The sequence below is a fragment of the Chiroxiphia lanceolata genome, chromosome 21 (genome assembly GCF_009829145.1).
Source record: "Chiroxiphia lanceolata isolate bChiLan1 chromosome 21, bChiLan1.pri, whole genome shotgun sequence".
NCBI classification, from domain to species: domain Eukaryota; kingdom Metazoa; phylum Chordata; class Aves; order Passeriformes; family Pipridae; genus Chiroxiphia; species Chiroxiphia lanceolata.
Window position 1 is genome coordinate 5215406 of NC_045657.1, and position 280471 is coordinate 5495876.

At 47.6% G+C, this 280471-nt stretch overlaps 10 protein-coding genes across 51 annotated transcripts; 5 read left to right on the forward strand and 5 right to left on the reverse strand.

Moving 5' to 3' along the window:
- Positions 1–3516: 3516 nt before the first annotated feature.
- Positions 3517–41179, reverse strand: GPR107 (G protein-coupled receptor 107). Of its 3 annotated transcripts, none has more exons than XM_032708298.1 (18): positions 41034–41179; positions 36535–36657; positions 35678–35728; positions 35327–35415; positions 34504–34670; positions 32787–32821; positions 32510–32563; positions 31591–31701; positions 30090–30223; positions 29104–29179; positions 28067–28140; positions 27373–27490; positions 26272–26402; positions 24369–24412; positions 17048–17097; positions 16221–16304; positions 15286–15410; positions 3517–9048 (listed from the first exon to the last, which is right to left on the reverse strand). In XM_032708298.1, exons 1-18 carry the CDS (start codon positions 41142–41144, stop codon positions 8952–8954), a joined length of 1674 nt encoding a protein of 557 aa, XP_032564189.1. In that variant the 5' UTR covers positions 41145–41179; the 3' UTR covers positions 3517–8951. The 3 variants fall into 3 exon arrangements, with proteins under 3 accessions (XP_032564189.1, XP_032564190.1, XP_032564191.1); XM_032708299.1 differs by having other exon boundaries at positions 41029–41130; XM_032708300.1 differs by lacking the exons at positions 3517–9048; positions 15286–15410; positions 16221–16304; positions 17048–17097 and adding an exon at positions 21472–21647.
- Positions 41180–48224: 7045 nt separating this feature from the next.
- Positions 48225–146432, forward strand: FNBP1 (formin binding protein 1). 25 transcript variants are annotated; one of them, XM_032708117.1, is made up of 20 exons: positions 72939–73024; positions 79092–79207; positions 83556–83612; positions 85668–85712; positions 86081–86228; positions 98468–98530; positions 99330–99434; positions 112441–112569; positions 114348–114494; positions 119467–119664; positions 120638–120664; positions 121095–121247; positions 126838–126924; positions 130105–130119; positions 134082–134191; positions 136570–136702; positions 137650–137771; positions 138185–138324; positions 138690–138848; positions 140963–142343. In XM_032708117.1, the coding sequence occupies exons 1-20, from the start codon at positions 72950–72952 to the stop codon at positions 140995–140997; spliced, it is 2064 nt and encodes a 687-aa protein (XP_032564008.1). In that variant the 5' UTR covers positions 72939–72949; the 3' UTR covers positions 140998–142343. The 25 variants fall into 25 exon arrangements, with proteins under 25 accessions (XP_032564014.1, XP_032564008.1, XP_032564015.1 ...); XM_032708124.1 differs by having other exon boundaries at positions 121152–121247; XM_032708123.1 differs by lacking the exons at positions 72939–73024; positions 120638–120664 and adding an exon at positions 48225–48383 and having other exon boundaries at positions 121065–121247.
- Positions 146433–148016: 1584 nt separating this feature from the next.
- USP20 (ubiquitin specific peptidase 20) lies at positions 148017–167406 on the reverse strand. 5 transcript variants are annotated; one of them, XM_032708111.1, is made up of 24 exons: positions 167235–167406; positions 163775–163888; positions 163346–163399; positions 162620–162682; positions 162374–162505; positions 161658–161754; positions 161398–161467; positions 160809–160913; positions 159989–160067; positions 158248–158689; positions 157219–157356; positions 155869–155978; positions 155253–155428; positions 154727–154821; positions 154187–154220; positions 153928–153973; positions 153506–153686; positions 152924–153050; positions 152662–152831; positions 151967–152048; positions 151598–151706; positions 151138–151240; positions 150825–150896; positions 148017–150099 (listed from the first exon to the last, which is right to left on the reverse strand). In XM_032708111.1, the coding sequence occupies exons 2-24, from the start codon at positions 163853–163855 to the stop codon at positions 149939–149941; spliced, it is 2727 nt and encodes a 908-aa protein (XP_032564002.1). In that variant the 5' UTR covers positions 163856–163888; positions 167235–167406; the 3' UTR covers positions 148017–149938. The 5 variants fall into 5 exon arrangements, with proteins under 5 accessions (XP_032564002.1, XP_032564003.1, XP_032564001.1 ...); XM_032708112.1 differs by having other exon boundaries at positions 167282–167400; XM_032708110.1 differs by lacking the exon at positions 167235–167406 and adding an exon at positions 166891–166971.
- A 12-nt stretch (positions 167407–167418) lies between these two features.
- C21H9orf78 (chromosome 21 C9orf78 homolog) lies at positions 167419–172398 on the forward strand. Its single transcript, XM_032708143.1, has 9 exons — positions 167419–167600; positions 168626–168685; positions 168940–168991; positions 169206–169276; positions 169517–169594; positions 170025–170222; positions 170699–170835; positions 171540–171638; positions 172069–172398. Exons 1-9 carry the CDS (start codon positions 167518–167520, stop codon positions 172158–172160), a joined length of 870 nt encoding a protein of 289 aa, XP_032564034.1. The 5' UTR covers positions 167419–167517; the 3' UTR covers positions 172161–172398.
- Positions 172399–172805: 407 nt separating this feature from the next.
- LOC116797278 (torsin-1A-like) lies at positions 172806–177453 on the forward strand. The gene is given in 10 exon segments (XM_032708665.1): positions 172806–172859; positions 173184–173209; positions 173211–173281; positions 173284–173378; positions 173381–173433; positions 173435–173574; positions 173778–174043; positions 175440–175613; positions 175701–175825; positions 176075–177453. Coding segments are annotated over 9 exon segments (894 nt in total). The 3' UTR covers positions 175716–175825; positions 176075–177453.
- Positions 177454–179484: 2031 nt separating this feature from the next.
- Positions 179485–185996, reverse strand: LOC116797027 (torsin-1B-like). Of its 2 annotated transcripts, none has more exons than XM_032708141.1 (5): positions 185763–185996; positions 183639–183904; positions 182230–182405; positions 181795–181922; positions 179485–181637 (listed from the first exon to the last, which is right to left on the reverse strand). In XM_032708141.1, the coding sequence occupies exons 1-5, from the start codon at positions 185947–185949 to the stop codon at positions 181360–181362; spliced, it is 1035 nt and encodes a 344-aa protein (XP_032564032.1). In that variant the 5' UTR covers positions 185950–185996; the 3' UTR covers positions 179485–181359. The 2 variants fall into 2 exon arrangements, with proteins under 2 accessions (XP_032564032.1, XP_032564033.1); XM_032708142.1 differs by lacking the exon at positions 185763–185996 and adding an exon at positions 184005–184208.
- A 563-nt stretch (positions 185997–186559) lies between these two features.
- On the forward strand, positions 186560–208186 carry PTGES (prostaglandin E synthase). 8 transcript variants are annotated; one of them, XM_032708146.1, is made up of 6 exons: positions 186560–186718; positions 186868–187419; positions 189522–189563; positions 202012–202193; positions 203574–203656; positions 206071–208186. In XM_032708146.1, exons 4-6 carry the CDS (start codon positions 202086–202088, stop codon positions 206318–206320), a joined length of 441 nt encoding a protein of 146 aa, XP_032564037.1. In that variant the 5' UTR covers positions 186560–186718; positions 186868–187419; positions 189522–189563; positions 202012–202085; the 3' UTR covers positions 206321–208186. The 8 variants fall into 8 exon arrangements, with proteins under 8 accessions (XP_032564037.1, XP_032564035.1, XP_032564038.1 ...); XM_032708144.1 differs by having other exon boundaries at positions 186560–187419; XM_032708147.1 differs by lacking the exon at positions 186868–187419.
- A 7434-nt stretch (positions 208187–215620) lies between these two features.
- PRRX2 (paired related homeobox 2) lies at positions 215621–237855 on the reverse strand. Its single transcript, XM_032708591.1, has 4 exons — positions 237612–237855; positions 217600–217784; positions 217264–217442; positions 215621–216724 (listed from the first exon to the last, which is right to left on the reverse strand). Exons 1-4 carry the CDS (start codon positions 237853–237855, stop codon positions 216589–216591), a joined length of 744 nt encoding a protein of 247 aa, XP_032564482.1. The 3' UTR covers positions 215621–216588.
- Positions 237856–244484: 6629 nt separating this feature from the next.
- Positions 244485–250122, forward strand: ASB6 (ankyrin repeat and SOCS box containing 6). 2 transcript variants are annotated; one of them, XM_032708224.1, is made up of 7 exons: positions 244485–244517; positions 245554–245763; positions 246137–246318; positions 246707–246813; positions 247256–247364; positions 247829–247915; positions 248085–250122. In XM_032708224.1, the coding sequence occupies exons 2-7, from the start codon at positions 245651–245653 to the stop codon at positions 248759–248761; spliced, it is 1275 nt and encodes a 424-aa protein (XP_032564115.1). In that variant the 5' UTR covers positions 244485–244517; positions 245554–245650; the 3' UTR covers positions 248762–250122. The 2 variants fall into 2 exon arrangements, with proteins under 2 accessions (XP_032564115.1, XP_032564114.1); XM_032708223.1 differs by lacking the exon at positions 244485–244517 and adding an exon at positions 244518–244624.
- Positions 250123–250636: 514 nt separating this feature from the next.
- On the reverse strand, positions 250637–253910 carry NTMT1 (N-terminal Xaa-Pro-Lys N-methyltransferase 1). 3 transcript variants are annotated; one of them, XM_032708227.1, is made up of 5 exons: positions 253816–253910; positions 252857–252921; positions 251907–252125; positions 251450–251702; positions 250637–251037 (listed from the first exon to the last, which is right to left on the reverse strand). In XM_032708227.1, exons 3-5 carry the CDS (start codon positions 252066–252068, stop codon positions 250781–250783), a joined length of 672 nt encoding a protein of 223 aa, XP_032564118.1. In that variant the 5' UTR covers positions 252069–252125; positions 252857–252921; positions 253816–253910; the 3' UTR covers positions 250637–250780. The 3 variants fall into 3 exon arrangements, with proteins under 3 accessions (XP_032564118.1, XP_032564119.1, XP_032564117.1); XM_032708228.1 differs by having other exon boundaries at positions 251907–252104; positions 252852–252921; positions 253816–253879; XM_032708226.1 differs by lacking the exon at positions 253816–253910 and adding an exon at positions 253563–253581.
- Between the last annotated feature and the right edge of the window lie 26561 nt (positions 253911–280471).

The window sequence follows — 280471 nt, forward strand, 5'->3', positions numbered from 1 at the left end:
CTGGGGAGGCTGGGGCAGCAGCTGGGGCTGGTGCTGCTGACCTGCTCTGCTTTTAAGACAGGACAGAAGCTTCCTAAGCAAGCTTTGTAAGCCAACTGTCAGCAGTGATGCCTGCCCACCCAAACCCTACCCTGCAATCAGTAAATCTAAAAAAAAAATAAAATACCAAAACCAAACACAAACCCAACAAAAACACACCAATCTCCCCCCCCCCCCCCAAAAATATTCAAACGTCCAAAAATCGACCTGATCGACCTGTACCTATTTTTCAAATTCTGTTGCTGTTAAAGAGGTTGAATTGTTGTCTCCCACAAGGCTGCTCTGATTCATGGCAACACACGGGCATTGTGTGCTTGGTAAATCCCAGCAGATATTTCCGCTCAGTTTTTGCAGCAACAGTTAAAAACCCCCTGACTGCCTCAGAATACAGATTAGGGCACGCACGAACCAGCCTCAATTTAACATAGTACTTTTAAACGTTCCTCCTGTGGAGCAGCCGGGCTCACTCAAGGCATCTACAAGGTTTAATGGTAAAGCAGGTGAACCCCCAAACCGGGGATTATGCATGCAATGTACTTCACACAGAGATAAGCAAATGGAAAACGGCTGAGCCAGGCATTTCATCCAGCTCACAGCTGATGAGGGGTCGTTCCCTGCAGTGTATTTAGCAATGATTTGTCCGGTCTAGTGTTGATTATCTAAACCAACACAGAACTGCCTCCATTTCTCCGGGGAGATTGTTTGCAGCAGCCAAACTCATTGGCGAAAGGTTTTCCTCTGCCTTCGTTCCATCTCACCTCTCCCCAGCTCAGCCTTCAGCCACGCTAATTAATTCCCTGTTTCCATGGGTTCCCCCCTTGCAGCCATTTTGTACCGTGCTACTTCTTCTTGGCTGTCTTTAATCATCACTTAGTCAGGCTTACAGCTTTAATTCTTGTAATCTTCTGCCATTGCCCAATTCTCTCCTCTCAGTCACTGCAGCTGCTCTTTGTAGCCCCTCCAATTTGGCTACCACCTCCTGGTATGAGCCATCTCAAAATGAACAAGTCTGGCTTTCCCCAGAGATTCAGATCAATACCTTCACAGCTGTGCTGGGTGGAGGATTCCTTCTGACTTCACAGAGCTCCCACAGAACAAAGATCCCGAGCAGCTCAGGGAAGAGGCACCTGGAGCACTGACAATGACCAACAATAAGTGGTGGGTGTGTATACACATTCTTAGGGAGACAATATGCCAATGGGATATCCATGGGATATTGTGCCACCCTACCAAAATGACACAGGACTTGAGATATATAGAGGATCTGCACCCCCTCAGGGACAGAAAGAACCCACAAACTCAACTTATTAATATACTTACCCAGGCCACAGGAGACCTGTGTTGTTAACTGCTTCTCTTATCGAGGATGTTTTTGCCAAGCTCGGCACAACCATCCCGAGAGGGAGCAGTAAATGGAATTTTAAGCCATCCCTTCCATTTTGATCCTCACTTATTCCACCTGCCACCCCCATAACAGCCTCAGCTCACAGCCCTGTTTATTTTTTTTCAGGAATACAAGAGCCATCTCATGTATTGTGTCTCAGCCACCCCAGTGAAAATATTACACGGGAGACAAGAGTCACGACAAAGCAGCGTCACCCCCAGTTACACCATTTATCCATGGATGAGAGGGGAGAAAAGAGAGGGATGACATGCATTTGTTACTACTTAAGACACACAAAAGCCCTTGCCTCCTAACTGAGGACCCCAATATCAGGATCAGCTGTGCCAATACAAGCTGTGTTATTACCTCTGCTGTACAAAGCAATTTGGTTTTTATTGACCACTCGCTATACAGGGCACTACAACACACTCCTCTCATTAGAGCCTGTCAGTCAGAAGGCAAAGGAAAGCAAAATCAGGATTGAAAGAGAAGGCAGCCCTTTGCAGTCATGAAGATAACCTTGCTCAAGCAAAAGCACTGACAGCAGGCAGCCAGGACTGCAACAAGGAGCTGTAAATGATCAAGACAGCTGGGAATTTCAGACACTGGAAGAAAAACCTTAAAGCAGGTAGAACAATTTACCTCCCCCAGGCAGGAAAACACCTACAAAACTGCATCCAAATGCAGCAAATTGAGGGAAGCTTTGTTAGGGCTTTGGTTCTGTTTATTCTCCCCCCTGTGTAAGTCTGCCAGACAACCTCTGCTTGCAGTAGACCTCAAATACTGGGAGCTCTTCTTTTTGTCTCCTTGGAGAACATGGTCAGAAATCAAATTTTCCCCAGGTAACTTAATTTGGTCTCCTTCTCAAGCGAGAGTTCCCACAATTTAGTCCCACTTTATGCACCCCACCCCAAACATTTCACCTTTCCTTGCAGTTGAGAGATGTTCTGTCCTGGTGCAGCCAATTCCGCCGGAGCAGTTTGTTCTCAGAGCAGGGATGAGTTTGGATGCTGTCAGGGAATGTTTTAAGGCCAAACACACAACAGACAGAACACACAGAGGATGTTCAGTCTGGAGAAACCTGCATGACACAGATACAGGTCACCCCAGTGCAACAACCAGCCACCAGCTCCATCACAGAGTTTGTTTTAACCTACAGCGGGGTATTAGTGAATCCAAGGCCTAAGTACTTATTATAGTTTAGTTCCCTGGTAAAACACCACCCACCCAGAGGCTCGAGGCAAGGCAGAACTGGCTGCCTGGGAGGTGCAGGGTAGAGAACACAGGCTATTTCTGGCATTACCCCTCGATGGTAGGATGACAGCTATAGGCTGAACTGTAAGAAACATCTTGAGGACTTGGATTTCGTGATGAAGGACATATGCTTTTGAGGGATGGGGGATTGTCAGGAAGAACACTTCACAGGAATACTTTGCCCTCCTCATCCCTGCCAACCCAACCACTTTGCAGAACCAAAATGCATGGTTAGATCCCAACACCTCAAGAAGAGCACAACTATGTAAGTCCTGGATAACTGCCAGTCCAGCCTAAAGCAAAAAGGCCAAGGACTTGCCCCTTTGAGATAATATGGTCAGATCCACAAAAGATATTACTTTAAAAATAGGTTTTTACCCTTAATTTGTACCTGGTCACCAAGGCTCAAAGCACCAGCTCCTTGTCTGCCCTTGCACAGCAAGGTGACATCAAGCCCTGTGGAATAAGGAGCTCCTGCTTTCCTGCTTGCTGGAGACTGCAGGAGACACAGGGATGTGAGGAATGCTTCTGTTTGAGACTCAGTCCACAAACTACTACTTAAGTTCAGCTTCCAAACCTAAATGAGCAGGAACAAGCAGAGCTTAGTACCCAGAGCTCTTCCAGCTCAAGAAAAGGCACCTCAGTGGGTCACTGACAGGAAAGCTTTTCCCTTAGAAAAAAAGTTTTCCTCCCAAGATTTTTGTAATTCAGCCCTGTATCCACGATGCAGATGTTAAGGGTTGGAAATGGAAGCTGGGCACAGGGAAAAGCAGACTTTGGAATCAATGGGTCAGCATGGCTACTGGCAGTTCAGAAGCAGAAAATGAGATGCATTAAACTTCTTTCTGGTCAATCTTTATTTTACACATTTGCATCACAGCAGGGAAACTAAGTTACACAGACTGCCCTGACTTGTCTCTACCTTGCTTCTCTTCCAATACTGTTTGCTGTTCTTTTAATAAAGTTTAAAAAAATACTGAAAAAAAATCCATTTTTACATCTGAACAGGAACTGAGGAATAGGATATTTACAGGTCACCAAACCCCCTGGAATTGGACCTTGCTGTACACAGGAAGGTATTTTTTAGTTCTTCTGGAGGTCATTTACTAAATGAATTCAAAGCTACATTGTACAAGGTGCCCTAAAGCTGCTTAATGACACAAGAGGATCTAGAATTAATTATTAATAGTTACTAAAGGGCAAGGGAAGCTATTTAGACCCACACTCTGTTTTGACAGAGCTGGTACCAGCCCCACGCTCCAGTATCCTGGCTACAGGACAAAGTGCTTCTGATGACATGGAGGTCAAGCTCTACTTTATTACACAGAGAGCAGAACATCAAATGAAATCCCACAGGGAGATATTTATTCAGAATTGTCCTTTCTCCAGGATTGCTGCAGTCAAAACATAAATGGGTTCTTGAGCCAGTCAACCTACAAGGAGTGACTCTTTTCTCAGCCACTTTCTTCCAGGACCATCACTCTACACCTATAGAGAGTATCAGTATTGTCCTAAATCCTGTTCCAGCCACTTGTGAGTACATGTCATGTGCAGTTCTTATAGGATCATTGCTTGATCCAAGCAAGAAATACAGAGCTTCCCAATATTGCTAAGGGAAAGTGATTAGTAAGCCCAAGACAGCACTGCACCCAGCATCTAAAAAAAAAAAAAAAAAAAAAAAGCCACATTAGTCTAATTAGAATAACATTTTCCAGCAAATTGACCCCAGGGAACACAAAGTAAGATTGGTTAAGTGCCTCTGGGCAGCACCACCTCAGCTTTCATGAAACATGGAGGTTACTGGCATTACACACAAGGTCACAGGTTTCAGACAGTGAATCCCATCAAATTCAAACATCACTGTAACTCCCACTCCTGCAGACCACAGCTCCACACTTTTTGTACACAGCTGAAAAACGGGGACATGCTGAATGAGTGAAGTGGAGGTCATAACACAGAATCCATAAAACACATCTGCTTTAAAGTGACAGCAGTCTGCCAGCTGGCATGGCAGCTCAAATTGAAGGAGACAAACCTACCAAAGGTAGACTGAAGCAAGGAGGATTTCCTTCCCTCTCCTTAATAGCTAAGCAACTCCAGTTCTCAGAGCTCAACAGAGCATACAAATATCCAATATTTGCTTCAAAGTGGGTAGTTTTCAACTAGACAACAAAAAACCCCTCCTTTCTTGTCAATCTCATTGTCAATGGCCAGACTGCACTTCTCTTCTCTAAAAGGAGCACGTTGTAAGGAAAAAAGACTTAACATACTAAAAATCTTCCACTGGACTTCCACCAGATGTGCAAGCTGGAGTGCTTAGGACACACCCTTCCACGAGCAGGAGTGTTACAGTGCTCAAGGATACATGGTGGATGCACACTCATGCCACAGAGAGTCCACTCAGCTTAGAAAAATACATCTTCCACGCTACTTGCTCCAAGACAAAATACTGCAATGCAGCAAATTTTTTACAACATGCTCCCAGGGTATGCCAGCATGGAAATCCAGGGACAGGGCACTGAGCTGGAGAGAAACACTGAACAATGCACTGCACAGATCATGACACACTGAGTTAGATGACAACATGAAAGAGCATCTTAATAGGACAGCATGTGGCTTCTTCAGCTCAAACTGCTCCACTCTGAGCAAGCAGCAGCAGTGTTCCAGATGACCCCATTATGTCTTGCTTTCCTTTAGTAAGTCTCTTGATGAACCATCAAGGAAAACATTTTTCCAGCCTGAGGAATGCAAGAGTCTGGCAGTTGCACTGCAAGGCTCCCTCTGGAAGACACCCTGAACAGTGACAGCAGGAGGGAGGAGTGCAGCAGTGGCATGTGCATGTCATCATCAACAGGGATTTATTGGGGCATAACCTGCATTACAACTGAAGACTGAACCAATCTCATTTCTGTCTGCAGAGGGTGCTGAGTGCTCCACTGCAGCAACATATGGGAAAGCATTCCAACCATTTATTCTGAATTGCACCAGACCTGCTGTCCCTGTACTGCTGCATCCTGTCAGTGTGATTGCTTCAGTTCCCCGCTTCAGCAAAAGGCAGAGACAGGAAAGCAAGGCTGTATCCCAAAGCAATCTGTAATCCACAGCAGCTCCTCCAGCTTCCCTGTGAAAGACAGAGCTTCCTACACCAGATCAGCAGCTGTCAGCACGTGAAAGGCAGGCACTGATTATCCTGCCTCGGGAGCTCCGAGCTGCCGCACTCCACTCGCCCTGGAGTCGTGCAGTGCCAGCCCTGCAGCTGGGGGTTTGCCTGGGAGGGAGGGGAGGGAGCAGCCCTCTCTTTGATGCTTTGCACTGCAGCACAGTAAGTGAAAGAAGCACAGCTGCATCCTCTTCCATCTTCCACCATCCCACAGTCCAATCTATCACACAAGACACTTCCTGACCTGCTCCGAGGAATTCCACCAGAGAAAGTGGAAATTTACTGCAGCTGTTTCCAAAGAGAGAGTTTTTTGGTTTTTGACTTGCACATGACATTCATTTTGCTTCCTAATGCCCAGGTTTGACCAGTTCCTGCTGCTTGGCATCCTGCACTAAAAGCACCAGCTGAAGCTGTTTGTAGAGCTGACTGCTGAAACTCCGGGCTGAACTTGGAAAAAGCTCTTCAAAAAAAAAAAAATACTTCCGGAATACTGCTGTGACTTTTCATGCCAAGACAAAAAGAAATGACCCATTTTTTAGCCTTTGACTAGCGAGCCAGGGACTTGGCAGATAAACCTACACCAGATGCAACTTCAGCAAAAAAAGTGCATATAAAAAAAGAGAAACCTGAGACTAAGGTAACAGCACTTGCCAAATTGTCAGCTCCACTGATGCTGAGGTATGGAACAGGCAGCTGTTTGGAACCAGCTCTGCACTCACTGGGATCTCAGCACAGCCCTCATGTTTTTGGGTGAAATGTCACAGCCATCAGAATTTCACATCTCATTCATAAAAGGAATTAACATGTTCTAGAGCAGCATCATGTCCAGATAACACTGTTACTGCACTTTATCCTTATCCCTTACATACCTCTCAGTCCCAACAGACTAAGCCTCCAGTGGGCTTCTCTGAACAAAGTGTGCAGCCTGTCTGAGCAGCCCTTTGGATGCAGTGAGTGACAATTCCACAGGGACAGAGTAACTCTGCAGAGCGAGAGTGTATGATGAGCTGGGTCTGCCTGTGTTTATGATCCAATTTCTCACACCTCAGCTACTTAATATGCAGATTTATTCTTACAGAAGGTCTAAAAGGCCCATAGATCACCAAACAGCCTCTCCAGTGGTGTAGGATCTGTTCCCACTAAAACTGTCTCACTGCAAGGCAATGACAGCAAAAGTCAAACTATCACTGCTGTGATTACTGTGAAGTTATGGCTGAGGAGAAAAACAGAAGACGACTCTGCACCCAGAGAACAGGGCTATTGTCATGCTTTATCTGAAGAGAAAGCAGTTTCAGGTATGAAGCAGGCAGATTTGTTTCTACCATCTCCATGGTGCATAGAACCAACATCTGGGAAAAGTGGCAACTGGAGAAAGTGAAGCTGCTCCTCAAACAGCGAGTCTTGGTACAGACTGCTCACCAAGAGCTCTGCAACCCCTGCTCAAAAGTGAGGAAGTGGTTCAAGATTCTAAAGGAAATCCTCCTTCTAAGCCTGAAGAATAAAATTACCTAGTGGCTAGCAGTCCTCTAATCAGCTGTGCCCCAGAGATGTAGTCCCTTCAAAAAAGCAATTCCTAAATGAGTCCATAAGCAATGCTGGCACTTCCAAAGCTTTGACGATGCCAATCCCTGTCAGTCTGGCAGAAGGACTTGGCTCAACAGCACCACATTTCAATGCCTCTACATCAATATTAAGGCTTCAGTGGGTCAGTGAGCTATACTTGATTTATTTTTCTTAAAGCTTATCCTCATTACATCAGTGAACCACTTCCATCCTTCCCCGAATTAACAACCATTCTCATTCCTGCACCTATGACAGCAGCTGCCTCACTGACCACAGCAGGGACTACAGAGAAAATCCATGTGGCATTTGCAACATGTCTGTAAAGACTCCACTGACAGTCAAGACTTCCATATTCCCCTGCATTGAGGTTCTAGTCATCTTCTTTCCTGACAAAAAACATCTAGGACTGGGAGCTGTAGTTGCCTGGTTTTGGTGGCAATACCATTTTGACCAGTTCAGCTCGTCTCAAACAGCAGTGCCATTAATTCCTACATAGCCAGACAGGTACAAGTAGCCATCCAGAGAGGTCAGGTAACTCAGGATAATGGTGAACCAGAGATTTATACTGCAGTAAATTGGCTAGACAGATTTCCACTGGAGAGTCTGGTACTGTTTATACTGAGTCAGAAAGGAGCGACTTCTGAAATACCTTGAAAATATTTTATCAAGCAGACCAAGGTGCTCTGGGTCACAGCTTGAAAGAAAATGTTTAGGATAGCATGGCAGACCCCTAAAAAGCAAGCATCAGTCTTACACCTCTTATGTACTTCTTGTCAGGTGGGCGTGAGTCAAGAGAAACTCCACGAACAGTGGAGAATGTACATTAATTCTTATTGCACTATGGGCTCAGTGCTTTAATAGAGAACAGTCACTTGTTTCCTGTACAGTAACATCTAAACACCTGGCACGTTCAGGTGGATACCTGCATGGATAAAATAAGATACTTATCAACTTTCCCACTGGTGTGAGCAGTGCCAGAAGTCACCTCATCCAACACCCATTCAGTCTCTCAAAGAACTGCAGTTGCTCCTACTCATGTTTTGCAACGTTTTGTCTAAAGGAGTGTTTATAAAGTCAAAAGGAGTGTTTATAAAAAGAAAAAAAAATACTTACACCTCTTATCTTCTTTTCCCACGCTTTGTAACTCCTGGCATACATGTTACATAGTGTGTGTATATATATATATATATGCACATTATATAAAATATATACTTTACATACACACTGAAGGTCTCTCTTCACATTAGCATTAGACATTCTGAAGAATGCAACTGCAAACAATTCAGGATGCAGAACCGATCCAGAAAGGGGGGAAAAAAAGAATAAGCTACCCAAAATCCCTAGGAAAGCTTCACACTCCTTGCAGGTACCAGGAGATCCCATTTTCTTATGATCAGAGGAATAGTTATGTTTCTGCACTGCTTTCCTCCCCCCAGACACACCCCACTCTGCCATTTCAGTGGTGGGAAGAGCAAGTTGCTCCCTTTCCACTGAGAGTAATATTAATAAATTAAAACAGTTCCTCTGAAAGTGCTGCCTTAGTCCAGTCCATCATGCCGTGCTTTCCCACTCGCCCTGGGGCTCTGCTGAACCATTCACCACTTTCTTGACCTTCTTCATGCCCTCCATTACTCCTGAAGTTGTCACCCTGGAAGGGAAGGGAGAGACATCAGCAATCAGACCTTGAACTGTAACATCCATTTCACCAACAGCCCATACTCATCCTCCTGTGCCCGTCAAATCACACTTCTCACATGTCTCTTTACCCAGACCAAGCAGTTTCCATGTTTGGAACTCTCCCGTTGCTCCCATTTTGCAGCCAGGTATCACCTTGGCCACAACAGTGATGGGTGTTGGGAGCAAGGCCACTGTCCTTGAGCACCTCAAGGCCCTCCCCATCTATCATTAAACTAAGCCAGCAAACAGTATTTACTCATACTTGAAAGAAGATAGCAGGGGTGGTTAAAGAGTTAAACCAGGTGTTTATTTGCTAAATTTGAGCAGTTTGCTTAAAAAACCATTTTGCTATACAGCTGAACACCCTCAGTTCTGTGCATTAGAGACTTTCTTCTGCATTTGCAACACTTTTAATAGGTACAACATAATACACAAATGCACATGCAGTGGACAGTGCTCCAAATGAACCTTATTAGCTTAATGCACACCAGCTCCTGTTAATAGCAAGATTACTCAATGAGCAGCAACAAAACAGAGGCGAGAGGTCATCCTTTTTATACCACCCAAGTCTGGATTTGTCATGACAATCTGACCATTGAGCTACAAAGCCTCATAACACCATTCAAACATTAGGCAGACTGAACTGTTTATCCAGGCAGAACAGCACCACTCCTCTCGGAACTACCTTGGCTCTCCAGCAGCTCTCCAGCCCAGCAGCTCCTCTGCTGCTACACAAAACAGGCCATTAGGATGCACAACACATTTCCTTTATTCTTTTCCACAGTGTGATTCTCATTCCATGCAGGCATTTTTTCTTCTCCCCCACCCCCCCTCCCCCAGATGTGCTACAAAGGTTATTTTGGATGCTGAAAGTAAGAGTGCCAATAGCTCAATGCATTCCCAAGGGATGCCTGGAAGCATACACAGAACTGTCCTGTTCAAAGCTGCTGCTGTCTGTCTGGGTGTGCTTTCACCTGCTGTTTACCGGGTCAGAATGCTTTATTTGATCAGAGCTGCTAACAACATCTTCACAGCATCACCCCAAGAGAAGTCATCTTCAGGTACACTCTTCTGATAATGCCCTTAGTTCCACATTAGATACCAGCTTCTGGTCATGTACTGTAAAAATAATTCACTCAGACTGCTGTGTTCAGTGACTCTCTAGCAGTGGCAGTACTGGGTTCACTTTAGAGCGAGCTTGTGCATAACAGGAAAGGGTCACAAGAGTACAGATAAAATAAGTTTAGTCCCTATTAAAATAAAAAATAAAAGTATAGAGAAAAATAAGCAGATTGCTTAAAGGAGAAAGATGGAATTTAATAACAAACATTTCCTAGAAGAGATCAAACTTATCAGCACAGAAATGTGCAGATCTCTGAAGTTATCCCTGCAGACAAAGGTTTCCCCACAGTCATAAAGCAAAAAATCTGGAGAAACATAGGGTAGACAAAAGCAAAGTAGATGGATAACTAATTGGAAAAGCATGTATTGAGACGAACTTAATGGTTTCCTGTCAAAAATGTAAGAACATTGAGTGTGGTTCCAGAGAGGCCTGTCCTGGGTTCACTTCTATTCAGTATTTTCAGTAATTGCCTGGGTAATGGAATAGAGAACTTGCTTATTAAATCTGCACAAGACACTAAGAGCTGCATATTGGAGAACAGGACTAGAATGCAGAAACATTCTGGCAAATCAAAGTGATAGTCTGAAAAACATGGGAGGATGCAGCAAGACAGCTACAAAGTTTACTCTTCAGAAACAATCAACTTTGTAATTACAGAATCAGGAGTAAGTATCCATTCAAGGAAGAGCCAAAGATTACCATGGACTACAAACACAAATGAGCATCTAATATGCTGCAGCAATGCAGCAGCAGACATACTGGGATATATATAAAGAGGTGTTTTGCCCATATATGACACTGAAGGAGTCCTAACACTTGACTCACAGCTAGGAAGATCCCACCTGGCACACAGCCTAGATTTCAGCACTGCACTCCAACACCATCACAAACCCACTGCACACCAAGGTGATGACAGAAGCGAGGAGATGTTAGGGCTATGAGGGAATGATCCACTTCCCACATTTATGAGACAAACAGCTACATACTGAAACTGCAGCCAGCTTCAGGTCAAGCCACGTCCTTTGTTACCAGAGAGGCCTTTTGCTGTGTCCTGCACAATAACAGCAAAGAACTGGGAGAGATTTCAGTGTGGACTCTCCAACAGCAAAGGCTAAAGCCAATCTCAAGAGCACTGTTCTTGCCTCGTGACAAGTGCATGAAGTAGCTGTGAGTCCTTCTTTTCTCAGATTGCCAATTCCTCTCCCTCTCAAAAATCAGTCCAGCCAACATGTTTTAGTGCCCAATAAAATAAGGGTAGCAGCACTAAGACCAAGCACACTGCAATCCCCATTATTGTCCTCAGAGCAGTCTCAGCACTTCAGTTCTGACTTGCAATATGGCAGGGAAATATCCCTCACCTACTCCCTCTTGAACTGCACTTCCAGCCCACAGATTAGCAGCAGTTAAAATGCAACAAATCCTTCTCACTAAACCATCTCTCTCCAGAGAGCATTTTTGTGCCTGTCAGGCATTTACAAATGAGTCACAAAGGTTGTTCCCCAAACACTCCATTGTACAGTGCTGCAGAAATTTCATGTGTTTTATTCTTCTCCTGCCTTGCATCCAAGGTATCAAGGAATGGCTAAACATCCAGAAGTGTCTCCAGCCCTCCACACTGGTGCATCTCAGCTGTCTTGTCTCCTGTTTGTTTTGTTTTATAGTCCAACAAGAAGCACTGCAACACCGGCAGCAGCCAGCCCTTACAAGCTATTGCAAACTGGGGTGAAAACTGATCAGCCATGGAACAAAAAAGCTGATCTCTGCAAGGGAAAGATGTGCTAGGTGAAGAAAATCACTGCTAATGGAGAGCATCATGAATCAGTCTGCCATGAAGCACAACCTGAGAGAAAGCAGAGAAAGGCAACCAACCAGGACGTCAAGTCTCAGCACAGAATTGGCTGCCTCATGATGCTGTGAGAAACTCCAGATCCCAAGGCAGCTCAGTGTTACCACAACAGTTCACTGTGTTGAGGCTGTTTCGGGTGTTAAGGAAAAGCAAAGTCTCCTCACGCTGAGTAAGATGGATTTACAGACTTGAGAACAAAACCATTAATGGTTTCTTCTCCTGCAGTTCCTCCTCCAGTGGAAATATCTTAACCCCCTGTCTTTGTATGAACATTCTCAACCAAGATCTGTAGAAGAGCATTTTGGTACCCAAATCTAAAGCAAACTTAATGAGCTAATGAAATAAAAAAATAATAAAAAAACCCCCAACACCAAAACTCCTTCCCCCCCCCCTTCTTCTCCCCCATCTCATCTACTGTACTGTTTATATTTTTGTGTTCGTGCCCCAGAAATGGCATTAGGACTGGAAGCCTGACAGCCCTTTCTGCCAAGTGTGGCTGCACCTTTTCAAGCAGGGAACTTTAATCTAACCAACTGTCAGCGACGAGCCCACATCCTGACAGAACGGGCTCGAGAGGCTGCCCAGCACAGAATACACAGAAAGGCTCTTTGCTCATGATGAATAGCTACTGACCCTGCTTGAAAAAGAACAGACTGGTTCTAAGCTCAGGTCTAGCCACACTCTCCTCCCCACCAGGACAACTTCAATTGAGCCTGGAGTAACTGAAGGGAAGGTCCTGTAATGTCTGTGGATTCTTTCTCCAATACAGAGGTGTGTTAGCTGGAAAGACTTATTACAAGTCACCTCTGCTATTCTTGATTTATATTTTATTCTTGAGAGTTACAAGAACTTACAGAGAGAGGAGTTGTGCCTTATGTTGCTTCTGTCACAGACACCTAATCTGTGGATTTTTCTTGATAGATTGCAGATTTCCAGTGTCCTTAACAGTATTTACATTTATTGCAAGATCAAGCTTTGTATAGTTTGCACTGCATGAAAACAGACACAAGCTAGAGAGCTGCTCTTAAAATGTTCTTTTTTTCTGCTGGAAGAAAAGCAGGCCTGGAAAACAGGCTTGACCTCACAGCTTTCCTCTCTGCTGGCTCATAGAAATGTTGAGTCTGAAGAAATGGAATGCTTCTGTTTTAGTTGATTTTAACAAAAAATCTCTGGGAGAGGAAAATAACCATAAAACCTGGCAATAAGACATAGCAGAGCACCATGAAGTCTGCAGGCTTTTACCTTCTGTCATAGCCTCTGAAGACAAGTGGGTATTTATCACATAAAAGGCAAAACACTCATGCAATGGTTAGTCAGGACACTGTCAGGCACTTAGTCACCTGCTCAAATAATCTGTGATTTTCCCCTGCTCCCCCCAGAAGCAACACTTAATATTTATAAATGCAAAAATAGGACTAGCAAGACCCAAGTCAACAAGAAATTTAATACACTTTCAGTGCAGTGTTTCACCTGTCACAGAATGTGTATAAACTCTGCTTCTCAAATAAGTGCAAACTTAACCTCCCCTGATAGAGGTGGGGAAGGCAGAACCAGACACAGATTATACCCTGCCAAGTGCCCAAATGGAGTAAAACTTCTGGTGAATCAGATGAGAAAAATTCAAGCAAGGCTAAAGGGAACAACCCACAAGGCACAACAATGGAAACTCAAGGCAAAGAGCAAACCCCCTTACTAGGAAAAGGTTCACAAGGAATTCTGATCCTTGAGTTTCTAGTAACTCTATTTCACTGAATCAGTTCATTAAAATTTCTCCAGCTTATTTCTGTCAGATTCTCCTAAATTTAGCAACTTCTCCAATTGATTGAAATCACTGTATTTGAAAGGTGTCCTATTATTAGTCCTAAAAAAAAAAAAACCCACAAGCAAAAATTCATTAAGCACATAATGCAAAGTTGAAATTCACTCCAACAGGCAACAAATTAAAAAGCCCATTTTGGTACAATCACAAATCCTGCCACATCTTCCAGTTCAGACAGTGCCTTCCTGATGTCAATGTTTATTTACCAGCTGCCAAACTGAAATCAGTTTCTTAGATAACCATTTTAACACCTATAAGTGACAGTGATTTTAAGGTCACTACCCACTAGTTGGATTCCACTTGAAAAAAATGACAGATTTTCTAGATCCAAAGCAAAAATAGCTAAGCATTAAAAAAAGATCTTTGTTACTAGCGATATTTCTGAGAAGTTCAACTCCTTAGATTACATTTGAGGCTGGATTCTATGATTCAAACCTCCTTGTAGCAATTTCCCAGTAAGATCCATTTCTTTCTGAGCTAAACTAGGAGAGCGAACACATTCTGACTTTTTTTTTTGCTTCTGTATTAAAAATTGGAGAGTTCATTTATTTCACCCAAGATCAGGTAAAGGAGATTTACCAAATTGGAAAAACTCTTAGGAATAGGCTTGTGAGCCTGTACATGAATTGCAATTATGCATGAAATATATAACTACTAAAGGATTAGGTTGGCTCTGCTCCTATTAAGGCAGCAGAGTCTGTGCAGTTATAGCTGTACCCAACACTCCTGGCAGGCTGAATTTCTTAGGGCAGTTTCTGTCATAAATTCAGAAATGCCACTCATTTTCTAAGTCCTCAGAAAATCACTGCAAAGCAAATGACAGGGACTTAGGCTGAGCCCTACTTTATCATTTCTCCAGACTTGCTCAGGTCCTGAAGCATTTGTGGTGCCTCACAGTTTAGCAGCAAGGAACAGAACAGGGAAAAGTATCAGCAAAAATCCATCTCCTTGGCTCAGTGTTGCTTTAGATAAATTTTTGCAAAGCTACAGGCTGAATGCCAAGGCACCATGGTCATTTATGTTGTGCAGACTGGCAGGTCATTTTTGTTGTTGGTTTGGTTGTGGGTTTTTTTGTTTAAACATGAAGCATTAATGACAACCTGCAAGGCTCGTTCCTGTTCAGTGACATAAATTCAACTCAGAAGCTTTATTACTTGATATTTTCATGGGCATCTTTTTGCCCCATGAAAAGCTTTACCAGCTTATTCCCCACTACTGCAATAGCCAGGTCAGAGGCTCCTATGCATAAATACAAATCTCTTTACACACACCAAACAGACACCTCATCTTTAAGAATGTGGGCAGACACTAATCTTTTTCAGAGAAGGATTTAGAGAGATTAAAGTAAACTGGTTTTAAACTTTACTTTTCTCAAATCAAGTGAAGAGGTAAAAAAAAAGGAAGGGAAGGGGGTTCTTACACAGCTTCCATCTCCAGGTCATCCTCATCATCTTGAGAAAGCTGTAGATAAGGGTTGTCTGACGCTGGACGGAACTTGTACCCAGTGAGGACAAAGAACACGAGTGTGGCCATTTCATCCAGCAGCTGCAAGGGAAAACACAAGACTGAAGTTCAGCCCTGTAATGCTTCGTGGTCACACAACATTTCTCCTCATTCATAATAAGGTTCAAGGTTTAATGGCCAAGGAGCCTGTGCCATAGCAGAAATAAAGCAATCCCTGCCCTGTTATCATTAATCCCAGGCTAAAGGCTGTCAAGCCCTTTGTTCTTTCAGCTTTCCCTGTCACTTTAAATACAGTTACAGTTCTATCCATCAATCCAGAGCTTTCAAAGAACTATGGCAAGACCTGGCTTTTAAATGAGGGGGGGGAAAATCATCCCTAAGTTATTTGGTATTTTCAACAGTTAATGTATTCCAAGGACTCCCTGCACAGTTACTTGGATTATATGTTAAGAAACCAAGTATTTAAAAGCCACTAGGCAATAAAGCCTGTAGATGGAAGAGCAAAAGCCTAATTCTCTGGCTCCCTGGGGCCTCAATTACACAGGGCAAACCTGACAAATTTTTTTTTCTCCTTTGTATGTTCTTGATTAATTTCCTTCAGACATCTTTAAATTGAAAGACTAAAAAAAATCAATAATGCAATTACTTTCAGACATCTCATGTATAATCCAGCAGGCTCACTGGACAAACATAAGACTAAAAATATATTCCTTCACCTTAAGCATAACATTGATAAAAATCAGGAGGAGACAGGGTGCAGCACTGTGCTTTGAGATGTTCTACTATAACATGAGGACCAATTTATGGATTTTTTTTGGTGCAGTTATATTTAAAGAATAATAGAGAAAAAAAAGCCAAGGAATGGATGTATTTTCCCTTGCTGGCAAATACCTGGTACAGCCATTTCCACTGGAATGGAACAGCAATCTTTATGAGAATGGCAATGATCCGTGTGAAGTAAATGTAACACACAATCTGGGAAGGAAAAGAAGAAAGCGTGAGGAGAACAATAGCACCGTCCTTACAGAACCTTTTTTTTTTTCCCAGAGAAAGAGCTCAAGCAATTCCCAAACAACTCCTTATGTCAGACTGGCCTTATTATGCTCCTTGATAAACATGGAAGATATAGGCTGAGGGCTCTACTGCTTGTTCAACATCCAAGTAACTCCAGCTGTTGGTAACACACTCACGTTACAGCAGGAAATGCTTTAAGTATTACGATTTTATAGAACTTGAAGAATCACGACTGTAATTTATCACTCTTACCACTTATAAGAGCCTGAAATGAGGCTGTTGGAAATCATTAAGAAGCCTGTGTTCTCCTGGGAGATATACCCATGGCTCCCACTGACTTCATCACAAACTGCACACATGCATCTCAAGGCACCATTTGGTCCCAAGTTTAATTTTTAGCAAGTTTACAGTATGTTATTCAAGCCCATCAATTCAACTGGCAGCTCAAGCTGTCTCCAGAGGAAATCAGGAAGCATTACAAATAGCTGGAATCAATTTAAAGATAGACAGAAGGATGCAACCATTAGGAAAAAAAGGGAAGTTGCTTTTAGGATTGTAAGCCAGTTGACCAAGATGCCAAAGCACAGAGCTAGGAGCACCTCCACCACATCTACCAGCTGTGGTAGCTTCCAACAAGTATTCCATTTAAGGGTTTGAACAGCTTCCAAGTGCTCTGCATGCCTGTGTACAGGTGTTTTACTTACCATAACATAGTAATGTCTGAAGAGCTTCAGCTTTGCTAGGTTAATGGCAGCTATCAAGAGAACACAGAAGTCCATCAGAAAATTGTTAAAATGAGACAATTAATTTTTATGCTTGTCTGGAGGGTAGGCAAGTGGTCAAAACCAGGACTCAATTAATCCCAGACTAGAAGGGTTTGTCTCACACCCCACTGGGCACTCCAAGGAGTGCCAGACTGGAGTGTCCATACACTGGACAACTGTCAGGCTGGGGTGAATTCTCTCTTAAAAAGGGAACTCAGATTGCTTTTACACTAATTTTTATCTCTGCAATATAGAGCCTTCCTCTACCTGTGTACAGCCAAGTAGATACAGTCACCTCACTCCTGCCAGAAGGGCCACACCACCTGACACCACCTCCTAGAAAATTCCTGTCTTTTCTGGAGTCCTTGCTGACCTGAGCAACTTTGGGGTAATCACAGCTCTGGGAACCACTGCATCTCCTTGAACTGCAGCACAGGCATTTTAACATCTAAGCAGGATGTTTGTGGCTCTGTCACAGCTTACAAGTGAAACGGGAAATCATCCTAAACACTTATTAAACGCATGTGTTTCAGTCACAAGCCGCACAAGCCAAGGCCCCGGGCGAACCTCCGTGTGTTGGACAGATCCCATCAGCTGCAGGAGCACAGCAGACACTCATGTGAACGAGCTGAGGTCAACAACAGATGGAACAGCTGTCAACTCTGGTTTGAGAGTCAGGTTTTATACGTGCAGTAGGATTACCAACACAGACTCCTGATGCTTTTGTGACAACATGAGAGGCAAAGAGTCCAAGATATGTTGACAGCGTACAGAGGTGCAGCTTATAGCCAATGATACAAGCTGCCAGTTAAAAAATGTTGCCACATATTTACTGATAGTCCCTCCAAGCCCTCATAATGTATTTATCAGATGTGGAAGTGCAATACACTGTGCTTAAGTTCACCTGCACCTCCTCACAGAATTCACCCCCAGCACAGAGTTACAAAAGGCTGCATATATTTGCACATAAGGTCTTCCAGGCTCACAAGAGAGCAAAATACAGTATTACACATGAGGAAGAGAAGGGCTAATAGCTCCGAAAGAAATGTTTCACTTCCTGTGACAAAAACAAAGCAGCTTTTCTTAAAGAAAGGCAACATCAAATGCACTGCTCAAAATAAACTCCTGTAGCTTCCCACTGCAGCAACTACAATGAAGTCAGGCAACATTCTGTTATAAAGCTAATGTGTACAATCTAGAGATCAAGAGTGCCTTTCCAGCTTATATTTAGTGTTCCATGAGAACCACTGAAAGCTACGGACAGCCTGAGACAAACACAAACCCTCCTCCAGCAGAAACACTCCAAGAGCAGCACTTGACTAACACAAGGCATGATGACCTGATGTTAAAAGCTTTTCCCAACAGAGCTGGTGAAAGATTAAAATGTGTAAATATGCATTAAATCACGAAGCAGGGAAGCAGTATTGTCCTATTTAAAGGAGAGCTGCATTAAGTGTGACCATGAAGATCTTGTGATTTCCCCCACACCGGTTTGCACACAGAAGGATCTATTTTGAACTCAACGCATCCAACTTCAGGAACTGCCACCAACTGGTGCACTGGCAGACCATGAGAATTATCAGGCTTTGTAGTTTAAGGAACACCAACTCAACAGCTGTGATTCAAACTGCCAGTCCATCAGAGCTTTACAGTCAACAACAGCGAGCTGGGGAGTCATTTCTGTTGGATTCATGCAGCGCAGAGGATGAAAGGACAGCAAAGACAAAGATCTGGCTGCCAACTGAAGTGTCACAGTGCCACCTCTCCCAGCTCGAGATCTCACCTACTCATCATGTTAATCAATACCAAGGAGTCATAAGCTGGTATATCCACCCATCCAGAATGACTGAGTATAGGAAAGAAGGGTGAAGGAAGGAAAAAAGGCAACCACCACCAAGCAGAAAGGCAAAAAAGTCACCTGTGGGAGCTGGCTTGCTGATTTATTAGAACCAGGTGCTCTCTTCTAGCTGCCTCAACAGCAGAAATACTTCTCTCCACGATCAGATACTCAAGTCAGTATTAATGCATGTCTACAAAATTCTTCCCTTTTTTTTTAAAACAACTCAAAAGTTACAGGACACACTGTTCTGGAGAAAATCTCAAATCATCATTGCTTGGCATCAGCAGCCTATGAATTGCTTCTTCACAGGCTGAACGTGCTCCAAGCAGTCATATTTGAGTCTTGCTGTCCTGGACACCTAAAGAATTCTGTTCACCTCAGCCTGGCAGCCTGGGCACTGACAGCAGCACTTGCAGGGAGTGAGGCTTGGCCAGCAGCTGTCACAACTTGAATCACTTGCAGCCCCAACCTGTAAAGCTGTGATAACACAGCAGCAGACACAGCAGGTAGCAAAGGTTGGGTAAATTTATGTTTCAAGTATGATAACCATTGTGCAAAGAACAGTACTTAACTGCAGAGAAGGGAAAAAAATAAAATTAAAAAGACTTTCTACCCAAGGTGTTACAAATTAATTCATACCGGAGTTCCATCTCTTTCATAGAGTAATTAAAAAGATGAAAGCCATCCTTCCAAGAAAGACTTATAACATCTATACCTTGCTTCCCTCAGTTTTCCCTCTCTATCACCATTTACTTTAACAGCTTGTGTCTGCAATAGCCTGATCTGCATCGACCAAAACACAGCACACCCCAGTATTTTGATAAGCAGTCTCTTTTTCAGGTTGCCCCGTGCTAATTTCCAATGCTGACACTGCCTGTAAGATGGAAAAAGGAAAGTTGGACCATCCACTGCAGCCCTGCACATCATAGCTTTTTGATGAATACATCTGACCCTTTCAGAATACATATGTACTAACAATCCCAGGACTGCAGCTGAGGGCACAGGGAGCTCAAGCCCAGACAATACAGTACAAAAGGCAAACCATAATGCAGCAAGAGAACACACTCAAGTACAGCTGAGAATATCTCTACAATGCTTTGCTTGCCCTGCTCACTCTGGTGCATTTGAGATGTGATCTGGGCCATTATCGAATTGCAAATGGAAGTTTTCTATTCTCCCCAGTGGTGCAGCACACATGTAGATCCAGACCTCAAAAAAGCAAGCCTGAGAAGTGTGGTTCTACAGTCTCTAGAGCACTCTGCTTAAAAGCACTCCTGAAAGAGGAGGTCAGATAGACACAGCAACACCCAGTGTCACGCATGAGAAGGTGGCACAGATTGGTTCATCTCGAATATCCTGGAATACATCAGCCATTTGGCACAAAAGGTCTCCACCAGGGTCAGATGAAAGCCCAAAGTACAGGATAAGCAATCTATCTCTAACATGCAGTTACTACATCAACCCTGGACAGCACCTGGAAGTGGTGCTGAGCTGAGCCAAGCAGAGGCTGCTCTGCACCACGCAGGACCAGGCTCTTTGTTCACAGCACTTTCATGGCACAGCAGCAGGAGGACACTGAATACTGCAAGTGGGTTTTCCTGCCGTGGGGGCAAGCACAAGAGCACCAATCATTATTTGCCCACTGCACAGAACACAGGGAATGATGCCTGGGAGCTACACACTGCCATCTATTTCCCCTAATTCTGCTGCCAACCGTGACATGCTGCAGTGCCCCAGGAAAACAGCAAACCATGATTTGACTGTGCCGTGTCACATTCTCCTCACACAGTCACACACAGAGGCACCAGCAGAACAAACTGCAGCAATGTCTTCAACCCCCACTCCTCCCTCAAACAACAGATGACACGATGACTAGAGTGGGTTATGAGACTTAAGAGGTCCAGTGACCAAGAACTTGGCATTTCAAACAAAATAATATATAAATAATATATATACTCCCTCTCTTTTCTCATGATGCCTGTAAACAAGGTGGTGGCAGTTGAGCAGCTTTGCAGCCTGAAGGATTCTAGGTCAGTTTGCAAGGCTGATTTCCTTAAATCTACATGTCTGCAAAGACATTTGCAATGCAGATCTAGAAATGGACAGAGAGCACAGGCTCCCATCTGAAGGAAGATATAGTGACAGATCAAAGAGGTGTAGCTGAGCACTTGCTTAAGTCTGAAGGTGGCGATTTTTAAAGGGGAGGAAAAAAAGCTTCTAAAAATGGGATGTTTACACCCACTGCTGTGCAAGATAAGAAGCCTGTGTAGGTCAGACTTACTGCTTTAAAGATCACCTTCAAGGGAAAAAAGCAAACAACCAAGCAGCTCAAACTGAGCTGTATCACTCTGCCATGTCTACTCTTCACTATCAATACACAGCATCTGTATATGTAAGGTCTCCCTGGATAATGATGACTTTAGACCCATTCTTCTAGCTTTTGTACCTTAGAATAACTTAAAATAAAAATAATCTGGTTTAAATGACTATCAGCTAGTAACTCCAAATCACTGCCACTTATAACAAGCCTTTTTATTAATTGTAAATTGCTAAAACAAAGGCCTATGGCAAGCACAGCCCTGAGACTAAAGGTCTGGTAAATCCAACCAGCCTTCTGATTCATTCTGAGTCCAGTCACATCACAGTCATGGCTGCACTTGACCCATGGCAGTGCTCTCTAATAAACAAGGGGAAAAGCAGCTGGAAGAAAACAAGACAAACAGTCAGGAAACACCACCAAGATACCAAGCCATAAAGTCCTGGAGTTGTTAGTTCTAATAGATGCAAGGAAGCAAAAATAATTTCCCTTAGGTCTCTCTCACTGGCAAGAAGGTCACCAGAAGACTCAATGCCAGGAAAAACAACTAGTGAATGTATAGTATGTAATTCCCCAATACACCTAATAAGTTAAGGAAGCTACAGGGAAAACAGCCTTTGACTAGACAATAAATCCCAGCAGGAAACAGCCAGTCCAACAAGGACTGTTTGCACAAGATCCAGTTCTAACCACAGGACAGGCAGTGCAGCACTTAAACTGCATGAGAGGATCCAGTAATTTTTACTACTTCAGGAGAAAACTACCTTCAACAGCAAGAAAAAAAAATGCTGGTGATTTGAGAGCTTGTGCTGGTTCTATTCTTCATATGAGAAGCTGAGATACTGAGCAGCACCTCTGCAGAACAGGGCCTCCAAGGGAAGCCTCCAGAGTAAAGAGCATTTGGTTCTAGTAAAGACTATTCATTGATAAGCCTAGCATGAATGATTTTACATTTTACAGTGCAACCAAATCACTTTTGGTTTTCTCAACAAGACACACTAACAGCATGACATCATTAGGTCACATTCTGCTTCTGGCATCACATTGCCATCCACTTGCTCCCCGTGGGCTCCTATCAACAGCCTGTAAATAGTCAAAACAGATTGTGTTTCACAAGTGATTCCCAGCACTGTGGCTCTCCTGGCCACAATCTGCTGTCAGCCTATGCAATGTTTCCCCTGAAAATATTTTCCTTAGATATTGTTTTATTATTAGTGTAGCATAACACAGTTGCTAAGTCCCTCTCAGCACACAGTCACTGAACTCGCAGGATCTGCACAACCAGATGGCAACACCAGTAGGTAAAGCTGGTGACAGCAGTAGGTGATCCACAAGCAACATCCACGATTTAAAAAGCATCATTACCCATGGAGAACAACACAATACAGAGGACTAAAACAGCCCTTAAGGGCTACTGTGCATAGCACTGACTGACTGTAAAGAGACAGTCATTTCCTCTCAAATTAAGGTTTTCTTTTACACACCACAGTGCATCCTTCAGAACTGCTTGGGTTTACTCAGATCTGGGTTCCACCGGTTACAAAGGACAGTGGACAGGTCCAGTCTTGACGCCGAACATCTTTGCTGTTGGTCACCTCTCCTTCACTCAGGATACTTGAAGTTAAGTAAACTCCATAGCACCACCTTGTGATAAGAACCAAGGTAGGCACGGGGAGATCACCTGGGGCCACACAGATCTGGAATTGGTGTCTTGGTTACATGCACTAACTGCCGTGTGCTCAGTGCCAGGACAGTCAGACCCATTGCCACCCAGGGAAGAACCAGGCCTGACATATGTGAAGTCCTCTGTTCAGAAGAGACTGCTTCAAGGAATATTTAAATTTTAGCACTTTTTAACAGTAAGAGCATAAATACTCCAGAACATATGCTCAGTGCACAACATATAACAAATTCATCAGCGAATGTCACTGGACCCAAGTGAACACACTGATAATAAATCTACCAAGAGCATTCATGTTACATTATTAAAACTGACCTTTTTTTACATTTGTTTCTATTAGAAATTAATAATTTTCCACCTTTAAGTTTGGAGGGGGGTTTTTTGTGTGTGTAGAGGGTTGTTATTGGTGGGGTTTTTTTTTAAACAGCTCAGAACATGAAAAAAACCCCAAATTCATTTTAAGTATGGCTTCAATTTAACAGATGGCAAAAAAAAAAAAAAGCCTAATCTGTGGTCTGAACAGAGCTGAGTTCAGTACCCAGCCTTATACTTCACCTACAGAGATAACCAGCAGTGAAATGCAAGAGTGGCAGTGAAAGCCAAGGAAATGGCTGGAAGAAGTATCCAGACCTGGGAATACATGTCCAGAAAGAAAAGAGTTAAAGGACAAAACTGGTGCCAACAAATGACCTTCCACAAAAGAAGCTTCCAAGAAGAATAAGTCACCAAATGACAGAAGATTGAAATGGCTGCCTGCTTCCAAGGAAATCAGAGTATACTCCATAGCTTGTATCTGAGGAACTAATTCAGAAGTGAGCAGATAAGGCAGGAAAAGCATACACTGCAGCAGCTGTACTTGGGCTGGCCTTCCATCCATCACCTCATTTTCACTGCTACAATAAACATCACTCCACTTCCCACTAGCAGCCCTTGGAGCTGCTGTACAAACATGGACAAGTCAAGAACTGTGCTACACTGAGTGCCAAGTTAGGTTTTGTTTCATAATGAGGTTTGTTTCCCTCTATTCTGCCAGGAACAGAGTTCTGCAGAGATTGAAATAAGGGGGTCTAGTTAGACTAATAGTCAGCAGTTCTGGAATTCATTTCTAGTTCTGCTCCTGAACATTCAAGTGAGAAAAAAAATGGCAAATCTGTCAAGATGATTTGCTCTAGATGTCATGTTTAGCTCAAGCACAGAGCTGTGCAGGCAGCAGAGAAGGAGTTACACATAGCAGCTCTGATAGTCAAAGCAATACATGAAAAAGGTCATTTTCCAAAAGCTACTCCCATGAGCCCACTGAGGAAAAGCAGAGTGACACTAAAATAGTGTAGATTTATAGTTTTAGTTTACATATTTTAAATTAGCATCACATGTTTGAAATTCTGGCATTATGACATGAGGCATAAAAAAAAAGATTACTTGCCTTTCCCATCTGTTGCTGAAGCCTCTTGTAAATGTCTTATTGACCTGAAAAATAAAAATAAAGAATAGATTAGCTATAAGTTTTATACTCCCTTTCCACTGTAGTCCTCTAGATCACTGACAAGTTTTGTTAGCTCTTTATGGTTGGGGTGTGATCAGAATTAGCTGTGCTTGGCACTGCACACACTTCACCCTCATGCCCCCAGCTCAGGCAGTTAGCTCGAGTATCTCTGTTTCCTTGGGATTAAGAAAGCAGATTGCTAAAGCCCACTTCAGCCTACAGAAAGGTTTGTGGGAGGGAGGGAGAGAGCAGAGTGAGAAACTGGGGCATTTTCCAGCATAATGCTTTCCACTTGTAAAATTAAGCTGAGCCACTCTTCAGAGAACTGCCAAGCATTTGGCATCTTACTGCTCTTTTAAGCTCTTTTCATTTAAATAGTTGATTACAGCTTACACATCTACATAGGCAACTTATGTAACAGAAACTACCCTGCAGGAATGGAAATCCAGGGGCCAAGTCTTAGTCACCTTGCTCACATGAATCATCCCACCAGCTGCAGTGACACTATGCAGATGAAAAAGGGGCAGGATTTTATGTCAGGGGCTTCACTGCCAGTTTATGTTGGCACCATGGCAATGCAGGAACACTGGCTGCACATTTTAAACAGTCATGGGACAGGTCACCCAAATGCATTTCTTCTTCAAATACAGTTCCTTCATGGAAAGTGAGTTTTGCACCAGCCTATCACTGGGTTGGACACGTGGATTTCAGCACCAGGCAGCAAGAACTGCAACTGTAGAAGTCACTTCTATCATAGGAAATCAGAGTCTGACTACAAGTAAAGTTATTATCCCTGCAATTTTATTTGCCATACCCAAATATCTCAATCTCAGAGCTGCAGCATTTTGACTGGAGAGGAGGAAAGGACAAGTGAGTAGGGCAGATTTCTTGGAATACATTTCCCAACTTTGGCAGAAGGCCACCAGGACTGTGTAGGGCTCAGCCTTTCCACAGAATACAATGGGGAAGGGAAGGACAGCTGAAACCCACCATCACAAGTCAAGCTGAAGCTTATTTCCATCTACTGAGCAACAGAGTTATCTAAAAAATTAGAGTTACACAATCAGGAGAGATGACATGTTACCAGACATTTGTATACATTCTGCATATATTTTGCATTTCAGAAAAAAAACAGAGATACTGAAGAAAAAAGAATATTCTGTGTTTACTAACCAAGGAGGCAGAAGCTCCTTCATATCTTCCTTTAAACCCAGCTGTTTATCCAATTAAGACAAAATGCATTTAGAAGATAAATGTTCTGGCTAACTGGCAAGAAGCAACAATAGTGTTTATCTGAATTATCTGTGTTTTGGTCGGGTTTTATATAACCAACATTATTCCTTGCCAAGTAGAGTGGAAGGAAGGGCGGGGAAATGCTCCCTGTGGGATTATTTCTTCTCAACAGTCAAATAAACATGCAGCTACTCTGCTTGAAGGCAGCCCTGATCTTAGACAACAGTATTGTCTTAAAATTTAGCAGTCTAGTTTCTAATCTCAGTCAGCGAAGCAAAATCCCATCTTTCAATTTAGAGAATCAACACTTGTGCAAAATTCCAAGTTTCAAAAGCACTTACAGCCTGCACTGTGGTCACATTTACATCACTACCCACTTTACCTTATCCCCACTAACATCCCCCAAACCAGTGTCTTCCACAACACTAGACTGAAGTGTCAAAGCTTATAAAGTTTAAAAAAAAGACAACAGAATGCTTGACTCCACAGGACCACTGACTCCTTTTGCTTTGCAGTATCTGGAGCTCTAACGAGCTGTCAGTGCCCATTAATTCAGAAACAGCTCAAGCCACCAGGGCTCTGCAACCACACAACACATACAGCAACTCACCATACCACTGGGAACAGGATGGCTCCACAGCACAGCAAGTCTACCAGGAAAAGGATTTCTTTCCACAGGCCATACTCAGTCGTGCCCTCCTCTGTCGACTCTATGATAATGTACGCCACGTTCGCCAGCACCTGCACAACCAGACACGTTCCATGGCTTCAGAAACCTCCCAAGGAGACACCAGATGTGTCTTGCCAGCTCAGCAAAAGCCCATTCAGTAACATCAATAGTTTTTCTGCAGCTCTACGTCAAGAAGTCACACGTTCAGCAACATCTTCACAAGGTTTACAGGAAATAAAACTGATGGGGGCTTATTCCTGCTGACGTTCAGAAAATAGTTCTTTTGTTACATACTGTGCTGAATCTACTGATCTGTATATCAGTAGAGAAAAAGAGAGCAAAATCTGATTGTTTTTATATATAGAAGCAGGACTCTGCAGAAGCACATACAGACAATAGTTTAAGCACATAATTCTAAATTAAGCCAATAATTCAGACAGGTCATCAACCATTTTTTGTACTCCACACCTGAGCTCTGTAAGAGCCTCAAACACTAATTCTATACTTCTGGTTTTGCACTTGGGTAAGGGATTTCATCAGGAAAGGTCAAAAAACTGTTCTATCTACAAAAAACAGAAGTGCTGCTCTCCTGTGTACTTCAGTTCCTGGACCAGGAGACTGATCACTTTGAACACACTGGGAATGTTTCCCTCAGACCCACCAGGCCTACAAGTCTTGGTTTTCTCATTTTTATTTCCAGAAGTCACTCAGGAGACATTTCAGAAGTAACAGCTTACATTTAATTTCTCTGCATTGTAGTTTAGTACTGTTATCCAGCCCAAATTTTGTCCCAGCATGAATACAGCCACTTGTTCATTTGCTGAAACTATTTGATCAGCATTACCTCATGCTCAGTATAGAGGGGAAAAATAGGGAATATTACAGAAGTAACTTATAGCCCAGGAAATTCCAGCTCAACTTATACTGTAACCATTACAAGCAGTAAATATGTGATATTATGTCAAGTTCTCACAGCCTTTTCCAGTCTACAAAAGCAGTTCTCCCACAAGACAGGAAATATCGACACTCCTCAGTCCTCACCTGAAGTGGGATGACAATCATGAAAATTTTTTTGTCTTTATCTGACAGGATGTGTTTAATGAAAGCCCAGCCTGTGCCAATGAGGGCGATAGTGATGAACAGAAGGGCACCCTTCAGTCTGCAAGAGAAACACACACTGCAGTGAGAGACTTTATCACACTTCCTCTTCTGCCCAGGTTCTCTCCCACAGCCAGTAAAGCCACAAACCCAAACAAATGCTTTGCTATTCATAATTTTGGCAAGCACTTATCCATCCCACAATAGTGAAGCAGATGTACTTGCCTACAACTGTGTACCACAGAGCAGTATTAGGCTTCATTCACAATTGTCATTAAATGCAATCTTTTCCTGGGGGAGTCATCCATTCACCATGGTGAACAGCAGCAAACACAGGCAGCTGTGCCCTCTTACCATTCACACCAAGAGCAAATTAGATACTTGAATATTAGTGTGAACAAAGGAAAGCAAAGCATTTGTTATCCTTTTACTCCTCCACCCACAGAAGTGCCAATCCTCTGCAGCTGCCCTCTGTAAGTGAAGCTTTCCCCTTCACTCAGGGCTGATTGCTGATTCTTTGGTACTGTGGCCTGAATGAGAAGACAACAATTTCCCAGTTTGCTCAGGAGGGAGGCAGCCCCACAGGCAATTCATTCTATTGTCTGAATCTATCACATCCATCTTCTGACATACTTACAGGTGAGTGATGTAATAAACAACAGCCCAGCCCTCAATGGGAAATCCCTGAGAAGAGATGTAGTGATAGTCGATCTGGAAGCAGAAAATACAGCACTTAACAAGCTACTCTTCAGCACCCTACCCTCTGTAAAACAGATCTGCCTGACAACCACTTCAAGTTTCATTTTCCAACCCATGTGTGCAAACCCAACTCTGTCACATTCAGAGATCACTTCCTCCCAACACATTCCAGTTTTGTTTAGCAACGAGATCATTTCCACTTGCTGTATTTCTTAATAGTTAGTAGATGTATCTCGTACAATCTACATCCTTCCCACACACTCCCATACTTAGCTATAGTGAATCAACTGCATTTGGAACCTATTTATTCATTCATTGTTCAAGTTCAGTTGCATTCCCTGAACTAGGGGCTTTCTAGTTTCACTAGAAGCCAAATTCACTTCATTAAACTCCAAAAATATTTGTAGCAGCTATTTTGCCACGAACGTGAAGGTGAAGATCATGGCTGGCATAAACACTGAAGGATTAAATGCTTGTCACTACCTTTGTTTATGAGATCTTTCCAGTGGAAAGGCACAGCCAGTACATTTCCAAGACTTTATCTATTGAAAGTCTTAAAGCTGATAAGGTGAGGTCTGTTACCATATACCTACAGTAGTGCCCTTGAATTTTACAAACATTCATCAAGGTTTCTATTTATTAACATTCATAGCAAGCCATGCAGCTGAGGCAGCAGCACAGCTCAAGCTTCCAGGCCAGCCTCAGATGGCCAAAACATCAGAAACTGTGGAGCTCATTAAACCCTCAACCCTTGCTGCTTCAACACTTCAGGCCATGATCTCAGTTGTATTTAAAGTCAGAATTTGCTGATGAAAACTGAATCATTTCCACCAAAGAGCTGCAGCTCATTTCCAATGCTTCAGTATTAAGGACAGTTCTCCCTCCTCTCTGAAGCAGATTTCTCTAAGAGCATGCCCTGGATTCCATGTTTCTGCTTTCCCAGGTGAACAACTTGAGCAGTGACATTACACGTACCGCATGGAAGACCAAGGACAGAGATTTTGTGAAAGGAAGGGCTGCCATGAGCCAGTGAATCTTAAAAACATCATTTCTGGGAAGAAAGAAAAGAAGGAGGAGCATCAATTAAAAGTCATGAGTAAAAAGAGATTTCTTTAAAGCCTTTAAGCATCAAACAGTCACCCCCAGGCTGAGCTGGCCATTAGTGTAAAAGGATTCCCTTGAATACTGCAGTTTCTGCAACATCCTGAACAATGTTTCAACTACATGTTCTAAACCCCTGATTTTTATACTTGGGTTAATTAAAAATAGTAATTAATACACATATCCTGCATATATAACCTTAAATTGTTAGATAATTTGCTAAACATACTTCAAATGTGTATCACTCCACCCTTCAGCCCAAGTCCCTGCACCACATCACCAGGTGAAGCCCTGAATACCAAATCATCTGATCACCAAATGACCTTCAAACTACCAACAAAGAGGCCACCAAGTGAACTTCAGGCTAACTTAGAGGAAAAGCCAAAACAGAACCACAGGTGCTGCTGGCTTCCTTTGCTACATTATAACTATTAAGCAGCAGGGGTTTCAATTTAGAATTCCTATAACTTTCAACAGCAATCAACATGTTTATGGCTCTCTACTGCCATAAGTAGCCATTTTCCATATGAAAAAAGTGATCAAAGTTTTCTTATTTATTGTCAAGTAGTGTTCTCCTTTAGACATGAACTACAGGAATTTCCTATTTTTTGTCACAATATGGTTTAATATGTACACTGCATGAAGAATTTTTAACATGAGAGTTTATAACAACAGTCTGCAACAAGGATACTGACAGAAGCAGTTTTCAAATATAAACTGTGTGTATTAAGCACAACAATACTGAGCCATATTTGGAGCGATCAAATTCATGAATTAGGCATTATAAGAGGAGGAATAAAAGATAAAAAACAAACAAGGTAGGCCCCTACTTGTCACTGACACCCAACTAACCTGCTTACCTGCGTTTACGAAGTATGTGGATCCATACAGTCCCAGACAGGAAAAAGAACATAGCCATGGAAATGTAAAGTTTTGGCAGTGGGATTTCACCTGCTGAGAGGTAGCTTTCAGGATTCTTTTCCGTAATTTCTATCTGAATATTAAAGGTGTGTTATGTGCACAGTTGAAAAAAGACATTTTTTTTAAAAGCACTGAGTTAACAATTACAGTTCACAATCAAATTCACCCATTTAACATGAGCTTTTCTGAAGCAGCAACTGTTATGAGACTCAAAGGAAAAAAAAAAAAATCAAACCCAACTCTTTATCCTCAAGACTCTCAAAACATTTTGCAAAATTACTCCCACAAGAATAATCTCCTTGAAAAACAACTTTTCAGTTATGCAACATAACTGAGAAAGGCAAAGTAATTTTCCTAAAGAATAGTTGTTCCCTCTCCCAAACTTCACAGCTTGCCCACCTTTGATTTAGAAACAGTATCTACAATAAGCTGCCAGCCTGTTACTCTGTGACTGAGAAAATAGAAGCATTATTTAGCATCCAATTTATGCCCCCAAGTGGCTTGATTACATGTACAAGGACTTCAATAAAATAATGCATTAGGACTAGTTTGCAGTACTGAAACTCTAAGTACATCCAAGCAGGTCAGTTAACCAGGTTTTCTTCTCTTTCCAATTTCTTCAGCAGATCAAACAGCAATTAAAAAAGTTGATCTTCTAAACATACAACTTCAACAGCAGATTTAAAGTAGCCCAGTCTGAGTTAAGTCAAGGCTGCTAAGTTTCATCACCCACAGGTTCCCTTGCAATAGCATCAACACTACCATGTAAAAAGCAGTTCAGGGGTCTGATCTGGCTGAGTTAGCTCAGTCAGTGAGAGGATTCATAACAGACTGGCTCATTTTACACCAGCATGAGCACAGGAAAGAGAAAAAAAGGGGAAAACCCAAGATGTGATAATGCCCAAACAAACACAGGACCAAACCCTTGGATATCAAAAGAGATGAGACATTTGTTAGAACATATTGCCTTTAAAATATGCATTTAACACCATAAAAACACATCTTTAATTAGGCCAGAACAAGCAATGACACTGAATTCACAAATACCAACAATTTAGATCGCAGCAAGAGCCTTAATACGTGCAACAATGTAAAGAAAAAAGTGAGCCTGAGTGCAGCAAGACACAAACAGTTGTTTTAACTCCCATCCCATTACAGCATCTAGTCCCATCCCATCACAGTATCCCATTACAATAACTGTACCCAGCCCACAGTCACTCTTCAGATTTTCCAACATTTCTACAAAACTAGTATTGTAATTATTTTTACAGTAGTTGCTTCCTTCAGAAATGCCTCTGCAGGGATTGAGGCACAACTCTGAATCACTTCCCACCCCATATGTACACTGGTGCAGTGTGGGCTCAGTTACACTCTGGAGCTGAAAGCTGCACCTTTCAGTCCAAGTGAATGAGTTAATTCTACTTTAGAAGCCATACTCACATCGAGACTGAATCGCAGCTGATCATTAGCTGGTCCCTTCTTGCCAACACACTTATGGAAATAGAGGCTGTAGAGCCCCTCTTGGCTATCTGAGCTGATGTTAAAAAAGAACTGCAATTAAAGAATAGGAAAGTCAGCATTCTTCTCATTCACAAGAGGGTTGCCCTGGTAAGAAGCCATCTCTACTGAAGCATGAAAGAATTCAGTCATTTGGGGTCACTTGGTTCCTTTCAGCAAACATGCTGTTCTAGGGGATATCAGCATATCTGGAAACTTCAACAGAATTCCAGATGCAAAATCATTGCACCTATCTAGGATTATGCACTCTTGGTTTCCCAAGCCTTTTAACTATCAGTGTTTAACTCAATTCACAGAGAAGAGATAACAAAAACTGTCATATATTTAACATGGTGAAGCATAAATTTTTGGTAATACGTGCCCTGAAGCATAAGGAGTTTTTCTGTTCCTCCCCCAACTATGCAAATTGTGATAGCTCTGGAAATGAGATTTGTGTCAGATAACATAATTTAAAGTGTGTTGCTTTATAGCAACCAACCATCACAAGAGAACCAGGCTGCTGAAACAAAGCATTAATCTGGTTTCATACAGAATATCTTCCCCTTGAATCAGTCAGGTCACAGCAGTTTGTTATTAGCAATTTGTATGCACTAGTGGCATCACAGTGAACTTTAATATGCTGAGGCTCACAGACTGTGATATTTAGAACAGCATCACACCAAAGCCAGTTTTAAAGCAGCTCCCACACAGAGAGATTTCCATCATTGATTCTTAGCTCAGTAAATTTTTGAGTGGACTCTTGTTATCAGAGAGACATCTACACCAGACTTGTATTTTCCAAAGTAGTACAGTGGAGGAACTGTCTGCACACATTAAGTTTAGGCACTGACAGACACCCTACCTGAAATGAGTAAGTTCCTCCATCGTTGTGAACAGGATGTTCTTGTTCTATAATCTTTTCCTGGGAAAAGGAAAAGAGACCTTTAGATTTTTTTAAGCAGGTAACCAACACATTTGGCTACATCCACCAGACAATGAAAATTGCATTCTGTATATTTACAGTGGAGGCTGAGAGCAGCAGCAAATACTCTCCACTTTCAGGCCGTGTTTACACTGCTGATTATACTGGAATATTCCCCCAGATTCTTTCTGAAAGAGAAGTGCAGATAGCTTCTTACCTGGGAGGATGTGGTACTGCGTTTGGACTTCTTATCTAGAGATAAAAGTATTAATGGTACATTTAGAGTGCTTGCATTTAGACATCCTCACCTTTGGCACATTGCCAATACCTTACTCACATCTTTCTGCACTTGTCAGCGTGGCAGTTTCCTAGATAATCATTAACAGAGATTCTCTCCTTACCCTCACAGAACTCTTCCCACAGCTGGCATTCATTCTGAATGCATCCTCATTATTACACCTTCTACCAAAGCCTACCCCAGAAACCCTTCCAACCCCTCCCATGCCAGTGCTGCAGGAGGCAGGTGACCAACACCAGATGTAGGTACAGCCATGACTTTTAATGTTAAGACTGAGTACTGTTTCTCTCACTGACTAATCTCAACCTGGACATTAATACATGGCCTGACAAACATGTGGAAGTCCTAATTAACCCCAGGGTAGGAAAAACTTCTTAGCTTTACATTAAGTAAGGTCCCAGCAAAAAAACCAAAGTTACTAAAAGCAGAGGTGACCTGCCAAGGCAGTATCTGTTCTGAACTTAAGAAACCTGAGTTGATAGGAGCCTTCAGTAGAGCATCATGTCGAGTTCACAGTTTCACTCTACTCCTGTAAGAAGCTTTTCCAACATCCCATTCTATGAGGAAGCAAAAGTTCAAGACTTAAGCTTTGCTTTCGGCTCCCACACCTCAGTGCACTGCCCATGTGCATGCTACACCTTTTAACACCAGAAAAAGCAAAACTACAGCTGTCAGATCAATTATCTTCAGTGCCATCCATCCTTGGTTCTTGACTCCTTAGAACAGCTGTGCAAACTTTTGAATGGCATCAAAGCTTGTGAACAGGACAGGCCAAGACAGACTCAGACTATTTCAGATCAGACTGCTCAACAGTCTGATCTGAAGCCTAAACTCTGCCAGGAAGGGATAACAGGAGCTAATCCCATTCGAGCTGAGATTATAAAATTGTTTTGTCTGCTGGTGTGGATGCCAAAGATTTGTGCCTCCAAGAAAAGATTACTAGTACAGTTACTTCTCCCTCCCCTAAGTGACAGACTAGATCTCAACTCGTTAGAGACATACAGACTTGTACAAATATTGGCTGGAAAGGACCTCTGGAGATATTTAATCCAACTTCTGACTAAAGCATGCCTGGTGTCAATACTGTATCACATTGGCCCTAGTTTTGTTTAGTAAAGTGTTTACAACCTCAAAAGATAAAGGTTTACAACCTACACAAGTGATCTGCTGCAATGCTGGAATACCCACCTAGGGAAGGTATTTTATTTATTTTCCCTCCTGAGACACTCAAGACTTAAGGGGAAACAGAAACTGGTTGCAATGTGTGCCACTACTAAATATGGCTTGAAATCATTGTCCTCCTAACCTTCCTTCAACTAGTTGGTGGTGGCCATAAAATTCCCCTCTTTAGCCTTCTTTTTGCCAGACAAAAGACAACCAAGTTGTCAACCCCTCCTTAAAGGCACTGAAGGTCTCCAATACTCACATTCTCTCTCTTCTGGATCAACAGGACTGGTAAACACAAATCATTGAGCAGGAGAGACTCCAGCCCAAAAGGCAGCTCTGTGCACAGATCTACACAAGATGTGCACTAAGTTCTAGCCCAAGGGGACCCCAAAACATCCAACACAGTGCTGGATGCACAGCAATGAGGAATAAAGAGAGAGCACACACAGGTCAGGTTTAGTTGTCTTACCTTGGCCATCTGTATTTTCATTGGTCTTTGGAGGGTTTTTATCAGAATCACTGCTTGGTTCAGAAGTTTTTAGTGGCTTGGTACTTAAGGCAGTAACATTTTCCTCAGATATGAATGAAATTTTAGGTAACAAAGAAGCAGCTTCTGCAGAGAACCGTACCTTCACACTAAAAAAAAAACCCAAGAGGTTTTATTACAAATTGAAAGTAAACCAACATTTATAAAGAGGCTATTTGTCACAGCCTACACATAACAAATAAAGGAAAATCAACCTTTCTTGATTTTGTAGACAGAGAACAGGCGAGAACCAGATGGTGACTTACAGCAATGTGGCACTGAACTGTGGGAAAAGTCACACTTTACATCAAATACAACAACAGCAGAAGAAAATTAAGTTCTTCAGCTTTGGTAACCAGAGTCTCTTTAGAAACTATGCTTCCACACAAACAGTTGAGATATTCTTGCAAGAGAAAGCAACCCACCCCCAAAGATCCTTCCATAAAATAGATAAGTCAAGACAATGAAATGGCACATTCAGTGCAAGAGCTGCAAAAGTGACCCAAGGCTTCATTCCTCCAGCACAATTAAGGTAGGCTGCTGTCACCTGATGCTCCCTTTCCCCTCCAACATGCAGCAAGAATTCTTGGACCATTTTACACTGCAGATTTCTTACTTTTACTCTCAAGTAACCCCTTAAAAAAACAAAAAGGCAAATTACATGTGCAGCAGTTTTCCAAGCCCTTAAAAAAAAAAAAATCTCAAGGGTTACATTATCTTCAACTAAAGATGTAACTTTAAAATGTCATGTACACTATTTACTCACACTTTGCTTTCGATTTCCAGAAGTAAAATTACAACAGAGACATCTGGCTCTGGTGTCTTTCTCAAGATACAGTAATCCACTTCTTCATCCTGGTAACATGAGCAAAGCATCTCTGAAGCACCCTCTGGTTTATAAGAAATGGGACATGTTCCTCCCCCCAGGTAGAGGTCACCAGTCTTAGCTCAGCAAGTTGTAAAACCAAATTATCCTTCACATCCTGCCCGTGCCTAAAGTCCTCCCCCCACCCCTTTTTTTTTTTTTATTTCTTCCAACCATTCCCAGAGCATGGGATGGTTGGAAGAAATGAGATGTCCCAGCTTAGAAGAGCAAGTTCACGTGTCTTACTCTTACCAGGTAAGTGGAGAACCCGTCATTCCTTGTTCGATCCAAACTGAACCCCACCTAGGAGACAATTGAGAACAATCTGTCAAACTGAAGCCAAACCATTACTGAAAGAGTCAAAGATACTGCTTTCTAAATAAATCAACCTACATTTAAGGTAGAATCCAGGTATTTTTTTCATCATCTAACCAGACATAAAAAAATTTTTCAAATATAATAAACTTGCTGCCTCATCCATATCCACCAAGAAAAAAATATATATTGATTCAAAACCAAACTACATCTAGAGTACCTTGTGTCCCTGAACCTTTCAACTTATTTCAATACTGTTCCAGGTGTTTTTGCTTGACAAAAAACATTTAACACCTTTAGCAATAAGGAAGCTGAACTGTGCAGAAGAGTAAGAACTCAGATCTGTTTTCCAACCTAGCACTTCAGTCTCTCCATTAAAATCCCTAATACATCAAGTAATGTTAGAGTTCTCTAAAAATAAGACTGTCACTGTTCTGGAAACCTACTGACACAATGACCACATGATGAACTGCAATGCAACAGGACACAACATGAAAAAAACTCACATCAGAGGACTGCTTAGGAAGCTGTTGTTCAATATAAGTTATAGATGTGTGCATTGAGTTCAGCAGAAGATCTAATAAGTTAAAAGTCCATCCTTAAAGCAGAATGGAGAGTGCTCAAGGATAAATCTCAATATACATATCCCCACCAATGGCTCACAGAGGGGAGCAAAGCCAACAGCACCACAGCACCCCCAGTTTGGATCTGACACCTCAGACAACCAAAGGTCTCCAGAGCAAGGGGGATTCCACAGGAGGCTTCCCACAGTCCCTGGACCCAAAGGAACTTACTGATAAACCCTTCATGTCAGAGCCCCTCAGTTGCTTCAGGGAAAGGTTGCTGACATTGACTCTCATGAAACCATCCTTGAAGAAGCCAAAGGTATTCAGGTGCACTTTCTGCCTCACATCATCCTGTAAGAAAGGAAAGCAAGTTTACAAATCACATGCAAAATCATCTGCAGCTGCAGTCAAAGGGAAAGCAGTGTGACACATTGACACTTGTATAATTAGATGTTTCACCTGAATATTCAAAGAGCAAATTTCTTTAGGATACCTTCAGATATTTCACTGGAATGGACCAACTTTTCCAATATCCCGAACAGTAAAAACTTAAACATGTCTCTGCTAACTGCCTGGCTATACTACTGGGAAATATGCAAGTGAAAAGTCTGGAAGAATTTAAACATCTAATTAAACAACATATAGCTACTAAAAAAACCCCAAAGAAACTGTAGATACATCAACACAGCTATTATTTGAACACTGACTACTGTCATTGCAACAGACTGAAGAGGCATTAGGTGACTTTAGGGATCTGACCTAACCCAGAGCTGGGTTTTGGCCAAGTGTTTAGAAAATGCATTGTCACCCCATCAGATCATCTATGCCAGGCAGGGTCAATGTTTGGACAGTCAAGCACCTCACACAATGGCAAACTACGTGTATGGTGTGGATGAGAAAGTTTCTTATGTAGTCCTTTTCCTCCAAATAATTTTTAGCATAAAATAAAAATAATTTAAAAAATTGAGTAGAATAAATACCAAAACTAGAATTACTTGGGTTAGTTTCTCTAGCAGGAAAATTCCAACATCATCCTCTGCTCCCAGTCTTAGCTGCAGAATAATTTCCTTCCTCTCAGTCTGGCAAGGAAAGTGCAGCTATTGATCCCTTGCCTTGCTCAGCTGCTAAAGGTTCAAGTACAATGAGCTTTAAGGATCTCACATGAAAAGTAGTCAACATCACACACAGCTGCCACATCAGATGACAAAAGGTCATATCCCAGTTACTTTGCATTCATAACTCAATAAACAGGTCTGCAGCTGGACCCTCGAACTTACTGGGTCATTAATTGGAAGAAAAGCAGAAACAAAGCAACAGAAATTAAAAAGTAAATTGAAAATGTGATTTAGTGACAACTTGTCAAGTGTTTTAAAAATAAAAAAATTGTTTCTTCCTCCTGCTTCTTCTAGGAAAAGATAATCACATTGCAGAGTAGTCTAACAAGAGAAGTCAGCTGCTGAAGGCTGACAAACTGTTCTGGAGAAGGTCCTGGAAGACTGAGCTAGGAACTGTACAAGTACAAAAAGTTCCCTCTTCCTCTACCCCAGTATTGATTCTGACATCTCTGCATAAAACATTCCTGATGCATAAATCTCACTCACTGTGATAGCAGGACACTAATCCTGACACAGCTAACCTGCTGTAATCCAGCTGTAATAAGATCACCCTAACAGAATCAAGCTAACCTGGCAAATAACCAGATGGTTCCCTTAATGCTCAGAAGAGGAAAAAAAAAAAGTTAAGTGACACATGACTGCCAGCAGATGCTTTGTTCAACAGAGCATTAAGCTCTGCTGGTTTGGGGTTCTAGGTCACTGACTGTGCTTGAAAACAAGAGCCCACCTGGTTCCTCTAACACTGCTTTTGATGTAATTTCCCAGTCAGAACAGAAAGTTAATACTGGCTCTTTACAGAGCACAGCACATGTATTTAACCACATCTGGGCACAGAAACATTTGCCTGGGTGATTATGTGAGGGGAGTATGGGGGGGATAAAGTGTCACCCAGCCACAAGGTGTTTTGCACCTTGCAAACATGAACAGCTTCTTAATCCAGAGCACTTGCAAGAGCTGTTCAGTTCAATTTAAGTGTATTTACTCAGTTTACTGATATGCTCCCCCCCACCAGATAATTAATATCCAACACACATCACTTTCCTCCCCGGTTTTATCTCAGCTTTGAGTGCTTAGAGTTTACAGATTTAGTTCACAAATCCTTCAGCTTTACATGATCCCCCACACAAACACACTGTCACCAGTTGCCACCAAGCAACAGCAAGAGCATCTCCTGCTCCACATATTGACAGCTTAAAGACATTGGCTTACCAATAATGGTCTCACCTCTCCCGGGAGGTTTAAGGGGTTGAAAGAACCCAGCTTTTATTTATAATCACTCTACTGACCTCAGAAATGTTTAAGTTCACAACAAAGGTGTGAACCCACACAAGTGAATACTCCAGCATCCAAGTTGTTAAACACTGTGTTGCCAGCTGAAAGGTTTCTCTTGGAATCTGTAGCTTGGTTACTCAACTAACATTAAACTTAACTCCGTGTCTGACAAAGGCTCAAACCAACTCCCTCATTCTCTGGGACAATTTGCATTATGCAAAACAAAAGGCTTCAATGGTCTGGCATTGAACTGTTAAGACAACAACAAAAAAAATTTAATTTTTGGTCAAGAGGAACATTCCAACAACCAGCTACTTCTGGAATCATCAGAAAATTGCTTCTGTCAGTCTTCCACACCATCCAGTTTTTGGAGGGTTTTTTTGTTAGGTTACTAATGAGGTTTTTTTTTTCCATGTCTCATTAAACTAATTAGGCTGACAACAATTGCTACTAAGGAAGAGAGTCTCCTCTGTCAAGGTTAGTCTAACAGCAATATTCAGGCAAACCACTTCTCTAACTCAGAAGAAATAAACTACTTTGTACATTTGTATAAAAATAGTTATTTTTAGAACAGAAAACTGAACAGACTGTTGCTTTTTTTTTTCTGACAACAAAACAGCTTCACCTTAGCACGTTAATTACAAAGATACAAGAAAGAAGCTGTTCTAACTTAAGCAATAACAGCTTGTTTGAGGAAACCTAATATCACACACTCCCACAAAGCTGAGGCCTTTAGCCTGGCACAGTGTCAAGGCACACTTACAACTAAGGAAGGAGCCAATGGCAAAAACACCAGAAAGGAGACCTCACCGTGAAAGGGCTCAGTTGTTGGAGCCTGATGTTTACATAAAGGCTGTAAAGAAGGGGATGAAGCAGAAAGGGAGAGACTGTGCTCTAACAATAAAGCTCATGTTTATACAGGGGGTGGATAAAGGCATTAACTCACTTCTACTCCTCACAGCACTTGGGGGGGTCAGTGTTGCAACTTGCACAAAGCACCTGCAAAACTAAAAGCACACCCCACTCTGGTGGGAAAAACCAGCAAACAGGGCTTAGTAATTGATCCAGGCAGTGAAGAGACACCCTAACACAGACTTGAAGCCAAAGGTTTGCTGCTGAGAACATTTGCTCGAGGCAAGTTTGAAAGTTTTCTACATAAGGGTAAAGGATCCCCCCGGGAGAAACTCCTCAGCACTCAACCATTTGTCACAGATTCCTCAAAACAATAATGTAACCAGCACAAACCTCCTAATTCACTGGTTTAGGGAGAAGTTTACTTTTCCTGAAGCAGAACAATACTCATGTGGTTGCACTTTAAGCAACTACAGAGTCTGAACATCCCCCAGCACTCACTGTAACCCAAAAGCTGAAGGGGAATTCCTGCAAAGTTCTGACTCTCTAAACTGGTACAAGAGCAAAGCAACACATTTACCACTTTATTAAGCACTTCCAACCTTTCTACTGGCAAAATATTGCAAGTTGTTGACAAACAAAATTATCATTCTGAAGCCTTACAGAGCCTTCATGAGTTACACAGAAGTCCTTAAAAGCACCATCCCAGTTTCACAGTTCCTTTGTCGTGGAAAACGTGTGCAGCTTTCTGGGCAAAGCACCACAGGAGCTGCACACGTTCACTGTGACCTCCAGAACTTCCCATCCACAGCCCTGAATAACCAGTTTTTCTCAAATACAGTCACACCACCACACGAGGCTCTTCCGAAGCACACCCAGCAGTGCGTGGAACCAAACACAAAGCTGCCAGCACCAGTTTCCCCTGCCTTTGCTAATCGCTTGAGCAGTGCAAAGCAGCTACATCTGGAAGGGCAGTAAGGCAGCCAAATACCCTTTAAAGTCGAGCGGCCGGTGACCAGGACAGGAAGGCAAAACTTAGTTAAGAGGAAATTCAATGGTAACCCCCTTTCAGAAGCCTCCCCCTCTCTCTTATCACACCCAGCCTTCTGCCTCGCTTTTAACAGAACGCGAAGCAGCTCCATCTTCGAAACACTGCAGTTCCGAGGACTCTTCACACGCTTTACCCGCGGCTGAAAAAGCAGGGACGGGGCTGTGGGGACACGGGGCACAAGGGGCGGGAGAGTAACGGCAAAAGCAGAACACAGCTGGGCCCGGCCGGGCTGAGGCGCACCGGGAGACCCCAGAGCGAAGCGAATAGGAAGAAGGGTCAGGGCCGTCAACGGGACGACGCTGGAGAGGTGGGCAGACCGGTCCGAGGCGTCGGGAGGCGCGCAGGACAGGGCCGGGCCGCGCTCACCACTCCCCTCTGAGGGAGCCCAGCGCGGCCGGGGAAAGAACCAGGGGGGCCGTGGGCGGCGCAGACCTTACTTTGAGGGTGAGGTGGTGGACGCGGGCGCTGGCGGGGCTGACGCAGAGCAGCAACAGGAACAGGAGCAGCGAGAGCAGCCCCGGAGCGGCCCCAGCGCCGCGGGCCGCCATATTTGTTCCAGCGTCAGCGTCCCCGGCCCGCGCCGCTTCCGGGTCAGGGCGGATCACGTGACGAGGGAGCGTCATGTGACACCCGCCTTCCCACGCCCCCCACGCCCCCCCCGCCCCCTGAGGGCCGTTCCCTGTCGGGGATCATTGGGATGGTTTGGGGCGGGTGGGTCCTTAAGGGTCGCTGCTCGCTCTGCCGGCAGCTGCTCTGCTACACGTTCAAAGCATCATTTAGACTATCCCGCTCCCCCGCGTTTAGGAATTGGAAGACCCGCTGGGTCTTGTATGGTTGGGATTGAAGCATTCGGGTGTCCAGCAAACCCTGTAAAATGGTACAGTTTTCCAGCGGTTTCCCTATGACTGGGATGGATAAGCACCCTTGTTCTTTTTTTGTTGTAATTTCCCACCTGGAAGATGGAAATGATACGCAGAGGTGTCATAACTATAAGTGTGTGAAAGATGAACACAAGTTGGTCAGGCAAATCACAGAATGGTTTGGTTTGGAAGGGACCTTAAAAATCATCTAATTCCACGCCCTGCCATGGGCAGGGACACCTTCCACTAGCCCAAGTTGCTCCAAGCCCCATCCAACCTGGCCTTGGACACTTCCAGGGATGGGGCAGCCACAGCTTCTCTGGCCAACCTGTGCCAGGGCCTCCCCACCCTCACAGGGAAGAATTCCTTCCATATATCAAACCTAAATTTCCCTTCTTTCCATTTGAAGCCATTCCTCCTTTTCCTACTGTCACCGCAAAGTGTCCTTATAGTCCATAAATTCTGCATTCCTTGTGTCCAATTTCAGCAATATCTCTCTTTCTCCTGGGCTTTGTTCATTGAAGCACATCAAGGTTGGTTTAGCAAAATGTAAGGTTTCAGTAATTTTCCCAAACTGTGTTCTCACAATAGCAGCTTATGACAAACCTTGTTAAATGCTGGCTACAGTGCAAAATCACACTGCTTGTGATTAATTAAAACAATTAATTAGACGAGTTATTAGGAAAGTTATTAGGAAAGTTACATCATTTCCAACACCAGCACTCCAGTTGCTGATGAGCAATCCCCCTTCAGCTTCTCTGGAGCTGGGATTAGAGTATTGATTTTTAATATTACCTAAAAAAAAAAAATTAACAAAGAAAAGGATTTCTGCTTCCTTACAGGAACAGTTTTGCAGCTATTCAAACATTTAAACTAGCAGCTGTAGTCCCATTTAAAAATGAAACAACAAGCAGATTGGACCTGCTTTCCGTGACTTTTCTTGCTCAAACTGAGGGTAACACAAGAAGCTGAGTGAACAAGAACAGCAGAAATTAAAATGTCTTTTTGGTTAACACATTGCTAAAAAAAAAATAAATATTGAAGGACTGTGCAATGGGAAGCAATGAATGTAAATAAATGTAGTTCTTCAGTGGGGAGCCCTGTGCTGTCAGCTCCTGGAATTCAGACATTCTGATTTTCCCTTTCAGTGTATGAAGTAACAACAGTGCAAGTTCTGTTGCCTAGACATAGAAAAACAATTGGACTGGACCAGGTGAATAGCAAAATGCAAATAAGGGTGCAGAGGCAGAGAAAAATAAATAGCCTTGACCTTTATTTTATCAAGATTATGTAGAAAGTCCCATCTTTATTTAGAGAGGTGATTCAGATGTTACCGTACATTTCTTCTTGCAATTTCATTTCCCCCTTTTATATTCTTAGATAATAAAATAAACACAGAAATTTTGCCGTCGGCCAACGAAACCTGGACTGGTACCAGAAAATATCTGGAAGCAGGAAAAGAATCTGTTTTTCTAGTAATATTCCTTCTCTGGGCAGTACACGTGGGTGCCACTAGATGTCCTGGCAGCATCAGCCCTTCCGCTGCACGGAGCTACACAAGACAGGTTGTAAGAAACGTATGGAACTACAAACATCAGATGATTTATTCTAAAAAACTCTCGTCCAGATATTTTCTTGGAATTAGTTCTGAGGGTTTGTTGGTTTTTTTTACGTTGTAATGATTACAATTCCTGTGCACGGACCACGTGGGAAACCTGGAGAGTTTTGACTCCTAAGAAACAGCTGCTTTGCAACCACAGCTGTGGCACAGGGTGTCCTGCCTTGTTCCACTCCCAAGGATCAGGCACACTTTGACTGCTTCAGTGGTCACAGAGCACGTGGCATTTCCCTGTAGTTCTGGGTATTGATTCATCTGAAGAGCCTTTCTTAGTCTGAGGATTATTCCTTAGAGAAATCAGGGATTTTTATGCCACAGACTAGAAACTGTCTGAAGATCTTTATTTTTTTCAATGTTTCTGCAATTATTAGGATATTGTAGTAACTAAATTCTCTACTTACCTACACTAAATGATCCCGAAAATAGAATTTATAACATGTTTACTTTCTTTGTGTATTCAATTCTCTAAGAATTTTTGTGTTAAAAGATGCCTATACCTAAATTTACATCTCTATCAATATGCAAACCAGCTGCTGTCCATCATGTAACAGAAACTCTCATCACCATATTGATATGTTTTCATTGTGGCTTCCAGACAAGATTCTCTGTGCTCTAAATGTACTGTTCCAGCACATAGAGTTATTCTTAGCCTGGATATCTTTTTCTTTACTCTGTCATTTTAAGCAAACAAAAAAAAAATCTAATTAGAACCCTTCACAGATTTTGTTAATTTTTTTTTCATGTATTATGGCCAACTATTGAGATTGGTACAAGTATGGAGTGGGGAGATGACCAAGATAAAACAGCCACAGGGCAGGAGCCACTCAGTCCCGGGGCAAGGAGAGAAGAGCAGACCCGGGGCTGGAGCTGGAAACAGCCAAAATCCAGGTCACCTGGTGAGTTCACAGCCACGAGACAGGGGCAAGGCTGAGCTGACAGGTCAATCTGCAGTTTGGGTGATGGTAACTAAGGTCAGTCACAGCCTAACAATGTGCATCCACAGGGAGGAGGCAGGTCTGCAAAAAGGCCAAATGTGAGCCAGGCTCCACATCAACAGGGTTTATAACCAGGCATAGGCTGAGCTGGAGTCAGGACCCCCTGCAAAATGGGGCAAAACAGCTGGGCTTTCAGACCAGAGCTTAAATGGAGCTCCTGGGTGCATGGGCAGAGGCCCCAGGCAGGGCTGGCCAGGGCCATTACACTTTATTACGGTTTATCACGTCTTAATCACTCCCCTCTGGGGACTGATGGGTCATTAAAGAGCACCCAGGTCCCAAGCTGTGCGTCTGAATGACCTGTGCAGTGCTGTAAGAGCAGAAAGGAAACAGCTGTGATGGTGATGGCCTCAAGGAAAGGTGTGTCCTCTTCCTTTCCTGGTGCCGTTTCAGTCCCAGTGTATGAGAGGGTACAAGCAGCATCCACGTTCCTTATCTTGGACATGGATGATATGGGTAGAGTTATAAAATCAAAGGGAAGCAGCTGTATGGGTGATAACTGGGAGGAAAGGTAGGTCTTCTTCCTGCTCTACCCTGGAAGCTGGAAGTGCTTGTACTTGCTCTGAAAGTTGTGAGTTTTCTTTCTTTGCATAAGTAAACAAACACAGAGAAAAGGGCTTAGATTGAACTGCAGTTTAGGGATTCGTTTTATCTCCTTTATGTAGTTTCTCAGTCATTTAGCAGCTAATCTGGCAATTTTCAAGTGGGATTGAGGTTTTCTGAACAAAATCTTGGCTTTCTAAAAAGGGAACTACCTCTGCTTGGAATTATGAGCTGAATCTGGGAGTGTTCTGAATCATAACAACAGGAGGGGTAAACACAGAGAATTTACAGGAATAGGCCCATATCTGGAAAACAGATCTGCATGGTCTTGTTCTCAGCGTGGCTGAGGGAAAACTCCTACCAGCTTCTGTGTTGCTCAGATATGGATTATACAAACTGAATAAATAAGGGCTAGGTAATGCAACTTATAAATGTCATTTTGAGTTATTTTTTGAGACTGAGAACTACTGAGCTTTCCAGCATCTACTTCAGCATAAAGGGCTCTTAAAGCTCCTGTCATTTCTAATTACATTAGTAATTAGGGACTAGCCAAGCTGCAGGCCCTGTTGTTTTGGGCACTGTACAACTGAAAGTAATAATGTAAGTGGCAGTCCCTGCCTTGGAGAGTTTCAGGCTAAACAATAAAGACATTCAAAGAAAGTCCTGTTCTAGAAGCATCTAGAATTTTATTTAGGTTTTGTCTTGAGCCTCTGTCCACACAAATTTTGATATCTTGTCATAGTTTTTTGCATGGCTTATTCAAATGTACCATCATAATACAAAACTTGTATTTCTGGCCTTTATCTTTCTGGAACTGGAACCAAGAGCATTTCTATCTCTTGGTGTGGACAGGTTTCCCTGCCCATGCTGGTGTAACAGGTTTGCCTTGTTCCCCTCCCAGCTCTTTGTGCAAAAGGAAATTCCACAGCACACAGCAACCTTACCTCAGGTGATACCAGTGCTGCTTTCTGTTTCTGTACATTCTTTTCCTACAAGTATTTATGGGTTAAGCTCTCAAAAAGTCTCGATGCAACTGTGCTGTCTGGTTTTGCAATGTGTGCTGGATGGATGTAGGGCTAAGGATGGTGGGTCTGAGTCTGTGGAAGTACAGGCCCCTGGAAGACTGTGGTTGTGCTTCAGGCAGCAGGGCAGGCTTGGATATTTAAATATGTTGGCAGTAGAAAGAAGAAGTACTCTAAAATGAGTTGAACAGCATGTCTTTTAGCTGTTGTGAAGTCAGTCCTTCAAAGTAATAATTTCTAATGATGAACAAAAGCGTTGCCAGTTCTGTCTCTCTTCAAAAACAGCTGTGTGAGGAGCAGCATTCTACTCCCATGTTCAAATCCATGGAACTCGGATAAAAATAAATGCAATTCTGTTATTAACATAACATTTGTCTTCATTGTTGTTCTAAATGTTGGAATTGCTTAATATGTTTTTCTTTTTCATGTAGGGTAATAGCCAAGCATCAGTGGAAGCAGTGCATTAATCCAGAGGAGATAATGCTTGTTGTAGCAGCTGGTCAATTTTTATCTTCTCACATCAAAAGCATCCCCACCCTCTATGAGCAGAGGCCTTTTTCCTCAGGTGAATAAATATCCTCCCCTTTTTTTCTCCCCCTGTAAGTCTCTCATGAGTTGATGCAGCAATAAATATATCAGTCTCAAGCTCTTTTTTACATTTGTTGTAGCGCAAAAGCAGAAATGAGATTAAGTGACACAGCTCAAATAAATGACACAGAGGAAGAGGAGCACAAAATAAATATTTCTCTGGCAAGGAAATGAGCCATTTTCTACAAGGCCTATGTAATTGCTACAATAACCCACATTTATGCAAAGGCAGATAATTTGGTTATTTTCCTTGCTTGCTTGTTGAGTGTGTTGGTGACAGATGGTGGATTTAATATTCCCGGATTTGGGTTATTTTGGGGGTGGGGGGTGTATATACTGCTTAGCTGAGTTAGAAGTCAGCTCTTGCAGTCAGTTCACAGAATCAATTAGGTTGGAAAAGGCCTCTGAGATGATCGAGTCCAACCTTTGACCAATCACCACCATGTCAACTAGACCAGGGCACTGAGCACCACATCCAGCAGTTCCTTGAACACCTCCAGGGATGGTGATGCCACCACCTCCCTGGATAGCCTGTTCCAATGTTTAATCACTTCTTCTATGAGGAAATTCCTCCTAATGCCCAACCTGAACCTTGCCTGACACAGCTTAAAGGGTTCTAAGTTTAAGGGGTGTGGATTCCCTTCTTCTCTAGGGCACTTGCCTCCTTTACAAATGATCAAAACAGGAACATTTGATTCAAAACCGGCCCCACCTGGCTTGGGAGGAGGGCGGTAAGAGGTGGGGAAGTGGCACCTGAGGGTGGGTGGGGTTGGAATCACCACCCCTGTAGTTTGGTGAGTACCTTGAGGAGTGAGTTCAGTTTTGGGCTCCTCACTATCAAAAGGACATTGAGGTGCTGGAGTATGTCCAGCAAAGAGCAACAAGGCTCATGAAAGGTCTAGAGTGGCTGAGAGAGCTGGATTTCTTTAGTCTCAAGAAGAGGAGGGTGGGCCGCACTCCAGGGGTACCTCATTGCTCTCTACAACTACCTGAGAGGAGGTTGTAGTGAGGTGGGGGCCAATCTCTTCTACCTGCAGTGAGAGGACCAGAGGAAATGGCCTTAAGCTGAGACAGGGGAGATTCAAATTAGAGGTGGTCAAGAAGCCCTGAGAGAGGTTCCCCAGGGCAGTGGTCACCTCCTAGAGCCTGTCTGAGTTCAAGAAGTGTTTGGACAACACTCTCAGGCACATGGTGGGATCCTTATGCTATCCTGTGCAGGGCCATGAGTTGGACTCGATGATCCTGATGGGTTCCTTCCAACTCAGGATGTTCTGTGATTACTGTGACTAGAGGAAATGGCCTTAAGCTGAGACAGGGGCGATTCAGATCAGATATTAGAAAAGAGTTCAGGTGGTCAGGCATTAGAATGGCCCAGGAGGTGTTGGAGTCACCATCCCTGGAGGTGTTGGGTGTGGTGCTGGGTGATGTGATTTAGGGGTTGCAGTTGGTAATGCTGGGTGGGCAGTTGGACTTGATGGCCCTAAAGGTCTCTTCCCATCTTGCTGAGTCTATGATTCGATGACTGTGCGAGCAGGGCTGCCCTGTGGGCAGGGAGTGCCAGCTCCTTGGAGACTGAAGAGGAGGCTGAGGGGACACCTCATTGCAGTTACAGCTTCCTCGTGAGGGGAAGAGAAAGGGCAGGTGCTGCTCTGTGGCGACCAGTGACAGGACCCGAGGGAACGGCCTCAAGTCGTGTCAGGGGAGGTTTAGGCTGGATATTAGAAAGCGGTTCTTCCCCCAGAGGGTGGGCGGGAGCTGGAACAGGCTCCCAGCACCAAGGCGGACAGAGCTCAGGGAGCATTTGGACGGCGCTCTGGGGCACAGGGGCGCGCCTCTTGGGAGTGGTGCTGTGAGGGGCTGAGGGCCGGGCTGGCTGCTCCTTGCGGGTCCCCTCAGCTCGGCGCGCTCCGGGACTCACCGAGTGGATTCCGCCGCCCGAGGCGGGGCCGCGCCTGCGCAGCGCCCGAGCTGTCACTGGCCCCCCCCCGCCCGCCCCGCGCGGCGCCGCTCGGGCCATTTTGCGGCGCGATGAGGCGGGAGCGGCGGTGAGAGCAGCGCCCGTCCCGCCCCGCACGGCCCCTCCGAACGGCGAGGAAGCGCAGCCAGGGCACGGCGAGACCCCTCCCCCGGCGGAGCCATGAGCTGGGGCACGGAGCTGTGGGTGAGTGAGTGAGTGAGTGCGGGGGGAGCGCGGCTGCGCTGCCGCCCCCGGCTCATAACGGTCCGTGCGGGGCCGGTGCGGGAGGACGGGTCCGTGCCCGGCGCTCCCCCCCCCCGGCCCGCCCCGCTCCGCGAAGTTTTAACGTGCGGCCACTGCAGGGAAAAATCCCAGCGGGGATTCGGGACTTCTGTTTATTTATTTATTTATTTATTTATTTATTTATTTTTGCTGGAGAAATTAAATAATAGTAACAATCTAAAAGAAAAAAGCTCCACAGCACAAAAATAAGCGGCGGCGGGTGCGGAGCGGAGGGTGGCTCGCCCCGGGGTGGGTTCTGTGTGTGGCTGCTGCGGGAGGCTCCGAGGTGGATCTGTAACAGGGGGTCCGGTTTCAGGAGAGGGAGCTGCAGGGAAGAAAAGCCAGATGATAAAATTTCCTGCCCCTGCTCTGCTGCGGACGGAGGTTTTTACGAGGAGACTTTTTGTGCCGAGTGTAAATAAGCAGGTTCTAAAGGTGCGGAGGGTTTCGGTGTGTAAAGCTCCTTGATGTTTTTGAGGGGAACCTGGAAAGTAGAAATGCATTTGGTTTACCGGCGGAGCATTAGTGGAAAATATCAAACTGTTAAAAAGGAATGAGGAGTGGGTAACAGCGATCTGAAATGGTCCCTCGCTAATCGGAGGAAAGAAGGGAGGGCAGATAAAAGAAGTGCGGGAAGGCAGAAGAGCTGTTACACATATTCAGTCACAAAGAGGACATGCTGCAGCCATGTTTGATGGTGGAGCATGGAGCAAACCTGCTGGCTCGGGGAGGGCTGGTACCCGGGCACGGGAACCTGGGGACCGGGCTGTGCCCTTGGTGGTGGGACGCGAAACATCCTGGGACAAATCTGTGCTCGGGAGGAGGGGGAAGAGGAAAACGGAAACGGTGTTTTGAATGGAGGAGTCAAGAATGAGTGGCAGAGGGTCATCTGGATTGCAAAGCACTGCAGGATTCGCTCCTGTAGTCATCTGTTTGGGGCTGGTAACCGGTGCGAGCTGAGATGAAACCATAGCTGAGCTCTTAAACTGTCTCTGTGTAGAAATGGTTATTTTAGACGTGCTAATTGCTGTCCTTTCTGGATGCATTCCTAAGCCCGTTCTGGAAGGCAGTTCAGCATCCCGTTTTGCTGTGACATTGGAGTCATGTTGTAGCCAAATCTGGTTAGAACTAGACAGTAAATTAGGGAGCAAATGCTGACTGGGAGAGGTTATTGTGGTATGTTTTTATATGCCATAGAAAGAAAGGTGATACATACTGCTGAAAGAGTGTAGTGATGCTATATTGATTCATCACTATATAAACAGCTCTGCTGCATGGGAATGTTTCTGGGGAAATCTGCAGTTGCCTCCTTTTTCTACGTCTTGATGCTTTGGGAGGGGATGAAATAGTTTGAGTGTGATTAGAGTAAGAGGCAAAATAACAATTTTGACATTGGAAAACAAATTCTGAATTCTCAAAAAGGAACTCAATTTTTTCCCATTCTTCAAAGTTTCCAAGTGATACTGATTTGTTTGTGCACAAGAACAGTAGTAGAGAGTAGTGTTTATAAATAGTTGTTTTTGTTTATGCAATATTTGCAGGTGTGTGCACACAGTCATTTATTTGTCTTCTGCAGCAGTTACAAACTGTTTTTGTAACATTTTTTCCTCTGAAAATTTTGTTTGTGAAATTGGCTAATCAGCATCAAAGTATCATGCCTTGTGTCTTCAGTGTAGCACTTTGAGAAGTGTAGCAGGTTACTGAGGAAAAGGGCTGGAACAACGGATTAAATTAATCTAGATACAAATTTGGCAGGAGTTGGTCCCTTTTAAATTGAGCAGAACTTTGAAATCACTGATGGTTTCCAGCGCTCTCGGTATTTAGGCCAAAACAGTGATTTCTCACTCTGCATTCTCCATTTCACGGGCAAAGGAAACCACACAAACAACTTGTATTTAATATATGCCACCTTCTTCTGTTGATCATGACATGTTGCTTTTAAACAAAATTAAACTTCCATTTACCTCAGAACTTTAGTCTTTGTTTTAAGTAGCCACGGAATGGGTTTTTAGGAGCAGGTGTTGTAAGCAGCAAATTCCTGTTCTCCATGTGACTGGTATATGGATTGAAGGACTGGAAGTTGAGGCAATAACAGGTGTTTTCAACTGTCGTTTAGAAATTTGCTAGAAGGATCAGCGATGTTTGCTCAGGCTTGACTTGCACCCTCTGTCTCTGATCTACCAGGCTGGTTGTGTGTTTGTGATTCACCTCTTTAAATGTAGCAAAGGAGAAGTAAAATCGAGCTTGCTTTTTAGAGCATGTAGGATGCTAATGTGCATGGAGTTATGTAGAATTTCTGTTCGTTCCTGCAGGGGGAAAAAAGCTGGTTGCAGAAAGCCTCATACTTCAGAAGCAATAAAATCCCTTTGGCAATGTGGAAGTTATTCCCAAAACAGGCTTTTAGCCTGTGATGTGAATGTATCTCTCTGCCTCTGGGTTGCAAATCCTATTGCAGAGTTCTTCTTGATATTTCACTCCATTCTGGACTTTGAGTTACATCTCAAGATTGTCCCTGTGAGTGTAAATGGCCCCATAACTAGAATTATTAGAGGTGCTAACGCAGCACCTGTATGAGGTGGAATGCTTGGGATAATGAGATCACCTGGGGCCTCCCTGCAATCCAGTGTTACAGAACAGAACCTGAAGGTCTCCTGTAACCCTGTGTGAGTTCCCTGTGTGCAGGGCTGCTCTGTGCAGTTTGTCCATCCACCCAAGCCCTGCAGAATTCTTTCTACCTGTTACTTCAGACGTTCAGGAGCTGAGGAGGAGGCGATGGGTGAAGGACAGAATAACTCTGAACTGTTTTATTTTTCACCCTGGTTGAAGAGTGCATTAAGGGCTAACAGGTGGGAGGGTATAGTACATACTTATTTCGTGTCTGATTCTTGAAATTGGCAATGTTTTCTAAATACTAATTTAAATAATAATGATTTTTAATGTAAATGGTAAGTAAAGGTTATATGTACCAGTGTGCAGACTTGACTTGTACCTTCAGTAACTACACTTTGGGGTCAAATGGATGTAAAAGCATACTTGGATCTCCTTCACCCTTTTTTCTCTCTTGGCTAGTGGGAAAGAACATGGAGCATGGCACACACAGCTATTGTGAAGGGTGCTTTAGCCAGTAAAATCATAGTGTGTGCCACACTTCCCACCTGTGGTATGAAGCCCTTGAAACAAGTGGAATTACATTGCAAACTAAGCTGAAACTAACCTTAGCACTTGGGTGCTTGTCTTCTGAGTGGAAAAGGCTGTGGCTTCATGGTTGGAATATTGAAGGGAATGAACCTCGTTGATGATGAGTTTTGGTACAGGATATAGTTTGGGGGAGCTAAGTGTAAATCTGTGGTTAAATGGTCCGGGAAAAACTCTGCCTTTTCTGAATACTGTCACAGCATGGCAAGTGTAAGTGGTCAAGGGGTTAAATGTGGAAAGTTTTACCATTTTGTTAAGAATGTTTCCGTATGAATGTTTCAGAGGTGCACATGCTGTGGGTTTGTTGTTGGTTTTTTTTTTTTTTCCACATTCAGTGTAAAGTTTAAAAAAAGCTTGGGGAGGAAGGTGATTTAATCAAAATTTTCTTTGACCTTTGTGAAAGCTGGGTGGCTGCTAACAGCTGCCACTGTCCTTTCAGCCTGTGAGAAGGTGGATATTCAGTATTTGCAAAGGACTTAATTTGCTGCCCTCATGCAAAGGGGCTCTGTGGGCCAACTCCTCACGGAACCGATACTTTGGGGACCACACCTTTTGCTTGTGGAGTTCCAGTATGCTTTAGTATGCAAAAACATGGATTGTGGATATGGTTGTTTTTGCCTTTCAAAGTTCATTCCACGTAGGTGCAACTCTGAGAACCTGAAGCCCCCACTTGCTCTCTGTAACTGCTAAATTGTTTCCTCTGTCAGGACTGGCGTCTCTATTTCATCAGCAGAATTTGTGTTTAAACAGCTGTAACCTTGCATTTCTGCAATTTGCTTGAATGCAGCATTGTTCTTCAATAGGGTTTGCAATGTATGGCTGTTGCATATAGTGGTGACTCACATTTGGAAACAGTTTGGAGCACCTGGGTGGCTTTGACCTTGGTGACATTATGTAGTAGTGCTGTCCGGGCACAGCAGTCAAATGTCATCTTAAACGAAGGCCTTGTTTTTCTCTGTCCTTTCTAAGAGGATCTGCGGAGCTGGATCTAAGGTTTGATGTATTGATTCTGGAGCCAACATCTAGTCTTATTGTGTGCACCACTAGCTGATTGCATACAATAGAAACGGTGTGTGTGTCATCCCACCCATCCCATTCTCACACCTCCCACAGCCCCCGCCCCCCCAATTCTTCGATTTTGGGTGTTAACTGTTAGTCTCCAACACCGAAATGAAAAGGAGATGGTGTCTGATGGGAGAAGGACACGAGTCTTTAGTCTTGCTTGATAAGTCACAGGTTAACTCTGATGAGCTGAGAGTTTCCATTATGGGCCGAACCCTCACAGGTGGGTGGATGAATTGTTGGCAGCTTAGACAATCTTCTCCTGTGGTGATGGCAAATGCTTTTTTGAAACGTGTATTTTGTTGTAAATTGGCTGTGAATTGTTGCAACTTATTTGATGTCGTTCAGACAACTCCTAGAGGCGGAGCTGTGTATCGCTGACTCTTTTTTTCTTTGTGTTTCGCAGAATCTTGGTTTCTGTTTAGTTAATACTTTTGTGTATTTCAAAGGGTCTGAAATTTCAGTCACCAAAAAAAAAAATGCTCCCAGAGTAAGGCAACCTAAAAGCAAATACAGTGAGAGACTGGAGGAAAACAGGCTAAAGTCAGTAATAAATGCATTATATTTATAATGTTGGCTTGGTTATCCTAAAGCCCTCAGTAAAAGTTCTACACAGAGTGCTGGAGATGGGCACTTCAAATCAAAATTCGCTTTTTATTACTTATATAGTATTGGTTTGGTGTTCTGTATAGTAATTTTGAGGTAGCAAAACTGTCTGACATTAATATCCCCTTATTTCACAGTGGCTCACTCACTGTTTTAAGTGGTAAGTATATGCAGATTAGCGAGTGAGGAATAGTTTACAGAAGCTGAATCATTACACGGTATCTGCACTGTGCAGCTCACACCTTCATGTGTTTGGGGTGAGATTTCAGGCTGCTGCAGCCTCTTTTTCTGTGCACAGTAGAGTTATTGCTGTCATAGTCCTTTTTGTGAGTTTAAGAAGAGATAATTTTTAAACTTTAGGATGATGTGTGGTGGGAGGGCTCCTCTGCTACTGGCAGGAGCTGGTTGGTTGGAGAATGGGGTTATGTGTGAGGTCCCTTAGCACCTGCAGGCACCAGGAGTAGAAGGACTCTCTCCTGGTACCTAAAGGAGTCGCTGAGTCTTAAATGTATGAACGTGTGAGTAATCTCGTTTACAGTTCTGCTTTGCTTTAAGAAAGAGGTTTTCTACAATATTGTCTCCAACCTATTCTTGTATTTCCTACCTATTCATTAAAAAAATGGGGGATTTACGGTCTTTCAGCGTGAGTCAAGGCTGCAGAATACATGTTTTCCCTTTCAGCCACAGGCTCTTCCCAGTCGTATTGTGGCTGCTCAAGATCCCCCGCTTCCTCGAACCATATGGGGAGGCAGTCAAACATGAGACGATGTTTTTCTGGACTCCTTGCAGCTCATTAGTGTTACTCATGTTGTGAAACATTCTTTTACGGCAGAATTTCAAAAGCTGTAAAACATTCTTTTAAAGCAGAATTTCAAAAGCCGAATTCCACATGAAGAGTAGGAGCCACTGCTGCGCTGTAACTTAATAACCTGTTCCTCATTATTGCCTTTGATTGCTGGACAGGTAACCTGCTAATGAATTTTTGGAAATTCACTTTCATCCTGTTTGAAATAATGTTGCTGAGATTGGTTATACATTGAATCCAATCCAGCTGTCAAAATCCAATGCTTTGTTGAGTTTCCTTAATGTTTTTGTAAATATTTTAGAATAACTTCCCCCTTCAATATAATCATACACTTCAAATGAAACTTTTCTTCCTCCTTCCACCCCTAGAAACACTGCTTTTCTATTAATTTTTTTGCTTTAACCAGTGAGCTGTGAGAGTTAAAACACTGTTCTCTCTTAGCATGTTGCCGTCTTTGTTATTCTGCTCAATCAATGGCCTTGGCTCTAAGATACAAAACGGTGGAAAAGTACTATATATGTTGTGTGTATGTACAGGATATGATGTTTTTACTTTTTCTAGAGCAGGTGTGGTGGAATAGTTTGGATCCCTTTGGAATTTAACATGATTGTCTTGTCTCCGTGTTGTCCGGCGACAAATTTATTAACGCGGTCATTATTTTCTTTTGGTTCAATTTATTAAGAATGGTTTGTTGGCATAATTAAATAAAATGTTTCTTTTTCCATCTAAAATTTGAAAATATGGGAGATGGGGGTTTCTAGATTACTTAGAGCAGAGTTGAAGTGCAAGAATGAAATGCTGCTTGCCTGGTGTTCATTGCTGATCACTGAAGCAGATCATGTTGTAAAGCACGTAAAGAAGCAGTTCTGTTGCAATGTTGTCCTTAATTTATTGGAGGAAGAGTCAACCTAATTGGGAAAACACCCAGAGGAACAACAACAATCCCCCAGCTGCCCTCTGAAACCCAGTAAAGCAATAAAACTTAAAATGGAGTCACTTGGGAACTAATGCCTGGTTTAGAAGGATGGTCCCCAATGAGCTACCCAGTCACCCAGATAGTCCTTAATCCTGAGGAAATCCCATAGTGGATTATTCTTTCTGTAGCTGAAATAAAATAGATTTCTTCCATTAAACATGTATCACTTGGCCATCTCTTGTTGGGTGTTTTTCAAGTGCTTCTATTTGGTACCTAAAGAGTTTTTTAGAAAGCAATTCCTTCAGTTCTGCCCTTGCAGTGGGGCAGGCACGAGTGCTGCTGGCACCATTCACGTGTCTGAAGGGGAAGGGTAGTTTGTAGTGTTTAGACTTACTCCTCTGGGAACAGCAGGTACAATTTCTCTCATAAATTATTCATTTTATAGTTCAAACGTTTTACTTTCATTGCACTGAACCTGTGGAGGTGCAGATAAAGGAATACTACCTTTGTGACAGGAGAAGGATCATCTTGCAGAGATCCTGAGATTATACTTTTTCCTAAATGCACTCCTGGAGATTTTGCTCCATTTAACACCAAGAAATTGCTTATTGGGTGCCTTGGACAGTTTTCTCTGTCTCAGCCTCTGAGCTGGGAGCTCTTCTTATTGAGAAGGTATTTAACACTTTCTGTTCAAGTTATCTCTTTTCTGCTGCTTACATTTTTTTCCACATTAGTGTGCTCAGGCTGCAGTTTTCTCCTTTCTGCACCCACCTCTTGCTTTTTGTGTTTCAGATTAGTCAGAATTATTCAGTTACCAGGGCCAGTGTATTGCACATGCTAAACATGATGCCTCTTGGGTTTTGGAAAGCTGCTGTGCTCCCATTCACTGGAGCAAGGGTTTCAAATTTGGCAGACAAAAGCTGTTGAACAGGGTGCCGTTCTTGAGAAAATATTCCCAACTGTAACTCTTTGGAAAAATACCACTTTACATGTGCTCAGAGAAGATATTATTGACAAAGTCTTTGTGGGCGCTGGCTACGTTTTGGCCTCGGAGGAGTTTTTGTGGGACAAGGTGATGAGGTCACCCATGGAATAATTGCAGATGGCTCAGTCTGGTCCTTGCAGGAGAGCAGCCAGACATCCCATGCCATGGCTGCCCAAGGCCAGGGTGGAGCTGGGCAGCCTCTCCTGCTCTCAGGCTCCTTTGTTGGCAGAGGAAGAAGCTGGCTGGAGGACAGCCCTGGAAGAGTGGGATCTGTGTTAGGGAAGAATAGTGGAAGAAAGCAGACTGACAGCTGGGAGGGAGAGGGGATGGAAAGCAGGGCTGCACCAAGTCATGCTAAAGGTCCTCCTGACCACCTGTGTACTTTCTTAATGGTAGCAAACCGGTTCTTCTGTTGTTACAGACTGATTCTTCTCTTGTTACACTCACCTGAGGGTGAGCGAGGTGCTGTGGTCAGAGAGGAAACTGCCTGATTCAGGAGACTGAAGGTGGGGAAGAAAGAGCAGAAGATCATCCTAAGATCTGGTTACAGACAGTTGGATCTGCTTGTCTAGGAACTGCTCCTGTGCTTGAAGTGCCAAGAATGATGGAGATAGGGTCATTTGAGGGGAGGTAATTGAAGCTGGCAGTTCTGACAGGGGGAGAACCAGGGCGAACTGAGCAAAGGAAGCAGCAGAAATGAGCTCAGGAGGAGAAAATGAAATTAAACAAAGAAAACAAGGAACCAGTCAGTAACAAGGAAACAGTTTGGATAAAGAGCTTGTAGGGAGAGCAGGGTTGGGCTCTGGGTGGGATTGTGACTTGCTGTCAGACAGGCCATGCAATGGGATTAGTGCATTAGGAAGGACAAGTCAAGAGTTTGATGGGATCAGGAGAAAGTATAGTGGGTGTACAAGGGGAAGGAAGAAGCATGGAGCAAAGGATGAAGATTAGATAAGAAGCAAAGCAGAAAAGTAATGAATAGACCCAGCAGTCCTCTTTTACCTGCTTGGCTGTGTAGCATTGCTATTTTATGTGGCTTTTTCCATGTAACATTTAAGTAGAGTTGACGTACTGGTTTCAATGTGTGTACGTTGATTTCTGTGGTTTCGTTTTGCATCTTTACTCACTGTGGAGGAATATTTGACCACATCCCCCAAATGAGAGCTTTATCCAGAAGTGTGTGCACTGCTGTTTTTCATCCACTTGTTCTGTGCAGAAAGCCTTGAGGAATTGTTTAGCAAATAAGCCTAAAATGTGTTTAGATAATATTTTTTCACTCTGCACAATGTTCTCTTATGCAGAGATAAATGCTTTAACACTTTTATCTTGTATTTACAAAAAGAAGAAAAATGATTGGCATGAAGCAGTGAGTGAATGGAAGTGTGTTTTCTCAAACAAAAGTTAAATGGGGAAGGGAAATATTTCTTGTGCTCTTGAGGGATGTTGATCTGTCAAATGTGGGTCTTACAGGAGTAGCACTAATTAAGAGTGTGTAACTAAGGTTTTGCTGTAGTAAAAGAAAAACTGGCAGTGGATGGACTGGGAGAGCTGTGATAGAACCCTACATAAATATTTTTTCACCCATCTTGTCTGTCTCTCCCAAATACAGCAGTCTGAGATCCTTATGCTCGTGTGTAGTCACTGGAAAACCCTAAAAATAAAGGGTGAGAGAAAAGGGTTGTATGTGCTGGTCAAGAGCCTTTATTTCCTTACAAGTCTTTGGAGTTGTGAAACATCTGGGTTTCACAGAGGATGCTGTTGGCATGTGTTCATAACTTAACATGCAAAAGCTCAAAAACTGTGTAGCACAGCTTTGCTTCAGTTTTTGGTGTGCAAAAAACTCTTCCTAAGCAAACATTTCTGTCGTGTCTGTATTGGTTAGGGGGTTTTCTTTGCTGCTTTGCTCAAAGATGCCATCAGCTGATCTGCTCCATCCTCCCAAGGGACAGCCAGCCAAGGGATCCAGCACTCACAGGTTATTGTTGCATGCTTTACCTGAAACCTAAAAGTGAACCAGCTGACTCTTTAGGTGGTGAGAATGCATCTCACATGACATGTGTGACTCTGTTCCTATTTAAATCAGTGCCCTGGGGATTTACAGCCTTATTTTTGGAATAGGGGGGCTAGCTACTTTCCAGCTCTATTTAAAGATAAAATAAAGTTTATCTGGCTGCGTGGGTGCATGTGGCTTTCTGAGATGCAGTGGAGTAGCCCAGAAAACTGCCCTGGAAGGGTGGCAGGGTGCATCCATGCCTGGTAAAGCACAATATGAACTGTGGGCATCTCCCCACCTCCTCTTCCAGATAAATGTGGGCTGCTTTTTCATTTCTGCATTGTGGCTCTTGCTCTGATTCCTGTCTGCGTCATCCTTATACCTGTATTATGTATGAAATTGCTGAAAGCTCTTTTTCCAGAGGTTCAGTATGATTGACATGAAGCTATCTTGAAATAGGAAAGCTGTAATTGTTGGAAGACGAAAATTTTTACAAGAAATGTGGTATTGTGAAACACATGCACCTAATTTAGGCATCTTTGGAGACTGGGTCTGCAGAGTTGTCACTCTTTGAGAATACTTAGTCTTGAACAGAAAGCTTGTGTATCATAATGCCAGCATTTAATGGTTGAGGGAGTGTGTTGAATTGTTCCACTAACAAAAGCCTTTGCTGAGCTAAACAATACAAATATAAATATTTCACTTGGTTATTAGCAGCTGAGTTGAAGTGCTTGATGGTTGGGAACAGCATGACAAAGTAGTACACTCCATTCACACAAAGGTCAGAAGACATTTTACATGATATTTATGGGTTCCATGCATGCAGTTATAGGCATTTGTATTGAATGTTGAATCTGTTGTTGGCTCAGTGTAGTCATCTTTGGTTTTGCTTGTGGGTTAATCCCTGGGAACCAAAAAAAAAAATGGAATAGTGACAGAGAAGCCAAAAGCTGGAATCCACACTTGCAGAGTTGAACTAGTGAAAAATGTCTAAATAATGGAAATTCAGAAACCCTTTCACAATTAGAATGTAAGAATTAAGTGCTTCTTTCTTTATTCATGATCCATGGGCGTACAGTGGTGGTTGGGAGTTGCTGGTCAGTGGAGCAGCATTGATTTCCCTCTGGGGGCAAGGCATCCATCCAACCTTCTCAACAGGGGGTGGGATTGATTCCTTAATCGCAGCAGCAACAATCCATCCTGAAGCTTCCTCAAGGTATTAGGGCTAAATTAAACAGTCTGGGACAAGTGTGTAAGCCCTAATGCACTTCAAGAGGCTTTCCTGAACAGGAGAATTTTGAAAATAGTCAGAAGATGAACCCAAAAGTAACAGAGAAAAAAAAGCCACAGGCACAAATCACCCTTAAAAAAGGGACTGTGATACATTTGCTTTGTGTGGTGCAGTGCTTAGTGCTCAGATTCTCTCAGGGAAGAAAAGATGCATGAACTGTAGCTCTATTCATGGCATTGTATTTAGAATTTGTTTTTCTCTCCTTTGTGTACGTGTTCCATAGATGTTCCAAAAATAGATATGGTCACAAATATTAAATTAGTGGAATTAGGCATCTTAAGGCCAGGAAATGCACAGTTTTTTTAACAACACTCATTACCGAGGAAATATGAGTTCTTATGCATATTGTATTATGTCTTAATTTTGCAGAATGTTAAGATTGTGTTTACTTGTGTGCATTTGCAGAGTCCACAATGCTGCATGAATTTCTTAGGGATAAAAATGTCACAGTTGCATTCAGGTTTTCTGGAATTTTACTTTTCTTTTACTTTCATTGCCTTGGAAGAGGAAGGAAGCATGATGACTGAGCTTCAGTCTGTTCATTAAGTGCTCCCAGGCAAGAATTAACTATAATGTGTCAGTAGCCTTGTTGGATGTGCTTACTGATTGCTATGGATGTGCAGAAGTACTCAAAAAATAAGTGAGGTAGAATAGATGATGCCTCTTCAGTCTCACTCTTAGTTCTCAACCACTTTGTCTTGCTCTGTCTCACTCTGCAGCCCAAGTCAGGTAAGCAGTAATGTTCTTTTTCCAGAATATTGGAATCCTTTACAGGTATGTCCAGAAGGCCTGAGGACTTCAGAAAAGCTGGAATGTTTTAGGGTGACTCTTTGTTAAATCATGTAGGTGAAAGCATTCTGAATGTTCCTGATGGAAATTGGCAGGTGGGGTCATCTTAGACCTCTGGCTTCAGAGGTGCTCTACCATAACACAAACTTCATTGGTCCTGGTGGCTCATGGTCCACCAGTCTGAGCCATGAATTAGCAGCCAAAACTCTGTTATTTTGGGGAGATGAATTTAAACTTCAGGGTTTGTGAAAAACAAACCCTTTATTTTTCCCTTCCTTGACTGGGAGCAGTTTCGAGTCAACCTTTGGACCAGAGTTGTAGCTTCCAAAAACTATTTTAAGTGGAAGGTATTGTCATTGGAACAGCTGTAGAGCACTGAATGACCTTGTTGTCCTTGCTGTGGGAGGGGATGTTCTTGTCAATTCGTGAGAAATTCTTTCTTTCTCTCCCTTCCCTCTGTGTACGAAGGTAAACACACATTTGTTTTCCTCTTCCCCTCTCTGAATCAACCTGGTTCAGAGGCCAAACTTGCTTTCCTTACTTGGCAGATAAAAACATCTAATAGATTCAAGTCAATATCCTCTTTCATATTTTTTAGATGATTCAACTGCTCACGAAGCAACTGGTCTCTCCCTGCATTATAAAATAGTTGGGGAGTCATGGGACGTTCAGGGAACTGAGCCCAGAAGCTCCAGTTGCTGTGTGAAGATCAGTAGCTCAGATCCATCCAAGTCAAAGGTTGGACAGAAGGTTCCTGTTTGTTCTTCAAACAAAAGCATTTCTTGTGTGTTTGAGTGCTCTTTAATCCAAGAGACAGAGCTGCAGCCTCATAATGGATGAAAGCTGGAGTAAGCAAAGCCCAGATATGAGGGAGAGGGGAGAAAAAAGGGAGAAGAGGAAGGCTGGCACATTGTTATTTTTAATAATGGGAGCTGATACAGATCAAGGGTCTGGTAACACTTCTGTCAGAAGGAGCAGCTGAGTGCTGAGATTGGAGTCTCCAGGTCCACCACAAGCTTTGGGGATCCCTGGTGGTGCTGTGGCAGTGGTGGCCTGGCACTGCTGCAGGAGTCACCTGTCACTGGGGGTGTTTCCTCTCCCGGGGTCTCTGCAGATCCCGTGTGTGTCACAGGTCCTGCAGGGAGGTTTAATCTGGGTGTCAGCTCTGCACTGCTTGTGATGCTCTGGTGGATGCTTACAGGAGTGATTGAGTCGTTTTGGATATGGGAGATGCTCTTATTTCTTGACATTGCTTCCTGGGTAAATGTTTTGGAGCATGACCATTCTGAAGGTTTATTTTCATTGTTCCTTTTGTCTCTAAGGCAGTTCCGTCTACCTAAGAATTGTATTTAAGTCCAAATTTGGAAGATATTTATCCTGTATTTTGCATTCCCATTAAAAACAAAATAAAACAAGGACTGTTCTTTTTATCTTCATGTCCCAAGATAAAATGTTAATTACTGTTGTATAAATGAGACACTCTGTTATCGTAATGTCTGCGTTTCAAAATATTTTGATTTAAAGTTTGCAAACAATGTCATTTTCTTCAGCTTAGACAGAAAAGTGCAATGGAATAGAATTACAAAGATGACAAGAAAGTAAATATATGAGAAGCTTTGGGGATTTTATCTGTAGTTAAATTTATTATTTTTGCTTAAATTACAGTCTTTTAATTTTAGAGAAAGGGTAAACTCACGAGATTTGTTTTTACCTTGCCACCACTATCACTTCTAATACGAAGCCCTTAGGATAAGCTTTGTCTGGCAAAGCACTTACACTGGTGTAAAATGTTGCTTAAACTATTTATTAATGCATCTTATTTTAAAAATTACTTGTATTTTGTACCATTATTCAACTAAAACACGTTTTATAAGACTGAACTGTGTTCTTGAGCCCTTTGTGAGTGATTTGAATGGTTCCAGTGCAGATGAGAGCAGAAGCCGTGGGCTTTTTGTTTATGCATCCACTGCATCTCTCTGCATTATGATCTTGGGCTTTTTTTTTTTTTTTTTTGAGGTTAATAAGACATTTAGATCACAGTGCTCAGTTTAGTAATGCTGACTCTGCTCCCTGAACATCTGTCACTGTGTTTGCTTCAATGCCTGTGCAAGGCAGGGTGATGTTGAGAACCTTTGGTCTCATGGCAGGCACATGTTTTTCTGAAGCATTTGTTGCAATATGTCCCTGTAAGAAATTCTTCTCCCATACATACAGATGCCTTACACCCTTAGTCTTGAGCTCTGGTAAAGTAAATCTTCTCTTTTCTGATATTCTGCAGCATTTTGTTGGGTTTTTTTTTTGAACATCACGTTATTTTCCACTGTCCCCCCCGCTGCGTCCTGCTTCCCGTGAGTAGATTATTTATTCTTAAAAACAGTTTGTTTTTGCCTCTCTTGCATTACTCATGAGATTTACTCACATCACCAAGTACTTTAGGATTTGCAATGTTTGTTTCCAGAGATGCTGACTGAAGTGCAGTGTGATAACCTCTTGCAGACTTGAGTCAGGAAGTGTCGTGTTGAACAAGGGACTGTGTCGTGTAGGTCACTTGAAGATACCAAGTGCCATAAAACCAGCAAATAACTTACTCTGAGAGACCCAGAGCACTGGGAGGAGATTTGCTGATAGTGACTTGGTAATTTAATAAAATGGCAGGACTTGGGGGGGGAAAAAAAAGTGTTTTGAGGTGATGAGTTTTCCCAGTTGCATTTACTCTGATGAACTGTAATATCCAAAGCCAGACATCTCTTCCACAAAAATAAGAACTTACCCCCTAATATGTTCCACTTTGGAAGATATTGTCTAATACTATTTCATTCCAATAATAAATTAATAGGAAGTGCATCTAGCAAGACTTCTGAGGAATGCCTCAGTGTCATTTATATAAAGCCAATCCTTGTAGCACTTGGGCTTTCATTTAATAAGTGCATTGCTTAAAGTATTACACTGTGGCAGAAGTCCCACTTTTTCTTTTTTTTAATTTAAGGTTTTATTTATTTCATGAACCTTGTTGCTGGAGATCCCCCCTCCTCATGCTATGTAGGTACTGCACAGTCCAGGCACTGATGGCCCCTGTCTTGCAAATTGTGTGATATGAATTAAAGACAAGCAAGACTGGAAGGATGGAGCACAAGTCACACAAGGATGTAAAAATTGCACACAGCTCTCAAACCTCTCCCATCTCATGACTCTCCTGGTCTGGGCTAAAAACCAGTAATTTCTCTTGTGCCCATGTTTGTTATGAAAGTTCTTACGTGTTGTGAAATTGTAACTACTTAATAGTTACTGTACTCTGGGACAAACTTAAAAGTAAAATAGAGATCATCTATTTTATTGTATCTTCTTACATTGCAGATCAATATACTATGCTGATAGACACCCAAAGTAAATTGCACTAGAATTACAGTGTTCCCTGGATGCTTTGAAAAGTCTGTGTGTATGACAGGCACGTTTCAAAGAATTGTTTTTTTTCAGTGTGCTAATTAATTCCCTTCAAATAAATAGTAATGCAAAAAAATGAAATGCAACATCAATATTTAATGGTATCTGCTTAAAACTCTCCCGGTCTAGACTTCTGAAGCTGTGTGTGGGTGATATTCACACATCCCTGATAAAGGGAGGATGGAATGTGTGTGTTTTCTTTTCATTTAAGGAGTGAATTACTCCTTAAAAATGGAATTATGAGGTGCCCTACATGGTCTTGCTCAAAAATAATGTAGAAGCAACTTCATCTCTCTGTGGAGGCCGTTGCTCTGTGAATCCTCTGGATGGTCCCAGAAGGGGAGGTTGTTTCCTGAATGGAGCAAGCTGGTGTCTCCACCTTGCAGGCTCATCCAGTTGAAGCAAGTGTGCTAAAGTAATTTTGAGAGTGGGCTGTAATTTCTCTCTTGCTGCAGGAGGAAACAGTGAGCCCAAGTGACCGACATCTTATTGTGCACATCACACTGTTTCCTGTTCCTCTGCTGAGCAGAGCAGTGACGAGCTGACCTAAATTTATGGTTCTCTTGTGAGATGTCAGTCAGCTCTCTTGAGCTGTTTGCTGCAGTATTTTGATCTGTGAACTGTATTTGTTATTATTGTTGTGTTATCAGCTGCTGATGTTAAAGGGAGAATCATTCTTCCTTTAGAGAAGTGAATTTGTAATCGATTTCCGTACAGTTTGTGGGTGAGGTTTATTCCACACAGACATGCAGAGTTGGGGAATCCATTACTTTCTGGGCAAACACTTGTTAAATTTCTTCCCACAACGGTGGTAGAGAAGAGCAGCACTCTGCTTTGCCATCCTCTTTTTATACTTCATGGTTTGTTATTGCTGTGTTAGGAAAACACAAGTAGCAGGCTGTAATGTAAGCATTCCCTCTGTTTATTTGTTGGTGGTGGTGTGGTAGCCTTCTACTTGATCTTGCAGGAACGTGAGAAGAGGGGAAATCAGGATCACATATCTTTAGTTTCAGACACAAAATTCCACCCCATGTGCTCTGTGTGCAGCACACTTGTCTATGCCACAGTCTTAATAAAGCAAAGAATTAAGAAATATTGCTCTAAAACGCGCTGTGTCACCACGGTGACCCAAACTTAACCAGGATCTCTCCGTTACGAAGATTTTAATAACATTTAACCATGGTTTGTGTTAGTCCTTTGACTAATAACATCACACTACATGTGGTGTGGTGGTCTTGGTTTTGTTTGTCTTGGAGACACAAGAATTCTTTTTATTGCTGTCCCAGTAATCAGTCCAAAGTCCAGCAAGTGGCTTTGCACTTGAAAAACTGTAGCACCCTTTCAGGAAATATCTGCGGCGCCTCAGATTTTTTCAGCCTGCCAACACATTCAGAACACAGGACAAGCAGCTTAAGATCTGAATGAGATTGTTCACCAAATGAGTTGGTGCAGCATATTAATTTGCTAGTGCTTCTAAATGCCTGCAGTGTTACAAGAGCCCGCAATGGCACTAAAATACCAGGAGCTTTGTTGGCTCTAAACTCCTTAAAAGAGAGTTTTAAATTCTTGTCTGCTTGCCGTAGCCTTACCAGCTTTATAAAGAATTTGGAGATCTGTGTTTGAAAAAGGTTGTGCGTCCTGGGCTTAGCAAAGTTAGTAAGAGCTTTTGCTGGTGGTATTAGTTGTCTTGGAGTTGAATTGTGCTCTAGGTTTTCCTGTACAGCTCATTATATGAGCCTCCTATTAGTGCTTTCATGTAGATGCCAGTGGATACATTTATTGCATGTTTTGATATGTGTTTAATCTCAGTGGAGGGTAAAGGATTTATATTGAAAAAATATTTGCCTTTGCAGTTAGGTAAACTAACATAAAGTGGTTTTAATGAGGCTGGATGCAGTCAACCTGATTTTATGTGTATTTTCTGTTTCATTTTGAGTTTGTAAGTTAGTATTTAAGTGCCAGAGTAGAATTGATATGAACGAAACCATTTTTCTTTTTTCTTTTTTTTTTTTTTTGTCTTTTGTAGTGAGCCAACACCCTCCTCCCCCAAAACCTGTGTTCTGCCTGGCAGTTGTTGGAGAGGGATATAAATTGCTTTTTGAAAGTACGAAAAAGTTTAAAACTTTAGAAGTCTATTTTCAAGGTCTTAAAATAGATGCTTTTATTTGGAGATTGAACCCAAACACTTTAATGAGAGCTGCCTAGATGGGAAATGCAAATGATATTACCTGCTGCAGGTAATAACATCCATCCAAGGTTTATGAACTGATTCACTGTTCAGAACTGGGAATTGAATAAAAGGCTGTTGCAGCTGCATGGAATGAAATTTTAAAAAAACGAAATCAAACGTTCAGTGCTGTCCCTTGTTTCACTGGTCCTGGATTTAGGTGAATATGGCAGAAGCAAGTGGTCAGACTGGTGTGACATATGTGTGGTTTTTAATCTTGGCTCCAATAAGCACTGGTTTAAATTGTGTAGTGCTTTTCTTCACAACTGCGTCTAAAAACTGGATATAAAGGAGATTCTTTACTGCTGCAATTCCCATCAGGATTGTAAAGATGTGTGTTTCTTCATGCATTGTGAAGGCTTGAAATATATGTCGTGGTACCATCACTGTTATAGCATGACTTATAAAATATTCACATAGTTTTGTTTTGGAACTCAAGGACTTGAGATTGCTGTCACAAGAAAACCAGATTAGCTCCTTTGCTCAGCTGGACTCACCTGTCCAGCTCAGGAGCAGAATATCCTTGCTGTCCTCACTCAGAGGATCAGAGGAAGCTGCTCTTGCTTAGTATGGTGAAGTGTCCTGATGCTTGTGTTTTTTTCCAAGTCATATTGGTCAAAAGAGAGTGTAATTGCTGATTTCTTTCCATAAAATATTCTGTCTGTTTGACTTCGAGAGGCCAGAGGCTGTGTAGGGAGCCAGGCCAGAAGGTTTGGACAGTCAGCAGCTGCCCTACTTTCTAGAAACTGTAATTTTAGGTTGTCTTGGCTGGCACAGCATGGTCAGCACGCTGAACTTGAGCTTTGTCCGTTGGGGCTGGGAGTGTGGCCACACTGAGCATCCTTGTGGCACAGCCAGCAAACCACCGTGTCTCACTTGCTGGGCTGTGGTTCCCCAAGTGTCTCTGACTTCTGTGAGCTGCTCCCAGTTTTGGATCTGTTGGAGTACAGGCAGCACTTTGCACAACAGGGTTGCTGTTAGATCTGGGGAGCCTTTGCTGCTGCTGAAACTTCCTTCAAATGTTCTCGGCTCAGGTGCTTGGGCAGCTAAAAGTGATGGATGAGAGAGAGAATTGTGCTATAAAACTCTGGTTCTCTGACTTTCACAAGTGTCATTTATAGGGTAGGAAATGCTGATTTCTTATGTTTTACAAGGCTTGGTGACGTGTGATCTCTCTGTTCTTGTGGGACTGTTTGGTTAGTGTGATGGAGTTAAATTTACCTCTTTCTCTTCAGATGAATTGTCCTGTGAAGAATGTCAAGTATCCTTGAGTGAGCAGCCCGGATGACTCCATGTGCCGCTCTATTGACTCTGCAAACCTGAAAAGCGTGTGGGAGAACTTTCTCTTGTAGTCTAACATGTAATTTAATTGATGTTTGTTTGGTAATTTGCCTCAGATTACATTATTTATTGTCACTACTGAACAAATGCTTTGTGTGCTTCTGGTGGGTCAGCGCTTTGCACAATATTTTCCCTTCTTTATTCCACCTACTTTGATGCATTCATTTGTTTTCACTGCGATACTGAGAACTGAGAGAGGCTTCTGTTGGAAGGAAGGGCAGAGCCAGTGGAGTTTGAGAGGCTTTACACAAGTGATTATTTAGTTAAGGGAAATGCGATTACTTTTCCTCAGATTTAAACTTTGATGTAACAGGAGTTCACACTATAATTAATGGGAGTTGTTACCTGAGGAGAAACTTCATAGACATGGCCTCGAACTGAGCATGTGAGAACATGAGTACATGCTCTCTTCCTCCAAAGGAGAAGAAACTGAAGTTATTGGAGAATCCTCATTTATTGATGCCAATATATGCTTTGGTGCACAGGTGGATGATTCTGATAAGGATGTTAGAGGAGTGTCTTGGTTGCCATTTTCACAGTGGTGTGAAAGTTGGGTCTTATTGTAATAAATAACCTCTATGTGACAGACCCTAATAGATGGATTTAAGGAATAGAGTCTCTACAGCTTTTCTTTGACTCTTTGCTTATTTCCTATTTCTGGCCTAGTTCCAGAATTAATCCATTTTTTGACAGTGTTGCTTGACTTCACAGAGTGGAGTGTATGAGTGGGTCATTCTGAATTATGAAATGTACTTTGAACAGAGTTTAACCAATGTTGAAGTGACCAACTTTGTTGTTTGCAGGCATTTGAAGTGTTATATACTCAGACACTGTTGTTCAACCTATTGGTTTAAATTCCTGAGCCACATATATCTCCGAGAATCCTCCTGTTTTGGAAACTTCGCTATTTCTCGAACCAGAGCAACATCACCTAATCTAATTTCTGGGTTAAAAATGGAATGCAATGGCAGATAGAAATACTTAAGGCGTAGCAGTAATCTTTATTTGGTCCTGAGTGGGAAGTGGCCCTTGAAAAATCTAGGACTGTGTTTGTCATGTCACGGTATTTAAGGTATTAAATGCTTTTTGAATCTCATCTGCAAAGAAGTTTTTCAGCTGTTTGTTCCGTTTAATTTGGAAACAAGAGGAGGGAACAGTCAGTTCGGGTTTTCAACTTTTCGTTTGAACTTTAGGGAAGGGCTTTGGACACTCTGAAGTGTGTGGGGGGGTATTTTTTATCCCTAGTTATTGCCATTACTCCAATGACTCCAGGAGGCAGCCTCAAGCGAAGCAGAATTAATAATTTTTATAACATTTTTCTTTTCCAAGTGTCTGCAGAAACACCCCACAAGGACACTATGCCTGCATTGGGGTTTGGTCAGTTCTGAGAGCTTCACAGCCAGAGGAGGAGGAGAAAAGGATATCAGGAGTAAAGGCTGTTCTGTTTAATAAATAAATACATCTTTGCCTCAGCATCTGTATAGAAAAGAGCTTTGCACACCTACTCAGTTCTATACCCAACAGATGATTTATTTAGTGGAGATTAGAAGATGAGAAGTTTTTCTGTTGAGAATACCAGGCATACCTGGCAAGATTTCTACTGTTTTGGGTTTTTTTAAATGTAACCCATTTGGGCTAACTTTGACAGAGAGAGATCAAGGACTCTTACTCTGCAATGTTTAACAATGATTGTTTTTGAAGTGGTTATATAAAAATAACCAAATTAATCCCCCCACCAACCAAACAACCCCCCCCAAAAAAAAAAAAACAAACAAAACCAACAAAACCTTACCCAAATATTACTTCTCCAAAGAATTCAGTAGAATGGGATTGAAATGCAGGATTTTCTAAACTCCAGCTGTGTGCTCAGAGCTGTATCATATTCACAAAGGATTGATATTAATGACAAAATTGTGTGCTTTGAAGATACACAGAACAACTTGGATATTCTGCATGGTGAAGCCACTATGGCACTGGTTTGCAAAGAAGTTGGGCAAAAAGCTAATTTCTCCAATATACATTCCCACAGACTGCTACAGTTTGAAGTATTGTTCTTGTGGATAAGATTCTGCTTTTGTAATTCAGTATGGTTTTGGATAAGAGGGCAGAATTGCCTTTTTTGTGTGTGTTCTTTTCAATGCATCAGCAGGCTTGTTTGTTTTTCTATTGTAGTTATCCATGCAATAAGCAGGAACATCTATGGCTCATTTTTAATAATTAGTTCACAGCTGCCCAAAGGGGAAACTGTGGGCAAGAGCTCTTGTTGATCTTTGTTTTAACAGCTGGTATTATTAAGGGAGAGCTTCACAGACTGGGGGAAAAAAAAAAGAGGATGAAAATCAGTCAAGAGTTAATCCAAGTTGTAGCCAGACACCAAAAGATTTACTGGGAATTAGTTCTAAAATTGCATTTGTTCAGATAATTTCGGAAGAAGCAAATGGGTGTGTATGAAATCGGGGAAGTGGGATGGTTCTGGGGAACAGTGAAAAATTGCAACATTTGTCAACTGAAAAACCTTCCTGGAACAACAGCAGCGTATATTTAGCATTGTTACCATGCTGCAACTCCTGGGGGAGGCGGCTCGGGTCTGGAGCTCTGCTGAGGCTCATGATTTATACCCTCCCAGCAAGCAGAGCCCTCCACACCAGGATCTGCTCATTCTCAAAGCCCTTGTTTATAACACACAGAGCAGAGAATCCCTGTGGGTCCTTTCAGTCTGCAGCTCTGGATACTGTCAGCAAAAACCAAATCCTTGTGCCATTCCTGTTCCCCCAGGATGAGCAGAAGGATGAGGTTAGCATTGCTTTGTTTTGTTCCTTTTTTTTTTTTTTTTTTTTTCCAAATGAGTTTCCTTGGTATAATTAATGCTAATGATAGATGTGCATCATCTCTCTGGCCCCAGTAGATTTCAGTAGTTATGAGCCTTTGCTTAGCTAATGAGTCTGGATTTTAAGGCCCAGATTCTGCTGTTAATCCCCATACCTACCAGGAATAAGTTCACTTAAATAAGTTGCACTGCACGGGTATCACCAAAAGAAACAGCATGTGCATGTTTGTCTTCTGTTTAAATAAGTGAACAAATACATAAAAAGGTTGAAATGCACTCAGTCCTTCCATAAAAATACTCTGGCCTTACATTTGGCATTAGTTGGGATTTCTCTCTTATTATCTTGTTCTTTAAGAGCTTTCTTATATCCTGGGTTGTAATTTGCACATTATAATGTATTTAGAAACAAAACTATGTCTTGTTCTGGGGTTTCTTGCATGTATTTTATGAGCAGAATTGTATGTTTGAAAAAGAAATGTTCCTTTCTGAATGGGCTGCTCATGACAGATGGTTCTCATTGTGGCAAAGTCATGCAGTGCCTCAAACCTCAAAATGTATAAACTTATTTGAAGGAAATGAATCGTTGCTGTGGCCTGGCCATCCATGAAAAGTGTCCTTGGACATTGCAAACAGTGGGATTTGAGCCTTGCCTTTTCCTTGTTCAAAGAAAACTATAAAATGCATTTTCAAGAGCCTGAAATTTTGACGCCTCTAAGGAGAACATTTCCTCTTTCAGGAGATTTACCACGATTTCTAGGTGGGTTTATCACTGATAACAGCAGGTGTTGCCTCAGTATGGCCTTTTCAGGTGATTGTTTGAATGAAACCAAAATAGCACCTATATAATGCTCCACACTAGATGGGCTTCTGTCCATGCTGTCCAGGGCATGTAACCTACATAATTTCTCATCAAAAATTCCCTTGTTCCAAGAAAAGCAGGCTTCCCATTAGCTTTTTGCCTGCAAGAGGACCATCTTGTTGTCTCTAGCCAGTATTCTTTGGCTCAGCTGCTGTTTCTCTTAATTACCTGTTGCTCATCAGCTCTGTCCTGCTGCAGCTGAGCTCTCACATCCTCCTGCCTTCCCACTCTGCAGAATTAATGACTCCTCTCTTGTTGTCTTACCTCTTTCAGCATCTTTTTAAGCTGCTGCAGTACCAGTAACCACATCCTCTCTCGTATGGAACATCCCCTCTCTCACCTTCCTTCCTGACTGCTGTGGTAACACCGTTACTTGCTCTGTTGCCATTGAGGGACCACAAGTTCTGCTTTACCACATCCTCTGCAGGATACAACAGGGGGAGAAGGGTTGGTTTGACACCAGGATGGCAGAGGTGGAGGCTTTGGGGCTCCAATTGGTTTGGGCTCTGGTGAGGGAAGCTCTCCTGTAATGATAAGAGCAGCCCTTGGAGCCAAGAGCAGGTGGTTTCTTGCAGGATCACCTGCTCCTGGAGCTCGTGGCCTCAGTAACTCAGAGGCTTCTGGCTGCTGCAGAAAGGAGCAGTTTCAGTTCATGGTTTAAGCTGTCAGCAGAGAGAAGGAGGCATTTAGTGTGTATGTGAACGCCTTGGCAGTTGGTGACAGCAGTTGTACTCACAGGGCAGTGCCCTCCTGTGAACCACGTGCCCAGTTTTGCAAGGCTTCCATAATAGGTGTTAAAGTGGGTCACCACTGCCAGCATGTGGCTGTGCTCCCAGTGGCCTCTCCAGCAGGCAGAGGTGTCCAAGTGCTGACCTGTTGCTCGGTGCTGCTGCCCAGGGAGCTGCTCTCCCTCCCATCCCTGCTTTGGGATCTTGGTGTTGGGTTTGTGCCGTGTCCTGTTATAAGCTCTGAAACTACCACTGTGTTTTAGGGTCTGGTGTTGTGCATCTCCTGTACATAACCTACACCAGTACAAAGACAAGCTCAGCCTTTCATTAGTGGGGGATGTCTCTATGCAGCTCTGCTGCAGGTGGGTCTTTTTTTTTAGATGTTACAATGGAACTGGTTCCCTGTCAGCTCTGGAGATCTGGTTGTGCTCCCAGGACCGGGCAGGAATATTCATGTTGCTCTCCAGGTTCTGGCCTCTGCACCAAGTGCTCATGGCTTTTCTCAGAAGTGCTTCTTGTTTAAGCCAGGTTTCCATCAAGGTAGGGCTGAGGCACGGCCGAAACCTGCTCGTGGGACAGCACTTGGGCTTAATTAGCAGGAGGGGTCACTTGAGTTTGTGGAAGGTGGTTTTCAGGGTGGGGATGAGTGTGGTTGGTCTCAGGAGCAATTATAAGGGTTGCTCCTTGTTGCTGCCCTTTGCTGTGCAAAGGGCCTTGCTATTATACTGGGGCAAGGGTATTTTAAATCCAAATTAAAATTGGCATAAATATTAGAATTTATTTTCCTTTACAGCTTCAGCAAAATGCTGAAGAGTAAACATTTCAAGGCTGAAATATAGCCCAGAAACTCCTTAATTCATAGTGTCTACTGGAACAAGCAGGACAATTAGAGGTGAGTTTATCTAGCAACATAAAAGGTATTTTAACATGAAACATAATCTGTTTCCACTCTCGATTGCTTTCGGGGAATTCCCCCTCACGCAAATTTGAAATACACTCAGTTGCCTAATGATGCAGCAAAGAATCTTGTTTTTGTTTCTGTGTTCTCCTAACTAGACTGAGTTCTGAGGTGACTAGAGGAGATAGAATAGTTAACCTTTAGAGCTTTACGTAGAAATGAATTTAGGAGATGATGATGAAAGGAGGATGGAGATGTGCAAGGAAGATGTTGGGGGTTTTTTCCTGGGCTATTTATTATTCTTCTCAAGCAGAATTATGCCCGTTTAGGGATCTTGGTGAAAGGTCAAGGAGAATTTATTTAATATTTAAAGGGTAAAATGAAATTATGCACGTGGACGGAGAAGTGATCTGCATGAGAAGTGCATGTGATCAGAAGAGAACCGGATACCCGGGGGAATGGAAGGGTACACTGAGAAAACAACCAGCAAAGCCACAGCTTTGTGTGAGTCTAAAGCAGGCAGGGATGGTCTCCCTGCCCCATCGCTCTGTCCTCCATGGTGCTGTCAGTGCTCCTTGTCTGTGCTGCCCCAAGGGAAAGGTCAGTGTCCTGTGCTCCATGTGAAACAGGGATGTTTGTTTAGTGTCATTAACTGAGGATTTCACTGACTGTTGCTGACAAGTATTGTGGGGGAAGTTGATTCTCATCAGTAGTGGCTGACTCAACAGATGCTGAATTGCTTTGGTATTTTCTGCTCATCTCTGTTTTCTGGAAGGCTCTTGCAGTGGTAGCCTATATTTTATGCATTTTCTTTCATTATTAATTTGCCTGGAGACTGCTAACATTTGCATATAGCTTTATTGTAGGTCCCTGAGGATCTGTGATCTGAATTCCCGTGTATTCTGCTGCACTGTAGTGCCATATGGGACCTACCCGAGCCTAGGCAGCTCTCATCATCTTGTTAATTATTTTTATAATTTGAAGTTGTTAAACCATGGAATCTAAAAATGCAATTTAGAATTTGAACACTGTAATGTATTCTTGATCTTCACTTTAATTCCTTTTTGCTTATGAAAATGAATGAGAGTCTTTAAAAAAAAAAGGGGGGGATGTTGGAGGAGGTATGAACCAGAGGTAAAAATAAGCATTTAATTCCCATATTCCTGCTGCTGTTTCTAAGGACAGTGGATAAACAACTAATTTTATGAATTGAACTCTCTGAGAAGGAGGCAGTAGAAAGTCCTCAAATATTCTTGATGTTTAAGAATCATGGGTCATTTTTTGTGTTGCTGGATTAGAATTACAAGAGGAGTATACTAAGTATAAAGGGTTTGCTTTTCTGTTATTAGCATCTGAATTTTCAGCACACTCTTTCTTCACTCCTTGTCTCTGTATTAACACTCTTCTTAATTTCACACTCTTGCCCTGCTACCTGTGAAAGCAGCAGAAAGGGTGACAGTGACAGTTCAGCCTGGACACTGGTACAGCAAACACTTCCAACTCAGCCTAATCTGGGCAGGCTTGACAAGATGATTAAAATTGCAGAATTAATTGGTAAATTCTCCCAGAATCTACTGTTTTGTTCACACTTGAAACCAAGTAGAAACCCCGGGCCTTGTGACCTGGCTGTGTGGTGGAGCTGGGCCAGGTGAGTGTGTCTGGCTGCAGAGAGACTGAGGCTGTAGCTCAAGAGAAAAGTGATGATGTCCCCTTTATTTCAGTCCCTGTTGATGCTGAAGCTCCTTGGTGGCAAATGAAGGTCCATCACTGGATCTGAACGCCCTGTGTTGAACTATTTTGCAATAGATGGAAGCGCTCTAGAAAGGGGAAGGAATATCTTACTGAGCTGATCATCAAAGACCACATGAATAACTCTTTATTGCTCAATAATTGGTTGTACTCCATGTTATATGGCTTAGAAATGGGAAGAGGGCTTTTGTTTTTCTTAATGACTAAGTTTCCTCTTCCCAAAATACTTCGCCTTGCTGGGGAATGTGACTTCAGGAGAGCAGTTGAGACGTGAGGGGATTTGACAGCTTAAAGTAACCATTAAAATGAAGCAAAGCAAATAGCAGCACTATTTCCATTTTAAGCATTGTCAGGGTAACAAGCATGCAGCCGAATTTCAGAAGGAATGCATGAATGTGAGGTTATTTGGGCAGCAGTAAAAGTACTGGGAGAGAATTAATGGAAACAGAAATGAAGTTAGAAACACTCTTTGCCTTGGGGTTAAAATATTCAAAGCATTCTGGGTACTTGGATGTCAAATTCCCACTCAAGTTAATGACTAAAGTTCTGCTTTCCTCTGCTGAACTTCAGTTTTTGTGTGTGTGCTCAAGAATGTGTTGAGCTCTGAAAAAGTAAGAAGATGCTCTTTGTTTTAAGCAGCTCATAGCAGAGGCTCTGCTTTCCCACCTGTGTGAGTCAGGAGGGTCAGCTCCTGTATTCCAGCTCCTCCATCACCTGGGGAAGTGTTTGTACTGGCACAGGTTGCTGGCATTGGGAAGCAGGTGGAATCTGATGAAGGGGGATAAGTTACAGCTGTACAAGTAGTTTAATTACGTGCACATCTTGATTGTCAATTAGAAGTCTGTTCTTTTTAGTAAGCTGATATCACAGTAAGTACAGGGGCTTGAAATTGGGAGGAGATGAGATTTGGCAGGTTGGAAGCACATAGTAATATGAAAGTAGTGGGGGGAGCCTGCTGTGATACACAACACACTGTCAGTGCAGTATTTTACTCAGAGTGTTCTTAGGTGTGAACCAGACTCTGAGCCAAAAGAAAGCAGTGAATGCTTCTAGAAAATGTTTTGGTGTTTCCTTTTCGGAGAAAACAGGTGCAGTGTGACCTTTTGTTTCCCCCTCACTGTGGTCTGGAGGGAGCATTTTTACTGAACATTGCATCATGCTTCTTGCCTTGTTTTCTTGCTTTTCTCGAATGCTAAAGCCCTGTGGAATTTATTGTCTTCTAATGTTCTCCCTAACTGGAAGGGTGAGGAGGCTGCAAAAAATGAACAGAGGAGAGTTTGTATATTGAAACTGGAAGCTGAAACAGCAGCTCATGGAGGCACCTGAGCCCTCTTCCAGCTGATGACTGAACCTGCAAACCTGCAGTAGCTGAAACCTTCAGCTGCTAAACCATCACTGGCAGGGCTGGTGCACTTTGTGCTGAAACCACTTGCTGTTCTTGTTAGACTCCATAATAATTGAGAATTTTTTTTTAACTCTTCAGTTTCCATGTGATAATGCATTTTGGTAATGAACCTTGTAGAAAGTAGATAAATTTTTAAGAAGTCTTTTCACTATTGATTATTTGAAGGCATGATATGGTTGTTAACTACTCTCCAAAAAGTCTTTTTAGAAATCCTGTGTTTGCATTGATTGCTTGTCTCCCTGGACTTTAGGATTCCATGAATTAAAGGTTATGCTGTATGATCAACACATTTTTGTGTACTCTGTCATCTCTGTGATTCATTAGCTGTAGCTGAGAGCCTTTACCTACCTTCAGTCTGCTGAGCAGATCCATGGAATCAGGAGGACTGTCTGTGTGGGGTCCCTCTGCCTGCGTTGTCCTTCCTTTGGAGTTTCATGCTCAAAAGTGTTGCCAATTTTACTGACTTTTTTCCCTCCTCAAGTAACACAGCAAAGAGAAGGAATAATGGAATGCATGACCCCAGAGTAACACAGTGTTTTGGGGCGTTGGCTGCTGAGTGAAATGGCACTTGGGCCAACACAGTTCCATGCCCGGAAAAGAACAGAAAGTCTTCTCTTTAGCAAATCTGCAGAGAGCTAAACTTCCCCTTGCCTTGTGGAGGTCAGGGTTTGTACTTTTATCTTGTTGAGGTTCTTCTTCTTGAAGCTTGGCATGGGGCAAATGTCTCAGCTCACTTTATAAATAGAAATTTAGCTTCTTCCCCTGGTTGGTCTCTCTGACAGCAGCACCACAGTGTGTTCCCCTTACAGTGCTCCTCAGGGAGTTGTCTTTTGCCAAATTTGACATAGCAAGGCCTCTGAAACAGTCCAGCAGGTCCCTCTGTGGGATAACAGCCCACACTGAGGCAGCTACCTGGAGGCATTTTTGGATTTTTATTCAAATTCTGATCTAAATGATGCTCTGAGAATTGATTCAGAGTGGTGATGATGGTGGGAGGTTTGGACAAGCCACCACCAAGGTTGCCTTTTCAGGGTGAACCTGCTCCATCTTCCTGTGCAGTCAGCAGTCTGGATTACCTTGAAGGGCAGGATTTCCTTGAAAGGCATTCCTTCTGGTGGGAAACCTTGACCTTTCCTCTTTGGATGGGGTTACAGTAGGATAATAAGTTAATTCCTTAGTACAAGTATGATAAATCTGATGATGGTGGTTAAATTTGCTTACAGGGATTAGGGAGTGAATTTCCCTCCCTGAGTTTTCCCTTCTCAAAGTCAGGAGTGTGTGAATGCATCTAAACTTGTGAGTAATGGACTGGCCCGTGGGGTATTTATTTCATATGCATGTGTTTATGTTAAATAATGTAAATTGTGGAGGAGTAGGGTGTGGGAGAGCTGGAAGACCTCTTTATCAGAAACCTTAAAAAGGCCATGTTTGCACTGCTCTGCTGACACTGGTGCAATCCCAGAGATGGAGAGGTTGTGTGTTTGAAGCAGAGCAGAAGGTGCCTCGTTGTGCTGCATTGTACCCCAGGCAGCACATCGTGTTCCTGCCTGATTTGAGGAGAGATCCATCATCTTACCCATGACTTTGTCTTCTCCCCAGCTGTGAAATTGTCTGAAATAAAGATTTGTGTATACACAAATATGCACTGCTTTGGTCCATGTCTTCCCTTTCTGCAGAATACATGCATCCTCTTTCTGAGTGACTGATGTTACATTGGTTCAAGGTGATTTATGTAGCTGGAAGTCAGGCTTTTATTCTCTGTAGTTTACATTTTTTTTCTTCAGTCACACTTAACCATTTTGTCACAGTTCTTGGAGTGCAAGGCTCAGAAGTTCTTTAAGTTGTTTGTAACTTTATACTATTGCCCTTTTGCTGTTCTGCCACGAGTGCCTCTTTAATTGACTAAAACAGACATAATTTAAACTGAAGCCTGGTCTGGCTTGGCTGACTTGGTTTGAAATAGTACCTTATGCTAAACCAGAGCAAATACACAGATGCACAGACCCTGTGTGTCCTATTCCATGGGTATTTACCTGCTGCTTTAACTTGCTTCTTGTTAGGGTTTTGCAGATTTCCTCTAATATGGTTTCTGTTTCTCCAATTCAAATTAGTTAAAGCAGTTTTATTAGCAGGTTTATTTTTCTTTATTAGCTCCTGTGTTCAATGCAGAATCTCTCCTGCCACCAGTGTGTAACACTGTCACTGCCAAATGTGCCACAGAGCAGAAAGTGGTGTTTGATTAAAGCAGCATAATCAAAAACTAAGGCTTTGTTGTAGCATTCTGTTATTTTTCTGCGCTGTGTGTCCAAGGAAATGGGCTTTTATCGCTCTGATAAGTCAGTGATACCTCTGCAAACTGAGTCACAAAGCCAAATTTTTTGCAAAGCAGCATCACTTGTGTCAGAACCTTTTGGTTGTGGCAGCATCTGACCCAAATCTATCGCTGTGTGTAGTTTTTTGGAAACCATTGTAAATCTACCTTTGTGCTGCAGATGTACAAACTTACTCTCTGTATTCCTTTTAAACCATAGTGGAACCTGATGCCTAATAAATAGGCTGATATTAAAGCCCTTGTTTATTTTACACTGTGTTTCTGTCAGGATAAGTATTCAGGATCACAGTTTGAAATTATATTTCAAATCTTGTAGAAACATTAACTTCTACAAAACTGTGGGGAATGGATGATTGTGGAATTTGAGTGTTGTTGAAGTAGGCAAATTTTGAAAAATGAGGTAATTATAGGTTCAATCTGGAGATAGTAATAAACTGTCTCGGATAACTAATTTGGATTTAGAGTTGCTTAATTTCTCTTGGCATTTGCAAATCCCAGACTGACTTGTGAAACCTTCTTGATTGTATTGAAAACATGTGTGACTGTTTTGGAGGGCAACAATATTTGAAGAACAAAGTAGCATCTGTATATAAATGGAGGTAGATGAGAAAACTTACTGAGAACATAGCTAGTGTCATTTTTGGGGGGCATCATTTGTTAGCATGTGTTCTGTTTTAGAACAAAACAAACTATAGGGGAGTTAAAGTCTGTTTTGTAAAAGGATTATTAGCTTTCTAAATTATATTTTAAATTCATAACAGCGACAAAGCTCAAGTCTATATTTCTCAGACTAAGATAAGAATTATTAATTGAAAGTAGACCTCAAAGTCATGGAAGTGCTTTAATTCTTCAGAGTAAAATAAAATACTACCGAGAGTATCTATTTCTTATCCTTTGCCTAAGTAAGTCTTTATATTAGAAGATGGTATTTAGTAGAAATGCCAGGATTTCTGGAATGAAACTGATTCAGAAATGAGGAAGGAAGAATGTTACTGAATGGATCTCATGTTAAAATACAGATTTCCATTGATTTAAAAACCTGTATAGCTACAAAATATGTCTAACTGTGGTAATGGAAAATATTATTAACACTTTCTGTATGACAATACTTTGTGTATTATTTTTAGTTATCTATGTTCAATGAGACTAAACTATTTTTTTTTTTTTATGATTCATTGCAGGACCAGTTTGACAACTTAGAAAAACACACGCAGTGGGGTATTGATGTTCTGGAAAAGTACATCAAGTTTGTAAAAGAAAGAACAGAGATTGAACTCAGCTATGCAAAGCAGCTTAGGTAAGTTGATATGTAAAGTTCTGGACTTAGAGTTGCATCTCTTCAGAGCCTGTAATCAGCTCTTAAGTTTGCTGTGATAGTGGTGATTTGGTTTATAATAATGGCTTTCAGAGAATAGCTTTGATTTAGAGATTGGAAAGCAAAAGTTCATTTAAGATACTATTTTATTATCTCTGCTCTGCAGAAAGAAGGGTTATTTAGGTGACTGCATAGCACACTGGGGCTTACTCACAATTTATGCATGGTTAATGGCTCAGGCTTTGAGGCAGCACTGTAATATTTTCCATGAAATTAGGGCTGCTGCGTGTAAATGCTGAAGGGTTTAAGAATTCAGCAGAACAATGATCATTTGTTAGGCGAAGTTTAGGTTTTCTTTTAGTCAGACAGGCCCTTTCTGAAGGTGCGTGGGAGAAACTGCAGGTCAGAAAGTCAGACCCAGCCCTTGGAAGATTTGTCTCTGGAGTTAACCAGGTTGCAGCCTGAGATTTGAATTACAGCCTTGTCATCTTGCCACAGGTCTTGTGAGGTGTCTCCTAAACAGAGCAGAGATCTTTGTGAATTTATCTCAAATAATTCAAGTACTTTCTACATGTCTGCTTCAACCATCAGGTTGTAGGTAGAGATGAGTATGTGTGAACCAGACAGAGAAAACCTATTTCTTGAGGTCAGATCCAGTGTAAATGGGGAAGGGGTTCTAGGAACCCTCCCACAGGGAGCAGATTTTACCCTGCTTTTCCCAGCAAGGTAATAAAAACTGAGAGGTGATCAGGGTTTAGAAGGGAGAACACCACACAGGCAAGTCCTGCTGCTGCTGAGGGGCTGTGGGGCAACACAGTTGGTAGCCACTACTTTTAGTGATAAACTGGGAAGTGGTGGAGCTAACTGGGGAGGGGAGAGCAGGGATAATTCTTCCTAACACCTCCAGTAAATCCACACCTTTTTTTTTTTTTTAATTTACATGATGATAATATATATTAGAACTCCTTCCATCTTCTCAGCATTTAAAGAGATGGGGATCCAAGGTTTCAGTTTGTCTGCTTAGATCTAAAGCACAGTGTCTATTTGAAAGAAAAAAAATCACCCAGAATTTGCTTGTGTTCAAGAGGGTTAGAGATGCACAATGGCCTGTGATTTATGAGGAGCTGGTAGTTGATAAATCCCTGCCTTGGTGGGGATGTGCTCTCCCAGGGGAACGCCACGAGGCTTCCCCAGGGTTTCTGTTATAGACAAGCAGGAAATAGAAGATGACTCGTGCAGGAACAAATTGCTCACATCCTATGGAGATGAGCAGAGATTGAATTACACAGGCAAAATGAGCTGGAAGAAAAGAGAGTGTGAGTGGACTGGGAAACCCCAGCAGAGTATCTGTGTGAGCTGGCCTGGCTTATGAACAATCCCCTGCCAGACTCGCTGGGTTTCTTAGGACGACAAATTTCAGGTGTAAAGAGCATCATTATGAAAATGAACACACAAACAAAATGTTAAAGGAAAGTGAAAGATGGTTTTACCTGTCACCATCTAGAAACTATGAGTTCCTGAGTTTTATATCTTAATCTGTCCTAGACTTCCAAAACAAACTTGGTCTGTTTGTTTCTCACCTCTCTGTATTTCTGTGGTTTGAGGACAAATACATCTGTCCCTGAGGGGCTCTTAAACACAGGGCTGCTTGGAGGCATCTGAGAAGTTAGAGAGAGGTATAAAAGAAAAAAACAAGAATGTTGACTTGTCAAATATTGAGGTAAAACAGTGCTGGACATTAAGAAAGAATAATAAATCATGTATCTGCTTTTATTTAATAAGTCTCCTTGAGCCTGGTGCAAACCTTTCTTGTACCACATCCATTTGGTGCAGAAGGGCTGCAGCACATCACTGCATGTCATAATATGCAGAAGATACTATTAAAAAGGAACAAGTTAACTCGGGCTACTCATGTGTATTGAACTCAAAATTTTATTTATAGTGTAAGGGAAGCTGCTGAAATTTATTTTCTTCTCAGAAACTTGTGTTTTCTGCTCAGTCCCTGGGCTCCCTAAATAGTTGTTTTTCCTCTTTGACTGTCTACATCTCAGCCTGGTCATCTATTAAAGTTTAATTGGCTTTTATTTAGAAGTGCTCCTTTGCTTCCTCTTTATAATCCTGCAAATATGGATGTAGTTGATGTGCTGGATGCTGTGCTCTGAGTGCTGGGGGTGGTGTATCCTTGTCCTCCTTCCCTAGTCACCACTTCCCTTACAGCACAGATAGCTGAAGCATCACAAAGGATGTCAAAACCTTTGCCTAATGTGATGATGGATACACAGCCTTGAGGAAGATGTGTTGGAAAAAATGCTTAAGGTATCAGGATAATCTGAGAATCTGATGGGTGACAAATGTGAGAGAGAGGAAGATGTCAGACAAGGTGAAATAAGGGAGCAGAGAAACAAGCTGGAAAGGCAGAAAAAAAATGATATAGAGTGAAAGGCAAATAGAAACACTCATGGAGACAGGTACAAAGGGTAGCACAAAATCTTGCCAGAACTGGTGTTTTACTACTGCTCTTTGTTATTATGTGTTAGTTCCCTCTTTAATCACTGTTGGCACTGAATATGTCACTGCTTCGTGAGCTTGAACATGGGAAGTGCTGGACTGTGGGTCATGACACTGCACTGTTGCTGAACTTTTGCAATACTTCTGGAATCAGAATAATTTTGGGGTTTTTTTGCTGTGTATCATGGTTAAAATCCTACATTTATTTTTGATTTTAGAAAAGGGGGGAAAAAACTCAAATATGTAGGCTCTATTTAGGTGTTGTATAAAGTGCATAGGAAATAATAAAGTGTTTAACCCAGATGCTAATCCTTGTTAAGTGGGGTTTTTTCCATGAAAGCAGACTAGATTTCTTTTTTTCCTCAGCTCTGTAGCATTTCTGCACCTTTAAAGATCCACAAGAAGCCAGTAGCTGTGTATGTCAGAGTTAATTGGGCAGTGTGACAGTGCAGGGAGATGGAGTAGTGACTATGTGTGAAAATGCCTTCTTAGTGCATGTTTCCTTGTGGTTTTTCCTTTCCTCTTCCAGCAGGTGCATGGAGGGAGGCATTCCTGTGGTATGCAAAGGGTGATGTAAGATTTACTGTCATCATGCAGGACAGTTGGCAGAATTTTTCCCATGCTGGTGGTGTTTGGTGGAAGCTGCTGCCTCCAGAACTAGAGAAAAGTTTATTTTCTCAGAGCATGATCTGTGAGAGAAGGCAGAGACTGGAAGGGAGATCCTCATTTGGATCCCTTCCAGTTGGGATGCTTAAATTTTGAGGAACACGTTTGTCTGTGCAAATCTGCCAGGGTTCTGGCTACTCCTCTGTTTGGGCAGATGCTCTTTAATTCCTCAAGGAGAACAAAAGGAATACGAAATGTGAGATGAGAGGCCCTGCTGTCTCCCACTTATCAGTAAAACCAGCATCAACAGGGAATAGGTTACACCTCTGAAAATGCAGTTTCTTTACAATTAAATGTGTTCTGGGAGTCCTCCAAAGAGTTTGGAATGGATAAGTCATTGAACCATGGTCCTCCTTCAGACAATGATTCCACCAATGCTCCTTGTATTCTGCTTTTAATTGTTGAAACAACCTTGTAAAGCTGAAATAAATGGCTTCCCTTTCCCAATAGGGTGAGAGTTTAGGACACAGGAGCACTGAAAAGGCTTTAAAATTGCTGAGTAAGGTTTGTCAGCTCTCTGGTGAGCACTGGTTGAAGGGTGCAGGGGGTTGTGTTGTGCTGCAGTGCAATATGGATGGTAAAGCTGAGCTGTGAGCATCAGCAAGGTGAGGGTCAGGTGGGCAGCACTCCTTCATGAAACCCTGGATTTGCTGATGGTGAGGGGTTTGCAGGGCAATGAAAAACATATAATCACAGTCAGATGTGCTAACAGTGATGTTCAGGTTTCTCATTCAAGCTACAGTCACTTGAAGGGCATATTGGTATTTTAAAATTAAATCATTAACTGGCTGTGGGGTAATGAGATGCAATCATCTGTGCTAATTGGGATAATCAAATTTCACACTTCCCCCAGCATTAGTTGATAATCACAAAATGATCCCCCTTTTGCCATCTCAGTGCAGCTTCCCACAGCTTTATGAAGGTTCTTCATTTCCTTCTAATCATCCTGCTAAAGGCAGGCAAACCTGGGGCACTGTGAACCCATTCTTTGGGTGTTACTGTGGCACAATCAAAGCCTGGTTTCATTCATACTTCTGGAAAGGTGTCGGGTCACTGCAGATAAAAACTGAAGTCCCCACAGAATGCAAAGCTTACCCAGTAAATTTTAAGGGATAGTTTAAAATTTAATTTTATGTATCTGTATTTTTGATTTTAGGAATCTTTCAAAGAAATACCAACCCAAAAAGAACTCCAAAGAAGAGGAGGAATACAGGTATGGTCATGATCCACTGCTGGGTGAGCATGTTGATGGAGGAAGGGGAGAAGTTTGGGTCATCAGTTAAGATTTGGCTTGTAAGGCAAGGATTTTAAAGTCAAGTGTAAAAATATAGAAGTCATAGATGCAGAAACAACCTTATGTGGTAGATACTAAGGAGTGGATCTTCAGAGTGTGGATTTGGTCTGTAACTACTCAGTTCCGTTTAGATGTTACAGTTTCTGGATTCCTGGTTTGGGGTTTTTGTTTCATGTTTTGTTAATGTGCCTTAAAAACTTTAAGCCAGACTGATCCTGGCTCTTTGAAGTGAACATCCAAACTCATATCTGCTTTCAGCAGGAACAGAAACAGTCGTTAATTTTAGCATGAAACTTTAGCAGTCTGCCTAAGTATTAAATGACTCAAATGGGCTGACAACACAGATTAGTAACTTACTAAAGGGATAATGTTCTAACACCGCGGTGGTGCAGCAGACTTGCAGAGCAGGGTGAAGGATACAGTTTTTACTCCCAATATCCTGGGATGGATGGACACACAACGTGCTGCTGTTGAAGGGTGTTGCACAGCCTCACTCTGCTGTTGATTCACCTGATTAGACCACATGTCCTTAAGAACACTCCTGCCCTTGATGAAAATAAAGACATTCTTTAAGGAGAACTTTCTAGGAGAAGACCTTCCCAGCAGAGAGGCTGTAAGCCAGAGTGAGAAGCTTTTTCCTTGGAGCACTGTGGCTCTGGGGTTTCTCAACCTCGGAGTGTTGTAACACAGCTTTGAAGGAAGGCACGGCAGGGTCTGACCCTCAGCCTTGGATTGCAGGAGGCTGCTCTGCCCCTGGAGAGCCCAGCAGGAGCCTCAAACCCTTGACCTTGAAATTTGAAACATTTCAAATTACTTTGGATATGGATCCAACAGGATGATTACATTAATTTAGATTTTTGGGTCAGCCCCCCAAGCTGCTCTGTATGGGGCTACTCCAGTGTCTTGTTTAAGAGAGATAACAGACTTTTTATTTGCTTTTTAATTTATTTTTAGTAACATTGTTTGGGAATCAGTTAATTTATGCCATTGTTTCCTGAGATATTGGTATTTACGCAAGGAAGCTTATGTTACCAGCACAGTGGCTGCTTTGGTCTGTACCCAGGATTAGGGATAAATCTGCCTTTGGACAGCTCTACCATAAATGGGTATTTTGAGTTTACTACAACGTTTTTTGACACATCTTTCATAGCTGGAGAAGAATATTGGAGCTAAATGATTCTATGTGATGTGGCACAGAGGATCCTGTGTGTCCTTTGCCCTTTGTAAATATAGTGTTCACCTCAGTGTAGTTTCTCCATGTCTCAAAACAATGTCTGGGGATTTGTCATGTGACCTTTGGGAGCCTCAGACGCTGCTTTGAGACAGCCTGGCTAAAAATTATCCATTTTCAAGCTTGTTGTCAGTCTGTAGTTCTGTGGATTCGATCCTCCTTTTTGTTTTGCAGCTGGGATTTCTCTCATTTCACAGCTTGATTGTGAATGTGGTTGCTTGTACTGGACTTTATTTTAAGTCTCTTTTTTAAGTTTATTCTGGGGGTTTTTTTCCTGATGCCTTTTTCATTTCTCCTTGTACCACTCCCCTTTATGTTCTCTAAATATCTCCTCTTTACTTTGATTTTTCACCTTTAGGTGATGTTATCAGTGCAGGCCACTACTATATAATATTAATAATAATAATATTTAATAATAGCTTTTCTGGAACGTACCAGTGTCTTGCTGCTGGGCACAGCCAGCTGGAGTATTTAAATGCAGCTCTGTTGGCACTGGGCTGAATATACCAGTGACATAATCTACTGTTTCTTGTGTGCACAGATGTTTGTTTCTTCCTTTTAATAATACATGGAATGCTGTATAGGACATTAATTTATATTAAAAATAAACCTTGCAATGGAAGGTACTAAAAATATGGGTTGACAATGAACACCTGGTTAGTAAACTCGCTGCTTCTTTGAAAACTTTATAAACTGTAGCTGATTTAAATTTAATTTACACTATGAAAAACTTTCTCTTCTAGGCTATGCTGGCCAAAATTTTGCTTGCTTAGACAGGATTTTGCCAGGTAGGATATACTGATGACTCTGTGCACTGAATAGTAGGACTCGAAAGAGTATAACTAGAAATGTTTGGTGAATAGAGATTAGAATGCTCAAGTCCCAGAGCTGTGCTGATAAAGAACCTGGCACTCTAAAGTGGTGATATTTTAAGAGCCAGTGTCAAACTGTCTAAATCGAGATAGATTTATCAGACAACTGTCAGTGTGTGGGATAGGCTTCCTTTGGAGAAATTCCTTCCAGAGAATCCGTGCTAATTCATATTCAGTCTCACGTAGCCACACTAAATGCTTAAGGGGGATCCCACCTCCCTTTGCAGTGTGTCTGTATGAAAAGGGAGGGACTAAAAGTAAAAATGCATTTTTGTCCTTTGCAGGTACACATCAACTAGAGCCTTCCTAGCCACTTTAAATGAAATGAATGACTATGCTGGACAGCACGAGGTCATCTCAGAGAACATGACCTCTCTTATCACTGGGGAGTTAACACGCTATGTGCAGGAGCTGAAACAAGAGAGGAAATCGGTAATTGATCCTTTTTTTATTTATTATTCACATCTAATTGCTGTTTGAGACAGATAATTAGCGGTAGTGGAGTTCAGTGTTAAGCAAAATTTATTTGTAGATGATAAACATGAGCTTTGCTGGTGAACCAAGCACTGAAGAAGTGGGTTATGTGCCCGGGCCAAGTCACTGAACCATTGGAATCGAATGTTATAAAATGAGACAGCAATGCCTTGAGGAGAATCCCTGCTAAATAAGGTCAGAGGCCCATCTGTGCTTAAGGCTCAGTTAGCCAAAAGCTTGCTCAGGGAAGAGTCCAGTAGCACTGTGTAAAGCCTGAAATAATATAGTAGGAACTGTACTACTGAGTCTGATTGAAAGAATTATTTGGATTTTGGTTCATATTTTCCTACTTCTCAGGCAGATCTGGTCAACAGGGCATTGTAAAAAATTGCTCTAATGAGAAATATGGGATCTGTCTTGTTTGATGAGGGGTGGGGAATCTGGTTTTCAACCTGTTGTCCTTCAAGACTGGTAGAATTAGCAGCTTTATGTTAGTGCTCTATTTTAACTAGTACTTTAGGAACTTATTTGCCTGCTACAGTGAATGTTCAAAGCTGATTAACTTGCACATCACCAGCTCTGAAAGGCAGATAGTTGAGATGTGATTTCCTTCCTTACCTTGAACTCTTTTATCCCCTGGATATGTGGGCATAAAAGAGTGATTCTAAGCATTTTTGTTACAAGTACTCATAGCATAGGTATACAATGACTAAGCAAAGTGCAAAGGGAGTATCAGGGCATTATATTTAATTTCCAAACTGTTGGTCTATTCTAGAAAGTGCAAAAATACTCCTGCAGAACTTCTGCATTTATAAATAGTCCCACTAAACATTAAGCATGTGTTGAAGTGTTGTGCAGGACCAGAGCCCTGGAAATCACCATCTTTGCCTAAGTATAGTATTAGGATGATAAGTCTGTCAGCAGAGGAAAAGAATATATAGACATACTTTTAATTTGCAGAATGGTGTGTAATCTTTCAGGGATGTAATATTTTGGCAGCAGCAAGGGAGGATGTTTCACATATAGCTGTGATGAGAATGTTTTCTCAGCCACTCTGTGACCTTGTATTCAGCATGGAGCTGTACAATAAGCAAAGCAAAAAAACCAGCATTCTAGTGTGGCATTTTCCTGTCAGTTCTAATGTTTTGTACCTAATTCTTCAATTATGTGGGCACATAAATTGATTGGAATATCTATTAGACATTTTGAGTATAATGAAAGAGGACTTGCAATATTTCTTGTGAAGAATTTGAGCGGTAACTGTTGCTTTTTTGTTTTGTTTGTAAACTTTTGTAGTAAGTATGGCTCATATAAGTAATGGGTGAATGACAAGAAAATTATTTTAATATTGGTTGAGTGATAACAACGTGGGAACAGCAAAACCCAACTGATGGTGTATTTACCTGCTGTTGCTGATAATTATTGGCCTTTAACAGAAAACAGTTGTCAGTCGTGGCTGTTTTGTTCTTGCAACATGAATAGAAGCTGTTTGGATTAGGAATCCTTGTCTGATTCCTGTAGATTATCATTTATGAGCAAATAGTGTTGAAAAGGAAACTGCTCCCGCCCTCAGGCATTTTTCATACATGGCCTCTCACTTTATTCTGTAAAAGCATCAATCATGCTGGGATCTGCAGGAGGGGAAGGTGGTTGTTGTGTAAATATCACAGAGGGCGGCTGCTTTGGCAGAACCTTTTATGATATCAATTGATGAATGACTTGGTATTTCCAGAAATTTTGCTGGCAAGAATTCTCGTGCTCCAGTGCTTGTTCTGCCATCAGCTGTTGTGCTAGAGGTTCATAGAATCATTTGGATCAGCCCACTCCTGGGGCTAGGACCATATGCAGGAATTGGGAGACCCACATTCTTGTCCACTGAGTCTTGTATAATTTGGATGAAGTCATTCAAGTGTCCAAATGCCTGTAAAATGGTACAAATTTCCAGTGATTTCCGTATGACTGAGATAGATAAGCACCCTTGCTCTTTTTGTTGTAATTTCCCACCTGGAAGATGGAAATGATAGAGATGTCAGAATTATAAATGTGTGAAATATGAACTCAAGTTCAGCAGAAAGTGGTCAGGCAAATTGCAGACTGGTTTGGGTTGGAAGGAACCTTAAAAATTGTCTTGTTCCAACCCCCTGCCATGGGCAGGGACACCTTCCGCTAGCCCAGGTTGCTCCAAGCCCCGTCCAACCTGGCCTTGGACACTTCCAGGGATGGGGCAGCTACAGCTTCTCTGGGCAACCTGTACCAGAGCCTCACCCCCCTCACAGGGAAGAATTTTTTCCTAATATCTATAAATATATCTGATTTTAGAGCTTCTGTTTCCAAAGGAAACCCTTTTGAAGCACAACATTTGATGGAGTCATGGGAGATGAGGGTGGAAGGTGATCTTTAAACACACAGGGGCTGGTGCCTGCCTGCACTGCCCTGTTTTCATGCTCATTTAGCTCTGTTGATTCAAGTGGAATCACACCAGCAGATGATCAGGGTCACACAATAATAAATCACACTTCTTGGGTTTTCCTTGACAAGTACAAGCCCCTGGCCTGTAAGCAGCACAGAACCTGCTACTGTATCAAGCCTTACATTGGTTTTATGCTGGATAAAATTCATTTGGCATGCAAATGCTGTGAAAGGTGCATTTGATGGCTGCCTATTCATGTCTTTTCCATACAGGGTAGTTGCTAGTGGTGAAAATAAGGGAAGAAGCAGCTAATCAAAACCAGACAGGACAGTCTGCAGGTTGGACACTGCAAGTTCACAGTGGTTTGGTGCTGTTCTTCAAAAGACATACCTCCTCTTTTTTCTGGTCTGGTTTGGAGCTTTGGAGAGTTCTGGGTTATCTTTATGTTTTTACAGATCATGCACTTTGTTGCATGACGGCTTTTGATCATCAGAAAACAGTAAGAAAAATCAAGCAAAGACTCTTTTTGTGAAATTCTAATTTCTTTAGCAATAAAAGTCAATCAATGCATTACACTATATCATATTATGCATTCCCCTTCCATAGGGTAGCTCTCATTGGTGTTGTCACTGTTCCAGGTGAGTTGTTTTGCCCTCACAGTCACTGAAGTCAGGCACACAACCCCCATGTGTGTGTGAGAATGGGAGAGGGAGAAATCCTTATGCTGTTTCAGTTCTTCCCAGCTGCCTAGTGAAGTGAAACTCTTTGTAGTGCAGTTCCTCACTCCAGCTTCTTGTATTCTCTTGATCTTGCTGTGTCCATGCTCTCACGTGAGTAATTCTCACACTCAGCCAGGGTCCTGCTGCTTAAAAGCTCAAATTTCAGTTCTGTGTCATGTGTGGAGATTATACCCCATCAATCTTCCTTTTGAGGTTGCTGAGGGCAAATGCCTCTGACTGAATTCTCCTTTGCTGTTGGAAGACCTTTATCAGCAAACCACACAAATGAGGTGGGAATCATCTCAGAGTGGTTCATAGAAAGAACGTACTTCTGCAGTCATTCTTCATGCCACCCCAATTTCACCAAAACCTTATTTTTGGGGGTAGCTCTGGAAGGTGCCAAGTTTGAGCTGGAGGCACTGCAGTATCACAGAATTGGGTCTTAATCTTGTTCATCTGCAACAAAAGAAAAGGTGGTGAGCTCAGTAATGTCAAAGAGGAGTGTTTGGACTTTATTTCCCAAGCATTTCCAGGTTAGAAATACACTCAGCTCTTCTCCCACCAGTTGGGTCTTTTGCTGTGTGTGATATTTGCTCACAAGCACACCAGTTATTCTCCATATGAGACAAAGATTAGCAGCATATTGATTCTTTAGATGAGGCAACCTGCTTCTCCACATGCTGGGCCTGCCAAGGTGTACTCAACATACTTTGTTCTATTAAAAAAAAAATAAAAATCTAGACACTGGGGGTTTTTCTACCCTCTTTTTGGGTGACACCTAAAAGGACTTGTGAGCAAGCATGTGGCCCAAGCATTGGGAATTTGTTTGTTGGCTTTCTTTTTTTCCTTAGTGCTTCACAGGAGATAACTTGGTTTATATATTCTCTCAACTGTTGTTGAGGAAACCCCTCAATGCTTCAGTTTGGATAGAAATCCAAGAATTATTTCCTCGGGCAATTCTGATTTTAGATCTGTGGTCACAAACTAGGTCTGACTCAGGGCCTCCTGGCAGCTGCTGCTCTCTGTAGCCATTGCTCATGTCAGCCTTGCTAAAAATGTATTTGGGAGTCATGAACTATCCCTCTTATTACTACTGCTGCTCTCACCTCTACCTCCACCTCCCCTTGGGGCTGGGCTGGCTCCGTACAATCGAGCATGAAAGTCAGATGGAAGCCAAGAGCTTTGCTGCAGACTGAACTGGTGCAGCACGGGGATTCTGTGGTTGGGAGAGAATTTACCTGATGTCAATGCATTCCATTTTGTGTGGGGATAGAAGGGAAGCAGGGAATGAATGCATCCTTATGGGTACCATGGGGGCAAAACCTGCCTGGTTCTTTCTGGTGGAGCGTGTTCACCCTCCCCGTGTCCGTTCAGATGGGGGGTGCATGTCAGAGAACTTTGTTTCTTGTAGGCCCTCAGGTGTTGATGAAAAGTAAATAATTGGAGGAATTCTGTCACGTTCGTTCACCCTGAATAGTGCCCTGTTCTGCAAATAGTGCTGTGGTTTTCCACGGGATTTCTCCCAGCCTGGTGCACCCTGCAGGATGGCAGCACAGAGCCCTGTCAAGGGCACAATGGGTTTTTCCCTGTTGCATTTGGGATGTGCCTCAAGGTCTGCGTGTGCTGGGAGCACAGCTGTGGTTTGTGCTGCAGAGGTACAAGGAGAGACAATGCTGCCCCCCAGAAATGACAAATTAAGGACCAAGTGGGGGTGGGAAGAGGAAAAGAGAGACAGTGAAAGGAAGTGATTTGCCAAATTTCAAATTTCAGGTGGATGTGATTTAAGCTGAGCTTTACCTACTTCTTGTTCTGGGACCAACCCACTTCCAGCTCACTGCCCCATGAAGGGAGTTAGAAGTCTTAGTTTAAATATAAGGGTATTTATGTGAGACTTTGTTGTGCTCAGTAAATGCACTGCACAACACTTGTACTCTACATATTCCTCCTCTTTCTTGCAAGGTATTTCAGCTGTATTCCATTAAGTTTAATTGTGCCAGCAGAGTGTTAGGTAGTAGCTAGGAAAAAAAAAAGAAAGAATGCAGAAAATTGTTTAGGAAAGATCATAATAAATTCTGTATATTACTATGGAGTGACTTTTGTTTTCCACCAAACTGTGGCACAAATGTCACGAAACTCTGTTAAATATTGGTATGTATCATGTAATTGTGCTCTGAAGGGTTGGTCTGTGATGGAAAAAACAACTGCTTATTACAAGAGTTTCCAAAACGTTTTTGTGTGGGAAACTAATACTAATATTCCATCCAGCCAAAAGGTATAATGTGAACTTTGGATTTAGTGAGGTCAAAGTTGAGACCACTGAACTTAATATCGTGATCTTCCAAATTTTAAATGGGTACATTGAACTATGAAGTGATAGTTCAAATAAATAAATTGGCTTCTGTTTACCACATGAAGGATTCAGATTGGGAAATAAAACATGTTTGCTAACAAATGTAGTTCCATTTTCTGTGAATTAGCCTGAATATTGCACTGTGGATCCAGAGCCTGTTAGAGGGACAAGATGAGATGCTATTTCCTGCTCAGTGCATGACTGTGAGATGCCTGAGGGTGAGGGAGGCTGAGCATGGCCATGGATGTGCTTTACTTCCCTTTGTGCTCTGTCTGTGCAGCCACAGAGATTGGCCTAAAATGAAAGAGCAACAATAAAGCCACAGGATCAGTGCACATGTTAACTGGGGAGAAGGGTGTTCACCCAAGGCCTGAGGCACGAGATATGTGTGGGCAGGTTCAGCTGGCATTTTAGTTAACATTCACTGTTTCATGTATCTGAGGCAGGTCTTGATACTCGTTTGTAGGTGTACATGTACATGAAGGTGATATGGAAATAGCTGAAAGGGTGCAGCTATTTAAAGAAATTATAAGTATTTCTTTGCCTCTTGAGGCATTAACTTGTACATCTAGTTTTAGCGTGTGGGAGTGTCACAGACCATTTCTATGGAGGGACGTGTTGAAATTGTGGATCAGTGGAAGAGAAGCTTTGTGACAAAACTGGGAATGAGAAGAGGTGGAACCTAGAGTAGCATGTTCCTTTATTCTCACTGAAGGATTTAAAAACACAAACATCTCTTTTCATACCAGTTTTTAATAGTAATGTTGGACCTCCCTTTGAAAAGCCCAAGTTTTGCTCTTGTAGAGCACTTTGGCACAGCTGGGCTTTTGAGGGCAAGATGTATCCCACTCCAATCCATCCCTGGGGGCTTGTGATCTCCAAACAACCCGTCACACCTGTGTGCTCACTGAATCCAGGCCTTCTGGCCCTGCTGCTGTGAAGGCAGATGGTTCAGCAGGACCTCTCAAATTGTTGGCCAGTGTAGCAGAGTGCTCCCAAGGATCCCTGTAGCTTTGCTCCCACAGAGCTGTCCTGGAGACTGCAGGAGTGCAGTGCTGCTCTGCTCAGAGTTACAGTTCCCAACATAAGGACTTGATCTGTCATATGTAGCATGACATGACAGGTTACCAAAATATTACTACCACAGTGTCTTCGAGGTTTATGCTGATCACCACAGAGTCACAGAATGGTTTGGGTTGGAAGGGACCTTAAAGATCATCTCATTCTAGCCCCCTTGCCATGGACAGGGACACGATCCACAGGTTGCTCCAATCCCCATCCATTATTCTGTTGATCAGATTCTGTTGATCATCACTCCTGATAGGCAGGAGCAGCTACTTCTGCTTGTCCTGTGCAGCTGATCTTTGTCTGAAGCCTGAGAAACTTTGGTGTTAGTGGTTCCTAACTGGAATTCATTTGGAATGCACCGCTTTAGGTGGAGACACTTCAGGCAAATTAACATCAACCTTGAACAGATATTTGTATAACCTGTTCCAGGCTTGACTGAGTTGGTGGGTACATGTTGAGAACAATGTTCCTATGGAAGGTTGCAAAGGAGAACAGGGTTATGCCCTGATATTAAGAAGTAACACTGATGAACCTGTGTAAAATAGTCATGACTTTCATGTCAACTTTCACACGACTGTCTTATGCTGCTCTTACTACAGCTCAGAGTGATAAGACCTCAAGAACATGTTGCTATTCCTGGGAACAAAGATTTCTTCCGAGGAGACTGTTTCCTGTCTTTGCAACCAGGGAAGGAAAAAAAATATTTTGACAAGGCTTTTTGCAAATGTTGCTGCGAAAATTGAGGGAAAAGTAATGTTCTCTTATTTCCGTCTCTGGTGTACTTTAATCACTAGTCATTATTTTGGGAATCATTTGTAACAAAAACGAAGATAAGAATTTGAATTGGAGGATGAAGTACTGTATTTATATTGACTGTCAGTTTGAGCTGGGAGTGTTGGTAACAGAAGTCAAAGGTAACTGGTTTTTCAGTGGATTATATTATCTAGTGTGTAAACAGAAAAGAGAATGAAGCAGCCTCGTCATATATGTATTTTTTGAAAATTCTTGAGTAGTATTTTGTCAAAGGAACTATACACCATGCATATAAATTAACTTATTAAGATTATTTTTTTCTGATTATTTATAATATAAACAGACTGTAGATGTACAAATCTTAAGTTTAACCATGTAATTAACTCCTGTCTATTTAAGAACACAAGGCTGTCTTGTTACAGCCTTTCTTAAAATGTTTCACATGATCAGGTTAGGCACAGCCTAAGCAGCCCTGTTGGCATGCTTGATAATCTACATGTTTCAGGCACTTCTTTCATTTAAAGCTGCCCAGGAATTCCTCAGCAAAATTACTGGACTGTGTCCTCCTTTGTAAGATGCTTTTAACTGTAGCTTTTCTCCTGCTCCACTCAAAAGGTCAGAAAGAAGATAAGATGCATCTTCTAACAAGCTTTTGTTGTCTGCTTGAGCTGTGGGGCTGTGTAAACCCTCGTGCATACCAAGGAAGTTGTGCAAAAATATCCTGCTGCTCCTAATTGTCGTGGTGTTGGCAGGAACAGGCGCTGCATTGTCGGTCCCTCGCTCGCTGCTCCCGGGGTTTTGATCAACACCAGTGAAATCTGAGCCCAACAAAAGTCAATGAGAGGTTTGTCTTTGATTGTGCAGCAGCCAGGATTGGTCCCCAGCTGTTACAGGCACAGGCAGCATCCTAATGAGGAGAGCACAGCGATCCCTGTGGATTTTCAAAGGAAAAAACTCATGCATACTGTGTGTTTTAATGTGCATTTCCTGCTCTTCCTGGAACTCTTCTTCCCTTATTACAGCTGAGTATTCCCTGAGCTCAGAGTTTTTAAAATATACCAAATGCTTTTAAAAAAGTTAAGTTAATCCACAGTGTTCACATAAGTAACTTAATACTCTGACAAAAATATCTCAAGTTTTAATAGGTGAATTTCAGAATTTCGGGAAGAATTTCTTCACTGGAAGTGTTGTCAAGCATTGGAATAGGTTTCCCAGGGAGGTGGTGGAGTCACCATCCCTGGAGGTGTTTAAAGAAAGACTGGCCATGACACTGAGTGCTGTGATGTAGTTGACAGGGTGGAAATCAGTCAAAGGTTGGACTCGATGATCTTGGAGGTCTTTTCCAAACTGATTCTGTGGTTTGGTGAACTCTCATGAGATCACCTAAAAACTGCATTATTGGGTCTTACCCTGTGAGCTGGAATAGATGGAGATGTCCAGTTAAAGCATGGCCATTGTGGATGGTTCAGAGCACCCTGTGACATCCTGACTGAGCTGAGCTCGAACAAAGGGAAAAAGGACAGTCGTGGTCATGTATGGTTTGAGTCTGGGCAGTGCTGCTGAGTTTTGAGCCATTTAGTAGGTCTGATATTTGGGTAAAATATTTTTCAGGGAAATCTTAAAGTTGGCACAGTGCTTGCTTGCCTAAAACTGCAAAGTAGAGATTAAAAGGTGACTTAAGGAGGTTGGGTAATGAACACTAATAAACCCAGACCTTTCACTTTACTGTGTTTTTGACATGTGCTTCGAATGCTGTGGATATGGGTGAAAAATCTGGAGGAAATCATGGTGTGTGAACCACCAGCATCCTGCTGCTGCAAATGTTACTGGCACACTTGAAGTGTGATTCACTAATTCAGTCTTGCTCATAATCTGATTTTTTTTTTTTTTAAATAGAAAGCCTGATTAGGGTGCAGTAGTTTGGGTGTTCATTTAAAACTGCCAAGTATTGTTTAAAAAGCAATTATTGTTTAAAAAACTCATTTAAATTAGAACTTGTAACTTGAAACTTGAGCAAGGAGTAGTTACTTCAAAGTTATTTTTTTTGGGTTTTGGGGATGGGGAGGTGAAGGTAAAGGACATTTGCTGTTTAAGAGGATTGTAAAGGAAATGAGTTTGCAGAAGTTGAAGATAGTGCAGGGTTTGAGGAAACTGGAGACTTCCTGTATGACTTTGAGCAGATCACTTAACCATGCTGCCTCAGTTTCTTACCCATAAAATAGGGGACGTGTGTGAAGAAATATAGATTCTCTTAGTTGCTGTATATAAAAAAATGAATTTTTGGAAGGCAGGAATCATAAAAAAAAATAAATTTGTGAAAGCAGAAGTGCTTTAGCTCTCGTAACAAGGGTATGTATGGGATAACACAACAAGAATTGGGGGTTATAAGTATATTTAGAAAATGGTTGAACTAAAAAAGGCACTATTGCACTGAAATCTCCAAAATGTGAAGCACCTGTATTTATCAGACTGTCACTCAGCATCAGATCCTCTGTTTCACTATTTAATAATCCTCAGCAACGCCCGTGTTACATTTCAGTGCTCCATTTGTGCAAAAGAGCTTCTTAAAAAAAAAAAAAGAAAATGTAGTAAAATCTGAATGAGATGCAGTCATACTACCTGTGCTTCCAGCAGCTTGTAGATTTTATTTTACAGAGAAGGCAAATTTGGAAATAACAGGGATGGCTTCTTAAAATGACATTATTTAACTACAAAGTTTTAAAAATACAAGCTCAGGGCAGTCCTGTTATCTGATAGGCTTTTGTTTCCAAGTTCATCCTTCAGCTCCCTCTCTACGATTGTTTTCTGTTAAGTGAACCTGGCATGTTGTTTTCCTGAGGTTTATGGGTCATTGACAGTATTGGGTTTCACACAGACCAGCTGTTCTCAAATCAGGTCCCTTCCTACACCAGCAAAGTCAGAGCCAGCAAAGCAGGGAGCACAGAGGCAGAGGTTGGTGGAGGCAGGAAAGGCAGCAGAGTCATTTTACTTCCAGCTTCACTGTTAAGACTTTCATGAATTCCATGCTCATTAGCAAAACGTTGAAAAATGTAGTGTTAAATTACAGCTGTTCCTTGGGACTGTTTTTGTTGCTCCTTGGGACTGTTTTCCTAAACTCTAATTACAAAAGCAAGCCTGAAACAAGGAGAGTTTCAAAGCCCCTGGCAGGAAAGATGAAGCATCTGTCACATGCAGAGTTGAAAGGAATTGGGGATCTACAAAAGGAACCGAAATCAACTTGGAGCCTTTCCCCTCTGCCCCAGCACTTTTACAGTGGTGTCTGGGGTTTTTTCACGTCATGATGTGGTGAGGGAGTGTTTGGAGAAGCCTGGCAGGGATCTGAACTGCACCAGGACCACCAGGGTTGGTGGCAGAAGGTCTCTCTGTGGCCATGGCAGAGCCAGGCTGTCGGCTGTTCTCCTTTCCATGGCACATGCTAGGATTAAAAGCATTTCTGACACTGCCTCTCTTGTTTGCTGTGATAATTTTCATGTATCCAGACACATAAAGCTACAGAATGCCCCTGTGTTCAACCTTAGGTGAGCATCCCTCCTTAGCAGCCAGTGTTTGGGACTCCAGGTAACAGCATCCAGAGCACTCAGAGTAGCCAAGGTGTTCTTCTGTTCTCACAAACAAGTTGAATGGTGGTTGATGTGACTTTTAGGGTAATACAAGTTTATTGGACATGGCATGATAGAGAATTGTAATTTTGAGGCTTTTTACTGTCATGTCTGATGGAGCCAGAACAGCAGCTCCTAAATGTCCATCACACACTTTCTCCAGAGGCCTGCCCCTGACACAGGAAAATACCAGTTGCTGCAGTGGAAGATGCAGATTTGTGAGGAAGGGGAGTACCCTGTTCCAGCAGTGAGTTGGGGGCTGCATTAACATTCCTGTCTAGAGCTGGATCATTGGCTGGTACAACAATCCTGAGTGAATTTCTTGTCCTGAGGAAAAGCCAGGCATATGGAAGAACAGGTTGCCCAGAGAAGCTGTAGCTGCCCCATCCCTGGAAGTGATCAAAGCCAGGTTGGATGGGGCTTGGAGCAACCTGGTCTAGTGGAAGGTGTCCCTGCCCATGGCAGGGGGTTGGAACAAGGTGGTCTTTGAGGTGTCTTCCAACCCAAACCATTCTGTGATTCTGTAGAGGGGGTAATATCTAGCACACATTAAATAATTTGATCAAAATCATCATGTAAGATCTAAGAACTGTTATTTAAACCAACTACAGTTAAGAGTCTTATTACAAAAGGCATGCTAGGAGAGAAGTTCCTTGTCATTTGGCTGATATCTAATATTTAAAACTTCTGTCACACCTCAGTGTGTGCACACACCCTCACCCTCAGTGTGATGGAGAGGAGGGTTTCTGGGGGGACCCACAGAACCAATGCCTCTCAAGAGGAATGAGCAGCTGGCCTTGCACACACAGCCAGTAACTATGAAGAAGAGGGTTTTTTTGTTGAGTCTGAATGAAAATCAGGACAAACATCAGTTGTTAGAATGTGCCAATCAAGGGCTTCTTGGTAAATTCCATGTAGAGAGAAATTTTAATTTAGAGCTAGTGTTCAGTCTGTCACCAAAGAGACACTCTTCAGATAAAAGTGCTTCAGATCTCATGATACGGGAAACCAATAATTATGAGATACAGTGAACAATACAAGGTAGAATTGCTAAAGGGATTAATTAGCCTTAGTTGAACTAACCACTATAATTGATGCAAATATCCATCTGCAGCCTGCTGAGACATTAGATAGTCATCATACACCTGCTCAATTCAGCAGCCTTGCAGAACTCAGCTGTCAGAATGATTTCTGGTTGGGGTTTTTTTCCTGAGCGTACTTGACGGTTTGTTCTTTTGTTGTTCAAAAATGTTTTCTTTTTCTCTTTTTCTAAACAGCACTTCCATGATGGCAGAAAGGCACAACAACACATTGAAACTTGCTGGAAACAACTCGAAGCAGTAAGTGGCAACTTCCTCAGATGTGACATTAAGACATTTTTCTGTTGTTTTCATAGAGATGGTTCCAGATATCATATTTGGAAAGAGAAGGGTGTAGGGTTAAAAGATGTGTAAATGGGAATTTTAAAACTCTGCTGACTTAAACAGACATGAAAAAGTCTGTTTTAATAGTACATTTGGCTTTCTGTGGGATCTATATCTATCATGAGTAGTATTTCATTTGATATGACTTGAAAAGTGTGCTAAGCATTGCTGGAACTGCAGAGCCCCTAAGGATCCTGTTTAGATATTCCACTGAAAGCTGAACAGCTTAATAATGTGTGAATAAATTGAACAGGACCATCTCTTGAGTGAGGTGCTGCTTCTCAAAAGTAAATACATTGGAATTGTCGTTCATGTGATGAATGAGAAGTGAGACTGTAAATACAGGAGAGGATAGAGAGAGGGGGCATCAGTGGCCAAAAGTACTTCTTGCACATTTATGAATGTTAGTAACTCCCATGTACATTATAAAAATGAAGGAGTTAAGTTTTGGAAGAATGATTTCTTCTATGAGAACAGAAGATATGCTAACAGGGAAAAATACATATGGAAACTGAATAATGGAACAAAAAAAGTGTCTCTGGTAATTTCATTTTTTGGAGTTCTTTAATATGGAAATGTATTTCAGAGTGAACAAGCGAGTCCCAAAATCTGACAATTGTTACCACAGGTTGGTTTAGGGACAGGTATTGATTTTAGGTAGATTTTGGTGTCTTGTTTCCTTCCTGCAATGAAGGCCTTTGTTTTTCCTTGTCAGAGTAAAAGGCGGTTTGAACGTGACTGCAAAGAGGCTGATCGAGCACAGCAGTATTTTGAGAAAATGGATGCTGACATCAACGTGACAAAAGCAGATGTAGAAAAGGTAAGCTGAGGGTGGAGAAGACTGTTTGTAAACACGGCTGTGATAGGTTTAGTTCCTCAATCCCAAAGGGAGGATAAACCCTCTGAGGCTTAATGCCTTACTTGAGTCAGGCTGTTAATTAAAAACGGGGGGATCTCTGCAGAAACCTTTATTTGCATTAAAATTCTGAACAGAGGCAGTCAGTTTTCTTCAGTAGGTGATATTTGAGTTTAACACAGCTGATATGGCTCTAAAGGAGTTTATGCAAATTCAGTTTTAACTAACACCCTGGATTCTGTGACAGTCAGGCTTGTGAGGGCTCCCTGAGGGCTGCTTGCAGTTTCCACACATTTTTGTTTCCTCTGTGATCCAGGTAGAACTCAACTTCCTGCCCTTTGAGCAGCACTTTGAAGATGTTCTGATGTCATTGGATGTGATGAAGTATTCCCAGAATTGTTCTCATGGTCCTGAGTTTAGAGCAGGACAGCTCTCCATGTGATGCAGAATTCTGGAATCCATTATTGTCACAGATGGCACAAGGCCTTTATTTTCATTTCTCAGTTGCTGTCTGGTTGCAGAGTCATTTGTGGCTTTTTTACATTGATCCCCTTTCAGTGAAGCTTTTGAACTGAGCTTAATTTTAAACATCCAGTCCTGCTCCAGCATGTCTGTCTGGAAATATTTTCTCTTTAATTTGATTCAAAATTGGATGTGTGGAAGGATGCTTAAAGTTTAAAAAGTTTAGAGGACACTTAAAGTGTGAATTTTACTGATCCAAGTCCAGTACCTGTAACTTAAGGAAGCAATGGAGATGGAAGGAAGTGTCTTTAAATTGCTTCTCTTTTTGGAGTTACACGTCTGCTCAGAAGCAGATCAGAAACACCATATTACAATGTGTAAGGATAGTTTTGTCTTCCCTGAGTTTGAGTCAGGTAGGCAGAAAATAGCCAGAACATTTGAAAAAGTTTGTTTCTTAAAAACAAACAAACAAACAAAACAAAACCCAAACAAAAACACAAACAAACAACCCCCTGAAAACAAACAAAACCCAAACAAACAAGAAAAACCTCACAACAACAAAAAAAACCCATAACCAAAGAGAACAGAAAAAGAAAAAGCTGAAGCTTAAAATATACCAAACATCTCGTTGCAGGGACAGGAAAGGAAAGTGAATTATAGGTAAGAAATCTTTTCTAGTCCAAGGTGGTCCTTGTAAAATGTAGGTTTTGCTCCTCCAGAGGTCTGCTTCATTCTACTCTGAGTTGTTTCAGTCCTGTGAAGATATCAAATAGACATTTTCCTTTACATCTGTGGGATCTCAATATCTTTCTAGTATGCTGAGCATCAGGAGACTGCGTGGCAAATAGCATCAAGGATGCTATTAGAAATGAGGGCAGTACATGAAAAACAAGCTCAGAAAATTTCCCCCAAGTGCTATTGCACATCAAAGGACAAAATACCTCTGTGGTCTTGTAATTTGCTTGGCTCTTATTTGTAAATTCACCGTGTAGATTTGATCCTTTGTTGCCTCCTGGATTTGCCAGGGCACTTGACAGATGAATGCATGTACAGATTGTTAAGGATGTAGCACCACATGTGGGTTTTTATAACAGAGGGGGATCATCTCTGCTTTATCTGTATAAAGTGATTTTATGATACTTCTTTCACAGATAAAATTAGGGCTTGCCCTAGATTTTTTCCAAAGCTGAGGCCATGTCAAAGGGGTACAAAGACATGACTTACTGTTTGAAGTAGAGGGCTGACACTCCTTAGTTCTACATCCCTTTCCAAGGCTGGCCTTTTCTGATCAGAGTGAAAGGTGGCATATTGGTCATATATCAATCTGAGTGTGTTAGGTAAATTCTGGGAAGCAATCCTTACCCTGCTGCTTTTTCCTTGTCAAGTGAGACAGAGAGGCTTCCCTTCTAAATTTCTCTAGCTTTTAAATGTATGAATTTGTGAATTATTTATTGCAAAATGAGGCTCAGTGGTATCTTGAAAGGAAAAAAATCTGTTAAGTTATGCGTGTTGGCAGCTCTCAGGAGAAGGCATTACTCCACTTTCCAGGCAGTCAACAGAGTAGATGGAGAAGGAAAAGGTTATCAAAATGAGTGGAATGTGAAATAATATTACTGAACAGAGAGAACAGTGTTTTCCAAGTGCATGTGTTAAACTGGGTTCATCCATGTCAGGCTGTGAATAATGCCCTTTCTTTGCTCCCCTCTGCCCGTGTGACTGGGACGGCTCTTGCATAACTCCCAGTGCAGAATGGGATATTGTTCAACCAGTGCTGCTCTCACCGACTTCTCCAGGGAGATGCAGGAACTGCTCAGCTCCAAATGAAGCCATAGGATGACTTCCCTCCTCCTCCTATTGCAGCACTTCTCATTTCTCTTGCCCCTTATGGCTTGGCTGCTGCACTCCTACTCCCAAAAGCTCCCAGAAATCCATCTGGGCCAGGAGAGCAGGAGTTTGGCTGTGTCAGAGCCAATGCTCTTTGCTTTGGCAGAACAAGGTGCTCCTCAAGCAGTGGGATCGTTTGCCCTCATTTCTTCCTCTTGAGATTGACACCTTGGCTACTTCACCTTGTACCTGCAAATATGAGCAGACACATGAGCTATTTTTTGCATCATGCATTATAGAGTGGATGGCATTAATGGAATTAAAACTCTGCAGTGATCACAATGACACATGCAACTAGAAGACAAGACAGCTACAGCTGCTAAGCTGTGTGAGGCTCTGAAATGCTCACATCTCTTCATCTTTCAGTCATTGTAGCCTTTGACAACTGCAGCAGGAAATCCTGTGCCAGAGCTGCCAGCCACCAGCATTTATCCCTTGCCTGAGGGACAACTCTTGTATTACAATTTACTAGCATTAAGTAACCAGAACAGTGGCAGAGAAACAAGTGAAGAGTTACTTTCCTCCTTATTTCTCCAGGACAATTTAGCAAAGGGCCTCAAGTGGGTGCTGGATGTGCAGTCTGATCATGTAACCTGGCTCTACACTCCTCCTGTGGGATCAGCTCAGGCTCGATATGCAGAGTTAACATCCCTTCTGTGGCCAGGATGGGCTCCATCATCTTGCCAGCCAGCAGCCTGGTAGCTGATCTGAGAGAGAGAAGAGTGTTTGGCTTTGTTTCCTCCCAGCTCCTTTTTTGGTGGCAGGAACATGGAGCTGAAGCTGTGTTCAGTCTCTGCAATGGGCACAGTCTTTATGCAGGAATCAAAAGTGTGTGAAGTAGGGCATCAGATCTCCCTTCCCTGTTCGCACTGAGCCTCTAAATCACCAGCAGCCAAAGAGATGTTTGTGTGCACACAAAGTGCAGTTTAACACCAAGGTTTTGTCAGTTCAGTGTAGCAAAGTCAGGGCAGGAAGCTCACTGCCTGGGAAAATATCCTTATAAATGTCCTTATAAATAAATGGTGCAACGTGCTGATGCCGATTCCGAGAAGCCTGGTAGGTATCACTGAAAGCTTTATTTCATTTGGATCGCTGTGGGATGTGTGCTTTAGAGCAGTTCTCTTTTGAAAACCACAGTGGAGCTGCTTCAATTTTTTGACCATTTGGGGAAACGGTCTCTGTCGCCAGCACAGAGCCACTGTACATATAAGGCAGAGCTCTATTGTTTCTGCCTCCTCTTCAGAGCTGCAATCACTAAAAAGCTGACGTCTTTATGGGATAACATGGTACCCAGTGGTGCCTTTGCAGACTTCTTGTAATAAAATTTAAAAGTTAGCTGGCTTCTTTAAAGGTTTGTTGTTGTTTTGTTTTTTTTTAAGGTATGCTTTGCAGAATCTGATTTTAAAGAGGAAGTGGCTGAGGCCAACCGTGAGAAGGGTTTGTCTTTTGATTTGCTCAGCAGCTGAGGGGAGGAAAGTGGTTTGAGGTACTTGGTGTCGTGCAGGATCTGTCCCTTTGCTGAAGAGTCATAAGTTGGCTATAGGTAATAATCTGAGGTATTGAGGAGTTTTAAATGTATTTGCCTTTGTTTCTGGTTTGTTTTTGAAGTGGAGAAACTGAGGGAAGTAGAAGTGATCTCAAGCTTATTGAAATCTCTAGGAGCTTTCCCCAGTGCTCTGCAACTTTCAGGTCATGTTACGTCTGCAGTATCCAAGGTGTTTGGAGTCCCAGAATAACCTAAGATTTGCATAAAGCCTTAAAATACAGTATCACCATGACATTAGTTTTCTACTCTGTAAGTATAACTGCAGAGAGATACTGAGGTTTCATTTCCTCTTTTCTTGTGCCACATTACCTGAGTGTTCACCATGAATTTCAGTGCAAGGTACAGAGTCTGTCTCCCTCCTTAGCCACAGGAGACACGTCCACTTAGCATGGCCTGGGGTAGCCATGAGGTGAATCACTGTCAAATTCCTACTGAATATGTGTTCCTGAAAACTGGAATATGCTGAAGTTCCTGGCTCTGCCACTGCAGTGATGTTGTCAGGTGGTAACTGCTTTTCCAGCCCTGTGGCTGCCGTGCTGTGGGACACAAACCTCTTCACTGGGAATTTACACATCCTTACAGCGAGGGGTGCACTGAGCTAGTTTTGTTTGGGCTCTGGAGAAATCTGTGGTGGGTATTTCAGTATGTCCTGCACTCAGTTTGCACACTTTGTCAGGACAGCAGTTGTCACAGCAGGGCCGGGTGCCACGTGAATCACTGACACCACAGACCAACCTGAGGGACATCTCCAGCTCAGGGCTCTGCTGTGGCCACGTGTGTCACTGAGGTTTACTCAGCCAAGTCTGTCAGCAGTAAACTGCAGCATAACCCGAGGCTGTGGGCATCTGCTTTCTACAGACCTTAACTACTTAATTGGCATAATTTTCAGGAGGTGCTAAGTCATCTGCTCTGTGACAGTGGGACTTAATATCCCCTCCCTCTCCTGTGCACATCAAGGCACCCACTGGCACAGTGAGCTTACCAGCGTTTTAGAAAATGTGGTGCCATGCAAAGGTGGCAAAGATTTACAACATTGGTGTCATTAATGTGGCAAATACTCAGTGCAGTGAGTAGTCCCAGAGGCTTTGCTTTTCCTGTTCCCTGCTGTGAGCTGCACCTCTGCACAGGTGAGGTGTGCCAGGCTCAGTCCCGAGGATGGTGCAGGTGGGCCTGGCCTGTGCATTTCTGATTTGAGAGTGAGACACTGTATAAGATTTTTCTGTGTTCTCTGCACGGGGATGACTTTTATATATGTTGAGTAGGTTTCTGCTTCCCATTTGCTCCACAGATGAAGCTGGCTAAAGCTACTGTGTCTTTGCTTGTGGCATGGCTCAGATTTCCCATCAATTCAAGTGCAGTCTTTGCTTGGTAACGTGATTTAAGGCCATTAGATTCACGCTAACGTTACTTCCCTAGGTTGTGCAGACCCCAATATCCTTCCTGAACTGCTTCCTTCCTAATGGATGATGTAGTGTGTGAACACAGGGAGTCCCTCAGGACAGCAGTTTGCATTTCTGGAAGAGTAAGCCTTGTTTACAACCTGCCATCCATGACTCTCTGTGCACAGCAGCTGTTTGCCTTTTGGAATCATGACTAATTTAAGAGTGTCGATTTCTACTCAATAGAGAGTTAATGACTCCAGCAGGACTGGATGGAGAACTTAATAAATATCCATATGTGTCCCATACATACACTGTGTGTGGTGTTAAGAGATCAAAGAGCAGATCATCAGTCAGTTTTAGTGCAAGATAAGGAAATCCAACTGAATTTATATTTCCCCTTAGCAGTGCTCCTCTGCAGCAATGCTCTACATGGCAATTTGACTGAGTTTTGTAACAATACAACTCTTTTGGGAGGTGAATTGCTAAAGGGAGGGGAGGCTTAAGAGCAACTTCTGACTTAAGGATAAGCAGCAGTTTCAATCAGAATTGCAATATAACTGGTATTCTTAGCTAATGCAAAGCAATTAGTTCATGCTGTACCATTGGAAATCTTGTTTATAGTCATCCTTTTTCTGTCAAAACATTAGAACAGATCTTTTCAGCTTTGTAGGAACTAAAGCCTCAGAATTTAGCCAGTGTAGATTGCCAGCTCTTTAGTTTCAGTGAATCATAGAATACCAGGTTGGAAGGGACCTCAAGGATCATCTGGTCCAACCTTCCTTGGCAAAAGCCTGGTCTAGACAAGATGGCCCAGCACCCTTTTCAGCTGAATGGTAAAAGTGTCCCACGCTGGGGAATCCACCACTTCCCTGGGGACATTATTCCAATAGCTCATTTTTCTCACTGTGAAAAATTGTTCTCTGGTGTCCAGTGGGGATCTCCCCAGGGGTAACTTGTACCCTTTACCCCTCATCTTTTCCATGTGACTTCTTGTAAAAAGGGAGTCTCCATCTTCTCTGTAGTCACCCTTTAAATACTGGAACATAAAGTACCCTAAGCCTTCTTTCTTAAGGCTGAACAAACCCATGTCTTTCAGCCTTTCCTCACATGGCAGCTTCCCAGTCCTTGGATCGTCTTTGTGCCCCTTCTGGACCCCCTCCAGTCTGTCCACATTTTTTTGTATAATAGAGACCAAAACTGAACCAGGAGTACTGAACCCAGTATTCCAGGTGTGGCCTGACAGAAGCTGAGGAGAGGGAGTGCTGAGAACGCTTGCCTTTTCAATGTTGTTGTCAACTAATTCACCTCTCTAAGAGACAACTTCATGTATTTTACCCGTAAAGTTGGTCTTCAAGGCTGGCAGATTCATCCTGGTAAGGTTCTTCAACCCTGACTGTCTGTTCTTCATTGGCTGTGTTTGTAAATTCTTTCTTGGAGAGAGATGATTAGAGCTGTGCCCAGTATTCCAAGTATGAGCGAAATAATCTATTATACAGTCCTGAAATTTCCATTATTTATATTCAAGAAATAATTTCCACTATTTGTATTCAATGCTCAGATTTATACACCGCAGGATTTAATTGCTTATGTAGTACAACTAAACAGACCTCCAGAAATCATTTAAACATTGTTGGCCACGGCTCCAAATACGTCTTTTCTTGTTCCCTCCTCCCTCAAATCCACATAACCTTCCACCCACAGAGATTCTCCTTCTTTTGTATTAAACCAGACCTGCTAGATATCCTTGTGGAACTGCATTTCTCCGAGCTGTGTGGCAAATTCCTGGGTGTTAGCAGGGATTTGCAGTTTGGTGACCCAGGGAGTTTGGATATTTAGTATTCGTGACATGAGAATGGCAGTGCAAAGAGACAAACTTTTGGATGGAAGGCACAGTTATTCCCCAGGGCCTTGGAGCAGTGGGGAGAGGTGCTTCTCTGGCACCTGGCACAGTGGCACGTGCTGCTCTTCTTAATTAATTTCATCCATCTTAATTGTTAGGGCTTCACTGGGGCTGTGTTCCTTTGGGATATCTTCTGTTAGTGTGAGTTTCTGAGTTCTGGCAGAATTATGTGCAGTGCAACTGCACTAGATAACCATTCCTGAGATGTGGTGATGAAGATTTTCTGTCCCCTTTCAGTGGTTTGCTCATTTGTGTATTATATTCAGCCAAAGGATTTCAGGGATCCACAGAGACTCAGATTTTTTCCCCACATCCCCTAGTGTAAAAAGAAAGGATTTTTCTCTTTGTTTCTTTCTCTGGCTGTTATTTTGCACCCCCATTCTACTTTTCTTTTTTTTTTTTTTTTTCTGCTTTCAGGAAAGCAAACTTCAAATCCTTTTTCTACTTGCCAGTTCAGAGAGACCCAACTGGTTATTGTAAAATAGTAAACAGTGCAGCTTGATTTGGAGGCTATGTAAATCCAGGCCTGCAGTCCTGGCCCTGTTTTGAAGTCTGTGGCAGGATGCCCACTGTTATTAATGATTCTGCAAACGCTGCCAGTGCTGCTGCTCCCAAGAGGCTCCCTGATGGTGCCTGGTGGTCACAGAGAGGCTGTGGAGGGAGGACCAGAGCCTGAGGCTGAAAAATCTGTGAGCAATTGAAAGCATTCCTGAAATTGGTGAAGTGTTTCTGAGTCTGCCTTTATCATTAAGTTATTTTGAAGGACTTGGGTAGTTGAGAGGTGGGGGCAGGGGTGATTTTTGGGTTGGTTTTTTTTTTTATGTTTGCATTTTAGTCTGATCTTGGATTTGCCAAAGACAGATCTATCTTGGCAGGCAGTGGCCTGGCAGTGAAGCATCTCACATGCTGTCTGAGTTTGAAAGAAAAGAGGGGGGGGCAGAATGGGAGAAAAGAAAGAAGAAATAAAGTGACACCAACGTTTTGACTGGAAACTCTGCCATTCTGGACAAGAGCGACTGCTGAGAAGTTGAACTGTTCCACATAGTGTGGACCAGCTGAACAGCAGCCAAGGTTTTTTTCTGCCCTTTTCAGTTATTCATATCACTCCCACCATAACAGCCCCGAGGAGCTGCATTTTTTGTCTGTGTAAACCCAGAAGACAGTGTGTCTATTGACCCTCTTGCTGTTTCTGGAATGTGTCTTTAGAAAATTGTTCTCAGTAAAAAATCTCCTCATTCTTTTCTGCACTAGAGACTAAAATGACAGAAAGTGGACCTGGTTTTAAAAAAATTCTCCTACATTATATCACCAGTTGCATTTCATATCAAACAGGGTTTTGGGGGGAGAAAGTATATGTAACACTATGCAAGGATTTGGATTTTAATTCTTTTTGGAGGCAGCATGTAACATGTAGCAGCTTGATAATGCTTTCTCACACCTTCAGGGTTGGCAGTGCCCATCGTAAAGATGTCCATATTCCCTTTCTCTGTTAAATTTTCCTACTCCAAGGCATAAAGTATTAGGATTGATTTAATTCAGATCGATATATAAAGCTTTACTAGTACTGCACGTTTGCAAGGGCTGTGGAGACGTTCTCCTGTCTGTAATTGTTTGATCTCATTCTGCTCTTTGGTGATTGCTGAAGTTTCATCATATTGCTAAACTGCAGGGGGTTTCACACACGTAATGAGCAGGTTCAGACTAAATATATCTCTCAAACACAGGTTACTTCAGAGTAAAAGTGTTGTTAATTTCTTATTTCTTGTTTTAAAGGGGAAACAAATACTTCCGTAAGTACTTCAGTCATGAACAATTTTAGAGCGTCAGGGTCTCACCCTGGCATCCACCTCTCTGGTATCTCTGGGCTCCTGGTAGAGTCATTTAAACAGCTGAAATTAACTTTTGATGATGTTTGAAAGTCTGGTTTTTGCAACTCAGTGGTTAAGTAGAAAAATCTGCAGGAAATGTGGTTAAAATAATCTTGAGTAAACATCTCTGTGTTCTTCCTGCTACCTTAAGAGATAGATGCCATAGTGGGTGTTGCAGGCTCATGTAGCTGTTGAGTTTAGTGTTGTTTTTCACCTAAGGTGGGTGCTGTTGAGACCTGGGTGTTGGGGTTTTTTTAGACACTAAAGACAGACACAATTCAACTGATTTTTAAAAATCAACACTTTGAAAATTATTACTGCTCTGCAGTTCACTACTGCCCTGCTTTCTCCCCCATCATCTAGTAAAGCTGTCTCTAAAGAAAAGATAAAAGATTGGTTTTGATTATATTTAATGGCAGTTTTGTATAGGTTCTGGGAGAGGAGGTCACACATAATAAGCCTTTCCTACTGCTAGTGAGATTTTACCTCGTTCAGTCTATCAGAGGTGTGCTTCCTTTACCCACAGTGTTCTCTGAGTTACAGAAAACACTCCCCTGGTGTGGCTGTGTTTAAATCTGATTGCCATGGCAGTGGGAGCCTGAAGCTTAAGCTGTATGCTCACTGCAAGGTTAGTGGTGCTGCAGGTACTGGGCTGTCATTCATTTTTGGGAGCATTTTATAAGCATTGACATATGTGACCTTATAGTTTTGTTGCTGCCACATGAGTCCAGAGAAGAACTGCCTTAACAAAACCAGACTTTGGAGAGAAAGGAACACGTTTATACACTGTGCATGTTTATTTGGGGACAAAAAGATGTTATAAAGGGATGTTTGGGGTTGGGGGTGTGCAAAACCTGTGTGTCTTTTTCAGCATCAGGCATTTGAAAGCAGATTGCTGCTGTTCTCCCCACAGATCTCTCAGGTTTACATATGCTTTTTGCTTTTTGGTGTTGCTGAAAGGTGACCTCATTCTTTCTTTCTTTCTTTCTTTGAAGAAGGGAGGGGATTTTTTGTTGCATTCAGAGTACCTTGCCTTGAATCTCTTACAAACTGAGCAATCTGGCAGTTTGTAGGAAATCTGGATTGTGGTTTCACATGTGGTGCTGGAAATGTGAGCTCTTGCTCAGTCATCCCTGCCCAGTTAAAGGACAGAGTGTGTTAACTGAAAGCTGCATCACAGTATCATTCTCTTTATAAAGTCATGGTCTGGTTTTCCAGAGTCCAATTATTCCAAAGCCTTTCCTTCTGGAAATACTGTTCAGAGAAAATATTTTAACATTAACTCTAGGAAGCCCCCAGAAAACCTCCTTTGAAGCTGTTTGCATGCACAAGTGAGCAGTAAAGAAGGCAAAACTTTATTTTCTGTAAAGCTCAACTATAAATTACTCCTGAAATAGCTCCTGTGAGTGTCTGCAGCTCCAGGCTACTGCATCCATTACTCTGAATGTGAAACTTAACATCAACTCATTTTTATCACTCAGTGCTTCAGCAGACTGCAGGAGCCTATAAAATGTAATTCTGTTGATAATGGAAGTGATGATGTTAGAGTAAGTGACACACTCAAATGAAGTAATATAAAAATTCTAGATTTTTTTTTTTATATTCTTATTTTAAGATCCAAATACCTCATTGGAAAAATATTTAAGCTGTTTAAAGCTTGCCAAATGCATTAAATGGCCAGGAGAAACAAAACATCACTAGGGCTCTCACACAAAAATTCTTGGTTTTGGAATGCACCCAATTTTATTTACTCATCTGCTTCCCCCTCTTATTTGGGGCCAGTTAAGATCATTTTGGAAACTGGTTGTCTACTCCTGTATACATTTAACTCAGAGTTAATTTGTCATACACAGCCATTGAGTTTGCTCACCAAACTGAACTCTGGCTTAATGCTTGCTGGATCTGCCTGGAAATGTGTAATAATGGATATCTTGTTTTTCTGCCTCAACAATAGAGTCAAGGGACAAATTCCAGAGTTGCACTATTTAAAATTATAAAAAAAAGAGAGAGAGAGAGGCAGCTGTATGAGTGGGAGTGGGGCTGGTGTAAAGTCAGCTCAGACAATGAGTTTGCTCTTAGGTAGATGAGGAGAATGGGCCTCACAAATGGATATTGATCTGCAGCAGCTGGGATGTGAGGAAGGGGTTGGGAGACAAGCCTGCACCACTCTTCCAGCTGTCCCACCCTTCCATGGCTGACTTTGTTTTCCTGATAAATTTGTGTTTGTAGTACAAGGCTACGTTGTTTTCCACTCACGTTTAATGTAGCTGTGTATGAGTGCGTGGATGATAAAGTTTAATAAGCTTTAAAGCACTTGGGCAGGGAAATGATTGATGTGGCTTCTTGGAATTTGATTGCAGCAGGTAAATATGCTGAAGTTACCCACTCATCCTTTGCAGGAGTTAGTGGACACTTAAATCTCCTGGGACACAAGCAAAGTTGAAAGTCTGCCTTCTCTTGGATTCATTTATTTGGTTATGGTCACATTCTTTTCCATTTGATGCTACTGTTTCATTCCTGTGATGCACTTAGTGCCCAGTATCTCCTCATTTTGCTTGAATTATTTCTGTAGAAGGAATGTGAAGGGGATCTGGGAAATTCCTACAATTGACTGCAAAAGCAATAGCTGAATTGAGGTGAAGTAAATTATTAGGTGAGATGTGCGAGCTTGACAAATTGAGATTTGAAACCCTCTGGCAGAATTTGTTGCCTTCCATTTATGATTACTACAATGTTCCATGATTTGGTATTTCATGGATTTATTGTCAGGAAACTACTGTCTACTTGGAACAGTTCAAAGAATAACCCTGATCTGAACTGGTTTTAATGGGAGCCCACTTGAAATATGGTAAAATTCTTTGCTGTGTTGTGTTCCCTGAAACACTCTGAAGTGCTTTAAGTAATTTTTAAATTTTAAATTTAATGTTGAATTTTTAAATAACCCCCTTGTCTTAAGGGGTTATTCAGCAACTGAGCAGCAGAGCTCTGGCCAGGTGAGGGGGAACTTCAGTGACAGGAGCAGGACAGGCAGTGAAGGCACAGGGATGTAGGAAGGGAAGAGAAGGAAGAGTTGCTGTATGAAGGCCACTGGCAAGGAGGGAAAAGGCATCTAAACCAAACAGATGGGACAGGGAGTAAGGGAATAATATTGGGCAGTGAAGCAGATGACAGAAGGCCTTGGAAAGCAGAACTGTAAGGGGAAGAATCTGAAAATATAAAAGGGTCACTCAGGGACAGATTATTCTAGGGAAAGAAGTGAGATTAATTGCCCAGTGCTCTGCTGTGTTGGGCAGCAAAACAAATCATCTGTGTGGGTAAAAATAGGAAGGGAGTCGTGTCTCAGCTGCTGCTCAGGCTCCTCTCTCCTCGTGAACTTCATGCCAGAGCTGTTGGAGGGAGTGTGGGTAAAGGACTCTGCAGAATACACAGAGTTAAGATGTTTTGTCATGATTATGTTGCCTAAGGCATGGGAAATGAGACAAAACTGTGCTGGGTTTTTTCCTCACTTCCCTTTCCCCAGAAAATACTGCTCAGCAGCAGGGAAGCAGTTCATTAGAGGAAAGTAGGTGCCGTCCAACAGGGCATATGTGGAGCAAGAAGAGTGTCCACAAGTTTGCCAAGAAGGTGCCTGTCCAGTGGACAGACACAGGGACAAGCTTGGTTTTGGTGTTTTACATGTGTGTGCCAAAAATTGTTCATGGAATGCAAAATGGTTCATGGATTGGTAACCCAAGAAAGGAACAGCAGCACTGCCCAGGCTGCAGCTTGTGCTTGGTGAGATGAACTCCTTCACAAAATATGAGTAAACCAAAAGCTGGAGTGTTCTGAGCCCTGTATCCTGATGTTCCTGGATAGTAAGATGAGGAGGACAACAAATGCAATTGCTTTCCATGTAGTAAATTATAAATTTCTTTGGGTATTTCTTCAGGCAAGGCAGCAAGCCCAGCTGCGACATCAGATGGCAGAAGACAGCAAAGCAGAATATTCTTCCACCCTACAGAAGTTCAACAGTGAGCAGCACGAGCATTACTACACACACATACCAAACATCTTCCAGGTAAGGGACACTGGCACAGATCTAGAGTAGCTCATAGTTCTGTGATAAGAACAGAGGGTCATGTTGCACATCACCTCAATCCCTGACTTTTACTTTTTGCTAATTTTTTTGGTCATTCTTAGCAAATTTTACGTGCAATCTGACACCCCAAGAGACGGTAGGATAAATTATCCCAGTTTTTTAGACTAGATATCAAGGGATCAGTAATATATGAGGCAGGTGACATTGAGCTGTCATGACAGATTATGATGGCCTTTGGAATCCTCACAGTCTGGCTCTGTCCAGCTCTTGTGCCTGTGCAGCTGGGGATGAGAACATCATTTGCATTGTTGGGGCAGGAGTCAGCTGGGCATCGTTGCATCTCACAGCCCTTTATAACCTGTGCTCAAATCAGACTTCACAGATGTTTAAATGTAAAGCACAGTAATTCTACAGTAGTGAATGCCAAAGGGTTTAGTGCTGATTATGTCTTAAGGTGCCTAAAGAAAAGGCTGTGGAGGAAGAATAAAAAAGCCATCACATTTATTCTGACTGGAGATCCGAGTTTGTGCTCGGCTGAACGAATGGGGATTAATGTAGTAGAACAGAACTTTGAAATGACTGTTCCACTGTAATGGGTCATAAGCATCAGAAGTGGGACATACAACCTTTTTAAGGGAGGAAATGTCACATGCTTGTCATCAGATGAGAAATAGCTGATATTTGCGTAGCAAACACGCACTTTCCTACCCACTGCTGAAACTTCTGAGCTAAATGGGCACCTCCTCTTTTGCTCTGTGGTGTTTCAAACCAATGCCTTGAGATAAGTTATTGCTGGGATCAAATATAACATTTTTTTTTGCAATACATTTGTGTTTAATGGAGAAGCTGGTAAGCACTCTGACGTGTAGGTGGGCATGTTAAAGTCCTGCAGGTGTGCCCTTTACCCTATCAGTGCCCCAGTAAGCTCTAGTGCTTTCTTTTAGATTTTGAAATAAGTTTGGGGGTTTTTTTTGTAAAGAATTGTTGTTGCCTGTGGATCAGTCAAGGCAGTGGAGATTTTTAAGCTGATGATGTTCCATAGGATTCCTGCAGTCCAGTGTGAAACAGGCTGTTCCTGCTCATGCCCTTCTGTATCCTGTTGTAATTTGTCGTAATAGAATTATGCCACATCCAGTTTCCCTTGTTGTAAATGAGAGGCCTGTGGAATAGATGCTGAAGATCTTGGCACTGAATCCACTAAGCAACGAGGAGCATATGTTGGGAAGCCCTGGTGTGAACAACACATGATGTATTGTACATCAATACATGATGTATTGCATTGTGAACTATACACCATGTATAGGACTGCTCGTAAGCCAAAAATTACCTTCTAGGGAAATGGAAAAGGGGAGACATCAAGATTTTTATTTCCGTGGATTCTGCAGGGGAATGAAAATAAGATCTTTCAGAACATGCACAGAAAATGAATTTATTGTTGCAGAAATTCTCTTAAAGCCCTTAGGAGCCAATCCTTACAAGTCTAAAGCTGGGGTTTTGGCAATTCAGCAGTTTTTAACATAAAAAGTTAATTGAGAAATTCCCAGCAATAGTAAAAGAGATTGCTTTCAGAATGGCATTTTGATGTTTGAGGGAACAGCATCACTTGGTGCCTTCCTGAGAACAGCTGTCCTAGTTTGTCCTGAAGAATATATTTAACCCAGAAGTTTTAAAGCAGCTGATGTAGGCTGGGGAGGAAAACTGGGTGAAACTGTGAAGTTAATCTTGATGTTTGATCTGAATGGAATGTAACATTTCAGAAAATACAAGAGATGGAGGAGAGGCGGATCGTGAGGATAGGGGAATCCATGAAAACCTTCGCGGAAGTCGACCGCCAAGTGATCCCCATAATTGGGAAGTGTCTGGATGAGATAACAAAGGCTGCAGAATCAGTGGATCACAAGAATGTAAGTGTTGCATTGTTTGCATTGTCGATTGTCATCTTTAGTGTTGATCTCATATGTATGGAGAATTAAATCCTGTGTCCAGGCTGCAGCACCAGAGCTCTGCAGTCATAGAACTAAACCAAAGCACGGCTTCGTGTCCCAAGCTGCTTTGTCTGAGGCAGGATGTGCTCAGATTATTCCCCAAATCTACTTAACAACCAGAAATGCCTCTACTGCCATGCTTGTTATTTTTAAATTTTATTCTTTTAGGAATATTCTCTCCTTTTGCTAGGATAATTACTTTTTGAAGTATTGTAGTTGAAAGATAGGCTTCTGCATAGAATAAAATAATGTTGGATAATTTCAAATACTTAATAATCACCAATTCTTGTAAAGGTTGTTTCTGTGTCTCATAGTCAGAAAACAATGTTTCAGAAATGTCTTCATTCCAACTAGTTTTATAATAATGAAAATCTTTAAAGTATTGGCTACATAAACTGTTGCAAACAACTCTGGCGAAATCTTCCTGTAAAATCTTTCTTTGCAGATTTGGGGTTTGCTGGCAGCCTGTAAATGAGCAAACCTTGCTTTCTGAACATCACTGTAGGATGCAAAGAAGCCTTTCTGATAAAAAGGCTGATAAAGAGCTCAGCTGAGCTTCCTGATGTTCAGTGACCACAGGGGCAAATGTATTTTCTGTTTTGTTTGCAGAATGATCTGCTCCCTCCCTACACGAAGTCTCTGTTCTTTCAGCCCTGCTCATGGATCCCATTATAGTGCTTCACATACAGCATATGTCTTGCTGGCTGTTTAAATTTCCCATACATGTTTTTCACTGGCATCTTTTCTGAGCTGCTCAGTGCCCAGAGCCTGAGCACTGCCATGAATTGGCAGCATGAGCCTGAAGCTGAAGTTTTGAAATAAATCCTCTCCTCTCTGTTCAGCAATGGCTCTCACAAAGAGCAGCACAGGAAACCAAGGAATCTAAAAATTACTCTCTGAGTGGGAAAACGGGGAACTGGGGCACAGATTCCTGTGTTAGAACAACATATCCTGCTTGAGGTACAGCTTTTGGTGCTGCATGGTGAAATCATGTTGGGGAGATTCATATCTCAGCCTATGCTCTGCTTGAGTCTTAAGCGAGATCTTAGCAAAACACACAGCTGGGTGTCTGAATCAGGGTGAATTTTATATTCAACTCAGTCTCTGTTGCACACAGATAAGTCAAATTGGTGGCTCCTGCACAAGTGTGACTTAGAAAATGGTGGCTTTGAGCATTGATAACTAAATTTACCAGGATCCTCCTGTAAACACCGTGCTGACAAAAATGTGTTTAGCCAAACTACTTATATCTGAACAATGACAAAGGGTTTAGCACATTCTAAGTCCATTAATGGTTCTTTTTACTTTAAAGTCATCAGGGGTTTTATCATCTCTAGAATAGTAGTTCCTACCTTCTTGATTTTGATGAAAGTGTTGTGCTGGTTCCTGGCCTTCTGTGGCAATGCAGGTCCTGCCACTGTGTCCAGGTGGCCGTAGGTGCACATGGGAGCAACTTAAAAGCTGTATTTTCTTTATTTCCGGGTAATGTACTGCATTTGCCACTAGTGCAGAGTGTTACCACAGACCTTTACCATCTCACCCCTTAGCATTTCAAGAAGTTTGGGCTCTCTTAAAGTGACATCAAGAGAATTTCTCCTTTTCCTCCAAATATTACAATTGAAGTAAAGTCTCCTTTACTCCCCAAGCTTAAAAAGCTTTGGATAGGAAAGTCCACTTGGTGTGTGCTGTGGTCAACCTTGATCATGAGGTCAGATTCCAGGAGAGTTGACTGCAGGGACAGCTGGTGATGATAGAGCAGCACAATGGTGAGCAAACCCAGGAGCCTGCTGAGCAGGAAGAGCTCTGTGAGAAGCTCTGAGCCCACACAAACATGTGCTTCCCAGCTGGGAGCAGATCCCCAGGATCTGGTAATCATAAACAGAAATACAGTTGCACCCAGCTTGAAGTGTGTAAGGTCAGGCTCTATGACCCTGCCAAAAGGCACTGATGCATTTGGAGTTTGTATTTAGCTCTTGGTATCTTCTGGCTTCAGGTCGCTTTTTTCTGCCCCATTATCACATGCAATTACTGAAGAAAGGGATAATGGAACTGAAAGCTGCTCTTTTTGTGGTAACTTCACTTCAGAAACCAGGGCTTTAAATGGAATAACACAGCTAAGATATAAAATGTACTGGTCAGAAAAATTAAAGCACGTAATTCTACTAGAATCTACCTTGTGTACCACACTGTCTGTTGACTCTTGCTGATTTTGGAACCTGCAGCTTTTTTTTTTGCTGTCAGTAAAATATTACCTGCTGATGGTAAGGTATTGCTGTTTTATTTTGGTTTTCTTTTTTTTAAACAGCAGAACCTTGGACTTCATGTAGGTATCTCAGAGCTTTTTGATAAGCAATTTTCAGTTTTGGGTAGGTTTGTTAAAAACTTTGGTCCATGAAGGTGAAGTTCCTATAGGATCTGTGAACCACCATGATTTTTAGCATCAGAATTGTGTAGTACAATAGTAAGGCAGGGCATATTTCTGAGGTGACTTTGGAACTGCTAACAGGCTTCCTTTCCATGGCCAGCTCCATGTTCCCTCTCTCTGTGGATGCTGGCAGGATTCTGGAACATCACTTCTCTTCCAGGGCCTCTATTTTATTGGGTAGTGTAAAGAACCAGAGTGGCATATTGGGCCAGATTTAATACTATCTGTGTAATATTTAAGCTGCAGAGAATGAAGTTCTGCCTCATACCCACTCTGCACAGGGGCCACTCTTTCAGGCTTAGTTACTAAATGTGTAACCATGTAAATAGGATTATTTTATGCCCTCATTGAAGTGTGCAGAATTCCTGACAATAGCAATAGAAACTGTCTGGAATTAGCTGGGAATCCTGGTCGGCTGTAACCATGTTTCTAATAGTTTTTAATGTTTTCTTCTTTTCATTTCCCCTTTCTAACCACTTGAGCAACACAAAGGTCGTGTTGCAAGGGTGAGGTGTGGTGACTGCCAGGTGAACCTGTGCAGAACCCGATTCAGAAGGCTCTAGCAGCAGATTAAACTAATTTGTTATGGACTTTGGAGTTCCTGTTATGACATTATCTCTGTGATATATGGAACATGCTGGTTATTTTTAGCTCCATTGTAGTGGAAGGATGTTTTGACTAAATGGAAAGAACGCTGTAAAATTAAGAGGAAAAAATGAAAAGCATTGTGCATAGAATAAAATACCAGTGGAGTATTTAATATAACACTGTGTAGTCTCTTAGAATCACAGAATGGTTTGAGTTGGAAGGGATCATAAAGATCACCTCATTCCACCCTCTGCTATAGGCAGGGACACTTTCCACTATCCCAGGTTACTCCAAGCCCCATCCAACCTGGCCTTGGACACTTCCAGGGATGGGGCAGCCACAGCTTCTCTGGGCAATCTGTGCCAGGGCCTCCCCACCCTCACAGGGAAGAATTTCTTCCTAATCTCTAATCTAAACCTACTCTTTTTCAGTTTGAAGCCCACTAGATTTCTCCTGAAAGCACTTTACCTATGGACATACACAGAATCTGTGAAATGCCTTCAAAGCAACCAGTTCATCTGTTTATGTGATCAGGATGGTGATGTTCCCCTCTAGAGACTGATAAGATATTTGTGTTCTGAGGCACAGTTTGTCTAATGATCTTAGAAGAAAGCTGTTAGAGTATAACAAAAATCTCCTTTCCTAAAAAAACAAGTAAATGGGAAGTATGTAAAAATATTTTTTCCCCTGAGTCCATTGGATTTAAATGCATTTGGCAAGCTGAGGTCTGAATTTGAACTTATGTATAATTAATTGTGTTTGTAGACCTGAGTAGGAAAAGTGCTATGTATTGGTTTTGCTTTGATTTGTTTATTTCTTTTCCCTCTGTCAAAAGAAACAAAAGAGCAACAAACTGTACACAGTCTACAGTCAGTGTGGCTGACTTGTATCCCTCCTAACAGTGCCATGAGGGAAGGTGGCTTCAGTGACCTTAAATCTTTATTACAAGTCACTTATCTGTTCAGGTACTGAGGTGTGATTGCTTTTCTAGTCAGTGAAGTTAATAAGCTCTTGGTGCTTTTCACCAGTAGACATGAAAAGGCCTTTAGAAGATGTTTGTACCAGAATTTTTAGGGTTTGTGTTGAAAATGAAAGAAAGGGAATGAAAACCTTGCTGGCTGTGGTCAGATTCAGGAGCTGGGCAGCTCAGTGGGAATTTGCAGTGAGAAGACCTGAGTTTACTCTTCCTAAGCATCATCTTTAGTTGCCTTAAATGAACCTATGCTTTAATGATAGTTATGTATTATTTATTTTCCTAAATAGACCACAGTCCTCTGCTTTTTATCCGTTGGTGTTTTGAGTAACAACTCTGTGATATCTCTGCAAAATGGACTGGACTTTCATAACAGCAATAATGGACTATTTAAGACTAAAGCTCACTTTATTTATGGAAATAAAGACTTATTTCCTTAGAATGATTGTTTATTTAGAGATTTATCATGAAACTTAAATTGTGGCTATTTATGTTCCCACTTGTAATACATTCTGACAGATACAAATTGGAGACTTTTGTTCTGTGTGGGGTAGTTGTTGTGTTCTTAACTGCATTTATCACTTTAGTATCTGGGAGTATTGAACATTACACCTCAGAGGTCCTTGTTTTGGTGGGATACTGTGCTGTGCCTGGCTGGGGGTTTTTTTGAAAGCACATCATGGTAATGAAAATAGAGCCAAGAAAAATACCCTGGTCTTGGAGCAGAAGGTGGAGAGACTGGTATTGATCCTGGGCTCTGGGTGGGTGTTCACTCCCAGGAATGAGCCTGGTTGGTTCCCACAAGGATGAACTTTCTTGTCCTTGCTCTGTTTTAATGTGCCACCAATTTGATGACAGCCCTCACCTGAGATATTTACACTTGTGTTGGATCTGTCCCATTCCAGGACTCTCAGATGGTAATAGAAGCCTTTAAATCGGGGTTTGAGCCTCCAGGAGACATCGAATTTGAGGATTTCACACAGCCCATGAAGAGAACTGTCTCAGAATCCAGCCTTTCCAACTCCAGAGGGGATGGCAAGTCAGAGCCGAAGTTTGGTGGCAAATCCAAGGGCAAGTTATGGCCATTCATCAAGAAAAATAAGGTACTGATTTGCAAACTTGAGCGTGGTGCTAGTATGTGTTTTGTCAATAACCTCTGTCTTGTCTGGTAATCCTGGCAAGTACAATTTTTTTTTTTTAAAGAAAATTTTAGATTCAGAAAGTTAATAACTGATGTCTTAATAATGGCGTTTCGTTGTAGTCTTTGGTTACTTAAAATTTCTTTATATCTTTACTTTTTTTTCTTGTATAATTTCTTTAATTATGTTGCAAGTTTTTAAAATTAATTTAACTTAAGTTGTCACGTCTCTGCCATGGTCCATTTCTGTTCCTAACTCCGAGAAGGAATCGTAAACCACTGACCTAGTGCCATGTGTGCCAACTAACACTGTTACTTGTGGGAAGCTTTGATGTGGCGTTACTGTTTTGACACTCCTGAAACTCTCCTTGGCTTTTCATTTGTGTTTCCAGTCTGTGCACTGGGGTGAGCAGGTGGGTGGCTGGGAACAGGGAATTGCTGCGATTCCATCCTGAGGCACAACTAATGGAGCATAACTAACTGAGCAGTTGACTTTTTAAAAAAAAGACCATATTAACTTATGTATCCATTAAACCTTTTTCATTCCACTGTCATATTTTACACCATAATGCATGGCAGCATTTATCTGGGGTTACCAGAACGTGTCAGGGTGACTGGACTGAATCAGTTTTCAGTAACACTGATGGAAGCCCAGAGTAGCTTCTTTGTTTTAACCTCACCCTTGCTCTGACCCTCTACCAAACTACTTCTAATTAGAGTCAAAAAAAATCTACCAGTTCACAATGGGTTGTTCCAGTGGTGCTGGTATGAGAAAAAACTCAGCTCTCTGGTGCTTACATCAGTGTAGCCAGAAAAAAAACCACACCCAGGACTACCTCCTGAGCAAATTCATAGAATAACTTGTACAAGTGAAGTGTGATGCACATGGCTGAGGTATGATTTGGAAGCAGGAAGGAATGTGGTTTGTTGTTTTCCAGATAATAGAAACGCTACTGGGCACTAAGGTACCTTCCTTATCTGATCCATTTAAATTCAGGTATTTGAAAGCTCTATCCATATGCATTATTCCGAGCTGTCCACAGAGCAGAACAGGGCAATTTATGGGGATAGCAGCTGCATGGAAGAGTCTGCATGAGCTTCCTTCAAAATACTTTTGTGTTACTCTTCTGTTGCATCACTTACTAAAACTTTCATTTATCACACTCTTCATTTAACACAACTCTTAACTACTGCTTTCTCCCCTCTTTTGAACCATGGCCTTTAATATTTAATTATTTAATTGGGTTTGGTTTTTTTTTTTTCCTCTGAATTTCAAATATTGGTTTTGATGCTTATTTTCGTTTTGTGTTTTTTATCTTTTTATTTTGGTTTTTATTCTGTCACTTCTCCATCTCTTATACGTAGCTTATGTCCCTTTTAACATCCCCCCATCAGCCCCCTCCTCCTCCCCCTGCCTCTGCCTCACCCTCTGCTGTTCCCAACGGCCCCCAGTCTCCCAAGCAGCAAAAGGAACCCCTCTCCCATCGCTTCAACGAGTTCATGACCTCCAAACCCAAAATCCACTGCTTCAGGAGCCTAAAGCGCGGGGTAAGTTCTCCTCTGGATACCTCTCTCTCTCTCTCTCTCTCTCTCTCTCTTTCTCTCTCTCTCTTTCTCTTTCTTTTCTTTCTTTCTTGCGCTTTTATTGCACGTTCTGTTACGTAAAAACTCGTTTTGTTTTGTGAATGGTTCCGTTGTGTTTTATCATAACATGCAGACAAATCCAGGGATTCCCAACCTATAAAGCCATTTGTAGTCAAGCACACCCCCCCCCCTGCAGTGAAACCACAAAAAGTACATTTGCTGATGGAAATTACCCGTTTGGGTTTCTCTGGGGGGAGGAGGGATTGTCCAGACTATGGGAGGAGGAGCTGAAGGTTAGTTAATGCACTTGTAGAAGTCAAAGTTATTAGTTTTTGTTTCTGCAGGGTGGTTTCAGCTCAATGCCTGTGTCAGAAGGAGAAGAGTAAATTAGGAGGGATTCTAGAAAATAAATGTGATTTCAGTTGGTGCAAGTTCAGGAATTCCTCTGAAATGATCTGACATTTTTTTCTGGAGCAGTGGGAACTTCTGTTCCAGACACTTGGCCTCAGCTCCTGCTTCAGGTGCTGCAGTGTCAGTTTGTGTAGTGACTCTGAATGTTGACACAAGAAACAGTGATTTATGGAAGGTGAACTGATTCTGGTGGCAATAAAATTGTTTCTGTGGTCCATGTGTTCTTTAGACCAGCTGCTGTGTTGGGAAGGACTGGGGGACACAGACCAAAGAGACCTCAATTACAGTTGGCTCTAAATATTTGAGGCTGACACTTCTCAAGGGGCCTTAACTGCATCCTGTAGCATGAATTTTCGAGGAAATTTGGATAAAGTTTGATTTGATTCCTGTAGAGAGCTGAAGTAATCAAGCTTCCCACCAAGTTTATCATGTCTGCCTTTGGGCCTCCTTGAGCAGATGGTTTGGGTTAAGCAGTTTTTAAAGTGTCCATAGAAAAATTAAAATCCTGCAGTGCTCTTTTACTTTTTTTCTATTTGGTTTGAAATGGAGTTTTTTTCCACAGTTCTTATTCTTGACACTTTAAGTGCCAATGAAGTATCTTTGCAAAAATACCAGGTTGAGAAACTCTTTGGAATAGCCAGTAATAGCTGCTGTTCCTGCAAACTTTAGAGGGAAGACATTGCCTGAGAGTTTGCTAAACTTTGTGATGAAGCACAGCAAAACCAGGGGGGAAAAAAAGAACCGTGCTTGAACCTTGCAGCCTTCCCTACAAACATTAGCATGCAGAATTTTACACTAGGACATCTTTTTCTGGGCATTTTCCATGAAGATTTCATTGGTTTCTGGACAGATTTTCACATCCCAGTGCTACAATGGACAGTTCAAAATCATATTTTGTGTGCAGAAGATTTATCAGTGCAGTACCCAAGCTCCAAACCACAGGTGGGAGGTTCTGAGGGATCAGGGTTTGAGTTTTCCCTGCCAGCAGCTGGAGTGCAGTGTGCTGATGCTGGTTTAAGCAGTGTATGGTGGAAAGCAGCTCAAAACCTCTGTGGCTGATTTGGGGATTCACCTTGGTCTAGGTCACACTAGATCAACGTTTTTTGACACATCTCCACTGTTCCAAGGGCAGTGTCTCTGCCTCCTTTGCTGCTGATAGAGTAGGAAACATGGCCTGAGTTTTCCCAGGTCAACTGCTCTGTTCCTCCTCCTGTCAGCAGCTGTGGTTATGTTCATAAACTGATGCTGTAGTGTTTGTGTTGAGATAAACCCTCTCCTTGGTGGTCTTCATAAGCAGAGAATAAAATGACAGGTCCCTGAGATAAAATTTTCCATTTTTCAAACAAAAATAGGAGTTTATCTTCCCAGAACCTTGCACGTGGCAGAGTTTGGCTGAAAAACTGCTGGTATAGCATGGCTTTGCCTCCAAGGTGAAGGTCCTTAGAATTATTTCCTCCTGCAAAAACTACAGGAAGGAGGCACAAGTGTTCAGTATTTTAAATGTTTTTTAGAGCAGACTGTTACAGCAAGGAAGTGACTACTTTAAAAAAACCCAAATTCTGCTCCAGGGACTGCACTGACATTTAGGACTGAGGACTGGAGCTGTATAAAAGCAGAGATGACTTCAGTGGGGAACTTCGGTGGTTAGTTACAAAGAACTGGGAACAGTGCTGTAAACAATACACTGTCTTGTGTGGTTACAGACAATATAGTCAAAAGAGATGTTTTACACAGAGTGAGTTTCAGTTCTTTGCTAGGAAATTGCCATTTCGTGGGACACTCAGAACCCAAAAAACCCCACTTCTGAGACATTTCACTGGGAAAGTGGGAAGTTTCTAAGCTGTCCAAAGGCACGGTCTGCACATGTCCCTCCTTTTTTTTCTCAGTTGCAGTTTGGCTCAGAGCACCTTTTCTCAGTGGTTTTTACAGGAGGAGACAGTCTTTCAGTTCTGCTTGTGCAGCAGCAGGGCTGTGCTGGGTGGTGGCACCAGTGCACGGGTGGGCAGCTGGAGCCATCCTTGTACTGGGCAGTGCTGGGAGAAGTCAGGGGGTGTGTTACAATATAATGCTCCAGTAGTGCCATTCACAGAACAGAATATTTCAAATGGTGCTGGATATTTCCTACTTGATTTAAAAATACTGGTTAGTGGTTCCATGGGCACGTCACAAGTTTGTATTTCAAATGTACAAGTTCTTAGTGTGTATTTGGCCATATAAGCAATTATGACTAATTGCTTTTAATATTTCCTGAAGAAAGACCATTGTTTTATGTATTGACTGCCTGAGAAATCCAAGCAAGCCTTACAAATTCTGCATACCATACTCTTTTAAGTGCTTTGTGTCAAAGGTGAAATAATGAGAACAATGTCCCATAGTCTTCTCTGGAATCCCTCAAATTTCTGCTGACACATTCATTGAGAATGTGCAAGGAAGGGCTATTGCTAAATCTTCATTTAAACCTTTCACTGTGTTCTTTTTCTATTTCATTTCCTTCCCTTCTCAGCTACCAGGATGTTTGTATGTAAATACTTTTCCTGCCTGATTCATGCTGTGGATTTGGAGGCCAATATTCAGATCATCATCTCTTTTTTCCCCAGAGGGATGGATTCAGGCCACTTGGTTCATCCAGAGATATGGAGGAGAAGGAGAGCCTGCAAACCTCTGGCAGCTTGCTCTGTCTCATTTGAAACCTTTTCAGATTCCCATTTTGTAGGTCCTTGGTGATTTGTAATATGCAAATGGTCAGACTAGTAGATCATCAAAGTGCCATATCACCTTCAAAAATTCTAACCAGGCAAAAAGGAAATCAAGAACCACCCACAAATCCTTTTAATTTGTCAAGTGAAAAACGAGTGGTTGGTATTTGTTTCAGTTGATAGGACCCTCTGCTATATTCAGTACAGCTAGACAATAGTGTTAATTCTGCTTTAACCTTATGAAGTTTAATAAGATGTCCTTTTCCATCCCCCTGTCAAATCCAGAAGCATCTGAATTTTGCCCAGGAGCATGAGCAGTAATGTCAGGAATACTGGATTTTGATGTTACCAGAGAAGGGAGGAGGATGGAGGGTGAAACTCTCCTCTACACAGAAGGACATTCCATTTGTACAGGAGCACATCAGGGAAGCAATTTTTGGAGGGTTGTACAGGGAGCAGCAGGACAGCACAGGGTAACAGGAGCTTGGACTCTGAATCATTTCATTTGCTCTGAATTTTCTCTCTGCACTGCTGGGTTTGTTCCTTGGCAGAATTCCACTCCAGACAGCTTCAGGGAAGGCCACAAGGCTCTCCAAGTGTTCTTTTAGAGAATTCAACCAAATTTGCCAAGCAGGTCCTTCCTGGCTTTGTTGATAACCTGAGCTCTCAACTCCTGCAAAGCCGAGTGACACTGTTTATTCTAAAGGAAACAGGATCATACTCCTTCTTTTTTGGACTGACTTAAGGGATAAGGAAAAAAAAAAGTAACTACTTGACGTGAACAAGTCCTAAGACCTTTACCAGGATAAATTCCAGCAGCAGGACTCCACATTGTAATTGATCCTTGAAACATAACACGTGAATGGATTCCCATATGACTCCTCCATGAAATCTGGGAGGCAGTGTGTTTTAGCCATTTCCTTCTGAATTTTTGGTTTAGCATCTTATGTTGCATTTGGAAAGAGGAATTACAAAGCTAAAGTGGCAAAGTCACTGGTGACTGTTAAAATGAATTACATAATTAGCTATGATATGTCCTGTGCCCAGTGCCCAGTCTGGTTTTAATTTTGCTTCCAAACCAAAAATCCAGTGAATCTTGTTTTCATGGAAGGAAACAGATGCCTGAGCAATTCACAACAGATGCAAGGTTAATGTGGAGGCGCCAGTACCAGTATCAGTGGTCACTGCCAATATGAAATCCTAGTCTGTTAAAAAAAAAATAAATTAAATATTTAGGTGCTGACTCTTGGCGGTGTCTATGGTTTTCTAATCACATTTTTGTATTTGCCTCAAAGCTTTTTCTTTAAACCCCAACAGCAGAAATGTCCATTATAGAGAATACCATAAAACTGTTAGAGCACTTATTATGGATCAGAACTAGGAGAAGGGGAAAATCTCTCTTACACAGTTTTTGTGAGCATTGTTTCTAATAGCTCCTTAAAAAGACACTATAAAAGTAACACTTCAAATCAACTTTGCCTCTTTAGGGAAGTTAAAGCCAGAAGCATACAAAGAATGAGGAACCACTTACATAACTCATAATTTCATTTGTGCTTGCTCTGCTTTTTCTAATTCCATTTTGAGGACAAAGGAAACTCAGTATTCTGCTGGTTGATACTAATTTTGTGTTCTTTTGTTTTATTGCTGCAGCGGCAGTAACATCAGCACCTTTTCTTAAAGAGCAATACTCCGAACTAACACCATCCAGGGGCAGAACTTACACCTCTGAATTGCTCCCTGTGCGTTGTGTGGACTTGCCTTTTCTCTCCTGCCTCGGAGCCTGGGATGGGACCGGGCAGAGAGAATGGTCTGGGAGCTGGGATAGATTTTGCTGCCATGACCCGAGTTCCAGCCTCCAGACTGTTCCCTAAAGCACACGGAGGAACTTTTGTGGTTTCCTTCTTAGTGGAAGTTGACTTCATTACAATGTGATTTTATTTCCATTGCACCAGTGGATGTTCTCCCTCCCTGTCTCCTCTGACACCCTGTGCAGTCCTGTCCCTCGACACCGAGCTGTCACTCTGCCTGAGTGATCAGTGCTTTGTTGTTCTGTGAGCATGCAGAAACAGCAAACCAACCACCCCCTCTCCAACCTGCTCTGTTCCCTGCCCTGGGAATACTTGTTATTCTAACGTAAGTGTCTCTCTCTGTGCCAGGACTGGGGTTTTTTGGCGGGTGGGGTCATTACAGCCATGCTTTATTCTAGCACAGAGAGAGATGTTTTCTGACCTCGGTATTTAAGCAAGCATTTAAAACCACAGTATTTTCTGATCTCTGTGAGCATGCTGAACTCTTAATATTCACCTAGCTTCTAGGAAGCTCCCACTCTGCACTTTGAGGCTGGTTAAACACTGAGCTGTCTTTTGCTGTAGAAGCAGTAAAAACACAGAGGTGCCGCGCTCGTCTCCGGTGTAACCAATGTGTGTTTTCTCTTGCTGACTCACCAGCAGACACAGTCTTTGTATATTCACAAAGAACTCATGAAGAGGACTTTAGGGACCCCCACGTGTGCCATTGAGGCTAGGGAATATGTTGTAAGTCTGTGTATGGTGTGATCAGCCCATACCGTCGCTGCACAGTCGCTAACCCCACTTACAACGCCGTTCCGAGTGTGCTGTGGGAATGTGCCTTGTCCAAGATCCAAGGGAAATTTGGTGGGAGGCAAGTTGCAGCTTGCTGTGTGATGTGCAGGAAAGACATGTCTGCTAGTCCTGGAAATGCTGAAATTGGCCCAACTGAAGTAGCTGGACCTGTGAAATTCGGAGCGTTACAAACAGGTTCCACGCACTCATTCTAAATTATTTAATGAACGAAGTCTTGAGCGTCACGAGCCAACCCCTGTGTGGTGGCACATTCTGTGCCTTGGTGGTGGAGCACTTGGAGCTTTTGTAAGCTTCCCTGAACTGTCTGTGATGATGACAGTTCATGGAATCAAGACATGGGGCCTCTAAATCTGATACTTGGATAAAGCAGAGTGTGGGGGGATGGTTACAGGGCCACAATAAAGAAAAAGAAAAAAAAAAAGAAAATTCCCTCCTGGTTGTATGGAAGTCCAGTGATTGATTGCAACCCTGTTTTCTGTAAGTGAGGTTAGTGTCCGTGACTGTCCAATAACACATGGACCTGCTGGCTTTCATGCTCTCTCATGTGTTATTGAAGCTTGTGGCTCTTAGACTCTTCATTTTATCCCTGCAAGACTAAGCTAGACTTGGTTTAGATTGACAGCTTGAAACAGATTTGCTCATTTCGAGGAAATGTAACTTATTTGATAATTTGGGTGGAAAATGCCCCTGTTCTCCCAGGAGCTGTGAGCACGTTTCTAGCTGTGAAAACCCAACAGAATGGGCAAAAGTAGTTGCGTAGTGTTTAATGCGGATTTATTTTCAATCTGCTTATGTTTGTTTCTAGAAACCGAATCACTGTCACATAAAATTACCAATGCATTTCAGAAACGGAAAACTGTGAATATGACTTATTTCAGCATTTCATTGTTTCCAGTCTATGATCTGCTTTATTTATACTGGTTATAACAAACCCTGATGTACTATTTGGAAATGCTATTAATAAATTCTCTATTTTTTTGTCGTACTTAACAGCATAAGAATTGGGCATACAGTGTCTGTAATCCCTTTAAAATTTGCTGAATTTAGAGCAAAAGAATAGTCTTGATGCAGATGATTCTCCGCAGTATTTAGTGCCTTTAGAGTGAGTAGTGTTTAGCCACTAGCGCATGTAGCAAACATTTGTGCCTTCTTAGAGTGCTTCATAGGTAATATTTATTCTGCACCATGAGTCTTGTCTGTATATATGTACAAGAATCTCAGTTTGTGCTGATCATGTCTATGCTAAAGTTCACAGGAGTGCTAAAGCAATGATGCAAACACAAGCTGCCTATGCTGAATTTCTTCAGATCATTCTTTCTCCTTCCTCTGTGATTATTCTCTCAAATGGATTGGTTTTGTTTGCTTCTTTTTTAATGACCTCTTTAGCTCAGAGAGTGAATTTCATCATGGCACTGTGATTATTATCATGTGTTTGTTTCCTAATGGACTGGACTGCAGAGGGAAGTCTCACTGCTGCCTTGTCCCAGTTCACATGCAGCATTCCACTATTATTTCCACCATTTATTTTCCTTGAATGACTGGCATGTCTTGCTATACAAATCCTGGTGACTAATGGGAATTGGATTTTTTTGGAAAAAAAAAAAAAAAAGGAAGTTTATTTCCTAAATTGTGCTGTCAAACACATCACAGGTGTGGAGCCACTCGTTATTTTAATTTCAATCCTAATGAACTGTGATTTTGCTCAAAATGGAGCATGTGTTTGAGAGCACCATTCCCAGGAGCTTGTTGGTAGTAAAGTGACAGAGAACTTGAATGGAAAGAGGTTCTGAAGTCTGACAGCACAGATTTTTGCCTGCAGTGAGGTGTTTTCCAGCTTTTACATTTCAGCTGTTGTACAGAGCGTGTGTGTTTATGCACTGACAAGTTTGTTGGGTATTTTGAGCATTTCACAACTGTCCCCAAAGGGCTGGTAGGGCAGCTCAGTGCTGATAGCTGGAGGAGGAGGAGGAGGCTGGGTGGAGTTTGGATTCTCCCTTTCTATCTGGCTTTAGATCTTGAGCAGCAGCTCACTCATGCTCCTTGGCACTGAGCGCTGGAGCACTGTTAGTGTCCCTGTCTCTTGGAAAACCTTCCGAACTGCAGCTGTTGTAATGTCTTGCAACACTAGAGGAGGTTCTGGTAATTCTGGTGGTGGGGTGCCCAGGCACAGTTGTTCACCTGGGAATTTCTGGGGCCCTGCAGCCCTGCCCAGAGCTGTGTGTGCAGGTGATGCTGGGCAGAGACACACCTCTCTGTGCGTGGGCTCTGTGGGCACACGCTGCTTTTAGTCTCGCTTCCCCAGAGTAACTAAAAGATAATGTTTTGGCTCTGCCCCAGGAAATGTGGTAACTTTAAGGAATTAGATCATGGATATCATTTAAGGAGCTTGAATAATGTCTTACCACGCTGTCATAGAATCAAATTGGCGTCAAGAGAATAGATTGGGTTATTTTCCTCCTCCTTGGGCCTGACCTTGTCTGACTATGGCCGAAGTACGTTTGAGTCTGAGTATTTGGTTTTGAATTGTTCAGGAATGTGAAATGACTTTCCATGCCTGCCCAGACAGTGCTGTGCAGTCAGCAGGGACATTTCAGGGATGTTGTCCTCTGGCCATAGTCAGAGAGCTGGGCACTCCCTGGAGATCCCATCACACTGCTGGAGCCAGTGCTGTTCCTCACCTCCCCACCGGGGTTTGGCTCAGGTGTCACCCCCTCTCTGAAGCCCTCCTGTGAAGTGGCTGATGCATTTCAGCACGTGTTTGACCCATGGACATTTGCAAGCTCTGATTTTTGACCACATCAGTGATGTTACTCTAAAGAGAAAGCCCACTGTTGTTGTTGTAGCTGCTGTCAGTCAGTCCAGTGCCAAAGCACCTGTGTCCAGGTTCAGCATTTCCCATTCCTGTTCCTGGCGAGGAAATGGCAGCTGCCTGAGCCCATCTTGTGAACTTTTGCACAGATCTCTTAGTGTTACCCATTTTGCCTTCCAACAGCAAGGGGATTATGTGTCATTTTATTGTAACATCAGTTTGAAAAAGTTCCTCTTCTACTGATGCACTGTTGTTTTTTCTCTCTCTCCCCCCACCCTGTATCTCTCCAATTTTACATGAAGCTTTCTCTCAAGCTGGTAAGCACATTTACAGCATGCCTGTCCTGTGTTTTAATCACAATTTCCTGTGTGTGTTTGAATGTGCACTGTGCCACATGTGACATGACACTGAAATTAACTGTCAAATCTGTTTCTTCTTTGTGTTTGCTTTTTTTGGCATTTATCAGATAACTCTGAATACACAGGTCTGGAGTCTAATAGAGGTGATCAGAATTCAGTCTTCTAATAAGCTGCTAAAAATTAACTCTAATAAATAGTTTAGTTTTCACTTTTATAATCCAGGGCTATGAAAATGTAGAAAAGCACTATCGAGTAATTATGCTACTGTATAAGAATACATTAAAATGTTAAAAGAAGGAAAAAAAAAATAAAGGTCTCTGAGCTTGCTGGACCTTTTCCAGAGAGCAGTGCATGTCTTTCTGTGTAAAGTAGCTGCAAAGTTTGCTTTCCATGTCCAGGTATTACTGGAAATCTGCACCATTATCACCTACATTTTACAGCCCTATGTAGTCCTTCAGAATAACCAATAATGATATTAATTAAAATTCTGTAAACCTTAACCAACAAGGTTAACTCAATCTGATTTGAATTCGCAAATGGAGAGAGATGCATATGTGTGAATCCTAAATTCCACCTTGGATGCAGCTGGGAAGGTTTCTTGAACTATGGTAAGATAAGATGTTGCTCAGTTGGAAAGGGAAGAGGTGATCAGACCTGGGAAAGCAAATTACGTGCTGAACTTCATACACAAGGTACTGTTTTGCTTGAGACACTCCACACCTTGATATGTTCCTGACAGCTTGTCTGCATTCCTTTGCCTCGGAGAGCCCTGTCACAAGGAGAATGCAGCTGGTTTGCTGACCCACAGTGACTGGTGGCAGTTTTGGAGAGCCTCGGGATCCACAGGAGCACCTTTACTGCATTAGCTTCAGAGTTCTCTTATTCCTCACCAGTTAGATCCTTTGGGTGCTCTTTCCCTTCCCTGTGAGGGTGACGAGTCCCTGGCACAGGTTGCCCAGAGAAGCTGTGGCTACCCCATCCCTGGAAGTGCCCCAGGCCAGGTTGGACGGGGCTTGGAGCAACCTGGGATAGTGGAAGGTGTCCTCCTGGCAGGGGAGTGGAATGAGATCAGGCTTTAGGTCCCTTCCAACTCAAACCATTCCATGATTCTACACGTATCTTGTTCTTTGGTACGTCACTGTGGGCCTGTTCTGCTCATGGCAGCTCAGCTCATCCAGAGGAAACATGAGGCCCATGAGCTGCCTGGAGTGGCTTTGGAAGTTTCTGGTCCTGCTGCTGCTCTGGCAGCACAATGACTTACTTGGGCTCCTTTAGCAATGTTGCTTCTCCCTGAAGACCTATGGTAGGTCTGAGGAATGATGGAAGTGTCTGGGATACTTGCAGATCTTCTTTTGGCTGTTGCCAAGCCACTGTCCTGGGAGTCCAGTGCATTTATACCATGGATTTCCACTCGTTTTCCTGGTCACAGTGTGTTGTGTAGCTGAGCTAAGCCTCTGTAGGAATAAAACCTCCCCAAATGGCTGGCCTGGCCTTTCCCCAAGAATGGCACAAATTGGAAAGGTGTGCAGAGGGGGCTGAGACCATGTGCACCTCAGGTGAGGAAAGTGGCTTTGTTGTAATCTCCTCTTGGTCCTAACATAGCCTCCTTTTTCACAGTCCTTCATATTGGGACAGTTTGCATCCTAAATCCCAGTATCTTTATGCAAGGAAACCTTGTGAGCTCCAGCTCTGCTGGTCCTGTGACAGCACATCAGAAACAGCACAGCTTTCCCCTCCACCTCACTGCTGCAGCATTTTTAATGTCCACAACTTGAGAGATAGCCCAGGTGTGTTTTCACTTCAGAGCATGAAATATGCCCAGCATGTGCAAAAACTACTCCTTGAACTCTCCCTTTTGGAGCAGGAACTGCAGCTTCTGATGGAAATTACTGAGCATGGAATAAAGTCAGAGTGGGATCCGACTCCCAGTCTCAGGTGTGCAGCTCCACGGAACACTTGTGCTTTGGTCTGAAGCATTGGGAACAAAGCTACTGGATTTAGTCCAGCCTAGAGCTTTTTGAATGAAGTTGAAGAATCAAAAACAAGATATCAAAAAGAAGGTGCTTTTCCAGATTTGCTTGGCTACATCTGTTGCGTTCCCCTAATGTATAAATGGGGACATTTTCAAGAGTATCTGTCTCTTCTGCTTAGAACTGAGGAGAATATGTCAGAATATGTCATCTAGTCTTTCCTATAACTGCTTGTTTACAAAGCTGCCTCCAGATGCTTTGCCTTAAAAAGATGTCTATTGCTTTAGTGTAGATTATCCATAAAACAGATTGAATCACTCTCACATCTAATGTGATGTGGGAATTACTGTCAAGCAAAATATTAACACTGAAGAATAAATTAAGATAGGTCTCTCCTCTACCAGGCACAACAAGTGATGTAAGCACTGCTGGGACTCCAAGTGGTAAAGTTTAGGAATCAGCACAACTTTTTTAGTCATTTGCCTTAAATTTGCTTTCTCGTTGTCTCATGAGTGTAATTGTAGGTGTTATTACACAGTTGATCAAGGCTTAATTAGACATATGTGCTGTCTTTGACAATCAATGCAGCAGCAGTTTCATCAGGCTGGTTCTGTTGTTTTGGAATGACCAGTCCAGAGGAGAAGGTGTCCTGTCCCTGCTGTCCTCCAGCCCTCGGACACCCACACACTTTCTTTCTGAACAGCTTGTTCTGCAGCTGCAGAAGAAAGAGTGTGGTGTCTCAGCACATTCAGTGCAGAGCCAAGAGTCTAATGGGCAGTTTTTGTGGCACTGTGTCCACTAAATCACACTCCTCAGAGAGAAATTTGGTGTTTTAGTAAGACTGATGTCCCGAACCTGCTCACAAGCTGGTGGACCACTGAATTTGGTTACTCAGCTTTGTGTTTTTACCCTTCTTTCTCCCATAAACCAGTATTCCCCCCTTAGGAGTGGGACATGGAATGAGCAGAAACCAAAACAAGTAAAACCTGCCCAAATTCAAGATTATGCATAAGAACCTCAGTCCCTTATGGTGCAACTAATTAGTATTGATGTGTGTTCCATATAGCCCACCCAAACTGTCCCCCTTGCCTTCTGGCAAGACAAAAATAGATGTGACTGTGAAGAAAATAGTGTGGATGTATTTTATGTGTCATTTATCTGCTATATCAAATTGAGGCAATCAAGAGGAGACATAGCAGTTTGAAGGCAGAGAAGGGGGTTTCAAGCAGAATCACGCAAAGGTAACACTGTGGTGTTCATGTTTTTTTTCCTTTGGTTATGATTTCAAACTGATTGGTTCTATGGCTTTGATATAACTCCTGATTTTTGTGCTAGTACAAGGGAGAGAGGAAAAACTGAGAGGCTTTGGCATGGAAGGTGGATCCTGGAAAGTAAGCAGCATGTTTTTTAAATTGCAGAATCCAGTGGGAAGTGCTTCTGTTTGCTTGGTGTGTTCAGGAGGGCCCTGACATAAATTAACTGTGTTGGAGCAGCACTCAGGCAGCAGTTAGTGGTGCACAGGAGAAGTGTGACTGTGACACAGGAGTAAAATCCAGGAACTGCTTTTATGGGAATGCTGTCTGTAGCAGGGTGAAGGAAGGCAGGAAAGATCAGCTTTCCATGAGAAGGGAACTATGTTAAATAAAATCTGATGATAACTGTAGATAAAAATAGTTTCTCAGCTTTGCCGTTGAATTCTGGAATTCTCCAGTTGATTAGCCACTGTTATGGAAGCAGGATGTGGTCCTGGGATCATTTCTAGGGCATCCAGATTCCTGACCATTCAGGGACTGATAACACAGTACAAATGGTAACAATGCTTCAGACCATTGTGACTTTTGCACAGGTTTTTGTGAGCTCTTTTCAAAATGCAATCCCTTAAGGATTCTTTCAGACTCTGATTATTAATTTTTTTCCTTATTCCCCCCCCTCCATTCCACTCTTGTGCAGGGAGCAGGGCCCGAAGACTTCAGCAATCTCCCACCTGAGCAAAGAAGAAAGAAGCTTCAGCAAAAGGTGGATGAACTGAACAGGGACATTCAGAAGGAGTTGGATCAAAGGTGAGTCAAAGCTCTGGAATGAAAAATGAAATAGGTAACGTCATATAGAACAGAAACAACTATGATATAAGAAAGAGCAAATAAGAAGCTCAGATTTTGAAAGCAGTGATTTGATTATGGCTGCTGTAGGTCAGAACTGGGGCAAAAGCTGCCTTTCTGGTTATTCCATTCTCCCACCTCAGTGTAGTGCATATCCTGCCTTTGGAATTGGTTAAAAGAGAAGATCTTGGTATAGGGATGGGAATGATAGAAGTCCAACAACTGGAGACAGCTTTTCCTTCTTTCTGGACTTGCTTTCTTGGGCTTTTGAAGAGGAAAAGACGAAGGTCCCTGTTGGATACACTGAGGTTGTTTCTTGATGTGAGCTGTTGATGAGGGTGTTTTTAGTGAAGAACAGGAGATAAATACAGCCTCAGTCAAAGGTACAAGCATTGACCTCCCAGCACTGAGCAGAGCCCCTGTGTCTGAGGGACAAGGTAGATCCCAACAAGAGAGGCTGTTCTAGCATTATAACATCATCCAAAGTGCTGATTCTTTGGTGTGTGCCTCAAGTCTCTCTGTAGCTTAGATTTCCTGGAAGCAGGAAGATAATGACTCCTGTGCTTTTGTGAATGCTTTTTCTACAAGGCTGCATTTAACATTCTGGTTGAGAATAAGGCTATTTTAGTTACCCACTTTTAATAGATTCTGGCAGCCTGTATTTGTACTTTGTGTTTGTTCACATTCTGCAGTTGCATTAAAGATTCAGCATGTTTTGTTTGCGAGAGAAGGAACTTTTCTTCCCTGAAGGATTTCAGGACTAGTCTATCCCTAAATACTACTTTGCATTTGCACAGTTGTGCTATTATCTTGCTTTCAAGAACCTGTTTATTTTGCCTACTAACCTAAAAATTCTTCTTTGTATTTTATATCATGACTAAGAAAGAAACACTGCATGTGGTTATATGATTTCTCATTACTTTGTTTTTTTTCCCTCTGTGGTAACTTTGATTTGTCTGTACAGAATTTTTTCCTGCTCTCTATTGATCTCAACATTAAAATCGGGTATGGAATCAGAGCAGAATGTTAGTTAAAATAAAGATAGTTTATGACTGAGAAAATAGCACCATCAGTTAAATAAGAGTTAAACAAATAGTAATAACTGTGACTCATATGTTTGCAACATTGTCCCTTAAGGCTTCAAACACAGAGCAGTCCCACTTCCTTGCCACCCACACTTTTTCCCAGTTTCCACACACACAAAGCAAAGCCAGGCACAGGATTGCAATTGTCAAGAGTTTGGTGGGAAACTCTAAAATATAAAGAGTGTTAACTTGAGTCGTGGGACTCGCATTAACCTTTCTCCCCCCCAGCTAATGCCTAGAGAAAAACTGAATAGTTGCACCAGGAATACAGGAAATCAGCTCATAATTCCATCTTTCAGCTCTGAAATGTCCATCATCAGGCAGATAACTCTTCTGTGAGCTGAGCCTCAGTGTGGCTCAGGTCAGAGGGAGCTCACTGCTGTCAGTGCGAGCTCTGCAGGCACTGAGGGAGCTCATCCAGGCATGTCCTGCATCAATCCTGCTTTTATGGCACCAAATCCATCATAGCAGGACTGAAAATTACCATCTCAGAAACCCAGGGCTCTTGGCACTGGGGCTGATATGGAACAGCCCCCAGAAGGAGCTGAGGGAAGATACCCTCAGCAGGATGCAGGGTTGCATTTTCTAGCCTGAAGTCCGTCTGTCGCTGCACTGTGACAAACACAAACCATCTGGACTCAGCTTCGTTTTAAGCAGTGTGAAATAAATAAATATCTTACAAATTATTGGGGTTGCTAAAGACAAACTGCAACAGGCAGGGTGAGAATTTCTGGTTTGCACTCCATTTCTGTTATTGATATACATCCATGTGTACATCTTTGCCCCAGTTTCTCAACTGGAGGTCAGTCTGTGATGGATAATAATGATGCAACTGTTTGTCTCTGCCCCAAAAACTGGAATGATATTCATTTAGAAAGTTAGAGCTGTCATTCACTGCAATGGTTGTGAGATTATATTTTTTTTTTTATCATTATAGTTTTCCCCAGGGTTAGCAAGTAGATATTGTAGTACAACAATAACAGGCTAAAAATCAATACCAGAGATCTTCTCACACTCTAGGTAAATCACTGTTTTTCACCTCTGACAGTGTATATTCTCTCCTGGTGAGTGATTTTACTGGGTTTTTTTAATGGCAAAAACATTTGTATGTTCTCAGTTCCCTTTGTAACAGCTTAGGTTGAACCCCAGAGTGAAGAAGAGGCAGTTTGTTATCCTTTCATGTGCCCTCATTTAGAGAAAGGCATTTGCCCCCAGCTGCGCTAACACGTGTTTTATTTTTCCTCTGCCTCTCAGAGATGCCTTAACGAAGATGAAAGATGTGTATATCAAGAACCCCCAGATGGGAGATGCAGCGAGTGTGGACCACAGATTATCAGAGCTGGCACAGAACATTGAAAAGCTACGACTAGAAGTGCAGAAGTTTGAGGTATGAGAAGAGAGACTTTAGTAAAAAGCAGCTCAGCAAATGCTCGGGTCTGAGCAGGTTGCTTCATGGCTTTTCCAGATGTATTGATGCACTTTCTTGCTGGGAGTGTGAAAGTGCTGCTTGAGCACTTGCATTAGTCAGGATCTTTGATCTGATTTTTGTAACATAAACATGCACCATCTCCTGTGACTGTCAGCCCACAGTTTAATTTGCCACAGAAAACAGATTGTGCTAAATGGAGGTGAAAAGAAAATGTAGTGCTCTCAGGACTGCCCAGAGGGGTTCAGATGCTTATTTAATTAATTAAATAAATTGAAGCATCATGTTACAGACATCTGTGGAAAATCAGAGTGACACAAATGCAAAGCACCATTTAGAGACTGACAGCAAGACCGAAGCCATCAGATGAAATACCTTTTAAGGAATAGTCTGCCATGAACAGGAAGCCTCCTTAGTGATATAAAATCTCAAGAGCTGAATGGGAGTGTTTGAAATATATGAAGCCCATTATAATTACATGAGAAGGATTATAGGGCTGAGAAGACTTCACTCTTTATTTTTCAGTTAGAACATAAACAGATACAGCCCATTAATTTTTGATGTTTCTTACAGTTGTGGCTTTACTATCCGTTGCTCTTACTCATTTGAAATCAGTGGCTCTTTGATTCTCTTCAGCTTTGGTTTTCATGCATTCAGCAGTCCCAGAGGTTGCTGTGTCCCTGGTGTTACTGAGATTACTCGAAGCTGCCACCCATCTTTTTACTCAGTAGTAACTAGAGCAGCAGCATCTCCTGGCAGCTGCTGTTAACTGATTCCCTTGGCTTACGGTGTTTTCAGCACCCAGCGTCAAAAAATATTTAAGGAAGTGTGACTATGTTTACAAGCACGGGTTTGGATCTGTGCTGTGAGTGACACAGCAGAGCTCAAGGGCTGTCTGTCCCCGGCAGGGCTGGCTGGCAGAGGTGGAGGGCCGGCTGCCCGCGCGGAACGAGCAGCCCCGGCGCCAGAGCGGGATGTACGAGCCCCAGAACCCGTCAGCAGTGAACAGCTGTGCCCAGGACCGGGAGAGGTACAGTATCTGTGCAGGGTGGGCGGCTGGACCCGCTGCCCTCGGCTTATTGATCAGCAGAACTGCGGCTCTGCAGTGCTCAGAAACCCGTCCTGTCACCAGGCCCACCGCAGGCACTCCAGAGTGTTTTGCATCCTCGTTTTATCCTGTCCCAGCTCCAAGAGCTGTGATTCTGGATGTGTTTCTGAGCTGTGTGGTAGCCCCCACGCTCACTGCTCTGAAGGCGACCGAGACAGTGCGTTTTTTACGGCTTTTAGTGGTAAAAGTGATGTGTCCCACCCACCTGGTGTCACAGCCAGCTCTGAGCTGCTCCAGCCGCAGTTGCTCCCCTTGCCTGACGTGCCTGGTAACCGAGGGGCTCTCTCTGCTCCTGAGGTTGGTCGCTATAGTTGCTCTGTTTTTCCTCTCTTGAGCAGCCCCGATGGCAGTTACACAGAAGAGCAGAGTCAGGAGACTGAGATGAAAGTACCTGCAACGGACTTTGATGATGAATTTGATGATGAAGAACCACTACCCACCATAGGAACGTGTAAAGCACTCTATACATTTGAAGGTATCACTCCAACTTTACTTTCATTTCACTAACTGTTTTTTTCTAATTCATATACCAAGAACAAGTGGGAAACTTTCATTTAAGCCCTGCAGTGCAAAGGGCAAGTGAGGCTCTGGTGTGATTCTGTTTGCACTAAGTGATTTACCTCCTGTCACACAGGGACTTTGCAAGAAGAACCAAAACTCTGGTGTCAGGATTGCATTTATCTGGTTTTTTTGTGTTCACACTGTTGACTCCAGAATCCCACGCTCCTGTTTTCGCTGCCAGTGATGCAGCAAAGGTTGTGTCCACACATCATCACCCCAAAGTGCTTCTGGTTCCCACTGTGCAGGACACCCTAAAATCCCTGTTACTGTGTCTTTCAGGTCAGAATGAAGGAACAATTTCTGTAGCAGAAGGAGAGATGCTCTATGTAATAGAGGAAGACAAAGGTGACGGGTGGACGCGGATCCGAAGGAACGAAGATGAGGAGGGCTATGTCCCCACGTCTTATGTTGAAGTCTATTTGGACAAAAATGCCAAAGGTGCTATGACCTATATTTAATACTATTATTTTTATTTTATTTGCTTTCACAGAGGTAATCCAACCCTGAAGCTGCTCTGTGTTGCAGATACAGAGCCTTTTAAAAGTCTGTACAATGCCACCGAGTGCATTATTCCGTACATGGACTAATTATGGCTTTCTGTACTGCAAAATGTGCTTTTATTGCTCAGAGAAGGGTAGTGTGGGGGACTGTGAAACCAGAGGGGAAATGCAGCCTTTCCTGGACAGTGTTTGCTCAACTGTCACTGCCATTGCACTCCCAACTTAGTGCAGGAAGCACAGAGCCATTTGGGATAATACAGGCTCTCCTCAGATATCCAGGTGGCATCTCAGACCATTCACGAGTCAGCTGCTTGTCCCAGACTTGTTCAGTGGAACTTTATATAGGAAATATTTAGACTGCTGGTTTGTGTCTGTGTGGGAGCTTTCCAGAGCCTGTTGTGTCCTGGGGACCTTCTGGATTGAAACCTGGTCGTCATTTAGTGTTGTGAGGTAGGGAAAGGAGAGGTCTTGCCAAAACCTCTGTGGTCCTTGACAAATGAGTAAAACATTAAGAAAGCTCCTCTGTTCTTTCCCACCTTGCTACATTTCAGATGTATTTACTGTTTCAGATTACCATAACTAATGGTTTGATCTTTTGCTCACACAAGATCAATGGAGACATTCAGAGTTTGGACTCTGCAAGCTGCTGTTTGTTGCTTTTAATTCCTCCCAAAGAGGTGTGCTGAGTAAGGAAGCAGTGTTGCTGGGCAGTCCTGGCTGGAATAAATGCCAGCACTGAACACCTGGTAATGGGATACACAGAGAAATCAAAAGATTTTAGTCCTGTTTGAAATCAGCATGTGTTAGAACTTCACTGTTAAATAATTTGTGTTCATTCAGTCACTTAATCCTTCAGATTGTTGTTGTGTTTCCTAGACCTTAGAGTTCTTGGTGTGAAACAAGCTGCCTCATCCAAGCCAAAACAACACTGAACCATTTTCACTGGCATTTATAGACAGTAGGAAGAGACGAGTGGAACTGTGTGTAAATCAACACTATAACTTGAGCAGTTCACAGTGTTGGATTCAGTGTTAAATCAGTGCAGTGCCTTGTCTGCTGCAGGTGAAAATCTGGGCCTTGTTTTATTTTGCCATAATACAGGAGTTTTGTGTTTGTGTTGGCAAATTACAGGGTCAGTTGAGTTGCAGAGGAGTGCAAAAAAGCTTCCACTAGACTGAAAATGCAGTCAGTGCTGGGGGTGAAGGTTGGGACAGCTGCAGCCACTTCTGTAGCCATGATGGAGGTTTCCTGGATACTTTAAAGTTTTTCCATTACTTTTACTGGACTTCAGGACCAAAATCAAATGTATCTGTGAATATCTAATATATAGGAACTATAATGTTTACCTCTTTTATTTCTCAATTCTCTTCTTAAAAAGAAAAGCTAAAAGAGAGCTTTTCTTTAAGTGCAGCATAAAGATTTGGGGGAAATGTTACTGTGTTTAAAAGACTAAGTTTGTTGCAAGCTGCAAATTTCTCATTTGATTTTTAATGTATTGGTAGAAGTGACTTGATTCAGTCCTTGAAATGGAAGCGATGACATTCCAGAAAATAACACTGTAAATACTAAAGCATTTGCAAAGTTCAGTATTTCCTTCCTCTTTTTTTGGAGAGAAGTTTGAGCAGCTGATACTGCTGAAGGTTGGCTGCTCACAGCAGCTCTGAGTACACCTGTGACTCCCCCAGCCAGCAGAATAAGCACTGGCTCAGGAGTACCTGCCCAGCCGGGTTGTTCCTGTGCTGTGAGCCAGAGGCAGCTCTGCCTGAGAAATCCCACTGCTAAAGCTTTGTGAAAAGCTGCTTTTTCAGTCAGCTGAGGCCTGTGCTGTCAGGGCTCTGCTGCAGAACTGAGCTGAGCAGGACAGGTAAGTCATGTGCTGCAGGTGCCCTCCTGAGTACAGCCTTCAAGGAGCCCAGCTGGGTCTGTGTGCCCCTGCAAATACCTGTGTGAGGGCTGTTGGTGACATTTACAGAGGGTGTTGGCAGAGCCTGTCACAAAAAGAACAGTAATGTCTATCTTCTTTTGCCTTTTTTTTTTTTTTTCTTTTTCCAGATGTGTACAAACCACTTCAGAAAATCTCTGAGTAGGTTTGCATAGGCCTGTCCACCCTTTATTCTCCTGGTTTGCTGCTACGGTTGTTTTAAGAGCTGTGTTTGAGAAGGTTTTCTTTAGAAGAGATGAATGCACATGTCATATCTCCAGCAATGAAAGACTCTGTTAGGTTCCAGGTTCTGCTCTCTCAGCCGATGCGTTGTCAGGTCGCCTCTGAAATGTCAGGAAAGCGCTGGCCCCACCGTGTCCATTTAGTGCAAACAGCATTTGTTTTGTCCTTCCCGGTAGAAATGAGAGCTGCAGGGTTCATTCTCGTTGGGATTCACCCAGGAAACTGTTCTGTGCACACACGGGTGTAGCATCTTGCAGGGCTTTTCTGCACCTGTCGGGTGTCTGGTGCTGAGAACTGTCAAATACAGGAACCAGTCACTCCAGATTGACCATCCTGTGTCACTGACTGTGGTACCTCATCACCTTCTTGGGAACAAAACTGTCTTTCACTGAGGGATGTTGTGAAATCGTGTGATACACACACAAAAAAATAAAAATCTGCACGGAATAACCAGCTCTGTATAAACTCTGCATTGCACCCAACAAAAACGCCACGTTCCCCTTCCAGCAGAAAACCTGGATGTTTGGGTGCCATGCAAGGAATAAGGGCTGGTTTGTGAAGTTAAACTTCTTGATAGGAAACTTTTTTGGAGCCGTGGGCTGATGAGCATTTTGGCTCCTTGGCCGCTGTGGGTCTGTTCCCCCTCACCTCTGATATCAATAAATCCTCGTGGGCAGCTCTGGGGTTCCCAGTGCTGCAGCTCTGCTGTTTGCTGAAACCCTCCTGCAGAGCCTTGACTTATATAAATAAATAGGTAAAAGTTAACCACGCTGATGCACTTTTTATCTAGGATATATCTGATTATTTAATGCTTGCCAAATCACCTAGGAATCGGTAATTATAAACTGGACTGTGGCTTTTTAAAATCCTTTTGTTAAATACGTGCCCTTAGTTCTCCCAGTATATAAAAAAAAATGTATATAACATAACTTAAAAACTAAAGTTACTTGAATTTGAATTGTTTTTATCCTTTTATATGTGTATAAATATAAATGGTTTTATAGGCTGTTCTTCTGCTTAACCCAGCTGTTGTTTTGGTAACTACTTGGTCCCTCTTACATGGAAAAGTGTTTTTGGTTATTCAGCTGCCTGCACCTGGTTGGACTCACTTAGAAACTGCTGTTGTGTGTTAAGGTTTGTTAAATCTGGCCAGTGTGGTTGTCTCATTTCCTTTCTTATTTTTTAAAGAATCATCATCTGTGAGGAATCTCTTTGTAGCTTGATGTACCATGGTGTCTTCTTCTAATAAACGTTATATTTTCTCATTCCTGTGAGGTTTTGTTTTTTGGGTGTTTTTTTAAACAGCAATTACTAGTAAGTGCTGATAATTAGTGGCAAAAAATAGTGAAGTTTAACTTTACTGAGGGACAGCAAATGGCCCCGAGCTGCTTCCCACACTCAGTACCAATGCAATTCCTGTTCAGGAAAAATTTTCTGTTGTGGCTCTTTGAAAACTTTTTTGTGCTGTCATTTGGAGGGTTTTTGTGGAAGTGGGTGCTCTCTGAAATGTGAGGGAAGTTTGGACTCATCCTGTATTTCCTTGGATACAGCAGTTTGGGCCAAATCACACTCCTGGATTGTGGCTTCACTTGGCCAAAGGAAAAACCTGCCCTCAGCCAGCAGACTGTGGGAACAGGGATGGGCAGAGGATGGGTTTGGAGGCTTAGGCTGGGTCACTGACCTGTGTATTCCTGGGCTTCCCTTGGCAGTGAAAGGTCTCTGCAGCCTGTGGTGGAAAGGAGAGCTCTGAATTCTTCTGCAAACTCCTTGTGTTTTAGTTTGCTGTTGTTTGGTAGCATTGATGGTCTCTGGAGCTGTCACTTGAACAGATGCAATGCTGCTTTGCAGACTGAGAATTGAAAAGCTGTTTGTTTTCTCAGTGGCACGAAGTAGGTGCTGGCAGGGTCCTGCTCCTGAGGAGGAGAGCAGTGTCCCAGTGATGCTCACCCCCAGGCTGGAGGGGAGGGCTGAGGGTGAAGGATTGCTGTTTGAGTTGGGAGCCTTCCTTAACCCCCTGTAACCCAGTAGATGCTTGATGCTCTATTTCCTTTAACCTCCTGCAGGCAGTGCTGCTCTTAAGGGATCCCATTTTCCCCAACCTCTTTCTAATCCAGTCTCTTTCTTTTTGTCTTTCTTATGTTTTAGATTCCTAAAGGTGTTTGTGCTGGTGCAAGAACCTCGGGGCGAGCTTGTCACAGAAGGAGAAACAAAATGGTCTGTTTACCCTGCAGGCAGTTAAAACACACCCATGGAAAGCCAGACTCCCAGTCTAGTCTGGAGTTCCCACTTGAAAAATTCAGATCTAAATTCCATCCCAGCACCATTCAGACGCTTGCTCTTTTCCATGGCATGCTACTTGTGGCTCGGGTTACCTTATCAGCCTTTCCCACTCTTCTGCCAGCTTGGCACAGCCCCTCTGTCAAACACAACCCACACTTTCTCCCCCACCCAATTCCTCCCACCTTCTGTCAGAGAACTGCTGGCTGCCCTTGGATGCAGAGGGCGGCCGGAGAGTTCCAAGCATGTGCTGGTCTGTCCCTCTGTCCCTCTGTCCCTCAGTCCCTCTGAATGTACACACTGGTCCCATCAGCATTTCACACGGTGCCTTTAGTGCTAATCCTGCAGGAATTCTCATCAGAGAGCGTGGAAGGGAGGTGGAAAACCTCCCCTGGGCACAGTGTTACAGCAGCTGGACTGGGCTCTGAATTTGCAGATATTAAATTTGATCCATTCAATATTCTGCTTTCCCCAAAAGGTCGCTAATACTTGTCAGCCTTTATTTTTTTATTATTTTTTTTTTTACATCCAGGCTGATGCTCATCCCAAGTGTTAAACCCCTATGACTTTGCTGTTCCCTGAAACCCTCTGAGCTCACGTGTGTACGCTGGTTTTCCTGCTTGTTCTCCTTGACCCCCCTCCCTCTTTATCCACCCTCCTCTCTCCCTCCCCTTCCTCACACACACACACACACACACAGACACACACAGACAGTGGCATTTTGGTTTGAAGCCCCATTTTGCTGGTCACAGGCCCCGTTTGGCTCTCGTTTCAGCCTGCATGCTCGCCCTGTTGCCTTGCCTGCGCCCACCTTCCTCAGGGTCACGTTATTTTGTGGCTCGTGGTTAATCTCTTTGCAGTTTTTTTTTTTTTTGTTGGTTTGTTTTTCAGCATTTCAGACCTGCCTTCTCTTTTTTTTTTTTTTTTTTTTTGCATGACCTCCTGTGCGTTCTCATCAGTTAACGTTTGAATAACAGAGTTTTTTTAGCTAAATAAAAGAGGGGGGGGGAAAAAGGAAAAAAAAAAAAAAGAAATCGCACTGTTTCCTTCTCCCACCTTGTCATGGACTGGACCTGGACCCAGCAGCCAGATAGGAATTGTGACCACCCTGTTCTCATGTGGTTTGGTTAAAGCAGAAGTAGGATGATAAGTGATGCTGCACTCTCTCATGTCATGCAATGAGGAGAGAGCTACACCATCTCCAAATATCACAAGTTCTGGACCTCAACTGCCTATGAAAGGGTCAATTGCTCTCTAAACTTCTGTGTTCTAAGTTGGTTTCCTCTCAGTTGTTACCATTGCTTGGGTTTTAGTCATCTTGGACAAGTTTGAGCCCTGTAAGAGTCAGTTGTCATTAAATACCTGAATTTATTCATCGATCAACACGTCGTTCAGGGGGATCTCCTGGCTCCAACCCAACTTCAGCACATTTTGTACAATCCCCAGATTTTGAGAAAGTTCATGTCAAAGCCACTATGGGCAGTGACCCTAAAATGAAACCTCTCAGGGTTAGTTTGCAGACAGACCAGTGTTGTTTGGCTGCCTGCTGTGCTGTTGTGTAGGGTCAGCACATGGAAACACATCCCAGAATCACAGACTCTCCATGCTGGGGGTGGCCTGGGCCATTCCCCTGCAGGATGAAGTCATTTTTTTAGTTGGGTTACGTGTTGTATTCATAACTCTGCCTCTTTCTCTCCATTCAAGACACCAACTTTTATTTTCATTAGCACAAAGTCCCTCAGTGCTACAGTTCATCCTGTAGCTGTTGTAATGATGGTGCTTAATATCTGCCAGCATCAACCAGCAGAAGGTTTGTGTTTTAAACCCAACCCAAGTGGCTCTGGAGCCTGTGCTGAGCACAGAGAACACCAATCCCAAGGCTGTTGGGATGGCTGTGGCATCAGAGGGTCAAAATCCATTAAACCACATCCTTATCATTGCTGCTACTGTGGTCACTGAGCTGTTTAGATCCATGAGACTCCAAGGGGGATGCACACACTTGGCACCTGTGGCTTTGTGCAAAGATTTGTGCAAAGGCTTTGTGGCATCCCCCTCGGGGGATCTAAAGGGTTGAGCAGGTGAAGGGGGTGCGAAAATATCCTTAAGATATTTTTAGCTGCAGTATTTTTATTCTCGTGTCCAATGCACTGTTGAATCAGCAGCTGAGAATTCATTTTCACCTATTGTTGTGCCATCTATGTAAAAATTAGATCAAAGTTTTGCTTTTCTATATTTAATCTGGGTGGACAGTATATTATTGTCAGCCTCTGTGGAACATTGGAACAATTGCAATGTCTGTGTTGCTCAATTGTGCTGTAGAAGGAGCATTAGCTTTAGCTGACTGGTTGACTTGCAAAGTTTTATTGAAAGACCATGTATGGAGTTTTTATAAACTTGGCAACTAGTTCCCAAAAGCCTGGGTCTTAAAGCTTATTTCAAAACCAGTGACAGTCATGTGTCGTAGCCTCCACACGTTTATTCTGCTGCCGTTATCCAGGGTAATGAATGAGGAATTTTTGTAGAATTCACCTTTGGCAAATGCTGAAGAACTAAAGATGTGACTGGTTTATAAAAACTCTGCTTGAATTTACTAATCTTGCCCAGCAGCATGGACTGTACATCTGTGAGATCTCATGATCCCCAGCAAAAGTCTCTAATGCCCTTTCTTAACACGTGTAAATAGAGAAGAAACATATTTACTGATACTCAAAAGTTGTGTTTAATGCTGAGTATTTTTCAGAAGTTCATTTAGTTTGATGCATATTGTTCTTTGGTTTTTGTTTTCCTGCCTGAAATGTCAAAAGACCTAAAAGAAGCCAAAATTCTATTTTAACATGATGATGTCGAGCACTTTTTTATTTGTATATGTGTGTGTTTGTGTGTTTGAGCACTGATCTCGAGACTTCGGTGGCATCTCAGTGTTGTGATTTCATTGCCAATGTAAAAGGTTCTGGTGTTGCCCATTCATTTCTGGAGACAGAATTCAACCAAATAAAGTGCTTCCATTTGAAAGCGAATATTGACCTTGTAGCAATGAAACAAAGTCATCTGCATATTTAAATAAACATTTAATTCCAGAAATATGGTTTCGCTGGACCCTTTTGATCAACCAGATTTGTTTTTTGGTTTTTGGTTGGTTGGTTATTTTTTTTTTATTTCTTATTATTTCCCACTGGAATTTTCAGGCATTTGAAGTATTAATTTGGCTCTGACTTGTCCCACAGAGCCAGTTCATGTCAGGTCACTTTGAGACAATGATATTATCAAACTTTTACCTTTCCAGCTGGCACTGAGGAGAGAATGCAGTGGTTGGGTTGTTTTTTTAATTGGTCATCTGAGGAGAAAAACATGGGCTGTTCTGGCTGGAGCTGGTGTTGGGAAGGGCAGGTGGTTTGTGCTTTTTCCCACTTTAGTAGGAATCCATGAGAACTGGAAAGCTGAGGGAAACTCAGCAGAGAGAGCTGTACCATGGAATGTTTTGGTTTAGCTGGAAGTCTTGGCAGGTTTTTGTTGGTTTTTTTTTTTAATGTGGATTGGTTGTATATTAAAACAACCTGTTGCAAGCCTGGCAGGTAATGGATTTGGGCCTGGCTGTGTGGACATGCAGGTGTGTCAAACACAGCAATGCCTCTCACCGAGTAATCTGAAAACCAGGCACATTTCTGTAAGTCTGCCCGAGGTGTACAGTTCCATTTTAACATGCAGGGTTGGTGAAGAGTGTGTGTATCTCTAGCTGAGACAAAAACTCTTCTGGCTTCTACCCTTCTGTCTTCTGCCCCCCCTCCAGGGGCCACCAGGATTTGTGGTTGTCCCTCTCAGTAGGTGACACCTGGCTGCTCATTTTATCTGAGAAATAATCTGCAGATTATTTCTTTTTCTAAGGTAAAGTTGCTTAAGCTGCCCTTTTTTTTTCTTTTTCTTTTTTCTTTTTTTTTTTTTTTTGAAGCAGGATTTCAGTTGTTCTTTGCCAGCACTAATTAACACCCTTGTCAGATCAGGACAAATCGGGGCTGTTTGTGACAGGCTGCTGGTCTTTGTGGTTTTGAGCAATAATGAATAGGAGGGGGTGTCCCTCTGGCTCTGACTTGGATTTATCTTTCACAGAATCAGCATTGCTGACTTTAAATAGAAACAGCACAACCAAAGAGGTGAGTGAGGGTTTGGGGGGCGGAAGCCAAGCTGAGCAATAAGGGAGCTTTTTGTGTCTGGGCTGTCACTGATGGGGAGTGTGCAGGGGCTGGGTGTGCACTGGGTGGGTGTGCTGTGGCTGTGGGGGAGGGTGGGGAGGTCCCACCCAGCAAGGTGTGGCCTCCTGGGCTCAAGCAGGTGAAACTGCAGCTGTGTGGGTGCTGCATCTCCAGAGGGAGAGCCAACTCCCCTTCCCACGGGCTGAGGCAGGACAGGTGAGAGTGTGGGGCAGGTGTGGCAGAGGGTTTGTCACCTGTCACAGCTCCGTTCTGCTCATGGGGAAGAGGAGCAGCACCTGTGAACTGAACTGGCACTGCCAGGGGCCTGTGGGGAGGGAGCAGATAACCTGGGATCTGCTCCATCAGTCCAGTGCATGGGCAGTTCTTTCATCTTTAATTTTTCTCCCTTGCCCCCACCCCAGGCTCCCTGGAGCTGCCAGTCCCTCTCACCAGGCAAGGCAGGCCCCAGGCAGCAGGGTGTTGAATGCACATGTATTTATTGTACCACATTTTCAGCACAAGGTCTAACACTTAAGCACAGGAGTGTGGTTACAGTCTGTACAGCACCCTCCGGACGCACGGACAACACGGACATGCAGCCCTGCAGGCTCTGCAGCAGATCCCAGGGCTGCTGCAGTGGGGAACAAAAGACAGCTTGGAACAATGAGAATCCCAACAGTGGCTCATTCTCTGACCTCCCCCTCAGGCCTGTCTGGGTCTGTACAAGCATCCCATAAACAGGATTGTAAAATTAACATGCTGAACCGTTTACAGACAGTTTGTAAAGAAGCAGCAAACATTTGATCTAAAAAAAAAAGGAATAAATAATCAGAAGGCCACATTTTTCTTCTCAAGTTCTCCTGTCCTACCCCCTTCTATCTCTTAAGTCAAGGAGCAGCCTTTCCCTCCCCTCCCTCCCTCTCTTTTTCAGGTGAGGAGCTTGGGAGGTCCCAGCCCCACATGGAGTCTGGCACCACTAAGGCCAGACTGGATGCTGTGCAATCATCCAGCACCAAACACAGTTTGGTTCCTCAGGCCATGGGAGGCACCTCTTCCTTCTCTGCCTTCACTAAACCTCACTCAAAGCCTTGCAAATATTTAACTCTTGCCTTTCTGCCTTACAAGATGAATGAAAATCTTTTTAAGAGTAGCTCTGCTGAGACAAGTGGAGTTTGGCCTTTTTTGCCTTCATTCCTGTCTCCACTGCCTCCACCAGCTGCTCCTTGGATGTACTGGTGGCAATAGATGGGGGAGCAAATTCATTAAGTGAGCCACTGTATACACAAAGGACATCTGGAATGACCTCAGCACACAGGTGGGGGCCCGTTAGCAGGAAGCAGCTCATTCCTAAAAAGCTGCTTCCCCAGCCTGGGCCCTGCCCAGCCAAGGGTGACCCCTCAGAGTGGGCTCTGTGGGAACAGAGGAGCCCTTCCTCAGCCTTCCCACCCCTCTGCTTGTCGTGACAGATGTGGGGACACAGCTTATGGCAGGGTCAGTCTGAGAACCAGGTTGGGAGCAAGGAGTTCCAAAATCTGCATCAGAGCTGTGCTTTGTCCCAGCCCAGCCCAGCCTTCCTGGTACCACCCCATGAGCTGCACCCCAAAGGCTCCAGCCCACAGCTCCACAGTGCCAGGAGCTTCAGCAGGAAGAGTGCAGTGGGAAGGAAGGCGTTGGGAAGGAGGACTCACCTTCCAGCTCTGTTCTCTGAAACTGTGCTGAACAGGTGAAATCAAGACAGAAGGAGAAAATAAAATTCTGCAGGACCATGAAGGTGATGTTTTGGGAGCAAGAGGAGAAAGGAACAGCCTCTTTCCAAATTTCTTAGTTGATTGCAACCAAATTTGCAAGAATTCGATAAAGAGCAAAAACTAGGAAGTTGTGACAGCTGTGCACCACCAGCACAAAACCCCAGGGAGACCGTGTGGCTTTTCCTCAGCCTCAAACAACAGGTTTCTCTAGTTGCAACACTGCCCGCTGGAAACATAAATAACATTTCATTGTCTTCATACATTTGAGTTAAAAAGAAAAGTGCCAAAAGCAAAACCTGCACAGGAGCAGAGATCGATTCACTGGGGACAAGCTGGGAGTGCTGGCTTCTTGTAAGCAAAGGAAAGGGGGAGGGCTCGGGTCAGGACAACCCTCGGGAGGTGTGGCTGCAGCCTCGTACCATGGCTTCATCCAGAGGTGAGTTAGAGCCTTCTCCCAGTCCATCTCAGCACCAACCTGTGCTCAAAGCCACGTTGAAAGGATGAGGAGGAAGCCTGCCTGCCCCAGGAGTTTGGGGGGAGCTGCACACACCTTCAAGTACCAGACAAGAAGAGGTTTGACCCCTCAGGACTCCCCAGCCCTCCACCCCCACACAGAGGTGTCTGTGCCTTCCCTGCCCCGCTCCCACACAGGTCACACCGCGCGCGTCTCCGCTTCGATCTTCTGCTCCCCGTGGTGGTTCTCCAGCTCTTGGACCTGGGCCACGTTCTGTCTGATGGCAATCTCTGGGCCCCCTCCATACAGTGTGCTTAGATAAACCCACGTCTCCTCGGAAATCTGCCCGTAGTCAGCGCCTGGAAGGGACAACAGCACTAATCCAGTAGGGAAAGGATGAGGCACCACACTGCCAGGACGTTCTCTCCAACCACCTCCCCTGCACAGCTCACCCCAGGAAGAGGAGGCACTGGTGGTCCCTACCAAAGCCCCCACTCTACTGACCCAGTACAGCTGCAGCCCCCACAGTGCCACCTCCTGGAAGCATCAGGGCTCCAGTGTGTCCATCACTAATCCATGTCTCCAGTCACCACATCTATATGTCTTTTAAATCCCTCCAGGGGTGGCAACTCCATCACTGCCTTGGGCAGCTTGTTCCAAACCTTGACCACCTTTTCCCTGAAGAAATTTTTCCTAATATCCAATCTAAACCTCCCCAGGCACAGCATGAGGCTGTTTTTACTTCAAAAGCTGCACCACTTGACTCAGCAGATGCTGAGTAAAGACCAAGTCCAAAGCAACACAGGATCCAAGCTACAACACGAAGGGGAATGGTGGAAGGGGCCTGGGGAGCAGCAAGGCAAGAGCTGGGGAGCTGCAGGAACCAGCCACAGCAGCAAGCTGGTCATGCAGGAGCTGCCACTGGATAACTGGCTCAGTGGGAGGTAGAATGGGGTTGGGCAGAGAACTGTCATTCTCTGCAACACCATCTTGCTCTGTGACTGCTTCATTATGGACACCCAGATCCAGTGGAACAGTCTCCTCCACCTTCAGGAACACTACAAGGCAGAAGCACAAGCCTTACCCTGCTTGACTTGCACGTGGCCACCCGGTTTTGTGAGGGCGATCTTGGTGTTGTCAATTGGTCCAGGAGGCTCTGTGGGGGAACAAACATGTCAAAAACCATCTGCTTTCCTCATTGCCTCCAGATCCAGCTGCTTTCCTGAGCTGGTTCTCTTGTAATTTCTGGGAACCTGCAGGCAGTCAGGGGGGCTGGTGTCTGAACTCTGCTCAGCCTCGTCACCACAGCCAGGGCAGTGCTCACCCAGGACCCAACAAAAGGACTCATTTCCATTCCACCCCTCACCCCTGGCAGACCCCTGCTCTCTGATCCTTACCATTATCCTTGCCCTTGACAAAGGCTTCCCATTCCCGGAACCACTGCATGCTGATACAGTAGATGACACTTGGAGACTCCTCTGCCTGGAAAGCCTTGTTCAGCTGGGAGAGCAGAGAACAGAGACATGCAGGAAGGACTCAGTCACTCCTGAGATCTCAGGGGGCCCCTTCCCCAAAGGCAGCCTTGCCATTCTCCAGCAGAACCCCATGTTAATTCCCTCCTCACCCTGTTCCTGCTCACCAGAGCAGGCAAGAGACAAGGATGGTTTCACACTTCGTGCCTGCACAGCAATTTCACGTCCCAGCTGCCCTTCCCCTGTGCTGCCAGCACTGGGGAACCCCCAGGCCAGCCTCCTGCCCGTGCTGTAGATCATGTTCTGGAAAACTGGCAGGGGTTTTCCAGGTCTCCATTTCCCCCCTCCACCCTTTGCCTTCCTTCCAGATGCTTCCCATGCCAACCTTGATGAAGGTGTCGATTTCGATCCTCCTGCGCTTGGCGAGCGCCTCGATCTCCACTTGGCAAATGGAGCACACGTACAGATGGTTCACAGCAGGGCCACCCCCAAACCTGAGCACAGGGAGAGAGGGGAATGGGGAGCTGCAGCAGAATGGAAATGCTTCCCAGCCCTGCATCCTACAGACATGGATTGTTCTACTACTCCACACACTGGTGAACAAGGTGCATCTGTAGCAGAGGGCAGAGCTGCCTTTACTCAACCACTGAGGACCACCCAGTGCTCTGGAACAGGCACTGGTCCAGCTTATTCTGACTTAGATCAGGAAACTCTTACCCAATACTGGGAGAAAGAATGAAATGGTCACATTCACCTGTTGTAGAGATATTCCCACACATTTTGGGGCAGAATCACAACCAGATCATCGATGTAATGGTATTTATTAGGAGGGATCCCTGTGGAGGAAAGGCAAAGGGAAGAGTTAATCAGGGAACTCATTACTGTGTAAAATAGACACAAATAAAAGGGCAGATTTTCCTTTCTGAAAACTCTGATTCCAGAATCTGCTCCCTTTGGTAATAGAAGACAGTCAAGAGTTCATCAGCTGTGGACATTTCTCAATTCACGGCCTCAATTTCTAATCAAGTGCTTCAATTCCAGTGAGAGATTTACAAACACAAGTGCTCCCCAGCATGACTGATGAAGCAGCAGAAGAATCAGACATAGTTATCAGCTCCATTCTCCAAACAAACCCTGAGGGCCAGCCTTGCTGACAGGGTAACACAGATAAATGCTGCCCTATCTGCTTTCTACAGGTTTGTTTTTAAACACAGAGAACTGAAAACTGATGTTTCCCAGCATTAAACATCCCCCCAGGCCTCTGACCAGCAGCACAACGGGTAATTGTCTCATCCCTCCCTCAGCAGGCTGGGAGTTTCTGCCAAAGAGGATCCCACTGGAGCATCCCCTGTATCAGGATGGCAGCTGGAGCTTTTTCCTGCCCTTGCTCATGCACCAGGAAACAAAGGTACAGCCAAGAGGTGCTGCTCCCAGGTCCAGCAGCCTTACCTCCATGGGAGCACAGAAAGGTGTGGTTGGTGATGGGCCCAGGCTCAGCAAAGGTGTTGAATTTATTGAGCCACTCTCGAGAGATGTAGAACTGGAGCAAACTGTGCTCCTTCATGCTGGCCAGGGACACGACCTTCTGGCGCTCTCGCACGGCTTCCTCACTGCTCTTCCTGGAGAGGGGAGAAGGAAATTAAACAATTCCTGAAAACTCAAAGTTCGTGAAATGCATTTCTAGGTCTTCTGTAACCAGGGCTCAGCTCACCTGTAGAACAGGACATAGGCTTCTGCATTCTGCACCACGGTCTCGTGCACCTCGGTGACGTACTGGTCGTCGAACTCGTACCACTGGCCATTGATCACGTTCTGGCAGTAGGCAATGTAATGGCCACCTGGAACAGAGAGCACAGCCCTGCTGGGATTCACAGTGCAGACAGAAGGCAGGCCTGGGATAATGTCAGCAGCACAAACAGGATTAGCTGCTGGCAGAGAACAGAGAGACAGACACACACACACACAAAAAAAAGGATAATTCCTGTTCAGGCAAGCTCTGCAGGAGCAGCAGAGCCTGGCACTGTCACCCTGATTTGCCTTCCTTGTAAGAGCCTCTCAGCAAGACTGAACACTGGGAAAGAGTTTGAGCCAAGCCCAGAGTGAGGCTGAAATAGCTGCAGGGGATCTGTCAGAAGTTGCTCGGTTCACTTGCAAAGGGCAGAGGCTGCACAAGGCTGGGAATGGAGGGGGGTGGCCTTACACTGCCCCTCAGCCCAGCAGAGGTGTTGGCTAGTCCTGAACACACTCCTCCCATTGCTGCTCCTCTGCCTGTGCTCCCAGCAGAAGGACTTACTGCCTGCTGTGCCGTGGTGACAGATGACTGACAGGAGGTCGTAGGTGGTGATCTGGGAGACACACTCCTTGGCAAGGAAGGGTCGCAGATCCAGCCCTTCCAAGGGGAAGGAGACATGGCTGTTGATCTTGAAGGAATACATCACCTCATGCCGGAACCGTTTCAAGTGGATGCAGAGAATCTGAAAGACCAAGGACAGAGGACACCAGAGCCCAGTGTTACTGTGGCTGTTCTGGTAACACAGCACATCTTTGTCTGTCTGATCTTCCTGCTGGCTCCTCAGCTTAGAATGGGAAAGCCTCATCTGGTCTAGATACAGGACTTTGCCATCAAAACAAACTGCTGTTTTTGTTCCACCTCTGGCCTCCCCACCTCCTCAGGGCTGCTAAAACAGAACTAGAGAACAAAGTGCTTTCACTCACCTCTGGGAGCCGGAGGACCTTGCAGTACTTCACTCCATTCCGCAGCCTGAGGGAGGAAAAGAAACGAGCTGTGAGAACCCTCTATAAAGCAAAGGGATGCCAAAAGGCAAGGCTGGGTCTTGCTCACTTTGCAATCCAAGACAAATCCTGAATTCCAGCAGAAGAGATGTCCAGGTAGAGGGCACGGCAAAATATTTGACAGCAATACAGAGAAATAAAGTTCCAGAAAAGCAACACCGTACAGATAATGCCAACTTACTTCTTACACCGTTCACAACTGTACATGTTGTCCCCTGCAGACAGAGAGAAGAGAGCCATTATACAGTTGCTCAGAGCACACAAGGCTGACACAGCTACATTTCCACCAAGTGCAGAGAAACATGTTAAGAGCCTCTTGGGGAAGCCAGGATGAGAGGAGATCAAAACATTCCTCTCAGTAAGTGTGGGCAAGAAGAGAATGCAACTAGCAGGAAAGTATGGAACTGCCCACCAACAACACACAAACAGCAAATTGAGCCCTCTAGAGCTTAAGAAGTCAATGGAGAAAGCAAAGAAACTAAGTAACCACAGCACTCAACCAACCAACAGCTATTCCTTGCTGAGGACACTCTCACCCAGATTTCCCACTCCTGAGCAGGTGGGTAAACTCAGTCCTGCACAGAGATGCTGAGCTGCCAACTTTTGGTACTGCCACCCTCTAAGTGACATAATAAGGCAGGATTTGTCAGAGCTTTAATTCGCCTCCAAAATGCACACAAATGCTTCTCCGTGCTGTCAGACCCCACTGAAGAAAACTCACCCTTCAACTCATCTGCTGCAAAAAAGGCAGCAAGGCAATCCTCCAGTGTCACCACAGGACCCCAAAACCAGCTAGGGATACAGGACACCACAAACCTGCAGAGGAGAAGTGATTAAGGTTGTATCTAAAATAGTTGAATGCTTTGGTATACAAAACCCCAAATGGATGATGGGCTTCCTTCCTAAGCTCATCCTACATCCCAGAGGAGCAGGGAAGGCAGGACTGCTCTCAGCTGATGTTCCTACTGTGACTGCTTAAACTGGAAATGATTTGGAAAACTAAACCAGGAATTAATTTGCTCTGGAGGGCAGAAGTGAGGGATGATCAGCTGCACAAGAGCTCTCAAGGTGTGTGACAGAACTAGAGCAATGGTACAACTGGTTTACATGAAAAGGCTCAAAGCCCTGTGAGATGCCACATGCTGTCCTCCAAGGAATGGTTCCAACTGGCCACTGGTTAGGGATAGCTGCCTTCCAGCACTGCAGGGCAAACCCCAGAAAAAAAGATGTCCTGCACAGGAACACACCTCCGGATATACTCCATGATGAAAGCAATCCAGCCTTGTGGAGCATAGGTTGTCCCCACATGCCCCTGTCTTAGCTGGCACGTTTTGGGTAGATGGCAGAGTGCAGCTTGGCTCAAGTCCTCCTTCCCTGGGATTGGGAGTGACAGGTCCTGGAATGTCTCCACTGTTGTAGAAACCTGGAAATATTCCAAGAGGAAGAGGTCTGGTTTCCTGTGTGTGTAATGGAGATGGGACCTGACCTTCATCACCTTTATCACTGGTTGGATTTTGTCTAGGCTAGAAACCTGAGCTGGCAGTAGGAGCAACTTGCTCTGGCTAATTATTCTTCCCTGCTGTCAGCAGACTGACTTCTGTCAGGGCTTTTGTAGCACGGATTCAGTTTCCTAATGTGAATCTGATATTCTGGCCAACTCAGTAACATGGATCTGCAAACAGACCCCTACAGAGAAACACGTCTCCTCGGCATGGCAGGTTCTCACACCTCCCACGCCATCACCCTCCCCATTTTAGCAGGCCTCTGCATCCCAGGGTTTGGAAAGAGCAACACCATTCCCTAGGAAGGGATCTACAAGCTTGAAAGCTGTGCTGTGAGGCTGACAGGGCCCAGGAGACTCACCCTGTCCATGTGAGGCACTGCACCAGGCTGAGGATGGAGCCGTCGAAGATGTTCGGAAATCACCTGCGGTAACGGAGTTCCTTCTTCTTTTCCCATAAGCCTGCATCTGGCTGAAAGACAAGGAAGCCCCCTGGTGGAGTACTCCCTCTCAGTCTCCTGTCTCTCTAGAGTCACACAGTTACATAAGACCATGAGACAAGCACTGTCCTGATGTTCAGACCCCACGTGCATGACAGGGAGATGGTGGAGCCTGTAGCGAAGGGACATGGAGGACACTGCTGCTGTGTGTGATATAAGAAAGGGGGAGGCAGCCAACTGAACCAACAGCAGCGTGCCAGCTCTCAGGAGGCAGAAATTGTCTTACTGGAAATCCTGTTTCCATCCTCTTAATGTTTAGAAAGCCTGGCCCTGCCACAGACAGCCCCTGCTTTTTTAAGTCCTGCGACATTTTGCTCTAAGCTTTGCACTTTACCCTCCTCTCCCCCTGACCTGTCTCTGTACTTTGTCCTTTCCCCCCCCCCGCCTCTGGCCACGTGTTCCCCAGGTTTCTTGCACTGGTGAGGATTCTCCACCACAGGACTGGCCAAATGCAAAGTTTTGTTTAACAACAAACCCTCTTCCCACACACACGTGCACAGAGACAGAGTGGCTCTTCATCCAGCCAGACACATCTGCGGCTGTGCTGACCTCAGCCAAGGGGCTGGGACACAGCTGAAGAGAGAATGTCCTCATGGAACAGCTGTAGGGACGTGGTACAAGCACATGCCATTGTGTTGCAGACTATGCAATGGTGGAGGGATTTTGATTTGCAGTTTGCTGTGGGATGAAGAGACCCGTTTGAATACAACCCAAGCCAGGCTCCACTGCAGCCTGAGCAGTGCTCCCAGCACTGAGGGACATCTGCAGCCTTAAGTCCATTCTTGTGAGCCCAAGCTGTCCAAGAGGCAGGAAAGCTCTGTCAGTAACAACATTACAGTCCTCAGGCCCACATGCTATGAAATTCAAGTCTGGCAGACAAATGTTTATGCATCTCCCCACTCCCCTGAAGGGACAGAGCTTGTCTTCTGGGACTTCAGAGCCATTTTATTCATGACAAACACAGCGGATCCAGACATGGAGATCATTTCAGGCTCCAGTGTAAGAACAAACTAGAACATTGTTGCGTCCAGAGCTTGACTTTACCTGCAGGTTTACTGTAGTCTTTGCCAAATGCTATTTTAGAACGCACTGATGTCCAGCGGAATCAGCACTTTTTACATCTGTTAATCAAGAATCACGATGGATTCCTTCTCTCCCCTCCTCCTCTATGTGCCCCCCCCTTTGCCTCCCAGCAATCCCTCTTTGCACTACCTTTCTTGAGGACATAGGAAGGTCCAATCCTGGCAGGACTGGAGCGAGGAGGGCTGCTGGAGAGCTTGGAGTGCATCTCATGATGAACCGGACTGCAGGGGCGTGAGGAGCAGCGCACGTAGGCATCATTGTCAGGTTCTGCTTGGGAAAACGGGGAGGGAAAAGGGCACTGCTGAAAACCCCAGTTATGAAAGGCAACCCCACTGCCATCAGTGTCAGCCCAGCTCTGCATTCCAGCACAGAATCTTTTCCAAAGGCACAGTTCAGTGCCTGTCAACCGTCCTGCTTGCACAGGCTGGCAGACACAGCTCCCTCAGAGCATGGGTGAGAGTGCACACAGAGCTATACTGAACAGCTAATAATCACATACTAAAAAAACCCCCCAAAACAACCCGCCATTTTTTCACACTTAGATGACTAATTAGGTTTTGCAGCTTGCTCCTGTAGCCCTAATCCACACAAACAGCATTGCTGCCTTCAGTGCCAGCTGGCAGAGTAAGGCTCTTACATAAAGAAGCGTTGAAAGATCGGGTATGTTCAGCTTGAGGTGACTCCACACTGCTGCTCTTTTCTTTTCCCTGAGACACAGAAATGCACAAACTGTGCCTCTCCCTTTTCTCTCCCCAAAGCCCACAGTCCAACACTAGCAAACACCTTCTCCCATGCCCTTTCCACAGCTATTATTTCCCCAGGCTAGAGTATCAAATAAAGCAATGTACACATAAAAAGCCTTTTTTTCTTAAAAGGCATAAATACAATGTTTGCAGGTTTGGCAGAGGCAGGTAAAGACAATGCTGTGCCTTTACTCAGCTCACAGCACTTTGGCCTGGCTAAGCACCTCTCTGGCTCACCTAGTGTATTTTCTTATAGACAAAGGCAGGACTGAGGAAAACCCTGCATACAAAACCTTTTGAAACCCAGAGAAGGAACAGTCACATCATGTGTGGTTTGCCACTGCACCACACCACAGTCCCTGTGCAGGATGTAACTCATCTTCTCAGAGATATCCTGACTGGAAGAGTTGTATACCTGGTGTCCTACACGGGCTGGCAGGACGGGGAGCTGGCAGCATCTCAGGTGAGGCTCTGCCATCGACTGGCATCATAGTAGTGTCAACATCTGCATCCTCATCCACCTGCTCCGAGTTGCTGCGCCGGTGGCCACAGGAGAACTTCCTGTCCTTCATCCTCTCTTTCTCAGAGATCCCTCTCCCTGCTTCATCCTGGATCAGCAGCTCTGTCTCTGCCAGGGAGCCACTCCCCATGCTCCCTGTGGTCCGACTTTGTCCCTCTCCTTCACCCCTGTCACTGCTGGAGTCACAGGACAGGAACTCATCCTCCGAAGGGCTCCGGTCCCCCTCCCGCTTGTCCTCCTGGTCAATGGTATCCAAATCCCTCGTCTCTGCAACAACTGGTTCCTTCAGTTCTTCGTGGAGCTGATCCATCAGGCACCGCAGGAACTCCTGGGTGTCCTGAAAACCAAGGATTCCATGTCAGTATCCAGCCAGAAACGGGGCAAATGAGAGGGGGGGGCAAAGAGGGGCCCCACTCTCAGCCTATTCCAACACTGCCCACAAAGGTCAACCAGCTCTGCAGCTCTGCTAAAGCAGAGAGAGGGCCATGCCCACATACCAAAGGGCCTCTCTGCAACAGAAATGCTATTAACTCCTAAATAATAAAAGGCCCATTTTTTTTTTATCTGAATATCTTCAGCAGAAAGACATCAAAAAGCCAGAGAGCAGCCTGCAAACCAGGAGCTTATTTGTCAGGGGTTTGCCACTGATAAGAGGCAAGAGACAAAGAGAAACCTGATGAAAACAGGAAGCCCTGGAGAACAGACAAACACCCACAAATAAATTTTATGAACACTCACTTCTGCTCAGGGTAATCCATCTCTTAGAGAGGGCAGATTAAAATCTTTAATAAACTAGGAATGGAACCAAGGCTATACAATCCAGGTGCAAGCTCCTACATTCATAATACATGGTAAAAGAGCTGATATGTTGGCTTCAAAGGAGCTGCTGGAAAGCAACTTGGTATTTTGACAACTCCAGAGAGTTAATGATGATGTTTCTGTTATTTTATGAAGTTTGGCTTTTAGCCTGCCCTGCCTTCAATTTTATCTCTTTAGAGATGAGAGTTTTCCAAGCCAATGTACTTCACATCAAAGACAGATATAGAAGTTCTTTCATTAATCATTATTTTTATCCTCTGTTTTGATTTCTTGTCACTATCATGGTTTAGATGTACTGTCACTTCTCTTGCAAATTTTTTGAATCATAGTTTTTTGTTTACATTTGATTCTAAAGAACAAACAGAGCAGCTACACTGATAAAGACTTCAAAGAAAAAAAAAGATACTATCTTTATATAAGATTTAGTTTGCTGTGATTCCCCAGAAAAAGAATATAGAACGCTCACATCTTTGACTTTTAGTACAGATTTGTCCAGGTTTTTCAGCTCTGATGTGAATAAATAATACCAAATTTTTATATGACAGGTATCAATAGACCTCAAAGCTGTTTATAAAGGATTTGACCATCATCATTTCAGAGGTGAGCAAGCTGACACAAGAAAACGAACTGATTTGGAACCAGCAAGAACCCAGGTCTCCCAAATCCCAGCCCAGTGCTCTACAAAATCACTGATACTGATACAAAAAGGCCATGACCCCTGAGCTCAAGCTCTTCCTTCTGAACACAAGCACCACCACTGCAGGAATTAAAATCCCACCATCTCTGGAACAATGGCATGGGTTTTTTCAGGCCCCACCTGCTGTGCGTAGCCTCGGAACATGGGGTTGACGAGTTTAATTCCGTGGGATAGACTGCTTGGAACAACATAACTCGGGCTGTTTAGACATGGAAAAAGAAAAAATGAGTTAGTTTGCTTATTGGGCCTGGAGCCAGTCTGTCTAATAGGCCATAGCAGAGGGTGTGGTAATCAGTTAAAGAGGACAAAAGATAATTATGCACCTGCAAAGCCTGGGCACAGATTTCTGCATTAGCTGGATGACAAACACACCAAGAGACAGAAAACACCTTGCAGCCATTTCAGTCTGTCCTTCCAGACTTACAGCTCTGTCCACACTTTGAATGCTCTCAACTGATTCTTTCCAGAGCAGGGTTTGGCAATTAGAGTTTCTTGGTTGGATTCTGCAGCACCATGTCTGGCTCAAAATCTGGGTGGACTGACCACCCAGAAAACGGGGTGAATCAAAGCAGGATCAAAATTACATGATATGGCTTCACAGGCTACAGCCTCCTCCTCCAAAAAGACACAGTTCACCTTTGTTCTGTATCCTACTTATGCCTTGTTGAAAAGAAACATGAGGCAACCATGCAATGCCATGTTAATTCCTAGTTTGATGGTTTTTAATTGATTGCACAGAGCAGACATCTTCAGATTTTAACAGAGCTGCACAATTTTGCACTGTCCCTTGAACTAGTCTCAATTTGAACCAGTAGCAAACATTTCCCAAAATGTCACCTGCATTTTCCACTCTCTTCAGTAAAAAAAATCTCTGTATCACTTCTTCCATCCAGATCTCAGAACTAACACAGATTAGAACAGATTAGAGGTGACCACTCACCGTTTCTTGTGCCAAACCTCAGACACCAACTTCTGGTAACTTTTGCACAGTGCAGGTTTCTTATCTGTACGGACCAGTCCACCACATTCCAGGAAAAACTGTGGGCTACAAAAGATGAGAAGGATTCAGAAGTTCCTCCTCTGCTTCTAAGGGTTTATTAAAATTTAAATGCAGGCCTTATCTTCAAATCAAGGAATGAATTAGTGTATGCTTCAATCCTGATTAACTTGAAACAAATGAAAAGGCTGATGTGAACCTGTTCCCAGTACAGAGAAGAGGTCCTGGAATTAGTCCTCAGCGGGATGGCTAGAAATATTTAGCATATGGGTTGTTAGAATGATATCCCTGGGGAGAATAAAGAGATGTGACATGGCTTTTCACAAGATAAATGCTTTCTGTTGCAACAGAAATGATGCAATTTTACTTCAAGCAATTTCCTGCTGTAACACTTCTGTTGCCCTAAACAAACACTATTTTTTTCTGCCCTTAGCCTGGCTGATCTCTCTTTGCAAGGCTCTTGAAGGTTGCAGATCAGAGGTGACACTTTTGGTATTTAGTGAAGGATGCCACTGAAGGCCTTCACGCCTACCAGTTAGAGAGAGCCTGAAGTGCTGCATTCATGTAGCAGGAGTTCCCAAGATTTTTCATTCCAGTAAGGCCTAAAGCACAAACAAGAGAGGGATGAATCACTTTCCAGACATGCTGCTTTCTATATTCCTCCCCAAAGGACAGGGAATCCAGCCCTTTCTAGACAGTCTCCACACTCTGCTCCCAGGAACCTCCCAGTGCAGGTCCTAGAGATTGCAGAGTTGCCCTCCCAGCCCTTTCATCCATGTGATGCAAAGTTACCTCTTGGTTTCAAATCATCATCCTCTGATTCAGATTCGCCTTCATCAGCCACTGCAATTGGAACAGCTTTCAGAGGGTGAGCAGGCAAAGGAGAATCCTAGATTAAAGACACAGAAGTAAGTCTCAGTGAGAGAAATGAATGATGAGCTGTGAGAGATATTATCTCACACATAAATGGAGCCAGCCTTTAAGAAAAGCACTGTGGAGAGAGAAGAACCAGTTGCACTGTCTACCCTTCTCACTAATGCCAGGAGGGAGAGGAAATGGTACTATTACTGCTTCCAGTACACAGGATAAGAGGCATCAGGAATGAGCAACAGTGTCACAAGTACGTGTGTTTCTGGTCTGACAGCTCAAACTCCCATGGGCCATGCACTGAAAATGAAGATGGCACAGCTGCAGTGGTTCCTCCCAGATGCAGACACTCCATGGAAGAGGCAAGGAAAGGTTAAAAATAAAGTCAGAATAGATATTTAAGCCATAGAATCACAGGATCACAGAATGGTGTGGGTTGGAAGGGACCTTAAAAATCATCTAGTTCCCACCCCCAAGTCATCTGGAAGGCAGGGCTACTGGTCCTCTGGCTACTTTCAGTGAAAGAGCTCCCGTTGACAACAAAACCCGCACAACAGCAGAAACCACTTGGCTAATTTTACACCAGGCAAACAAAAGCCCTGCCCAGCATTCAACCCTGGCCCTGTGTGACACAGACCCACCGGTTCAGTGAACTTGGCCGGGGGGGAGGGCGGGTGTGCTGCCAGCCTCTGCTCCAGGAACACCTCCCTCTCACAGGCGTAGCACCACACACGGAACGTGGTCAGATTCACCGTCAGGTTGTGCTTTTTGGCCTAAGAATGAAAGAGATGAAATGAAGGGGGTCTCCTCTTGAAGCACAGGAGCGAGGAATGGGGGGGAAATCCAACTGTGTCTTGTCTGAACGTGGATGACAGAGGAAAGCTCACCTGTGCATGAAGTGTGCTGTGGTCAGCAAAGGACTCCCCACAGCCAACGTAAGGACAACCAGTCTGGAGAGGGAAAAGAGCCAAAACACAACAGGCACATCAAATTAGAGCCTTCACAAAACAGTCTGCAACCCCAGTCCCACCAGCAGCAGCAGCAACTTCAGAATTATCTTGCCAGTTTTCTAACCTGCTTTTTATTCAGGACCCAGAACAGGATGGAAATTTAGAATTCATGGGAATTTAGAAGTGATTTAAGAAAGGAAACCTGGAACCAGGTTTGGACCCAGGTAAAGGCTCCGTTCCAAGATCATTGCTCCAACAGGCAGCTCCTCTGAGCAGCCTCAAACCTCCCGGGGATTCCAGTGTAGAAATAAACTGCCCCTTCCCACCCACATGTCCTGTTGCATTCCCTCCCTCCTCACTGCCCTGAGCAACATCTGCCAAGATGTCACCCTGCAGCCCCTTCACAGGTGCCAGCAGAGGCAGCTCACAGTCAAAACCAGGCATTTTATTCATTCCTACTGGGAATTGCAGGAGCAATTCCCTACAAGGAGTGAACTATTACATCCTGGCAGATTCTGACAGCATTGCCCTTTCATGTGGGGAGTCTCCTCCTTGGAATCCATCAAAAAACATAGACAGTTCCACTGTCAACCCCCTCTTTGCTTCCTACTATTCAAGTGAAGTTCCACCACATCACGTACACAAATAAGAAGCCATTTTTACCTGAAGACAAGCCCAGAGGTTTGGTCCCACAGCTCCACAAGACTGGCAAGTTCCCTGCATATTCATGACAAAAGAAGGTTTGTTTGCTTGGTTGGTTTTTAAGTAACCGAGTCCTTTAAGAGTGGGAAACTTCTCTGTGAGGCAGCCCTTGCCAACCTGCAGCTCACAGTATTTCATTCCTTAATACCACACTCCCAATCAAATATATACAATTTGCAGCACTTCAGCTAAGTGACACAATTAAGCTGGATGACAGTGAGGTGGGGTCATAAAGGTTGGCTTTATGGGACATGTGCAGGGTAGAGCAGAGCGGGAAGGAGAGTTTTTGCCTCTCTCTGGAGACAGGCAGCGTTTTCTTCAAAAAGCAAACATGCAAACCCATGCACAACAGCTAAAAGGGAAAGGACCAACAACCACAACACCCTGTACCTTGGATTTGAGCAGCAGGTCATCCCTGGTCACCTCTCCTATGGAATCCAGGTGAGGACAGATGTCTCGTGTATCCCCCATTTTCACCAACGCTCACACAAGGTGGGTGTTTTCCTAGGACAAGAAAGGACAGTTCCTTTTACCTACATGTCAGGTTTGCTCTCACAGACTGTAAGAAGATACATGGGCATGCTTTGCATGTTAGAGGTTACATATCCACCTTTAAGGTTCAGAGATTGAAACAAATCCAAATCTGGAGCCATTCATATGAGCTGGCACAGTCTGGCCCCACTGCTGAGTTCATTGAAGCAAACAAGGCAATGGGGAGGAGAGGGAAACACACAAATAAAGGTAATAATCCCTGTCCTGGAATGTGCCTTCAGAAGTGCAGGGAGGTGCTGGCACACAGGCACAGCTTCAGCTGAGAAGAAACAAATCTAATTAGCTCGTTTGCATGAAACTGAGGTGAAAAGTGAAAGGGCACTGCAGCCCAAGACACCAATATGGAGCCTGTGGTGTCTTCCAGCTGATCTCAATCTAACAGTTTGCTGTTACACTCCCTTATCAAACACTAAAAATATGATTAGTTCTAAATGAAGCTGGGCAAGAGGGAAATAAACTTAAATGAACTGTAACACCAATAACCAGGCTACAGCCTCTGAGGAATTTACCATTTGATAGGTAGATTTTCAACAGTATGAGCCACATAACTCTGAGACTGTGCAAAACATAACAACACACTGTTCCACCTGGCTCATATGTGCAAGCACGACAAGAACTGAGGATTTCAGAGCTGTGTGCTTATGAGCACAATAAAGACTTTCTTTCATGGTGGTCCATGGGTATGTAAAAGACTTTAAACACGTCTGAGTAACATGCAGCTATATAAAAAAAAACAAATGAAAGGACTTTGTGTTTCTTAAGCACAACTTAAATAACCTCACTCATGGCTGTTAAAAAAAAATAAAAAAGAAGACAAGTGATATTAATAGCACAGACCAGGATCAAAAATATTACTGTTGGCTGGAAATGAAGCAGATATGAAAAGGCCACATTACTGCAAGAAAGAAGTGGAAAAATCTGATGAACTTGATGTTAATGACTCCGGGGTGGCTACACTGTTTTTTTCACATTTTGAGGACATTTGAACGAACTCCCAGTGTTATCTGGTCTGAATCACTGACAGGGGAAAGAAAATTAAAAAAAAAAAAGATATATGAATAAGCCATTGCAGCAACACTTATCTGGGAGTGGAAAAGCTTGCCTAGCACCTTGCCTTGGCAGAAGACAAACCTCAAGCATAATTTTACAATGTTTTCCCAGCACTCTGCAGAACTGAATGAACTGACAGGAGGAGCAAAGCAAAACTGGAGGGGGAAGAAATCATATGTGCATGGTAGAAAACACCACAGTGGTGCTGACCTGGATCTCTGTAACCTGTCAAGAGATGCTTAACAAACAATGAAGCAATTCCATGCAGCTTCCCAGAGAAGGAAAACAGCACCACGTAACACATGTTGATTTAAAAGACAAGTGACAAGAGCACAGTAGCTTTGACTAACACATAAAACTGGGACATTTCAGGCTCTGAGTCTCTTCATCAAACCCGACCCCATTTTCCCAAATGCATTAGCTGGTCCAATTAAAAAAAAAAAAAAAGTATCAATGCCACGTTTGCTATTTCACCTTCCTTGATTTCTTGTCTCTTTCCCAGATGTTTCCCAGAAAATCTAGTGAACAAAATACTGGTTTAAAATTAATTCCAGAACCCTTATCTTCACCAGCTTAAGCAAGCTAGGAACCAGTTCTGGAGCACACGGTGTTAATTCAGTCTTGTGGACATGGATGGCTTCAGTGCTCTCCTTGGGACCACTCCTCTCCTCAAAATTAAAACCATGCCTTTAGACTTTCCAGCACTAGGGTGCTGATGTTCCCACACAGGGCTTCTCTTTTTTAACAAAACAGAGGAAAAAAACCTCATTTTTGCCTCTCAGCCCTGACAGCACACATCAGAAAAAGGTTGGAGTTGTGATTGCTCAGAAAGAAATATTCAACCTCTGCCTTCTCACGACTCTGCCCCACCAGCTTTAGCTGGCACACACAGCTCTGATGCTGCACAAGAAACCAGGAATTTCATGAAAGCGCTGCCAGAGAGCTGAACTGTGCCTGTCAAAACGTACTGCAGATGAGGGGAAAAGAAGTTACCCTAAAACAAGTCCCTCAGCCTGTCTTTCTCAAGCACCACTGTGGAGGAACAGTACACGAACATGTCAGAACAATTCCACCGTAACTGCAACCTACTTTCAGTTGCTTAAATTGCTGCCAAACCCAGTGTCTCTGCCTTCTACGGGAACACATTTCTTGGGTTTGGGTTTTTGGGTTTTTTTTTTTTTGCATAAAACAACTGTGTGGTTTCGTACCAAAGCTAGAGCCAAGCTATCAAGAGTTTCAGATCCATGCAGGCTGACAGCGTGTGGAGTAACTGCACAAACAAAACAGATCTTTGCACTGCTCATCCACAAAACAAACTACCAGGTCTGGTCTTGCATAACCCACCAAGAGAACGGAGTATCTGCAGTTGTTCTCAGCGACATTTTATGCTTGAGATACTAAAGAAAGAAACACTTACTGAACTGCCCTACTGACAAGGCAAAAGCAGAAAGGAAGTGCTTCTGACTCGCTGCTGAACGTTTGCAAGGGAAAGCCAGAAGGTTTATGTGGAGCAGGCAGAGCAGAGCAGGTCTGAACACTGATTTGTTACAGGAGGTCACAACACAACGGCTCACCCGGAGATTTAGCTTGTAAGCAAAAAACACCTCCGGGAACTCCCCCCTTTCCTCGCTGTGTCGCTCCTCGAGCGCAGCAGACCCCCAAAACACAAATACCCTCCTGACAGCCGCTACAGCTGCTCGGCACGAGGGAGGCTGAACAGAAACCTCCAAACCCCCAAAGGGTCGCCCCGGGGAAGGCACCGGGCCCTGGGGGGCTGCAGGGCCGCCCCAAAGCCGAGGATCCCGGAGCCCTGCGGCCGCTGCTGCTGCATCATCCCGGGCCCGGCCGCCCGCCCTCCCTCTCCCCGCACGGCCCCGCCGCCCCCGCCCGCCTTCCCCGCTCACCTGCGGGATGCTCGGGACGCCGCCGCCCCCCCCAGGCCGGGCCGCCGGGAAGGGCCGCGGGCCCCGGGCAGCCGGGGCCTGCGGAGCAGCGGCGGGTCCGCGCAGCCGGGGAGCGGGGCCGGCTGCGCCGGGCGGGGACGGGCCGGGCGGAGGGGCGGTGGCGCTGCCCCTGCGGGCCCCGGGGGCTCCCCCGTCACCGGGCGGTCGGTGCTCAGCCCCTCGCTCAGCCGGGGCACCCAACAGCGCGGCTCGGTGAAGGGGGCAGCCGGGGCTGGAAGAGCCGCGTCCCGCCCGCTGCAAGGGTTGTAAACCCGGTGTGGGACCGGCGCTCCCCTGACACGCACCGGCCACCGGCGGGGCTGCGAGGAACGGGACGCCCCCCGTGACTTACACAGGGGCTCCTCGGAAAAGGCAGGGAGAGCCCGGGGAGCTCCCGGCCCCGCTCCCGGGAGGGCACACGGGGGGCTCCCGGGCGGCTCCTGCCCGGGCAAGGTGCTGGCAGGGGGGCGGTGCCGCGCGGCTTCGTCGCTGCGCTGTGACGTCATCGCGGCGCGACGGGAGCTGAGCTGAGGTGTGGGGGCCGTGTCGGGCCCTGTCCTGTCGTGTCCTGTCGCGGCGGCCGCAGCGATGCCGGCCAAGAAGTCCTTCCGACGGCGCAGGGAGGACGAGGACGAGGAGGAGGAGGACGAGCAGCTCGCCGAGGAGGTCAGGTGGGTCGGGGGCTGGCGGGGAGCCCGGCCGGGCCCAGCGGTCGTGGGGCTGACGGGTGTGGGGACGGGTCGCCGGGTCTGCCTTAGAGCAGCAGTGCCGCGTCCGGGCGCGTCACGACATGGTGTCATGTCGTCATATCGCCGGGTCGTCACCGACGGCTGTGCTGTTAGAGGGTGCGTCGTGTCATATGGTGTTGAACCACTGTGTGATGGAGTCGTTGCGTCACAGCATCACGTCACACCGTTACATGGCTGTGTCACTTCATCTCTCCATCGTCTCCGGCCGCTCCAGGGTGGCAGCTCCGTTCCCAGGGGTGTCTCGTCCATCTCCTCTCATCCCCGGGGTGCTCCGGCCAGGAGAGGAGAGGGTTTGGAGCCGGACAACCCTGGGAGCTGTGCTTGGAAACACTGAGGGCCACCCTGACCCCACGGACCCTCTGTCCCTGCCGGGCACCTGCCTCTTTGTTGACATTCACTCGTCATCCTCTTGGGCACTCACAGAGGGTCCCTTCTGTTCTCGAATTCTTTCATCCCCGACAAGATCTTGTTATTCTTTATATCTGAAAAATACTTGATGGTGCACAGTTCTTGGCAGGTTTTGAAAGACGTGTAATTAGGAAAAGTCTGAATATCTGCAGAAGTTAAGGATGCCTGTCAGTTTAGAGAGAGGCACTTGGGGTTTCAGTTTACCATCAGCTTTCTTCAGAGACACTAATGTGTCTTGGCTTGTTCTTCCCAAATTGGCTGCTTCTTAAAGCCTTTCAACATTTAGATGCTTCCTTTCTCAGCATCTGGAAGGGACAAATCCAGCAGATGCCTTAGTTAGGATTTTTTTTCTGATTGATTAAATACATGGAATTTCTCAAATAAATAGAAAATACCTATTTAACCTGAAAAGTGGATGCTGATATGCAGAGGTTTAGGACAAAGTCTGACTAGAAAATTCTGTGTTAACTGCAGAAAATCAAAATAATTAATTAAAACCAAAGCATTAAGTACTAAGTCAAATGTATTTTTTTATTCAGGTTAAAACTTGAGGAAGCCAAAGAAGTTCAGAGCCTCAGAAAGCGACCCAATGGGGTGAGGTAAGGGATGGGAAGTTGTGCTTTGACTGAGGGTGTGATGTAACAGTGAATTTCTCTCGTCATCTGCCTCCTTCCATACAAACCATTACATGTCAGATACTGCCAAAATCATGTTCCTGATAGAGCAGTTTCCATGTTAAAGCCTGAGGGTGGAAAAGAGGGGGAGAATTAGAGAAGGATAAGGCAATGCAGTATTGTTGGTAATATGTTTCCTTCCACTGAATTCCATTTTCTTTCCTTATCTGCCTGACCAGTGCTGTAGCTCTGCTTGTGGGAGAGAAGTTGCAAGAAGAAGCAACACTTGTGGTAAGTGCTGGGCACTTCCATCTCCTCGGGGCTAAGATGTGATGGTGTGAAGACATTGCTGTGGTCCAACCAGTGACTGTGTGAGTCTGGCCTGGGGTGGGACTGCTGTCACAGCTCAGTTCCTAAATGTCTTCTGTGCTTTTATCCAAATTTTGAAGATTAGCATTAAACTAGAAGGAAGTTTCAGGGTTTCTCGTTATGTCTTGGTTTACAGGATGACCCATTTAAGATAAAATCCGGGGGAATGGTGGACATGAAGAAGCTGAAGGAAAGAGGCAAGGACAGGTGGGTGCATGTGAGCTCTGAAAATCTCTCTCTGGCCTAGTGTTAAATGACAGCTGGTAATGAACTAACCAGATGTCGTGTCACTTTAGAGAGTTTAATATAACGCAGTTTGGCCAGTTATTTTTACCCTAACGTGTTAAATTAGTTAAAAAAACCCACCACACCTACCTCCCCAAAAAAAAACAAACAACAAACAAAAAAACCCCCACCAAACCCTGTAACATTGTGGTTTCCACTTAGGATTAATGAAGAGGAAGATCTGAACTTGGGAACTTCCTTCTCAGCAGAAACCAACAGACGGGATGAAGACGCTGACATGTGAGTTGTGCTGTGTCTCTGGTGTTGAACTGGCCTGGGTGGTCCCTCACCATTTATTTTTTTCTGTCTTGGATTCTGAGTACTCCCAGAATATCTTCCCAGTTCTCACTGAAGCTTTCCCTCACCCTTTCACTTCCTGCATGCCAGACTTGAGAAGGCCTTTTCATGGACAGAGCTGGGAGGTGCCAACCAGCCAGCTTGACATTAAATCCCAGTGGGAGCCTTCCCTGCTGACTGTGAAAGAGCTTGGAGGATATGATTGTTTCTTGGACAATTAATTCTTGCTGTTGATGTTAGCTGAGTTCTTTTGGAGAGATTACTCTCTTCTGTCCCAGCTTTCAGGACAGGGATACAGCTGTGCTCAGCAGGGCTGGGATGGAGTATAGGCACAGAATTAAATGCTGTGTGTCCTTCATGTGCTGCTGTTTAGGATGAAGTACATTGAGACTGAGCTGAAGAAGAGAAAGGGAATTGTGGAGAATGAAGAGCAGAAGGTGAAGCTTAAGAACGCTGAGGACTCTCTGTATGAGCTGCCAGAGAACATCCGTGTCTCCTCTGCCAAGAAGACTGAGGAGATGCTGTCCAACCAGATGCTGAGTGGCATTCCTGAAGTGGACCTGGGAATCGAGTATGTGGTTCACAGATCTGTGGGTTATGGCCAGAATTTCCGGGATAAGCAGCTGTTGGTTGGCAGAGCAGCGCTATGGGTGGATGACACAGCCCCAGTTTGGCTGTGGGGTGGGACTGAGAATTGCTTTGGATTAGTGTGGTAACTAGCACAGCACAGCAACAGGGCTCAGTGCAGCTCCACTGTGTGACCTGGGGGAAAAGGCTCTTAATTTTTGCGACCTGACTCTGGCAGCTTTCTGGATGACCCGTTTGTGCCCTGCACTGAAAGGATGCACGAAGATGGGAGCTTCCCTTTTGCCTTTGAAACAAAGCACCTGCTTCTATAGCAATGCCTCCTCTCTCCAAAAACACATGTACCATGTAACAGTACCATGGCAGTGCTGTTACTACCCCCCAAACCCATCCACTTAGCACTTCTGTGCCTGCTACCCTTTCTAACTATGAATGAGTATTTTTTCTTTCTTTCTCTTCTAGTGCAAAAATAAAAAACATCATCTCAACTGAAGAGGCCAAGGCCAAGCTGCTGGCAGAGCAGCAGAACAAGAAGAAAGACAGCGAAACTTCCTTTGTTCCCACCAACATGGCTGTTAATTATGTCCAGCACAACAGATGTAAGTTTTATGTAGTTCTCCTGACCCAGCTGGGACAGAGTCTGATGCAGAGTCTGTGTGTTGGTACAAGCAGCTCCACAATTGCTTTTCCTGGGATGCTCATACAGACCACATCTGGCCTGGTCTTTTTCTTCTTGCTGTCAGCAAGAAGAGGGACTCTCATTGCTCATTCTCATGGCTGAACTTTCTGAACTCCCAGCTGGCAGCAACTCATAAATTTCAAGATGTTTTCTTTAAGTTGTGCCTTGAGCGTGTGTTGGAAATGCCTGCCCTGTCTGGGATGATAAATGGTGGTTTATAGTGGAGAGGATCCATTTTTTAGGCTGCCAGAGCAGAGAGGTGGCCACAGACCTTACTAGACAGGAGAAGGGAATTAATTTCCGGGAGAGCCTCTCATACCACAGCCATCTGGAGGAAAGGCAGCCTTCTGCTGTGTCCTTCCATGCTCACAGGGGTGACTGGGGGTCAGGTTGGTGTGTTCTAAAGGAAGTGAAGAGTGTTTGGGCCACTTCTGATGAAATAGTGCTACTGAAATTTGCTGTACCCCATCTTGATTATCCATAGAAACCCAATTCCAAGAATGCTTGTTCTAAGCTGCTGTTGTTTCTGCTAAAGATCACTTGTAACAAATGCCATAGAAATTTGTCCATCTTGATAAGAGTGCTCCAGATAATATTCCTTACCTGATGTTTTCCTTCTCTCAGTTTATCATGAGGAGCTGAACGCACCAGTGCGAAGGAACAAAGAGGAGCCAAAGCCCCGTCCCCTGAGAGTGGGGGATACTGAGAGACCAGAACCTGAGCGTAAGTTCTGAAAGGCTGTAAGGAGATACACTGAAACTCTTCAGGGAAACAGAGAAAGGATCTGGGCCTTTTTACCTCCTCTGGATGCCCTGAGCTAGGAGGGAAATGGAGCAATCCAAGTCCAAGAGAGCTGGTTGTTTGCACTTGATGTACCACTGCCAGGTCACACCTGAAGCCCCTCTGGATGGAGGATGTTTTTAGAGATGCTCAGGGGTGGAGTAGTGGAGGTCACAGCTCAAGCATGTTGGCAAAGCTGTCTGAGAAGGGTTTGGTGGAAGCTGGAACAGCAAAGGGTGCAAGGTTGGGGAGCAGTGACAGCTGAAGCAATAACCTTACGTAGCAAGGGGCTGTATAAGGGAAGTGGTGGGGTTAAGACAACGTCTCCTGTCAAAGGACAGGGAAATAATATTTCCCTCTCTCTCTTTTGAAGGGTCTCCTCCAAATCGCAAACGTCCCCTCAATGAAAAAGCCACAGATGATTATCACTATGAGAAGTTCAAGAAGATGAACAGGCGATACTAATGAACATGGACTGAAGCCTTTTGAGTTGTTTGGATTTTCCACTAATAAAGGATTTTGTGTCTGTGACCTGCGATGGATTTTGAGAAGAGTCACTACCTTCACATGCTGATGTTACCTACAAAGCTTTTCCTGTGTGATCTTGCAGTGAATCAGTTTGCAGATGGTTGTGAACTCTTTGGTCGGTGAAACCTTGTATATAACTATGTTCTTATAAATAAAGTTTTGTAATGGAAAATGAGCTTTCACGGTTGGCATTTTCTAGTGAGAAAACAAACTTGCTTTTATAGATTTTTTTTCATCCTCTTAAAAGTACTTTAAAAATTAGATTCTTTAAAAGCAGCAGTGGTATTTGATTTATAAATGTAAAGCTCTTGGGAGCTGGGTGCAGAGGCCACAGCTGGCTGCACCGTGTCTTCCCTGGAGGTGCAATGTGGGTACTCGTAGTGAAGATTTGTAACTTTGAAAATAGCAAAAGTGTTTTTAAGTTATTAGAAGTGACATTTTTCCTTCTGGGATCCTTGCCGATGCTTTGTGGGTGCCAGGGTGTCCTGTCAACTCAGGAGTGGCAACACCAGGGTGAGGAGGGACACGATCAGATTTTGCATTTTTTCAGAAAAGGGGAAAAGTCTGTCTGCCAGGGTATGGATGAGTTTGTCCCAGAGCCTGGCCATAGGTGACTTTGTCCCTGAGCCCGTGCAGGTGGATCCCTTGGACAGGGAGCCTTGAGACGGGAGATTTAGATTGGATACTATGAAAAAAAATTTCAACGTTAAGGTGGTCTTGGAATAGGTTGCTCAGGGAAGTGGTGGAGTCACCAACCCTGGATTAAGAGGTGTCTGCATCTGGGTGCTGCTGATGTGGTGTAGGGGTTACAGTGGTAGTGCTGGGTTGACAGTTGGACGTGACGATCTTAACAGTCTCTTCCAACCTTGACAAGTCTATGATTCCATGACTCTAACACACGGCCACAGAGTGTAACATTTAATACTCCACCACGCGAGGCCGCCCCGCGGCCGGTGACAGCGCCGAGTGCCCGCCCAAACATGGCGGCCGCCCCTCAGCGCCGGCCCCGCCCATTCCCGCCCAAACATGGCGGCCGCCCCTCAGCGCCGGCCCCGCCTCTCCCACACCCGCCATGGCGGCGACGGAAGCGGCGCCGAGGGGCGGAAGCGGCGGGGCGGCGGCGGGGCCGGGCGGGCCATGAAGCTGTGGCGTGGGCGCGCTTGCGGGCGGCCCTGGCGCTGCTGCTGCTGCTCCTCTCCCGCCGGCCGGCCGGCCGTGGAGCCCATCAGCCTGGGGCTCGCCATCGCGGGCGCCGCCGCCTCCGCCCTCACCGGCTTCATCTCCTACCCGCGGCTCTACTGCTACTTCAGGGAGTGCTGCCTCCACCGGCACGACCAGCGCGCCGCCGCCGGTGCGGGGCCGGGGCGGGCTCTGAGGGGAGGTGGCGGGAGGGGCGCCGCGGGGCAGCGGCGCCGGGAGCCGGGGCAGAGCCTCCCCGGGGGCCGCCGCTCCAGCCCGGCCCGGCCCTTTGCCCCCTGCCCGGGGCTGCGGCCGCCACAACACCGCGCGGGGTGACCCCGCGCCCGCCGCTCACCGTGTGGTCTCTCCATCCAGCTCTGCAGGAGACCTTGGACAAGAGGCTGTTCGGGCAGCACCTGGTGAGCAAGGTGGTTGTGAAAGCCGTGAGGGGCTTCTTGAACAACACCAACGCCAAAAAGCCCCTGGCGCTCTCCTTGCACGGGTGGACTGGGACAGGCAAGAACTTTGTCAGTAAGATCGTCGCCGAGAGCATTTACAAAAAAGGCCTGCAGAGTAAATACGTCCATCAGTTCGTCGCAACTTTGCACTTTCCTCACGCTCACAGCATCAATCTCTACAAGGTAAGAGTGTGCTCTGCTGCCCTGGGTTATAAATGTCATGGCATGATCAGTACTACTGACCTAGGCGTTATTTTGTGCAGTAACATGTATCCCGTGCCTGTTTTGGAATCTTCAGCACAGAACGAGGTGAATCCTTACCTCCATCAGGACTGGTTTTCCCGTGACTGTAATGGTTTTTCATGTATTTTGAGCCTCTCTTTAGGGAAGAATGATGCGGTTTAATTTTCATTCTACAGTTTGCGTAGAGAGAGTTAAGGATAAACATGATTCATGGTTAGGTGATATGTTGGTGGGCACTGCAAAAAAAACCCCAATAGCTCATGATTCTGGGGAACAACCCAGTGACCTCCAGGTGTGTCAGGCACCACAGCAAGCTGAAGTTTGATCTCTGAGGCATTGGTGTACCCTTCTGTAGTTCTGCTGCACACTGAGCAGCTTGTTTAGTTTTCTGTGGTTCCATTTCCCAGCTGTAAAGCGAAATCACAAAATACTCTGTTATCAGAGATGTACAGATAAATGTACTTGGAATTGTTGTGTCACCTTGTGGGGTCAGTGCAGTTCTGTGGGCAGGGGGATATTGTGGAGGAGTAGCTCAAATGCATATTTTCTGGGTTTTTTTTGTTCTGACTTTGTTAACAGCAGAGTTTGAATGAGTACCACTGTCTTGTAGTACTGCATGTTTATATTCAGCTTGTATATGTTAAACATTGGGAACAGGATGGGCTACAAACTTGATTTCTAAATGGAGGAAATAGCTATTTCCTCTTTTACAGCTTATTTTTCCCCTTCTTGTAGCTGAGCTGTTTTAAAATAAAATGGAAGCTTTTCTGCATTTGTTTTGAGGTGAATAAACTTGGGAAGCTTGCTGCCTGAGGCAGTAGGAGAAACCTATTGCTACTTATTACCAGTAGTGACTGCTCCTTAACAACTGCAGTTCAGGGACTGAGTAAACAGTGAATATAAAAAAGTGATGAATCACTGAAAACAGTCAAGACAGATCAACTCTTTTTTTTTCCCCAATTAATTCATTAATGATCTTGAATGCAACACTTAGGTGAGAGAAAAAATGCAGTGCTTAAGTGAGCTTTGTTTTGTGTGGCTGTTCCTTAGTGGGACCCATCCTTGTCTTGCTGTGCACTTTAATTTTTGCTTTATATAGGAATATCTTTCTCACAAGGAGATTTCCTGCTTGTCCCATCCTGTCTCTTGGTGCCTTAAGATTTTTCAACCAGCACGGGATTTGTTAAAAGTTTCACTTACAACTTTTAATTTTTGTCAAGAGACAGAGCTATTGAAATGACACCAACTCTTCAGGGCAAAGTTCAGTAAATAGAATGCTATTTTCTGTCTTGTGAACACAAAACTCATTCAGCATCTTTCATTTTTAGGCACTCAGGACCAGTGGCAGTCGTGGATCCGGGGAAATGTGAGCATCTGTCCCAGATCCCTCTTCATCTTTGATGAAATGGATAAAATGCACGCGGGACTCATTGACTCAATCAAGCCCTTCCTGGACTACTATGAGCTGTTGGATGGGGGTCTTATAGACAGGCCTCTTCATCTTCCTCAGGTAAGAAGTGCCTTCTCAGGTTGCAGCTCTGTGCACTCACTGCCTTTTAAAACTACCCCCAGCTAGAATCTTTTTCTCTTCATTTAGCAACGCAGGAGCTGAAAAGATACAAGGTGGCACTGGATTCTTGGAGCAAGGGGAGGACGAGGGGAAGACATACAGCTCACAGACATCCAAATGCACTGTCTGTGTCTGTCTTCAACAACAAAATAGTGAGTAAAGCTGGGATTGCTTTGAGAGGGTAAAGGTTACCAAAAGGGATGGACTGTACTTAGCTGCATTTTTACAGCCATGGTTTCTACTTGATGTGGCCTCCAGTTTTTGGCTTGTGAGGAGCCACGATGCAGTTTTGGGGCCTGCAGTGAGGTGAAGTGATGGTGTGCAGCAGAGGGCTGTGATGTGCCTCTTCCATGTAGTGTTGAACTAGAGGAGTGGTAACAAGCCTCTTTTTCCCTTTGCAGGTGGGTTTTGGCACAGCACTTTGATTGATAAAAATCTCATTGACTACTTTATCCCTTTCCTGCCTCTGGAATACAAACATGTGAAAATGTGTGTCAGGGTTGAGGTTGAACACGTGGCTACGCTGTGGATGAAGACATTTTAACCAGAATAGCTGACGAGATGACCACTTCCCAGAGAGGAGAGAATTTATCAGATAAAGGATGTAAAACGTGGATGCAAAGCTGGATTATTACTATGACTTCTAATGCTTTGGTGCTGCAAACCTGCAAAGAAGCAAATTTAACTTAATCACAAAGTGGAGGACCGGAGACATTTCATTTTTAAGTACTTTTTAAAAGAAGGAACACTATTTTTTAACTGGTATGGAAGAAGCAGCAGTGCCTCTGCGTTTTATTCTGTCACCAGTCACAGCTCCTGAGCACTCCAGCCTTGTGCTGGTCAAGGTAAGAAGGAGCTGCTTGGGAATTCCTGGGTCAGTGTCTGACAGGGCTGAAGACTCCTTGGATCACGTGTTGATCATCGGAAACCGTTTGGCAGACTGTTGGCAGGTACAGAAGGACTGAGACTATGACCTAATTTTTAATTGATTTTGCTCTGATGTTGATATCTCTAGACAATACTGAGAATTTTAATCAAGTTCCTTTGGCTGTGAAAGGCTTCATTGGTCCTGTGGGGGGGATATGCATTAAAATAGAATATGTGTCTTTTCTCCTTCACGGTTTGGGTCTAGTAGAGATAAGGGGGGGAGGGATTCTGGAATTAAAAAATCTAGGCTCTTCTATCCAACATCATGCAGTGCCATTGTCCTTTCTCAAAACAGTGGTATGATTTGGTCTTCTGTGTGTCAAACCAAGGATATGAAACTCTTTGTTATGAATACTGTTCAGAGAGCAGACTTAATGTTACAGGAAGGAGAGAGTTAAAATCCTTGACTGCCACATCACTGTAATTAGTTGCTATTTTGGTTAGTTTTTATGTATAAAGTTGCCCACAGCATGCTCTCTCCCAGGGCTGCTCTCAGGAGGGAGAACAGTGTGCTCCTGGGACTGGTGAGTCAGCTTCATGGAAGGTGTGTAATGTAATGGCAAACGTGTACAGATTAAATTTTAAGCCATGGAAATGGAAAAGAGTTTCTCTTCTTCACCCATGTGTCAAATTCAGGGGCCAGCAGGCAGGATTTCCCAGTTTTTTTTATCTTCTCACAATACGTGTGGCCTTTGAGACTGGGTGGAGACAACTCTGAAGGCATTTGAAAAAAAAAAATGTGTCAACCGGTTACTGCGAAGGGTTGTCAGACTTGTTTCTGAATGTGAGCACTGCAGAGGCGTTTTTCATTCCAGTTGCTGGTTCGAAATAAACTTTTCTCATCAGAAATTTATTTCTAGCTACCTTCTGGTGTTCTTTGCATTCAGTGATCTGATGTTAGTTTTGCACAAACTTACTCCACATATCAGTAACAGCACACTACATTCCTGTCTGTTCAAGCTCTGCTTGAGCACAGGTATCTCCCTTTTTGAGTTCAAGGGCACAGATAGGAGATGTGACTCTGCTACCGGTGACAGAGAAACAAATGAAGCTTGGAGTGGAAACTGCACTTCTGGACCATCAGTGCTAATAACACTTGTGTCTTTTTTTAGAGGCAGACTTCCTAGGTGTGTGTGTGCTTAATAGTATTGTAAGGATGGACTTGGAGACCAGTTAAAACCCTGCTGATCTCTTCCCACTGTGGTGCCACTGCCTGAACAACCTGCAGGCTCTAACTGTAGCCACCTGGGTTTTCAGTGGCAGCATCTTGAAGCTTTTCTCTGCAAGGGGTTAAAAAAAAGGGCCAGTAAGACTCCTGCTGTTCCAGTTCTTCTCTGAAGGGGTATGATATTTAAATTATCAGTCCTAGTATTTGTCAGCAAATGAGTGTTTGAACTCAAGCATTATCTGTTTCTTTGACTTCCTTATTACAGCAAAAACTGACTAATGGAAAAAAGGAGATTTAATAATGATGAACTTGTCTGGTACCCTGTCCTCAAAAGAAACAGTACAACCAAGCAGTATTGTGGCTCTTCCAGCATTAAGTACTCTTACTTCTTTGTGTGCCTTTGCAGCATCAGTATGAGCATTTGACATAGATTGGTAGCCAGTATTTCATTATATCACAGCCCTAAATGGCTCTGGGTAGATGGAAGCTTCCTCTGGAGGTGTAGGAATGATGTTCAAAGGGTGGAGGCTGCCTCTGTTTAATCTCTCTTCTATTCTGCAGACCTGGCCAGGAGCATCTCCATCTGGGTAAAACAAATAGCTGTGCCTGAAGTCACTCCCATATTTGATCCTTCTGATCCTATTGTTATTCCTCCCCTGTGGACTGTATGGTTTCAGAGCTAAGGTCTTCACTCTGTTTTTCTTGCTGTGACTGGGTAACTTTGGCTATTATTGTTTAATAGGCCACTTGAAACTGGATCAGGCAACTTAAAGAAAAACATCCAGCAGGGGGAAAGATGTGATGCCCAGGTATCTGTTGGCCAGGTGAGAGGAGCTCAGCAGTCACCGAGACCGAGTTCTGTTCTTACCAGAGTCCAGCACAAACAGCTGCTGCTTTAGTTCAGCCTTCTGCAGGGAACCTTCCACGGTCTCATGCTGTGCTCATGGCATTCGAGGCCCTGGTTAGAGCACAGGGATGCAGTGAGTTCTGCTCTCCTGCAGACAGGCAGCCTGGCCCTGGAGCCTGCGGTCAAACAGCGGAGCTGTCGCGTGTGCAGCACAGGGCTAAGTCCTGCTGAACAGGCAGCTTATGCTTCCCATGCAGCCCCTGTAACACTTCCTTGTGCATCCCTGGAGCACAACAGGTGGTTCACAGCAGCACGAACCACTGACTCTTGTGAGGTGTGAGTGTCTGCCAGCAGCTCTACCTTGCTTGAACTGAGGTGTCACTTACACACTGGCTTCTTTTCAGTGCTCCAGAGGCTGCAGATGCTCTGGCCCATGAAGACAGGATGGAAGCCTGTAGTCCCATCATGCCTTTGCCAGCTCAAGGAGAGGGAAAGAGCCACACTGAATGACAGCTTTGCAGACACAGCCAGAGGAGGAATAGTTAAACAAGCTACTTTTGAGGTATGTTTGTCCTGCAGTGCCTGGCAGTGAGAGATCTGTTAATAGCCAGCAAGCAGAGCAGGCAGAGACCTTTAGGCTTTTTCATAGGTGTTTGTTTCTACCGAGCTGTATTTAACAGCTGAATTCCTTACTGTGCTGTTGGATGAGTCAACATGTTTGAATACCAACAGGCTATTTAATCTGCTTATCCACTGTCATAAACCCCTTTTTAAGAATAAAGGAAGCCTAACAGCTACGTGCAGCACAGCTGGTAGCAAACTGCATAAACAAGTACTTTCCTATAGCTGAAAATCATTAAACCAAGAGAGAAAAGTAACGTAAGATTTATTCCAACTGCGGTACAGTAAGTTAGTGTTTTGACATGGCACAAGTATTTTATGGAGTAAGTGAAACTGGATGCAGCACATACAACTAGGAGTAAGTCAGTTAACAGGCAAAACATCACACTGGAAAGTGACAGTCCAATGTCCCAAGGTTAATGGCCCGCTAGTTTGGCTCTGGAGATTGCATCAGTGGGAACAGTTTGCCAGCATTCCACAACCTCCACGTGGGCTTGTAAAAGGCAATTGACACTTTTCATTTAGGGCTTAGCATAAATGCTAAGCTCTCTGCTGTGATTTGAATTAACACAATTGCAATGAGACCTGTAATTTTGCACCACCTCTTAAAGGAAGTTTAAAGTACAAGTGAGGGAGTAGATGCTGCAGCACAAAAATAGCCCAATCCCTTGTACCAATTTAAAATCCACAGTACAATCAACCAAGTGAAAGGCACTTCTGTCTTGCACTACACTCTTTGATCCATAAATGATGGGTGATGGAGTTAAAGCTCGCAACAGAGTTTTAAACCCAGCCTTCCCAGTGGGTGAAGGTTAATTGACCTTTCCCAGCTTCTTAACTCATCACTCACCCTTTCACATAGGCATTCTTTAATGTCAAAAGCTACTATAAAACATACTTAACTAGTGAGGTAGGGGACTGTTGCTTAGACTTCAGCATAAAAATACACTATGAAAAATAAATTTCTTCCATCAAACTGTCTTCCAAGTAAGGTGAGAGTAGCATTATCTACACCTCAACCAGTGGGTGCAGCTCAGAGGGACTACTAAAGATGTTACAGATTCAGCCCAGGAGCCAATGTGCAGATTAACCTGGCAAGCTGTAACAGTCAAATCCTCATGAGAGATTTTTCTGATTAAGAACAGGAGACTGGCCCAGTCTGTTGTAACAGATCCCTCAGATGGGTCCCTCTGCTTAGGAAGACCTGGAGTCACAAATTCACTTAGATCCCTTAAAGAATATAAAGTTCTCTATAATTTCTTTCCTCCCCAAAGAAACATGGGGCAGTTACTTCCCTTCCCCACACTCTCTATTATTTAATAACAGATTTGCTGGAGTTCATTATGACTCATTATTTCTGTAGCAGGATATTTGGGATAATGCCACAGCTCAGCTTTTACCTGTATTTGCGCCCTTCTATCCCTGAAATGCTTGTTTGTAGAAGCCACAACAGCATCAATCTACTGGAAAGACAGGAAGACTTCCACCATATCATCTTCTTAGTGCATCAAGGAGTTCACCCTTGCAGACATGATCATAGTCCTGAACACATCACACATCCCTCCATTTCACTGTGAACATGAACAGGACTGTGTACATGGAAGGGAATATGACTGCCTGGAAGAATTTCTCTGTTCTCCTTTGCTCTAGTCTAGTTTTTGTGGAAAAAGGAATTAAATACTTAATAATCCCAGCACTTGGAAGAATAAAGCAGGAGAGACTCTATCCAGTGCTGTGTGTGTGTCACACTCAGAAATTCTCTACAGATTAAAAGAAAACTAAAGGGGTAATATTTGGATTGTTCAGAGATGAACAGTGGTTCAAGGCCAGGTTGGATGGGGCTTCGAGTGACCTGATCTAGTGGAAGGTGTCCCTGCCCATAGCAGAGAGTGGAACAAAATAATCTTTAAGGACCCTTTCAACCCAAACAATTCTATGATTCTATGTTAAGTTAAAAAAAAAAAAAAAAACAAAACCAAAAACACACAAAAAAGCTACAAAGCCCACAGAGCTCACTCTGGTATTTTCACCATACTCCCTGCAACAGTAAAAAAGCGGAAGTGCAAATCCACAGATTTCCAAAAGCTCTGAAAGGGCTTTTGGAAACTTGAAGGGAGGGGAAATCAACCCCTGCCTCTCATATCTCCCATCACAAGGTCTTCATGAATATCCAGCTTGGCCTGTACAGTCTTGCAGCCTTTATCAGAGTAGATTTTCTGCTCCTTGGGGAAGTATGTCATCTCATCAGCCACTGCCTGAACAATGTCCTCATCCACGGCGTAGCCACGGGCGGCCATCTCAGCCCGGACACACATCTTCACGTGCCTGTGCTCCAGGGGCAGGAAGGGCACAAAGTAGTCGACGAGGTTCCTGTCGATGATGCTGCTGTGCCACAGTCCACCTGGAAGAGTTGGGAAACAAAAATAATCACAGGAAGGAGTTTCTCTAAACTCGATCCCGCCTACAGCAGGATCCCCAGGCCTGGCTGAATTCATAAAGCACTTTTGTCTCAGCCAGTGAGGAATGAATTGCCCGTTTTTCAGGGCAAAGTGACTTACTATTCTTGTTGTTGAAGACTCCTACAGACAGCAAGGGCTCCAGGTCTTTCAGCTGAATATCCTCCCTGCGCTTTCCACTTGTCCAGAAGTCAAGAGCTGCTTTATTAATTAAGTCACCACCTGCATTGCTGGTCATAAAAGAAAAATGTTACAGTGCTGAAACACAGACACAGCTGAACCTGAATTTCTTTTGCAGCCAGTTACTTGTATTGCTAATCTTGATATCAAGCAAATCACCAAAACAGAATCCTATACTCCAAAATTTAGGGCAAGTCTCCAGTTCTTTAAACAGACATCAGTGCCTGTCTTTGCACAGAAGGTCTTTAGAGTGGTTCCTTTGCTGTGCTTTGAATGAGTTCCCTTGGGAATGTCATTACCATCATAAACAAACACTTATCTCAGTATCTCAAAATGACAGAAACAGGTGCCACAGACCTGAGGAAGATGAAGATGGCTTTTCTGTAGGACACCCCATCCACCTCCTCATAATAGTCCAGGAATGGCTTGATGGCATCAATGACACCTGGATGCATTTTGTCCATCTCATCAAAAATGAAGACAGAGGAGGGGCAGGCACTGACATTGCCCCGAATCCAGTTCTGCAGCTGTTCCTGGAACAAGAGGTTGAAAATCACTGAAAAACGAGTTTTTTCTGACAAGATTCTTGCATGTGACAGGTTCTGGGGACACCCTGTCAAATGTAAGCATCCCACACTCACTGGTTGTACTTTTTCCCAAAGAAAGGACCATAATCTCTGTGACTGATCCCTCTGACGTGTGACACTGAATTTAAATGTGAACTCTTTTCTTGCTGACAGAGGAAAAAGACTTCCTAATTTCTTCTGCTTTGTGTAGGGCTAAGACATGAAAACAGGGCTGAGATGGGAAGTATTAGAGAAATCTTTCTGTTTGTTTTAAAAAAGTCAGTTTCGTTTTTCCTACGGAAACAACATCTATCAGGACATCAGTTCTGGGTTCCTTCAAACACTAAAACATGAAGATAAGAATTCTCCAATGACAAGGAATGAAGTCCCTTGGAAAACCTCTGATGCAGGCTGCACTTTCTCACTGCACAGTGTGTGGTGGGGTTGCCCCAGGCAGGCACCCCAGCAGGATGGGAGAGAGAGAACAAAGAATTAAAGTGAGAAAACCACTGGGTCAGGATAAAGACAGTTTGATAGGTGATGGAAAGAGGAAAAAAACAAGCAAAGGGAATCACTCACCCTCCTGACACATGCAGACCAATGCCCAGCCAGAGTTAGAGCAACAACCCCCTTGGAAGCCAATGACATCCCATTTTTTCTTTCTTCTACCCCAGTTTTTATTGCTGAGCATGACAGGATATGGTATGGAACATCCCTTTGGCCAGCTGGGGTTAGCTGTCCAGGCTGTGTCCCCTCCCAGTCTCTTGTCCACCCCAGGCTGCTTGATATGAGTGGAAAACCAGCATCTTTGAGGCTGTGCAAGCACATTTATGTTACAGCCAAAGCACTGCTGCATTATCAACGCTGCTTTAGCCATAAGTGCAAAATATGGCCCTGCAGGGGCTAGAGAGAAGGTTCCTTCCATCTCAACCAGGATATTCAGTTGAGATGTTGGGACTCTCCTAGCAGCGAGCACAGGAATCAGCAGATGGCATCGGTGAGAAGACAGCGCTACGAAATGATCTCACTTTCGATTCTCCGGCTTTTTGGTGCCTTTTCCTCTTACTTTCTGCATGAGCTTGCCCCTCCGTCTCTCCTAAGCGCCAGCTTTGGAACACCCAGCTGCACCCCCCCAGCTGCCAGGGATCTGGGCTGGGGGGGACGTGCAGGACAACCCCCTCTACCAGGGCCCCTCCTCACCTTGTAGAGCTTGACCTGGTCGTGGTGGGGGAAGTGCAGGGTGGCCAGGAAGAGATGGACGAACTTGCTGCGCAGTCCCGCGGGGTGGACGTGCTCCGCCAGGATCTGGCTGAGGAAGTTCTTGCCGGTGCCGGCCCAGCCGTGCAGCGACAGCATCAGCGGCTTCTTGGGGCTCGGGTTGTTGCTGAAGCCCAGCACCGCCTTCAGCACCACGTCCTTGGCCAGGTGCTGCCCGAAGAGCCTGCTGTCCAGCTGCGCCTTCAGCGCTGCGGGGGGAGAGGGACAGCTCAGCACCGCCGGTCACCGCACACGCACCGGGAGCGGTGACCGGCCGAGCGCGGGGCACCCCCCCAGCCCCCTCCGTACCGGTGGCGTTGAGGCGCTGCCCGTCGCGGGGGCAGCACTCCACGTAGCTGCAGTAGAACCTGGGGTGCGACAGGTACCCGGTGAGGGCGGAGGCCACGCCGATGGCCAGGCCCACGCTGAGCGGCTCCAGCGCCGCCAGCCCCGGCAGCAGCACCCACAGCAGCGGCACCGACGGCGCCATGGCGGCCCCGCGCGCGCGGCCCGCCGCCCATTGCGCCTGCGCGCCCGCCCCGCCCCGCGCGGCGCCGCCGCCGCCATCTTTGAGACGGGCAGGGCCGCCCTCACAGAGTCCCGGGACTCCAACATCCCAGAATCCCGGAATCCCTTCTGATGGAAGGTGTCCCTGCCCGTGGCAGAGGGTGGAACTAGATGATCTTTAAGCACCCTTTCAGTCCCAGAATCAGTCAGGCCGGAAAAGGACCACACCGGGTCATCTCGTTGCAAAATGTGGCATATGTAAAAATTTTCATAAGGAATTACGTTCTTTAGCGTTTGATCTTTGTATGATTTCGAGCTGAATCAGAATCCTGGAATTCCAGAAGGCCTGAATCTCAAGTTCCCAGAATCCAAGAATCCTGGAATCAGTCAGGCTGGAAGGACAACCATACTGGGTCATCTTGTGGCAGAATGTGGAATATGTAAAAAATTTTCTTTTAAAAGGATGTTGTTTGGTGCTTGATCTTTGTATATGTTCAAGCCTAATCAGAATCCCGGAATTCGAGAATCCCAAATTCCCCAAATCCCAGAATCCCCGGAATCGCAAAATCAGTCAGGCTGGAAGGGACCACAGCGGGTCATCTTGTTGCAAAAGGTGGAATACATAGAAACTTTCTTAAAAAGAGATGTTCTTTGGTATTTGATCTCTGTAAACTCTCAAGCCTAAGGCTGTCCAGTACAAGACAGAATATTAATTAATAAGAGCAGGGTCATCCCAGAGCACAAGGCACTGGATTGCACCCAGATGGGTCTGGGATATCTCCGGTGAGGGAGACTCCACACCCTCTCTGGTCAGCCTGTTCCTGTGCACAGTCACTGCACAGTGAAGAAATTTCCTCATGTTCAGGTGGAGCCTCCCAGGCATCGGTTTCTGCCCATTGCCTCTCGCTGGCACCACAGAGCAGAGTCTGGCTCCATCTCTCAGCACCCCCCTTTAGATGTTTATACACTGGATGAGGTCCATCAATGGCATTCACTGCCCTGCTGGTGGCATCAGCAGGCTGATGGAGAAGTCGACTCAGTGAACTTAAAAGGGTTTTTCCAACCTAAATGCATCTGTGATTCTGTGGTCTGGAATATCCCTTGGTCCAGTTTGGGTCAGCTGTCCTGGCTGTGTTCCTTCCCAGCTTCTTGTGCCCTTCCATCCTCCTCGCTGGCAGGGCAGCACGAAGAGCTGCCACGTCCTTGACTTGGCATAAACACCACTCAGCAACAACTAAAACCCTCACTGTGCTATCAATATAATTCCCATACTCAATCCAAAACAAAACACTGTACAGCTACTAGGAAGGAAATTAACTCTATCCCAGACAAAACCAGCTCAGTCTATGCCAACATAAACCAAAACACCAGCAAGGAAAATGCTGTGAGAAGCAGGGTACATGACCACTTGTGGAATAAGATATATTAGGTTAGTACAGCCCCCGCTTTCTAGAGACACTGTGGGTGGTAATTCTTGTCTCTGCACAACCCCCTCAAAGGAAGCTCTCGCCACCCTAGGAAGGAACCACTTGGCTCAGGGAGCCCTTGCCGCTGCCTTACCTGTGTAGTTCAGAGTGTTGTTCCTATTGCAGCACTCCTGGAAACGGCACTTGAGCCAGGAGTCAGAGGAGAGGAGGTGCCAAGCCACCGCAGCGCCCCCCACAACGACCGAAACGCTGAGAGGGTCAAAAGCCGGCGTCAGAGTGGGCACGAGTATAAAGATCAGAGCAGCGTTCAGAAGCTTCATGGTGGGAAGTGAGCGCCAGCCCGGCTCAGCAGGAAAAGAAAGCAAAACAGAAACTGCAGAAAAACTTCCTGGAGCGTGGAGCCCGGGGCTGTTCAGGAGTTTGGGAGCCAAGTCTCCTGTAAGCTGGAGGTGTTAATGAGTTAGCAGACTTATCGCACTGCTCCTGCAGAACCGAAAGTGTTGTGAACAGACCATTGCATGGGCAGAGTGAGAGTTTCATCGGAACAATCCCAGCTCTGAGGGAAGCAGGACTGGAATCTCACTACATCTTAACCAAGGTGCTAATTGGGCTAGTGATTAACGGAGAACATTGAGATGCTTGTTTTGGACTTAATTGCAAGAGGGTGTCACTCAGCATCACACAACCCAAGGATTTCCGTAGCAGTGCCTGGAGCTCTGCAGCTCACAGAACTGAACGTGTCAGAAAGCTGCTTTAATAAAACCAGGTTCTCAGAGCAGATTTTCTTGTCCTGGCAACTTCAGAATCCCCCCTCACCGCCAAAAAAAGTGTGTTTGCAGAGGAGAAGGACAGATACCGAAACTGCTTTTATTTTCTCAGCGAACACTTTTTTTTTTTTTAAATGAAAAAATGTGTAAAATCTCATTGAAAAAACACTGAGCAGCGTTGTGCAGTATTCAAAATACACGCTCAGGATCTGACGTGAAAAAAGAACCAGTGCCCTGTGCTGCCAGCTGCCAAACTCACAGAAAGCACCGTTGTTACCTGTTTAAAGAAAATCCACGCTGTCAGCTGCCATGGAGCCTTGAGGTGGGCACAGCTTAGACCTTTGGCTTCTTATTCCAAAGTCATTTACCCAGTCGTGGTCCAAGCCGCAGGGTGGGCTGCCGGGGAGCTGACACCTGAGGAGCTGGGTTTCCTGGGCTTTCCATCAGCCATCTCTCCCTTAGTTCACCCAGAGGCTGCGGAGAAGCCAGAGGCCAGGAATTGGCCGTGGAATATGCAGGATTCCGTGTTGCCCGAGCTCTGTCCGAGCTCTCTTGGAGACAATTCAAATGATAATTTCACGGAGGTGGTTTAATACCGGTGAAAAATGCTGGGAATTTTCCAGTCACCTGTTTTCTCGGTGCCCCCTGCATCTGTCCGTGCTGAACGCTAGATGGGGCGTCAGACACAGGGTTTGGTCCAGGATTTACAGGGAAGAACAACTATTTGCAGAGAAGTGAGTCACGTTTGAGAAAAACAGACGAGAGAGGAGGGTGGACTCACATCTGCAGAGCTGACCACTTGTGTTGTGAAACGTGATTTCTTGGGATACACAACAATCCCGCCACGTGGCTGAGCAGGGTTCACGGAGAGCAATTTCAGCAGGGGACTGAGGACAGCCAGAGGAAGATGGAGAGTTTGGATAAAGAAACGAGGCTGTTTAGCTGAGATCTGCAGATTCTCGTCTGTCCATCTGAATTAAAGGTGCAAGCAGGCTGCCTTGCTCACCTCACAGGCTTCAGCAGGTATTTCACCGTTCCCCTGTAGAAACAGAGCACGGTCCCACAAACACAGACATAGACTGTCACCCTTGAATCCCTCTGGGACAAAGGGTGGTGCCAAACTGTGTGTCTTGCAAAGGGGGAATCAGTGTCATGGTTTATGGTCCCCCCCTTTCAAAACCTGGATGGCACATCTGATTAATGTGTGAAGGGAGCAAGGAGACATCCCTAGCAAATTTTTCATTGTGCTCTTGTGTCTTTTCACAGAGTCTCACCAGCCTGGAAGGGACTGCATCTCCCAAAACACAGATGGGAAATGCATGATAAATATGATAGAAACAGCACAGAGAATGAGAATTACCTCATCTGTGCAAAAAGAAGGGGTAGCATGGGACACATCTATAGATCTCCTTTCCATGTGGGAGGGAGGTGGCATATATTTCCTATACAACAATAGGACGTATGCTGCATAACAGGTACCAGATGGGTGTTTAAATAATCTTCAGCTGCAACATGTCATGCTGTTATCTCATTATCCATTACAAGTTAAATGGGTTCAAGCTGGGCCTGGACATGGATGAGATGTCTAATAGTGGTGGTGAGGCTGACATTGATGGCAATTTCCTTGAACAGCAGTCTGGAAGCTCCAAGTGGAGCACAGACCCTGCAACACACAGTCCACAGTGCAGTGTCTTGCTGCCTGTCGTGTTGTGCTGCTGAACACACCTCGTTGTTTCATGTCAAGACCCTTCTGTGCCCTGGGCACAGAACTGGCACCCTGTTGTGTATTCACATTGCCCTCCTGACCAGCACAGAGGGTGGGGGTGGTCAGCCAGCAGCAGGTCATCTTGAATCAACTACCACAGACTGAAGGTACTGAAAATTTGTAGCAGAGAAGAACTTTGAAAGGTGTTCAGTGTGCAATAGGCTTGGGGTGTCTGTGATTTAGGGGGTTATTCAGCAGTGGTGTGGTGGGAAGGTGAGGAAAGGGAGAGGAAAGGACATGGTAGGGGGGTTACAGGGAGAGGGAAGGGAAGGATTTGGGTAGCAGGAGGATATGGTGTTTGCAGGGAGTAATGCAGAGTGCTAAAGCTGTTGGGGGGGGGAGGCAGGGGAGATGGGGTGTCTGTGTGGCAAAGGGAGAGATGAGGGATGCAGAGATGGAGCATTTAATGATGAGGAGAGAGGAAAGTCCCGGGGGAGAGTTTTGCCTGGCCTTATCCCGCTTTCTTTGTGTTGAAATTTTTTTGTCACCCACCTGCAGTTTGCCTGGTTTAAAGTCAGCATTCCCAGGACTTTGGGCAGCAGAGAGCCTAGAGAATTTGGGATGTGGCTGGTTAGCATGGCTTTCCAATCACAAAGCAGCAGACATTCCCAGTTGGCTGGTGAGCCAAGGAATGTCTCCAGCCAGGGGACAGGGTGCTAGAAATGCCCTGCATTGAGTCCACAGAGTGCAAGAGTAAATAATCCAGGTAAGAATTGTAGCGTCAATGAATCAATGTTTTTCCCAGAAAAAGTCTGTATTTTTGTTGGAGAATGTATAAGGTCATCAATATTTCCAAATTCTTTATGTGAAAGAGTTTTGGAAACATGACTGCTCTTTGACACGAGGTTCTGGGCTGTCAAGAGGTTCTTGCTGAAGGTTTCCAACTGGAGAAGAAGAGCTGGGAGACTCATTTTTCCCTACATTTAGTTTAATTTCTGCATAATCTCTCCCTGCTTTCTGACTCTGGCTAGACGCTCTCTAATGGTTGGAGTTTTTCTGAGGAGACTTTGGTTTATTTTTACCCTTTTTTTTCCTCCTCTGTATATGTGGTTTCTTTTTGTTTTCTTTCCCTGCTCTAATTTCAGCATCATCTTCCAAGTACTCCTTACCCTAAACACAGAGATGAGGCAGGGACAGGAAAGGGCTGCCACGCTGACGTACATTGGAATCTTTTAAGAGTGGGATTGTGGTGGGCTTTGTCCAAATACAGAGCCTGGCTAAGGTCTGGGAGCTACACTAGTGCTGTGGAAAGGCTCTGACTCATGGAATGTGTTCACTGACCTTTCTATAATGTGACAGTAGCAATAACACAAAACACCAAAATCTACATTAATGTTGAGCAGACGTTCTCTAATTCTAGGAACGCCCAGGGAGTCAAGAGCCTGTCATCCTTCTCTTGCAGGTAGGAAAACTGAGGTTTGTGGATGATGAAAGTTCTTCTTGGCATGGTGGTTCACAGCAAAGGGTGTAGCAATTCTTTTCTGTCTTGAACCATGATTTGCCTTGGGCAGGCTTAAAAATCCTTTTCTGGGGTACAGAATGACAGAGTCCCTTGGGTCAGTGTGTGCTGCTGTGCTCTGTAAAGGGTAGTCCAACAGGGAAAGGTATGGGTGATCTTGGGATCTGAGTAAAATAAAACATTATATACTTGTCCAGATAAATCTGCCCATGTGAAATAATTCCTTTGATCATGTCTGAGCCCTTGTAGAATTCTGATATACCAGTCAGGGTTGGTTTTTGTTCTAGTTACTGTCTCTGAAACATGGAGTTGAGAGGTTCTTCTCTACAATAAGAGAAAAGAGTTTCCCACCCAGATGCCCAACCTCAAATCTCTTTTGCCTGAGCCTGAACTGCAGTCAGAGAGCAGAGACTCTGTGCTGTACAAGCAGGGTGAATAACCAGCCCTGAGGACCTCACAGGGTTTGGATGCAGTGCTTGTCCAGACCAGAGCTTTACCTGGTCTGCACCAGCACAGCACCTCCCTAGACCAGCTGGGGACTGAGCAGGGTTTGTCAATGCTGCTGCTGCCCTTTGGCCGTGGTGCAGAGGGAAAACAATGTGATTTGGAATCTTATATCAAGTGGTTTTCAGCAGGTGGAGCTACACAGGTCGTGTTACCTGGTAGGGGTGGGAGTGAGAGGTACAGAACGTGTTTAAAGCCATGCTCAATCAGCATCGATGAGGGTGAGGGAAGTCTCACATTTCTTGCCTCCTGTGGGAACATGCTGGAAATGTAATGTTTTATAGATAAGCACAAGGTGATAAGCTGGCAGGACACTTCTCTGCTTCCAGTGAGACCTGGTGCTGGAACCTGTTTGATCTTTCACTCATATCAACTCCATCAAGCAATGATGGATGGAGATGGTCTTTCTCAGAACAAGCACAAGGAGTTATTAAAGTGCCTGACAGCCAAACTGGCTCTGCTCCTCCACAGGCCACTGTGTGCTCCAGAGGGAGTAGGGATGGAGGGAGGCAGCCTTTTGACTTTGGGAAAATATAAGAGGTTTCTGTTCATATGAACAGAAGCTGCCAGAACTGCCATAGTGGCAGGCTCTGAGGAGAAGAGATTTAATCTGTAGCTGGGTGATCTTAGCAGGTGTCCATTTCTCAAATAGACTTTTATGTCTTGGACACCTTCCAGGCTGGAAGGCAGATATTTTGGTGTCAGGAATAAAGATATTAAGGTATAGCTTGGAGAGAATTGCTGTTAAAAGTTTAAGTACCAGTTAACTAGCAGTTAACTAGCAGTTGTTGACTACCAGTACTGAGAGGACCCCGGGGCTCAGATGGGCGTCTTTTGTGCTGGTTTGGGTGTCTGCTGTTGCAGGGCAAGAGCACACAGCAGCTCATGGTCTGGTTCACCATCACTGGAAGTGTTCAAAAGTGGAGTGGATGTGGCATTTGGGGATGTGGTTTAGTGGTGAACAGGGCGGTGTGCTGGGTTAATGTTGGATTTGAAGATCTTTGAGATTTTTTCCAACCTGAATGGTTCTGTGATTCTCTGCTAACGGAGCCACCCAAAGCCAGGTGCAAATAAGCAGCAGCCACCTCTGGACCATGCAAATCCACCTGGGCTGGCAGCTGAAAGAGGCACCCTCGGGGCAGGAACTCAGGAAAGCAAAGCAGGGTGCGGAAGGTGCTTTACCATTTACCAGCCTCGCCTTTTCACCCCTCGCTGCAGACCTGGCTCTGCTCCCGCCTAATTGCCTCCGGGTTCTGATTTCAAGGCCTGTGTTGTGCAAGATCGAGATGAATAATGTATGAAGTGGTAGTGATAGACCCGGTGGATGGGCTATCGATGCAGGCAGTTAGGCTTTGTTTTGACTTGTAACTAAACATTCCTGGTGGAGACATCCTCTATGGTTTAGTGATTAGATCTGAGAACTGCTTTTGGACTCCAGGGGTCAAGTCAAGGTGCTGTCACCCATCTCCAGCAGCACTGGCTTAGTCACATCATCTGTTCCTAATCCTCCACTTGTCTCTCTGTGACATGAACAAGAGGGGAAAGAGATCCCACAAAAAGATTATTGTTATCATCATCTCAATTCAGATTGTGTCTCATTATGAATTTATTGTCCCAGGATGTAATTTGATTTGAACGGTCTGGATGGTGAACTTGACATGTGTAAATATTGAGCATTCCCATCATGTATGGCAACAAATCTGCAAGAAAGAGAATTAATCCTTGTGCTGTAGGTGCTCATTGGTAAAATGGGATGCTGTTAGAGTTGAACTTCACCTGCCTCAGTCCCACCTTTGGTTTTTAACTTTGCTTTTAAAATTGAGCCCAGAATCTGAAACCAGACACTGTTTGTTTGTCTTTGACTGGGCTCCAGGATCTACTTTCTGGTTTTGTTCTCCAGGCTGGTTTGGAGTGGAGTAGCTCTCCTGTGAGCCTCTCTGCTTGTGTAGCAATAGCTCTCACTGAGAGAACAAGAAATAATAGGGAAACTTGAGCCCATATTGTGTCTGTTGTAAATAATAATTTAGGGATAAAAACTGTGTGAAGGAGATGAAACTTGAGCTGGATGAAATAAGAAAACACGATGCTCACATGGTGTGGGAGGATTCCTACAGGAAGAGGATTTTAGGGCATGAGTAATGCTGTGCCCTCGCTCCACTCATGGGCTCTGATGTGGCCAGTGGCTTGTATTTCATCCAAAGCACATAAGGTGGTGATGTTATTAAGCAGACAGCCCCATCTGATCCTTTCAGACCCTTAGGTGAAAGAGGATTTAAAAGTGCTCAGTAGGTTTGGGGCTGGACCAGAATCAGAGGCTGTGTTTGGCTTGGGGTTTGCAAAACTAAACACCCTGCTCTTACACCCATCTCCTCTGGAAGAGCCATAAATACAGGTCACTAAAATTAGTCTTGCAGAGCAGCTCTTCTGACCGGCGCCTTTGCTATTCCTGCTCTTCTGTCTCCAGTTCATGCCTGAATAAAGATCTCTGCCTGTTTTTTATCAGCTCTAGCGTTTGGCACTGAGGAATAAGTAGGTTCCTCAGGAGAAAGTGCCTATTTGCTGCTGTAATAGCTTCCCCATTTGTCCAGACAGGCCTGGTCTGGCTGCCCTTGGAAGGCTGGGGAGGTTATGGAGCCAGGCTCAGTATTACCAGCTGGTTGCAAGGCCAGGAAAGAGCAGCAAAGGCAAAAGGACTGCACAGGCTCCCAGTTTGCTGGAGAGTCTCAGAGGGGATCTGTAACCAGAGAACAACAGGCACCAGCAGCCAGCACACCCTGGCACCAGCAGTGAGGTGTCCTGAACAAGGAGGGATGTGATGATTTCTCTGGAGGCCACAGTGAGGAGGCTCCCTGGAAACTGCACCTTGTCTGTCCATCTCTGTGGCTTAGATATCAGAATGTCATTGCAGGACAGCCAAGGCATCTCTCTTCTTTAGTGACTTGCCACCAAGAGCTTGATGGTTTTTTTCCTAGGTTCTTTCTGGTTGGTTTACGTTACTGAAAGAGAGAAAAATAAAATCCAGGAAAAAAAAATTAAACGTTTACATGTGCTGAAATTTTGGGGAGGATATTGTAGCTTAGGAGCATGAACTGAAGTGACTGCAAATGGACACTTACTGAGGTCCCCGTGTAGGAGTGTGTCCCTCTAGTTAAGCAGGACCAACGGAGAGGTATTTAATTCTTCCACTTCTGCAGTGTCCAGCTGCAGAACTCTGTGAGGACCTGTTCATTTATGCCTCAAATCTTACACTGAACAACCTGGAAAGTATAATTTTCATGAGGATTCATCAGTGTTAAATAAGGATGGAGGGTCAGGAAGGGATCTAAAAATGTTAGGTTCTTTTTTCAGGAGATATGTTATCTAACAGGAAGAAAAATGCACTCTGCTAAAATAAAAGGTTGCCTGCAGGGCTTCAGCTTCCATCTATTGTTAAAATATGTGTTTGGGAGTTGGGGACCCTGGGGCCAACTGTGAGCTGGAATGAGTTGAAAACAGGAGAACGGATGTGCTCTGCAAAGAACAATGTGAAGTCCATGCTAACAGCACAGTGAGAGAGGAGACTGGCTGGAGGATACAAAAACGCCCTGAAGGAACAGGGATGAACAGGCCAGATCTGTTGCTGGAGAGCTGTGAGTGTCCCGGGGCTGTCTTCTACAGAGCATAGCTGGAATTCCTTCAGTTTGGGAGTAGCCCCCCCCTCAGGAGTACTAAATAACTAGGTGAGGAGAGTCATCCTAGACCCCTCGGTGAGGACTCCTGGCATTTAAAAGAAAAATGACCTTTTAGGAGGCTGAAGGATGTTTGGAGTGCAAGGGGTGAAGGAGTTGGCAGTCATGTGCTGGTCATCTGCTTGCTTGGAGGGAAATATGAAAATATGACTGGGATAATCAAAAGCATGGAGAAATCTCCTTTGAAGAGAGATGAAAGCAATTGGGGTTGTGGTAAAGCTGAGTAAGAGGTGCTTTCACAGGCATGTTTTGAAGGAGGGGAATGTCAGGCAAAGCTGAGCAAGAACTCCTGTTCTTCCTAATTCCTCAGTGTGTCTGTCTGTGACATGAACAAGAGGGGAAGGAGATCCCATAAAAATATTATCGTCCTCATCATCTTACTTTAAATTGTGTTTCATTATGGAGTTTATTGTTTAAATTATGCTTCATTACGGAACTTAATTGTCTCAAGAAGTAATTTAATTTAAACCGTTTGGATGGTGACTTGACGCATGTAATTGTCAAACATTACCGTCATGTATGACAAAAAATTTACAAGAAACAGCATTAAACCTTGTGATTCAGAGCTTAAGTTAATCCCTGACTCCTGAAGACTGGATGAACCAGGGTGAAGGGGGATAGAGAGCCTCAGTCCATTGCTGTCTACCAAGGGGGCACGTCCTACCTTCAAACCACGGTGTGTCCCATGGCTGATAGAACCCTGCAAGGTTCCTGCTCACACTGAAGAGCAGCAGCTCCTTCTACCACTAAAAATGCACACCAGCCTCCCCTGCTGTGCTACAGTGCAGCACAGCTCCCTGCACCTTCCAACTGGACAGCTCTATTCCCACTAATGTGGCCACAGCATCCCATAGCCTCCTGTCCCTGCAGCTGCCTTCCCACCCAGATCCAGCCTCTCTCCTGCTAATGGGGGAACACTTCTTGTTCAGTTTTGGCTGAGTTGGTGGCACTGTTAACAGAAACGTGCTGTGTTAGAGAGATGCATTCTGCTGCTTTGTAAATATTTGCAAAGAGCTCATATCTATCCCCTCATGGAGGGCCGTGGGGAGCAGTCAGGGTTGCATAAACACAGGGTGGAGCAGATCCTGGGCACGCATCGTGGACGCGGGGATGCAGGCTGTAAATCAGGAGAGGAATCGAAGCCTGGGACCTGGGCAGGCTTCTGGAGTCCTGCTGAAGGGTCACTCAGGCAGAGAAGGGATGGTAAGCCCAAGCATCACTACCTGCAGAGTAGCATGGAGAGGTTTCTCTACTTCCTTGTATCGTTCAGGCCAAGTTCTGCTCTTGATAAAGTCAGGGTCGTGCAGCCCAGGTCGTGTTCTGTCAGTGCTCCCACCGCTGTGAGCAGGAGGCCAGCTGAGACAACAGCACCGTAAAAAGCATCCAGGCAAGGGGGGCTGTAAATAACACAGCTAAATTGCTGCCTGCTTTCCAGGCTGATTGTGGGGAGGCTGTTTTTAGCGCTGCATGGGGCGGGTGTTTATTAACAACATCAGAATTGAGACCTGGACCACCTTTCTGCCTGAAACTAAGCCCGAAAGATGTATTGTTCATCACCCAGGGCAGGGAAAAGGGAAAGTTTTAGGATGTGTCTGGAGCCAGCTGTGGGCTGACCAATGACTCAACTCGTAAAACCTCAAACTGCCGAGAAGCTCTGACTTCTGCCTGAGTCAGGGCTCCTGAGGAGGAGGCCCTGGTCTCTTCTAGGAAGCACAGTCACCCTCCTTTTGCCCAGGACTTTGCTCTGTGAAGTGAGAGCGTTTAGAAGATCAGCATGTGCGATAAAGAGATTTAGAAAACATGACCTATAAGGAAGGGTGGGAGGAAATGCTGCTGTTTGATTTAAGGGTGATGGAGGGGACACAGAGAACTCGGGGGTTTAAAAATAAGCTCTGCATTTTGGAAAGCTTTGTGGTGAGTGAAACTCCATGGCAAGGCCATGAAGAAAGGGTCTCCTTAGAGTTGGTCTCACCAGGATGATGAGATGACTCAGTTCGTGTCAGGGACAGGCAGTGATGTGCTGACCTTTCCATTTCCTATTGCCCTATATTTCAGTGTCTGTGTGTCAACTTGAAAATGTCTTTCTGTTGAAAATAGGATTTAAAAGACTTTAAAATGGATGAGCTCCGTAGCCTGTTCTTCCTGGGTTTCAGGGCAGGATTAACAGCCCAGGAGATGAGGTGCCCACCTGCCAAAACAAGTCCCTGTTCTTAAGCTGGGCCCCCCACTGCACTTCTGAGGATGAGCAGAGCCCTGTGGATCAGCACAGCAGGACATCCCAGCCCTTGGACAGGCACTGAAAAAGAGAAAGGCCATCTTGGTTTGTTTTCTACTTTTCACCTTGAAGCTGCTCATCTGCTGTTGAATACCAGGTCTCTGTAGGGCTGGATCTGGGACCAGAGCTACTTTCTCTTCCAGTCCTGGGTTCGTGAGCCAGTGCTCTTAATGCTGTAAAACATGGCCTGATTCCCATTTCTCCACAGCACAGCATGTGGAGGCAGGACCACGCTGCACCCGTTACCTTTGCTCTTGCTCAAGAGCATCCCACCAGGGAATCTGCATTTACATCGTAGTTTTGCAAATGCTTGAAGTCTAGGAAATGTTTCCCAATTTTGAATTTTTTTTGGGGGGCAGGATTTGTTTCTCTTCTCTCTCAGTCTGGCAGGGAAACTCCCTCTTTTTTGGCAGTAACATTAGTGGTTTTTGCCTGTTGTTTACAACTGATGGGATCTGGTTCTTGGGAAGCCAGACACATCACGAGTTGCTGCGGTGTGGCTGAGGGAGGGTGTGTGTGAGTGCAGTGTGGCTTCCCCACACCCCAAGCCCTGATCCCCCATCTCCCACCTTTGCCCTGTGGCAGCAGTGGCAGGTGCAGCTCTTAAACAAGCTGGGGCAGAGGGAGAAAGCAGAAGAGAGGAGAAGTAACTTCCCTCAGCCACTCTCCCAGCAGATTTGCATCCCTGAAGGCACAGAGCAGCCTAGCCAAGGAATTCTTTCCTCTAAGAGAAAGCCTAGGCGTGAATCCATGTGAGGCTCAGAATAGGAGAAAATAATCTACTTCCCACACAGTCCCAGCCTGATGTCTTCTCTTCTGGTGTCTCCTGGCTGTCACAGCAGCAGGGGACACAGTGACTACCCTGCAGCCAGGGTGGGTACGACAATTTGGGTCAGGGGGGTGGTTGGGAGCAGGGCAGCAGCCTGGGAGTAGACAGGAAGGGACTGTGGGTGGAGCTGGAGGGAGAAGGCAGGAGGACAACGTGCCACTGCCTCTCACTTGGCCCTGGACCAGTTCCCTGTCCTGTGGCTGGCTGAGGAACAGCAGCTTCCTCCGTTCTGCTCTGCCTGGGACTCAGAGCCACCACACCCCTGCCCCTTCCCTGGGCCTCTCCTGCTGGCTTTCTCCTGCTGCAGGCATCTGCTCTTCCAAGTGTGAAGGACAATTTGGGAGAGTCTGATCGTACATTCCTCGTGCCTGAGGCCTCTCAGGCAGCTCCCGCCAGTACCGTCACTCTAAAATACAAACCAGACAAAATCTGCCGGAGTTGGCCAAAGGCTGAAACATCCCATTTGTTTCTGGAGGTGCTAATGCTGAAGGCCAGAGATGCTGATGGTTCCACTGCTTAGTGACTTTGCAGTATCTTCTGTGTCCTGCTCGCTGCAAAGAGCAGGAGGAGCCCAGGAGCTTGGGGATGGGGAGCTGCAGGTGAAGCAACAGGATTTCACTCACCCGCAGAATAAGGTGCGTCACGGTGGTTGAGTTTTTGTGCAGAATAAGGAGTGAAGGCAGGTGGAGTGCCCTTCTCTCTAACAGATAGTTAAAATGCTCATGTCTTTACTTGAAAAGCTGTGTTTGACTCCATGAGCCAGTGCAGCCTCTCATGGGATTTCCCGGAATGGGTGCAGCCCAGGGGAAGTGATCACTGGGGTATTGTGCAGACTCCAAGGCTTTGCGCTGGGAGCAGCAGGAAGAAATGGCAGGGAAGGAGGGTACTGGTGTCCACTGCAGCATTGAAACAAGCCAGGAACGTGGCTCAGCTCTTCTTGGAGCTGTGGGCTGAGCTGTAGGCCCAGGGCAAGCAAAACCCCAACCGGGCTCTGCACCTTCTCCACCAGCATGTGGGAACATGCTGGAGAAGTGCCACCCACCTGCCCAGCTTCTCCAGCCTGGAGCAGTCCCCTGGGGCTCTTTGCCTAGCCCTGGCTGTGGGATGTAATGGGTTTGGGAAAATTTTGGGGAATCTGAGTTGTAGTTGCCCAAAGAGTCTGCTGCCCTTTGGGATCAGGTTGGAGCCCAGGCCATGCCACCCCAGCAGACGTGCCAGTGTTCCACTGTGCAGGATTTATTACACAACTCCCATGTCACTGCTACCAGGAAATTCCCCAACCTAGCAAGAGTGGAAAAACATGTAGTTATAATACTGTAGTGTAATTCAGCTGGTCAAATAAATAACAGCCCGTATGGGAGCTGAGGGTGATTTTTATTCCATAATCTTTTCAAAGCAGGATTGCTATTACAGGCTTCTATTTTTAAGTACTTTTCTCAAGCATCTCCCATGAATTTTTCATTCCTTCTGCCGGCTACAGTTCAGTTCCTCCTCCAGCAAAACCCTCCATCTTTCCTCCACAGCTCCTAGGGTCAGTCTAACCTGATGACTAATCTTTCAAAGCCTGACCTTGATTATTATTAATAATTTCTCAAAAAAAAACCAAAATCAGTGTTTTTGGCTGGTGATGTTGATTTTGGGTGGGTCTTGTCCTGGGTTGAAACTTCTTGTTCTCAAGGCTTTAAGGCACAGCTTGTAGTTTAAGGACCTGGTCTCCTTCAAGCAATGAAGAATGTGATCTGTGGAGGAGGATCAAACCATTAATATTAACAGCCTGCTTCCGCCTGGATTAATGGGATGGTTAAACATGCTTCCTGCAGCTGCATTGCCTTGGGTTCCAAAAGCCAGGAAGGTGCACGTGTGGATGTGTCCTGCCCAGCGTGAGACCCCTGAACATGGGAAACCAAGCAGGAGCTGGGATCCCAGGAGCAATACACCTGCCTTTACAGGCAGCTTCTGCCCCTCATCCCCATCCACATCCCTCCCCACTGGGCTCCCTCCACTCTATGTAATACTGAAAGGGTCTGAAATGCATAAACACACAAAATAAACAACTTTCCTTGCCCACGTGATTTTTACACACCAGGGAGATGGTGTGACTGAGTTTGCCCCGAGGGCTTATTCCTAAACAAACTGCACTTCTTGATCTCTCCATTCAATTTAAATTTGTGCCAGTTGCTGGTGCAATTTGTCCAGGGCTTCCTGCCAGGGTTTGAATAATACCAAGGAGGAGAAGTCTGGCTGGCTGGCAAGGAGGAGTCCTGGCTTGTCTGCAGGTGCATATTCCTGCTGTTCAGCGAGGCATGGCTGCCTCGGGAGGGGAGGAAGGTGCATGAAGGGAAAAGGTCTCACTACCAAGGACCCCGTGGGCTGGATCCTCGGCTGGTAAAAACTGGAGCGGCTCCATGGAGGGTGTGATGTGCTGGTGGAGGGTTTGGCTGCCTGGCTTCTCCCAGACCCTTGGGAGAGCTGGGGAAGGGACTGCTGGGGAAGTCTCATCCCTGCTGCAGGGCTGGTCTGGCCCTGCATAAACCCAGACCTTAGGCACCAAGGTCTTCTGTGCTGTGGGTTGATCCCTATCAGCTGTGGAGAGGAGAAAAGGGAGGGAGCAGCGTTTGGGATGTGGCTTTGCCGCCAACTACTTACTCTTGGCATTATGGTGTTTATAAAACCGTGTGACCTCCAGGGAGACGTGGGTGGGGTTGGATGTAGTTTGGTGGTGAACACCCCAGCTCTTACTGCAGTGGCTGAGTCCACATGGCTGCTGCATGTCCCGGTGTCCCCATTCCCACCCCCAGGGAAGCAGCCTGTTGGAGGCAGGCACACATTGCCAGGAGCTCCACGCCGGGCTGTGCCAGGGCTTGTTCTGCAGCCGCCCTGACGCCAGGGTGGTGGTGACCAGCTGCAAGTACCTCTCCCTTGAAACCAAGTGTCTGGGGTTTTCAAAGGCTCTGTGCAGTGTTGCAAAAACGTAACCATAAGGCCCCGACTATGTTTCATAGACTATAGTCCGTGAACTGTAGGTCTGGTCACGTTCAAAAGTCCGGTTCAGGAATAGCACAATTTATTGAATGCAACGTGTGTGGTTCTTTCAGATTGCTGGTGATTAACTGCCCAGTAGCTCTATAGAGCACTAACAATACCATTGCAACCACAAGCTGAATTTCCCAGGTCAACACTCAGCATAGCTGAGGACACAAGACTTACCAAAAGGCAGCTGTTCTGGGGACGGATAAACGTGTCGATCTGTCCCTGCAATTTCATGTCGAATTCTCTTCCACCAGTTAGATACAAAACTGGGCTGCTTTTTACACCTTATTAACCTTTATGGTGCAAAGTGCTGCAGGTGGGACTGTGGTCAAACTTCCTGTTCTTTGTGGGCGCATTGTGCAGAATATTTCTTGGTAGGAGGTTTTGGTTTGTCAAAACATTTCTGGGTAACAGGTAGAAGAAGGAGGCCATGCAGCCTCCTCCTTGGTCCACGTCCCCCACCCACCCCCTGATGCCATGGCAACACAAAACCACAGGATCTCCGTCTGGTTGCTGCACTTGCACCACAAGGGCCCCACTGGACACTGAGCTTTGCATTTTCTTCACTGCTTTATGCTTCCAGCATCCTATTGCTGGGGACAAACCTGTCCAGGGGCTGTAGCAACAGGCCAGGTCCTGGGCTTAGTGCAGTGTTCCTCTTGGGATACTCTGGACCCTCTTGGAAAGGACAGGATCTAGTTTTGCTCCATGGCAGTTAAGAAGTTAAAAAGCCCTGAAGAATGAAACCAGTCCTAGAGGCACTGATGCTCCGATAGGTGATTAAACTGTACTCGTTTCATTGTTTCTTGAGGCTTTTTTTTGTGGCTTGAAACAATTTTTTTTATTCCAACATGTCAATTCATTATAAAACTGCTTGCATCCTCAAAGCATTCTTTTTTCACTCAATATCTGAAAGTCTCCATTTCCCCGAATTAAGTATTTTTCTTTTTTTAATTTTTTTTTTTCCTGTGTAAAGGAAATAAACACCAAATCCAGCCCTTCCACACGAATAAATTTGGAGATCTCCTGTCAGCCCCCACACTGCCGGCTCACTGAGGTTTGCTGCTGCCAGCACTGGGGCCAGGGCTGGGGAAGAAGGAGTTAAAGGCTGGAAGACCATCCAAGCTGCCTGCCAGAGGCTCAGATCCTACTCTTTCACCCACAGTGTTTGGTGGCTGAGGAAAAGGCAGCTCCAAATTCTCGTGGCGTTTTCTAAACCAGGGACAGAATTACACCTGACTGCCTTGATTCATCCTCTCGGAGAAACCAGGACGAGCTGCCTTCGGGGCTAGGCAGGCTGTTCTTTGCTTCTGCTGCAGTTTTTCGGGCTTTGCAGTCCAGGACCTGCCCGGTTGGGGTCCAGGCTGGTCATTCCCGGGCTCCCCTCCCAGCCCGGGGTGCAGGGACAGCCCAGGCTCCCGGGGGGTGGGCGCTGGTGGCCCAAGGGACAGCTCTGTCCGCTGTCCATCCCTCGGCAGGTGGATGTGTAGGGGAGGGCTGGGAGCCTCTGCCACGGGACTGGGCGGGACTGGGACGTACTGGGAGCGGAGGGGTGGGCTGTGGGATAGGGGACGGACTGAGCGCAGGAGCACAGGGCTGGATGTGGCTGAGGTAGGTGCCTGCCTTCTTCCTAACTCCTCCTTCGAGAGCAGATCAGCTCCTGTCTGTGGGTGAGCATTGCCTGGCTGGGCGAGGGATGCTCCGTGCAGCTCTGTCCCTCTGGGCATGCACGGGAGGTGGGACAGGGGGTCGTGGTGGGCTGTTTTAGGGAGGCAGGGGCTCAAGCTGTGGCCAGGCTGAGCCTGGCTGTGGCCCACAGGGTCGAAGGGGCTGTATCCCGGCTCGGGGCATCTCGTCCCCATGGAGCTGGTGATGTCGGGGTGTGCGGGGCAGGGGGAGCCTGTTCCGTGGGCTGGCTGGGCTTTGCTCAGCGGCAGCTGCGCCCCATCAGCCTGGCGGGGGGGGTACAGGGGCTGTGGGCTTTGGCCGGAGAAATGAGGAGATTTGTGTCGTGTTTAAACGCAGCTGTTCCTGCCCCCTCTCCCAAGATCGCAACAGGATCCGAGTGCTGAGGCGACCGAGCGGCACCTTCCCCCAAAATGATGGAAAACGAAGTGTTTCTGTCATTTACGTTCTACAGCACAATTTTGATCTTAAAAATGTATGTCGTTGCCATCATTACGGGACAAGTGAGACTCAGAAAGAAGGTAAGATCAAGTTTCCTTTTCCTTCCTCTCCCTTTCTGGCTTTTTCCTTGGGCTTCTGTGGTTTTTCTTTCTTCTTTTATTCCTGTAAAGGTCGACAAAGTTTTCCTGAAGCAAACCGAGTTTCTTGGACTTAAGTTGAAAGAAAAACAAGTTTCATAGCTGCAGCAGATAAATATCTCACTTCTCTTTAGCCCTTTTTGTTTGTTTCTACCGTCTATAGCTTGATGTTTATAATTTTTGAAACCTAATCTAAACAATAAACAAATCTAAAATGGCAAGCAGGTGAGATGCTTCTAGAAAGAGACTGTTTACAGTTAATTTGCCATGCCTGGAAGAATAGGAGGGGGGAAAAAAAGGTTTGAGAAGAAGTCATTGAAATGGTCTTTTTTTCTTGGAATGTAACAGAAAGCTTTTGAGCTTTTGGAGGCTAACTGGCTATGGGAATGCTCCAGGAGATCAGAAAGTCATGGGGAATAAAAACAATAGCTGGAGGAAATCGTTCTTGGACACGGGGAGAAAATACAGGGAGGACCTGGAGTTCCAGCTGCTGTCTGGATTTGGGGTTAACTGGACTTTTATCACCCACGACCCAAATTGAATTCCTGGCAAAACTCATCTGTTTATAAAATCTGTTTAAAAGTATTTGAGGGGTTTCCAATTCCATCAGCGGAGCGGGAGGGAGAGATTTCTGCTCTCAGAAAAAATACGAAGCGATAACCCTGTGCTGTGACATGATTGTAACTGATGTGGCTCCTCCCCTTGTGATTTTAAATGATGCTCCAGCCCTGGGACCATCCAGGCTTGTAACATGATTAAAGAAAGCACCAGGGCCCTTTCCAGGCTGCAAAATGAAGCTGTCACATGTAACCAGGTCCCCGAGGAACAGCTTCTGAGCATAGGTGAGGAGCTCATATAAATCATCTTTATTTGTAACTTTATTAGTGTAGGATCCCATTTCCCCGTGGGAAAATCACACGGTACCACTGCCAAAAAGCCAGCCAGGGAGTCTTTCCTAATCTGTCAGTCCTGTTATCTTTCAGATGCCACAGTGTGTCTGCAAGCTCTGTGCCAGCAGTGATCTCACTTGCTGCTTGGCACAGTCTCCTTTAAATGGGTTTCATGGGAAGAAGTGGGCTGGGATGAGGTTTGGTACCTGATCAGCAGGCAGCACTGGGTTTTTTGGAGGATAAGGGAAACCCCTGGGGAGGTGCAGGGTTTAACCCCCAGGACAGGGGTTAAACGTGGAAGCGCAATTGCCCTCGTGCTTGTGAAGGGTGGTGAAAAACCGGAGCAGGAGGAAATCCCCACGGGTCTTGGGGGCCAGACTTCTACCTCTGAGGCTCCTGAAAGCATTGTGAGGATCTGGGGACTGTCTTGCAGGCGTTTGCAAACCCGGAGGACGCGCTGCGCAACGGGGGGCTGCAGTTCTGCCGCGAGGACCCCGACGTGGAGAGGTGCCGCAGGTGAGAACCCGGCGGTGCTGGCATTCCCTCTGCTCCACAGGGGGATGGATCCCTGGCAGCTGCTGGCAAAGGAGCAGTGGGAAGCTAAAGGGCTCATTAATTAAGTAATTGCCTAAGTGGTTTGAATGCCTCTAGCTGGGCTGTGGGACCCTACCACTAGAGCAGTTTAATCTTTAATGGCAGCGGGCGCTGGAGCAAGGACACGTGGAAGGATCCGGGTTTGGGTCCAACAGCTGACTCTGGACACAAACTCTTTCCTAGGTGCTTAAAGTCCCACAAGCTCCTGAGGTCTCATCCCATACCCACACCCAAAGTCTCTTTCTGTCCTGCTCCGACAGGACCCTGAATCCCCCAGATCCCTGCACAGCTTGGACAGGGAACTGTGTGACTGGTTCCAGTGTTGTATCCGGCTGCTCTTTTGAGGGATTTGGGAAGAGGCTGAACAGGGTTGCTATAACTTCTGCCTCCCTAATGGGCAAGCTCTGAATCTTTCCCCTCTTCTGTGGGGCTCACAGTTCCTCAGAGGTAAAACATGGGGTTATTCAGCCCTGGGCTTGATTTGCTGTCCCCTTAATCAAAGGAGGTGCCCTGAATGCTGGGTGATGTGCAGGAAAGGGGCTGGAGCTGTGCCCTCCTGTCACTGAGCCCTCAGCTGCCAGCTCTCTGCTGTGGGTGGGGCCCTCATCACTCACCTCCCACAGCTTCCAGCATTTGCTTTAGAAAACATCCAGTGCCACCTAATCCTGGGCTGCCAGAGGGAGTAGGATAGCAAATGAGCTGAAAACATCCAGTGCTACCTAATCACTGGGCTGCCAGAGGGAGGAGGAGGGCAAATGAGCTGTTTCCTTCCTAGCAAAGAGAAAATAATAGCAGAAATAATAATCGTAATCCTCTTTTGATTATTCACAATAAACAAACTTCCATAAAAATAAATAACTGGAGCTGCAGCAAAGACCTGGGGAAGTCTGGGATCTGACTCGGGCAGCTAAAGCACTCAGAGTCAGTCCTTGCTGTTCTATTCACAGCCCTGGGAAAGACAGATTAAACTCAAGGTATTTCCCTGGAAAAAAAGGAGACCATCCCAGATGGTATCAGGAAGGGAGCAGAGCCATGGCAGCTCCCCTTCTCCCTCCCAGGTTTGACAGGGAATACATCTCTGTGTCCAGGCTCTGATCACTTTGTCCACACCAAGTCCTCCTGGCATCACTGCTACAACACAGGACTCACTTTAGTGTCTTTCCCAGGCCAATTCCTCCATGCTGTCCTAAAATTGCACCCACAGAGCAGCTGAATTAGGGTTTCCAGCAGCTTCCTTGCCATGTTCATGCACCTCACTCCTTGCTTGAGGGTGTGGCCCTTAAGATAGGGACTGGTTCCTATGCAGGTGGAAAGAGTAGGTAGGAGAACTTCTCATCTTGTGCAGAACAGCAGCACAGGTACCCTGGCCTTTGTCTTGGTGAAGAAATAACTTGAAATTTTCTCTTGGCTTTGTGAACATGCACAAGAATGGGGAAGCAGTGGCAGCTCTTATCAAGGTTTCATCTCTGTCTCTCAAACCTTCAGAGATAACAGAAAAAACCTGATGAGTGATCTCATGCCTGAGTCACTCTCCAGCCCACATCCATCCCCACCAACCAGAGCATGACCTGACAGTCCCCCCATGGAAGCATGAGGATGGGGCTCTGTGCTGTGGAAAGAAGGAGAGGCAGAGGTGATGGACAGCCTGTTGCTCTGGGGACTGACTTCCCACCTTCAAAGGATGGTGCCTGGGGGAGGAGGGACTCAGCCTACACTGGTGGCATGATTGGATCCACTGTGGTGGCAGCTGATGCTGTGACACCCAGGAGCATGTTCAGCTGGAGCAAAGGGTTTGGCCCCATCAGTGCCACGTGTCACCACGTGGCCCCTCCACCCTCCAGGTGTTGCTGGCACAGCGTGGGGGTGCCTGGGGCGCTCCTCCCTGATCACCTCTGGATGCATTTACAGAGAGTGGCGAAGCCACAAACACTCCCATCCTGTGAGTTTCTCCTCTGGGGAAGCTGTGGTCTGGAAACTGCCTTTTACTGTGTAACGTGGCCACATCTGGGACCGTACCGTGCTGGCACCGCACCAGCCTCGAGCTTTTTGCAGCTTTGCAGAGTCTTTGTTTTGCTTTGTTTGTTTGAAAGCTCCAACCCCAGAGCTGTCATCTGTCAGGGCAAAGGCATCCCAGTCACGGAGAGCAAGCTTTGGGAGCTCAGCATCCCAAGGGTGTGAAATCCTGCCTCTGTGTGCAAGGGGGAAGTAAGTCTTTTGGGGGCTGTGTCTGCCCCATCCGTCAGAGGAGGCTGCCAGCAGCACCCAGGGATGGCTAGGAGGGATGGGAGACAGCAGGGAGTTCTGGTGGGATGGAACAACCTTATCTCCCTTCTCAGGGCCCACCGCAATGACATGGAGAACATCTTTCCCTTCCTCTTCCTCGGAGCCATCTACTCCATGCTGAACCCCAGTCCTGCAGTGGCCAGGATCCACTTCCTCATCTTCTGCGTGGGGCGCGTCGTTCACACCATCGCCTACCTGCTGCGGCTGAAGGCGCCCGCGCGCTCCGTGGCCTACAGCGTGGCACAGCTGCCCTGCTTCTCCATGGCCCTGCAGATCCTCCTCGCCACCACCCCGTACTGGTAACACCCGGAGAGACCGACCATCCGAACCCCCTCATCCTGCACTCCGATGGTTCCCTGGCGGGACGGGGTGCTGTGTGTGTGAGTGTGAGTGTGAACGTGTGTGTGTGTGTATGTGTGTGGGCACGTGGTAGGTTGCCAGGGAGGTTGCCTGCAGCCTTGATAAACTCCCTGTGCTGTTGAAATTCGGCAGGGAAGTCACCAGAGAGAAGGGACGTGTCTCCCTGTGGAGCAGGAAGGGAATGCGGAGTCAGGTTTCTCTCACTCCTGCTGAGGGTAGGAGCAGGAAAGCACATGAACTACCCCTCAAGGAGGGGGTTCGTTGAAGGAAAGGAGGTTTTCTGACTCAACTGCATTCAGAACTGGGAAGGTGAAGATGTGCCTTTTCCCCTTGGTCACAAATGTCCCGTGAATCAGGAAGGGAAAATCGTGAGGGTCTCACAGAGTCTCTTGGTCAGCAGAGGTAGAAGAGGGGGTTATAAAACAGCCACCCTCCTCTTGCCCAGCCATGTGGGTCTGTGGGGACGGGGTTCCCTTAGGTTCCCCCTCCCACAAGGAGAACAGGAGGCAGGTGCTTGCCAGGCAGAGTAACGTGGAAGTCAAAACCTCCGGGGTGATGTTGTGAAGACATCAGAGTGTTCAGTGCTCCCAGAGCCACCTCATCTCGTGCCAAGGGACACAGCTCCCTGCCAGGAGCCTCACTGCAGGCAGGATCCTGCCTGTACCTCAGCCAGCCTTCAGCAGCTCCCTGCCAGCAGCACCCGTGGCTTTTCCATCTCAGTCTCATCTCATCCCAGTAAGATGCAGAGCTTCGTGCCTGGAGCAGCCAGCAGGAACCACGTACCCTGCGGAGAACAGGACACAAATCTCTGGGACTTCTGGAAAGACTAAAATGCTCACACAAAACAGGGAGTTTGCAGACAGAGCTTTCTCCTGAGGGTGATATCTATGTCCACATGCCACTAATGCCTGACTATGCTCTCAAGGGCAGCAGACTGACTTTATCCCCCTCTGTTTGTAGCCTTTCTCTGGCTGCAGAATGGCCGCTGCTATTTGGGGAATGTGCCGTGACCGCTTTGGGGGTATTTTCTTTCAGTTGTTTCCTGCTGTCCAGTGCTGCCACACCGTGTGCAGCCTGGACCAGCTGGGGTTTGCAGAAAGCTCTGGAAGCGAGCAAAGTGGCTTTGAAGAGTGTATCACTGCTCTGCAGTGACACCTGACAGTGTTGTGTTGGAGAGGAGAGACCGAGACCAGGGTGACAAACCCTCCTGAGCTCCTCTGTCCCCAGGTGCCAGGGACTGCAACAATGGAGCATCCCTGTGAAGGACAAGGCAGGAGGAAACCTCTGGTCTTCAGTGCCTCTCCCCCCTCTGAGGGCAACACAAAGCCTTACTAAGACCACAGGGGAAACCAGAATGAGCAGAAAATAAAGTCCCCTTCCACCTGCCCTACTCATTAAGGCTGCTCCCTTAACTCTGCTGTCCTCAGAGATGCTCTTGCTGAGGCCTCACAGAGCACTGGGGACACACCTGCTCAGACTGATGCTCAGCCCTTGCACAGCTCAGGTAGCAGCTTCTGTCCTGGTAATTCCTGACCCCAGCACAGAGGCCAAGCTGTGTGGTGAGGTTTGGAGTGGAATGCTCTGCTCTCCCACCACATTAGGAAGGTGGGCAGGTTCAGCAGTTTGCTCTTGTCCACCTCTCCCTCACAGCCTCAGCAGATGTCTGGGTAACACAGACCCTGCTTAACAAGCCCTTTCTGCCTCACATGGTGCACAAGGTCTCGAACCCCTGTACATTTCCCTGCTGCTGCACATGCATCCTGGTGGCAGGAAGCAAATATTCCCAATAAAAACAAATCATTGTGCTCAGATACATCCTTCCTTTGGGAGCAGCAGATGCAGCTGGGCAGCAGCTGGGTCCAACCCCAGCAGGATGGATCTCCAGCTGTAAAGTCCTTTGCTAAACCCCACTGCAGAGCCAGGAGTACCCTGGGACTCCTAAAGAGACATCCCTTTCCCCTGGACTCACCTGCCCTGCAGAGGAACCCCTTTTCCAGGTGTGCATTATTTGTGCTGATCCTTTAAATTCAGCAGAGCTGGGACTTACAAAGTAGCCCTGCTCAGTTTTCCTTCCCTGAGTACCAGGTTGTTGCAAAGCTTGGTTGTTCACCTAAAAATCCTGGAGAGCTTGAGAAGTTCAGGTAAGATGTGGTTGCTCTCATTTCTGTGCTTATGACTTGCAAAGGAACTGCCTGTATTTTCCAAGCTCAGCAGTCCCCCTTTTTTTGGCAGTAGGTTGCTGGGAAGCAAATGCCTGATTTCCCTGGTTTTCCCCTATTTTCTTAAGTTGTTGGTGTTTGGGAGGTGCTATCCTGTGTCTGTTGTAGCTGGGTAAAATGGCCCCACTTTATTATTTTTTTTCCCCTCATGCTTTTAAATGTCAAATAAGAAAGACAGCAGCTTTATAAAATGGACTCTCTCCAGTACATGTTGCTGTGGTTGGAGATGTGGCTGGGACTGAGATTTTGGCATGGGAAGGAAGAAATGAGGCTGCAGAACCCTCACCCAGCTCCTTCAGCCTCTTCTAGTCTGCCTGTTCAGTGCCTGAGGCTGATGCCCTGCTCAGGGAAGTTGAGGTTACATGCACAGCTCGGCTTTCTTCTTTTTTATTAAAAAAAAAAATAAACCCTGCTGTACTGGCTGCAGGGAAAAGCTTGGGAATGTGAACTCTCCTAGCTCCAAAAAAACAAACAGAAAAAGCCCACAAGGCAAACTTCAGAGAGGCCCAAGCATTGTGCTTATTTTGAAGCACAGTGGAGGTTTGTGGGAGGCAGGATGGAGCCGGGCTCACTGCCTGGGCAACACCAGCCCCATCCCCATCAGGGCTCTCCCAGGACAGGGTGATCAGAGCTGCTGTTCCTCCCCTGGACACTGCCAGTGGTGTTCCCTGCAAGTGATGAACTGAAGCATCCCCTGCCTTTTTCCAAATAATATCTAAAGCTCAGAGCTACTGGATTCCTGCTCCAGCATCAGTGTGGGTGAAGGATGTGCCCAGGGTCTACCACAGCTCCAGGAGAGCAGGGACAGGGGTTGCATCTACCCAGTCTGTGGGTTTTGGGGTGTGCATTTTATGTGCCAACTTGTTTTTCACACCTGGCTCAAACAGGAAATGGCAACACTGTGAAACCCACCTGGGACTCTGCAGAACAACAGAGTTTGGTGCTTAAGTGGGTACAAATTGAAAGAGGGAAATTTAGGTTAGATACTAATAGTAGGAAGAAATTTTTTTACCGTGAGGGTGATGAGACACTGGAACAGGCTGCCCAGACAGGTTGTGGATGCCCCAACCATGGCAGTGTTCAAAGCCAGGTTGGAGAAGGCCTTGAGCAACCTGGTCTAGTGGGAAGTGACTCTACCCATGGCAGGGGGAGTTGGGACTAGATGATCTTTAAGATGACCTTTCCAACCCCTTCACAGTCTATGATTCTATGGTTATATGTGCAAGTATGATCCACATGGCCATGTCTTCCCTCTGCCCTTTTGAACCCAGGGTGTCTGGAGGTGGGGGAAAAGCAAGCAGAGACCCAGCACAAGCCACTTTCCCTCACACAGTTCCAGCTGGTTCAGTCCCAGGGTGCCCCTAACCCTGAGCACTGGACTTACCCCTTCCTTACCTGACCACACCACTTCCCGAGTCTCTCCTCTTCATCCAAGCCTTCCTCTGGCGGCATCTGGACCAAAATTCCTCCTTGGGCAGCTCTCCTGTGACACAGGTCACTCTGCCTTCTCTGCCCTCCCAAAATCTCCCATTCCCTCTAGCAGAAGTGGGGCCTTTCCATCTCGTGCTGTGGGGTTTGCCACTCAAATCCTCTCATTCCTCTTTAAGGAACTGGGATTCCTGCGACTTGTAGAGAGAGTGAGAGGAACCAACTCCACAGGCATTGACATCCCAGGGGTGAGTCTCCTGGAAAACATAACCGTGCTTCCCTGTTTGTCACACGAGGATGAAGTTGGCACAAGGAAAACTTTCCACCGGGTTTTTTCCAACCCGGCTCTGGGGCTGAGCTGTGAGACTCCCTGTGCTTGTGGCGTGGGTGCGAGCCCCAGGCAGGGAAAGGGAGTGGGACGGGGGTCCCTGGCCCCGTGGGGGAGTTGGAGCAGAGCAGAGCAATGTGATGGGGGTTCACCGGCGGGTCCCGCGGGCTGCGCTGCGCTCCCTGCGCGGGGCTGCAGCACCATCGTGTGGCTGCGGGCACCCTGCGGGGGACCCTCGGCCCCGGGGACCCGCACCCAGCGAGCCCCCGGCCCGGGGGATGGCTGACCAGGGAGCTGAGGGCCGGCCTGGAGGTGTTCGGGATGGAGGGAGGGAGGGAGGGTGCCATTCCTTGGCGAACGGGCTGAGGGGCCGGCTCATATCTGCTCCAGTGCCCATCAGCCTCTCCAAAGCAGGCAGATGTGATGCCTGGTACAGGGAGCTCAGACTTGTCCTTTGGGAGTCACTTGGCTGAAAACCGACTGCTTTGAGGAAGAAAACAGTTGGCAAATGTCCTTTCAACTTTCCCCTGCTTCTGAAGTTGTGGCAAATGGATGCAATGCTGTGCTTCTCCATGCAATTATTCTTCCTTGCATGTGATGACTCTTCCTTGGCTTTATAACACCTGCTACAAAGGGAGCCTTTGCTTCCTCCCTCCTTCCCAAATTGTTTTAAAACCAGTGTAAGGTTTTAAAACTCCCCCATGGACAGCTACCATCCAGATTCTCGAAGCTTCTCTACTGCCTTAGTTTGCTTCCCTGTGGGGGCTGGAAAGAAGCAGCATCAAGCAAAATATCTGCTGCAGGGAGGAGATGCTCCTTCCGGATGGACTGTGGAGTTTGGGGTGAGCATCACACCCCCTGGGATAGGAGCATCACCCCAAAGGGCAGGAGGGGCTTGGCTCCTGGGAGGTGACACGCTGCTGTCACGGGTACCTGTGTTTCTGCGGGTCGTAGGTGTTGTCAGCAGGACTCGGAGAGTCTCCGGACCTTCCCGTTGCCACCAGAGGGAGAAGGGCTCAGCGCGAGGATAAGGGGAGAGGAGGATGCTGTAACCGCGAGATGTCTGTGTTTCATTCTGGATGGGGGTAACCAGGCTGGTGTCCTTGCGAGCTGGAAAATGTGAGCTCTGTTTTGTCTCGCTGCCGTGGTAGCCGAGGCTGATGACAATACAAAATTGTTCTCATTAAAACATTGTAGGGGCAAACTTCAACTTTTCATCGGTTGGAAAGTCCATGCACAAGTGTCGGGCTGTGGGGTCAGAAACAAGGAAAGGGGGTCCAGGGAGATCCTCCCATCAGCTGAGACTTGCCCTGGTTGAAAACCAGCTGCTTTGAGGAAGGAAACAGTTTGCAAATGGCCTTGCAACCTTCCCCTGCTCCTGAAGTTGTGGTGTTTGGATGGAGACCAGCTCTCCTGCAGAAATTAGTTCTAGTGATGGATGTGCCCTTCCTAGGAGGAAAAATGCCCCTGTGCTGAAAGAGAAGGAGAGGTAGCACAATGCCTCTGAGCTCCTCTTCATTGGCAGCCTTCCCCTGGCACATCCCTCCCCTGTGGAGTTCAGACCCTGCCAAGTGAGCTGCAGCTCTCCATGCCTGTGTGTCTCCTGGTTTGCAGACCCCTCAGGAGATGTCCATGAGCTCCTGGGAGCAGGCTGACCATGGGTTGAGACCTTCTGCTCTAGTGGGAGATGAACTGAAGCTGGGACAGTTCAGGCAGGAAATAAGTGACATATTTCCAGCAGTCAACAGTAATGAGTCACTGGAAGAATCTGCCCTGGGATCTGCAAACTCTTCACTTCCAAGGGTCTTTTGACTTGGGGCTGGATGGCCTCCAAAGGGATGCTCTGCACTGGCCACATGCTGAGGACTTGAGGATGTTGCTTGGGTGATATTCTCTAGGCAGGAGGTTGGAGAAATGACATTAATGATCTGCAAGCCACTTACTGAATGAATAAATAAGTGGTTACAAAGTAGCAGTGGAGCAGTTGGACAGGGATGGTCAAGTGTGTGGGACTGTGGTGGGTCTGGGGTGATGTCCAACATGGGGACTTGATTCCACTGGGTGATGCAAGGATGAGCCTTGCACTGCTCTGGGAAAAGCTGGGATATGTTGCTGAGGGGTCATTCCTGAACCTTGCAATCCACGGGGTCCATGTGCCCCAAAGGCCACTGGTGATGCACCCTGAGCTCCTGGAGCTCTCTTTAACTTTGGCTGCCCCAAGTATTTGGTGTCAGCTTTGCCCGACCACTGATTCCCCATGTTTTGGGTGCTCTGTGCCTGCTCTGCACCTGTGAGCATTTGCTCTCTGGGAAGCACTCCATGATCCCAGAGCTGATGGTTTATTCTTACCCTTTTAAAATTTTAACTAGTCATCTGTGCAGAATATGCCCCTTCTTGCTGCCTGTCAGCTCAAATTTTGCAGACCTGGAAGAGAAAACCCACAGAGAGCCACATGTTGCTCTGGTCCCTGTGAGTGACTCTAGGAGCCATCCTGCTCACAGCATCCTATTCTAATCCAGGCTCCTTGCAAATCCACTCAATTGTGAGGCTCTGCTGAGCCCTCAGTGAGGCTGGGCTGCCCTTCAGGTCCCACATCTCACCCCCTCAGCCTGACTCTCTCCCATGTGCCCCATCAGTGCCCAGCCTCCAGCTCACCAGGTTAGTGCCCTCCTTGGTGCACAGGATGGAGCCTGAAGAGCTGGGTTTGGTGCTGATTTGGGTTTGTGCTGCCCAGCCTTTACCCAGTCTGCATGCTTGACAGAGAAGCATCTGTCTGAGTGCCTGGATGTTCCTGCAGGAGAGTATAGGAGAAAATCTCCGTATTTCTCCACTGCCTCCAATTCCCTGAGCAGGTCCAGACCTCTGTGTTCCCTCTTTCCGGCTCCCAGGGCTGTGGGATAACTCTCTGCTGGGACCATGGATGAGCCCTGTCCCCAGAGAATGGGAGGTCTGTTAACAGATGCCCATCTCTGATGTCTGTGGAGCATCAATTACTGTTTGCAGGTTTCCATTCCCACTTACAGCACTTGATTTGGCCTGGTAACCCTGCAGCACGGGGCTCTGCTGCCTGCTCCTGGCTGCATCCCAGCTCAGCCCATTCCCTTGCTGCTGGGGGAAAATGGGGGTGCTGCTCCCAAAGCTGTGGGTGTGAACTGGGACCAGCATTAATGGGGGCTGCCAGGACAGATCCTGTAAGCTCTGCCAGTGGGATTTTGGAGGGGAAGAGCATGCAGACCTCTCTTCTTTGACACCCCTTCCTCAACAGCCCACACTCATTATCCCCAGATGAAATAAGATGGCTCTGGAAAGACCCTGCAGTTAGCTGTTATGCAGGAACCTTTGTTAGGCTGTTTTCTGTGCTCTCTCAATTTCTCCAGGCATCAGCTTGAGGGTTCCCAAGCCAGAGGGAAGCCCAGCATTTCTGCTGCAGAAACGTGGTCCCTCCACCCCTTCTCAGATCCACAGGGCCTTGACATGTTCCCCCCTTGCTCCTGCCTCTCTCCCAGGGCATGTGGACCATTTGTCTGGGAGCCTGGGATGAAATCCATGTCTTGGGGAGAAGCTGTGAGATGCCACCATCACTCAAGGTGAAGGTGGCCAGATCATGGCTCTTGTCCCCTGCCCAAAACAGTGGGTCCCCTGCTTGGGCTGCTTGTCCAGGGCAGGTGAGAAACCACAGTGGTTGATGAGGGAAGAGCCAGGTCCCCATCACATGCACTGACACGCCTCTACTCAGTAAAATATTTATTCCTCCATTATTTCACAAGAGTTGTTTTTACAAAAGACCTTACAAAAATTTCCGAAACGCAGACATGCAGAAAAAAAAAACCAACAAAACAAAACAAAAAAAATCCACCATGGATCTTGTTACAAGTAATTGAAATGTACAAATAGAAAGGGGGAGAGAGATCTTAGATTACAATAATCCCTCTGTCCTGCTACCCCTCCATGGGTGCAATTTGTATCTCGTCTTGGTGAGTTCAGCACTGACTGACAAGCTGTGATAAGCTGCCAAGAGCACGGCGAAGGAGGGGCCCTAAGATTAGGAGCAAATGTTTTCAAATATATATATACATATAGATATTTAGTGAAGAAATATTTATTCCCTGCTTTTTTTAGGTTTACAGAAACGGCATCTGCAAACTATTAAATGGGTTTATTTTCATTAATGTTCTCAAAGAGGCAGCGACATTTATATCCCTGTGGTTTCATCTTGTATAACCGAAAAAAGAGCCCTGTGCTTTTCCATGGGAATAGGACCCCCCCCCCCCGGGCCTCCTCCTTCTGCCCCAAGGGTGTTTCTCAGGGTGGGTGATTTGATCCCCAGTGGATCCCTCTTCCCCCTGGCTTGGCAAGTCTCTGTGTGGTATGGGGAGCTGCTGGCATGGCAAATAGGGGAAATACCAGCCCTGGAAATAGGGATGGGGGCAAAGCATGGGTATTTAGGGTGACACTCCTCCCTGGGTGGGGTGGACAGTGTCAGTCAGGCTGTGCCCTGTCCCTACCTGCCGTGCTGGAGGAGGAGAAGGTGGTCATTCCCAAATAGATTGGGTGGAGCAGAGAAAGCTGGGGCTGGAGGCAGGATGGAGGGGCTGGTTCACCCCCAGCCAGAGGAGATGTGCTCCTCTCCTTGTTCTCCCATCAGATCTCCAGCTGAGTGCCCGGTGAGTACCCCTGGGTTGATGCTGCCTGGAGTGCAGCTGAGGGTCCCACATGTAGCTGCAGTGAGAGCCCCAGTGGGAATGGGAGAGGATGTTCCTGGGAGCTGTGGGCACTCAGGTGGGCACTTTGTTGTTGTGACACTTTCAGCCTTGGTGTCACAGACACCAAGGAGGTGTCACCTCCTATCTGGAGGAAGCACCTCAGCAGTTTCTCTGTTCATCCTCAGACCTGCTGCTACAGTCCCCAAGCCAAGCCCTTCCAGGCAAGTAGGGCTGGTGCCTTCTCTGTCTGGGCCACCCCTCTGAGCTGGTGGTGTCCCCACACCTGGCTGGTGGCATTTTGTGGTGGGTGAGGAAAGAGTGGCCTGGTTTCCAGAGGGTAACACCTCCATCCCTCTGGCTCGTTCCCCATTGCCACGGGACTGGCAGGGGAAGGCGGAGGCTGCGTCTCTCCGCGGCTCAGTCCCATGGGCTGGGGCGAAGCTGCCCCCACCATGTCCATCCCCCCACACATCCCACCTTGCAACCTCATTAGGCTGCACAGCAGGGTGGGACAAGGGGGAAACCATTTCCTCTCTGCAAAACCAAAGAAACCTCCCCCCGTGGAGTCGCCGGCCCCAGACCCCTGCTCACATCTGCGGAGCTGCCGACAGGGAGGCTGTGCCTCCGGAAGGCGAAGCCTTCGTTGGCACGAAGCGCTGGGAGCCGCCTACTCAGCTGAAACCCAACAGCTTTTTCCAATTTTCTCTTTCCCTGGGACGGTTCAATGACCTGGGGCTCTGCAGAATCACTGGCAAGCCCACCAAGGCAGGGCAGTGGTGCCTGCCTGGGGACTGGCGATGCACCCCCGGCTCACAGGAGAGCTCACAGGCTCCGAGAGAGGCTGGTGAGATGCTCCAGCCCTCCTTGCTCCTCTGGGAAGGAACAAAGCCTGATGCCATTGAATAGGCTACTCCTAAATGCAGGCAGCACAGTGCAGAGGGCTGGCTGGGACTGGTCGTGGCATGGGTGAGCCGTCAGCTTCCCAAAGTCGCAAACACTGTGGCTGGGGTTGTGCAAAGAGGTGAGCACACGGGTCAGCTTTGGCACTTGTGGTTGAGGGCCACAAGTCACAGCCTGGTGGAAAGGGGGGCTCGTGGTCCTCCCACCGCTGCACGTCCCCGCGGGAGGAGAAGACCCAAGAACTCTTTGGCTCTCTGGGTAAGATACCCAAATTGGTCAAATCCAATAGTCCAAGATCCTTCCATGTTTGGAAGCAAATTCTTGTTCCCTTGGCAAGTCTGTTTGTCCTCGAAGAGCGCGTGGGGGGTATGTGTGTGTATATATAGCCGTTATTATAAGGGTGTGCGGAAAAGCAAGTTTCTAACCAAGTTTGCTCCATATGTGGCTATAATTATGTGCCACTTCGGCCTGGGGACTGACTCTACCTTCAAAAGGGAAGGGAAGAGGAGAGAAGAGGTGCTGAGACACACTGGATGAGTGACATGTGTTGGGCAGGTGGCGGATTCGTCCTGGACCGGCACAGGAGCTCCACGTTGTATCCTGGATGAGGCCACTGGGCGGGCTTTGCCCTGGTCAGTTCACGGTCGGCACCTGGTTCTGATGGAGGCTGAACTCTTTGGCTTTGAGGCGCAGGCTGGCAATGCTGTTGGCCATGTTCACCCCTTGAGTGGGCGTCGCGGTCCCGCTGGAGCTGTAGGTGGGCACAGTGCTGCGGGGAGGGAGCAGGGAGGAATGAGGCGTTGCCCACGGAGAAGTCCCCATGCCCCTCGTGGTCCTGCCGGCTTCCCAGGCCAGACTGCCCCTTCCCTCTCAGAGATCTCCCACAAGAGCAGCCAAGGCTTCAGCATTTTTATGGCCGGCTGGATGTGGGAACCCCTCGAAGTATGCACCAGGAAGCCCTGCCTTGAGCTTTTGGACGAGATGGCTGGTCGTGAACAGCTGGGAACCAGAAGGGACCCATGTCACCTCCTGTGCCGAGATGTGGGAAGGGTCAGCATGAGGCCAAGCGAATCCCTTGCGAGTACCAGGGCCCCAAAATGCGTGGAGACAGAGAAGCCTGCTCAGCAACAGGCAGTGGGTGCTCAGAGACGAAAGGGGTTCCCAAAGCAAAGTCAGACAAGCTCGTTTTGGCCCTGTAAAACTCCCTAAATCCCCAGCAGCAGCACAAGGCTGCATTCCTACAGTGGACTGGTCCCTAGGCAGCCCTATGGCCACCTCCTCCTCAGCTCCTCCAGAGCCTCCACCTACCTGTACGGGGAGGTGCTGGTCCAGGACAGATACTCCGGGGTCAGTGCGGTGGGTCGTGGCGCCATGGGCTGCTCAATGGCTGCCTCTTGGCTGTAGGATTTGAGGAGTGATGCTGATCTGTTGGCCAGCATGGCCCTCTCGTTACGGCGAAACTTGGCCCTCCGGTTCTGAAACCAGACCTGCGTGGGGAGGGAAAGGGGTCAGCAGGGATGTCCCAAGCGTCTGTGCTACCGATCGTGGTCGTGTGCAGGATGAAACCAGAGAGGGGACAGTCCCTGCTCCCGCCTGGGGGCGAGGCAGAGGGTGTTGTTTTCTCCCACACAAACCTGTGCTCACCTGGACTCTCGCCTCGCTGAGGTTGACCCTCCTCGCCAGCTCCTCCCGCACGAAGGCGTCGGGGTAGTGCGTCCTCTCGAAGACCCTCTCCAGAGCCTGCAGCTGGCTGCTGTTGAAGGTGGTGCGGTTCCTCCTCTGCTTCTTCTTCCTCTTGGCTGCCCCACGGCTCGGGCTCAGGCTCTCACCTGTGGAGAAAGCACAGAAGAGGTCACGTGAGAGCCAGACCCGTGTGAGACCCCACAGACCCCACAGCCCAGCCAGGCTCAGTCCCTCCTGGAGGTCTGCACTCCCTGCGGGCACCTGGGACTCTGGAGGGAGCAGCATGTGTGCAACCCTGTGATCACCAGGAGAATCTAAACCTGTTCCGGGACCTGCAGGAGCTGAGGGTTAACCCCAATATTTGCAAAGACCTGCGGTGGTTTCACGTCTGGCTAAAACCACCTGGATCTGATTTTGAATACCGGTCTCTGTGGATTTTAGGGCAGCACTCGATCCAAACTGGGGACATGCCCACAGGGTGTCCTGGGCTCGGCTCATCCTAAGGCATTAGGTCAAGCTTTCCTGAACAGCCATGGAAATTCAGCACTAAAACACACCCAAGACGAGGGTCTAGGCTCCCACCTCCAGCACCCCCTGGAGCCCCAGCCATGGCATGTCCCCAGGGTGACACAGGACTGCAGCCAAGCATCTGCTCATCCAACCCCGGTCTTCAGAGCTCGGAACGAACGACACCGCGTCTCGCAGAGCTCAGCCTCCACAGTGTTTATTTCTGGCTTTGCTGGCTCATGGAAACATGAAGCTGAGGGTGTAGTTTGGTTTCTCAGTATTGATCTTGGGCTGTCAGCCAGGCTGAGATTAATCTCCTCTTTGTCACTAATATCATAAGGTTTAGGCAAGTTTATGAAGTCTTTTTCCGAGACACCCAGTCAGCTGCCTGCAAAGGCTTCATGGGGAGCACGACTCGCTGTCGTTCTGCCTTATGGAGGTACTGGTTAATGATTCTTTCTGTTAATAAAGCATCTGGATCCAATCTGTACCTACTGGTGGGAAAGCATTTTGGATTTATTTGAAATGTTAATAATTTTATGACATTCTGATTCATAGCAGGGTTATATTGGGGGTTTCTGCTCTATATCATTGCAGGGGCCACGGTGGCAGAACTCACCACTCCCTCAATATGCTCAAGAATTAAATACTTGCTAATAAGTTATTGTGGCACTTATTAAATAAGTGCAGGGTTTTCAGATGATACTCGAGCAACAAACAAAATCAACTGCAAGGGATATTAACTCTCCTGCTCCAAGACACCATCAAGCTGTTGAGCAGGAGGAAACTATGGGTTCCAAGATCTTTAAGGCCACAAAAACCATCTTGGGACCTTAATTCTTAATAATTCAAGCCGTGAAATGTCCACTGCTAAGTTTTGCATCAAGTTCCTAAGGGCCTTTGTGCCTGAGTACACCACTCTCAAGAGCTGTCCCATCCTGAGGATGAGCCATGAAGACCAGAGAAACCCCAGTATCTGCTGGCAGGGATGTGGAGGTGGGACCTGGCCACCACCTCCCCCCCCGTTCCCCATTGCCCAGGCACATGCAGGAATGCTGTATTTTGACCATGATGGGGCCAAACTGGTGGGACTTTGGGAAGAGGAGAGCACCCCTGGGTGTGAAGGGGAGGAAAAGGAGCTCTGTCCCCCTCCCAAGGCCTCGCTGCAGCTGCCAGCATTTCTCTGGGTCTTTTATTGTGTTGTAGGTGCATTTGGACCTTGGTTGAGCATCCCTTGGGCTGGAAACAGCCTGTGCTCTTGTATTTGGGACACGGCCTTCTCGGTTGGGTAAAGACAGGATGGACAGTGCTGTGCCTGAAATATGTGTGGGTTAGAGGCCCTTTCCCCAGCCAGGAAACCACAGGCTGCCCTTTGCTGCCGATCGTGTTTAAAGGCTCACAAATAAAATTCTCAGGATTCCCTCCAGCCCTTGTTCCTGCAGCTTCAAATGTTCTGCCAGTCTCTGCTTTCCAGTTGCCCCTTTTAGTTAAACTCCTTTTTTGGTCCTGTTTTCCCTTCAGCAAGCTAACGAGCCGCTGGATTAAAATACATGAAGTCCAGCCATGGTTGTCCCTGGGTTTTCTGGGAGCCTGGGACTGAAACGGGAACCATCAGGCTGGGAAAGAGCTATGGGATGTACCAGGGTGAGAGATGTTTCCTCATTGGGTTTATGATGACCCTGTAGGGCTTCTGGGGAAATGACAGACCACAGTTTGGTTCAAAACTTGCCATCACCAAGGACACCCACTGCCCTCGCTGAACCAGCAATGATTTCAACAGAACCCTAGGAAATGTATAAATAAAATTTATAAACCCTCTTTGGTTTCATCCCCAATTTAAACCTGGCTGTAGGACTTTTCCCTAAGTGATTGCTTCTCTCACCCACTCTAATTTGGCTGAAGACAAGGAGGAGGCGGAAATGTTTCTTAAATTAATTCTCAATCCAGTTCTGTAGGATCTGGCCACATTTCTGTCTGGTTTCTCTCTCCCCAAACCCATGGAGGGAAGGGCTAAATGGCCATGGGAGATGAGCATCGCTGAACAATTCCCATATGGGGCTGGCAGGCATGCTGGGATCGAGGTTTAAGACCAGAGTTGGGTCAGGATGTGTCCGAGTGCCAGTGGTTCCCAGGCTTTTTGAGAGCTTCAAACCCTGGGCCATGCCTCAGTTGGGGCATTTTGTTCAGCCCCTATTGCTGGTTTTAATGGAATAACTTTCCACACTTTTTCCAGGCCATCTCTGTATGGCAAGGAGGCAGCTCCACAGTTGGGGGGACTGCCTGGATCCTCTGCTCTGCTCAGGGATGAGCCTTGGAACAGATCAACACATCTTGTCCCCATTAGCTCAGGCCCTGCAGGGTTGTGGGACCAGATAAATGCCACCCTAATTGCTGGTGGTGTGTGTCTGACAGGTTTACAATGTACAGAGTTGGGCTGGATTGTTTCTGTCAGAAATGCTTTAACAGTCCCCAGCCAGCTTCCCAAAAATGAGCATTACTAAGTTCTCTGTGGTACCACAGAAGGAATGGGGAAGAGGATGGAGAGGGTGCCCCGAAGACCCTCTGCCATCTCACTGCCATCAGCAGGACTTGGATTTAACCAGACTCTCTGACACCTTGATGGAGGAATTGGAAACCATTTCCTCACCCCGATGGGCTTCCAGGAATAAGGGTTTGTAACTGCACAAAGTTAAACCCAGCTCACCACCATCGACGTTTTGCCCCAAAGCAGTGCCTGGGGAGGCTCTGGAGAAAGCCAAACCCTTGCCTTTGTCAATTACAATTTGGGGATTCGTTTGGGGCAGGGCTTGGTTGTCCGAGGTCAGAGGGGCTCCCGAGCCTTTTCCCCAGCCACCTTCACTGTATTTATCTTCCACTGATTACAGTTTCCACTGAAGGGGAAAAAAAGACGCAGGAGAAGGGGGAAAACCGGGGGATAACATTACTGAATAACGAAAGATGACGTGCGGGGGAGGATGGGGAGAGGGAGGTGCGGGGGCTCTGCACAGAGCAGGATGGGCCCGGACTTAAATTGCCCCAGTGTGTTAGGAAAGACATGAAACTTTCCCCCCATGATGTGGATGAGTTTTTGGGGTGCTGGATGTGCCCTAGGTAACCCCCAGCCTCCTCTCCGGGCTGCCCAGCCCCAGGCAATGCTGCCTGCCCAAGAACTGCGGCCAGCCCATGGGCAGAGCTCTGCCTTACAGGGCGCTGGGAGTCACCCCAAGCCCCTTCTCCAGGCGGGAGCACCGACGCTGGCAAGCCTGGATCACCCCACGCTGTGAACTGGGGAGTGAGGGGTCCTGCCCCATTTGCAAAGGCAACAGCCCCGCGGGGCAGAGCCGCGCTGGCTCAGCTGGGCACCAACCGAGCCCACTTTTCCAGCTCTTGCCTTTTCCCTCTGCGCTCCCATTCGTTTTCCATAGGAAGGACTCGCTGGGCTTGCCAAGGAGGGCCCCCACGCTGGCAGGGCCCCCAACCTCCCGCGCAGCAGCCGCCGAGTGCTGTAAAGAGGTAATTTTCACTAATTTCCACCGAGGCTCCGGCTCTGACTTACGACCTCCATTAGCACACGATAAACGGCCTCGGTGCAGCTGGGAGCCAGCCCCAACCAGTGCTGACATTCCCAGCTGCTCGCAAGCCTGAGCCACAGGGACACGGCGTCCCTGGGCAGGGATGCTCCCCTGGGATGGTTTTCAGGGATGGGCTCCATCACCACCAGTCTCTCTGTGGGGTGACTCCCCTCTGGACACCCAGTTTCTGGGGTTTCTCTGCAAAATGCTCATCCCGGAGCACGATGTCACCTCGCCCAACTGCCAGCCTGTCTCTCCCCCAGATGATGCTGCAGACCCTCTCCGTGTGCACCGCCACAGCCTGGGAAAGATTTTGCTGCATCCAGCTCTGACACTTGGCTTTGAGGTGCAAAAACCCCCCTTTTTCAGGGACCAGGTCAGAAGGGAGTGAGTTCAGCCCTCTCATGCAAAACAGCCCAGGCTACATCTCCTCCAACGTGTTTCATTTTCCATTGTGACACAGACCCCGCAGCCCCGAACAGTTTTCTGCCATTAAATTATTTCACACGTTTCATTTATTTGCGAGCAGTTTGCCAAAGACCTTTTAAGCTTTAAATTTTTCACACCCCCCCCCAGCCAAAATGATCAAATCTGCCGTACCATTTACTTCCCTTCTCCGCCTGGAATGGTATTTTTTTTCCCCCCTCTTTTCTTCTCGGATACAATTTAAGGGTTGAAATAGCCTGGAGGGAATTAGCTGTAAATTCTTCCTAAGACAAATAAATTCAGCCCTCTAAGTTTCTACGTTTTTCAAACTGTTGAGAGACGTTTTGGGTTTGTTTTACTTGAAATAATGATCGTGGCATATCTGACCCTCAGGCTGCGGCCAGCTCTAACTAAATAAATAGCTTTTATTAATTAAGGTTTATCCTTAACAAATAAAACCCCAATTTGATCTCGGCCGGCTGAATTAGCAAAAATAAACAACGGGTTCTCCGGGCACTTGATGTGGATTTAACAAATTAACGCTGGGCCTTCATCAGGGAAGCCACAGGGTGGTGGAGGTCTTTTACAGCCAAGAAATCCTTTGGAAAAACAATGTCTTTCGTTTCTCCCATGGTCTCTCTCGGTAAACATGTGCACTCCCTTCATCCCTTTAGACACTCGGGGGAAGCGAGGAGAGCTCCGGCGATGACGTGCGCCAGAGTTTCATGTGCAATTGTTTAACTTGTTCCTCTAAATCATGCGATGGGGAGGAAGCGTTTCCCCTTGGATTGCAGCGAGCTGGAGCGAAGCTCTGGGGTTTGGGAATTGCCCCTCCTCAGTGCCTGCCTGCTCCAGCTCCTTTCTGTCCCGTAACCGTCAGCTGAGACACCCGAAGGTGTGATTTGGGGGTGCATGGGCAGCTGAGCGCAGCTGCACCCCCCTTCCAGCAGCTACTTCCAGCTACTGCCCTGTCCTGGGACGTGGTTGGGGACAGTCTGGGAGCCTGAGAGGGGTTTGCAGGGAGGAGGGATGGCAGGAGGGATGGCAGGAGGGATGCTCCACAGGCCAGAGGGAAGAGAGACAATTATCCCTGTTCACAGGCACAGGCAGCACAGGGCTTATTGCAAAACTGATGGTGGGAGCTGCCTATGCCACTTACAGGTCTTAAATCTCCCCAGATCATCTTGGGAACCCTAGAGGGCTGAGAAGCAGCTGGAAAGCTGCCCCCTCATGTGTGCTGGGTCACAGAACTGTGGTTCTGTGTGCTTTCCTGCACCCACCAGTGAGCCCAGCCTGGGTGCACAGGACCAACGCAGCGTCACAGCTTGGGGGCAAAACCCTGTCGGCATAAATCTTGTTTTCTGGGTGGTTTCACACCCCTACTCAGGGGAGAAGCCCCTTGGGGCCACCAACCCCTGCCCAAGAGGTGTTGGTCCCGGCTTTTCTTGGCCCTCTCAGGTTCAAACCCATCCCCCTCACTGCTGGGAGCAGGCTCTGACCTCCTCATCCCAACCCACCGCCACTCCCTGCTCCCCCTCCAGCCCAACCCCAGCCTCATGAAGACCCTGGGAATGCTGGAGGCTCTGGGGGGAGGTTGAAGCCAGGGGGGTCCAAATATGCTGAGTCCGAAGGAAACTTTCTCGGCTCAAGTGGCGCACATGAAAAATTTAAGAGAGGGGCAAGTCTCAGCTACTGGAGAAACATTACAGCGAAATGTTTCCGAGGATGTTTCACCTCATTAATTGTGAAAAAACTGAAACGCTGACACGTTTTTACAGGCTGCCAGTTTTGCTGGGGGAAAAGTGTCTCTGTTAAAAAGGAGCAGCAAAAGCCTGAAACAAGAAAGAGGCCAAGGCTGTCCCGGGAGGGCCTTAGCCTGTGCTCACTGACAGGCAGCAGCAGACTGTTTTATGGTTATGGAGCTGCCTCTGCACCAGCCAGAAACCACCCAGAGCCTTGGTTCACTACCCCCAGCCACAGAGACACCCGGTTTTTGGGGGATCCTGCCTGGCAGTGCTGCAGCCCTGGGAATGTTCCATGCATAGCCTGCATGGAGCATTCCCAGAAGGAATGCTCCCCTGTGCCCAGAAGGCTTTTCCCCTCGCACCCCCAGATGCCGGGGATGTGGTGTCTGAGCACCCATCACAGCATGTCCAGCCAAAAGCTTGAGCAAGCTGGGAAGGTCTTGAAGAGCTGGCTGAGCCAACAGCATCCCTGCATCCCACTGGGGATGTGCCCAACCTGTGCTTGCAACCCGGTGGTGGCACTGAAACCTCTTTTTGGCTCATCCCCTTCTTTAGTGCAGCAAATGCATTGGGAATGGGATGCTTAGATGGGTACTGGGGACAGAAGGAACCTGAAAAGGAAGATCCCTGTGTTGTGGGACCCTGCTTCCCTTAGGGATGGTCCCAGCCTGTTATTAGCCACCAAATTCACTGGTGAGAGCTGTGAGTGGACTCAAAGCCACCTCTCCAGGAAGGGCAGCTGTGATGTATCTGCTGCAAAACCCAAGCACATGAGAGGGCCAAGATCAGGAGGTCACAATGATGAGGGAGGAAGAGAGGGGATGAAGGAGATGAAGAAGGGAATCAGGTGAGGAACCAGCCAGCTGAGCCACGTGTTGTGATTTAAACAGGATGCCCTGAAAGCTGAAAGCTGGTGAAATCCACACAGCTGCAGGTAGAGCCTTGAGGCTTTGACATGCCCAGCAGTCCAGGAACACTTCCCAGCTCTTCCCACCATGCCAGAGGCTCCTGCCCTGACTAGAGGCTCCTGCACAGCCCAGCACAGTGCTCACCCAGCCAAGCACAGGCCCCAGGAACGGTGTTCTGGCACGGCCAGCTCCTGCGTCAGCGGAAGCATTTAATGAATTAATTGCAGCCACATTCCCTGAAGGAGGAGGCAGGGTTGGTAGGATGCTGTCAAGGCTCAGGAAGGGGCTGGGGAACATCTTTGGCCACAAAGCTCTGGTGGGAGAAGGCTGAGCAGCACAAGAAATTCCCTCCCACTATCCCAGGGGTCTGGAGGAGAAAGCACCATCACCTGCCTTTTTCCTGGGGTGGGAACCACCCACGGACAGACCTTTGGAGAAGGTGACACAGACAGACCTTGCCACCAAGGCTCACAGCTCCAGGATGTTCCCGAGCACCCTGGCCCCGATCCCGACCCCGCACCGGGATCCAGACCACAGAGCCTGGCACCGCGAGCAGCCCCTGCCACAACCGCTCCAGGAACAGCCTTCAGAGCCTGCGACAGCGCTGGCGCCCGGCGCGGGGCGGGCGCAGCCCCTCGCTGTGCTTTCCCAGCCGCCTGACTCCCGCGCACCCCGGGAGCCGGAGCCGGGGCCATTGTGAGGGGCCGCAGGGCTCAGACTGCCTGGCTGCGCCCACCGACGGGTGGCACCGGCCCAGGGCATCCAGCCTGGGACCGGGAATGCCGAGCACATCCCTTGGGCTCGGTGGTCTGCGAGAGAAATGCTCCCTCCCGGGGCCGTGCCTGTGCGGCGGGTGACCCCGGCCTGGCGCGGGGATTTCGGGAGCTGCCAGGAGCATCCCGTGTGCTCGGAGGAGGCTGCGGCTGCAGCCCCACACAATGGGCTGTCCCGGCTCCAGCACTGCCATTGCCTCCATTGTGTCAGTGCTCCATGGGGATGGAGCCATGGAGGAGCTGAGCTGAGGGAATAGCTGGGGTGCTCCTCCCCAGTTAATACCCTGGTTTGCCCCTCAAGAAATGGCAGGGTAAGGACAAAATCCTCCTGGGAAAGTCCATCACGTGTGTGGGTTTGCTGGGGACGGTGGCACCGTGTCACTGCTGGGCTCGCTGGTGGCTTTGAGCTGCCAGGGCCTGGCAGGGTCTAGAATCTTCCCTGCTCATGGCAGGGGAACATGCACAGCTCAAGGGGGTTCACTCCCCTCTGGGGTTCACCCAGCTTGCCTGTATGGGGCTGGGGTCACACAGAGCCTCCAAAGACTCATCTGCGATGGTGTCAGTCTGGGATGTCCCCTGCAAACACCAAAGAGGGAGAGAGGAAACAGGACGGATACGGGGATGGGGTGCATGTTGTGCCACGGCTCCCAGCTTTCCCAAGGATGCTCCAAGAGGCCGTGTCAGACCAAAGGGCTCCCGAGGTGGACGCCTGTGGCCGCAGGGCTGGGGGTGGTAGGAGCTGAAGCCCTCACAGCACAGCCAAGAGCCTCGGGAAGAGACACGGCGGTGGGTTTGTCGTGCCGGTCTGAGCCAAGCACCGACCGACGGGGGAGCAGGAATTTTAATTTTGTTCTCCTGCGAATCTGCCAGCCCCCGCAGAGGAGGCCCAGGGACCAACAAAAGGCACTGGCTCTGCCCCAGCCAGCACCAGCCAGGAGCCTCCCCAGCGAGGAGACATTCTCCATGGGGCTTGCTTTCATCCTACGGCCAGGAGACCTTCTCGGGGCGGGATGAGACCAGTGCTTGGGCTGTCCTGCACCTTGCACTGCTGCAGCACCCAGGGATGCTCCCGGGGACACAGCCCCTGGGCACCCCTTGGGGATGCAGTGTCCATGCTTTCTCAGCTCTGGCTATGCCCTGTGTTAAAACAGCCAAGCATGGTGAGTGGCAGCACCGTGATGCCTCACAGATGTGTGAACAGTCCTCTGCAGTGCAGGGAAATGGCCAGCCTGGACCCCACAGCCAAAACACTGGGGTTTGGGTCAGCCCCAGACACTGCAACAAGGGGTCTGGGCAGAGGGAATAGCCTGGGTGGCTCTCCACAGCCATTGAGATGCCGGGATGGATGATGCCAGGATGGACAATGCCAGGATGGACGATGCCAGGTCAGACCCCACTGTGCTGCATCAGGGCTGAGCACAGCAGATGCTGCTTCCCCCCCCATCCTGCAGACCTTTTAGGCACCCTTTGGTGCATCCATGAGGCAGCTGTGGAGGTGCCAGCATCTCTTACATGTGGCCGCCTGACACAACAGGTTACACGGTTTGCCAGCAGGGCACAGGCACATGTAATTAATTAACACTAATGAGACTCTGGCGGGAGCAGCACCCGCCTGTGCTTGCAAAGCTCCACCAAAACCTCGATTTTAAGTGCAAAGTGGGTTTCCCCCGGGGCTGGGGAGGGGATGGGATGGCGGGTGCCTCGGGCCATCGTGGTGTCGAGAGCTCGCTGGGACTTCTGCTCAGTGGTTGAAAAATAAAACTGATCAGCCAGGGTTGCATAGCAGGAACGTTGTGTAGAGGGCTGGCTCCCAGCCAGGGACCCCTGGCATGGTGATCCCAGCCTTCCTCTCCTCCCCAGCCCCCCAAAAATGGTGATTTTTTGAAATTTAATAGGCAAAAGCCCAAGCAAGCCAGACCCAATGGCATCTGGCACAGAAACTCAACACCAGCCCACCGAGTTAAAGCACAGACCCCATTGCATCGGGGTCATTGCCAAGGAGGGGAAGGAGATGGGGAGGGACAGGGGGGAATGATGAGAATCCCCAGTGCCCCCTCCTGCTGCCCACTGCCACTGACCCAACTCCCCCCTCTTTTCTGAGGCCAAAAGGGTGTTTTTCACACCCAACACGCCACTGAGCACCCATTTGACCAGTGAGCACCAGCACCTGCTGAGAGCCCATCACACAACCACCACCAGTGTCCTGTGGCCGTGGACACCACCATGTCTGGCCAGGGTGTGGGGTGGGCGGGAGCCCCCGGCCAGGACCCCATCCCACCACCACTCCAAGGAGGACCCTCGTGGGCGCCTGCACGCACAGACGTCCTGGAAACCTTTGCCAGCGAGCAGCATCGCTGTCCTCCAGTCTGGTTTTCATTTGAGGTCGGTGGCCTCTCGCCAAATTTATTGTAAAACATTCATTTTAATAAGTGGCTCGTATCTTTTTTTTTTTTTTTTTTTTTTGACCCAGCCCGGTTAACTGTTTCCAGGTTAGAGCAGAACAGTGCATGGTGGGGATGGCAGGGACGGCAGGAACAGTGGGGACAGAGGGGACAGGATGGCAGGCAGGTTGCTGGGGGCAGGTGCCAGCCATGGGGAGGACACCAGGGGACACCTTGGAGATGTCAGGTTGAAGACAGCTGCATCAGGGTCCTCCTGACCAAAGCCCAGCAGAGCTGAGACCCTCACCCTCATCACCCCAAGCCTTCATCCCCTCTGGGTCCCCAGGGAGACCAAGCACCATCTTGCCACACTGGGCATCCCAACACTCATACAAACCCCATCCAAACTTAACCCCTGGTGGGTAATCAGGTCATGTCAAACACACGAAGGGCTTCGCGAAGTGGACGGTGCCTGGTAGTTTAGTTTCGACATTTGTTTTAAGTTTTATAAACCCCTAGTACTAATAGAAATGCTTCAGTGTCTTTTAATTTAAATGAAAACAGTTATTTTTTTAATTTAAAAATTCCCCTGAGGTATTTACAACCCCCAAATTACAGCCATGTGGCCGGCCCAGCTGAGAAAGTGAAATTGGTGAGGAGGGAGCGTGGCAGCTGCCCCGGCCCGAGCCCAGCCCAGCACAGCCCTGAGCAGCACCACGTAGTGTCTGTCCCCACAGCACCCACGTCCCCTCCACAGCACCCCATGGACGGATTCTGCTTCACACCTTTGCTGGGGACATGGGACCCCAGCTCAGGAGGTAACCAGCCCCCTGAGCTGCCAGCCACAGCTGTCCCCAGCAGGTTGGCATCCTTGTCTTTCCTGCCTGCCAGTGGGTTTGGAGACAGGAGATGCCCCTGCCTGTGACCCATCCCGTGCCCTCCTCAGCCATGCTGCTGCTGGACCAGGCTCTTTGCTCCCCAGGGCTGTGTGTGGGGTCCCCTGTGGGGTCCCCTGTGTGCTCCCTGCAGCATCACTGCCACTGCTACCCCCAGCTCAGCCCTGCAGCTATGTGACCCACCCAGTCCCTGCAGTGCCCTGACATCCCCACCCCAGCCCTGGCAGTGTCCTGTGCAGCTTGGGGTGCAACACAATCCCCCCCACCCTGCATGACCTGGGGTACAGCATAACTCCCCTGAATGGCTCAGTGCAACACTCCCTCCCCCTGCAATGCCCTGCACAGCTTGGGGTGCAGTGCCAGGCCCCCCATACACACATTGCATTGCCCTTTCCAACCTGGGGTGCAATGTAACTCCCACACACACACATATCGTACATCCCTGTATGACCTGGGGTCCAGTGCAATCCTCACCCCACCTGAGCAGCGCCCTGCATGACCTGTGGTACAATGCTGACCCCCTGTACATCTTGGGGTGCAGAGCAGCCCCCCTCATACACACACTGCCATGCCCTGTGCAGCTCAGGGCGCAACGCACCACCTCCCCAAATACGCTCTGCAATGCCCTGTACAGCTCAAGACACAACACAGCCACCCCCCTGATGCCCTGCACAACTCGGGGTGCAATCCACAGAGCCTGGGGTGGCTCGACCAGCTGCACCCCTCAGTCCCGGCTCTGTCCCTGGGCTCCTCCCCGCAGCCCCCGGCTCAGCTCCCGTGCGGGCTGGGAGTGCTGGGCTGTGCCCCCTCCCCAGCACCCCGCTGCCATGTGCTCCCCGCCGCTCCCCCGGCTCCCCTGCCATGTGCACTCCAGTTTCCTTGCGTGTGAAGCCTGCAGCCTCTCGGATTCAGTGGCTGGAAAGGATGGCGCCTCTCCACATCTGGTTCAATGCGCGAGCCTGGCGCCTGGCTTAGCCACAGTCTCCATTCAGAGACACACAGACTTTAATAGACTCATACAATTCTTCCTGATCTATCACTGCAGCCGCAGCTGAAAAGCTGCTTTATTATATGCACTCAAAGGGGGATGAGGAGGGAAGGGGAGGGGGCCGGCGGCTGGAGCTGCCGCTCTCTGAAGGTTCCCAGCCCGCCCAGCATCCCCCCGGGACCCGAGCTGCAGCCCCAGCCCCGCCCGCGATCCCAAGGGCTGTTTTCCCCCCAATCCCGCGTGAAGGAGCAGCACCGCAGCCTCATTATATCTCCTGCTCAATTAACACCCGCCGCCCTCCGAGCTGCCGTTTGCAGCCCGGCACGGATGGGGCTGCAGGGGAGGGGGTGGCCGAGGGGACCCCATTTGTCTCCCTGATGTCCCCAGCAGGTCCCAGCGCTGGGGCCGGTTTTCCCAGGGGAAGCACAGGGCAGGGAAGCGTCTGGTGAGGGATGCTCAGCATGGACAGGGCATTTCGTCACGCCGTGGGAAGGCTGGAAAACATCGCCCGCGGTCATGTGTCCCTCGGGCAAATGCAAACACTGGGAATGCCTCAAGGGCGAGGGTGGGATTTTTTTTCTTTTAATTCTCGGAAATTTAGGGTTGTTCAGTGAAAAACGACCTGGTTTTGCAGTACCAGAGCAGTGCTTGCTAACAGGCACTGGAAAAAAAAGCCTTGAAACCCTAAAAATCAGTCCTTCCTCCCTGACAGGGTTTGCCTTTCCCATCCTCCCTGTCCCGGCTAGGGTGACCAGGCAGGGGATGGCTGCCTCTGCCCATTGTACTTCCCAGGAAAAACCTGATCGGCATTAACCCTGGTCTAAATCCTTGCCCAGTCCCAGCTCAGCCCAGCCATAACCCACTGCCCTGGCATTTTAAAGGATGCTCTGAGCCTGCTCCGTAGCTCAGGGATCCCATCCCGGAAGGATAATTCCTTCCAGCTGCTGCTCACACTGCAGGGAGGGGATGAGGTGCCATCCTGGGGACACCAAGCCTCTGCCAGGGCCAAAGCACCTGGGTCCCATCCTGCTTCAAACCTCATCCCTTCAGCTCCCTGATTTTAGAGCTCTGGGGGGATAATTCCCCGTGGCTCGGGAGAAGGGGTGATCAGCCCCACTCCCTGGGAGAGAGGAGGGTTTCTAACTAGGCAGCCTCAAAGCCCCAAATCATTTCATCAGCCTCCCAGCTACAGACACACACCCAGGCTCTCTTAAAATGCTGATTCGTTGAAATTCACCCATCTTGGCTGTGCAGAGTCGAAATTTCATATTTTTCCTGTGAATCAGCCCCATTCCCTGAAATAAGAGCCCAAAAGGAGAGGGGAAATAGTCTTGCACTGAGCTGTTCCTGGTCGAGTGAGCCCAGGGGGGATAGGGAAGGTGTCCCCACACCCCAGCACCCTCCTGGGCTGGGCATGGCTGTGCCACAGGGCATCTGAGCTGCTGGGGATTAAAGCACATCAGTGGCTGCTGCCAGGGCTCCCAGGGGAGTGGGGCAAAGCCCCATGTCCCCAACACACACAGGACCCCCCCCACTGTCCCCTCCAGGCCCTGTCGTGCAGTGATTTTCCCTGTGTTCCTGTGCCCTTTCCCTGCTGGAAAGGGGCTTGGAAAGGAGCATCTGCCACAGCAATGCCTGCCAAAACCCAGCTCACCGGGGGTGCTGAGGGGAGAAAAATCCCAGCGAGGAGAAGTCAGGAAGAAAATTGATTTTCCTGCCCTCCTGGCCGAGCCAAGGCTGCTCTGCCTCTTGGGCTCCCCCAGCAAGAGGGGACCCATCTCCCCAGGCCCTGGTTTTGCCTTTTTTTTCTCTTCACCCTCTGGCAGCAGCTCCCCCAGCACAGATGTGAGCATGTGTGGGGACCCCGCTGAGCCCTGCAGGCGCTGCAGAAACAAACGTGCCGGTATGTATTTCCCTGTGCCCCTGGGGAGGGCTCAGCGTGGGCAGGGCGCCTTCCTGGGGCCCCCGTTCCGACCCAGAGCCCCCCAGGGCTGGGGCAGGGGGAGCCTGGAGCCCAGGTGGGCGTGTTCAGCCCATCTGGGGCCAAACTGCCCCCAAATTGGAGCCCTGGTGTCACCAGTCAGTAGGAGCCTGACAGCACCTGAGGGCACAGAGCATTCTCCGTGTCCCCATGGGAGGAGCCGGATGGTGAGAGGGTGTCACTGTGGGAGGAGCAGGATGGTGAGTGTGTGTCACCCTTCAAGGCTGGAGGGCACAGGGAAGCACAGAGCAGTGGTACCAAGGTAACCCCCATGCCAGAAGCTCCACGAGACCTGGGGTCTCCCAGCCATGACCCTCATCCATCCCTGCCTGCACCTGGTAGCAGTTGGTGCTGCTCTGGCTGGTTTTGGCAGGGCTTTGACCCAACTCAGCCTCTTATCCGGCCTGTGCCACAGGAAAGCATCACTCCCAGCCCACTGAGGTTTTTGGATAGACAAGACCTGGGGAACCAGTTTCTCCTCATCCATGGGACAGGGGGACCATGTGCAGGACAGCGGGTCCCATGGCAGTGACACAGGATGAGAGCCATGGTGAGGGGGTGTCCCACATTAGGGAGGGGTACAGGGTGGGTCCTTTCCCATAGCCCACTTTTTTCCTGACTGGGATATGCTGGGCTCCCTGTGAGTGGCTGGAAACCTTCTGGGTGAGCTGGGACCTGTCAGGCTCCCCATCCATCCACCCATCCATCCCTCTCCTGTCACCAGCCTTGCACTAAGCACAGACAAATGGGGAGGGCTGGGAGGTGGGCTGGGGCAGGAAGCTCCCACGTGGATTAACTGGATCAAGACACACTGATGCTACACTGGGGACCTGCCAGCACTGGGCACTTGGCAAGTGCTGTCCTCTCCCCTGGGGACAGTCCTGCTCCAGCAGCTCCACGGGCACCATCCTTGCATGGAGAAAAATCCCTTGTCTTAGGGTCTGCAGCCCTCAGAGCCCTCCAGACAGGGAAATGTCCCCAGGCAGGTGCTGGGGACAGGAAGGTGATGGTCTGGTCACTGAGAGCCACGTCCATGCAAGGATGGCTCCTGTCCCAGTGCCACCCATCCCAACTGCACTGGCCTTACAAGGACTGAGACGGCTCACCTCCCCCTCTGCTCTGGATGCCACCGTTCCCAGCTCTGCCACACAGGGACTGTCCCCATCGAGGCCCTGCAGGAGGTCTGCCAGCCTGGGAGGGCAGCCAGGCACCCTCAGCTGGTGCTGTTTTGGGGAGCAGTGAGGGATGATGGGTGCTGTAAACACTGCACTCCAGCCTTGCTGCCCATCAGCAGGATGTGTCCCCCTCCAGTGCATCCCAACCTCATCCCACAGGCCAGGGCAAGCAGGTCATGGTGCCACCCTGTGCAGCAGGGGTGCCCCTCCTTCTGGGCACAAAAGCATGAGAACCTTTCCTTGGAGAGTTGCAGCCACATCTATCAGATACTTCTCAAAGCCTCTTCCCCTGCCTCAGAGGCTGAGTCGGGGTCTCTACACCCCTGTCTGTCCCTGACCAGTCATCCAGAAACCATGGAAAGCTTCCCAGCACAGAGGTTTGCGGGATTTCCAGCAGTTTTGGGGCTGTGGAAGGCAGATGGGTGCTGGAGAGAGAGGTCTAACAGGTCTGGGGTTACAGGGCAGGGGAGCCCCGACTGGCTCCCCATGGCCCAGTGTCGCTGGCCCAGGGCTCTGTGTTTTCCTGAGCGTGGCACAGGGTATCAGCCAGGAGTTAGTGATGCTGGGTTTAACAGCAGCAAAGCAGAGGTCCCAGGGAAAGCAGATCCCCAGGGACACATCCCAGCCATGGTGTTACAGGGCAGCCAGAAGGGCCAAGGTGTCCCTGAGCTGTGCCCCACATCCAGTGGGGACAAGTGGCACTTAGGAAGAGAAGCAGAACCAAACTGTGCCCTATGAGGCAGGACCAGCATGGCTCCTGGACTGGGACACCATGGGGACATCAGCTGGGATAGCTCTGCCTTGAGGAAGGTGCCTGAGCCCTGGGAGCAGCTTGGGGCTATCTGGGGCAGTCAGCCACTGCTTGATCCCAAGAGCAAGTCCCTTTTCCACTGATATCAGGTCCCTGTCCCTCCCTGCCTCGCTTCTCCCTTTTCAGCTGCCCTGGTTTACATAATTAAAGCCAATTTGCTGTGACAACATCTTAATCCCCTCTGCACCCTTGGGTGGAGCCTCTTCTCTCCTCTCACTTCATCACTGCTCAGCTCAGCATCCACACAGCCCCAGGGTGGGTCACAGAGTTGCAGCCACCCTGGGGATGAGCAAGGGGCTGCAGGAGCTGTTCTGTAAATGGGATACCCAGGAACCACCACACCTCCCCATCCCACTGCCTGGTCCCAGTGGCTGCAGCCAACTGGGCAACACATGCCTGCCCCATGCTGAAGGATCCCCTCAGAGGGGCCATCGTCCTTCTTCCAAGCTTGGCTGTGACAAAAGTGGCTCTTTCTGAGTTTTCAGCCCCGAAGCGGCTGCCGGAGCCAGCGCCCGACTCCCTCTCCCATCCCCAGGCGGCACCAAAAGTAAGTTCATTGTTTGAAAAGCCATCAGTCAAGGCTTGCTGGCTAAAATTACCCTCCTGCTTTATCATCTTGAGAACATTAAGGGCTGTTGTTAACAGATGTTTCGCGTTACACATTATTTGTTAGTCTAATGAAAGGAGGTGAACAAGCTTTCAAGACCTCAGAAGCTGTGCCGAAGGTTTTCGATGGGAGGCTGTTGCACCGCTCCAGGGGAGGATGAAGATGAAGATGAGGACAGGGACAAGCTCTCACCACCCTGTTGACTCTTTCTTGCTCTTGCCTGGCTTGTGGGATTTCTGATTTTTTCGGTGTCGTGAGAGCAACGTGTTGCTCAGATATTTATGCTCTTCTTCCAGGAGGATGCACTGGGTGCCCTCAGGGCCAGTTTGGGGCTGGGGCCAAGGCAGGGGCTGAGCAGTCCCTTGGCTGGAGGAGGAGGTGGGGATGGCTCTGGTTCTTGGTGCCAGCAAGAAGGGATGTACTAGCCCTGCAAAGGGACTGTGGAAGGGCTGCTTCTGGAGGAGAGGTGTGCTGAGGGCCCCAGACATGGGGCTGCCCCCAGCCACCCTCTCCAGTGGGAAGGTCTGTGGGACAGAGGTAATGAATGAGAGCAGGAGGGGGTTGAATCCCCTTCTGCAAAGAATAAAACCCTGCCCCAAATTTCTCCATCTCTGCCAGCCTCTGGAACAGAAACCCCCTGCTGCTGCTTCCCTGGGGAAGGGGAGGGAGTTCTGTCAAGGTTGCAACCTGCTGAGCACAGCCTGGGGCTGCCTAAAGCATCCCTGTGCCAGCGCTGCCAACACACCCCCTGGCCTGCAGCAAGCCCTGCTCTTCACAGGGGTACCAGCAGCTTCACAGCAGGTTCAGGGCTGCTCTTGCTCCCTAACAGGTTCCCAGATGGAGCACAGAACCACATCCTGCAGAGACACACTGGGGTACTGTGTCCACTTGTGTTCATAATAAACCCACTGCCACCGACCTTTGGGGCTCCAAACTTGCATCTGGCAGAAAAAAAACCCCAAGATGGTGAAGAAGAAGACGAGAGAAAATGCTGAGAGGCTGTTTTACTTCAGGATGCCAATAAAAGACAACGTTACCAGTAAAAGTTCCTCTGCTGTCATCGCGTCGATGCCGAAAGCATCGCAGATGTGTAGCAAAAGGCTGACGCTCACAAAGGCAGGGCAGTTGCCTCAGATTTTGCATCTGGGATTTTGAGTCTACCCATCTCAATTTATGAAACTGCATCCCAGTTAAGGCAGTGGCCGCAGGTAACGGGTCTCAAAGGTCGATGTTTGCATGGGTGCAAGTTTTTGACTCTGTCTTCTCATTCTCTTCTTGCCCGCTGCTCTTAGGTGTTCTTCTCTCCAGGTAGGACCAAGGGAAGAAATGCTTCTGCTCCTGGACAGCCTGTCAGAGCATCCCAGATGCTGATGTGTTCCTCATCCCTGCAAACTCACCCTAACAGGTGCTAATGGGAAATATCTCACATGGGCCAGCAGTGCTGGGATCTGCAGGCGCCAAACCTCCTGGGCCTCTGCCCCAGGAACAGTGGGCTTTTTGGTTGAGAAATGGGCTTGTAGTGACTCAGGCAGGCCCCTTGCCTCTCTCTCTCTGTTTTTTGCATCAGACCCAGTCTCCACTGAGCTCTTTGGGTGCATTAGGAGCTCAGCAGGGCAGTAGTTACTCTGCTGTTTTGCAGACAGCCCTGTGACACCAGCCGAGTGCTGCGGGCTGGGCTGGGTTTCCCAAAGCTGTGCTGATCCCACAAGGAATACTGTGCCCCGTACAGTCCCATCACTGGGTGAAAACCAGCCCAACAGTCCCACAGGCAATGTGAGAAGTACAAACAGAACCCAAGGGAAAGGGAGGGCGGATGGAAAATAACGCTGAAAATACCAGATACCATCCCAGAAACACAGCGCCCAGCCTCACCCAGCCCTCAGCATCCCGGGCACAGGCAGGCTGGGGGCTCGGTGGGGCTCCTCCATGGAGGAAAGAGGTTGTGCAGGGAATGAGATGTGGGTGGGAGAAAGATGCTTCAAACCTGCCTGCAGTGTGGGAACCCCGGGAGGGGACAGAGGGAGCACCCGGGGGGAGGTTCCCCACTGGGAACCCTCTCTCACCACAGGTCTTGGCAGCCTCTGGAGTGGGCTGAGCCCCCTTCACGGCCACAGCTTCCCAGGTGAGCTGTGCACCCTGGCCAGGCACGGGGCAGGCCCTCGGCAGGGCCATCAGCACCTCAAGGCTGTGCTCTGGGGGCTGCAGAAAACGAGCTCAGGGTACCACAGCCCAGCCAGGAGGCAGGTTTTGGGGATGTCGCCCCAGGGTGCCCTCGCGGTGAGCCTGGGGGGTGGCGGGGCTGCACTCCCACTCCACGCTCTGCCTCCCCTCCGTCACCTCTGTGCCCCGAGGTGACACCCGCCTCCGGCGGGGGGGCTCTGGCGGCTTGTCGGCTGCCCCTGGACCGAGGCTTTGCCCCAAGGACGGGGCGAACCCTCCTCGCCCCCACCCCAAGAGCGGAGCGGGGATGCGCGGGGCCGGCGGAGCGGCGCGGAGGGTCGCGGGCGAGATTGTCCCGTTAGAAACGTTAAACCCCCGGACAGGACCCAGCGCCACGAAGCCGCGTCCCGGGTCGATCCCCGTCTCCTCTCCGAGCCCCGGCTCTGTCCCCCTGGCCCGGTGCTGCCGGTGCCGCCGGCCCGGAGACGCGCAGCGGCGGCCGCCGGGATGAGACCCGCTGCGTCCCGGTCCCCACGGCCCCGCCGGGCCGCCCCCGCTCCCCGAGCCCGGAAACCGAGGTGGGGAGCTCCGGGGGCAGGGGGGACCCCGCAGGCCGCCCAGGGACGCACCGACTTCCCGGGAACGTCCAATACCCGGTACCTCCGCTGACGGCGGGGAGGCGGCCGGTGAGGGGTCCCCGTGCCCCCTGGCCCGGTGCGGGGTTTCTTTCACACGGTGCGGGGTCTCTGACCCCGGTGCTGTGTCCCTGTCCCCCGGTGCGGGGTCCCTGTCTCCCAGTGCGGGGTCTCTCTGTCCCAGCCGTCGGGGTGTGGGCACCCCCGCAGTTCGCTCTGACGGGAGTCACCCCTCTCCTCTACCTCCTCTACCCGCTCCCCGATTCACCCCAAACCCCGCTGCGGGGAGACACCGACCCCCCTTTGTCCGCCATGCCCGGCCCGCGGCAGGAGGGACACGGCGGGGACGCCCCATCCCCGAATCTGCCCCAGCCCGGGGGAGCCCATCCCGGGGCGGCGGGGACTCACCGTCCTGGGGCGCTGCCTCGCTGCCGCTGCTGCCTCCCGACGGCTCCGGGATGGCCTTGCCGCCACCGGCGGGCGGGGGACCGGCCGCGGGGGTCCCGTTCATACCGGCCGCCACCTCCTCCAGGTCGAGGAGGTGGCTCACGCTGAAGTTTTTCCGGCTCTGAGGGTTTTCGGGCGGCTCCGGGCCGCGCACGGCGCCGGGGGCGAACGGCTTGTCCATGGCGAAGGCTGGCGCCGAGTCCATGGCTCCCACCCCCAGCCCGCAGCCCACCCCGAGGTGCCGGGCCGCTCCCCGGCCCCCTTCCCCTTCCCCACCCACCCCCCCCAAAAAAGAGAAAAAAATAATAATAATTTTTTTTTTTTTTAAATAGGGTGGGAGAAAAAAATCACGGCTGCCCTGCGAGTCCGGCTCCCTCCCCAGCCCCTGTTCCGCCTTGTGCTGACGTCTGGGGAAAAAACCACGCTCCCAGCCCAAACTTTCTTCCCCTACTCTTTGCTCTGGAGCTGTTCAAACAAACGCCCCTGCTCAGAGCCGAGCGGGGCGGCCCCTCGCCCCCCCCCAGCTCCGCGACCTGCCCCCCTGCCAGGGGCCGAGCCCCGCCGGCAGCCAAGCCGCGGAAAGGGGGGGGCAGAGAGGGAGGGAGACCCGCTTCTCCCCCCCCCTTACCCCAACCACATCACTCACCCCCCCTCACCCTGTTTTAAGTGCTTCTATCAACAAGTGTAAGTGGCTGCGCTCCGTGGGGAGGGATGGGGTGGGTTGGGAGAGGGGCTGGAGGGAGAGGTGACCCGCGGGTTAGCGGGGGACACGGCCCCCCTCCACCTCCAACCCCCCCCCCCCTCCTCCGGTCCCCATCAACCCCGGAGCAAGGTCACCTCTCCTGGGAAAAGCCTGGCTCTCTCGCCTTAATGAGATAATTACGTCCTGCACCACAGTTAAAAACTCATAGGCTGCTTCCCTTGGGGTTAGAAAGAAACCTCCCTAATGAAAACCAGCCACCGGGAAAAAGGAGTTTTTCCTCTTTAAAATTATATATATTTATATATATACACACAGAGATATGCAGGGAGGAGGCGGTGGGAGGGAGGGAGGAGGGCAGAGCGTGGGGCTGGTTGCTGGTGTCCGGAGAGGGCTGGGCTCGGGGCGATGAGCAGAAATCGAAGAGGTTAACAGTTATTATTCCTTCCCCTCGATTCCAGCCGCTCTCCTGCCCGCCGCTGCCGGCACATATGGACGGGGCTGTGCACACGCAGGGTTCCACGCGAAATCTCCCAGCTCTGAGCTCATAAACATCCCCGCTCCAGCGCGACCGAGGGAGGCAAACCCCTGGCTGAGTTATTTTAACATTTGTCGAAAGCTTTTCTTGCGCTCTCTTCCCCTTCAAGTCGGAGGCGTGCAGATTTTTAAGCCAGCCAGTGCTGCCAAATCTGATCTTCCTGACAGGGAAGCAGCTTCCCAGAGCTCTCCAGCCTGGAAGGGGTGTAGCTGAAGGCAGATTTTGGCTCTCTCTGACTCTGCGGGGGGCTCCTCCAGTGTGCAAACAAGCCAGCCTAACCTCCCTCCCCCCCTCCTTTTTCTTTTTTGGGTCCATTTGTTGGTTCTATCGGTCCAATTTGTTGGCCTGAGGGGCACTTCAGGAGTTGGCTCTGGTGTCTGGTTCTGTCCCCTTGGCTGTGTAAATCACGGGCTGGTGTCACACAGCACCAAACCTGACAGAGCTCAAGGAGCCTTTGTATGATACTCTCGGGCACAGGGTGTGACCCTTGAGGATGGTCCTGTGCAAGGCTAAGGGTTGGACTGGATGATCCTTGTGGGTCCCTTCCAACTCAGCATATTCTGTGATTCTGTGATCTTGTGATGCTGCTTCTGCTCCTGCTTCCCTGGGGGATGCTCCCCTGGGTGGGTGTTTTACCTCTGCCCAGCACCCAGCTGGATGGGACCCATGTCACACAGTGCCAGGACAATGATGGTTATGCCCTCAGTGTGTGTTTTAGAATATAGATTGAATACATTGCCATCAGCCCTCCTGGCTGCTCCATGCTCTCAGGGGGGGAGATTCCTGCATCACCCCTGGGACCACTGGGCCCTGGGGGACCCAGCTCAGCCTCGTGCCACCCTTCCTCATCCAGCTACCTGCTCGATCCTGCTTTTTTCCACTCTGACAGCAGGGACAGACCTTTCCCAGGATGGAGATGACACCATGTCCAGGAAAAACTGCTCCAGGATCAACCTGGGAGATGGAAACATCCCCTTGGAGGACAGTGACCCATCAGCAGTGAGCACCAGCCAGTGAGGGCTGGTAGGAGGGCTGGGGCAGTGAGGACTCCCATCCTCTCCCCAGCATTTCCCCTTGGCCTCAGAGGCTGGGAACATCTTGCTGTGATTATTTTGGGGAGGGTTGTGGGGCAGCTTGTCTCGGCCCATGAAGGGGCAAGGGCAGGAGGGGGGATGGAGCAGCCTCAGCCCCATTTATAACCCTCTTCCTCCTCCTTGTTCAGGGCCAGACCTTGCTCTTGAACTGTCTGGCTTTTCCAGGGGAGACAGCTTTCCCTCAGTCCGCGGCATTAAATAATTAAATGGAGGGAATAATCGTCGGTGAAACCCCCTTGGGTTCGCACTTCCTCGGGCCCTGTGATTGCTGATATTTTTTTGGTTGAAATATGACCTTTTTTATGATCAAAGGGGATCAGAGTTCCAAAGGAAAGTAGAAAAAAAAAAAAAGTTAAAAAAAAAAAAGAAGAGGGCAAGCATTTTCTTTTTTTTTTTTCCCCAATCCTAGCGGTCTGGTAAAGTTTCTTTAGACATGCAAAGATTTACACACCTTTCTGCAGGGTGCCTTAAATTACCCTCCAACTCTTTACACATTTCCATGAGCAGAGCAAGAACAGTAAGTCATTGAGAAATTAACTGGCCTTTCAGTAATATCCCCTGTCGGCCTTTCAGAAGGAGAATGTCTAATGACTTTTTTGAAGTAGAGGTCAGGGTTTGCTTTTTTTAAATAAAACAATCTGTATTAATGCAATTTCCTTTTTAGCTGTAGGATTTGCCCTTTTTTTTTTTTTTCCCCAGCATCATTTTTTTTAACGCCACCATCCACACGAGGCATCAGAAGTGAGACCTGGTTGCTTGAAACCCACACTCCTGGTGTTTCCCAACCCTCTTGTGCAAGCTCTTCTCAATTCTGTTTTTTTTTTTTTTTGGTAAAAATTGTGGTTTAAGTGACTGAGACTGGACCTTGGAGCTGGCAAGGTGACTCTTGGCCTTGCTTAGGGTGAAGTGTGGGTGGTTTGGAGACAAAGCTGAGTAGGGTTTGCTTTACCTGGCACTGAGCACCTGGGTTTTGCTGAGCAGGGTGTGTGCCCTGAGTCTGGCTTTGCTGAGCCAGAGCTGTCGATGGACTAAAGTGGCATCAAACTGGCAGGGCTGTGCTGGGCTCCCTGAGGTGAGGATGTGGACAGGGTCTGACAGGTTTGCAGTTTGCAGCCCCAAAAAACGATATTTATATTTTTTGGTACTCTCACTCTGTGTTCTCCTAGGGGTTTCCTGATATTTGTCTCATGATGTGATAACACCTTGTGCTCCCATGGTGCTCAACATCTGGCTGTGCCAGACCCAGCCCTCCTCCTCACCCCAAAACTGCCATGGTGGCTGAGATGGGACCGTGCAGCATCCTTGGAGCACTGCCTGGGCTGTTGCTGCTTTCTGTGGCACCCAGGTGCTCATTCCTAACATTCCCAAAATCTTGCCCTGTGGATGTTACTGTGCAGAGGAACCCCATGGGCTGAGACTTGCCCACGTCTCCCATGGGTGGGAAGGTTTCTCTAACTATGGAGATGCACCTCTGCTCCACTGTAAGGAGGATGATCCGAGTAAACAGGTAGTAAGGAGGAGAGCTTGGGAGATGGTAGGGCTTGGCAGTGCCCAGCCAGGACCCAGTAACTGGCTCTTAGGGTGGGTGCCAGGGGTTTGGTCCCTTTCTGGGCGCTGCTGGCCCCATCTGCTTAAATTAGAGCCTTTTCCAGCCCTGTGTCCTGCCCAGGATGGGGACCAGAGCATCCCCTCCTGCTCCCAGACCAGGGCATCAGCCAGGCAGGGGCCAGGGCTGTGCAGGGGGGATAGCTGGGGGCACTTGCTGGGGGAGTCCCCCCTGTGCCCAGCCCTGCTCTCCCCAGCAGGAATGGCATTTCTATATCCACTGAGCAACTCCTCTTTCTCCCTCCATCCCTGCCAGACCCCAAAAGCACAGTGTGCCCTGGGCTGGCTCCTCTCCTCCTCCTCTCCCCTCCAGCCCTCACAACTCCCCCCATTCCCTCCTAGAACGCTGTCTCTGCGGTCAGTGGCATTATAAAACACCCCGGCCAGCCCCTTGGTGAAGGTTTTTCTCCCAGCTTTCTTATTCCCTCTGTTTATGCCTCTTTCTTTTGCTCTTTCTCTCCCTCTCTTTCTTTCCCTGCCAGGAATCCCAGTCCCAGATGAACCAATACTCCGTGGCTCTGCTATTTCCCTTTTATTCCAACCCCCCCCCCTCCTTCAACAGCGAGATGGGAAAAGAGTGAACTGAAAAAAAAAAAAAAAAAAAGGCAAGAAAGAAAGAAAGAAAGAAAGAAAAAAATCAAAGCTGCACATATTGGATCCAGATGTGCTTACAGCCCTTTCCAGCAATTTAATTAAATTCCCCCAGACAGCCAGGAGGATTTCTTAATGATCAAATTTCCCTGGCTTTCCTCCTAAAATGCCCCTCTTTCTTCGGCTGGCTGTTGCTCTGTCTCCCTGATGGATAGCCAACTTGCATTCTTCCTAGTCCGCCCCGCCAAGGCCATGGGGAGGAAGGGGGCAGATCCCAGTGCTGTTATTTTATCCGGGCACTCAAACCCGCCAGCGACATCCTGGGTTTTTTTTTTTATCCCCCAAGAAATGTGGGGACGGGGAGTCACCTCCCTGGAGGCTGTGGCTCGTGGAATGGTCATGGCAGGATACTCCAGGGAAGCACTCCTGGGTGCCTGGACTTGCTGTGCTGATGGCAAAAGAAGGGGTTCAGCCCGTGGGTATCTCAGCTTGTCACCTCCCTGGGCTGGTTTTGAGCCAGGTTTTGTCCCACGCTGCACCCCTAAAGCCTCATTTGAAGCACGGGGTTACCAGAGTGGGAGCAAAGCCTCTGTGGGGTTCAGGAGGCCACATCCAGCCTGGCAGGGCTCTTTGGGGCAGCCCAGTGTTCCCTCTCATCCCTCATGGTTGGGGTCAGAGGTGGCAGTGGGGTGTCCCTTCCTTGCTCTACCTGGTGTCAGTAAGGAGATGCTCAGACTGGATAGAAGGTCTCAGCTTCCCAGCCCACCCGACCTGGGCTGGTTTGAAGCCACCTCACACTGGCATAAAACATCCTCCATGTGGAGGGAGAAATTCTCACTCCCCCTTACTTTCCTCACTGCTTTCCTCCCCTCTGGTCCCTGCCCAGGGTCAGATGGGGTTATTCCACCCCTCCTCAGGAAAGCACAGGGATGGAGCCCCCCAAACCCCACCCCTAGGGGCTGCTGGGCTGCAAGAGGGGGTCCACCCCAGCTGCCCAGCGAGGTGCCACTGCACAGCACCAAGTCCTGGTGGCACCAGAGCCAGCAGCCACTCTACAAGGGGCTTGGGACCCCCTGCCCTGCCCTGGCAGTGGGCTTGGGGCCAGGGGGCTGCGGGCACTGGGGTCCCCCACCCTGGCACCCCACTCTGCGTGGGGAAGGGAAGGGTGGGAAACAGAGGGGTGAGCGTGACAGCATGTCAGAAAAACGCCCAACCAGCGCAGCCTCCTCGCCCCCTCTGCCCCGGGGCCACGGCTGCCTGCCGAGATCTGGAAGCGCTCCACCGGCATAAAATAAATACGTAAATAGGAAACCCAAGGCGGCTTCAGTTATTGCCGCTCTCCGGAGCTCCCCGCGCCTGCAGATTCCATCAGAATAATAATAATGATAATAAAAATAATAATAAAAATAATGATGATTATGATAATAACACCAATAAATCCCGGGATAACTCTTCCCCCGGTAGCTCGATCAGCAGGGGAGGGTCCGGGCGCTGTGGGCAGCAGCACCCGAGACCCCTGAGCCCCGCGGAGGCAGCAGCCACTCGGTGCCACCTCCCCGGCACCCCCAGCCCGTCCTGGATGGGTCGTCCAGGGGCAAGGGGGACAGGCGGGGGACAGCCGGAGATGGGGGATACCCTGGGAATGGGGACACCCAGGGTAGGAGGATACACCGGGGGGAGGAGAAGACCCGGGAAAGGGGGAAACCCGGGAAGGGGGGGGACACCCGGGGGCGGGAGACACTCGAGGTGGGGACACCGTGGGGAAGGGGGGACACGATGGGGGGGGACGCACCCAGGAGGGGGACACTCGAGGAAGGGGGACATCCGTGGAGGGGGGGACACCCTGGGGAAGGTACACCTGGCGGGGGGACACGCGGGGGAGGGGACACCTGGGGACGGGGAACACCCAGGGTCGGGAAACTCGGGAAGTGGGGACATACCCGGGGGGGGGGGGGACACCGGGGGAGAGGACTCCTGGTGGGAGGGAGACACGGGGGAAGAGGGTCGGCCGGGAAGGGGGACACCCCGGGGGACAGAGGGGGATCCCGGGGGGATCCCGGGGGTTCCCGGGGGTCCCTTCCCGCCCCCCCCGCCCCGCGCGCGGCCGCGTGCTGCCCCCTGCCGGCCGCGCCACACCCGCCACACGCCCAGACCACGCCCCCCCTCAGCGAGACCACGCCCACACAGGGACTGGTCACGCCTCCGCAGTGAGACCACGCCCTCCAACGAGGCCACGCCCCCAAATGGGTGATTTTTGTCCCCAAGCGCGGCCCCGCCCTCCCCGGGAGGCTCCGCCCCCTCGAGCCCGGCGGGTTCCGGTTCCGGCGGCGCCGGGGCAGGTGAGGGGCGGCGGGTCCGGGGGGGATCCGTGAGGGGAGCGGGGTGCGGGGGCTTCTCCTCCCTCCCCATGGAGCTCGGGGACCGAGGGGCGGCTGAGGCCATCGCGGTGAGTGGTGCAGTGGAGTTCGCGAGCGTTTATTTTTGAAAACGAACTGGGGTTTCTGTATTCGTTTGGTTTTTTTTTTATCCTCGCAGTAGCCTAATCTACCTCCTCAGGGAAAGAAATAATGGGCATTTGTTATATATCTGAAAATATATAATATATAACCACACACAACTTGCTGGGAGTGGTGCATGTCCATCTATCTGTCTATATTTATTTATTTATATGTATTTATATGTATACATCCATATATATATTTATATGTATGTATATATGCTTATTTATTTACGCTTGTGTGGTGATAACAGCCCAAATATTCCGACTGTGAAACATTGTAAAACAAAAACAACAACAACAACGAAAGAGTTTTATTTTTTGATAAATTATTTTAAATCTACTATTTAGCTTAAGTAAAGGGTGATAAGGAAATGGAAATGTGTGTTTTAAAGACCTTTTGCGTAGTGTTCTCCAGGTGGCGTCTTGTTTCTCATCCCAGGGTGGGTCTGGGGGCTCCTGGCTGTGCCTCTCCCCATGTGGGGCAGTGAGATTTGGGGGTCTCTCAGGTTGCACCCCAGTGCACTGGAGGGGTTGGTGGTCCCTGAGGTGGCTCCTGGGTCGCAGCCCCTTCTCCCTCCCAAAAACCAGGCAGGGCTTTGCTGGTTACAGACCCCCCCATGTGCTCTCAGAGCCCCCCAGGTGTGGCACAAAGGGTTTGCCCCAGGCCTGGGCTCTGCTGGGTGTGTTTCCACCCTGCACCCAGATAGCTCCAATGTGCAGCTCTGCATGCAGGAGATAATTTGGATACACCTCTGTGGTGTGTGGGAGGAGATCCCTGCGCTGCTCTTGGCTGCCTTTTATATCAGGAAGGGGGGGAGGAAGGCCGTGTTTTCTTCTGAGTGCCAAACTGCTGAAAAGGCTCGTTTGTTTTAAAGGGAGTGGAAAAGCCCTTTGGAAAGGAGAGCAGTGTGTGGGAAGCCAGCAGTGCCATGCTGGAGTGCCCCAGGAGGGCTGTGCACGGAGCAGAACACGATGCCTTTCCTGCACGGATTCCGCAGGATCATCTTTGAGTACCAGCCCCTGGTAGACGAGCTCCTGGGGCTGCTGGTGATGCCGGACAGGGAAAGGCAGAGCTCCCTGGAGAGGTAACCAGAGGGGGCTGAACACCCCGGGGGGCTCTAGGGGGGGATGGTTGGAGCTCAGAGGTCAGACAGCACTGCTGCTCATCCCATAGCCTCTCCTTTTGCTGCTGTTCTTTGGGAATGTGGGGGTGGAGCAGAGCAAACACAAGGACCATGTGTGCTCCCCTGGAACTGCCTGACCCCTGGCAATAAAACCTAAACTGGGGCTCAGCTGTGGCCCACAACGAGCAGATTAGAGGGTGGGTAGAGGACCAGAGGGGAGGCCAGGGATTTTTGTTATTCCGGTTTTTCTTCTTCCCTGGTGCCCCTTTGGCCCTTGCACACCTGAGCTATGTGCTGTCCACTGAGTAACTGGTGGGTTTTTGTGTGTCTCAAGCCCTGCCTGTCTGGGCAGCGACAGGAGCCAGCTCTCAGCTGTGAGACGAGTCCTGGAGAGGGAGACCCACTCCCCGTTTTATCAGGAAGGTGTGAGCTATGCCCTGCTGAAGGTCACGGAGCTGGGGCTCGTCCCTGCTGCAGAAATCCTCCTGGAATTTGGTGCTGACCTCAGCTTTGAAGGTGAGGCTGTTGGGAAGGGGGCTGGGCCTGGAGGAACCAGCAGTTGACAAGCTGCCCCTAGAGTGTGGGGATAGCTGGGGCAGAAAGAGGGGGAGCTGCCAGCTCAGTCCCCTGCTCCTTGCTGGAATAGTGTGAATGTGTTTTGTGGAGATCCAGCCACAGTGATGAACTGGGGGATACCCACGGGGCCAGTTTGCAGCTTTGGGGGCTTTTGGCAGGATGGAGCCATTGGAGCAGCAGAAGCTGGGGGGGTCTATGACAGCCCGGTTCTCATGGACATTGCTGTGTTCTCAGGGCCCTCCCCAGCTGCCTCTTTCCACTTTTGGCAGGTGCTGGGGCTGTTCTGGGGAAAGCCCCTCACTCTCCCTGACCGTGTTTTTGTCCTCAGATCCCGTCACCTACTACACCCCCCTGCACATCGCGGTGCTGCGCAACCAGCTGGACATGGTGGAGCTCCTGGTGCACCACGGCGCCGACATCAACCGGAGAGACCGGGTACGGGCCCTGCTGCCTGGGCACGGCCCTGCTGAGCCCCCCTGAGCCTTGGCTGCAAGGTCTGCCGTGTGGGCACAGCCCTCCCTGCTCCCCTCCTCCTGGGCCTCACCACACGCTGCTTCCCCTTGGCACATCCCTGTTGTGCCTGTTCTCCGTAGAGCTCTGATGCTGTGGCAGAAGTTCAGGTTGCCTTTGGCTGAGCAAACCTGCCTCTGCTTTGGAGCAGCAGGTGGGAGGAGGCTGGAGGAGACAGACCTCTGCCTATGGATACACTGGAGAAGGTTCACTTTGATTTTTGGGGATGGGTTCAAACACGCTCTTACGCTGGGCATGATGAAGCCCCAGCAGCGACTCTCCAGAGGCACTCGCAGTGTTTAATTGTCGCAGTGTTTAGTTCTTGCAATGTTTAATACTTACTGGTGTTCTCTAACCCTCTGTGCAGATCCATGAGAGCAGTCCCCTGGACCTGGCCAGCGAGGAGCCCGAGCGGTTGCCGTGCCTGCGGCGGCTGCTGCAGCTGGGGGCCGATGTCAACGCTGCTGACAAAAACGGTCTGTGTGCCCCATCCACCTCCCCCTGCTGCTGGCCCCCAGGGTGGGCTGGGTCCCTCTGTCCTGCTGCTGCTTGTGCTCCCTGGGTTTGGAAGTTGGGAGCAGGCTGCAGAACCTCCCCATGCTTGGTGTTTTCTCCTTGCGTGCTGGCCGTGTGAAAAGGGTTTAAACCAGCTCTGCACAGCCTGTGGGAGTTGGGATGGGACTGTGCCTCCATAGCCCTGTGGTGCCCACATGCTCTAAAACTGTGGCATGTGTGCCCTCTGAGGCCACTGTCAGCCCTGCACATGTGGCCTGTGTGCACAGCTGTTCACCATCATGGGGACAGCAGAAGCCTCTGCCAGAAGGAGGAGGGTTGTCACTCCCTGTGTTTGGCTGTCTGGTGGGTGGGGTGGACTGTTTTCCTTCCTGCCTTTTGGGGTGCCACCCTGCTGTCACGTGGCTGAGCGATTGCTCCATTGCAGGGAAGACGGCACTGCTGCACGCCCTGGCCAGCAGTGATGGTGTCCAGATCCACAACACCGAGAGCATCCGGCTCCTGCTGGAAGGAGGTGAGGGCAACCTTCTCCCCTTTCTGCACTGGCTGATCCTTTGTGCAGCGCCAGGCACTGCCCTCCCGACTCCTTTATGTTCCCACTGAAGCAGAGTAAAGCCCAGCAGTGCCAGAGTTGGTGCTGGCCTGGCCTCGTGGTCTGTTACATTTTCTGTCCTTTCCTGCAGGCGCGGACGTCAGGGCCACCACCAAAGATGGTGACACTGTTTTCACCTCCATCATCTTCCTGCTGGGGGAGATGGCGTGCAGCAACACCGAGGAGGCCCAGGTCATCAACCGCTTCTGCTTCCGCGTCACGCAGCTGCTGCTGGCCCACGGTGCCAACCCCAGCGAGTGCCCGGCCCCCGAGTCCCTCACCCACCTCTGCTTCAAGAGCTTCAAATGCCACTTCCCGCTGCTGCGGTTCCTGCTGGAGTCAGGAGCTGCCTACAACTGCTCCCTCCACGGTCCCTCGTGCTGGTCGGGCTTCCACATCGTCTTCGAGTGCCTCTGCTCGCACCTCAGTGTCTCTGAAGATGACAGCTTCTCCACAGACCTCATCCAGAAGGGCCAGACTCTGCTGGAGCTCATGATGGCCAGCTCACAAGCCATCCAGCTGCCCAGCAATTTCGAAGTCAACACCAGCAGCTGTAGGTACCACGGGGAGAAGGTCAGGACTCTGTTCTGCTCTCTGAAGCAGCTGGAGCGCTCGCCACAAGCACTGAAACATCTCTGCAGGGTGTTCATCCGGCAGCGCCTTAAACCATGGCCAGTAGATGTCAAAATCAAGGCTCTACCTCTCCCAGACAGGCTGAAGTGGTACCTCCTCATCGACCACGCTGCTGCCGGGCACGAGGACCTCTGAGCCTGACAGTGCCTCTGTGTCTCCTCCCTCCACTGTCCTGCTGTGCCTGCAGCCTCCACATCTCTGCTCTGGACAGTTTTGCTCACAGCAAAGAGGTGCTGCTGTCCATGTGCCCATGGTTTGGCCAGTGCTGCCCACGGAGCCCCTCTCTGTGGCATTCTGGGCACAATATCACACGTGTGTCTGTGGAGGTCTCGTTGCTCTGGTGCACATCATGGGGGGGGGGTGGGCAGAGCTCTGTGGGTCCTTGGGGTGGAGAGAGCTCCTGGGCACTGGGGAGCCAGATACTGGGGCAGAGGGCTGGTTTTGGGGGAGGTTAAGCAAAAGCCTGGGGGCAGGACCAGTGTGTTGGGTGCTGTGACTGGACAGGCAGCCTGTCCCCTCTCTCCCAGTGCTGCCATGGGTGGGTGACACAGTGCCTTAGGTGTCTGGTGGAGTTGTGCCTCGGGGTGCTGGGAGAAGGAGAGCACTGGCAGCACTGTCCTGGCTTCCTGCCTCCAGTCCTGGTGGTGAAGGCAGGTCCAGCATCTCACCCTGTGGGTGTGGATGCCTTCCTTGCTCAATCTGGGCTTCTGAATCCGGGGATGGGAGTGAGGGGAAGCAGGGCTGGCAGCGGCGGCCAACTGCTGCACACCCTCTGTGTTTCTGCACCCCATCGTGGCACAGAGGACCATTCACCAAGCATGTCTTGGAGGTGCTGGACTCCAGAACAGACAAATGGATGCTTCTTGGCTTTGTGGTGTGTTCCCTGTGCAAAGACAAGGAACAGACAGCTAACTGCTGAGTGCCTTGTGCCTCCCTCCCTGTTCCTTGGTTCTTTTCCTTGCTGACTGCTCCCAGGTCCTCATTCTCCAGTGCCTCCTTCCCAGGAACACAGAATTGCAGCAGGACTCTGGGGTTTTCTTTTCAACCTGCTACTGGAACCTGCAAACTCTGGGGCTGCACCTGGAGGGTTTGAGTCCCAGCCTTGCCACCTGGCTCACTCCCCCTTCTAAGCATCTGCTTCTTTGTGACATGCCAAAGACTGGCTGCAGAGCTGAGCCCCACACAGTTTTGTTTTGGTTTTTTGTTTGTCGTGGGGAAAAGATGCTGAAGAGGATGAAAAGAGGAAAAATCTGTTCTGATTAGGGACAGTTTACAGCAGGTGGATCTGGGATTCACTGGCAGTTTGGCAGCAGAAGGGTTGTCTCCCCCATCACCCTCCTGGCAGCATCTGAGTTTTACCCTCTCCTGCCCCATGGAACTGGAGCTGTGTGTCCTGATGACCTGGTGTTTAAAAAAAACCCAGTAATGTGATCAAATTCTGTCCTGGTGTCTGGAATGGGAACTGAGCAATTAAACGAGGCCTTTTGTAATAATGACAGGGGCTTGTTTCTTCTGCAGGGGAGGTGGGGTGGAGGAGGGGGCTCAGGGGGATGGCTGGAGGGTCGGGGTCTGCACATGGGCTGACCCCCTGGCACATGCTGTGCCAGTGTTGGCTGCACTGGGCTTGGTTTGGTTGGCCTGAGCCAGGTGCCACCTCCCCTTTTGCTGCATGTGTGGGAGACCTGCTTGTGGGTTTAAAGGACAGGCTCCCTCAAAGCCCCAGAACCTGGTGTTACCTCCCCAACCCACCACAGGGAAATCACAGAGATCTCTCCTGTTCCCCTTACCCAGCTTGTTGCTGTGAGCAGCCAGAAGGGGTCAAACACCCAGACACGGAATGCAGCCCAGACTGTCCCAAAGGTGCTCCAAGCACCTGTTCACTACCAGAAACCCTGTGGTCAGCAACCTGCCGCTGCCCACGGATCACCTCTTGCATGGGAGACCCTCTTGCTCCTGTTCAGAGCCCCCCGAGGGTGACACCGAGCCAACATGCACCTGACACAGCCCACGTGCAGAAGTGCAACAGCAGGAAAATGTATTTGGCAAACACCTCTTTTCACAGACAGCAGCAACCTGGAAGACAAAGTCCCGTCCTTGTCACCAGCCCCAGAGAAGGGGGAGTCACGACACGGGAGAGACCCCCTCCCGCTGCCCTCATCTCATGGCGAAGGTGTAGACGTGGTAGATCTCGTCAGGGAAGTTCTCCTGGCGCTCCTCGGCCAGCAGGTGCAGCCCAGCCCGGCGGATGATCTTGCGGACCACGTCCAGGTCCCGGCAGACGCTGCTGTCCACATCGTCCATGATCACCCCCTCCTGAGCCATGTTGTCCTTGATGACCACGATGCCGTTGGGCCGCAGGCCGGCCCGGCACCGCTTCAGGAAGTCAGAGAGGTGGTTGTCGGTGAGGTGTCCTGGAGGGGCAGAGCAGGGGTTAGAAGGCACAGGGTGACTGGGAGGAGGAGGCCGTGAGGCTGCATTTGGGATCCCTCCTGATCCAAGTCGCCAAATACTTGAGCCATTTGCAGGGGGAAGCTTTATCTTGGGGTGTCCACCTTTTGTCCCACAACCCAACCTCATCCAACCCACACCTCTGCCCTGGCCTCCGAGGGCTTCTGGGAAAAGACCCATGGCGGGGAAAAGCACAGTGCCCTCAGTGCCCCTCTGTAGGGCAGGGATAGGGGGCAGATTCACACCCCAAACTCCCACTTGTGCTGTAATGCTTATCCTTCATGCAGACCTCAAGCTGCTCTCTCCCCAGTGCATGAGGCACCTGCCCCTCGGGGGAAGCTGGACAGGACAGGCTGGAAGCAGAGCAACCCTCACCGATGACCCACTGGATCCAGATGACATCGTAGGAGTTGGGCTCGGGGCTGAAGTCCTGGAGGCCGCAGCAGAAGTAGTTGCGCACCCGCCTGCCCTCCTCGCCCAGGTAGCTCTTGGCCTTGGTGAGGAAGTCCTCTGTCACGTCCACCATGTCCACTGTCTTGAAGAGGGGCAGCAGCAGCCGCTTGGTGATCCGGCCGATGCCGGCCCCGCAGTCCAGAGCACGGGTCGTTCCCGTCCGGTTGGGGCCATCCTGGAACAACAACCGTGAGGGGCTGAATCCCACAGAGGAGAAATGGGAAAACCACATGGGACAGGACTAGGGAACCCACTGCAGGGCAAAGCTCTCCCAGCGTGCAGCAACAGAGGACTCTACAGAGCAACTGGGCGGGAAGAGCCCAGCTCCATGCTGGGAGAAGGACAGGGCTTTAGGAGCATGACAGACCATGCCACCTACCCGCAGAAACCTCTGCAGGAACTTCCTGGAGCTGTTGATGTCGATGCTGGAGATGTGGCCGTAGCCCCCCAACATGCCATCCACTGTGGCGGGCACGTCCTTCCAGTACTTCTCTGCCTTGGAGTAGAACTCAAACTCGTTCTCCACCACCTCGCTCGTCATGCTGGCCGAGGGCACGTGCCCACACGGGACTTGCTGCTCTCTTGGGATGGGAAAAACCTGAACCAGGGAGGCAGTGTCAGCCCTGTGAGCACCCAACTTCTATTTATCACCCCCTCCTCGAGACTATTTCAATATCCAAAAACCTTCAGCTTAAAAGCTGAAATCCTGATCTAAAACCTCGTATCTTCTGGAGGCCAACAAGCCTTTCCTGGGCAGAGATGCCTCAGCCAGAACAGGCATCCCAGAGCCTTGCTCAGCAATACACTCAATTATATGACTATTTTTTTTAAGGTTGACCCATCCTTTTTCACCTCTTCTGCCTCTTCTTTCCCTGTCTTAACATTTTACAGATTACATGTTTATCTGTGGCAACAGCCCCATCACTCACCTCCAATTACAGCTGAAGTTGCTAAAAGTTATCCTGAGCACCTACCTGAGGATTGTAAATCTCAGCCGTGACCGTAAGTTAGGTATTTGCAATATAATAAAGTCAAGGTATAATCAGCAATACAAGCTATAAATCCCCCCCAGGCATCTCATAATTCAAACCACTGTGGATTTGATTAACTGCGCCGAGGATTAGAAACTAGATTTAAGGTGGCCAAAGGGTAAATTCAAGGACTTCAAACACCTTTACAAATAAAGAAATATATAGTGTCCGTGGCTTGAATTTGCTGGCAAATATCCCATTAGACACAAAACCTTTTCTATGGCAACTTAGGCAGGTTTGGGGGCCCCACGTGGCCTGGAGCAGCCTGGGGGTGGAGAAGGGGGACATGGCACCTCACCTTACAGGTCACTGGTGGAAATCCAGTTTGGCTCGGTGGTGCCAGAAGCCGGTCTGCGCTGTGATCTAGGAGCAGAGAAGATGGGATTTTAGTCCCAAACCACCCCTTCAGTCCCACCAGTGTGAGCACGGCTGACTGCAGCCCCAAGGAACTGGAGGTAAGAGCCACCCTGACCCCACAGACACGTCCAGGGGAGGCTGGGAGGCAGCAGCTGCTGCTGCCCCGTAGCTCAGAGGCTGAGCCACAGGGGCAGCCAGGGCATGGAGGGTTCTGGCCCCACTTTTGGAAGCGCTGCTGTCTGATGCCATGAGCTGGGACCCACACTCACCCTCCTGACACGTCACCCCCTCCCTGGCTCTGGGTTTGGCTTGGTGAGTCCCTGATTACGTTTTTCAGAGTGGAGAGCACCCAGGACCCAGCAAGACCAGCATGTACCCGGGTCCTGCCACCTTCCACTCCCGCTGCCCCAGGAGCCCTTGGAACGCGGAGGAGCAGGTGGAGGCCGGTCCTCGCTCCACTGCCGTGGGGAGGAGGAGGTCACACGGGGGGTGTGTGTGTGTGAGGGAGGTGAGCTCAGTGTGGGGCCCTTTGCCCGAGCCCTGGGGTCACTCGCAGGCTGGGGGGCTGCAGGGAAAGGGGGTGCGCGGGAGGAAGGGGGGGTGTCCCCAGGCCGAGGGGGGAGGTGTTGGGGGGGTGTTACACCTGCCCTTTGTGGTGCGACGGGCGGTGCCCGGTCCAAGGCCTAACCCGGCCCCCCCACGGCCCCCCATCGCTGCGGGCCCCCCCTCCGCGCTCCAGGCCCCGCGGGCCGCCCGGTGCAGCCCTATCGGCCGGGGGGGGCCCAGGTGCGGCCCGGGCAGCTCCGCCGGCCCCCCCCAGCCCCGGCCCGGGGTGTCCCGGGGTGTCCCCGGTCCCGCGGGTCCCTCGGGCCCCGACCCCCGGCCCGCCCCCCCCGTTACCTCCGGCGGTGTCCGCGCGCTGCCCCCCCCCGGCACGGGCGGCCGCGCGGACCAACCGGGCGCGGGCGTAGCGGTGATGTCACAGTGACGTCACCAGAGGCGGGCCCTGCCCCGCACTCTTCCGCTGCTGCCCGCGAGGGGGCGCTACAGGGACGGGGGGGGTCGGATCGGGACGGACCGGGACGGACCGGGATGGACCGGGATGGACCGGGATGGACTGAGACAGGCAGGGGTGGACTGGGACAAGGAAGGATGGACTCGGACCAACTGCGACAGACTGGGGCGGTCTGGGACAGATTGGAACAGAACGGGACAGGCAGGGACGGACTGGGACAGGCAGAGGTGGACTGGGATGGACTGGAGTGGACTGGGATAGGCAGAGGTGGACTGGGATGGACTGGAGTGGACTGGGACAGGCAGAGGCGGACTAGGACAGGCAGAGGCGGACTCTGACCAACTGGGACAGACTGGGACGGACCGGGGGGGGGGAGTGTCAGACTGGAACGGACTGGGACAGGTAGGGGCAGACTGGAACAGACTGGGACGAACTGGGACGGGCATGGGTAGACTGGGGCGGACTGGCACAGGCTGAGGCGGCCCGAGGGGAGCGGGCGGGCACCACTCGGCTCTTGCGGGGCAGCCGGGCGCGGGATGCCGGCGGGGTGTCGGGGCCCGGGGCTACCGGGGAGGGCGGCGGGTCCCGGGTCACCAGGACAAGCAGCCGTGGGGTGTCGTGGCCGGGCTGCCCGCCTGTCCCCGGCCGTACCCCTGCTCTTGTGCCCGGCCCTGTCCCTGTCCCGCCGTTGTCCTTGTCCCGCTCCGAGTCCCGTCCCGTCCCCTCCCGCCGTGTCTCGCCGGGGCCGCGAGGGGGCGCTGTTGTCCCGCCGTTGCTCCGCCGCCGCCGCGGGAACTTCGCTGGGTCCGGGTGGGGAGCGGGACCCGCTCGTACCGACACCGAGAGACCCCGGCACCGAGAGACCCCGGCACCGAGACACCCCCGGTACTGACACCCCCCGGTACTGACACCCCCCGGTACTGACACCGGCACCGAGAGACCCCTGGCTCCGAGAGACACCCTGTACCGAGAGACCTCCGGTACCGAGAGACCCCCGGCACTGCCACCCCCTGTACTGACACTGCCACCGAGAGACCCCAGGTACTGACATCGGCACCAAGTGACCCAAAGTACTGACTGACCCCGGCACTGACACCCCGCGGCACCGACTGACTCCTGGCACCGACAGACACCCTCCCAGCACCGATACCCCCAGTACAGACGCTCCGGTACTGAAACCCCCAGCACTGACAGACCCTCGGCACCATCAGACACCCTTCCAGCACTGACACCCCCAGTACCGATGCTCCTGGCACCAACACCCCACCTGCCCCACTTGTACCCTGGCACTGACACTGGCACTTCACTTACCCCTTCACCTGCCTGCGCCCACCCTGTGCCTGGCAGGGGCACTGCTCCTGGGTGATGTCCCCAACTCTCCTCTACCCTCTGTGCCTGGTCCTGCCGAGCCAACATGGGCAGCTGAGGCCTGATGGGTTCATCACAGCTGTGGCCCCCTCCCCATTGCAGCTGAGATCATTCCCTTTTGGGGTCTCATCCCACCCCATTCATACCCCCACCCCAGCAGGATGGGGTTGATGGGACCTGGGGTGCCCAAGGCCTCCGGAAGAGGATTGCTATGGGGACAGTGACAGTGACAAAACTGGGTTGGCTACAGTTGTGTCCATGGGGGAAAGAGGCTGGTGTGGATTCTCTGATGTTTAATATGGGGTGAATCCTTCCCTTGCCTTCCTCAAACGTCACCTTGCACAAGATCTGTTGGAACAAAATCTGCTTGAAATCATCCAAAGCTGTCAGAAGGCAGCAACAATGGAGGTAAAGCTGCACAGGCACAGGGGGAGCAGGGCCCATTCTCAGCACCCACCCACCCCCCAAAATGTCCTAATGGCCCAAGCAAGCACTCGCTGTCCCCAGAACAGAGCTGCTCACCCCACGACCATCCAGAAATCCATGGCACAACCAGGATGTGTTTGTGCCACATCAGGGACAGAGCTCCTTGCCATCCTTCCATGGGGCATATGCAGAAAGCAGAGGGAGACCCCACCTTTGGGGAAGCAGCTGTAACTCTGGGACAGCTTTTGGGCCTCCATATCCCCTGAGTCCCTCTGAAAGGACCTGATTGTGCTGGGGACAGCAGTGACCTGAGCCAGAGCAGAACTGGGGGCACAGCAAGAGCATCTCTACGCACAGAAAGCGCTTTGCTTTTCAGATTTTAAAGAACCATGGCTCTTTGTCATCAGGGAGGGGACACTGAACACAGGGCAGCAGTATCTCACTGCTCACAGGCAGGAGGGGTGTTTGGGAGGTGCATGGGGGAGTGAGTGTCCCCATGCTCAAGCACCTGAATGACCAAAACCCACCAGTTTCCCCTCACTGAAGCCACCAGCAGCCATTGCATTGCTCTGGTTGTCATCTGTGTTTCAAGCAGGCCATGGGCACCTGCATCACATCCATGGGTGCCTGCAGAATTTGTTCCCTCTGCTTCCCCAAAAAAGGCATTTCTATATTTTTTTTCACTGTGCTGTACTGGGGCTCCTGAAGACCATTTCCATGAAATCCAAGCCACCTCCTCCATCCTTTACCACCACTGAAGCCCTTGATGGTGGCAGGAAGGGAATGATGCTCCTACCCCCCTGGGGCAGGGTCTCCACTTTGGCCCCTCAGATTACAATGAAACCTGCAGTGGTGACCTTAACCCAGGGGCCAATCTCATTTGCAAATGTTCCCTTTGATTTTATGTTGTTGTTATTATTATTATTATTGTTGTTATTATTATTAATTTTATTAAGGCAACAGAGTTTGGCTGAAAATTAAGAGGGAAACAAAATCAGTTGAGCATCCCTTGGCTCACCATGTTGCTAAGCCCAGCTGATGATGAGGATCCCAGCACTGAGGACTCCCTGTTGAGTCCCACTCTCTGCCGGAGACGGGTCCAGCCTTGGGACCAGTTTGTGCAAAGCCAAATCTGCAAAAAACGTGGCATCTCCAGCCACAACAGAGAGCCGCCCCTGCCCTCCTCAGCTCAGCTGCCTCCCCGTGGTCACTGCTGCCGGGAAATGCTTTTCCTCTGACGGGTTTCAATCTTGTCACTCAGCAATTCCTTGTGTGACGAGACAGAAAACACCCCCCAGACCCCTCTCTCCAGCCCATTTGTTTTCCTGCACACCCCCCTCCTGCTCCCGCTCCCTCGCCGCCTTTCCACGGTAATCACGGTGCTGCGATCGCTCTTTAGGAATATTTTTTTTTTCCTTTTCCCCAGGTGCTTAATCACCCTTATTACCCTTTTCTGATTAATTAATTCTAATTAATTTTGCACTATCATTTTTGAGAAGAGGTGACCAGGACGGCACATGTTGTTGCAGGTGATTTGCAAGGCAGGTCCTGCGGTGCCGGCACGGCCCTTCCCTCAGTGGTTAACCCAGGTCTGGGCGGGCACCTGCTGCCCCGTTTGCTGCCATTAGTGGCAATTAATTGAGCACTGAAACCTCCAAGGCCCTGGGAAGAGCCCTGAGGTACCTTCCTGGGAACCACACGGGCTGCTCCCACGTGCTCTGCTCTGCTGTGGCACTGGGATTTGACCCCGGACAAACTTGTCCCTGTGTCCACATTTGCCCAGCTCCTTCAGCTACCTCGCTGTGCCATGACCAAGCCTTGGGAAGTCAGAATAAATTAGGTCAGGGCTTTTCCTCGCTCTGCTGAGAGCTGCCAAGGCACTCAGAGGGGTGACAGAGATGTGGGTCCTTCTGTGCTAGCCATGATCCATCACCTCTTGTCTTCCAGCACCGGTGCCAGCCCTTTTCCAGGTTCCAGCACGAGGCTTCACCTGTGTTGCCCTGGGGCCTTTGGAACCAAAAGGTGACATGGCTTGGGTGATCCTGCCCTTAAAACAAACACGGATGTCCTGGGGACAGAGGTCGTTGTCCCTTTGCTGTTTGTCCCAAAAGCAACCCACATCCCAAGATGCGAGGAGAGGGGACATGGGCTGGGACATGGGCTCGTGCCTTTGTCAGGGCTTCCCATGTCCCTGCCGCCAGCCACTGGTCATTGTCCCCAACCAATCTGGAGCTGGTTGGGCACTTCTGCTGGCCAGGTGGCCACTCTGGCTTGGGGCTGGGACATCCATCCCACCTTGTTCCCTCTGTCACTGGCTCTCACAAGGGGTCTGGAGCATCATCACCAACACTGCTGAACTCCCCCAGCAGCCCAAAATATAAAATATATATTTATTATATATAGTGTAATAGAGTTAATAGACTGTATGCTATCTACTAGCTAGTAGATAATATATTATATATATATATATATATAAATAAATAGTATGCAATGTGTGTATAATGTGAATATAACTGTGTATATGTGTGTATATATACACATATATAGTGTAAATGGACCATTTATGCCTATATATATTTATTATATACAGCATGCCATATACACCATACAGATATACACATATATTTACATACCAGACAGATAGATATAGGTATATGCATACATATATATATACACGTATAGAAAACATATTTTTTATATTTATGTATGGTTTACATGTTGTGGTGAGGAGAAAGAGGGAGAGAGAGGGCATACTTAAGTGTGTGTAGAGCACAGTGAAGCTGCCCTGGCTCCGTGGCCACTGCAGGACAGTGAGGAGGAAGAGGAGGGAAACAGGAAGAAAGGCACAGCAAGAGGAGAAGGAGGGAGAATACCAACCACTCTGAGTTACAAACGCTCCCCTCTTTGATTAATTGTACTTTCTGTTTGATAAATGTTACTCACGAGTATAAAATATGCAAAGCACTTAGCAAGTTCACACTGTTTAAAGAACTCAACTAACTAAATTAAAATTCGATGATACGAGCGGAGCCGCTGAAGAGCAGCGTGGCAGCACCGTTTGGGGAGCCAGCCCTGCACCACGGCACATCCTGCCCGCACATCCCTCCCCAGAGAGCCCAGCCCAGCCCAGGAGAAGGAGGGTGGGGTTGGCAAGGCCATAGGTGGGGGTTTCTTGTGTGGCACTGGGTCCCTGCGAGGGGTTGAGAGGGACCAAACCAGAGCATCCTCACCCCACAGCTGGGCTGTGCAGGCAGGGGTGACCCTGGCACAGGGTTACCTGCTGACTTGGTTGAGGGAGGGCTAAATAATTTACTTTAATTTCCAAGCTCTCATCATTGTAGATGGCAGCATCCAAAGACCCAGTGGCCCCAGCCTATCACCCAAATCACCAGACCGGGGATTTTCTGGCACTGCTGAGCCCCAGTGCAGCACTCCAGTGTCCCACCCTTGAACCACCACACCACCCATCACACCCAGGTTAGTGACACCTCCCTGCACACTCACAGCGCTGTATCCTTCCAGCCCTTTGGAGAAAACCAACTCAACCCTTTCTGGCTTTCCTGAAATGGCAGCTGAGGAGCCTTGGTGAAGAGGAGACCCCCTGGCGTGGGAAGGATGTGGAACCCAGTCCCCCCATGGGAAGCCTGTCAGCTCCCACCTCTGCCCCAGCACTCTGGGGAGGACAAGGTGTGCACTGGGAGGACGAGGTGTGCACTGAGAAAATGCAGTGGGAGGATGCAGTGTGTGCACTGACCAGTTTCCCTGGCTCCCAGTGTGTGGCACGTGCCTGACTCGCACTGGCCACACTCCTCAGCCTCCCGCTCTCTGCCATTCCCATCATCCCAGGTGAGCAGGGCTTTGCTGGAGGCGGCAGAGCTTTGAGAGCAGCAGCAGCAGCTGTGTCAGGCAGGTAGCAGCTCCCTCCTGTCTGCAGTTGAGAGGAGAAAGAAGGAAGAAAACCTGGCCTGGATCTGGCCTGACTGAGTTCCTGCCTCTCTGGAAAGATTCAAGAGCCCCACTGGAAATGTTTAAGCCCCAGTGTGACCCACTGGGTCTGATAGAACCCCAAGCTGTTCTCTCCCTTACTCACAGCACAGGGGCCACAGCCCACTGGAAACCCTCACATCCTAAAAATCCCACTGACGGAGCATCAAGTTCATAATTTCTGTGATGCCAACAAACCCAGACAGAGTGTTGGTGGTGATGGGCAAAAACTCTTTGTGTCTTACTGCCAAGGAATAGTGCTTCAGCTCCTCATTCTCCAGAGCCTCCTCCCAGCCCTCCAACCAAGCTGAGCTCTCAGGGTTAAGAAACCGCAGGCAAGGGATGGGCAGGACAGAGGGACTTGACCAGGGAAAAAAGGCTTTTTCTCCAAAGATCCAAGTCTTCACTACATAGATGAATCCTTCTGCAAGACATGATCCCACATCCACTACGGGCAGAGACTAAAATGATGCACACTTTGCAAAACTTCCTGGGAGATGTTGTCAGGGAGGGATGAGCCGGTGTGGCACCACAAGGCGCTGCTGCGGAGCCAGCCCCGAGCCCAGCCCCAAGCCCAGCCCCGAGCCCCCGGCACGGCCCCGGAGCCCCCGGCACATCCCATTGCGGCACAGCCCATGCCGGGCTCGGTGGGAACAAGCCGGCTCAGCTTATCCTTGCAGTTTGAGCGATGATTTAGCCCCTGTGAACCCACCCGGCTGTAAATCCTGGCACAGACAAGCCCCAAACATTCATTTCAGGCAACGCAGTTTGTGTCATCTCGGCATTAGCATTTGCACTTTTATTAATTAATACTTGTTAAACCAAGACTAAAAATAAAGCACTCGGCTCCCCACCTCAGCTAACGCCTCTTTGCCCTCGCCCGGCAGCACGGCTGGGCTGTGGCACCCGCTGCTCCCTTCTCCAGAGCCAGAACAGAGGGAATTAAAGCACTGTGTTGAAGCAGGAGTCCTGCTAAAGCAAAAATCACCCCCTTCTGCACCACCTTGGTGGGACAAACTGGCCTTTCCAGCCACGGCTACAGGTGTGCACAGAGTGAGGATCACCCTCACTCCTGCCTGGGATGAGCCAGGGGTGACAGGGTCAGCAGCACACAGCATTTAACCTTTTTTTTTTTTTTTTTTCCCCATTCTAGCTTTGAGTTTGTTTTTCTTTTGCTGCTCTTTTTCCTCCTGGGCTGGGCCATCTTAGTTGCACTTCCCATTTGGAGCTGATTTCATTTCCCAGGTGGGATATTCTGGGAGGGCTCATGTCCAGGAAGGAAATAGGTCATCGTGGTGGGCACAGGTGGGCTCAGTGCCTGCACACAGACAGGTGCTGCCACCGCTGCCTTCAACTACATCTGATGGGCAGCAGTTGCTGCAAAAGTCCCTTTTCCCTGCCTGGGACCGCTGCTGCCCAACAACATCCCTTTGGATGCAAAGCCAGTGGGTGCATGTGTGTTGAGGCAGCAGCAGAGGAGAAAAGGGTCTGAAACAGGGTTCAAAAAAGCTTTTGGGGAACCCCAGAGGTGAAACCTGGCTGGGTTTGGGCACAAGCAGTGGTGCTCCCCACCACGCTCCAGCCAACCATTAAACCCACCATGCTCCATGTTTCCTCTGTTCCCAATTTCCTGAGCTCTTGGGTCCCCTTCAGACCTCAGCTGAGCAAAGAAAGGAAATTCTCAGAGCAGGCTCCTTCCCATACCGTTTTCATACATTGCACAGGGATCTATAGCACACAGACCTGTAGAGCCCACAGAGCTGAGGAGTGTGGCTGGCACGGTGCTGGCGGGATGAGGCTGTGCCAGCTGCAGCTCCCTGGTGCTGGGGAAGGCAGCCTGGTCTGCAATATTTAATAACATTAATGATAATAACAAGCAATAATAGCAATAACAACAGCAATAATTTCTTAGTTAACACTTATCAATGAAAAACAAGCCAGCAAATTTACATAACTCCGGGAAAGCCCCAGGTCACCAATCCATGTGTCTTAAACCACCAAATCTTGCAAGACTTGGCCATGCCCTTGCTTTGGGTGCTCTTCCCTGAGCCCCTTGGCTTTAACTTAAAGAAGCCCAGACTCCAGCTGGAGTTCAGGATCCCACCCTCCTTTGCTGTGCTGGGGCAGCCTGGTGAGGATTCAGGGGGCAGAGGGATCTCCCAGCCCGGGCTGTGGGAAGGAGAAGCTGATGCCCAGGTCCCCTCTGAGCCTGGTCGGGTACCGGTGCCGGCAGCACCAGTGGTGCTTGGGGATGCAGCACAGCTCACACACATTGGGAGTGAATGTTAATGGTGCCAAGCTCCTGGGAGAAATGATCAAATTCTTTGAATAAAGCAGGGAGGAGAGGAAGGGGAGGGGGAGGAAGGGAAAATAACTCCACATACTAATTCTGCTGATTAAAATTAAAATTGGGCATCGCTGATCCAACCCCGGAACAAGCTGCTTTGGAGCCACAGCACAGTCCCAGCCCAGCCACAGCCACCCCACAGGGTCTGGTCTGCCTGAGTCTCTCTTCTGCCTGTCCCCCCAGAGCTCTCTGATGTGTTAAGCCAGTGGCTCCCTGCATGGTCTTGGGGCAGGATCAGGCCCCAGTACCGGGGAGGGATGGGCCAACCCAGCTGTGAGATCCAGGAGGGTTTATCTTCATCGCTGGTGCCTTCACCTCACCCAGTTTTACCTGCCCACAGGGCAACTCGGAGCACCCAGAGTTGTGAGGTTTGTTTCCGTACCAAAGATTAAAAAATGAAATGTTGAGGGCTTTTAATTAATTTTTTATCAACTTCCTGTGTTTTGAGCCTTTAAAGACTTGTTTTTCCCCACTGTGCTCTGTGGTAAGGCAGAAGGTCCTCCTGGCCTGAAAGGAAGGCAGAGACTGAGCAGCGATCACAGGACTCCAGGACCTGCTGCTTTAAAAGGAAAATAAGGTAAAAGTTTGGGAGTGGGCAATGCCATGAGCTGCAGGATCCAACCCTCCCAGCCAGCAGCTTCCTCCTGCTCTGCTCCTCTTGGAGCTGGAAAACCTCCTGTGAAGCCTGGGAAGTCCCGAGGGAGGGAGGTGACTCCAGCATTCCCAGGGTGGCTCTCCAGGCACAAGGGGACTTTCCTTGGCTTGGACCAATGTGGGCTGGAGCTGAGGAGGGCACAGGGCTCTCTGCTGGGGGGCACAGTGATGCCTCGAGAGTCTGTGCTGGGGTTGGGACTGCAGCAACCCCAGGGGGACACCCACAGGTGGGACTCCCCTGCATGTCCTGCTCTGCAGCACCCACCTTCCTGCCCCCCTCTGCTGCACTGCCAGCCATCCCCTCTCCCTGGCTGTGATTTCATTTTGATCTCGGGCTGCTTTCCTCCCTCCCTCCATCCCTCCTCCCTCGCTGGCTGCTGCCAAGTCCGCAGGTTCCCGCTGTGACCTTGAGCTGGTTTCTGGAGCCGGTTGTGGGTTTCTTAAAGGAGCCATGGGGTCTCCTGCCACCCCTCTCCTGCTGCCCCAAAGTCCAGCAAACTCATGCCTGGGGGTGGGGGGGGGAACAGGGAGTGAGAGCAAGGGGGTCCCCAAGGCCACAAAAATTTGGAGAGAGTGGAAGTGGCCAATTATGTGGCCACAGAGTCACAGCTTGGCCACGCTCACCACCAACTGCTGCACTTTCTCAGGGGTCAAACAGCCACTGGGAAGGGAGTTCCTGGTCACCAGACCCAGCACTGCATGAGGGGTGGAGTGAGCAAAGTCCCCACTTTTTTGTGGTACCTAGAGCCAGCAGAGGAATGGGGAGATATGGGGGTGCTTGGGCTAGTGGGGTGCACCCACCTCCCAGCACAAAGGTGGGTGGGTGGCCCTTGCTGGCAGCACAGTGTCCCTCAAAGCCCCACAGCCTCCAGCTGTGGCAGGGAGAGCTTGAAAGCAAAGGTGATGCCAGCTGCTCCCAGCTGCTCTCCAAAGCCAAGCTACAGAGCAGACAACACCTGCCCGCCATGGAGAGATATTCCTGGTTTCCTTGCTGGACCACACGTGTGTCTGTGAGTACATATGTGCACACACACGTGTGCACACACGTGTGCAAACACAGCCTGGCTCACTGGGAAGCTGTGGCTTCCACCCAGCAGTGGGTGTTGCATGTAAACCCCAAACCCCACAAGCATCCCTGTGCCCCATGAATGTGAGCAGTGCCTGGAGTCTCAGCAGGGCAGAAACCCCACCAAACTGCCCTCACCCCAATTCCCAAATGCACCTCAAACCCTCCCAGGAAAATCCTTCTCTGGATTAAACCCCATGTGGGATGTGGCATGGCCTGGGGGGGAGTCTCAGCTCTTGGTCTGAGACTGAGAGGCCAAAAAGCACCTCAAAGTGCAAACAGCTCTGTAGTGGACATGCACATGGAGACTCCCAGAAGGGCTGGTGTCCTGGTGCTCATGCCACAGAGGTTTTAAGCCACAGCTTAGCTGAGCTGGACAGGCTGAGATTCCAGCCTTGTTTGCCCAGCCCAGGTCGTACTAAAAGCTCCATCAGCTGGAGAGGACCCCAATCAATAGAGCCTTCAAGGCAAGTCATAAAACTTTGCAATTACGCAGGCAGCACTTGGTGCTCCACAGCCAAGGCAGTCTTTAATTCATGGGGATGCTCCCAGGGAATCAGGGAGAGGGGTCTTAAATAAAGGAGAAGGAACAAGGGGCTGCGACGCTGCCATCTGCACGGAGTGTACAGTGTCTGGACAGGCTTGGAAGATGCTGCCTTGACAAACCCACAGGTGAGCCTTTCTCCCAGGCACCTCACCCACAACACACTGGAGTGCTGGAGAGATCCAAAGGTGCCCTCAGACTCCACCTTTGTCTGAGCATCTTTCAATCCTGAGGATGCTGAGCACGCAGCACCACTCCCTGCTGCCTCACAGGTGCACAGGTCGTAGTACTCCACAGGTCAGCCTGGGGACCCCAAAACCAAGTGGTAGCCTGTGAGCTGGGAGCCAGCAACAGCTTCTGCCCTGGAATGGAGCTCATGGTGGCTTGTAACAGCATGGGAGGGGGCAGGAGGGGATGATCTCAGCCCTATCTATTATAGATACATAGAGGGAAACTGAGGCATTGTGGGGTTAGAGAAGCAGAAGGGGTAAAGGATAGTTATGGGAGAAACTCAGTAGGATCTGTGACCTGGAGCACAACAACCACTCAAGGAATGAAAACCCAGATATTTCCCTCTGTATTACTATAAAAATTAAGTCACATTTGGATCACATAAAGGCACCAACAGGCCACCAAAAGTCACAGTCCAGTAGCCAAGGAGAGGAGAAACCGCTCCTCTGCTGCCTTCACCTGAGCTACTGGGACCAGTGCTCTGAGCAAGAAGCCAGGTCTGGCCCGTGGGTGACAGGGACCGAAGCACTCGGGGCCGTTGAGGCAGCACAGGAGGCTCAGCCATGGGAAAAGCCAAGCCCACATCCCACCCAGGGTGGGGACACTGCCCTCAGCTCAGGCAGCGCCACAGCAGGAGGAGGAGGGAATGGAGCGGGAGAAGGGCAGGTGAGAAGGAAAGAGAGGGAAGAAAAGGAGAAAAATGAGTTTTCCTGCTGCCCCAGCGGTGTGGCGATTGATCGGGTGCAGGCTGCTGTGGAGCGGTGCTGAGAGCCTCATTCCCCACCGCCGGCTCACAATTATTGGAAAAAAACCGGCGCTGCTGTTGCAGTGAAATTAGTTATTGATCTCTTGTCTGGGTGACAAGCACAGTGCTGGGCTGCTGGGCTGCTCTCCCACAGGCTGGTCCCACAGCTCCTCTGCCCACCCTGCTGGGGCTCAGCATCCCCGGCTGTCCCTGTGTCCAGGAGGTGACCAGAGGTCTTGGTGCTCGCCCCTGCTCCAAAGCTGCTCCCCAAGGAGGTTTTGCTCACCCCACCGCACACAACGAAGACATCAGTGGGAAAAAAAAGGGCTCTGCCCCACGCAGGATGGAACCCCTGAGTGCTGACAGCCCTTCCCAAAGCTTTGCCCCCCACCCACCACCCCCCAGGGATTGGGGTCAGGGTGTCCTGAGCCCTTTTCTACTTCCTGATAACCTGGCTATCGCGGAGGGAGATAAGGCAGCGGGAGAATCAGGCAGCCAGGGAGCTTTTGTTGTCTGCAAAAGCTCTGCACATCCCTGGCTGCAGCCAGTCAGACAGGCTGGACCAACATCAGCTGCCCGGCCCAGGACATGAAGGGCTGTGATGTTGGGGCAAACGGTGTCTGCTCTTCCCAGAGGAACTTTCACAGTTTCAATAACAAAAATCGGGTATTTATTTTGTTGCTGTAAATCCTGGTGGGAGGCAGGAACAACAGGGAACATTTCAAACAATCCTGTTTTCCTCCAAACGTGGTCACCAGAGAAACGGTTTGTCCTGGGGTGAAGTTGGGTTTTGGTTTCCAGAGGGTTTGTTTGGAGTCTCACCGTTGCTTTGAGTTCATCGAGGTGTTTCTTTTGCACAGAATACTGTCAGGGACAGGTTTGAGGCTGGCACTCGAGTCTCCTTGGTCACCTCAGGGTTGTTTGACTGTTCATAGGATTTTTTTCCACCAACATTTTGCCTCAGAAAGCAACTCCCTAAAGTGATCCCTCCCTGGGGTGTAACTGAAGTGGCTTTTGAGATGTAAGTGAAAAGCCACATGACAGGTTCCTGGGGGCCAGAGGTCTCTGTAAAACCCTCATAACTTTTACTTGGGCTTCTATTGAGGTCTCTGTCATGAGGATGCAGCTGATGACTCTGCCTGGAGGATCCCAGGGGTGGTGGGTGTAAATTAGCATTTTGGGGTGTCCCTGGGAGGGGCATGAGCTGGTGGCACTGCCAGTGCATAGAGCCTGCAGGCTGTGCTGGTGGCAGAATGCCAAGAGGGGACACAGAGGGAACAGGATGGACCAGGAGTAGCTCCCAGGGATGGGCAGAAAGTGCCAGTGGGGTGGCAGGCAAGGGGGACAGAAGCTGGAGGCTACTAAGGGCCACCAAGATGGCTTGTGGGATGTCCCCAAGCCCTGTGGCAACAGGCACAGGCAGCTCTCCCCTCCTGCCTCCCTCTCAGCATCCCAGGCAGGCAAGACCCTGTCCACATGGGTGTCCCTGGGGAGGCTGGGGGATCCTGGCCCCTTTCCCAGCCCTAAACAAAAGCCTGGGAACAAAAGCCTGGGGGATGCAGGAGGTATCTCCCAGCCAGGGGGTATTTGTTTAGCCCAGGGGGGAGGTGGAGAGGCGAGAGGAAACTGCATTTCAAAGTGTTTCGCCCTTTGAAAACCCTTGGCAGCCCCCTGCAGTGCCCTCTGCATGGCCCTGGTACCCCTTCAAGAGGACACTGGCCACCTCCCGGTCTCTGCTGGGGAGGGAACAAGACAGAAGATAGGGAAAGGAAAAAAAAAAGGCAAATTCAGCCAGGAGGAGGGAGCAGATCGCTGCAGGAGCATTTTCCCAGCTCAGCGCCTCTCTGGGTGGGGAAGTTGGAGCCCCAGCTCCAGGGACCGACTGCTGGGCTGAAAGTGAGCTTGGGAATTCATGTGTTTTTCTTCAGTTCCCTCCATTTTCACAATTACATTGTTGGGTTTTTGGTGTTTGTTTGTTTGGGTTTTTTTCTGAGGGGTGGGTGGTGTTATCCTGTGGCTGGATCAAAACCTGCACCTGGCCCCTTCCCAATCTGCCAGCACCTGGAGCAGAGCCATGGGCACACAAATCCCCTTGGAGATACCGGAGGAGGTTGGTAGAAGCCACCAGGCAAAGCCTGTCCCTTGTGGACCTGCCCAGGCTCCTCCAGCAAGGTGTCACCAACACTGAGAGGGCTCTGGCCACCTACAGTCATCCTCGGGCTGCTTTGGAAGGTCCCCTTTCCATGTCCCTCACAGCTGGGCACACCCCTGGCACCTCCAGCCCTGGCTGTGACACCAGCCTGTGCCCCAGGGACACCTCACACATGAGGTCTGCTGGCGCTGTTTCAGTGTTTCATCACCCTAAAAACATCCATTTCCTCCAGGGCCAAGCAGAGAAGTGCAGCAAAAACTGCATCTGGTGCCTTCTCCTGAGAAGCAGCTTCCCAGTTTGCAACTGGGCACTCTCCCAGTGAGTTACCCTCCCATCTTCACTGCACGGGAAGGCACCGTGCGAACGAGCCAGCGCAACCCCAAACCTCCCAAACCCCAGTAGAGGTGGGCTGTGGATCCCAGCCACTCCTACCAGCCTCTGGATCCCTGCACTCCGCAGAGGTGAAGGGGGAGAAAGGTGCAGACACGAGGCTGACCACATCCACCGGCTCTCCTGCCTCCGCGCTTCCCTCCGGCGCGCTGGCGGAAGCCGAGCCCACGCCGACAGCGGCGGCCGGGCAGATGGAAAGACCAAATGATGGCTTTGCAGGGGGCCTGGGATTTGTTTGAGCCATCACTGTCTCAGTGAGTGACTTCGAATAACGGATACACTTGAGAAAATCGCCATCTGCTCCCGGACAATCCGCAACCAGAGGAAAAGGTGAAATAAATTCAGCGACTGTATTATCTCGCCGGCCGCGGCTCCGACAGCAGGGTCAGGCTTTGTGCAGCGTCCTGAAAGTGATTTGGGAATGAGAGGATGGTTTGGGATGAGCAAAGAGCAGACAACCAGAAAAGGATGGAAGAGTTGAGGCCTCGGGATGTTGCGCCCGCAGCGGGGCTCTCCCGGTATCCTGGGTTTGGTGAGTTTGGCAGGAAGAAGAAGTCTCACCAGTTCCTTTTTTTTTTTTTTTTCCATCTCTGAATTTCGAGTGCCTCCCGCTTCCAGCTGGGCTGGAAATACCACAAAAACAGATGCTACAATGCAGCACATTTCGTGTTTCAAACATGGGAAGAAATCAGACATGAAAAATAAAATGCAGGGGGCTGCAGTGCCGGCCCCACCAGCCGGCCTGGTGACGAGGATGGGGGCAGCTGGAAGAGCCCTCAAACCCACAGTCCAGCCCACACCAGGCTCAGCAGCTCTGAAAATCAAATCTCTCGTCCTCAGCAAGGCAAGCCCATCTCAGAAGCAGATAAAAATGCCCCCTGTGTCTCTGCTTGGCCATGCCTGTGAGCCCAGAACCCCCACATGGCTTAGACAGACGATTTTTGTGCAATTAGGAGGGGGATAAATCCTTCCCCCAAAGTCACAGCACTGTGCAGCATTCCCTGGCTGGAGGGATCCCTGGTACTTCCAACAGGACCTCACTGGGGAAGAAAAACCCTCAGTGCTTGGTCTTGCAGGGGTGGGAGGAGCTGGGGAAGAACAGGGCTGGACATGACCATTTATGGTGGCCTTTTGCTCCTGGCAAGGCCAAAGTGAGGCTGCAGAAGTGCCCAACACTGACACTGCCCTGCATTCTGCCTGCACCAAAGGGAGGCTGTTGCATGGGAGAAGGTGATGATGGGATTTATTCGCCTGCCTTTTCCTCCTCTCTGGACTTTACCTCAGCATGAAGGTGTGTTTGGCACCTGGGGAACATCACCCAAGCCATCGCCTTGGCCAACACAGCCACCTTGTCCCACCCCAGCCCTCCCCACTGGGGACACAGCCCATGTGGGCTGGCTCAGCCTGGCTCCCATCCAGCCAACCCCTTTCCCTCAGGAGAGGCTCCCAGCCCCTCACACCCAGGATGCCACATGGGGCCTCATTGTACTGCCACAAGTGGCTGTGGCCCCATGGAAATGATCCAGGGATAAACCCTCCCCAAGGGGCAGCACTGGTGTGGATGTGCTGGTGTGGGGGTGCAGAGCAGACCTCCCCACTGATGTATTTGCTGCCCACACAGGAGATAAAACTCCGGTTTTTAGAGCAGGCAGGAGGTGGGCAAGGCACTGCCTAAAGGAGAAGAAAATGACTGTGACCCAGCAGCAAGGGCACAGCCCTGCCCAGGCTGTCACAGGGAGCCCCTGGCTGGGGGGGGTCACTTCAGGGGGACCCTGTACAAGGTCCTGAGGAGAACCACAGCCACACTGGGGTCCCACCTGCCAGCACAGCACCCCTGAGCACAGCACTGCCTGCTGGCAATGGCCACGATGCTCCAGAGTCTGTGTTTTGCCTCGGCCTGGCTGCTGTCACAGCTGGGTCCCTTCCTCACCAGGGATGCCGAGGGTGCCGCGTCCCCATCGGGATCCCAAAAGGCTTCGAGCCAAGTGGCACGGGCAGCTCTCGCTCGGCGCGGCGAGGGAAAACGAGAGCCTGAGAACGCGAACCCAGCTGGCACCCTGAGGAAAGGGAGGGTGAGGACGGGGAGGAAGCAGAGGATGAGGACGGAGAGGAAGCAGAGGATGAGGAAGGTGGGATGGCAGGGCAGACCGCGTAGCCGAGCGGGAGCGGGAAGGCGAGGCAGACCGAGCGAGGGAGAGGGAGCAGAAATCTGTTGCCCAGGCTGTGTGCGCTCCGCTGTCAGCCGGCTCTGATTAACGGGCTGCCTTCCAGCTCCGCGCCGGCTGCGTTCCTGGCAGGAGCGGAGCCCCCCGGCTTCCTGCCGTAGGAGTGGCTCGCTGAAAGGTTACATTTGCACAATGTGCCGCTGGAAAAGCGGTGCCAGAGGTTGCAGGCGGGGGAGCCGGGCGAGCGGGCAGCTCCGCTCCGCTCTGCTCCGCTCTGCCTGTGTAATGGAAAAAACCCTCTGGGGACGCGCAGGAAAATATCAACTTACACTCCCCCAGCAGAGCAGGGCTGGGCCCGGCCGGCTGTGGATGGGGGAACGAGAGCACGGGATGGGGTGATTGTGGTGTCCACACTCACACCCTCAGTGCTGCTCCGGATCAGCCACAACGTGGGGAAAAACAAGGCTCTGCCCAGCACCCCCATCGCCGTGGTCTGTGGGACAGTGACATCCCTCTCCTTTGAGATGCCGGGCTCCCCGGAAGGGCTTTGCACTTGCCATCACCAGGATCCCACGTCTCTGCTGCTTGGTGGGGAAAACTGAGGGTGTTGAGGGAAAACGTTCAAATCTGGCAAGGAAGAATTTCCTCCAATGGAGGCTCAGCCCGCACTGCTGTGATTTATGGGGCTTGGCACAGCCACGGCTACATCCACACACACACACACACACACACACGTCTCATCCCCAGCTTTACCAGCCCTGCTACCCCATAACTTTTGGTCTGGGAATATTATTTTGGGGTCTGGAAAGCCCAGCTTCTTGTGGGATCGCTGAGCCCACTATGGCTGCTTTCTGCTCCACAGCATCCCCTAAAAAACTCTGCTCACCTCCTCCATCATTCCTCTTGCAGCAACACAGTCACCCAATCAGCTCAGCACCCTCCAGGGCAATGCCCTTTGTCCCTCTCTGCACAAGGCCTTCCCTTTCACCTTCTCATTTCTTTATTGCATCTCAGCCTGGTCACCTTTTTACCCCCCAGCTGGGGAGGAGGGGTCAGGGCAGCAGGGGCAGCACCCACCCTCAGCCCAGGGTGCTAGAGCCAGCTCATTCCGTCTTGCAGGAGCCGACATTTTCCTTTTTGTCTCCCTTGTTTCCTTGGTTTCAAGGTTTTTCTTCCCCACTGAGCCCCTAATTAAAAAAAAAACCTCTGGAGGAATCTCAGATTTGGGGTGCTTGGAGTGGAGCTGCAGCTGCCCTTGCCTCCCCGGGTGTGGGACCCAACGGTCTTGCCCTGGTTCCTTGGTTTTTGCCCCAAAGCTTTTAAATCCCCCTTTCCCCCTGTTCCAGAGCCATCCAGACTCCAAACCCCACCAGATTCCCCTGCTCAGCATCGCCCAGCCCTGGTCCCCACCACGCTGGGGTGTGAGTCCTCCCCCTCTGCTGTCCCTGGCTTCCCTCTGTGTTTTCATTAGGATTTGGAGATAAGCTTTCAAATAAAGGCAGTGTTTTTAACCACTTTGCCTTATCAGCCGGCATCCAACAGCATTCCCCATCCACACAGCGAGGCTTGAAAGATGCTCTAAGGGAAAAAGGGACCTCAAACATCCCAACCTCTCCTTCTCTCAGCCCCACACCCTGAATTGTGGCTCTGGAGGGCACCAGTGGCTTTGGGAAACTATTTCTGCCATTACTGGCCCCTGCTTGGGGACAGCAGTGTCAGCTCATGAATACAACCCAAGGATCAGTTTGGCACACCTGGATTTTATTCCTGGTTCTGCCGCTGGCCTGAGGATGACCTTTGGCAAGTTGTTTCCCTTCCCAGTACCTGTGTTTCCACTTGCTCTCCCTCTCTCAGCCCAGTGACTCTCTGCCTGGCCAGATAACCCCCAGTTCAAGGAGACTCCATCTGACTTCACATCACTCCCACAAAAAGGGGTGCAAACAGCAGCAGCTCCGAGCATCAGTGGGTGCTACATCCCCCAAGTACTCACTGGAGCCCCCCAAGCCCCCTGCCATGGCTCATTTTTCCAGTGTGTGTGCAAAGTCCTGAATATAGAAACCAGCTGCCAGCAGTTTCCAGCCCCCAAAAGCTGTCCTGGGGAAAATCAGTTCCTCACATGAGCCTCACCACAGGGGTGTCCCCTGGGACAGGGCTGGAGATGGTCTTGCTCTATTCCTCTAAGTATTGGGGATCATGTGAGGGGGAGATGTCCTCCAAGGAGAAGCACAGGGGAGTAACACCAATGATGGCAACAAACTTGCCCCGCTAAGCATCCAGCTGCTTGGAGGCAGCAAACCATCCCAAACACCCCAGACAAGCCCTATCATGGTTGCCCAAAGAGCTCCCACCTCACAGAGGGTCCCCATTAGAGCTCAGCCCTGTTAGAGACCCATTACTGGCAGTGCAGGAGGATTTCTACCTGACTGGCACAGAGAGGAACCCAAGTATAGGCTGTTCCTACTGCTCCCTGGCAGGATCTCAATGCACAGGAGGCAGAGGCTCCCAGATGCAGGCAGGGGAGGCAGGAGGTGATGCCTCAGACCCTGGGTGCAGTGTCCTGCTCACACCACAGCCCTGCTGAGCTCCATCCCTGCACACACCATGGGGGGCACAGAGGGGGGCACCCTCCCCACTCCGGGGCAGGAGGGTGGTGGTGCAGCCTGGCAGCACCCAGCTGCACAGCAAATCCAGCCCTGGGAGTGTCACAGGAACCTAGGATTAGGAATGGCAGGGGCAGATGTGGCCCATGTTAAATGCCCCCAGTGCAGAGGGGAGCCCAACAACCTCCACTGCAGGCCCCATTGTCAGAGCATGCAAAGGATCCCAATATCAAAGCACTTTGAGGGAATTGGCCACAGCACTCAGCATGGTGGCTTTTGGGGGCAAATGTGTCATGCTGGGAGTTGCCGGGTCCTCTCACCTCCATCCTGAACTCGCTGCCTTCCATGAGTCAGAGCCTGTCTTGAGGATGAGGTTGTTTCCTGTCTTTTTCCCAAACAAGGTCCCCAACCACACTGAAAAACCTCGAGTCCACCAAGCCCTCTCTTGTGGACAGCAGAGATCTGGCAGATTGCATGGGGCTGGCGTTCTTCCTCCCTTCCAGCTGTTAAATCGTATTATAGACAGTTAAAAATACATCACATACTTTCCTAATGTGACTTTTCCGTGGTAGAGCAGCACTGAGATGCTGGAGTTGAAGGAGAGCTGCTCACTTGTGCCCATGGATGGCCAAGAGAGTGGCTCTGCCAGCATAGCCCCAAATTTGGGTCCCACAGAAGGGAATTACATGGCCCTGTGGCAGCTTTGGCCTTGGCAGGACCGACCCAATGGTCTCACTGCCTCTTTCCTCAGTTTCCCCACTTGTAAAAGCATTTATGGCCCATCCTCTGCAATGAGATCTCATACGAATTAAACTTGACATTTTTTGTTGGGCTCTACAGAAAAATGGCCTTTTGCACAGGGATCAGAGATTAACAGAAGTCCAGGGTTGAGCTGGAAATGATCTGTTAATACATTAGAGCGGAAAAGTTTAATCCTGAGTGTGACTGGAACTGGCACATGGAAATACCAGAGGGATGTGGCCCGGCCAAAGCCCACAGTGGGCACAGGGCAGTGCTGGGGCAGCTGAGCTCAGCCTGAGGCAGCAGCATTGCTGTGAGCCATGTGTGAGCTGGGATCAGTCTCCCCTTCCAGCAGCACAGCAAGCTCTGCTGTGGTCTGGGGTGGGTGGAAAAAAGGCCCTTTGGTTTGCTAGAGCACTGGAAGGAGCAACCTGTGTCCCCAAAGACGGGTTCCCTTTCAGCTGGAGACACCCGTGGTGTGGGGAAGGCAAAGGGAGAGCAAAGGTGATTCCCTTTCATCCAGGTGCTGGCAAGATGGGGCCATCAGCCCCCTTCACCCTGCCCAGGCTGCATCCAACCAAACTACCCTGACAGAACCTTCTCAGCCTTTCACAGGACTGATGATGTGGCCTCAGGTAGCAGAGAGGAGCCCAGCACCCCAAAACACCCCAAAACAGCCAGGGCACCCTGGACCCCAGCGAGGGGCTGGGATGGGGAGGAGGGCCTGTGAGAGGGAGAGGAAGGAGTTAAACCCCCAGCACTGCCAGCCCCCCTTCCTGCTTCTCTGCTAACTTTGGGAGGAAGGGAATAGCATAAAGGTAAGAGTGGAGGAAGGAGAGAGGAGACAGATGAGAGAAGGAGCGAGGGAGAGGGGGAGCGGGAGAGAGGAACAGACGGCAGAGAGGGAGAGCGTGGGGGGGAAGATGCTGACGCTTCTCCTCCATCTCTGCGAGAGGCAGATAGAGGGGAGCAAGGGGGGGAAAAAAAAGAAGGCAAAGACCAAGGGAACATGGGAGAGGGAGAAGGAAGGAGCCGGAGCGAGGGAGCATGTGTGAAAGTCGCAGTGAGAGAAGGGGCCTCTTTGATTCCCCGTGCCTCATACCAGACAGTGTCTAGACTGCAGCAATTATTGTCAGCTCAGAACACCCAGGCATTGCCATTTCAGCTGAAAGGAGGCTTAACAAAGAGCGAGGGAGAAAAAAAATACCCTGCCGGTGGTGAGCTGGGCTCCCTCCAGCACAAGGGGCTCTTCGGAGGGCCCTCCATCGCCCGCGTCCCCCGCGAGCCCCAGCCCCAGGTGCCCTCCTTCGGGGGGAGTTGCTGTGGACGTGGCCCCGGAGTGTGAGTGACTCCCAACCCAGCCGTGGGTCTTTGGCTGGTTTTGGGATGGAGCTGCTGTTCAGCTCTCCCTTCAAGCTCAGGTTATGGGGCTCAGGGAATGGGGAACAGGGCTGGGGTGAAAGGCCCCCCTGGGGAGGTCAGGGGCAGCTTCCCAGTGGGCAGCATTTGGCTGTGAGTGCCCATGGAGCTGCTCCCCAGGCCAGCAGTAGACGGACACCTCGGCCTCATCACAGAGCCTGGAGGATTCACAGGCCTCCTCTGAGCAGTGGGGATATGAACCATAAAGCTGGGCATCTTCCCCCTGCTTGGACACCCCACTGCATGCTGTTCCAGCAGCTCCTCAGCTCCGTTGGGTTTTAGGATATGATGGGAGGTCACTTGTGCAAAATCACGGGAATAAAAATCGTCCCTCTCCTCTGCTCCCTCCTGCCCCGCCACCACCACTGGAGGAGTTACCCTTTCCCCTCTCAAGCCATTTGACCTCTGAGGGGCTTTTGTGCCTTTGGAGTTCTAGGATGTGGCTGAGACTCCCAGGCGGGAATTAACACCCAGAACTGGCTGTGAGTCAGGAATTCCTGCCTCTTGCTGGAAACACCCACCCTGTGCCCACCCCAGCCCTTTGGTGAGAGCCAGCTCCGAATACCTCAGAGGAGAAGAGGTGAGGAGGAGAGTTTTTGTGCCTTGTCTCCACCACATCCATGGTTTTGGGGGTGGTGATCATCCCACCCAGCTGTCTGTAGGGCTGCCCTGCAGATGATCCCCTTTGGGAGCATCCCCAGCTCCAGGGCTGTACTACCCATTTTCAGATTTGGGTGCAAACAGCAGCATGGCCTAGTGACCTTCTCCACTGCTGGATGGCACTGAGGGCCATCCCTGTGGATGCTTACAGCCTGTCTGCTGGGAAAGGCAGCCTAGCCCTCCAGATGCTGGAGCACAGCTCTGGTTTAATTAGCACTTTTAATGCTTGGAAAGGAGGCGCGAGGGAATACCCAGCAGGTTGGACATGTTTTCCTCACTAGAGATCCAGCTTGGCAACAGGGAAGCTCCCCAGCTTCTGCTTGCTCGGCTGGGATGGGGTGACACTGCCCTGGGGTCTAAAGCATGGTAAATACCTTTGGTGAGCCCCACTTGGGCCCCTCAGAGCAGGGACACCTCTGTCAAAAGGCATTTTTGTAGAAAACCCAAGCAGTCTGCACCCTCTGCCAGTGTGGGCTGCACTTTGAGTGGTTCCTGACCCAACACTGCTACCCAACAGCTCAGCTGTTTGTCCTTGTCCCCTCTCTGCCTTTCAGGAACAACATCCATTTTCTGGCCAGGCCTGGTCATGTCTGCTGAATCAAGGACTTCTTCTCCCCTGGGTACACAACACTGATGTTGCTGTGTGGATAAAATCAGTCTCGCTCAGGATCTGGCTGCTGTGGCAGAGCAGAGGAGACGACAGCACAAGTCCCACAAAGGACCAGGAAGGCAAAACCTGCCTGGGGCGAGATTCATTCCCTTCTTACCTTGGCTGGCCATGGTGTGTCTGTGCAGATGATGCCATTTCCCAGGGCAGGGTTCCCCGTGTGAGAATCAGAGGAGGAAAGGGCTGGCAATGCTTCTGCGGGGGAGGACACTGAGCTTCCAACAAGTGTGGGTGCTGAAGTGAAAGAAATACTTGATATGAGCAGTGGCAGGTCTTCCCCTTGTGAGCTTGGCCAGAAAGTGTTTGACCTTCACAGGGGGCTTTTGGGCAGCCTGCCCTGACCCAGGGCTGGACCACAAGGAGCCCAGACCTGTGACATGATCTGTGGTCTTAGGGAAGTGTTTCCCTGAAGATCTGCCAGCTGCAGGGCTTCTAAACTATCGCCCCAGGGCTTTGTACCAGACTAGACACCGCCATACAATGCACCACAACTGCCACCACAACTGCCACCAAGGCCTCTGAAAGTCTCTGATGTTGAACTCCCATTGAAGTGCGGTGAGGCAGTGCAAGAAAAAAGACCTTGCCTTCTTCATCATGATACCTCCACTGTCCTTCCTTCAGACATCCTGACCTCTGTTCCTGAGCAATTTGGGGAGCCCCAACTCCCCACAGTGGCCCTGCAAGACCCAGCCCAGCAGAGACATGTGAAGTCCCACCAGTAGCTCCTGAAGCCGCCGACATGTGCCCGTAGTCAGACCTCCGCCTTGGTGCCTGCCCTGCATCCCCTCAGCTCTCTGAAACGGCCACAGTCCCAAGCAGGGAGAGGAGGGACCCGGGAATCCACAACCGCTGCTGTACGTGCTGTGTGTGTGAGAGGGTGGGTGGGAAACCGGCCGCATCCTGCTCCCGGCACCAGCCCGGGGGGCACCGCCATGCGCCGGGAGAGGCCGGAGGTGGCGATGGAAGTGAGGGCACAGGGCACCCCGGGCTCTCTGGCCACAGTAGGGGCGCTGCCAGCTGGACCTGGCACCGTTCTGCATCCTGTCCTGTCCCGTCCTGTCCTCACCACCGCGCCAGGGCGGTGCGGGGAGGACTTGGGCAGCCCTGGCACCCCTGTGCCACACCACGACCCTCGCTCGCCTTCCCGCTCTCCTCTCTCCTCTGCAAAGCTCTCTGCAAATGCCAACTGCCTGTTTTTCCAGTTCCTCCAGATTTACCCCCTCCTTCTCCTCCTCCCCAACTCCCCCCCCCCCTTCCTTCCTTTCTTCTTCCTGGGTTAAAAATAATCAAGTTTCTGGGAAGCAGCAGCCCTGCTGCGCCTGCCTCCCTGCACTCGCGCCCCGGAGAATAGCTCGGCTCGGCTCGCTCCGGCCCCTCCTCGCTGCTCTCTCCTTCCTCCTCCCCACCCCCTACAGGGATCTGACTAATATGCTTGGGCTCTGCTTGCCAGCTCAGCTGGAAAGGAATTTAACCATTGCCTGACCTGGAGGGAAGGAGCGGAGAGCCCGGACCTCCCCCCATCATCCAGGACCCCCGGGCTGGGTCCCTGCCCGGCTCCCTTGGGCGCTTCCCAGAGGGTGATGGAGGAGGAGGGATGCACCGTGCCAGCCCCCCACGGCGAGTGGTGGTCCCAGCCCCGAGCCCCACGCGGGTGCAATAACCCTCGTGGGCTCTCTCCGTGCTTTCCTGTAGGTGAAATGCAGCACCCCAGTGCCGTGGTCCCCATGGCTTTGCTCGTGGGAGCTCCTCATCCAGCCACGGGTGCCTTCTGGGCACCCCCATCCCTGCCTGCAACTCGCCACAGGCCTCAGTTCTGGGTGAGGGTGGGAGCTGGGGTCCCACTCCGTGCTGCCTGGGGTTCACAGTGGGATCAGCAGCTCCAGCCCCACAGCCCTGAGGTCTGCAGGGATTCGGGGATCCATGGCTCAGCCCTGCTGCAGTGCAGCTCTGGCAGGAACCAGGACACAGCCTCTCCTTCAGCACAGGGGGATACAAGTGGGAGCAAAGACAGTGTCACACCTGGGTAGAAATCACACGGGGGGAAAAAGCTCCTCTGAGGCTAAACCCAACTGCTAAAAAGCCAGAGTTTGTGCAGACCCCCTCCACTCTCCCCTCCCTTGCCAGCCAGGCTCTGAGCACAAGCAGATTTCGCAGCACAGAAGGAGTGGGAGCCACGGCTCTGCTTTACAGCAGGACAAGCAAAGCACAAAGCCTTGACCAAGGTTATCCCAGGCAGACTGTGGCAGAGCTAAGAGTTGACCCCCCCCCCTTCCTCCCCAAGGCTCCAGCTCGCTGGTGTATTGCAGCATCTCCCTGCTCCGCCAAAAACTCCCCTTGAAATCTCCTGGCCAATGCAGAAGGACTTCAAGGCCAGAAATCCTAAGCTCAGCACCCCAGCGCTGAGCTGAGCCAAGAGGCACCGGCTCGGCCGGCGCTCACCCCCCGCGCTGGCTGGCTCGGCCCGGCGGCTCCGGGTGCCAGGGCACACACCGTCCCGCAGGAGGACACTGCCCTTCCCGGAGCCCGCTGCCGGGAGAGCTGCAGGCATGGCCCCTCCGGAGGTGGGGCTGGGAGCAGGAAAGAGCACTGGGCACAAGGCAGGGACCCGGCAAGCACAGGAAAGCTGCTGCCAGAGGATCACCCTTTAGCTGCTGGGACGCTCTGCAGAGCAGGGTCCAGTTACGACAGGGGAGCAGGGGGTGCGCGGGCAAAAGGGGTCTGAAACAGGAAGATGTCTTCTCTCCAAATCCTCCCTTAAATGGCAGTTCTGCTGTAAAATAGGGTAGGATGGAGCTCAGTGTTTGTTTTCTCTGCACGACCCGGGAGCGGCTCAGCCTGGGACTGCAGAGCCGGGCTGGGCTCCTCACTGACAGCCCTGCAGGAGCGCGATCTGCAGCCCCAGCTCGGCTCTCCCAAACGCCCCTGCAGAGCTGTAGCTCGGTGCAGGGCTCAGGGCATAAGAGAGGAGGGGAATAAGCACCCAGCTCACTCCCACCTCAGCTTTCTGCCCTGGCTGCCAGGGTTTGAGGCAGCAGGATGGGTGCATGGGGGGCCTGCAAGCCCTCACTGCACACTGGGAGATGCTCAGCCAGAGCCCCTGTGGCCCCACAGCTGACAGTCAGGGCAGGAAGCAAGTGATGGCAGGAGCCGGAGCAGGGCCAGGCTCTGACCATCCCTAGGTGAGCAAGGACACTGCTGTTTACTCTCCCATCCCAAATTCTCTGGTGCCTTGGAGACTCCCCCCAGCTCCGCCTGCCCCAAGGGCCCTGCAGCAACCTCAGCAGCCAGGAAACGCTGGCAGGAGCGAGAGGGATTGAGAAACTGCAGGCAGCAGGATGAGACACGAGCCAGCACAAGCAGGATGTGACTCGGGGGTGACTGGGACTGCCGGAGGGGTGTCACCAGGAAGCGGTACCGGGGGCCCATCCTGTGCCCTCCCTCTCACGTTCCTCAGGGCCGAGCTCCAGCCCAGCCTCTGCTCCCCACACAAGTCACCAGGTCCCTCTCATGTTTTACTACCTAAATCCTCTGTTAGCAGCACGGTGATATCTTCTCCCTCCATCCACCACAGGCTTTTGCACTGCCACCCTGCCTGGGGCTGTCGCCCAGGGCTGTCTGTTCCACCCGGGGCTGTCCCTGTCACCGCAGAGCCCCAGCCCTGTCACCCCATCTGCACAGCACACCTGATATTTCCCAAGGTTTGCTCAGCACAGACTGGAAGGCAGCAGTGGGAGGTTTGGGGCGAAGGGGAGTTCAGACACTGACTAGACTTTCCCCTTGTCCTGCCTCAAACCAGCTGTTGTAGCGCTGCAGGAAAGGAGAAAGGAGAGGATGAAGGAGGAGAAGCAGAGAAGGAAAAAAAAAAACAAACAAAACCAAACCCAAGCCTAAAAAACACAGGATAAATATTTTTTTCCCCAGTTAACACCCAAAGCTTTGTTTTTCCACCAGCCTCCCAGGCTGATCCCAAGGTGGCCCCTTCCATGGGTGTTGTCTTCCCTGCAGCTCTCCTCTCCTAGTCCCTCACCTGCCTGTCCCCTCTGTGTGTCGTGATCCCTGATGGGTTCTCCAGATCATACTCACATTTCACAGCTCCAGCATGGCTAAGGAAAGCCAACTCAGCTGCCATTCCTGCAAAATTACCTGCACCAACCCCAGGCACAAACTGTGGCACCCAACCTAATCAAACATGAGAAGGGAAGAGCAAAAAACCTCCCCTCACACCGCAAAATACATTAAAACCATTAAAATCCAAGGACTCCAAAGGACAAGACTAGACACAGACTCACTGGATTTGTGGCAGTTCACCCCAAATCCACCCCAGTCTCACCCTGGTATGAGTGTGGAGAAGTTGGCATTGCACTGGTGCCTTGAGCAAGGGG

Bases quoted from the DNA above. Each gene is read 5' to 3' on its own strand.
- FNBP1 (XM_032708114.1), top strand. From the start codon at position 72,950: ATGGTCTCCCTGCCCCATCGCTCTGTCCTCCATGGTGCTGTCAGTGCT. The intron at 83,613-85,667 runs GTATGGTCATGA...TTTCTCTTCTAG, and splicing joins AAAGAAGAGGAGGAATACAG to GCTATGCTGGCCAAAATTTT. The intron at 85,713-86,080 runs GTAGGATATACT...TGTCCTTTGCAG, and splicing joins CTTAGACAGGATTTTGCCAG to GTACACATCAACTAGAGCCT.
- GPR107 (XM_032708298.1), bottom strand. From the start codon at position 41,144: ATGGCGGCCCGCGGCGCTGGGGCCGCTCCGGGGCTGCTCTCGCTGCTC. The intron at 36,658-41,033 runs GTAAGGTCTGCG...CCTTTCTTACAG, and splicing joins TCCACCACCTCACCCTCAAA to GATGATGTGAGGCAGAAAGT. The intron at 35,416-35,677 runs GTAAGAGTAAGA...TCATGTTACCAG, and splicing joins ACGGGTTCTCCACTTACCTG to GATGAAGAAGTGGATTACTG.
- PTGES (XM_032708144.1), top strand. From the start codon at position 202,086: ATGATGGAAAACGAAGTGTTTCTGTCATTTACGTTCTACAGCACAATT. The intron at 202,194-203,573 runs GTAAGATCAAGT...ACTGTCTTGCAG, and splicing joins AAGTGAGACTCAGAAAGAAG to GCGTTTGCAAACCCGGAGGA. The intron at 203,657-206,070 runs GTGAGAACCCGG...CTCCCTTCTCAG, and splicing joins GACGTGGAGAGGTGCCGCAG to GGCCCACCGCAATGACATGG.
- C21H9orf78 (XM_032708143.1), top strand. From the start codon at position 167,518: ATGCCGGCCAAGAAGTCCTTCCGACGGCGCAGGGAGGACGAGGACGAG. The intron at 167,601-168,625 runs GTGGGTCGGGGG...TTTTTTATTCAG, and splicing joins CAGCTCGCCGAGGAGGTCAG to GTTAAAACTTGAGGAAGCCA. The intron at 171,639-172,068 runs GTAAGTTCTGAA...TCTCTTTTGAAG, and splicing joins TGAGAGACCAGAACCTGAGC to GGTCTCCTCCAAATCGCAAA.
- USP20 (XM_032708111.1), bottom strand. From the start codon at position 163,855: ATGGGGGATACACGAGACATCTGTCCTCACCTGGATTCCATAGGAGAG. The intron at 163,400-163,774 runs GTACAGGGTGTT...ATGAATATGCAG, and splicing joins ACCTGCTGCTCAAATCCAAG to GGAACTTGCCAGTCTTGTGG. The intron at 151,707-151,966 runs GTGAATGTGACC...CCCTGTGCTCAG, and splicing joins TGGGAATATCTCTACAACAG to GTTTGGGGGTGGCCCTGCTG.
- LOC116797027 (XM_032708141.1), bottom strand. From the start codon at position 185,949: ATGAAGCTTCTGAACGCTGCTCTGATCTTTATACTCGTGCCCACTCTG. The intron at 183,905-185,762 runs GTAAGGCAGCGG...CTCCCCCCGCAG, and splicing joins CAACACTCTGAACTACACAG to CGCTGAAGGCGCAGCTGGAC. The intron at 182,406-183,638 runs GTGAGGAGGGGC...CTCTTGTTCCAG, and splicing joins ACCAGGTCAAGCTCTACAAG to GAACAGCTGCAGAACTGGAT.
- PRRX2 (XM_032708591.1), bottom strand. From the start codon at position 237,855: ATGGACTCGGCGCCAGCCTTCGCCATGGACAAGCCGTTCGCCCCCGGC. The intron at 217,785-237,611 runs GTGAGTCCCCGC...CTTTCTCCACAG, and splicing joins CGAGGCAGCGCCCCAGGACG to GTGAGAGCCTGAGCCCGAGC. The intron at 217,443-217,599 runs GTGAGCACAGGT...CTCCCCACGCAG, and splicing joins TCAGCGAGGCGAGAGTCCAG to GTCTGGTTTCAGAACCGGAG.
- ASB6 (XM_032708224.1), top strand. From the start codon at position 245,651: ATGCCTTTCCTGCACGGATTCCGCAGGATCATCTTTGAGTACCAGCCC. The intron at 245,764-246,136 runs GTAACCAGAGGG...GTGTGTCTCAAG, and splicing joins AGGCAGAGCTCCCTGGAGAG to CCCTGCCTGTCTGGGCAGCG. The intron at 247,365-247,828 runs GTCTGTGTGCCC...GCTCCATTGCAG, and splicing joins CAACGCTGCTGACAAAAACG to GGAAGACGGCACTGCTGCAC.
- NTMT1 (XM_032708227.1), bottom strand. From the start codon at position 252,068: ATGACGAGCGAGGTGGTGGAGAACGAGTTTGAGTTCTACTCCAAGGCA. The intron at 251,703-251,906 runs GTAGGTGGCATG...TTGTTGTTCCAG, and splicing joins TCCTGCAGAGGTTTCTGCGG to GATGGCCCCAACCGGACGGG. The intron at 251,038-251,449 runs GTGAGGGTTGCT...CTGCCCCTCCAG, and splicing joins CTGGATCCAGTGGGTCATCG to GACACCTCACCGACAACCAC.